The sequence below is a fragment of the Oncorhynchus clarkii genome, chromosome 23 (assembly GCF_045791955.1).
Source record: "Oncorhynchus clarkii lewisi isolate Uvic-CL-2024 chromosome 23, UVic_Ocla_1.0, whole genome shotgun sequence".
Taxonomy (NCBI): domain Eukaryota; kingdom Metazoa; phylum Chordata; class Actinopteri; order Salmoniformes; family Salmonidae; genus Oncorhynchus; species Oncorhynchus clarkii.
The window spans coordinates 49577558-49865915 of record NC_092169.1 but is presented as its reverse complement, the minus strand read 5'-3'; the positions used below and the strand labels follow the sequence as shown (position 1 = coordinate 49865915).

The 288358-nt window shown below is 44.9% G+C and overlaps 3 protein-coding genes across 5 annotated transcripts; 2 read left to right on the top strand and 1 right to left on the bottom strand.

Moving 5' to 3' along the window:
• The first annotated feature begins 127552 nt into the window (after window positions 1–127552).
• On the top strand, window positions 127553–235441 carry LOC139381208 (proteasome activator complex subunit 4B-like). 3 transcript variants are annotated; one of them, XM_071124655.1, is made up of 44 exons: window positions 127553–128056; window positions 138886–139026; window positions 141826–141942; window positions 142893–142949; window positions 146296–146340; window positions 151011–151160; window positions 152364–152427; window positions 152650–152724; window positions 153293–153415; window positions 153707–153799; window positions 156450–156715; window positions 157663–157849; window positions 158000–158154; window positions 163785–163935; window positions 164096–164264; window positions 164473–164540; window positions 164805–165020; window positions 168920–169077; window positions 170603–170698; window positions 170805–170860; window positions 171058–171114; window positions 175928–176082; window positions 181932–181994; window positions 182572–182667; window positions 187902–188033; window positions 191056–191265; window positions 191451–191587; window positions 191821–191874; window positions 195478–195607; window positions 195921–196002; window positions 197354–197577; window positions 197903–198028; window positions 204517–204669; window positions 207297–207401; window positions 207752–207843; window positions 219734–219865; window positions 221589–221797; window positions 222269–222354; window positions 222460–222588; window positions 224488–224643; window positions 229692–229854; window positions 232784–232917; window positions 233218–233359; window positions 233525–235441. In XM_071124655.1, the coding sequence occupies exons 1-43, from the start codon at window positions 127860–127862 to the stop codon at window positions 233350–233352; spliced, it is 5544 nt and encodes a 1847-aa protein (XP_070980756.1). In that variant the 5' UTR covers window positions 127553–127859; the 3' UTR covers window positions 233353–233359; window positions 233525–235441. The 3 variants fall into 3 exon arrangements, with proteins under 3 accessions (XP_070980756.1, XP_070980757.1, XP_070980758.1); XM_071124656.1 differs by lacking the exon at window positions 142893–142949 and having other exon boundaries at window positions 127571–128056; XM_071124657.1 differs by lacking the exons at window positions 142893–142949; window positions 146296–146340 and having other exon boundaries at window positions 127578–128056.
• A 1749-nt stretch (window positions 235442–237190) lies between these two features.
• LOC139382043 (G protein-coupled receptor 75) lies at window positions 237191–242580 on the top strand. Its single transcript, XM_071125993.1, has 5 exons — window positions 237191–237346; window positions 238124–238395; window positions 238477–238730; window positions 239373–239755; window positions 239974–242580. The coding sequence occupies exons 2-5, from the start codon at window positions 238322–238324 to the stop codon at window positions 240946–240948; spliced, it is 1686 nt and encodes a 561-aa protein (XP_070982094.1). The 5' UTR covers window positions 237191–237346; window positions 238124–238321; the 3' UTR covers window positions 240949–242580.
• LOC139382044 (endoplasmic reticulum lectin 1-like) lies at window positions 242075–252412 on the bottom strand. Its single transcript, XM_071125994.1, has 14 exons — window positions 252044–252412; window positions 251660–251764; window positions 251434–251514; window positions 250329–250406; window positions 250096–250224; window positions 249662–249885; window positions 248872–249019; window positions 247705–247869; window positions 247202–247261; window positions 246925–247049; window positions 246605–246682; window positions 244280–244355; window positions 243997–244120; window positions 242075–243918 (listed from the first exon to the last, which is right to left on the bottom strand). Exons 1-13 carry the CDS (start codon window positions 252185–252187, stop codon window positions 244049–244051), a joined length of 1485 nt encoding a protein of 494 aa, XP_070982095.1. The 5' UTR covers window positions 252188–252412; the 3' UTR covers window positions 242075–243918; window positions 243997–244048.
• Window positions 252413–288358: the final 35946 nt, after the last annotated feature.

Here is a 288358-nt window from a genome sequence, read left to right as displayed (position 1 = left end):
ACATATTGTGCTTTATTGCCAGACTACAATAAACAGGGCAATCGCCTGAACCCGATGATCTTGTGTGTGTGTGTGTGTGTGTGTGTGTGTAACAGTCCTGCAAAGTAGCGAGAGTCAAGAATTGAGGGGTTACACCTGCAGAGAGGAGAATAAGGGTCAAGGGTCATATGGGTATATCTAAAATGTTAACTTGCTACAGATGCACTTCAACTATGACAGACAAAATGAGGGGGAAAAAAATCCAGAAAATCACATTGTAGGATTTTTAATGAATTTATTTGCAAATTATGGTGGAAAAAAGTATTTGGTCAATAACAAAAGTTTATCTCAATATTTTGCTATATACCCTTTGTTGGCAATGACAGAGGTCAAACGTTTTCTGTTAGTCTTCACAAGGTTTTCACACACTGTTGCTGGTATTTTGGCCCATTCCTCCATGCAGATCTCCTCTAGAGCAGTGATGTTTTGGGGCTGTTGATGGGCAACACGGAGTTTCAACTCCCTCCAAAGATTTTCTATGGGGTTGAGATCTGGAGACTGGCTAGGCCAGTCCAGGACCTTGAAATGCTTCTTACGAAGCCACTCCTTCGTTGCCCGGGCGGTGTGTTTGGGATCATCGTCATGCTGAAATACCCAGCCACGTTTCATCTTCAATGCCCTTGCTGATGGAAGGAGGTTTTCACTCAAAATCTCACGATACATGGCCCCATTCATTCTTTCCTTTACACGGATCAGTCGTCCTGGTTCCTTTTCAGAAAAACAGCCCCAAAGCATGTGTTTCCACCCCCATGCTTCAAAGTAGGTATGGTGTTCTTTGGATGCAACTCAGCATTCTTTGTCCTCCAAACACGACGAGTTGAGTTTTTACCAAAAAGTTATATTTTGGTTTCATCTGACCATATGACATTCTCCCAATCTTCTTCTGGATCATCCAAATGCTCTCTAGCAAACTTCTGCCGGGCCTGGACATGTACTGGCTTAAGCAGGGGGACACGTCTGGCACTGCAGGATTTGAGTCCCTGGCGGCGTAGTGTATTACTGATGGTAGGCTTTGTTACTTTGGTCCCAGCTCTCTGCAGGTCATTCACTAGGTCCCCTCGTGTGGTTCTGGGATTTCTGCTCACCGTTCTTGTGATCATTTTGACCCCACGGGGTGAGATCTTGCGTGGAGCCCCAGATCGAGGGAGATTATCAGTGGTCTTGCATGTCTTCCATTTCCTAATAATTGCTCCCACAGTTGATTTCTTCAAACCAAGCTGCTTACCTATTGCAGATTCAGTCTTCCCAGCCTGGTGCAGGTCTACAATTTTGTTTCTGGTGTCCTTTGACAGCTCTTTGGTCTTGGCCATAGTGGAGTTTGGAGTGTCACTGTTTGAGGTTGTGGACAGGTGTCTTTTATACTGATAACAAGTTCAAACAGGTGCCATTAATACAGGTAACAAGTGGAGGACAGAGGAGCCTCTTAAAGAAGAAGTTACAGGTCTGTGAGAGCCAGAAATCTTGCTTGTTTGTAGGTGACCAAATACTTATTTTCCACCATAATTTGCAAATAAATTCATTAAAAATCCTACAATGTGATATTCTGGATTGTTTTTCTCATTTTGTCTGTCATAGTTGAAGTGTACTTATGATGGAAATTACAGGCTTCTCTCATCTTTTTAAGTGGGAGAACTTGCACAATTAGTTGCTGACTAAATACTTTTTTGCCCCACTGTATAGGCCTGCAGAAAGGACAAAATGGGTTGAGTCTAACATCTAATATTTTAGTTTACCCGTAAAGTATAAGGTAGTTCATCTGTAACTTATAAACCTGTAACTGATAAACCGTTTGAAGGTACTAGATTGTTTTGTACAGTTTGGATGGATACAATTGGAGTTTCTACTCCAATCTCTTCTCCACTAGCAAACTGACGAACCAAAGTAAAGAGACTTTTCACAGCGTGGAAAAAATAACTGATGGGAAAGAAAGAACCGATTTTGAAATGAGAGGAAAAGTGAGAGAGGAGGAAGACGGGGGACCATCTGCCATGATAAAACCAGATGTGGGGATGTTTGTTACCAGACGACGACACATTAGATTCCTGCAGCTGTTTTTTATTAGGCTTCCCTGAAAAAGGCTCCGGCTGTTGCTTCCTGGTTCATGCCATCGTAGAGGTACAGAGCTACAGATACAGTATAATATAATATAATTACTTAAATGGGCATTCCCATTCAAGTCAACAGTCTGTGATGGGAACGGTCCATGGGCAGAACCAGAAAGCTACAGAGCCAGAAATACAACCACAGAAAAATAATTACTGGAATGGATATCCAGTCTGAGGGGCTTTGTCCATTCTAGTAATTATATTTTTATGGCTACAGCATTTACAGAGCGCACTGGTACCTTATAGCCAGGCCATATTATCACATCAGGCAGTTGGAACAGGAAGGAATTCACAGTGAGGGGTCCAGTCCTGCTGCAATCCTCTGGCCCTGCACGTCTTATTCCAGGGGTCCCCTGGTCCTGCACGCCTTATTCCAGGGGTCCTCTGGCCCTGCACGCCTCATTCCAGGGGTCCTCTGGTCCTGCACGTCTTATTCCAGGGGTCCTCTGGTCCTGCACGCCTTATTCCAGGGGTCCTCTGGCCCTGCACGCCTCATTCCAGGGGTCCTCTGTCCCTGCACGCCTCATTCCAGGGGTCCTCTGGTCCTGCACGCCTCATTACAGGGGTCCTCTGGTCCTGCATGCCTCATTCCAGGGGTCCTCTGGTCCTGCACTCCTCATTCCAGGGGACCTCTGACCCAGCACGCCTTATTCCAGGGGAATAAGATCATCTGGAGCCTAACGTGTGACAACACTAGATCATCCAGAGCCTAACGTGTGACAACACTAGATCATCTGGAGCCTAACATGTGACAACATTAGATCATCTGCATCCTAACGTGTGACAACATTAGATCATCTGCAGCCTAACGTGTGACAACACTAGATCATCTGGAGCCTAACGTGACAACACTAGATCATCTGGAGCCTAACATGACAACACTAGATCATCTGGAGCCTAACGTGACAACACTAGATCATATGGAGCCTAACGTGACAACATTAGATCATCTGCAGCCTAACGTGTGACAACACTAGATCATCTGGAGCCTAGATCATCTGCAGCCTAACATGACAACACTAGATCATATGGAGCATAACGTGACAACACTAGATCATATGGAGCATAACGTGACAACACTAGATCATCTGGAGCCTAACGTGACAACACTAGATCATATGGAGCCTAACGTGACAACACTAGATCATCTGCAGCCTAACGTGTGACAACATTAGATCATCTGCAGCCTAACGTGTGACAACACTAGATCATCTGGAGCCTAGATCATCTGCAGCCTAACGTGTGACAACACTAGATCATCTGCAACCTAACGTGTGACAACACTAGATCATCTGCAGCCTAATGTGTGACAACACTAGATCATCTGGAGACTAGATCATCTGCAGCCTAACGTGTGACAACACTAGATCATCTGCAGCCTAATGTGTGACAACACTAGATCATCTGCAGCCTAATGTGTGACAACACTAGATCATCTGGAGCCTAGATCATCTGCAGCCTAACGTGTGACAACACTAGATCATCTGCAGCCTAATGTGTGACAACACTAGATCATTGGCAGCCTAATGTGTGACAACACTAGATCATCTGCAGGCTAATGTGTGACAACACTAGATCATCTGCAGTCTAACGTGTGACAACACTAGATCATCTGCAGCCTAATGTGTGACAACACTTGATCATCTGCAGCCTAACGTGTGACAACACTAAATCATCTGCAGCCTAACGTGTGACAACATTAGATCATCTGCAGCCTAACGTGTGACAACACTAGATCATCTGGAGCCTAACGTGTGACAACACTAGATCATCTGGAGCCTAACGTGTGACAACACTAGATCATCTGGAGCCTAACGTGTGACAACACTAGATCATCTGGAGCCTAACGTGACAACACTAGATCACCTGGAGCCTAACGTGTGACAACACTAGATCATCTGGAGCCTAACGTGTGACAACACTAGATCATCTGCAGCCTAACGTGTGACAACACTAGATCATCTGGAGCCTAACGTGTGACAACATTAGATCATCTGCAGCCTAACGTGTGACAACACTAGATCATCTGGAGCCTAACGTGTGACAACACTAGATCATCTGGAGCCTAACGTGACAACACTAGATCATCTGGAGCCTAACATGACAACACTAGATCATATGGAGCATAAAGTGACAACACTAGATCATCTAGAGCCTAACGTGACAACACTAGATCATCTGGAGCCTAACGTGACAACACTAGATCATCTGGAGCCTAGATCATCCGGAGCCTAACGTGTGACAACACTAGATCATCTGGAGCCTAACGTGTGACAACATTAGATCAGCTGCAGCCCAACGTGTGACAACATTAGATCATCTGCAGCCTAACGTGTGACAACACTAGATCATCTGCATCCTAACGTGTGACAACATTAGATCATCTGCAGCCTAACGTGTGACAAAACTAGATCATCTGGAGCCTAACATGTGACAACACTAGATCATCTGGAGCCTAACGTTTGACAACACTAGATCATCTGGAGCCTAAAGTGACAACACTAGATCATCTGCAGCCTAACGTGTGACAACACTAGATCATCTGGAGCCTAACGTGTGACAACACTAGATCATCTGGAGCCTAACGTGTGACAACATTAGATCATCTGCAGCCTAAAGTGTGACAACATTAGATCATCTGCAGCCTAAAGTGACATCACTAGATCATCTGCAGCCTAACGTGACAACACTATATCATCTGCAGCCTAACGTGACAACACTAGATCATCTGGAGCCTAACGTGACAACACTAGATCATCTGGAGTCTAACGTGTGACAACACTAGATCATCTGCAGCCTAACGTGTAACAACACTAGATCATCTGCAGCCTAACGTGTGACAGCACTAGATCAACTGCAGCCTAACGTGTGACAACACTAGATCATCTACAGCCTAACGTGACAACACTATATCATCTGCAGCCTAATGTGTGACAACACTAGATCATCTGCAGCCTCACGTGACAACACTAGATCATCTGCAGCCTAACATGACAACACTAGATCATCTGGAGCCTAACGTGTGACAACACTAGATCATCTGCAGCCTAACATGTGACAACACTAGATCATCAGCAGCCTAACGTGACAACACTAGATCATCTGGAGCCTAACGTGACAACACTAGATCATCTGGAGCCTAATGTGTGACAACACTAGATCATCTGGAGCCTCACGTGACAACACTAGATCATCTGGAGCCTAACGTGACAACACTAGATCATCTGGAGCCTAACGTGTGACAACACTAGATCATCTGGAGCCTAACGTGACAACACTAGATCATCTGGAGCCTAACGTGTGACAACACTACATCATCTGGAGCCTAACGTGACAACACTAGATCATCTGGAGCCTAACGTGTGACAACACTAGATCATCTGGAGCCTAACGTGTGACAACACTAGATCATCAGGGCCTACGATCTAATATTCATCATTTATGGTGATAATGACCAGGCCTACCTTGGGAAAGAGGTATTTTAAACTCAATGGGACTGGTGAAATAAAAATTTAATAAAAACATGCCGTAGGGTGATTCATTTTAAACTCAACAGAAGGTCATGCACAGAAGCTCATGGCTATGTTGATGGTGAGCCTAATGCGTGAGAACACTAGGAATCAGTATATTCACAACCTATAGTGTTACGTGTCTATGTTAGTGTATACATGACATATACATGACATGTAAATGACATATACTGTATACATGAAAGTTATTCATTTGATGAGGCTACGATGGAAGGTCATGTGTGATGGTTGATGACCTACAGTCTCATACAGATGTAGGATCTTAATTTGATCACCCTGTTGCTGGGCAACTTTCCTGCAATGCAGGACATTTAAAACGTGTAGTTGATTTAAGGTTTAAAAAGTCTTCTGAAGTTTGTCATTTCCACTTTGAAATTTCAGACTTGATTTTCCCTTAAGAAAAATTAATCAACCCGTACAAAAATGTCCACTAATTATGATCCACGTAATAATTCACATTTCCTTTTGGTGCAGGATTAAATGTTTTTCTTCTCCAGGTTGAGTGAAGGTTTTCCATCAACACAGGGAGCTGAACATTAAAATGTACAATCCAGCTATAGTTCAGGCATACATGCTGAATCCTGAATAATCTTGATGCCTTCTGATAACAGCTATGTTCCAGTGTACCATCTCGATTCAATATCCTTAACACATGTATTCACAATGGAATCATGTCTCATCTCGTTTACATTCTGTTCTTATTTGTGTGGGTGGAAATGATGTCATATGATATACAGTAGGCCTTTACACAATTTCCATTCTAGAGAGTCTTTTTGGTGGGGTGTTCAGTTCAGTACATTCTTTCTTGGGAGTTATTTTTCCATGATTGTCTTGTGAAATAGGAAGACAAATACAAATGCCTCTGGCTCATGGTACTCTCAAGGCAGTCACAAATAAGGTACTGTGTAGCTCACTACCGTACACGCTTCACCAAGCTCCACCGGCTGCCAAGAAATGCCTGGAAGCGTCCACTCTCAAAGGAGATGCTCTCAAACTTCTGTTGCTTCGGCGAGACAAGATGAGTCCCCGCAATTAATAATCCGACAACCATCAGCATTCACATATTATTCCACTGCTTTCACCAAATACATAGCAGGAAAAAGGAGAGTAGAGCCGGACAGGGAGAAGAAGGGAATCTCCCCAAAACACTACAGGGGCAGTTTGAGGCTCACTCGTCTGGAAAAGTAATTAAAACCACTGTGCCTCAACAAAAATGTTGCATCAAACTTCAATGGAAAAAAGGCTAAATTCAAGACCATGTGAGGATCTATAGGGACAGAAGATTGCATATCCTCCCCTCAAAAACCAATGGGTTGAAGGTGGGGATGTACTATTGAGGACTTTTGCACCTCTAGGAACTAAAAGGAGTAAGTCCAGGTATTCCAAGTTGAAAGTGAATAGGCTTAGCAGCCAATGCCATTTAGACTGAATGAGAAAAATGTGAGATAGAACCATCTATCTTTCAAAGTTTAAGTTTCAACGTTCTTGTCCAAGAGGAAAAAGGTTTTGAAACATAGAATACATACATACTGAATGCACATTGACAGTTGCTGGGGACGACATAGTTGAAGGGGTACGGACTGACTGCACCAAAGTCCAATAGTCCCTAATATACTGTATCTATAGGTTTTTTGCAGTCTGGTAAACAAGTATCTCAGCAGCCAATTAACATTCTCAAAAACTGTGTGGCAGCCATGGATCCTTATCTAACTCTCCTCAGTTCAAGTTTCACAATCTGAGATAGTGGGGGTCATGGTCTCGTTGAATTGATATGAAATGACCCCCATGTCATCAGTCCAAAAAACTCCTGATTAAACTGTGTAACCAGCCTTTTATTTCTATAAAGTATCACTACATTTGTTGATAGGTGTAAATACCATTGTAAATAACAATGGTAAATAACAAATAAACATGAGTTCATAAGTAAATGAACACCGTTGGGATGAAAATGAAAAGTCAACACATCAATTGAGACAGTCATCTGGCGCAAAGATCAGGCTGAAGAACATGCTCAGTTATACTACATATATGCAGTATATCACTGAGTGAAGGGAGGGAAATGTCTTCGCTCTGACCTGTGAAACCAGCAGGGCAATATTTAAACTTGGAGAAAGAAGCATTCGAACTACATAGTTTAAGGTCTGGGTTTCTTATTACCAAACCACCAGGGTGCTATTCACTGACTTTGCTCAAAAGCCATCTGCAATAAGCTTCATGACTGAACTGAGTGCTAAGCCTCTTAGGATACGAGTTTGTGATGGTTCCCAGGGCCTTGTACTGTATGTTATTAACATGTGAGTTACAGAGCTTGACCCTCTCACCTCCAGTATCTGACCAATCACTCACTCACTCACTCACTCACTCACTCACTCACTCAATCAATCAATTGGACCCTTTGCTTACAAGCAAAAATTAAAGCAGGAAGCACCAGTGACTCGGTCTATAAAAAAATAGTCAGATGAAGCAGATACTAAACTACAGGACTGTTTTGCTATCACAGACTGGAACAGGTTCCGTGATTCTTCCGATGGCATTGAGGAATACACCACATCAGTCACTGGCTTTATCAATAAGAGCATTGAGGACGTCGTCCCCACAGTGACTGTACGTACATACCCCAACCAGAAGCCATGGATTTTAGGCAACATTCGCACTGAGCTAAAGGGTATAGCTGCCTCTTTCAAGGTGCGGGACTCTTACCCGGAAGCTTACAAGAAATCCTGCTATGCCCTGCGACGAACCATCAAACAGGCAAAGCTTCAATACAGGGCCAAGATTGAATCATACTACACCGGCTCCGACGCTCGTTGGATGTGGCAGGGCTTGCAAACTATTACAGACTACAAAGGGAAGCATAGCCGCGAGCTGCCCAGTGACACAAGCCTACCAGACGAGCTAAATCACTTATATGCTCGCTTCGAGGCAAGCAACATGGAGGCATGCATCAGAGCATCAGCTGTTCCGGACGACTGTGATCACGCTCTCCGTAGCCGACGTGAGTAAGACCTTTAAACAGGTCAACATACACAAGGCAGCGGGGACAGACGGATTACCAGGACGTGTGCTCCGGGCATGTGCTGACCAACTGGCAGGTGTCTTCACTGACATTTTCAACATGTCCCTGATTGAGTCTGTAATACCAACATGCTTCAAGCAGACCACCATAGTCCCTGTGCCCAAGAACACAAAGGCAACCTGCCTAAATGACTACAGACCCGTGGCACTCACGTCCATAGCCATGAAGTGCTTTGAAAAGCTGGTAATGGCTCATATCAACACCATTATCCCAGAAACCCTAGACCCACTCCAATTTGCATACCGCCCAAACAGATCCGCAGATGACGCAATCTCTATTGCACTCCACACTGCCCTTTCCCACCTGGACAAAAGGAACACCTACGTGAGAATGCTGTTCATTGACTACAGCTCACCGTTCATCACCACAGTACCCTCAATGCTCATAACCAAGCTAAGGAACCTGGGACTAAACCCCTCCCTCTGCAACTGGATCCTGGACTTCCTGACAGGCCGCACCCAGGTGGTGAGGGTAGGTAGCAACACATCTGCCACGCTCATCTTCAACACGGGAGCTCCCCAGGGGTGCGTGCTCAGTCCCCTCCTGTACTCCCTGTTCACCCACGACTGCATGGCCAGGCACGACTCCAACATCATCATTAAGTTTGCTGACGATACAACAGTGTTAGGCCTGATCACCGACAACGACGAGACAGCCTATAGGGAGGAGATCAGAGACCTGGCCGGGTGGTGCCAGAATAACAACCTATCCCTCATTGTAACCAAGACTAAGGAGATGATTGTGGACTACAGGAAAAGGACCACCGAGCACGTCCCCATTCTCATCAACGGGGCTGTAGTGGAGCAGGTTGAGAGCTTCAAATTCCTTGGTGTCCACATCAACAACAAACTAGATTGGTCCAAACACACCAAGACAGTCGTGAAGAGGGCACGACAAAGCCTATTCTCCCTCAGGAAACTAAAAAGATTTGACATGGGTCCTGAGATCCTCAAAAGGTTCCACAGCTGCAACATCACTGCCTGGTACGGCAATTGCTCGGCCTCCGACCGCAAGGCACTTCAGAGGGTAGTGCGTACGGCCCAGTACATCAGCTGCCTGCCATCCAGGACCTCTACACCAGGCAGAGGAAGGCCCTAAAAATTGTCAAAGACCCCAGCCACCCCAGTCATAGACTGTTCTCTCTACTACCGCATGGCAAGCGGTACCGGAGTGCCAAGTCTAGGACAAAAAGGCTTATCAACAGTTTTTACCCCCAAGTCATAAGACTCCTGAACAGGTAACCAATGGTTATCCGGACTATTTGCATTGTGTGCCACCCACCAACCCCTCTTTTACGCTGCTGCTACTCTCTGTTTATCTTATATGCCTATTCACTTTAACTATACATTCATGTACATACTACCTAAATTGGCCCGACCAACCAGTGCTCCCGCACATTGGCTAACCGGGCTATCTGCATTGTGTCCCACCACCCGCCAACCCCTCTTTTTACACTTCTGTTACTCTCTGTTCATCATATATGCACAGTCACTTTAACGATACCTACATGAACATACTACCTCAATAAGCCTGACTAACAGGTGTCTGTATATAGCCTTAATACTCTTTTTTCAAATGTCTTTCTACTGTTGTTTTATTTCTTTACTTACCTACCTACCTACCTACCTACTCACACACACACACTTTTTTGGCACCATTGGTTAGAGCCTGTAAGTAAGCATTTCACACTAAGGTTTACACCTGTTGTATTCGGCGCATGTGACAAATAAACTTTGATTTGATTTCTTACTAGGGCTCAAATTACCATGGGGTTCCTCAACAAGTTAAAGGGATACTTTATCTACTTCCCTAGAGTCCGATGAACTCGTTTTTATGTCTCTGCGTGCAGTTTGAAGGAAGTTGCTAACTAGCATTAGCATGATGACTGGAAGTCTATGGTATCTGCTAACATGCTAGGAGATTCCAGTCATAGCACTAATCCTAGGCTCGCTAATCCATTGGCTCGCTAAACAACCTCTGACTTCCTTCCTACTTGACAGAGACATAAAAATGGTATCCACAAGTCCATCTGACTCTGGGAAAGTAGATAAGGGGCCTCATTGTCAAAATCCTGAAGTATCCCTTTAAGGTCAAAAACAGAATTCAATTGGTGGAAGCAATCCATCACACTTTAGTACATTATCCTGATCAGTGAAATGTTGGACGCCAAGTGGCAACTTTCCGGTCTTTCACAAAAATCTCTATACAAACTAAATCTGTTATTGAGTCTGGTCCACGTGTGGCAAGAAGCTATGTTGAGCCAGCTTCTTACAATGCTAAACTGAATAGTCCTCTTCAAGGAATGACAGTTCTGGCGCTGGGTTGGTGACAGTTCTGGCGCTGGGTTGGTGACAGTTCTGAAGCTGGGTTGGTGACAGTTCTGGCGCTGGGTTGGTGACAGTTCTGGCGCTGGGTTGGTGACAGTTCTGGTGCTGGGTTGGTGACAGTTCTGGCGCTGGGTTGGTGACAGTTCTGGCGCTGGGTTGGTGACAGTTCTGGCGCTGGGTTGGTGACAGTTCTGGCGCTGGGTTGGTGACAGTTCTGGTGCTGGGTTGGTGACAGTTCTGAAGCTGGGTTGGTGACAGTTCTGGCACTGGGTTGGTGACAGTTCTGGCGCTGGGTTGGTGACAGTTCTGGTGCTGGGTTGGTGACAGTTCTGGCGCTGGGTTGGTGACAGCGCTGGAGCTGGGTTGGTGACAGTTCTGGCGCTGGGTTGGTGACAATTCTGGCGCTGGGTTGGTGACAGCTCTGGAGCTGGGTTGGTGACAGTTCTGGCGCTGGGTTGGTGACAGTTCTGGCGCTGGGTTGGTGACAGTTCTCGCGCTGGGTTGGCACCAGACATGGAGAGGATCAATGATAAACACAAAGCAGCTGCTCAATAAAAGACCTGAGATAAGATTTACTCACAAGGCTAGAGGAAAGACAGACACGGTTGGAAAAAATGGGAAGAGAGAGGGAAGAGAGGAAATAAATTGTGACTAGTGTATTGGTGACCTCTACACATCATTCAGGAATAAACCCGCTTTGCATCACCATGTGGTACAAATCTGTATTTTGGACTTTGAAGTTATGTTTTCCAATTCCATCAATCTCTTCGTCTCTCACACTCCCACTCATGGATTTGAAAGCATTGGATTGAGGTATGCATTGGATTGGGATAAGCATTGGATTGGGATAAGCATTGGATTGGGATAAGCATTTGATTTGGATAAGAATTGGATTGGGGTAAGCATTTGATTTGGATAAGAATTGGATTGGGGTAAGCATTGGGTTGGGGTAAACATTGGATTGGGGTAAACATTGGGTTGTGGTAAACATTGGATCGGGGTAAATATTGGATTGGGGTAAATATTGGCTTTGAGATTTCCACCATTTTTAAATCCATTATGGGGAGAAAGTTGGAGAATCGGGAACCAGATATTGTTTTGTATAGCAAGGAGAGGAAAGACTTATTCTGATGTCAGTCAAGTTGGAGAAGGTTCAACACGGGAATGTGTCAGTCATGTGTACCAAGTACCAGGTATTAATCACGTGTTATACAACTACAGACACCTATAGTGTTTTGCAAAAGTATTCACCCCATTGGCGTTTTTCCTATTTTGATTTCATGTAATGGACATACACATAATAGTCCAAATTGGTGAAGTGAAATGCAAAAAAAAACACAATGGAAAAGTGCTGCGTGCGTATGTATTCACCCCCTTTGCTATGAAGCCCCTAAATAAGATCTGGTGCAATCAATTACCTTCGGAAGTCACATAATTAGTTAAATAAAGTCCACCTGTGTGCAATCTAAGTCTCACATGATCTGTCACATGGTCCCAGTATATATACACACCTGTCTGACAGGCCAAAGAGTCTGCAACACCACCAACACCACAAGCAAGGGGCACCACCAAGCAAGCGGCACTATGAAGACTCTCCAAACAGGTCAGGGACAAAGTTGTTGAGAAGTACAGATCAGGGTTGGGTTATCAAAGAATATCTGAAACTTTGAACATCCCACAGAGTACCATTAAATCCATTATAAAAAAAATTGAAAGAATATGGTACCACAACAAACCTGCCATGAGAGGGCCGCCCACCAAAACTCATGGACTAGGCAAGGAGGGCGTTAATCAGAGAGGCAACAAAGAGACCAAAGATAACCCTGAAGGAGCTGCAAAGGTCCACAGCGGAGATTGGAGTATCTGTCCATAGGACCACTTTAAGCCGTACACTCCACAGAACTAGGCTTTACGGAAGAGTGGCCAGAAAAAAGATTTATTGAAGAAAAAATAAGCAAATATGTTTGGTGTTCGCAAAAAGGCATGTGGAAGACTCTCCAAACATATGGAAGAAGGTACTCTGGTCAGATGAGACTAAAATTCAGCTTTTTGGCCATCAAGGAAAATGGTCTGTCTGGCTCAAAACCAACACCTCACATCACCCCGAGATTCCCATCCCATCCCATCACCATGAAGCATGGTGGTGGCAGCATCATGCTGTGGGGATGTTTTTCATCGGCAGGAACTGTTCAGAATTTAAGGAATGATGGATGGCGATAAGTATGGGGAAATTCTCGAGGGAAACCTGTTTCAGTCTTACAGAGATTTGAGACTGGGATGGAGGTTCACCTTCCAGCAGGACAAAAACCCTAAGCATACTGCTAAGGCAACACTCGAGTGGTTTGAGGGGAAACATTTAAATGTCTTGGAATGGCCTAGTCAAAGCCCAGACCTCAATCCAATTGAGAATATGTGGTATGACTTATAGATTGCTGTACACCAGTGGAACCCATCCAACTTGAAGGAGCTGGAGCAGTTTTGCTTTGAAGAATGGCCAAAAACCCCAGTGGCTAGACGTGCTAAGCTTTTAGAGACATACCCCAAGAGACTTGCAGCTGTAATTACTGCAAAAGGTGTCTCTAAAAAAGTATTGACTTTGGGGGGGATGAATAGTTATGCACGCTCATGTTTGTTTCACAAGAAAAAATATTTTGCATCTTCAAAGTGGTAGAACCCCCCGAAAATACAATTTAATTCCAGGTTGTAAGGCAAAAAAATAGGAAAAATGTCAAGGGGGGTGAATACTTTCGCAAACCACTGTATACTACCAGCAACAAGTTTTAATTTCACATGCAGGGGTGTGCCTAAGGCCATACACTACCGTACAGCAACATTGTCACTGGAGCTCTGTACATTTCACAACCTGTAGTTGGGTGTGCCCATGTCCATAATATTATATACACAAGGCTTGTCGATAAAGCTGGAGCTTTAAGCCATGAACCATCCATAGGGTGAGAAGGCTGCCGTGCAGGGAGGACAGCGGTTCAAGTGGAAGAGGGGGAGGAAGAGGAGGAGTAGCATTACATGATCTTGTTCCTACCTATCTCTCCGATTTGGTCCTGCCGTACATACTGTACCTACAAGTACGCTACAGTCACAAGACCTTATTGTCCCTGGAATTTCTAAGCAAACAGCTGGAGGCAGAGCTTTCTCCTATAGGGCTACATTTTTATGGAATGGTCTGCCTATCCATGTGAGAGACGCAGACTCAGGCTTACTAGGGCTCTTCCATGCCGTCCCTAGGAGGGGTGTGTCACTTGATTGGGTTGAGTCACAGATGGTTTCTTCCTGTCTGGTTTTGCGCTACCTCCGGCTTGTGCGGTGGAGGCAATCTTCATGGACTATACTCAGCCTTGTCTCAGGGTAGTAAGTTAGTGGTCTGTTGATATTCCTCTAATGGTGTTGGGGCTGTGCTTTGGAAAAGTGGGTGGGCAAAGTGGGTATCCTGCCTGGTTGGCCCTCTCCGGGGGTATCGTCGGATGGGGCCACAATGTCCCCCGAACCATCCCTGTCTGTCTTCGGTCTCCAGTATCTATGCTGCAATCGTATTTGTGCCAGGGGGCCAGGGTCAGTCTGTTATATCTGGTGTAATTATCCTGTCTTATCTGGTGTCGTGTGAATTTAAGTATGCTCCCTCTAATTCTCTCTCCCTCTCTCCCTCCTCTCCCAGAGGACCTGAGCCCTAGGATCATCCACCTGGTTGTGCTGCTGCTCCTGTTCTGCCTGCGGCTAGGGAACTCTGACCTGTTCACTGGACATGCTACCTTGTCCTGGACCTGTTGTTTTTGACTCTGTTTCTCTCTACCACACCTGCTATCTTGACCTCTGAATTCTCGGCTATGAAAAGCCAACTGACATTTATTCCAGAGGTACTGAACTGTTGCATCCTATACAACCACTGTGATTATTATTTGACCCTGTTGGTCATCTAGGAACATTTGAACATCTTGAAGAACAATCTGGCCTTAAATGGCCATTTACTCTTTTAATCTCCAACAGGCACAGCCAAAAGAGGACTCGCCACCCCTCATAGCCTGGTTCCTCTCTAGGTTTCTTCCTACGTTCCTGCCTTTCTAGGGAGTTTTTCCTAGCCACCATACTTCTACATCTGCATTGCTTGCTGTTTGGGGTTTTAGGCTGGGTTTCTGTTTCACACTTTGTGACATCTGCTGATATAAAAAGGGCTTTATGAATACATTTGATTGATTGAGTAGGGAAGGAGGAGGGGCTGCGGAGCATGGATAACAGCGGTTCAAGTGGCTCTTGTACCACCGCAAACACCAATGGAGCGTAAACAGGGGGAGAAAACTACTACTGCTGCTCCATTTGAAAGGGCAATAGTGACATTTCATGAATCTGCTTGATTCTGCTGTGCAAACATCAGCCTTAGTACTTTTCTAGTATTTTCTATTAAGGAATCTTTACTTTTACTCATGTGTGTGTTATGCACGTGAGTGAGGACCCAAAAGCGGTTTAACAAAAACTCCTTTAATGTCCTTTAATGTCAAAACACAGGGAAGACATAGATCCTCTTCAAATGTATATAATGGCAAAATAGACAACCCGCAGAGAGGGCGACAAATGAATCATAAAGTCCTTCTGATATTCACAGAAGAGTCCCCCTTCTTAGCAGCAGAGGAGAATAGCTGGGTTAGAGTCCCCTTCTTAGCAGCAGAGGAGAATAGCTGGGTTAGCGGCGACAGACTGCTGGTCTCTCTGGGTAGGCGCGGGTCGTAGAGGACAGAGGTACCTGATCACACGTAGCATCAGATGAACAGGCAGATTCCGACAGGACAAGGGTGAAGCAAACGAGACGATAGTTTGGTTCTGGCATGAGAAACTCAAATGAGAATCTGACAAAGAAAGAGAGGAAAAAAGGGAACAGGTGGGAAGAGGGTGAACAAGGTAGTTAGAGGAGATGAGGAACAGCTGGAGGAGGAGAGAAAGAGAAGGTAACCTAATACGACCAGCAGAGGGAGACAGAGTGAAGAGAAAGAACAGGAACAAGACATAATATGACAATACATGACAGTACCCCCCCACTCACCGAGCGCCTCCTGGCGCACTCGAGGAGGAAACCTGGCGGCAACGGAGGAAATCATTGATCAGCGAACGGTCCAGCACGTCCCGAGAGGGAACCCAACTCCTTTCCTCAGGACCGTACCCCTCCCAATCCACTAGGTACTGATGACCACGGCCCCGAGGACGCATGTCCAAAATCTTACGGACCCTGTAGATAGGTGCGCCCTCGACAAGGATGGGGGGGGGGGGGGAGACGAGCGGGGGCGCGAAGAACGGGCTTAACACATGAGACATGGAAGACCGGGTGGACGCGACGAAGATATCGCGGAAGAAGAAGTCGCACTGCGACAGGATTAATGATCTGAGAAATACGGAACGGACCAATGAACCGCGGGGTCAACTTGCGAGAAGCTGTCTTAAGGGGAAGGTTCTGAGTGGAGAGCCAAACTCTCTGACCGCAACAATATCTACGACTCTTAGTTCTACGCTTATTAGCGGCTCTCACAGTCTGCGCCCTATAACGGCAAAGTGCAGACCTGACCCTCTTCCAGGTGCGCTCGCAACGTTGGACAAAAGCCTGAGCGGAGGGGACGCTGGACTCGGCGAACTGAGACGAGAACAGCGGAGGCTGGTACCCGAGGCTACTCTGAAAAGGAGATAGCCCGGTCGCAGACGAAGGAAGCGAGTTGTGGGCGTATTCTGCCCAGGGGAGCTGTTCTGACCAAGACGCAGGGTTACGAAAAGAAAGACTGCGTAAGATGCGACCAATAGTCTGATTGGCCCGTTCTGCTTGACCGTTAGACTGGGGGTGAAAGCCGGAAGAGAGACTGACGGAAGCCCCAATCAAACGGCAAAACTCCCTCCAAAATTGAGACGTGAATTGCGGACCCCTGTCCGAAACGACGTCTGACGGAAGGCCATGAATTCTGAAAACATTCTCGATGATGATTTGTGCCGTTTCTTTAGCAGAAGGGAGCTTAGCGAGGGGAATAAAATGAGCCGCCTTAGAGAACCTATCGACAACCGTAAGAATAACAGTCTTCCCCGCTGATGAAGGCAGTCCGGTGATAAAATCTAAGGCGATGTGAGACCACGTTCGAGAGGGAATGGGAAGCGGTCTGAGACGGCCGGCAGGAGGGGAGTTACCGGACTTAGTCTGCGCGCAGACCGAACAAGCAGCCACGAAACGACGCTTGTCATGCTCCCGAGTGGGTCACCAAAAACGCTGGCGAATGGAAGCAAGCGTACCCCGAACGCCGGGGTGGCCGGCTAACTTGGCAGAGTGAGCCCACTGAAGAACGGCCAGACGAGTAGGAACGGGAACGAAAAGAAAGTTCCTAGGACAAGCGCGCGGCGACGGAGTGTGAGTGAGTGCTTGCTTTACCTGCCTCTCAATTCCCCAGACAGTCAACCCGACAACACGCCCCTCAGGGAGAATCCCCTCGGGGTCAGTGGAGGCTACTGAAGAACTGAAGAGACGAGATAAAGCATCAGGCTTGGTGTTCTTAGAGCCTGGACGATAAGAAATTACGAACTCGAAACGAGCGAAAAACAGCTCCCAACGAGCCTGACGCGCATTAAGTCGTTTGGCAGAACGGATGTACTCAAGGTTCCTATGGTCAGTCCAAACGACAAAAGGAACGGTCGCCCCCTCCAACCACTGTCGCCATTCGCCTAGGGCTAAGCGGATGGCTAGCAGTTCGCGGTTTCCCACATCATAGTTATGTTCCGACGGCGACAGGCGATGAGAAAAATACGCGCAAGGGTGGACCTTGTCGTCAGAGAGGGAGCGCTGAGAAAGAATGGCTCCCACGCCCACCTCTGACGCGTCAACCTCGACAACGAACTGTCTAGAGACGTCAGGTGTAACAAGGATAGGTGCGGATGTAAAACGATTCTTGAGGAGATCAAAAGCTTCCTGGGTGGAAACGGACCACTTAAAGCATGTCTTGACAGAAGTAAGGACAGTGAGAGGAGCTGCCACCTGACCGAAATTACGGATGAAACAACGATAGAAATTCGCGAAGCCGAAAAAGCGCTGCAGCTCGACGCGTGACTTAGGAACGGGCCAATCAATGACAGCTTGGACCTTAGCGGGATCCATCTTAATGCCTTCAGCGGAAATAACAGAACCGAGAAATGTGACGGAGGAGGCATGAAAAGTGCACTTCTCAGCCTTCACAAAAAGACAATTCTCTAAAAGGCGCTGGAGGACACGTCGAACGTGCTGAACATGAATCTGGAGTGACGGTGAAAAAAATCAGGATATTGTCAAGGTAAACGAAAACAAAGATGTTCAGCATGTCTCTCAGGACGTCATTGACTAATGCCTGAAAGACAGCTGGAGCGTTAGCGAGGCTGAAAGGAAGAACCCGGTATTCAAAGTGCCCTAACGGAGTGTTAAACGCCATTTTCCACTCGTCCCCCTCCCTGATGCGCACGAGATGGTAAGCGTTACGAAGGTCCAACTTAGTGAAAAACCTGGCTCCCTGCAGGATCTCGAAGGCTGAAGACATAAGAGGGAGCGGATAACGATTCTTCACTGTTATGTCATTCAGCCCTCGATAATCTATGCAGGGGCGCAGGGACCCGTCCTTCTTCTTAACAAAAAAAAACCCCGCTCCGGCGGGAGAGGAGGAGGGGACTACGGTACCGGCGTCAAGAGCTACAGACAAATAATCTTTGAGAGCCTTACGTTCGGGAGCCGACAGAGAGTATAGTCTACCCCGGGGGGGAGTGGTTCCCGGAAGGAGATCAATACTACAATCATACGACCGGTGTGGAGGAAGAGAGGTGGCCCTGGACCGACTGAACACCGTGCGCAGATCGTGATATTCCTCCGGCACCCCCGTCAAATCACCAGGCTCCTCCTGTGAAGAAGAGACAGAGGAAACAGGAGGGATAGCAGACATTAAACATTTCACATGACAAGAGACGTTCCAGGAGAGGATAGAATTACTAGACCAATTAATAGAAGGATTATGACAAACTAGCCAGGGATGGCCCAAAACAACAGGTGTAAAAGGTGAACGAAAAATTTAAAAAGAAAGGGTTTCGCTATGATTACCAGAGACAGTGAGGGTTAAAGGTAGCGTCTCACGCTGAATCCTGGAGAGAGAACTACCATCCAAAGCGAACAAGGCCGTGGGCTCCCTTAACTGTCTGAGAGGAATGTCATGTTCCCGAGCCCAGGTCTCGTCCATAAAACAGCCCTCCGCCCCAGAGTCTATCAAGGCACTGCAGGAAGCTGACGAACCGGTCCAGCGTAGATGGACCGACAAGGTAGTGCAGGATCTTGAAGGAGAGACCAGAGTAGTAGCGCTCACCAGTAGCCCTCCGCTTACTGATGAGCTCTGGCTTTTACTGGACATGAAGTGACAAAATGACCAGCGGAACCGCAATAGAGACAGAGGCGGTTGGTGATTCTCCGTTCCCTCTCCTTAGTCGAGATGCGGATACCCCCCAGCTGCATAGGCTCAGCACCCGAGCCAGCGGAGGAAGATGGTAGTGATGCGGAGAGGGGGGCAACGGAGAACGCGAGCTCCTTTCCACGAGCTCGGTGACGAAGATCAACCCGTCGCTCTATGCGAATAGCGAGTTCAATCAAGGAATCCACGCTGGAAGGAACCTCCCGGGAGAGAATCTCATCCTTTACCTCCGCGCGGAGACCCTCCAGAAAACGAGCGAGCAAAGCCGGCTCGTTCCAGTCACTGGAGGCAGCAAGAGTGCGAAACTCAATAGAGTAATCTGTTATGGATCGATTACCTTGACATAGGGAAGACAGGACCCTGGAAGCCTCCTCCCCAAAAACAGAACGATCAAAAACCCGTATCATCTCCTCCTTAAAGTCCTGATACTGGTTAGTACACTCAGCCCTCGCCTCCCAGATTGCCGTGCCCCACTCACGAGCCCGTCCAGTAAGGAGAGATATGACGTAGGCGATACGAGCTGTGCTCCTGGAGTAAGTGTTGGGCTGGAGAGAAAACACAATATCACACTGGGTGAGGAACGAGCGGCATTCAGTGGGCTCCCCAGAGTAACACGGCGGGTTATTGATTCTGGGCTCCGGAGATTCGAAAGCCCTGGAAGTGGCCGGTGGATCGAGGCGGAGATGGTGAATCTGTTCTGTGAGGTTGGAGACTTGGGCGGCCAGGGTCTCAACGGCATGTCGAGCAGCAGACAATTCCTGCTCGTGTCTGCCTAGCATCGCTCCCTGGATCTCGACGGCTGAGTGGAGAGGATCCGAAGTCGCTGGGTCCATTCTTGGTCAGATTCTTCTGTTATGCACGTGAGTGAGGACCCAAAAGCGGTTTAACAAAAACTCCTTTAATGTCCTTTAATGTCAAAACACAGGGAAGACATAGATCCTCTTCAAATGTATATAATGGCAAAATAGACAACCCGCAGAGAGGGCGACAAATGAATCATAAAGTCCTTCTGATATTCACAGAAGAGTCCCCCTTCTTAGCAGCAGAGGAGAATAGCTGGGTTAGAGTCCCCTTCTTAGCAGCAGAGGAGAATAGCTGGGTTAGCGGCGACAGACTGCTGGTCTCTCTGGGTAGGCGCGGGTCGTAGAGGACAGAGGTACCTGATCACACGTAGCATCAGATGAACAGGCAGATTCCGACAGGACAAGGGTCAAGCAAACGAGACGATAGTTTGGTTCTGGCATGAGAAACTCAAACGAGAATCTGACAAAGAAAGAGGCAGGAACAGAGAGAGAAATAGAGACCTAATCAGAGGGAAAAAGGGAACAGGTGGGAAGAGGGTGAACAAGGTAGTTAGAGGAGATGAGGAACAGCTGGAGGAGGAGAGAAAGAGAAGGTAACCTAATACGACCAGCAGAGGGAGACAGAGTGAAGAGAAAGAACAGGAACAAGACATAATATGACAATACATGACAGTGTGTGTGTATGACAATTGAAAACATTTTCCACCACTACACACATACATACACACACAAACCTATTGATTTACGAGTGTGCAGAATGTCAAATACAGTGCCTTGCGAAAGTATTCGGCCCCCTTGAACTTTGCGACCTTTTGCCACATTTCAGGCTTCAAACATAAAGATATAAAACTGTATTTTTTTGTGAAGAATCAACAACAAGTGGGACACAATCATGAAGTGGAACGACATTTATTGGATATTTCAAATTTGTTTAACAAATAAAAAACTGAAAAATTGGGCGTGCAAAATGATTCAGCCCCTTTACTTTCAGTGCAGCAAACTCTCTCCAGAAGTTCAGTGAGGATCTCTGAATGATCCAATGTTGACCTAAATGACTAATGATGATAAATACAATCCACCTGTGTGTAATCAAGTCTCCGTATAAATGCACCTGCACTGTGATAGTCTCAGAGGTCCGTTAAAAGCGCAGAGAGCATCATGAAGAACAAGGAACACACCAGGCAGGTCCGAGATACTGTTGTGAAGAAGTTTAAAGCCGGATTTGGATACAAAAATATTTCCCAAGCTTTAAACATCACAAGGAGCACTGTGCAAGCGATAATATTGAAATGGAAGGAGTATCAGACCACTGCAAATCTACCAAGACCTGGCCGTCCCTCTAAACTTTCAGCTCATACAAGGAGAAGACTGATCAGAGATGCAGCCAAGAGGCCCATGATCACTCTGGATGAACTGCAGAGATCTACAGCTGAGGTGGGAGACTCTGTCCATAGGACAACAATCAGTCTGGCCTTTATGGAAGAGTGGCAAGAAGAAAGCCATTTCTTAAAGATATCCATAAAAAGTGTCGTTTAAAGTTTGCCACAAGCCACCTGGGAGACACACCAAACATGTGGAAGAAGGTGCTCTGGTCAGATGAAACCAAAATTGAACTTTCTGGCAACAATGCAAAATGTTATGTTTGGCGTAAAAGCAACACAGCTGAACACACCATCCCCACTGTCAAACATGGTGGTGGCAGCATCATGGTTTGGGCCTGCTTTTCTTCAGCAGGGACAGGGAAGATGGTTAAAATTGATGGGAAGATGGATGGAGCCAAATACAGGACCATTCTGGAAGAAAACCTGATGGAGTCTGCAAAAGACCTGAGACTGGGACGGAGATTTGTCTTCCAACAAGACAATGATCCAAAACATAAAGCAAAATCTACAATGGAATGGTTCAAAAATAAACATATCCAGGTGTTAGAATGGCCAAGTCAAAGTCCAGACCTGAATCCAATCGAGAATCTGTGGAAAGAACTGAAAACTGCTGTTCACAAATGCTCTCCATCCAACCTCACTGAGCTCGAGCTGTTTTGCAAGGAGGAATGGGAAAAAATTTCAGTCTCTCGATGTGCAAAACTGATAGAGACATACCCCAAGCGACTTACAGCTGTAATCGCAGCAAAAGGTGGCGCTACAAAGTATTAACTTAAGGGGGCTGAATCATTTTGCACGCCCAATTTTTCAGTTTTTTATTTGTTAAAAAAGTTTGAAATATCCAATAAATGTCGTTCCACTTCATGATTGTGTCCCACTTGTTGTTGATTCTTCACAAAAAAATACAGTTTTATATCTTTATGTTTGAAGCCTGAAATGTGGCAAAAGGTCGCAAAGTTCAAGGGGGCCGAATACTTTCGCAAGGCACTGTATCTCACAGTGAGATCTCTGCAGAGAGAGAGAGAGAGACCTATCAAATAGAGCCCTATCAAATAGTTCTGCTACCCCTAGAGACTAGCCTTGTCTAGTAGCAAAGTGCCATTACACCCCAGAGCAAGATCCTTTCAGCACAAAACCAGGTGTCAACGTCATAGTGGGGCACAGTGAGGTACAGGATGACAATGAGACAGGGAAGAGAGGAAATGGTTATTGACCCAAACAAAACACAGGAAATAAATAGGAGCAGATGGATGGTAACCTGTTCCCTCCTTCATTTAGTTGCAACAGCATGCAATGGTTTTACCATTCCACTGCAGGACAGGCTAGCAAACTGAGCTGAGCCTTGCTCTCTGCTAATGGACGATGTTGGTGTGACCAAGGATTTCACAGCTCCTGGTGTGTGTGTGTCTGTCCTGGACTTTCACATGCTAATCTCATCAGACCAAAAAGTAGGTCAAACCTAATGACTGGTGTTCTCATAGGGGCAGAAACACAGAAATTTTGGTGGTTTGGGTGAACACTGTATTTTACATACTGCAATAAATACAATGTGTAAACCATGAATTGGTCAATGGCAATGTTAATGTACAGACAGACATACAGACAGAGAGACAGAGACAGGCAGACAGACTGACAGTGAGCCATCCATCCTGAGAGACAGGCTGACTGACAGACATTACAAAGTCAAAGGTCCTGAACCCCCAACCTCTCACCTCCAGCTAAATGAGAGGGAGGAAATAAAAGCTGAATGTGAGGTTATAAATCAGCACTGCAGCAGACTGAAGGATCCAGTATTATAATATACTGTAAGACAGGCACACTTCAGCAGACTGAAGGATCCACTATTATAATATACTGTCAGACTGGCACACTGCAGCAGACTGTAGGATCCAGTATTATAATATACTGTCAGACTGGCACACTGCAGCAGACTGTAGGATCCACTATTATAATATACTGTAAGACTGGCACACTGCAGCAGACTGTAGGATCCACTATATAATATACTGTAAGACTGGCACACTGCAGCAGACTGTAGGATCCAGTATTATAATATACTGTCAGACTGGCACACTGCAGCAGACTGTAGGATCCAGTATTATAATATACTGTAAAGACTGGCACACTGCAGCAGACTGTAGGATCCAGTATTATAATATACTGTAAGACTGGCACACTGCAGCAGACTGTAGGATCCAGTATTATAATATACTGTAAAGACTGGCACACTGCAGCAGACTGTAGGATCCAGTATTATAATATACTGTAAGACTGGCACACTGCAGCAGACTGTAGGATCCACTATTATAATAAACTGTAAGACTGGCACACTGACAACAGACAGGTGACCTACTGCTTTTTGGGGTCACTGTATTTTTACTGAGCAGTGAAGAGGAGGAGGAAGGGAAGAGGAGTTTATGGACATACTATTTTGACTGAGCAGGGACAGCACATAGAGGAGAAGGATGAGGAGGAACTGAGTTCGGTCCAACACGCTTTCTCGTCCCAATGTCTGTGTGTGATGACAATGTGGCATTCTGCTGATGACTAACCCCGACAGTGACAGGAATGTCTGGTTCTCTTGAGTCTGTGCTGACAAGGTTACTAAATATACCTTGGTCCTCTGAGTCACTTGTCAATGTAATCAACAAGCTAATCATAAATACTCATCTGGCCACTAAATGTCTAATGCTAGCCTAGATAATCTTAAAGTCACTAAATGGCTAATGCTAGCCTAGATAATAATCTGTCCATTAAATGGTTAATGGCCTAGATCGTCTTTTGGCAACTAAATGGCTAATGCTAGCCTAGATTCCACCTCACTAACTCTGTATCCTCAGAGCATAGGTGAATAATAGCATTTTTTTAACTCCCATTTTAAACTTGACAGAAACTCTCCCATATGCTGTCTTGTAGCCACCATAATTGAATTGTCAGACTACTGTAAAGATCAAATATATGACACAGGTAAAAAAAATATATATATTTTTGTCATTCTTTCTTTTATCCTTTCTTCCCTTTCTTGAAACTGTACTGCAGGATGTCATCCCTTTAAGAGAAAGTAAACAAGGAAGTAGTTTGTAGTTTATAGTTTTATTCTCCATTCATCCTTTAATTTTGTGTTTAAATCCAGCGTATAATGCTGCATTACGGTATGGATTTAACAGGGGATGGAATTTCCAGCATATTTGGAGTAAAATATTGAACTAAGCAGAAATATACCACTAGATATTCACCTTCACATCAGAAACAGGGATTTTTGTGAAGCATGCTGATGTGATGTTGAGGGTCTGTATTCCTAAAGCATCTCAGAGTTGGGAGTGGTGATCTAGGATCAGTTTTGATTAATGAATCATTAATAATAAATCATAATGCACATTAAGGGGGTTTGGATCCTAGATCAGCATTCCTACTCTAAGATGCTTTTGAATACAGGCCAAGAATCTTAGAAGTGTGGTTACCCAGCACATATTGATGGGGAATGTTTTTTTTCTGCATTTGGACTGCTGTCTCATCGTGTGGAAATGCGGTGGAGGCCACGACTGCATTTACAGTGACGTGTGTAGGGATAACAGATTGCAGGGTATTAATAAATGCTTGTCAGTCCAGTGATTTACAAGGCTTTTAAAGCCCGTTTCTCCCAACTTAAGCAACATGTCAAATAGGAGAAAAAGCTGCAGTACAGAAACTTAGAATGTTCTCATTGTGGTGCCAGTGTTTGTGTGTGTGCGGGGAGCGAGAGAGAGAGAGTGGGTGTGGGTGTATGTGTATGTGTGCTTCCTGGTAGATCTACAGTACACGACAGTTAAAACCTCTTAAGGATCAACCCTTTTTTTCAATTTTTGCCGAAAATGACATACCCAAATCTAAGTGGACCTGAACAGGACCTGAAGCAAGGATATACATTTTTTTAATACCATTTGGAAGGAAACACTTTGAAGTTTGTAGATATGTTCAATTAATGTAGGAGAATATAACACATTAGATCTGGTAAAGATAATACAAAGAAAAAAACATGCGTTTCTGTGTATTTTTTTTGTTCAATGATCTTTGAAATGCGAGAGAAAGGCCATTATCTGATTTAGGACTAGGGTTGCCCATTTTGGGAATATTCAAAGTTGGACACTTTCCGTAGGGAATAGACGGGAATATATGTGAATTAACGGGAATATATGGGAATTAACAGAAATATATGCAAATTCATATTAACCTTTTGAGGGCATGGCAGATTTACGCCCCCTTTGGAGAAATTGGGTACCCCTAGTAAACTGAAAAAATTTTTATTGGAGGCTATTTTGTAAATGCCATCGCCGAAGTGAAGGATCGGTAGGATAGTCAGTTGTATGAGGGGGTTTGGCAGCATGAGTGGAGGTTTTGTTTGCGAAATAAGAAGCCGATTCTAGATTTAACTTTGGATTGGAGATGCTTAATGTGAGTCTGGAAGGAGAGTTTACAGTCTAACCAGACACCTAGGTATTTATAGTTGTCCACATATTCTAAGTCAGAACCGTCCAGACTAGTGATGCTAGTCGGGCGGGCGGTTGCGGGCAGTGATCGGTTGAAGAGTATGCATTTCGTTTTACTAGCATTTAAGAGCAGTTGTGGAGGCCACAGAAGGAGTGTTGTATGGCGTTGAAGCTCGTTTGGAGGTTTGTTAACGCAGTGTCCAAAGAAGGGCCAGATGTGTACAGAATGGTGTCGTTTACGTAGAGGTGGATCAAATAATCACCATCAGCAAGAGCGACTTCATTGATATATACAGAGAAAAGAGTCTGCCCAAGAATTGAACCCTGTGACACCCCCATAGTGACTGCCAGAGGTCCGGACAACAGGCCCTCCTGTAACGGCTTTCCTCCTGGGAAGGAGAGGCGGACCAAAATGTAGCGTTGTTATAGTTCATGTTTTTTTAATAGAAAAACTCAACATGAACCTAATACAAAACAATAAATGTTGCAAAACCGAAACAGCCCTATGTGGTGCAACAAACACAAAGACAGGAAACAACCACCCACAAAACCCAACACAAAACAGGCTACCTAAATATGGTTCGCAATCAGAGACAATTACTAACACCTGCCTCTGATTGAGAACCATATCAGGCAACAAACACAGAAACAGACAAACTAGACATCCAACATAGAATGCCCACTCAGATCACACCCTGACCAAACAAAACATAGAAATATACAAAGCATTCTATGGTCAGGGTGTGACACCTCCGTTTTGACACACTGATCTGAGAAGTACAGTGCCTTGCGAAAGTATTCGGCCCCCTTGAACTTTGCGACCTTTTGCCACATTTCAGGCTTCAAACATAAAGATATAAAACTGTATTTTTTCTGAAGAATCAACAACAAGTGGGACACAATCATGAAGTGGAACGACATTTATTGGATATTTCCAACTTTTTTAACAAATCAAAAACTGAAAAATTGGGCGTGCAAAATTATTCAGCCCCTTTACTTTCAGTGCAGCAAACTCTCTCCAGAAGTTCAGTGAGGATCTCTGAATGATCCAATGTTGACCTAAATGACTAATGATGATAAAAACAATCCACCTGTGTGTAATCAAGTCTCCATATAAATGCACCTGCACTGTGATAGTCTCAGAGGTCCGTTAAAAGCGCAGAGAGCATCATGAAGAACAAGGAACACACCAGGCAGGTCCGAGATACTGTTGTGAAGAAGTTTAAAGCCGGATTTGGATACAAAAATATTTCCCAAGCTTTAAACATCCCAAGGAGCACTGTGCAAGCGATAATATTGAAATGGAAGGAGTATCAGACCACTGCAAATCTACCAAGACCTGGCCGTCCCTCTAAACTTTCAGCTCATACAAGGAGAAGACTGATCAGAGATGCAGCCAAGAGGCCCATGATCACTCTGGATGAACTGCAGAGATCTACAGCTGTGGTGGGAGACTCTGTCCATAGGACAACAATCAGTCGTATATTGCACAAATCTGGCCTTTATGGAAGAGTGGCAAGAAGAAAGCCATTTCTTAAAGATATCCATAAAAAGTGTCGTTTAAAGTTTGCCACAAGCCACCTGGGAGACACACCAAACATGTGGAAGAAGGTGCTCTGGTCAGATGAAACCAAAATGTAACTTTTTGGCAACAATGCAAAACGTTATGTTTGGCGTAAAAGCAACACCCTGAACACACCATCCCCACTGTCAAACATGGTGGTGGCAGCATCATGGTTTGGGCCTGCTTTTCTTCAGCAGGGACAGGGAAGATGGTTAAAATTGATGGGAAGATGGATGGAGCCAAATACAGGACCATTCTGGAAGAAAACCTGATGGAGACTGCAAAAGACCTGAGACTGGGACGGAGATTTGTCTTCCAACAAGACAATGATCCAAAACATAAAGCAAAATCTACAATGGAATGGTTCAAAAATAAACATATCCAGGTGGTAGAATGGCCAAGTAAAAGTCCAGACCTGAATCCAATCGAGAATCTGTGGAAATAACTGAAAACTGCTGTTCACAAATGCTCTCCATCCAACCTCACTGAGCTCGAGCTGTTTTGCAAGGAGGAATGGGAAAAAATGTCAGTCTCTCGATGTGCAAAACTGATAGAGACATACCCCAAGCGACTTACAGCTGTAATCGCAGCAAAAGGTGGCGCTTCAAAGTATTAACTTAAGGGGGCTGAATAATTTTGCACGCCCAATTTTTCAGTTTTTGATTTGTTAAAAAAGTTTGAAATATCCAATAAATGTCGTTCCACTTCATGATTGCGTCCCACTTGTTGTTGATTCTTCACAAAAAAATACAGTTTTATATCTTTATGTTTGAAGCCTGAAATGTGGCAAAAGGTCGCAAAGTTCAAGGGGGCCGAATACTTTCGCAAGGCACTGTAGTTAGTGAATCAGGCGAGGCAGTCATTTGAGAAACAAAGGCTGTTGAGTCTGCCGATAAGAATGTGGTGATTGACAGAATCGAAAGCCTTGGCCAGGTCAATGAAGACTGCTGCACAGTACTGTCTTTTATCGATGGCGGTTATGATATCGTTTAGGACCTTGAGCATGGCTGAGGTGCACCCGTGACCAGCTCGGAAACCAGATTGCATAGCAGAGAAGGTATGGTGGGATTCGAAATTATCAGTGATCTGTTTGTTCACTTGGCTTTTGAAGACTTTAGAAAGGTTATGATGGATATTGGTCCGTAACAGTTTGGGTCTAGAGTGTCTCTCCCTTTGAAGAGGGGGATGACCGCGGCCACTTTCCAATCTTTAGGGAATCTCAGACGACACTAAAGAGAGGTTGAACAGGGGTTGCAACAATGGCAGCGGATCATTTTAGTATGAGTATGTGCAAAGTTTAGACTGATGCAATGAACAATTGCATTTCTGGTCAAAATGTTGTGTCAAGTCTGTCCAAATGTGCCTAATTGGTCAATATATACATTTTCAAGTACATAACTGTGCACTCTCCTCAAACAATAGCATGGTATGTTTTCACTTTAATAGCTACTGTAAGAAGCAGTAGGGGAAGGGGAAATCCGCACGCTAAGCTGCGTGACAAGTTCTGCCCGTTGGTTGCAATTGAGCAACTATGTTTTGATGTTACACAGTATTTGTTTAGATTACATTTACATTGAAGAGAGGACTAAAACACATGTATATTGCACTAAGCTCATGGGGGATTTCTAAGTTATATTCTTCAAGAATCTATGTGTCATGACTCCTACCGAAGGTGGCTCCCCTTCCCGTTCGGGTGGTGTCGTAGTCACCGGCCTACTAGCTGCCACTGATCTTTTCCTCCCCCTCCTTGTCTGTTTATTAGTTACACCTGTTGTTTATTAGGTTTATTAGTTGGGCTTTATTAGCCAGCCGGCCCGCCTGCTGGGTGTGCGGATTGTTTTATGTGTACGTGCCTGTAAGTCACGGGTGTTTGTGTACATGAGTTGTTTTTGGGACTGTTTAGTTCCCCTGTGTTTTGGGGCATTTGTTTTGAGTGGCGTCTCAACTCTCTGTCTCCTGCATCTGACTCCTTCTTCCACTACACCCCGGGCATTACACTATGGCTGTATATTATCTATCAGTTTGTTTTCATGGATGGTCAGTCCTTGCATCCATAGCCCTGTCTATGACTTTGAGAGTGGCTATATTTATTCAGCCACATCCCTCAGCTGTTAGCCAAAATAAGTAGAAGTGTGCCCCCATTGTTGTTTTTCAAATCCCAGATTGCCCCTTGAACAGTGTCTGACAACAGACATGGCCATATGAATTGATTTTAAATGCAAACTGTAGCTTTTTAATAGCCACTTATTCATCATCAATGCTTATGGAGGAGGTCAATAGCAATACATTTACTCCTTTTTGATGATTTTGTCCAGACAACCAACCTATCCTGTTATTTCCTGACAAAAATGTCCCCCTATCCTCTATATAGTGCACTACTTTTGACCAGAGCCCTAGAACAAAATTAAATTAACTTAAAAAGGTTTAGGTTGCCATTTGGCACACAGACAGTTTCTATGAAGGTAAAGGACACAGTAAATGTGCTTGCTAATTCAAAAAATCTCATCCTGCGTGTGTGAGAATGCTGTGAGAGAGAGAGAGAGAGAGAGAGAGAGAGAGAGAGAGAGAGAGAGAGAGAGAGAGATTGTCCTCCCAAAATCAACTGCCTGCCTTCTTTGCTTTCCTTAATGTTCCTACTTCGCCTGCCAGGCATCATTATTAAGATCTTAGTACTTCGGATGTTCACATTCAGACTTTCAGAACAGGGTTCAAATGTTATTTGAAATCTTGCCTGCCTGGAGTAAAAGGGTGGGCCGGGTTTGGACTTTGGGAACTTTTGTATTGGTTCCATTGCAAGACACACACTCAATCAAGCAGAGCTGAAGCATTTGAAATGATTTCTAATAGTATTTGAATCCAGGTCTTACTTGGATACTTGGATTCAGCAACGTTAACACTGAACCTTTAGTTTGTTTTCTCTTCACAATCCAGTTTGGGTCTGTCTGGTTCTCATTAGAATAAAAGATTACAAGAACAAAGAATAGGGATAAACAACATTATTTTAAAAAGCCCTCATATTTCCTGAATATTTACTCCATCAGTGTACCAGAACCAAACAACAAACTGCCTGGTGTGTGTGTGTGTGTGTGTGTGTGTGTGTGTGTGTGTGTGTGTACCAGTCAGAAGTTTGGATACACCTACTCATTCAAGGGTTTTTCTTTATTTGTACTATTTTCTACATTGTAGAATAGTAGTTAAGACAAAAAAACTATGAAATAATAAATATGGAATCATGTAGTGGGATGTTGGGGTGGGACAGTGGGATGCTGGCTAGTGTGTTCTGTCCATGCTAGATTAGGAGAATGACAGTGGGATGCTGCCTAATGGGTTCTGTCCAGGCTAGATTAGGAGAATGACAGTGGGATGCTGTCTAGTAGGCCCTGTCCAGACTAGATTAGGAGAATAACAGAGGGATGCTGGCTAGTAGGTTCTGTCCAGGCTAGATTAGAAGAATGGCAGTGGGATGCTGGCTAGTAGTTTCTGTCCAGGCTATATTAGGAGAATGACAGTGGGATGCTGGCTAGTAGGTTTTGTCCAGGCTAGATTAGGAGAATGACAGAGGAATGCTGGCTCGTGGGTTCTGTCCAAGCTAGATTAGGAGAATGACAGTGGGATGCTGGCTAGGGTGTTCTGTCCAGGCTAAATTAGGAGAATAACAGTGGGATGCTGGCTCGTGGGTTCTGTCCAGGCTATATTAGGAGAATGAAAGTGGGATGCTGGCTAGTAGGTTCTGTCCAGGCTAGATTAGGAGAATGACAGTGGAATTCTGGCTCGTGGGTTCTGTCCAGGCTAGATTAGGAGAATGACAGTGTGATGCTTGCTCGTGGGTTCTGTCCAGGCTAGATTAGGAGAATGACAGTGTGATGCTGGCTCATGGGTTCTGTCCAGGCTAGATTAGGAGAATGACAGTGGAATGCTGGCTAGTAGGTTCTGTCCAAGCTAGATTAGGAGAATGACAGTGTGATGCTGGTTCATGGGTTCTGTCCAGGCTAGATTAGGAGAATGACAGTGTGATGCTGTCTAGTAGGCCCTGTCCAGGCTAGATTAGGAGAATGACAATGGGATGCTGGCTAGTAGGTTCTGTCCAGGCTAGATTAGGAAAATGACAGTGGGATGCTGGCTAGTAGGTTTTGTCCAGGCTAGATTAGGAGAATGACAGTGTGATGCTGGCTCCTGGGTTCTGTCCAGGCTAGATTAGGAGAATGACAGTGGGATGCTGGCTAGTAGGTTCTGTCCAGGCTAGATTAGGAGAATGACAGTGTGATGCTGGCTCGTGGGTTCTGTCCAGGCTAGATTAGTAGAATGACAGTGGGATGTTAGCTCGTGGGTTCTGTCCAGGCTAGATTAGGAGAATGACAGTGGGATGCTGGCTAGTAGGTTTTGTCCAGGCTAGATTAGGAGAATGACAGAGGAATGCTGGCTCGTGGGTTCTGTCCAAGCTAGATTAGGAGAATGACAGTGGGATGCTGGCTAGGGTGTTCTGTCCAGGCTAGATTAGGAGAATAACAGTGGGATGCTGGCTCGTGGGTTCTGTCCAGGCTATATTAGGAGAATGAAAGTGGGATGCTGGCTAGTAGGTTCTGTCCAGGCTAGATTAGGAGAATGACAGTGGAATGCTGGCTCGTGGGTTCTGTCCAGGCTAGATTAGGAGAATGACAGTGTGATGCTGGCTCGTGGGTTCTGTCCAGGCTAGATTAGGAGAATGACAGTGTGATGCTGGCTCATGGGTTCTGTCCAGGCTAGATTAGGAGAATGACAGTGGAATGCTGGCTAGTAGGTTCTGTCCAAGCTAGATTAGGAGAATGACAGTGTGATGCTGGCTCATGGGTTCTGTCCAGGCTAGATTAGGAGAATGACAGTGTGATGCTGGCTAGTAGGTTCTGTCCAAGCTAGATTAGGAGAATGACAGTGTGATGCTGGCTAGTAGGTTCTGTCCAGGCTAGATTAGGAGAATGACAGTGTGATGCTGGCTAGTAGGTTCTGCCCAGGCTAGATTAGGAGAATGACAGTGTGATGCTGGCTCGTGGGTTCTGTCCAGGCTAGATTAGGAGAATGACAGTGGGATGCTGGCTAGTGGGCTGAGTTGATTCACCCATTGAGTCAGTCACACTCATGCACACGAACACACACAAATTGAGGACCACAATGGAAACAAGTCTCTTTACTTTCTTGTGCTTGGTATCCTGGTAAATCATTGGTATATGTTTCTGTTCCCTGGTATAAAATGTTTACCTATTTTAAATTGTCAAATATTTTTTTTTTAAATCCTCTACTGAGCCACAATACACTCACTCCTGGTCTGTGAGCCACAATACACTCACTCCTGGTCTGTGAGCCAACAGGAGCAGTTAAAAAAGTTGGATGAGGTTGGGACATGACATGTCACCTGTAATGAGGCCAATGTCTATACAGAGTGAATTCTAATAAGCATTACACCATAAGCAAAATGGTCCTATAAGCAAATACACAAAGGCTTCGTCCCAAATGTCACCCTATTCCCTATGTAGTGCACTACTTTTGACCAGGGCCCATAGGAGCCAATCTGTCTGAAAAGCATGTTACCGAAGGCCAAAATACTCATTATTCAAACTTGAACTTTCTTTTCACTTTATTTTCTGCTAAAATTATGTAACTTATTTTTTGACGAAGCTTGAGGAAAAATTAAACCTTTTCCAAGCTCTTTGGGTTTTTGTACCAATTCCTTTCAGGTACGTGATGTCAACACATGGTCGAAGCAAGGCAATGGTTACGTCCCAAATAGTACCCTATCTCCAATGTAGAGCACTACTTTTGACCAGAGTCCTATTGGTGTACTGTATAGGGAATAAGGAGGCATTTGGGATACATAGAGAATAAATAATGGTTTGGTTATAAATATAATATTAAAGTGCAGCACAGGGAAATCTCCACTAATAACTAATGAACTGACACAGGGTCAATGTTATTATGACCAGCTGCTTGTCACATGTGTGCACCTGCACATTTAAGTAGTCTGACATCATCATTATGAAACATTCCTTGGAGGATTCTACATTGAGGATTCTACATTTTTTAACCCTAGGGGCAGTTAGAGATAAACCAAATATCCTCATCTGTTCCAAAACACCATCTGCCAAAATTAAAGGAAAAATCTAATAGGTTGTGAGTACAGAAATGAGACATTTACAGGAACCTGAGTGGCGCAGTTGTCTAAGGCAATGCATTTCAGACATACAGTACCTGGTTCAAATCCAGGCTGTATCACATCTGGTTGTGATTGGGAGTCCCATAGGGCGGCACACAGTTGACCCAGTGTCGTCTGGGTTTGTCCAGGGTAGGTTGTCATTGTAAATAATATGTTGTTCTTACTTGCCTAGTTAAATAAAAAAGACTTGTCATTGGTGATGAGTAAGAGTGCAAGGGTAGCCTTCTATCCTACAGCATCAAGGCCACACCAAGTGAAGCTTTGCTTAACTTTTCCAACCTACCGAGTAAATGTAAACTAGGTTTGCTAAGATGCAGTGTTCTGCCAGAAGATTCTTATTTTTAGCAATGAACAATAATATTGTCAAGACAGGAGAGATTATTAATGCCCTTACACATATTTCAAGCGCACATCCACCATGTGTTTTCCTCTAAGAGACAAACACACACACACACACCACAGAGCTGGGCTACTCCATGACAGGGCACAGAACCAGACGATAACCAGAACATGACCTGGAAACGGGCCACAAATATTTATCTGAGCGGAATCAGGCTTTGACAGACAGTATCTGGGCCTTGGATATAACCAGAACTGGGTTAAAAAAAATACATATTTGAAATAATTTCAAATACTCCTTCTGTGTTTGATTCTGTTTACCTGGTGCAATGGAGCCAATAGAATTGTCACAAAAGTGCAATCCCCAACCACCTGGCAGACTAAAGCAAACGCTAAAACTATTTTAAATATTTTAAATAGTGTTTGAACACTGGGCTGGTTGGAACATATGCTGGATGGAACACATGCTGGATGGAACACATGCTGGATGGAACACATGCTGGATGGAACACATGCTGAATGGAACACATGCTGGATGGAAACACATGCAATGGAAGCACTCTCACTCAGCTTAGAAACAAAAGAATGAGACACAGAATGCTTAGCAATGTTTCTCCACCGTGCCGAAGCAAAGAGGAGTTAGACATCACTTGGCATTGAGAGACAAATAGTATAGGCGACCCAGAGCCAAATAATGTACCTACCTTTCAATAACCTGCATATATACTGTAAGCAGGTTATGGGTATCTTTTCAGTGGAAGACAAAATGACAAAACGTGGTCTAATTCTAAGGTAACTGAGCTAAACGACTACCAGAGTAGCACTCACTTCCGTCATCATGAAGTGCTTTGAGAGACTAGTCAAGGACCATATCACGTCCACCCTACCTGACACCCTAGACCCACTCCAATTTGCTTACCGCCCAAATAGGTCCACAGACGATGCAATCTCAACCACACTGGACACTGCCCTAACCCATCTGGACAAGAGGAATACCTATGTGAGAATGCTGTTCATCGACTACAGCTCTGCATTTAACACCATAGTGCCCTCCAAGCTCGTCATCAAGCTCGAGACCCTGGGTCTCGACCCCGCCCTGTGCAACTGGGTACTGGACTTCCTGACGGGCCGCCCCCAGGTGGTGAGGGTAGGCAACAACATCTCCACCCCGCTGATCCTCAACACTGGGGCCCCACAAGGGTGCGTTCTGAACCCTCTCCTGTACTCCCTGTTCACCCACGACTGCGTGGCCACGCACGCCTCCAACTCAATCATCAAGTTTGCGGACGACACAACAGTGGTAGGCTTGATTACCAACAACGACGAGACGGCCTACTGGGAGGAGGTGAGGGCCCTCGGAGTGTGGTGTCAGGAAAATAACCTCACGCTCAACGTCAACAAAACTAAGGAGATGATTGTGGACTTCAGGAAACAGCAGAGGGAACACCCCCCTATCCACATCGATGGAACAGTAGTGGAGAGGGTAGTAAGTTTTAAGTTCCTCTGCGTACACATCACAGACAAACTGAATTGGTCCACCCACACAGACAGCATCGTGAAGAAGGCGCAGCAGCGCCTCTTCAACCTCAGGAGGCTTGTCACCAAAAGCACTCACAAACTTCTACAGATGCACAATCGAGAGCATCCTGTCGGGCTGTATCACCGCCTGGTACGGCAACTGCTCCGCCCACAACCGTGAGGCTCTCCAGAGGGTAGTGAGGTCTGCACAACGCATCACCGGGGGCAAACTACCTGCCCTCCAGGACACCTACACCACCCGATGTCACAGGAAGGCCATAAAGATCATCAAGGACAACAACCACCCGAGCCACTGCCTGTTCACCCCGCTATCATCCAGAAGGCGAGGTCAGTACAGGTGCTTTCGCTACACTCGCATTAACATCTGCTAACCATGTGTATGTGACAAATAAAATTTGATTTGATTTGATTTGAATTCATTTGTCAAGGAGATTATTAGTATACACTGATTACCTTTGGAATGTTTACATCTGAAATATTAGACATTTAGTTAAAATATAATTTATTTGTATTTAAATTTGACTGGGACCTAAATCCTAAAACAGTCTACAAATGCTGTGAAGGATTAAGTGTTATAGTATGAGAAAATTCATTTTACAAGAGCAAATGGAATCCTCATTGAGAGAAGCAAATCCTTTATAATAACACAAACAAGACCCCAAAGAGCAAGCAGAGGAAAAGTGGCAAGGAATAATTCCCTAGAAGGAAGAAACCTTGAGAGGAACCAGACTCAGAGGGGAACCCCATCCTCCTCTGGTTGTACTAGGTAGAAGTACATTTAATTCATTGGACAACACTTTGAATATGCAAGTATCACAAAGAGGAGAACACCTGTTCCATAGTATATGATTAACTCCTAGGCCAGCTGGCACTCAGCCTGAAGGCCAAAAGAGGGCTTTGTAATGCATTAGGTCGATTATAAGTGCTAATACTTTAAGGCTCATTATAAACAAAGCACAAGACAAACCTTTCGTGATACTAATTGTTTTCAGATGTCCTGTAGTTCAAATGTAGACTGGTCCCAGATCTGTTAGTGCTGTCTTGCAGACAATGACCATATGAGTTGGCAAGGCAGTGCAAACAGATCTGGGACCAGCTATGTTCAAATACACCATGTGACAAAGACAATAGAGACGATGCCAGTAAGCATTCTACCATCAGTGGAGAAGAGCTCAGATACGGTCGCTCAGACCTGAGTTTAGCAACTATACAGCACTCAGCTCAGACCTGGGTTTAGCAACTATACAGCACTCAGCTCAGACCTGGGTTTAGCAACTATACAGCACTCAGCTCAGAACTGGGTTTAGCAACTATACAGCACTCAGCTCAGACCTGGGTTTAGCAACTATACAGCACTCAGCTCAGACCTGGGTTTAGCAACTATACAGCACCTAACAGACGCTGTCCTCCAAATCGATTTATTGTACATACATTTTTAGTATGTATATGTTGCCTGACGGAATTAAACCCACCATCTTGGCATTGATAGCACTACGCTCGAATCAGCTAGGAAAAAAAACAAGCAATAAGCAAATTTAGGCAAAGAATCCTCAAAGCTTCTTCCACTGAAACAGTGAAACTGCATGAGGCGGCACAATCGTTGTTTACTCAGCAAGAGAAGGGAGGAGAAATGCTGCCAAATCCCCCACCAACAAACACACACACACACACACACACACACACACACACACACACACACACACACACACTCTCGCTGTGGCTGAGGTTGAGAAAGTGGGATAAGTCTCACACGCTCTCAGTGGAGGACATGTTTCAGATTCCCTGTTTCTATCAAGACCCAAGAAAGTGGAAAGAAATAACAAAGCGCGTGAAACCTGCTTTAGCTGTCTAATATTCAAAATATTCTTATTGAATGTGTATACACTGAGTGACCAGGTGAATCCAGGTGAAAACTATGATCCCTTATTGATGTCACTTGTTAAATCCACTTCAATCAGTGTAGATGAAGGGGAGGAGACAGGTTAAAGAAGGATATGGAAGCCTAGAGACTGGGACATGGATTGTTTATGGGTGCCATTCAGAGGGTGAATGGGCAAGACAACATACGTAAGTGCCTTTGAAATGGGGTATGGTAGTAGGTGACATGCACATCGGTTTGAGGGTGTCAATAACTGCAACGCTGCTGGATTTTTCACCTTAAACAGGTTCCCGTGGGTATCAACAATGGTCCACCCCCCTAAGGACATCTAGGCAGCTTGACACAACTGTGGAAACCATTCGAGTCAATATGGGCCACCATCCCTGTGGAATGCTTTCCATGATTTTACTTTTAGATTTGTGTGTATTGTTGTGAATTTTTAGCTACTACTGCAATGCTAGAGCTGGGAACCAAAGCATTTCACTACACCAGCAATAACATCTGCTAAATATGTGTATGTGACCAATAACATTTGATTCAATTTGATTGTAGAGTCCATGCCCCGGTTAATTGAGGCTGTTCTGAGTGCAAAAGGGGGTGCAACTCAATATTAGGAAGGGGTTCCTAATTTCTTCTGCACTCGTGTATGTAGCCAACAGATTTGTTATGGTTCCGGATGGCAGTTGGTTTGAAGTTCTTGGTATGTCATTAATGTGCAGTTAATCAGTAATGACTCAAAAAAGTAAGTAGAGAGAGTTAGTAGAGGGTGAGAGTTACTAGAGTTACTAGAGGGTGAAAGTTAGTAGAGTTACTAGAGGGTGACAGTTAGTAGAGTTACTAGAGGGTGAGAGTTAGTAGAGGGTGAGAGTTACTAGAGTTACTAGAGGGTGAAAGTTAGTAGAGTTACTAGAGGGTGAGAGTTAGTAGAGGGTGAGAGTTAGTAGAGGGTGAGAGTTACTAGAGGGTGAGAGTTACTAGAGTTACTAGAGGGTGAAAGTTAGTAGAGTTACTAGAGGGTGAGAGTTAGTAGAGTTAGTAGATTGTGAAAGTTAGTAGAGTTACTAGAGGGTGAAAGTTAGTAGAGTTACAAGAGGGTGAGAGTTAGTAGAGTTACTAGAGGGTGACCGTTAGTAGAGTTACTAGAGGGTGAGAGTTAGTAGAGGGTGAGAGTTACTAGAGGGTGAGAGTTAGTAGAGTTACTAGAGGGTGAGAGTTAGTAGAGGGTGAGAGTTAGTAGAGGGTGAGAGTTAGTAGAGGGTGAGAGTTAGTAGAGTGTGAGAGTTACTAGAGGGTGAGAGTTAGTAGAGTTACTAGAGGGTGAGAGTTAGTAGAGTTAGTAGAGGGTGAAAGTTAGTAGAGTTACTAGAGGGTGAGAGTTAGTAGAGTTAGTAGATTGTGAAAGTTAGTAGAGTTACTAGAGGGTGAAAGTTAGTAGAGTTACAAGAGGGTGACAGTTAGTAGAGTTACTAGAGGGTGAAAGTTAGTAGAGTTACTAGAGGGTGAGAGTTAGTAGAGTTAGTAGATTGTGAAAGTTAGTAGAGTTACTAGAGGGTGACAGTTAGTAGAGTTACTAGAGGGTGACAGTTAGTAGAGTTACTAGAGGGTGACAGTTAGTAGAGTTACTAGAGGGTGACAGTTAGTAGAGTTACTAGAGGGTGACAGTTAGTAGAGTTACTAGAGGGTGAGCGTTAGTAGAGTTACTAGAGGGTGACAGTTAGTAGAGTTACTAGAGGGTGAACGTTAGTAGAGTTACTAGAGGGTGACAGTTAGTAGAGTTACTAGAGGGTGACAGTTAGTAGAGTTACTAGAGGGTGACAGTTAGTAGAGTCAGTAGAGTCAGTAGAGTTACTAGAGGGTGAGTGTTTGTAGAGTCAGTAGAGTCAGTAGAGTTAGTAGAGTTACTAGAGGGTGAGCGTTAGTAGAGTCAGTAGAGTCAGTAGAGCTAGTAGAGTCAGTAGAGTTAGTAGGGTCAGTATAGTTAGTAGAGTTAGTAGAGTCAGTAGAGTCAGTAGAGTCAGTAGAGTCAGTAGAGTCAGTATAGTTAGTAGAGCTAGTAGAGTCAGTATAGTTAGTAGAGTTAGTGGAGTCAGTATAGTTAGTAGAGTTAGTAGAGTCAGTCTAGTCAGTAGAGTCAGTAGAGTCAGTAGTGTCAGTAGAGTCAGTATAGTTAGTAGAGTCAGTAGAGTTAGTAGTGTCAGTAGAGTCAGTAGTGTCAGTATAGTTAGTAGAGTTAGTAGAGTTAGTAGAGTCAGTATAGTTAGTAGAGCTAGTAGAGTCAGTAGAGTTAGTAGAGCTAGTAGAGTCAGTAGAGTTAGCAGAGGGTGAGCGTTAGTAGAGTCAGTAGAGTTAGTAGTGTCAGTAGAGTCAGCATAGTTAGTAGTGTCAGTAGAGTCATTAGAGTTAGTAGTGTCAGTAGAGTCAGTATAGTTAGTAGAGTTAGTAGAGTCAGTAGTGTCAGTAGAGCTAGTAGAGTCAGTAGAGTCAGTAGAGTCAGTAGAGTCAGTAGTGTCAGTAGAGTCAGTAGAGTCAGTAGTGTCAGTAGAGTCAGTAGTGTCAGTATAGTTAGTAGAGTTAGTAGAGTCAGTATAGTTAGTAGAGCTAGTAGAGTCAGTAGAGTTAGTAGATCTAGTAGAGTCAGTAGAGTTAGCAGAGGGTGAGCGTTAGTAGAGTCAGTAGAGTTAGTAGTGTCAGTAGAGTCAGTATAGTTAGTAGTGTCACTAGAGTCAGTAGAGTTAGTAGTGTCAGTAGAGTCAGTATAGTTAGTAGAGTTAGTATAGTTAGTAGAGTCAGTAGAGTCAGTAGTGTCAGTAGAGTCAGTATAGTTAGTAGAGCTAGTAGAGTCAGTAGAGTTAGTAGTGTCAGTAGAGTCAGTATAGTTAGTAGAGTTAGTAGAGTTAGTAGTGTCAGTAGAGTCAGTATAGTTAGTAGAGCTAGTAGAGTCAGTAGTGTCAGTAGAGTCAGTATAGTTAGTAGAGCTAGTAGAGTCAGTAGAGTTAGTAGTGTCAGTAGAGTCAGTATAGTTAGTAGAGTCAGTAGAGTTAGTAGTGTCAGTAGAGTCAGTATAGTTAGTAGAGCTAGTAGAGTCAGTAGAGTTAGTAGAGTTAGTGGAGGGTGACAGTTAGTGAGTCATCTTCTATGCTCTGACACTGCACGTATGCTCGGACAGCATACCCTCTTTTCCTGCCACGATTTAAACCTCCCTGGCAAAAAAAATAGTTCTCATACATTTGAAAATTTTCAAGAGTACAAATACAAAATTTCACGACTCAACTTGCATATTTAGGTAAATAAAGACGGCCTCACTTCTACGTGTGACCAAATGTATAGTCTAAGCTCTTACATTTTTGAATCGCGATGACCGGCTCCTGCCAGCTCTTCCCTCATTACTTCAAGAATCATTCTCCATTTAGGTCATGGAGGTTAGCATGACACCCATACATACAAAGCCAACGAGGATCAAATCGTGAAATGTGTTTTTTTCCTGCTGGTAGACGGAGATTCTTAGCGTAATGAGAATGCATTTCTCAGCTGGCAGATTTGTTATCATACGCAGACATTGCGATGCAAGATCAATAAAAGGATTCAGGATCAATAAATGTTGTTGACACATTAAACCAATACAAATTAAATGCATTACTTTAATTGATGCATTACAAATAATTTCCATTTGATTTGAGTAATTCCCTCTTGTTTAAATTCATGGTGCAGTAGAAACATTTCACCTTTAACAATGACCAGCAGATGGCAATACTGACCTAAAGTGACAAGCTGACACCCTCACAAGGTCAGTGTAATTCTCCATTGTAACCAAGAACAAGTTTCATTAAAAACCTCTTAAGTCTACCCCCTCCTTTTTCGAACATTCTGTTAAAAATCGCGCAACTTTTCAGCGTCCTGCTACTCATGCCAGGAATATAGTATATGCATATGATTAGTATGTGTGGATAGAAAACACTCTGAAGTTTCTAAAACTGGTTAAATCACGGCTGTGACTATAACAGATCGTTTGTTTCATCAAAAAACGCAAGAAAAACTGCTCTCTGAAAGCTAAAAATAATTTCCATGCGTCACTTTCATGGGTTGTTAAAAGGGCACAAAATTAATTATGGATCTGCATGCAATTCCTACAGATTCCACACGATGTCGCCATTGTCGTCATTTTCAAGGGACTTTTTTCTTGGTAAATCCAACTAACTGGATTCCATTTCTTCCGGTCTCCACCAGGATGTTTTGAATGTGCACATTGGCAGCCATTGATTTGAAAACGAGGAGCTATTGAATATACATCGCCCTGTAATCATTTTGATAGATTATAAACGTTTACTAATACCTAAAGTTGGATTACAAAAGTATTTCGAAGTGTTTTGTGAAAGTTTATCGTCGACTTTTTTAATTTAAAAAAATGACGCAGCGTTAAAAAACAATGTTTTTTTCTGAATGACACAGCTTCCATAGAAAGCTATTTTGGGTATATATGGACCGATTTAAACGAAAAAAAGACCCAATAGTGATGTTTATGGGGCATATAGGAGTGCCAAGAAAGAAGCTCGTCAAAGGTAATGAATGTTTTATATTTTATTTCTGCGTTTTGTGTAGCGCCGGCTAAGCTATATCTTTGTTTACATCGCATTCAGGCATTTTGGGGTGTTGCATGCTATCAGATAATAGCTTCTCATGCTTTCGCCGAAAAGCATTAAAAATCTGACTTGTTGGCTAGGTTCACAACGAGTGTAGCTTTAATTCAATACCCTGCATGTGAATTTTGATGAACGTTTGAGTTTTAACGAGTACATTTAGCATTTAGCGTAGCGCATTTGCATTTCCAGGTGTCTACTTGAGACATCTGCGTCTCAAGTAGGAGCAAGAAGTTAAAAAAACAGAAAGAAAACTAGAGACCGCTGCAATCGTCTGAGGTTAGATAACCGTTAGCGTTTGTGTCCAGCAGCCGACCAAGTGTCAAATATGTTAATACAGTTAGAAGAGACCACAACAGAAAACATTGTCACTTGGCACAGTGTTATAGGACATATTCAGCTAAACAGCTCAACTATGCAGCGAGAACTAAAGAGCGTCTCATTTTTTTTGCCACATTCATTTACTTCAATTCTACATAGTGTCAGAGAATAGCCGACGGTAACACCTGAATATGAGAGAGTCAGAGAGACGGAGTAGAGGTAACTCCTGAATGTGAGAGAGTCAGAGAGACAGAGTAGAGGTAACCCCTGAATGTGAGAGAGTCAGAGAGACAGAGTAGAGGTAACTCCTGAATGTGAGAGACAGAGTAGAGGTAACCCCTGAATGTGAGAGAGTCAGATAGACAGAGTAGAGGTAACTCCTGAATGTGAGAGAGTCAGATAGACAGAGTAGAGGTAACTCCTGAATGTGAGAGAGTCAGATAGACAGAGTAGAGGTAACACCTGAATATGAGAGAGTCAGAGAGACAGAGTAGAGGTAACCCCTGAATATGAGAGAGTCAGATAGACGGAGTAGAGGTAACACCTGAATATGAGAGAGTCGGAGAGAGACAGAGTAGAGGTAACCCCTGAATGTGAGGGAGTCAGAGTAGAGGTAACCCCTGAATGAGAGAGAGTCCGAGAGACAGAGTAGAGGTAACCCCTGAATGTGAGAGACTGAGTAGAGGTAACCCCTGAATGTGAGAGACAGAGTAGAGGTAACCCCTGAATGTGAGAGAGTCAGAGAGAGACAGAGTAGAGGTAACCCCTGAATGTGAGAGAGTCAGAGAGAGACAGAGTAGAGGTAACCCCTGAATGTGAGAGACTGAGTAGAGGTAACCCCTGAATGTGAGAGAGTCAGAGAGACAGAGTAGAGGTAACCCCTGAATGTGAGAGAGTCAGAGAGACAGAGTAGAGGTAACCCCTGAATGTGAGAGACAGAGTAGAGGTAACCCCTGAATGTGAGAGAGGCAGAGTAGAGGTAACCCCTGAATGTGAGAGACAGAGTAGAGGTAACCCCTGAATGTGAGAGACTGAGTAGAGGTAACCCCTGAATGTGAGAGACAGAGTAGAGGTAACCCCTGAATGTGAGAGAGTCAGAGAGAGACAGAGTAGAGGTAACCCCTGAACGTGAGAGACTGAGTAGAGGTAACCCCTGAATGTGAGAGAGTCAGAGAGACAGAGTAGAGGTAACCCCTGAATGTGAGAGAGTCAGAGAGACAGAGTAGATGTAACCCCTGAATGTGAGAGAGTCAGAGAGACAGAGTAGAGGTAACCCCTGAATGTGAGAGAGTCGGAGAGACAGAGTAGAGGTAACCCCTGAATGTGAGAGACAGAGTAGAGGTAACCCCTGAATGTGAGAGAGACAGAGTAGAGGTAACCCCTGAATGTGAGAGAGACAGAGTAGAGGTAACCCCTGAATGTGAGAGAGTCAGAGAGACAGAGTAGAGGTAACCCCTGAATGTGAGATAGTCAGAGAGACAGAGTAGAGGTAACCCCTGAATGTGAGAGAGACAGAGTAGAGGTAACCCCTGAATGTGAGAGAGACAGAGTAGAGGTAACCCCTGAATGTGAGAGAGACAGAGTAGAGGTAACCCCTGAATGTGAGAGAGTCAGAGAGACAGAGTAGAGGTAACCCCTGAATGTGAGAGAGTCAGAGAGACAGAGTAGAGGTAACCCCTGAATGTGAGAGAGTCAGAGAGACAGAGTAGAGGTAACCCCTGAGTGTGAGAGACAGAGTAGAGGTAACTCCTGAATGTGAGAGACAGAGTAGAGGTAACCCCTGAATGTGAGAGACAGAGTAGAGGTAACCCCTGAATGTGAGAGACAGAGTAGAGGTAACCCCTGAGTGTGAGAGACAGAGTAGAGGTAACTCCTGAATGTGAGAGACAGAGTAGAGGTAACCCCTGAATGTGAGAGACAGAGTAGAGGTAACCCCTGAATGTGAGAGACAGAGTAGAGGTAACCCCTGAATGTGAGAGACAGAGTAGAGGTAACCCCTGAATGTGAGAGAGTCAGAGAGACAGAGTAGAGGTAACCCCTGAATATGAGAGAGTCAGAGAGACAGAGTAGAGGTAACCCCTGAATGTGAGAGAGTCAGAGAATCAGAGTAGAGTTAACCCCTGAATGTGAGAGACTGAGTAGAGGTAACCCCTAAATGTGAGAGACAGAGTAGAGGTAACCCGTGAATGTGAGAGACAGAGTAGAGGTAACCCCTGAAAGTGAGAGAGTCAGAGAGACAGAGTAGAGGTAACCCCTGAATGTGAGAGAGTCAGAGAGACAGAGTAGAGGTAACACCTGAATGTGAGAGAGTCAGAGAGACAGAGTAGAGGTAACCCCTGAATGTGAGAGAGTCAAAGAATCAGAGTAGAGGTAACCCCTGAATGTGAGAGAGTCAGAGAGACTGAGTAGAGGTAACCCCTGAATGTGAGAGAGTCAGAGAGACTGAGTAGAGGTAACCCCTGAATGTGAGAGAGTCAGAGAGACTGAGTAGAGGTAACCCCTGAATATGAGAGAGTCAGAGAGACTGAGTAGAGGTAACCCCTGAATGTGAGAGAGTCAGAGAGACAGAGTAGAGGTAACCCCTGAATGTGAGAGAGTCAGAGAGACAGAGTAGAGGTAACCCCTGAATGTGAGAGAGTCAGAGAGACAGGGTAGAGGTAACTCCTGAATGTGAGAGAGTCAGAGAGACAGAGTAGAGGTAACTCCTGAATGTGAGAGAGTCAGAGAGACAGAGTAGAGGTAACTCCTGAATGTGAGAGAGTCAGAGAGACAGAGTAGAGGTAACCCCTGAATGTGAGAGAGTCAGAGAGACAGAGTAGAGGTAACCCCTGAATGTGAGAGAGTCAGAGAGACAGGGTAGAGGTAACTCCTGAATGTGAGAGAGTCAGAGAGACAGAGTAGAGGTAACTCCTGAATGTGAGAGAGTCAGAGAGACAGAGTAGAGGTAACTCCTGAATGTGAGAGAGTCAGAGAGACAGAGTAGAGTTAACTCCTGAATGTGAGAGAGTCAGAGAGACAGAGTAGAGGTAACTCCTGAATGTGAGAGAGTCAGAGAATCAGAGTAGAGGTAACTCCTGAATGTGAGAGAGTCAGAGAGACAGAGTAGAGGTAACCCCTGAATATGAGAGAGTCAGAGAGACAGAGTAGAGGTAACCCCTGAATATGAGAGAGTCAGATAGACGGAGTAGAGGTAACACCTGAATATGAGAGAGTCGGAGAGAGACAGAGTAGAGGTAACCCCTGAATGTGAGAGAGTCAGAGAGACAGAGTAGAGGTAACCCCTGAATGTGAGAGACTGAGTAGAGGTAACCCCTGAATGTGAGAGACAGAGTAGAGGTAACCCCTGAATGTGAGAGACAGAGTAGAGGTAACCCCTGAATGTGAGAGACTGAGTAGAGGTAACCCCTGAATGTGAGGGAGTCAGAGTAGAGGTAACCCCTGAATGTGAGAGAGTCCGAGAGACAGAGTAGAGGTAACCCCTGAATGTGAGAGAGTCAGAGAGTCAGAGTAGAGGTAACCCCTGAATGTGAGAGAGTCCGAGAGACAGAGTAGAGGTAACCCCTGAATGTGAGAGAGTCAGAGAGACAGAGTAGAGGTAACCCCTGAATGTGAGAGAGTCCGAGAGACAGAGTAGAGGTAACCCCTGAATGTGAGATAGTCAGAGAGAGACAGAGTAGAGGTAACCCCCGAATGTGAGAGAGTCAGAGAGACAGAGTAGAGGTAACTCCTGAATGTGAGAGAGTCAGAGAGACAGAGTAGAGGTAACCCCTGAATGTGAGAGAGTCAGAGAGACAGAGTAGAGGTAACCCCTGAATGTGAGATAGTCAGAGAGAGACAGAGTAGAGGTAACCCCTGAATGTGAGAGAGTCAGAGAGACAGAGTAGAGGTAACCCCTGAATCTGAGAGAGTCAGAGAGACAGAGTAGAGGTAACCCCTGAATATGAGAGAGTCAGAGAGACAGAGTAGAGGTAACTCCTGAATGTGAGAGAGTCAGAGAGACAGAGTAGAGGTACAGTGCCTTGAAAAAGTATTCATCCCCCTTGGTGTTTTTATTATTTTGTTGCATTACAACCTGTAATTTAAATGGATTTTTATTTGGATTTCAAGTTATGGACATACACAAAATAGTCCAAATTGGTGAAGTGAAATAACTTGTTTCAAAAAAAAAATTACATTTAAAACGGAAAAGTGGTGCGTGCGTATGTATTCACCCCCTTTGCTATGAAGACCCTAAATAAGATCTGGTGCAATCAATTACCTTCAGAAGTCACATAATTAGTTAAATAAAGTCCACCTAAGTGTCACACCTAAGTGTCACATAATCTGTCACATGATCTCAGTATATATACCTGTTCTGAATGGCCACAGAGTCTGCAACACCACTAACTAAGGGGCACCACCAAGCAAGCGGCACTATGAAGACCAAAGAGCTCTCCAAACAGGTCAGGGACAAAGTTGTGGATAAGTACAGATCAGGGTTGGGTTATCAAAGAATATCCAAAACGTTGAACACCACATGGCACCACAACAAACCTGCCAAGAGATGGCCGCCCACCAAAACTCCCGGACCAGGCAAGGAGAGCATTAATCAGAGAGGCAACAAAGACACCAAAGATAACCCTGACGAAGCTGCAAAGCTCCACATCGGAGATTGGAGTATCTATCCATAGGACCACTTTAAGCCGTACACACCACAGAGCTGGGCTTTACAGAAGATTGTCCAGAAAAATACCTTGCTTGTTTAACAAAAGGCATGTGAGAGACTCCCCAAACATATGGAAGAAGGTACTCTGGTCAGATGAGACAAAAATTTAGCTTTTGGCCATCAAGAAAAACGCTATGTCTGGCGCAAACCCAACACCTCTCATCACCCCAAGAATCTCATCCCCACAGTGAAGCATGGTGGTGGCAGCATCATGCTGTGGGGGGTGTTTTTCACCGGCAGGGACTAGGAAACTGGTCAGAATTTAAGGAATGATGTATGGCGCTAAATACAGGGAAATTCTCGAGGGAAACCTGTTTCAGTCTTCCAGAGATTTGAGACTGGGGCGGAGGTTCACCTTCCAGCAGGACAATGAACCTAAGCATACTGCTAAAGCAACACTTGAGTGGTTTAAGGGGAAACATTTAAATGTCTTGGAATGGCCTAGTCAAAGCCCAGACCTCAATCCAATTGAGAATCTGTGGTATGACTTAAAAATTGCTGTACACCAGCGGAACCCATCCAACTTGAAGGAGCTGGAGCAGTTTTTCCTTGAAGAATGGGCAAAAATCCCCGTGGCTAGATGTGCCAAGCTTATAGATACATACCCCAAGAGACTTGCAGCTGTAATTGCTGCAATAGGTGGCTCTACAAAGTATTGACTTTGGGGGGGTGAATAGTTAGGCACACTCAAGTCTTCTGTTTTTTGTCTTATTTCTTGTTTGTTTCACAATAAAAAATATGTTGCATCTTCAAAGTGGTAGGCATGTCGAGAAAATCAAATGTTACAACCCCCCGGAAAATGTCAAGGGGGTAGAATACTTTCGCAAGCCACTGTAACTCCTGAATGTGAGAGAGTCAGAAAGATAGAGTAGAGGTAACCCCTGAATGTGAGAGAGTCAGAGAATCAGAGTAGAGGTAACCCCTGAATGTGAGAGAGTCAGAGAGAGACAGAGTAGAGGTAACCCCTGAATGTGAGAGACAGAGTAGAGGTAACCCCTGAATGTGAGAGACAGAGTAGAGGTAACCCCTGAATGTGAGAGACAGAGTAGAGGTAACCCCTGAATGTGAGAGACTGAGTAGAGGTAACCCCTGAATGCGAGAGACAGAGTAGAGGTAACCCCTGAATGTGAGAGAGTCAGAGAGAGACAGAGTAGAGGTAACCCCTGAATGTGAGAGAGTCGGAGAGAGACAGAGTAGAGGTAACCCCTGAATGTGAGAGACTGAGTAGAGGTAACCCCTGAATGTGAGAGAGTCAGAGAGACAGAGTAGAGGTAACCCCTGAATGTGAGAGAGTCAGAGAGACAGAGTAGAGGTAACCCCTGAATGTGAGAGACAGAGTAGAGGTAACCCCTGAATGTGAGAGAGGCAGAGTAGAGGTAACCCCTGAATGTGAGAGACAGAGTAGAGGTAACCCCTGAATGTGAGAGACTGAGTAGAGGTAACCCCAGAATGTGAGAGACAGAGTAGAGGTAACCCCTGAATGTGAGAGACTGAGTAGAGGTAACCCCTGAATGTGAGAGACAGAGTAGAGGTAACCCCTGAATGTGAGAGAGTCAGAGAGAGACAGAGTAGAGGTAACCCCTGAACGTGAGAGACTGAGTAGAGGTAACCCCTGAATGTGAGAGAGTCAGAGAGACAGAGTAGAGGTAACCCCTGAATGTGAGAGAGTCGGAGAGACAGAGTAGAGGTAACCCCTGAATGTGAGAGACAGAGTAGAGGTAACCCCTGAATGTGAGAGAGTCAGAGAGACAGAGTAGAGGTAACCCCTGAACGTGAGAGACTGAGTAGAGGTAACCCCTGAATGTGAGAGACTGAGTAGAGGTAACCCCTGAATGTGAGAGACAGAGTAGAGGTAACCCCTGAATGTGAGAGAGTCAGAGAGAGACAGAGTAGAGGTAACCCCTGAACGTGAGAGACTGAGTAGAGGTAACCCCTGAATGTGAGAGAGTCAGAGAGACAGAGTAGAGGTAACCCCTGAATGTGAGAGAGTCGGAGAGACAGAGTAGAGGTAACCCCTGAATGTGAGAGACAGAGTAGAGGTAACCCCTGAATGTGAGAGAGACAGAGTAGAGGTAACCCCTGAATGTGAGAGAGACAGAGTAGAGGTAACCCCTGAATGTGAGAGAGTCAGAGAGACAGAGTAGAGGTAACCCCTGAATGTGAGAGAGTCAGAGAGACAGAGTAGAGGTAACCCCTGAATGTGAGAGAGTCAGAGAGACAGAGTAGAGGTAACCCCTGAATGTGAGAGAGACAGAGTAGAGGTAACCCCTGAATGTGAGAGAGTCAGAGAGACAGAGTAGAGGTAACCCCTGAATGTGAGAGAGTCGGAGAGACAGAGTAGAGGTAACCCCTGAATGTGAGAGACAGAGTAGAGGTAACCCCTGAATGTGAGAGAGACAGAGTAGAGGTAACCCCTGAATGTGAGAGAGACAGAGTAGAGGTAACCCCTGAATGTGAGAGAGTCAGAGAGACAGAGTAGAGGTAACCCCTGAATGTGAGATAGTCAGAGAGACAGAGTAGAGGTAACCCCTGAATGTGAGAGAGACAGAGTAGAGGTAACCCCTGAATGTGAGAGAGACAGAGTAGAGGTAACCCCTGAATGTGAGAGAGACAGAGTAGAGGTAACCCCTGAATGTGAGAGAGTCAGAGAGACAGAGTAGAGGTAACCCCTGAATGTGAGAGAGTCAGAGAGACAGAGTAGAGGTAACCCCTGAATGTGAGAGAGACAGAGTAGAGGTAACCCCTGAATGTGAGAGAGTCAGAGAGACAGAGTAGAGGTAACCCCTGAATGTGAGAGAGTCAGAGAGACAGAGTAGAGGTAACCCCTGAGTGTGAGAGACAGAGTAGAGGTAACTCCTGAATGTGAGAGACAGAGTAGAGGTAACCCCTGAATGTGAGAGACAGAGTAGAGGTAACCCCTGAATGTGAGAGACAGAGTAGAGGTAACCCCTGAGTGTGAGAGACAGAGTAGAGGTAACTCCTGAATGTGAGAGACAGAGTAGAGGTAACCCCTGAATGTGAGAGACAGAGTAGAGGTAACCCCTGAATGTGAGAGACAGAGTAGAGGTAACCCCTGAATGTGAGAGACAGTGTAGAGGTAACCCCTGAATGTGAGAGAGTCAGAGAGACAGAGTAGAGGTAACCCCTGAATATGAGAGAGTCAGAGAGACAGAGTAGAGGTAACCCCTGAATGTGAGAGAGTCAGAGAATCAGAGTAGAGTTAACCCCTGAATGTGAGAGACTGAGTAGAGGTAACCCCTGAATGTGAGAGACAGAGTAGAGGTAACCCGTGAATGTGAGAGACAGAGTAGAGGTAACCCCTGAAAGTGAGAGAGTCAGAGAGACAGAGTAGAGGTAACCCCTGAATGTGAGAGAGTCAGAGAGACAGAGTAGAGGTAACACCTGAATGTGAGAGAGTCAGAGAGACAGATTAGAGGTAACCCCTGAATATGAGAGAGTCAGAGAGACAGAGTAGAGGTAACCCCTGAATGTGAGAGAGTCAGAGAGACAGGGTAGAGGTAACTCCTGAATGTGAGAGAGTCAGAGAGACAGAGTAGAGGTAACTCCTGAATGTGAGAGAGTCAGAGAGACAGAGTAGAGGTAACTCCTGAATGTGAGAGAGTCAGAGAGACAGAGTAGAGGTAACCCCTGAATGTGAGAGAGTCAGAGAGACAGAGTAGAGGTAACCCCTGAATGTGAGAGAGTCAGAGAGACAGGGTAGAGGTAACTCCTGAATGTGAGAGAGTCAGAGAGACAGAGTAGAGGTAACTCCTGAATGTGAGAGAGTCAGAGAGACAGAGTAGAGGTAACTCCTGAATGTGAGAGAGTCAGAGAGACAGAGTAGAGGTAACTCCTGAATGTGAGAGAGTCAGAGAGACAGAGTAGAGGTAACTCCTGAATGTGAGAGAGTCAGAGAAACAGAGTAGATGTAACTCCTGAATGTGAGAGAGTCAGAGAGACAGAGTAGAGGTAACCCCTGAATGTGAGTGAGTCAGAGAGACAGAGTAGAGGTAACTCCTGAATATGAGAGAGTCAGAGAGACAGAGTAGAGGTAACCCCTGAATGTGAGAGAGTCAGAGAGACAGAGTAGAGGTAACCCCTGAATGTGAGAGAGTCAGAGAATCAGAGTAGAGGTAACTCCTGAATGTGAGAGAGTCAGAGAGACAGAGTAGAGGTAACCCCTGAATATGAGAGAGTCAGAGAGACAGAGTAGAGGTAACCCCTGAATGTGAGAGAGTCAGAGAGACAGAGTAGAGGTAACCCCTGAATGTGAGAGAGTCAGAGAATCAGAGTAGAGGTAACTCCTGAATGTGAGAGAGTCAGAGAGACAGAGTAGAGGTAACCCCTGAATGTGAGAGAGTCCGAGAGACAGAGTAGAGGTAACCCCTGAATGTGAGAGAGTCAGAGAATCAGAGTAGAGGTAAACCCTGAATGTGAGAGAGTCAGAGAGACAGAGTAGAGGTAACCCCTGAATGTGAGAGAGTCCGAGAGACAGAGTAGAGGTAACCCTTGAATGTGAGAGAGTCAGAGAGACAGAGTAGAGGTAACCCCTGAATGTGGTGCAGAGAGCTTGTAGCTTCATTACTCTGCTGACTGCTGGAATGGAAACAAATGTGTCATTCTCCACCACCACCACCACCACCCCACCGAGATGGGATAAGAGACTTGAGACTACGTCCCTAATGGCACCCTATTTTCTAAATAGTGCACTATATAGGAAATAGGGTCAAACGTTGTGCACTATATAGGAAATAGGGTCAAACGTTGTGCACTATATAGGAAATAGCTTACCGTTTGTGACACAGTCTTGGACTGAGGCTGTGTCTTCACTCGCTAAAACATAGACTTTTCATCATCTTAGACTTTAGGGATATTCATGGAACCATTTTTGACCTTTACGCCAGATCCTCTAATGATGCAGAACGAATGATGCGCTTTTGTTTAGGTTTCCAGTAAGAGTGTGGGAAAGTAAGCCTGAGAAGACTTTCCATTTCTAGTTTCCCAGAAGGGCCTTGGCTCTGCTCTGACGATTTCCAGGTGATATTTGCAGAGACGGAAAGTAGAAGTAGTGTTGGAGAAGCTGCTTCAGCTCACAATGTCTGAGCCACATGTTCAGTCAACGTAGAGAGATAGGGTGCACACACAAATCCCTCTACAACGAACTCTTCAAGAGTTTTCGGGGGGTGAGCTACACATCTTATACAGTATACACCTTTATTTACATTTATTTAGCTTTATTTTAATTTATGCAAGGACTCCAGCAAGCCCAGGGATAAGATCAGAGAAAATGAGGGGAGGGGAGAAAAGGTTGGTTGAGGAGAGGGGTCGTTAGCTAGGTTTTCAAGCACATATAGGCATTCCCCATGATGATCCTCTCCAGGCAGCCCTACAGCTCTAAGACACCCAGACAGAGGGAGGATCCCACATTGACATAACGCCCTGTCAACACGGGAAAATACATGGAGAGCCTACATTCTATGCTCTCCTATGTGGTGTGAGAAAGAATGATGTCAGGCGTCTTTGGGCTGAGGGAGACAGGTGGTGGAAGAGCAGGCGGTGTGGGAGACAGGTGGTGGAAGAGCAGGCGGTGTGGGAGACAGGTGGTGGAAGAGCAGGCAGTGTGGGAGACAGGTGGTGGAAGAGCAGGCAGTGTGGGAGACAGGTGGTGGGAGAGCAGGTGGTGTGGGAGACAGGTGGTGGGAGAGCAGGCGGTGTGGGAGACAGGTGGTGGGAGAGCAGGCAGTGTTGGAGAAAGGTGATGGAAGAGCAGGCGGTGTGGGAGACAGGTGATGGAAGAGCAGGCGGTGTGGGAGACAGGTGGTGTGAGAGAGTGGTTCCCAGATGTGTGTGTGTCTGTGCATGTATGCATTTACTGCTCACATGATATTTCCATATGTTTCCATGCACTGGTTGAGGCTGAGACAACTCTTGGGATCTGGCCCAAACGGCACCCTATTCCCCATATAGTGCACTACTTTGAAGCAGAGCCTTATGGGGATGGTCAAACATAGTGCAATACATAGGGAATAGGGTGCAATTTGGGAGGCAGTCTTAATGTATATTTTCCGCCATCCTTAACGGAGACATATGGGCTGTGAATTCAACTTCTTTCCAGTTGTGAGGCAGTAATTAGCTCCATATTGATCCAACTCAATGGGAGTGATAGGAGGGAGTAAAGTCACACACACACAGACATGGACAGACACACACACCCACACGCATGCACACGGATGGACAGACACATAAAACACACACACAAAAATATAAACGCAACGTGAAGTGTTGGTCCCATGTGTCATGAGCTGAAATAAAAGATCCCAGAAATGTTCCATACGCACAAAAAAACATATTTCTCCCAAATGTTGTGCACAAATGTGTTTACATCCCTGTTTGTGACCATTTCTCCTTTGCCAAGATAATCCATCCACCTGACAGGTGTGGTATAGAACCTGATTAAACAGCATCATCATTACACAGGTGCACCTTGTAGTGGGGACAATAAAAGGTCACACTAAAATGTGCAGTTTTGTCACACAACACAGAAAGTAACACAGACATCTCAAGTTTTTAAGGGAGCGTGCGATTGGCGTGCTGACTGCAGGAACGTCCACCAGAGCTGTTGCCAGATAATTTTATGTTCCTTTCTCTACCATCGGCCTCCTCTAACGTTGTTTTACAGAATTTGGCAGTACGTTCAACAGGCCTCACAACCCCAGACCACGTGTAACCACACCACAGACCAGGACCTCAGAAAAACTCATCATGATTGACTGGGCCTGACTCTTCCATGGCTCCCACAGCTCTGCTCTTACCCAGTCATGTAAAACCCATAGATTAGGGCCTAATGAATTTATATTTAAATTGACTCATTTCCTTATGAACTGTAACTCATTAAAATTGTTGAAATTGTTGCACGTTGAATTTATATTTCTGTCCAGTGTAATAGGAAGGATGTGATGACACAAGCCCCCTCATCCAGGGCTCTGGTCAAAAGTTGTGCACTGTGTAGGGAATAGGGTGCCATTTGGGATTCACACACTGTCTTGTTCATCCACACCACAGACTGTTCTATTACCAGAAAGAGAGATGCTTCTTATGTAACGTAGACCAAGATGGTATCTTATATAAGAGAAAACACCCATGTCTGGTCTGCCAAGGAGTACATCCTCTGACTGTCCAGTATGGTGGAGGATGGGTGTTGCCGATGTACCAATGCATGCTCGCCCAAGGCTAGTCCACCCAAGGGTGAGGGACTACTTTTAGGATATTAATTAGCAATACATCTGCTAGATTTTTCTTTCCCCCAATGAAGGCATACGCCAAAACACTTGTTACTGTATGATGGGTGCTGGCATACCATCTTATCTCTGCCCAAGGCAAGCTGGCTCTCCAATCTTTCACTCCAATCTGATTTAAAAATATATATATTACCTTCTTTTAACTAGGCAAATAATTTAATAACAAATTATTACTTACGATGACTGCCTAGAAACAGTGGGTTAACTGCCTTGTTCAGGGGCAGAACGACAGATTTTAACCTTGTCAGCTCAGGGATTTCTTATTTAGCTACCTTTCAGTTACTGGCCCAAAGCTAATCACTAGGCTACCTGCCTCTAACCACTAGGCTACCTGCCTCTAACCACTAGGCTACCTGCCTCTAACCACTAGGCTACCTGCCTCTAACCACTAGGCTACCTGCCTCTAACCACTAGGCTACCTGCCTCTAACCACTAGGCTACCTGCCTCTAACCACTAGGCTACCTGCCTCTAACCACTAGGCTACCTGCCTCTAACCACTAGGCTACCTGCCTCTGATTTAGTATTCCTTTACAATTAGAGCTTTTTGCCTCCAGTCTCTTTTAACAACCGCAGCCTCTATGCAAGAAAGTTTACATCAAATACTGTTTTCATAATGCAGAATATTTATTTTCCAAGGAGGTAATTAAAATAAACCATGCTGACATTAATTCTACACTGAGTTGTTGTCAGCCAAACATACCAAATTCAAATCTTACCCCCAAAAATGGCATCATGTTACTAGGAAAGGTTTGCTTTCATTGATTCAGATTGACTTTATTGTATAAAGCAATATCTTTCGAGGAACCCGATGTGCTTTCCAGAGATGGAGGAGTGTCCCATCACAGCCCGACTCAGGGAAGGAAGTGACCGCAGTCCATGAGGTTTTCAGCTTTTATAGACTTAACCATGATGTGGTATTTTAATCACTAACTCCATTTCTCTCTGACCTGTCTTGGACGAAAAACCCTAGTGACATCACCTCAATTACTTCAACAGCCACCAATGTCATCTGAATTGACACTGACTAATGGAAAACAGTTATGTTCCATGTTTTCCTACAGATCATACTTCAAATACATTTTAAAACATATAGGACCGGTTTGTTGAACCCAGATGAAACCTCCTGCTGGTAAAGTTTTAGGCTAGCCTACGTACTGCTTTTGAATGTGTTGTGACTGTTGTGTGCTCAGGGTTCTGTGTGATGGGATGTACTGCTGTGGGCATCAGGGAGCTGTGAAGCCACTGTCCCTGTGTTCATATCCAACACATGGATGGAGTGGTCAGCACCACACAAACAGCTGCTAAGGAAAGTCCAGTACAGTACTGGCTCATATAATGGCTCATATAATGTATTGATTAATAACAACGTAAATATAATTTAGAACTCAAAGGAATTCATCATGGATGTTTTAGTTTGATCAATGGAGTACTATTTTAAATCACAACCATATTAAAAAACTGCAGATTTGCATTACCCCATGTTGCCGATAGACCACATGTTTCCATAGAGCCATGTATGAAGACACACACTACTGTTCAAAAGTTTGGGGTCACTTAGAAATGTCCTTGTTTTTGAAATAATGTCCATTAAAATAACATCAAATTGATCAGAAATACAGAAATACTGGAAACGGCTGATTTGTTCTGGAATATCTACGTAGGGGTACAGAGGCCCATTATCAGCAACCATCACTCCTGTGTTCCAATGGCACGTTGTGTTAGCTAATCCAAGTGTATCATTTTAAAAGGCTAATTGATCAATGAAAACCCTTTTGCAATTATGTTAGCACAGTTGAAAACTGTTGTCCTGATTAAAGCAATAAAACTGGCCTTATTTAGACTAGTTGAGTATCTGGAGCATCAGCATTTGTGGGTTCGATTACAGGCTCAAAATGTCCAGAAACAAAGAACTTTCTTCTGAAACTCATCAGTTTACTCTTGTTCTGAGAAATGAAGGTGAGAAATTGCCAAGAAACTGAAGATCTCGTACAACGCTGTGTACTACTCCCTTCACAGAACAGAGCAAACTGGTTCTAACCAGAATAGAAAGAGGAGTGGGACCCCGGTGCACAGCTGAGCAAGAGGACAAGTACATTAGTGTCCAGTTTGAGAAACAGACGCCTCACAATTCCTCAACTGGCAGCTTCATAAAGAACAAATTCTTATTTACAATGACGGCCTACCCTGGCCAAACCCAGACGTCACTGGGCCAATTGTGTGCCGCCCTATGGGACTCCCAATCACAGCAGGATGTGATGCAGCCTGGAATGGGACCAGGTACTGGAGTGACACCTCTTGCACTGAGATGCAGTGTCTTAGACCGCTGAGCCACTTGGGAGCCTCAGGAAGGGCCTCAAACCTCACCTATAGCCTCTGGTCTGCTACAGCTGATATTGGCAACATTAATGCATACTAAATGGCACCCTATTCCCTATTTAGTACACTACTTTTCACCAGGACCCATGGGCTCTTGTCAAAAGTAGTGCACAGAAAAGGGAATAGATTAACATTTGGGACACAGTCGATTACTTAAATTTTTCAAGAATGTCTCCATCCAGAATGTCTCCTTGTTAAAGAGTTTACAAAACAGAACACTAATGCCCATTTATAGCAATGTTTGGAGGACTGAGTATCATTTTTACTGAGGTATTACGCTGTGTTGTGCTTGGCAACGGACAAAGTGGAAAGGAAAGTAGATATCAGATGATTCTGTAAGATTTTCCACTGTCTGTGTGTTACTGTGTTATCCATGAGTTTGCTCTCTGAAGAGATGCCTTGCTGTCAGTTAGTGAATGATATGGGTTATTGTTGATAAAGATGCTCTAGAGATTATCATCTAGAACCAGAGACTTTGTAGGATTCTGTTTAACAACTATAGATGAATACTCTCAAACAGTGTCAAAACGATAAAGAATTAACTAATTATAACTAAGGGTTATTTGGCTGTCCCCATAGGAGAACCCTTTGAATAACCAGTTTAGTTCCAGGTGGAAAGTATTTTGGGTTCCAGGTAGAAAGGGTTCTAACTGGAAGCCAAAGGGGTTCTTATCTGGAACCAAGGCCTCTAACTGGAGGACAGCCGAAGAACCCTTTTTTCGAAGATTGTACATTAATGCTTTTGGTAACAATCATCTAAGCACAGTTGGACATGAATGAACTGTTACCTCTGAGGAGAGAGGTAGTAGTTCTTAATTCTCTAGTTACAGTGATCGCTGGATTGATAGTGTGAGGAAGGATACAGGAGCAGAAGTCATTGATGGCAGACACATCTGTTCCTGACATTTCAGTTCCAGTAACTTATTCAACGTGCTGGTGTACTGGAGTGGTTGTATATGTAACAGTTTAGCATCCGTCCCTCTCCCCTACCTGGGCTCAAACTAGGGACCCTCTGCACACATCGAAGCATCGTTACCCATCGCACCACGGCCCTTGCAGAGCAAGGGGAACAACTACTTCAAGGTCTCAGAGCGAGTGATGTCACCAATCAAAAGACTATTAGTGCACACCCCGCTATCTAGCTAGCCATTTCACAACAGTTACACTCACCCCCCTTTTGACCTCCTCCTTTTCTGCAGCAACCAGTGATCCGGGTCAACAGCATCAATGTAATAGTATTGCTTCCGTCCCTCTCCTCGCCCCTACCTGGGCTCGAACCAGGAGCACATTGACAACAGCCTCCCACAAAGCGCAAAGCCTCCCACGAAGCATCGTTACACAAAAGCCGCGGCCCTTGCAGAGCAAGGGGAACAACTACTTCAAGGTCTTAGAGCAAGTGACGTCGCCGATTGAAACGCTATTAGCGCGCACCATCGCTAACTAGCTAGCTAATTCACATCGGTTACATATATACAGGTCAGTGTCAGTACCTTATTCAATGTGCAGGGGTACTGGAGTGGTTGTATATACAGGTCAGTGTCAGTACCTTATTCAATGTGCAGGGATACTGGAGTGGTTGTATATACAGGTCAGTGTCAGTACCTTATTCAATGTGCAGGGGTACTGGAGTGGTTGTATATACAGGTCAGTGTCAGTACCTTATTCAATGTGCAGGGATACTGGAGTGGTTGTAGTGGGTTTAAACATAACTAGTGACTAGTTGTAGAATACACATGTAAACTAGGCTGAAAAGTGACTGGTACCAGGAATATATAAATATTTATGGTAATATACTAAAGGTAATATACATTAAGGACACCTGCTCTTTCCATGACATAGACTGACCAAGTGAATCCAGGTGAAAGCTATGATAACTTATTGATTGTCACTTATTAAATCCACTTCAATCAGTGTAGATGAACGGGAGACAGGTCAAAGAAGGATTTTTAAGCCTTGAGACAAGGATTGTGTATGTGTGCCATTCAGAGGGTGACTGGGCAAGGCAAAGTGCCTTTGAACGGGGTATGGTCGTAGGTGCCAGGTGCACCGGTTTGTATCAAGAACTGCAATGCTGCTGGGATTTTTGGACTCAACAGTTTCCTGTGTGTATCAAGAATGGTCCACCACCCAAAGAACATCCAGCCAACTTGACACAACTGTGGGAAGCATTGGAGTCAACATGGGTCAGCATTCCTGTGGAATGCTTTCAACACCTTTTGGAGTCCATGCCACTACAAATTGTAGCTGTTCTTGTGTCTGAGTGGGTAGAGTCCCATGGATGGGCATAGACTCCGTGTGGGTAGTCTATAGGAGAGAAGTAGCTGTTGGCCATAAGACTGTTAAATGGCTAGGGGACAGAAGCTGTTTAAGAGTCTGTTTGTCTGAGCCTTTCTTAGACATCGTCTGGCATGTACGTCTTGGATGGCAAGAACTTTCCTTTTACTTTATTAAAACACCATCTCAAGTACTGCTGTGTCTGCCTCATCTTCTGGGTTCTGCCTCATCTTCTGGGTTCTGCCTCATCTTCTGGGTTCTGCCTCATCTTCTGGGTTCTGCCTCATCTTCTGGGTTCTGCCGACTATTCATGGCTCAGATTGCTAAGTGACTGTTTCTCACACCGGAGACCCGAGTTCATACCGGGTCCTGACAGAAACAGTCACTTAGCAATCTGAGCCACGAATAGTCGGCAGAACCCAAAAGATGAGGCAGACACAGCAGTACTTGAGACGGTGTTTTAATAAAGTAAAAAGGAAAGTTCTTCAGGCAAAAATATAAATCCACAACGTCAAAAGTAATCCTCCAAGTCAAAAGGTAAATCCACAAGGTGGTAGGTACAGCAGAAAAAAGCCTCAAAAGATAATCAGAAATAAACAAGAACAAAAAGAGTACCACAAGAGTCCAACTGGCGCAACAAATGTTCACAGCATCACTGGGGCTGGGTGTTAACATTCAAACACAGAGCAAAGAACTGAGGAAAACTAAGGTTTAAATACAATCAAGGGAAATGAGGCACAGGTGCAAATAATAACTGGAAACAAGGGAAAACAAAAGGGTCAAAAAAGCACAATGGGGGCATCTAGTGACCAAAACCGGAACAACCCTGGCCAAATCCTGACATTAACAGACTCTCTTAGATTGAGCGACTTACAGAAGTGAGTGCATACATTTTCGTACCCGGCTCCCATGGGAAAAGAAACCCACAACCAGTGGTGGAAAAAGTACCCAATTGATATACTTGAGTATAAGTAAAAGATACCTTAAAATAGAAAATGACTCAAGTAAAAGTGAAGGTCACCCAGTAAAATACTACTTTAGTGAAAGTCTAAAAGTATTTGGTTTAAAATGTACTTAAGTATCAAAAGTAAAAGTACAAGCATAAATAATTTAAAATTCCTTATATTAAGCAAACCAGACAGCATCATTATCTTGTTTTTCTTATTTTTACAGATAGCCAGGGGCATACTTCAACACTAAGACATAATTTGCAAACTAAGCATTTGTGTTTAGTGAGTCTGCCAAATCAGAGGCATCAGGGATGACCGGCGATGTTCTCTTGGTAAGTGTGTGAATTAGACCATTTCCCTGTCCTGCTAAGCATTCAAAATGAAACTAGTACTTTTGGGTGTCAGGGAAAATGTAAGGAGTAAAAAGTACATATTTTCTTTAGGAATGTAGTGAAGTAAAAGTAATCAAACATATAAGTAGTAAAGTAAAGTACAGATACCACAAAAATCGACTTAAGTAAAAATAATTTAAAGTACTACTTAAGTACACTGCCAACAACCCTGGTGTTGCAGGCGCAATGCTCTACCAACTGAGCCACACGGGACACAGAGGAACTTGAAGCTCAACTGGACGCATGATCGCTTGCTTCTTTTTCGCTGGCGATTCCGCTTGGGTAGCCCGAGGATTGGATCGGCGGTACATAAAGAGCCCAGGGATGAGTCAAAGTCGAAGCCGAAATGTCATTTAGTAACTGACGATCTGATGTTAAAAAGTTTTGTTGATCATAACAAATTATAGTGGATATATACACCAAAATAATCACAAAATATAAAAGTTGGTTCGGAGCTCTCAAGACGGCAGTCATACAAGTACTAACGATAATTAGAGATCTGGTCTGGGTACCTAGCAATGAAATAAATCGTAATTTATGCAGGCCCATATTTAGCGTTTGCAAAGCTACCGGTAATTTACCAAAGAATCTTTGGTAATTTTGGTAAATAACCGGTAATCTATGGCAATCTATGGTAAAATTGGTAATTTATGCTTGAATAACTTGTTTATTTTTCTATGTATTCATATATAATATAAAATTGTGTATATCGGTGTCCATATTGTCCAGTAGCTTCGAGTGGATAGACCATATTGTCCAGTAGCTTCGAGTGGATAGACCATATTGTCCAGTAGCTTCGAGTGGATAGACCATATTGTCCAGTAGTTTCGAGTGGATAGACCATATTGTCCAGTAGCTTCGAGTGGATAGACCATATTGTCCAGTAGTTTCTAGTGGATAGACCATATTGTCCAGTAGTTTCTAGTGGATAGACCATATTGTCCAGTAGTTTCTAGTGGATAGACCATATTGTCCAGTAGTTTCTAGTGGATAGACCATATTGTCCAGTAGTTTCTAGTGGATAGACCATATTGTCCAGTAGTTTCTAGTGGATAGACCATATTGTCCAGTAGTTTCTAGTGGATAGACCATATTGTCCAGTAGTTTCTAGTGGATAGACCATATTGTCCAGTAGTTTCTAGTGGATAGACCATATTGTCCAGTAGTTTCTAGTGGATAGACCATATTGTCCAGTAGTTTCTAGTGGATAGACCATATTGTCCAGTAGTTTCTAGTGGATAGATAAATAGTGGATATGGTTCAAGAGAAAATAGACTAATTCATGAAAAAAGACAATGGCATTCTTTTTATATTAACCCTGCATCTCTTCCAAATATTATCTTTTGTCACAACTGCCACCAGTTTGTCCCCAAAACATTTACAACAAAGACATATTGACATATTTATTTAACTAAGTGTGTTAAAAAAAAACAGCAATAGTATTCACTATGTTGATGGTTTATATTTAGAAGAATGATTTACAACTTTGACTTTCATGTATTTATATTTTTAAAAATCTGATCATCTGAAAATCTTTATTTTAAAATATGCTTTACATGTGATAAGGCCACACAGAGGGCCAGAGATCATTACAGACACCTATGATAGTATGAAGTGCTCAAAAAAGGCCAATAGAGTTCCAAAATTCCAAATAAACCTTGAAAGTTATCAAAACACCATGTATATGTTGTCATTGTTGAACTGATGACGGCTAGCCATTATACAGGCTCCAGCCAGGCATTCAAAACTGATCTAACTAAACTTCTCAAATAGGCATCACCTCTATATCCGTTTCTGTCATTTACACGTTTCACCATAGTAATAATAATGAAAAAGAGGGAGTAAGAGAGACTCAGGCTGGAGGCCCTGATACTGAAGGCAGCATGCTCTGTTGAGAGAGAGACTCAGGCTGGAGGCCCTGATACTGAAGGCAGCATGCTCTGTTGAGAGAGAGACTCAGGCTGGAGGCCCTGATACTGAAGGCAGCATGCTCTGTTGAGAGAGAGATTCAGGCTGGAGGCCCTGATACTGAAGGCAGCATGCTCTGTTGAGAGAGAGACTCAGGCTGGAGGCCCTGATACTGAAGGCAGCATGCTCTGTTGAGAGAGAGACTCAGGCTGGAGGCCCTGATACTGAAGGCAGCATGCTCTGTTGAGAGAGACTCAGGCTGGAGGCCCTGATACTGAAGGCAGCATGCTCTGTTGAGAGAGAGACTCAGGCTGGAGGCCCTGATACTGAAGGCAGCGTGCTCTGTTGAGAGAGAGACTCAGGCTGGAGGCCCTGATACTGAAGGCAGCATGCTCTGTTGAGCGAGAGACTCAGGCTGGAGGCCCTGATACTGAAGGCAGCATGCTCTGTTGAGAGAGAGACTCAGGCTGGAGGCCCTGATACTGAAGGCAGCATGCTCTGTTGAGCGAGAGACTCAGGCTGGAGGCCCTGATACTGAAGGCAGCATGCTCTGTTGAGAGAGAGACTCAGGCTGGAGGCCCTGATACTGAAGGCAGCATGCTCTGTTGAGAGAGAGACTCAGGCTGGAGGCCCTGATACTGAAGGCAGCATGCTCTGTTGAGAGAGAGACTCAGGCTGGAGGCCCTGATACTGAAGGCAGCATGCTCTGTTGAGAGAGAGACTCAGGCTAGAGGCCCTGATACTGAAGGCAGCATGCTCTGTTGAGAGAGAGACTCAGAATGGAGGCCCTGATACTGAAGGCAGCATGCTCTGTTGAGCGAGAGACTCAGGCTGGAGGCCCTGATACTGAAGGCAGCATGCTCTGTTGAGAGAGAGACTCAGGCTGGAGGCCCTGATACTGAAGGCAGCATGCTCTGTTGAGAGAGAGACTCAGGCTGGAGGCCCTGATACTGAAGGCAGCATGCTCTGTTGAGAGAGAGACTCAGGCTGGAGGCCCTGATACTGAAGGCAGCATGCTCTGTTGAGAGAGAGACTCAGGCTGGAGGCCCTGATACTGAAGGCAGCATGCTCTGTTGAGAGAGAGACTCAGGCTGGAGGCCCTGATACTGAAGGCAGCATGCTCTGTTGAGAGAGAGACTCAGGCTAGAGGCCCTGATACTGAAGGCAGCATGCTCTGTTGAGAGAGAGACTCAGGCTGGAGGCCCTGATACTGAAGGCAGCATGCTCTGTTGAGCGAGAGACTCAGGCTGGAGGCCCTGATACTGAAGGCAGCATGCTCTGTTGAGAGAGAGACTCAGGCTGGAGGCCCTGATACTGAAGGCAGCATGCTCTGTTGAGAGAGAGACTCAGGCTGGAGGCCCTGATACTGAAGGCAGCATGCTCTGTTGAGAGAGAGACTCAGGCTGGAGGCCCTGATACTGAAGGCAGCATGCTCTGTTGAGAGAGAGACTCAGGCTGGAGGCCCTGATACTGAAGGCAGCATGCTCTGTTGAGAGAGAGACTCAGGCTGGAGGCCCTGATACTGAAGGCAGCATGCTCTGTTGAGAGAGAGACTCAGGCTGGAGGCCCTGATACTGAAGGCAGCATGCTCTGTTGAGAGAGAGACTCAGGCTAGAGGCCCTGATACTGAAGGCAGCATGCTCTGTTGAGAGAGAGACTCAGGCTGGAGGCCCTGATACTGAAGGCAGCATGCTCTGTTGAGAGAGAGATTCAGGCTGGAGGCCCTGATACTGAAGGCAGCATGCTCTGTTGAGAGAGAGACTCGGGCTGGAGGCCCTGATACTGAAGGCAGCATGCTCTGTTGAGAGAGAGACTCAGGCTGGAGGCCCTGATACTGAAGGCAGCATGCTCTGTTGAGAGAGAGACTCAGGCTGGAGGCCCTGATACTGAAGGCAGCATGCTCTGTTGAGAGAGAGACTCAGGCTGGAGGCCCTGATACTGAAGGCAGCATGCTCTGTTGAGAGAGAGACTCAGGCTGGAGGCCCTGATACTGAAGGCAGCATGCTCTGTTGAGAGAGAGACTCAGGCTGGAGGCCCTGATACTGAAGGCAGCATGCTCTGTTGAGAGAGAGACTCAGGCTGGAGGCCCTGATACTGAAGGCAGCATGCTCTGTTGAGAGAGAGACTCAGGCTAGAGGCCCTGATACTGAAGGCAGCATGCTCTGTTGAGAGAGAGACTCAGGCTGGAGGCCCTGATACTGAAGGCAGCATGCTCTGTTGAGAGAGAGACTCAGGCTGGAGGCCCTGATACTGAAGGCAGCATGCTCTGTTGAGAGAGAGACTCAGGCTGGAGGCCCTGATACTGAAGGCAGCATGCTCTGTTGAGAGAGAGACTCAGGCTGGAGGCCCTGATACTGAAGGCAGCATGCTCTGTTGAGAGAGAGACTCAGGCTGGAGGCCCTGATACTGAAGGCAGCATGCTCTGTTGAGAGAGAGACTCAGGCTGGAGGCCCTGATACTGAAGGCAGCATGCTCTGTTGAGAGAGAGACTCAGGCTGGAGGCCCTGATACTGAAGGCAGCATGCTCTGTTGAGAGAGAGATTCAGGCTGGAGGCCCTGATACTGAAGGCAGCATGCTCTGTTGAGAGAGAGACTCAGGCTGGAGGCCCTGATACTGAAGGCAGCATGCTCTGTTGAGAGAGAGACTCAGGCTGGAGGCCCTGATACTGAAGGCAGCATGCTCTGTTGAGAGAGAGACTCAGGCTGGAGGCCCTGATACTGAAGGCAGCATGCTCTGTTGAGAGAGAGACTCAGGCTGGAGGCCCTGATACTGAAGGCAGCATGCTCTGTTGAGAGAGAGACTCAGGCTGGAGGCCCTGATACTGAAGGCAGCATGCTCTGTTGAGAGAGAGACTCAGGCTAGAGGCCCTGATACTGAAGGCAGCATGCTCTGTTGAGAGAGAGACTCAGGCTGGAGGCCCTGATACTGAAGGCAGCATGCTCTGTTGAGAGAGAGACTCAGGCTGGAGGCCCTGATACTGAAGGCAGCATGCTCTGTTGAGAGAGAGACTCAGGCTGGAGGCCCTGATACTGAAGGCAGCATGCTCTGTTGAGAGAGAGACTCAGGCTGGAGGCCCTGATACTGAAGGCAGCATGCTCTGTTGAGAGAGAGACTCAGGCTGGAGGCCCTGATACTGAAGGCAGCATGCTCTGTTGAGAGAGAGACTCAGGCTGGAGGCCCTGATACTGAAGGCAGCATGCTCTGTTGAGAGAGAGACTCAGGCTGGAGGCCCTGATACTGAAGGCAGCATGCTCTGTTGAGAGAGAGACTCAGGCTGGAGGCCCTGATACTGAAGGCAGCATGCTCTGTTGAGAGAGAGACTCAGGCTGGAGGCCCTGATACTGAAGGCAGCGTGCTCTGTTGAGAGAGAGACTCAGGCTGGAGGCCATGTGCCTTCACCACCCGTGGTCTCTCTAAATGGGCCCTGACAGCTTACAGCACACACACACACAGCTTAGTTACAGTGCAGGTCTGGGCAACAGTCTGAGTTGTGCTGAGTGTCAACACTAAGCCTGTGGTGGAGACTAACTGAAAACAGAACCCTCCTCATCAAATTAGCCTAAAGAGAGAGAGGGGGTGGGGGGGATTTGGCAGCATTTCTCCTCCCTTCTCTTGCCGAGCAAACAACAATTGTGCCGCCTCATGCAGTTTCACTGTTTCAGTGGAAGAAGCTTTGGGGAAAAGTGTGCTTGCAGAACAAAAGATACGACAAGTCTTTTCCACCCAGTACTGGTAAAGGTGTGATGGTAAAAGTCCTCTTGCTTAGTGTTTCTCAGCTGAAGTGGTGGGTTGTTCTGACATGGTCATCTCCTAACATTTTATTTGTCACATGCGCCGAATACAATAGTGAAATGTTTACTTACAAGCACTTAACCAACAATGCAGTTTTAAGAAAATAAGAGTTACGAAAATATTTACTAAATAAATAAATATATATATTTTTAAATAACGATGCTATATACAGGGTAGCCATTTGATGAATTGTTCAGCAATCTTATGGCTTGGGGTTAGAAGTTGTTAAAGAGCCTGTTGGACGTAGACTTGGCACTCCGGTTCCGCTTGCCGCGCGAAAACAGAGAGAACAGTCTATGACTTTGGTGGTTGGAGTCTTTGACAATTTTTGGGCCTTCTTTTGACAATGTCAAGTATATAGGTCCTGGATAGCAGGAAGCTTGGTCCCAGTGATGTACTGGGCCGTACAATCTACCCTCTGTAGCGCGTTACAGTCAGATGCTGAGCAGTTGCATACCAGGCAGTGATGCAACCGGTCAGGATGCTCTCAATGGTGCAGCTGTAGAATCTTTTCAGTCTCCTGCAGGGAATATGCATTGTCGTGCCCCCTTCACGACTGTCTTGGTGTGTTTGGACCATGATAGCTGGTTGATGATGTGGACTCCAAGGAATTTGAAACTCTCGACCCGCTCCACTACAGCCCTTTCGATGTTAATGGGGGCTTGTTCGGCCCTCCTTTTCCTGAAGTCCATAATCATCTCCTTTGTCTTGCTCACGTTGAGCGAGAAGTTGTTGCACCACACTGTCAGGCCTCTGACCTCCTCCCTATAGGCTGTCTCATCAATGTCGGTGATCTGGCCTACCACAGTTGTGTCGTCAGCACACTTAATGATGATGTTGGAGTCGTGCTTGGCCACAGGGAGTACAGGAGGAGACTAAGCACGCACCCCTGAGGGGCCCCAGTGTTGAGAATCAGCGTGGCAGATGTGTTGTTGCCTACCCTTACCACCTGGGGGCGGACCTTTGCAGAGGGAGGTGTTTTGTCCCAGGGTCCTTAGTGATGAGCTTTGTGGGCACTATGGTGTTGAACGCTGAGCTGTAGTCAATTAAAATACCCCACAAGACATGCCACAAGAGGTCTCTTCACAGTCTCCAAGCCCATAATAGACTATGGAAGGCACCCAGTACTACATAGAGCCATGACTACAAGGAACTCTATTCCACATCAAGTAACTGATGCAAGCAGTAAAATTTGATTTAAAAAAAGAGATAAAAACACCTTATGGAACAGCGGGGACTGTGAAGCAACACAAACATTGGCACAGACACATGAATACACACACACACACGATAACATACTACACATACACATGGATTTAGTACTGTAGATATGTGGTAGTGGTGGAGTAGGGGTCTGAGGGCACACGGTGTGTTGTGAAATCTGTGAATGTATTGTAATGTTTTAAAGTTGTATAAATCACCTTCATTTTGCTGGACCCCAGGAAGAGTAGCTCCTGCTTTGGCAGCAGCTAATGAGGATCCACAATAAAATGTCAAATAAATAAAGACAATTGTGCCTACTGGTTTCCTTAATACAAGTAATTAGAAATAATTCATACTTTTACTTTTGATACTTAAGTATATTTAAAACCAAATACTTTTAGACTTTTACTCAAGTAGTATTTTACCGAGTGACTTTCACTTTGACTTGAGTCATTTTCTATTTATCTTTACTTTTACTCAAGTATGACAATTGTGTACTTTTTCCACCACTGTACTATAGAATATCAACTTGCTGGTTTGATCACAAACAGGAAGTGACGAAAGCTAACTCTTGTCCTTTCGATATGCATCTCTCTCTCTCTCTCTCTCTCTGCCTCTACCCTACCTCTCTCTCTGTCTCTTCCAAAACTCTCTCTCTCTCTCTGCCTCTATCCTACCTCTCTCTCTCTCTCTGCCTCTACCCCACCTCTCTCTCTGTCTCTCCCAAAACTCTCTCTCGCTCTCTCTGCCTCTATCCTACCTCTCTCTCTCTCTGCCTCTACCCTACCTCTCTCTCTGTCTCTCCCAAAACTCTCTCTCTCTGCCTCTACCCTACCTCTCTCTCTGTCTCTCCCAAAACTCTCTCTTTCTCTCTGCCTCTACCCTACCTCTCTCTCTGTCTCTCCCAAAACTCTCTCTCTCTCTCTGCCTCTATCCTACCTCTCTCTCTCTCTCTCTCTGCCTCTACCCTACCTCTCTCTCTGTCTCTCCCAAAACTCTCTCTCTCACTTTCTCTCCCCTACCTCTCTCTTTCTTTGTCGCTCCCCTACCTCTCTCTCTCTCTCTCTCTCTCGCTGTCTCTTCCCTACCTTTCATAGTGTCTCGTCTACGTGTCTCTCTCACTCTCTCTGTCGACCTCTCTTCACATTCTAAGAATGTGTTCTCAGAAGTTCTTTCCAGGAATGCAGTTACTAAGTATGTGATTGTGATGTGACTTTAAACTAACAACATTTTTAGAATGACACATAGGATAAATACAATGGCCAAAAGTATGTGGATGCCTGCTAGGTGAACATCTCATTCCAAAATCATGTGCATTAATGTGGAGCTGGTCCCCCTTGGCTGCTATAACATCCTACACTCTTCTGGTAAGGCTTTCCACTTGATGTTGGAACATTGCTGCGTGACTTGCTTCCATTCAGTTACAAGAGCATTAGTAAGGTCTGGCACTGATGTTGGGCGATTAGGCCTGGCTCACAGTCGGCGTTCCAATTCATCCCAAAGGTGTTAGATGGGTTTGAGGACAGGGCTCTGTGCAAGCCAGTCACCGATCTCGACAAACCATTTCTGTATGGATCTCGCTTTGTGCATGGGGGCATTGTCATGCTGAAACAGGAAAGGGCCTTCCCCAAACTGTTGTCACAAAGTTGGAAGCACATAATTGTCTAGAATGTCATTGTATACTGTGGTGTTAAGATTTCTCTTCACAGGAACAAAGGGGCCTAGCCCGAACCGTGAAAAACAGCCCCAGACCATTATTCCTCTTCCACCAAACTTTACAGTTGGCACTGTGCATTGGGGCAGGTAGCGTCCTCCTGGCCAAACCTAGATTTGTCCGTCAGACTGCCAGATTGTATTGCGTGATTAATCACTCCAGAGGAGGCGCTTCCGATGCTCCAGAGTTCACTGGAGGCGAGCTTTACACCACTCTAGCCGACGCTTGACATTGCACACGGTGATCTTAAGCTTTTGTGCGGTTTCTCAGCCAAGGATACCCATTTCATGAAGCTCCCGACAAACAGTTATTTTGCTGATGTTGCTTCCAGAGGCAGTTTGGAACTCGGTAGTGACTATTTGTACGCACTTCAGCACTCAGCAGTCCCGTTCTGTGAGATTGTGTGGCCTACCACTTCGTGGCAGAGCGGTTATTGCACCTATAATTTTCCACTTCACAATAACAGCACTTACAGTTGACAGGGGCAGCTCTAGCACGGCAGAGATTTTACAAACGGACTTGTTGGAAAGGTGGCATCCTATTGAAAGTCACTGAGCTCTTCAGTACAACCTATTCTATTGCCAATATTGGTCTATGGAGATTGCATTGCTGTGTGCTTGATTTTATACACCTGTCAGCACCGGTTGTGGCTTAAATAGCCAAATCCACTCATTTGAAGGGGAGTCCATATGCTTTTGGCCATGTAGTAATGTTTGATTTCCATGGTCAGAAAAAAGAGAGAGAAAAAAGAACAGTAGCCACCCCTCTCCTCTCCTTTCCTGCCCTCCCCTCCCCTCCCCTCCCCTCCTCTCCTCTCCTCTCCTCTCCTCTCCCCTCCCCTCCCCTCCCCTACTCAATGATTAGTGTTTCTAGCTGAGCTGAGCATCAAAAATGGTTGGTCAAAATGTTATATTTCAGGAGAACGGTGGAGACTAGCTCCAACACCATTAGGAGAAAAGATGGCCAAACCTTTGTTGCTGCCCTATGCAACAGCTGGAATGATCAGGACAAATGAGTGAGTATTGTTCATCTCATAATACCTTTAAATGTCATCCCATGTTTTATCAAGGTGATATATATGTAGAGGATTAGAGAGGGGCAAGATGTCAGGAACGTATCTAGGTAGTAAAACCGAGCCCCTCAGATGGGTTTAGAGAACTTCTCATTACCCCCTCAATGACCGGGAGAGAAAAGACTTCATTAACTTCTTATGGCTGCAGTATTGAGTAGCTTGGATGAAAGGTGCCCAGAGGTGCCCAGATTTGCTAATATATGCATATTATTATTAGTATTGGATAGAAAACACTCTGAAGTTTCTAAAACTGTTTGAATGATGTCTGTGAGTATAACAGAACTAATATGGCAGGCAAACCTGAGAAGAAATCCAAACAGGAAGTGGGAAATCTGAGGTTGGTCGATTTTCAACCCAGGCCTTATTGAATTCACAGTGGGATATGGATGAAGTTGCACTTCCTAGGGCTTCCACTAGATGTCAACCTTCTTTCGAAACTTGAATGAGGCTTCTACTGTGTTGTGGGCCTGAATAAGAGCTGAATGAGTCAGGTTACTGGCAGAGAGCCATTTCCTGGTCACGTGCATTCCACATGATATCGACCTGTGTTCCATTGCTCCTCTACACACAAAGGAATTCTCCGGTTGGAACTTTACTGAAGATTTATGATAAAAATCATCCTGAAGATTGATTCTATACTTAGTTTGAAATGTTTCTAAGACCTGTAATATACATTTTTGAAGTATTTGTCTGAAGTTATGCGGGACCTGCACGAGCGTTTGGATTTGTATACCTAAGCACTAACAAAAGTAGCTACTTGGACATAAATAATGGACATTATCGAACAAATCAAGCATTTATTGTGGAACTGCGATTCCTGGGAGTGCATTCTGATGAAGATCATCAAAGTTAAGGGAATATTTATAGTGTAATTTCTGATTTCTCTTGACTCCAACATGGCGGAAAATTGTATTTGTTTTCTGAGTGCCGTCTCAGATTATTGCATGGTTTGCTTTTTCCTTAAAGTTTTTTTAAAATCTGACACAACAGTTGCATTAAGGAGAGGTATATCTATATTTCCATGTCTAACACTTGAATTTTCATCTACATTTATAATGAGTATTTCTGTAATGATGTGGCTCTGTGCAATATCACCGGATGTTTTTGGAACTAGTGAACGTAACGCGCCAATGTAAACTCAGATGTTTTGATATAAATATGAACTTTATCAAACAAAACATACATCTATTGTGTAACATGAAGTCCTATGAGTGTCATCTGATGAAGATCATCAAAGCTTAGTGATGAATTTTTATCTCTATTTGTGCTTTTTGGGACTCCTCAGCTTTTTGTGGCTGAGTTTTTCTTTGGCTTGGTGGTGACCTAACAATCGTTTGTGGTGCTTTCGCTGTAAAGCCTATTTGAAATCGGACACTGTGGTGGGATTAACAAGATTACCATTAAAACGGTATAAGATACATGTATGTTTGAGGATTTTTAATTATGAGATGTCTATTGTTTTGCACTTTCACTGGCTGTTGTCATATCGATCCCGTTAACGGAATTGCAGCCATAAGAAGTTTTTAATGCTCATACAGACATTTTTAAAGGTGCATACAGAGCCTTCACAACCTTGACTTTTTCCACATTTTGTTAGTGTTATTCTATTTGAATTTTAACATTTTTGATTGAATTACTTTTTACCCCTTTTTTGTGGTATCCAATTGGTAGTTCGAGTCTTGTCCCATCACTACAACTCCCGTATGGACTCCCTCGGGAGAGACGAAGGTCGAGAGCCATGCATCCTCCGAAACACCAAGCTGCACTGCTTTTTGACACACTGCTCGCTTAACACGGAAGCCAGCCGAACCAATGTGTTGGAGGAAACACCACACAACTGGCGACCTCATGTGTTTCCCGGTCGCGGATAGCTGCGACACGCCCGTGATCAAACCTGGATCTGTAGTGACTTCTAAAATGGATTTAAAAAATACTAAATTCTCAGCAATCTACACACAATAACCAATAATGACAAAGCGAAAACAGGTCTTTAGATTTTTTTTCAAATGTATTAAAAATAGAAAAAAACAAATACCTTATTTACATTAGTATTCAGACCCTTTGCTACGAGACTCAAAATTGAGCTCAGGTGCATCCTGTTTCCACTGATCATCCTTGAGATGTTTCTACAACTTGATTGGAGTCCACCTGTGGTAAATGCAATTGATTGGACATGATTTGGAAAGGCACACACCTGTCTATATAAGGTCCCACAGTTGACAGTGCATGTCAGAGCAAATACCAAGCCATGAGGTCAAAGAAATTGTCCGTAGGGCTCTGAAACAGGATTGTGTTGAGGCACAGATCTGGGGTAGGGTACCAAAACATTACTGCAGCGTTGAAGGTCCCCAAGAACACTGTGGACTCCATCATTCTTAAATGGAAGAGTGATAGAGTGGCCAGACAGAAGCCACTCCTCAGTAAAAGGCACATGACAGCCCGCTTGGAGTTTGTCAAAAGGCACCTAAAGGACTCTCAGACCATGAGAAACAAGATTCTCTGGTCCGATGAAACCAAGATTGAAGCATGGTGGTCACAGCATCATGCTCTGGGGATGTTTCTCAGCGGCAGGGGCTGGGAGACTAGTCAGGATGACCGGAGCAAAGTACAGAGAGATCCTTGATGAAAACCTGCTCCAGAGCACTCAAGGCTTCAGAATGGGGCAAAGGTTCACCCTTCAACAGGACAACAACCCGAAGCACACAGCCAAGCCAACGCAGGAGTGGCTTTGGGACAAGTCTCTGAATGTCCTTGAGTGGCCCAGCGAGAGCCCGGACTTGAATCCGATCAAACATCTCTGGAGAGACCTGAAAGTCGCTGTGCAGCAACGCTCCCCATCCAACCTGACAGAGCTTGAGAGGATCTGCAGAGAAGAATGGGAGAAACTCCTCAAATACAGGAGTGCCAAGCTTATAGCGTCATACCCAAGAAGACTCAATGCTGTAATCGCTGCCAAAGGTGTTTCAACAAAATACTGGGTAAAGGATCTGAATACTTATGTAAATGTGTTATTTCATTTTAAAATGTCTAAAAACCTGTTTTTGCTTTGTCATGATCGGCTATTGTGTGTAGATTGATGAGGGAAAAAAGCAACTTAATCAGTTTTAGAATAAGGCTGTAACATAACATTTGGAAAAAGCCAAGGGGCCTGAATACTTTCCGAAGGCCCTGTAAGGCCCTGTAAGGCACCGTAAGGCCCTGTAAGGCCCTGTAAGGCACTGTAAGGCCATGTAAGGCAATGTAAGGCCCTGTAAGGCACCGTAAGGCCCTGCAAGGCCCTGTAAGGCACCGTAAGGCCCTGTAAGGCCCTGTAAGGCACTGTAAGGCCCCGTAAGGCACCGTAAGGCCCTGTAAGGCACTGTACGGCCCTGTAAGGCCATGTAAGGCCCTGTAAGGGCATGAACAATTCATACATGCTGATATACGTTACCTGCAGGCTTTACGTAAAGACGACCAAAACAATCACTACCTCTAACATCCATAGTCCAGCAATAGTATCACAAGTCAGACAAATAATGTGATAGACTGGAAACCAAGACTAGTCCAACAATATGATGACTGAAATACTGCACCATAATGCTATTATTGAATCTAATGAATGTGATGAGTTATTTCTAAGCGTTAAACCAACTATTTTAATAAATATCTAAGGATCTACTTTCACAGCCTGATACCATATGTGCATTAAACATATCTCCACTTTAATAGAGTGCTTGTTGCATTCAGAAATCCCTTTCCTTTCCCTTTAAAAAACTTTGTGAGGAGTTTTCCCTGGCCTCAAAGTCAGTAAGACACAAGAATTTATATTTTCCGAGTGGAAAAAAAGATTAATGAAAGAAAGTCCTTTGGATTGAAACAGAGTGGGAGAGGGAGAGTGGCTGTGCTCTCATCAGCATGCTATGCTTCGTTGTGGACCAGTTATTGTGTCCTCTGTTCATTTCTTTGACGCGTTTCATTTTGGCAGTATAGAAGTAGATGGGTAGGTAAATAAAGAGGACACAGTAGGAAAAGTGGTCACCTGGGTAAGATGTGTTTGTTATGTGTCGGACCCCAGTAAGACTAGCTGTCAAATGAAAAATACGTTAGGAGCCAAGTGTGGTACCACTAGACTATGGTTTCTTTAAAAGAGAGAGAGGGCAAGAGAGGAGAACAGGGTATAAAGGAGAAGAGAGGAGAAGAGGGACATAAAGGGGAATAGAGGAGAATAGGGGCATAAAGGGGAAGAGAGGAGAAGAGGGACATAAAGGGGAAGAGAGAAAGGGGAAGAGGGGAGAAGAGGGACATAAAGGGGAAGATAGGAGAAGAGGGACATAAAGGGGAAGAGAGGAGAAGAGGGACATGAAGGGGAAGAGAGGAGAAGAGGGACATAAAGGGGAAGAGAGGAGAAGAGGGACATAAAGGGGAAGAGAGAAAGGGGAAGAGGGGAGAAGAGGGACATAAAGGGGAAGATAGGAGAAGAGGGACATAAAGGGGAAGAGAGGAGAAGAGGGACATAAAGGGGAAGAGAGGAGAAGAGGGACATAAAGGGGAAGAGAGGAGAAGAGGGACATAAAGGGGAAGAGGGGAGAAGAGGGACATAAAGGGGAAGATGGGAGAAGAGGGACATAAAGGGGAAGAGAGGAGAAGAGGGACATAAAGGGGAAGAGAGGAGAAGAGGGACATAAAGGGGAAGAGAGGAGAAGAGGGACATAGAGGAGAAGAGAGAAAGGGGAAGAGGGGAGAAGAGGGACATAAGGGGGAAGAGAGGAGAAGAGGGATAAAGGGGAAGAGAGGAGAAGAGGGACATAAAGGGGAAGAGAGGAGAAGAGGGACATAGAGGAGAAGAGAGAAAGGGGAAGAGGGGAGAAGAGGGACATAAGGGGGAAGAGAGGAGAAGAGGGATAAAGGGGAAGAGAGGAGAAGAGGGACATAAAGGGGAAGATAGGAGAAGAGGGACATAAAGGGGAAGAGAGGAGAAGAGGGACATAAAGGGGAAGAGAGGAGAAGAGGGACATAAAGGGGAAGAGAGGAGAAGAGGGACATAAAGGGGAAGATAGGAGAAGAGGGACATAAAGGGGAAGAGAGATAAAGGGGAAGAGAGGAGAAGAGGGACATAAAGGGGAAGAGAGGAGAAGAGGGACATAAAGGGGAAGAGAGGAGAAGAGGGACATAAAGGGGAAGAGAGGAGAAGAGGGACAGAGGAGAAGAGAGAAAGGGGAAGAGGGGAGAGGGAAAAAGAGGGAAGGAGAGGGAGAGAGGAGATGAGAGGAGAAGAGAGGAGGAATTTTAAGAGAGGGAGACAGATTGGGGAAGAGAGGGTGTCAGAGAGGGGTAGAGAGAGGGTAAAAAAAGAAGGGGAGAGAGGGGAAGAGATGGAAAGAGAGGGGGAGAGAAGGAAATAAAGGGGAAGAGAGGGGAAGAGAGGGAAAGAGAGGAGGAGAGAAATATAGGGGAAGAGAGAAATAGAGGAGAAGATATGGAAAGAGAGGGGGAGAGAGGGGAAGAAAGGGGAAGGAAAAAGGGGGGAAGAGAAGGAAAGAGAATGAAAGAGAGGGGAAGAGAAGGAAATAGAGGGGAAGAGAGGGGAAAAGGGGGAGAGAGTTTCCAGAGCCAAAACAAATAAAGTGATTAGGGTTAACCTGATAATAAGCTGTCATGCCTCATCAGGCACCTACTTTACTTAGGCCCCAGGCTTGGAGGAGCTGCAACGTTATACAGCTTATCCAAAATAACAAACATTCCTGAAAATCTTTGGGAAAGTTTATGGAACTTTGCAACCCTAATCAGAAAACCACCAACTCTGATGCGGAACGGATGACAGTTTGTTTTTTTAACAAGACAAACACAAAGACAACAACAACAAACAAACATAGCTAGTGCCTAGTCATTAAACAGACATCTTAACTACTTAATTGAGCAAAGCCATGTGCAATAAGTCTTTGCCCTGCGTAGTTTTCCTCCCCAAATGACTTGTCTTTGTTGTTGCCAAGATACTTACTGTACTCTTTTTCTGTTCACAACAAAAAGACAAACTGCTGGAGTTCCAGCCAAGTCTAAGATCTCCTTATTTAGAATAGATAGGCTGGGATGGTTAAAAGAAGCGGAGGGGAGAAAACTGCTCAAATGACTCAACTCGTCCTAACCTGCTCTGGAGACAAACTTTGTTTCCCCATGTCTCCAATCATCAGAAGCTTCTGTTAAAACTATTGAAGCAGTCTTCAGGAAAATTGGAATTGAATTGAGGCTGAATTGAAATGGAACCGATCCCCACCCTGGAAAGCATGGGGATATAAAGCAAACTTATACAGTCACATGTTCTGGGACTTCCAGGAGAGAATGTGACGAGGAAGTCAAGAGGATCTGCACATGCTCACTGCTCTGTATCTTTGGCCAACAGACAAATAGACAGACGGACAGGAGAGATCTGTGCAGATGTTCCCTATAACAGCATCACACAATGCCAGGCCAAGAGACACAGCATGTCATCAACCTCATTAACTATGATTTTACTATTCCATGAGGCTTGTCACATCTTGGACCCTGGAAAAGGCTGAGTATGAAAAAGTTCTTATGCCATGATAATAGATGTACTTGGTCACATTATATACAACAAATCTTGTCAATAAAAAATTGGTGGAATTACTAATCTAACTAAGTGGAAGTTAAAACACTACATAATATTGTAATGTTAATAAGAAAGAGATGACTATGTCTGTGTAGTGCCTTCTGCATGTTTGTTTAGTGTTTACCATGGCAACGAAAGGCTCAGGACTTCCAGGGGCCAGATCCTGAGGGTCCTGTCTTCTGAGGCACTCAGACACCTGTCTGCTGTGACTCCAGGCCACACGGCTCACTGCTTACACATTCAGTGTTGTGCCGGATCAGCATGGAGCTGATGGAACCACAGTAGTACATGGAGCTGATGGAACCACAGTAGTACATGGAGCTGATGGAACCACAGTAGTACATGGAGCTGATGGAACCACAGTAGTACATTGAGCTGATGGAACCACAGTAGTACATGGAGCTGATGGAACCACAGTAGTACATGGAGCTGATGGAACCACAGTAGTACATGGAGCTGATGGAACCACAGTAGTACATGGAGCTGACGGAACTACAGTAGTGCATGGAGCTGATGGAACCACAGATGAACATCACTTTGTTAGTCAGTAGGACACAAAGTCCAAACGAAATTTGAATTCTGCTTTATTCCAACCCCTCTGAAAGACAAGCAGACATAAATGTTAATTGTGGCAACCCAAGCTGTAATGTACAGTAATGTGCTGGCTGATAGTTTCTGAAACAGCACCCTATGCTCTAGTGCACCACAATAATTATACCTATTCTCCATGGTAACACTATTTTAAAAATCAAACAAGAAAAAGAGTATGGCATGTCTAGTACGGTGGTAGGAACAACAACAACAACAACTACCACTACCACTACTACCACCACCACCACCACTACTACTACTACTACTACTACAACCACCACCACTACTACTACCACAACTACTACTACTACCACTATTACTACTACCACTACTACCACTACTACTACTACTACCACCACTACCCCTACTACTACCACCACTACTACTACTACTACCCCTACTACTACTACCACCACCACCACTACTACTACTACTACTACCACCACCACCACCACTACTACTACCACTACCACTACTACTACCACTACTACTACCACTACTACCACTACTACTACTACTACTACCACCACCACCACCACTACTACTACTACTACTACTACAACCACCACCACTACTACTACCACTACTACCACAACTACTACTACTACCACTATTACTACTACCACTACTACCACTACTACTACTACTACCACCACTACCCCTACTACTACCACCACTACTACTACTACTACCCCTACTACTACTACCACCACCACCACTACTACTACTACTACTACTACCACCACCACCACCACTACTACTACCACTACTACCACTACTACTACTACTACTACCACCACTACTACTACTACCACTACTACTACTACTACCACTACTACTACTACCACTACTACTACTACCACCACTACTACTACTACTACTACCACCACTCCTACCACTACAACACATACTCAGACATATACTTTCATACACACACTGCTCTAGGATCACTGACATGTCTTCAGTCTCAGGCAGAGTAAGGACAGAGTGGAGGAGAGATCCATGATTATTCATGACCCTATAGTTACCTTGTCTGTCATTTTACCTCTACTGTCCTCTAGTGTAGCTGGTCTCACAGCACCTCCCCAAGCCGTGGTCTGCAGTACTGTCCTCTAGTGTCTCTGGTCTCACAGCACCTCCCCAAGCCGTGGTCTGCAGTACTGTCCTCTAGTGTAGCTGGTCTCACAGCACCTCCCCAAGCCGTGGTCTGCAGTACTGTCCTCTAGTGTAGCTGGTCTCACAGCACCTCCCCAAGCCGTGGTCTGCAGTACTGTCCTCTAGTGTCTCTGGTCTCACAGCACCTCCCCATGCCGTGGTCTGCAGTACTGTCCTCTAGTGTAGCTGGTCTCACAGCACCTCCCCAAGCCGTGGTCTGCAGTACTGTCCTCTAGTGTAGCTGGTCTCACAGCACCTCCCCAAGCCGTGGTCTGCAGTACTGTCCTCTAGTGTCGCTGGTCTCACAGCACCTCCCCAAGCCGTGGTCTGCAGTACTGTCCTCTAGTGTCGCTGGTCTCACAGCACCTCCCCAAGCCGTGGTCTGCAGTACTGTCCTCTAGTGTCGCTGGTCTCACAGCACCTCCCCAAGCCGTGGTCTGCAGTACTGTTCTCTAGTGTAGCTGGTCTCACAGCAACTCCCCAAGCCGTGGTCTGCAGTACTGTCCTCTAGTGTAGCTGGTTTCACAGCACCTCCCCAAGCCCTGGTCTACACTGCTGTCCACAGTGAGGTTGGCAATGTTAGTCTGTCTTAGCTGTTCACAACCCAACCATGCTGCCTGATTGACTGGCTGACTGGTGTTGGTGTTTGTGTGTGGATGGATGGGAGGGCCAGAGATATAGGATCCTGTGGTCTGCCGACAGCCTCAGGAGCCTGAAGAAATTTGGCTTGGCACCTAAAACCCTCACAAACTTTTAGGGAGCACAATTGAGAGCATCGTGTCGTGCTGTCTCACCGCCTGGTACGGCCACTGCACTGCCCACAACTGCAGGGCTCTCCAGAGGATGGTGCGGTGTGCCCAACGCATCACCGGAGGCAAATTACCTGCCCTCCAGGACATCTACAGTACCCAATGTCACAGAAGGCCAAAAAGACAACAACCACCAGGGCCACTGCCTGTTCACCCCACTATCATCCAGAAGGTGAGGTCAGTACAGGTGCATTAGACTGTTAAATAGCCATCACTAGCACCTTAGAGGCTGCTGCCTATATACATAGACTTGAAATCACTGGCCACTTTAATAACGGAACACTAGTCACGTGAATAATGTTTACATATTTTGCATTACTCATCTCATATGTATTTTATTCTACAGATTTTTAGTCTATGCCGCTCTGACATTGCTCGCCCAAATATTTACATATTCTTAATTCCATTCCTTTACTTTAGATTTGTGTGTATTGTATTTATTGTGTGTATTGTTGTTAAAGTGTTAGATATTACTTGTTAGATATCACTGCTCTGTTGGAGCTACACCCGCAATAACATCTGCTAACCATGTGTATGTGACCAATACAATTTGATTTGATTTGTAGACAGCTCTTTAAATCAACACAATTCACCTCCAAGAGAAAGCATTTAGCAATAGTGGCTTGGAACTATCAAAGCAAGTGTCAGGGATGTGAGTGCATGTGTGTGTGTGTGTGCACATGCATGTGTGTGAGGGAGGTTTTGGGTTAGATGGAGTGCAGTTGTTGAGCAAGATGTTATGAACAGAAGCGGAAGACATGTTGTTGTAGCACCCATCTGTGGCAGACAAGTCCTAACTCATGCTCATACCTTGGCCGAGACCCAGAGAATGCTTCACCATCACTGGGAGATCAAAGCATGTTTATCTAAACGTTAGACAGAGGATGTCTGGATCTTCTCCTGAGGCATTTCCTGTTGAGCCTCTGGACCTGATTCAAATCACGGTTACCATTCAAGATGAAATAAGTCAATCATCATCAGCAAAGTCTACCCTGTATCAACTGTATGGAAAAGCTCAGATAATAGCTTGAGTTCAAATAGCATTCTGAAGAGTTTTCACTTCATTCATGCTACATAAAGGAAAACAGTGATGGAGCATTAAGGCAACGGCCAGCAACACTCACTCCATCAAACATTTCCTAACATATAGGCCTATGAAGCTAAAGAGGCTGTAAGAGAGCAGTCATCAACTAGATTCAGCCTCAGGAACATTTTTACTTGAACGGATGGTCATGGGGCCCGGAACATAATTACAAATAGCCCAAACAGATATAGTATTTGACTAAAATATAATAATTTCAAACCATGCTTACATTTGTATACGGTCACAAACTATATATCTCTCTATTATACTTTGGAACAGATTTCTAAAATTAAAATCACTTGGAGCTGATCTGCTGGTGTTTCTACAGTCTTACAGTACATTGGGAAAGTATTCAGACCCCTTGACTTTTTCCACATTTAGTTACGTTACGGCCTTGTTTTAAAATTGGTTAAAAAATTGGTTTCCCTCAACAGAAATAACTTATTTACATAAGGATTCAGACCCTTTGCTATGAAACTAGATGTCAGGTGCATCCTGTTTCCATCGATCATCCTTGAGATGTTTCAACAACTTGATTGGAGTCCACCTGTGGTAAATTCAATTGATATGACATGATTTGGAAAGGCACACATCTGTCTATATAAGGTCCCACAGTTGACAGTGTATGTCAGAGGAAAAACAAAGCCATGAGGTTGAAGGAATTATCCGTATAGCTCCAAGACAGGATTGTGTCGAGAAACAGATCAGGGGAAGGGAACAAAAGCATTTCTGCAACATGGAAGGACCCCAAGAACACAGTGGCCTCCATCATTCTGAAATGGAAGACATTTAGAACAACCAATACTCTTCTTCTTGGAGCTGGCTGCCCGGCCAAACTGAGCAATCGGGGGAGAAGGGCCTTGGTCAGGGAGGTGACTAAGAACATGACGGTCACTCTGTCAGAGATCCAGAGTTCCTCTGTGGAGATTGAAGAACCTTCCAGAAGGACAACCATCTCTGCAGCACTCCACCACTCAGGCCTTTATGCTAGAGAGACAAGGCGGAAGTCACTCCTCAGTAAAAAGCACATGACAGCCCGCTTGGAGTTTTCCAAAAGGCACCTAAAGACTCTCAGAACATGAGAAACAAGATTCTCTGGTCTGATGAAACCAAGATTGAACTCTTTGGCCTGAATGCCAAGCGTCACGTCTGGAGGAAACCTGGCACCATCCCTACGGTGAAGCATGGTGGTGGCAATATCATGGTGTGGGGATGCTTTTCAGCATCAGGGACTGGGAGACAGTCAGGGTTGAGGGAAAGATGAAGGGAGCAAAGTACAGAGAGATCCTTGATGAAAACTTGCTCCAGAGCGCTCAGGACGTAAGACTGGGGCGAAGGTTCACATTCTAACAAGACAACCACCTGAAGCACACAGCCAAGACAACACAAAAGTGGCTTAGGGACAAGTCTCTGAATGTCCTTGAGTGGCCCAGCCAGAGCCCGAACTTTAACCCAATCGAACATCTCTGGAGAGACCTGATTCAAAAAATGTAGATGACTTGGGGCCAAATAAAATTCCCCGTGGGCCAAAGTCGGCATGCGGGCCGCTAGTTTGAGAATCCTGCTATATGTTTTGCTATCTATTTAACACCACAAACCGATGCTGGCACTAAGACCGCACTCAACAAACTGTACAAGGCCACACGTAAATAAAAAAACGCTCATCCAGAAGGAGCACGCCTAGTGGCCCGGGGACTTTAATGCAGGCAAAATCTGTTTTAACTAATTTCTACCAGCATGTCAAATGTGCAACCAGAGGAAAAAAAACTCTAGATCACCTTCACTCCACACACAGAGACGCTTACAAAGCTTTCCCTCGCCCTCCATTTGGCAAATCTGACCATAATTCTATCCTCCTGATTTTTGCTTTATAAGCAAAAACTAAAGCAGGAAATACCAGTGACTCACTCAATATGGAAGTGATCAGATGACGCGGATGCTACGCTACAGGGCTGTTTTGCTAGCACAGACTGGAATATGTTCTGGGATTCATCCAATGGCACTGAGGAGTTTACGACCTCAGTCACCGGCTTCATCAATAAGTGCATTGACGACGTTGTCCCCACAGGGACAGTAGGGACATATCGCAACCAGAAGCCATGGAATACAGGAAACATCTGCACTGAGCTAAAGGCTAGAGTTGCCGCTTTCAATGAGTGGAAATTTAATCTGGACGCTTATAAGAAATCCCGCTATGCTCTCAGACGAACCATCAAACAGGCAAAACTTCAATAGAGGACTAAGACTAAATCCTACGGCTCTGATGCTCGTCAGATGTGGCAGGTTTGCAAACTATTACGGACTACAAAGGGAACCCCAGTCATGAGCTGCCCAGTGCCGCCAACCTACCAGACGAGCGAAATGCCATATATGCTTGTGTCGAGGCAAGCAACACTGAAGCATGCATGAGAGCACCAGCTGTTCTGGACGACAGTGTGGACACGCGCTCCATAGCCGATGTGAGCAAGACCTTTAAACAGGTCAACATTCACAAGGCCGCAGGGCCAGATGGATTACCAGGACATTCACTCAGAGCATGTGCGGACCAACTGGCAAGTGTCTTCACTTACATTTTCATCCTCTCCCTGTCGAGTCTGTAATACCTACATGTTTAAGCAGACCACCATAGTCCCTGTGCCCAATAAATCTGCCTAAATGACTACCGCCCCATAGCACTCACATCAGTAGCCATGAAGTGCTTGAAAGGCTAGTCAAGGCTCACATCAATACCATTAAAACCTTAGACCCACTCCAATTTGCATACCGCCCCAACAGAACCACAATCTCAATCGCACTCCACACTGCCATTTTCCACCTGGACAAAAGGAACAACTATGTGAGAGTGCTGTTTATTGACTACAGCTCTGCGTTCAACGCCATAGTGCCCACAAAGCTCATCACTAAGCTAATGACTCTGGGACTAAACATCTCCCTCTGCAACTGGATCCTGGACTTCCTGAAGGGCCGCCCCCAGATGGTAAGGGTAGGCAACAACACCTCTGCCACTCTGATCCTCAACATGGGGGCCCCTCAGGGGTGCGTGCAAAGAACAAGCAGTATGGCTGGTGGCATTGTCATGCTGGAGGGTCATGTCAGGATGAGCCTACATGAAGGGTACCACATGAGGGAGGAGGATGTCTTCCCTGTAACGCACAGCGTTGAGATTGCCTGCAATGACAACAAGCTCAGTTCGATGATGCTGTGACACACTGTCACAGACCATGATGGACCCTCCACCTCCAAGTCGATCAGACCTTGGTGTAACGCTCATTCCTTCGACGATAAACGCGAATCCGACCATCACCCCTGATGACACAAAACCGCGACTCATCAGTGAAGAGCACTTTTGCCAGTCCTGTCTGGTCCAGCGACGGTGGGTTTGTGCCCATAGGCGACGTTGTCCGCAGGTGTGATGTTCGGATGTACCGATCCTGTGCAGGTGTTGTTACACTTGATCTGCCACTGCGAGGATGATCCGCTGTCCATCCTGTCTCCCTGTAGCGCTGTCTTAGGCGTCTCACAGTACTGACATTGCAATTTATTGACCTGGCCACATCTGCAGTCCTCATGCCTCCTTGCAGCATGCATAAGGCACATTCACAAAGATGAGCAGGGACCCTGGGCATCTTTCTTTTGGCATCTTTCCTTCACGCCACGTTTGTCTGAACCTGAGAGGGAGAGAGATAAGACATCTATAGTCATTGATTGGATATGCAGAGATTAATATGAAGGCTCCATTCACCGACAGCATAGTTATATTCCACCACATACTGTCATCATTAGGACACTATAGATGTGTGTGTGTGTGGGACACTCCTCTCCTCACTGTCAGAACCTTCACTTCACTGGAGTGGAGAGTGAGCTCACTTTTTCCACAGCCATTAAAACGCGTGTGGTTTTCCAAAAACACTTTTCCTGTCGTCCGCAGGCAAAATAAGGAAAAGTCAAATAGTCTCGTAACTTAGAATAGCTATAATAATGATAATCAAGTTACATATGAAAAAGGAGAGACGGGTATTTTGTGTTTATGGAGCATACTTTGATTGTTTTACTGTTTTTTAACTCCTTAAATGATTTGTTCTTGTATAAATAATACTAGTAGGAAGTTTTATGAATGTTAAAACAGTTTTTGCTGCACCTCACTGCTTTTGTACTCAGTAAGGTAACTGGGCCAGGTCTAACAGGGCCCAAATGTACTCAGTAAGGTAACTGGGCCAGGTCTAACAGGGCCCAAATGTACTCAGTAAGGTAACTGGGCCAGGCCTAACAGGGCCCAAATGTACTCAGTAAGGTAACTGGGCCAGGTCTAACAGGGCCCAAATGTACTCAGTAAAGTAACTGGGCCAGGCCTAACAGGGCCCAAATGTACTCAATAAGGTAACTGGGCCAGGTCTAACAGGGCCCAAATGTACTCAGTAAAGTAACTGGGCCAGGCCTAACAGGGCCCAAATGTACTCAATAAGGTAACTGGGCCAGGTCTAACAGGGCCCAAATGTACTCAGTAAGGAAACTGGGCCAGGCCTAACAGGGCCCAAATGTACTCAGTAAGGTAACTGGGCCAGGCCTAACAGGGCCCAAATGTACTCAGTAAGGTAACTGGGCCAGGCCTAACAGGGCCCAACTGTACTCAGTAAGGTAACTGGGCCAGGCCTAACAGGGCCCAAATGTACTCAATAAGGTAACTGGGCCAGGCCTAACAGGGCCCAAATGTACTCAGTAAGGTAACTGGGCCAGGCCTAACAGGGCCCAAATGTACTCAGTAAGGTAACTGGGCCAGGCCTAACAGGGCCCAAATGTACTCAGTAAGGTAACTGGGCCAGGCCTAACAGGGCCCAAATGTACTCAGTAAGTTAACTGGGCCAGGCCTAACAGGGCCCAAATGTACTCAGTAAGGTAACTGGGCCAGGCCTAACAGGGCCCAACTGTACTCAGTAAGGTAACTGGGCCAGGCCTAAACTTTCCTTGCTTACATTCAGTAAGGTAACTGGGCCAGGCCTAACTGTACTCAGTAAGGTAACTGGGCCAGGCCTAATTGTACTCAGTAAGGTAACTGGGCCAGGCCTAACTGTACTCAGTAAGGTAACTGGGCCAGGCCTAACTGTACTCAGTAAGGTAACTGTTTTCCCAGTGCACCTGCCTTTTCTATTCTTTTTTACGAGTCCTCCCGGTTTTGACCCTTGCCTGTTTTCTGGACTCTGTACCCGCCTTCCTGACCACTCTGCCTGCCCTGACCTCGAACCTGCCTGCCAAACTGTACCTCCTGGACTCTGAACTGGTTTTGACCTTTTGCCTGTCCACGACCAATCTCTTGCCTACCCCTTTTGGATTATTAATACATATCAAAGACTCAAACCATCTGCCTCCTGTGTCTGCATCTGGGTCTCGCCTTGTGCCCTTATAGGGGGGCTGGAGTGAGAAATGAAGAATACTAGGAGAGAAGCAGAAGGGCTGAATGTGAAAGACTACTGCCTGCCTATCTGTCTGTCTGTCATTTTCTCCGTCTGCCTGCCTGCTTGTCTGTCTGTCTGTCTGTTGGTCTGCCTGTCCGAAACACAGTACTGGTTGACTGACTGAAAGCGATCACAGTAGACAGCTCACCAGCTGAAAGGGGCAGAATATGAGTCACTTTTCTCTGCCTCCTGCTGCTGTCCTGTCTGTCTACTGATGTCCCAGTCAGACAGTCAGCACGTCTACACACCTCCTGTCACAACACACACACACACACACACACACACACTATCCTCTCTCGTGTATCTCTCCTCTCTCTCATCTCTCCTGTTTGCTCATCCATGTCTTTCAGTGTGGAAACTCTGAACAGTTTTCCCTTGGCATGGACTGTCTCCCTGAGCAGTGAGCACAGGTCCTGGTGCACCATTACTCCATAAGCTACAGCCTACCTACAAAGTACTGTATGGAATCTATAGAAAGGCAGTGGAGCTCACATCTGCCCACAACAACAAACACCTGCTCTCTGATCTACCTGATCTACCTGATTTCTGATCTACCTGGCAGGACTGGAACCATTTTCTTCTTGTGAAAGATGTGGTCACACAAGACAGGATACAAAACAGAAACTGTATAGTGGTTTCAAAGAATCCTCAAAACATTTGCAACTTAGCTATTACTATAATATACATGCCAGGCAAAGTCATTGATTTGTGGCCTCACTTTGCAAAATAACTTGAGGATAATTTAAATATGCTGTCATGTTGTCCATCTATTTCAATAAGCTCCCTTTCTCTCTTTCAGAAAAATATGTTAATCTGGGCCGAACATGTGGAGGGTTCTCACTGACATGCCGAAGATGGCATGAAGCAGTGTTCCACACGTCCTCCCCATTAACCGGAGTGTGTGTGTGTGTGTGGCATGAAACAGTGTTCCACACGTCCTCCCCATTAACCGGAGTGTGTGTGTGTGTGTGTGGCATGAAGCAGTGTTCCACACGTCCTCCCCATTAACCGGAGTGTGTGTGTGTGTGTGGCATGAAGCAGTGTTCCACACGTCCTCCCCATTAACCGGAGTGTGTGTGTGTGTGTGGCGTGAAACAGTGTTCCACACGTCCTCCCTATTAGATGGGGAATCCAGGCAATTAACTGGAATTAACCCTGCCCTATGCCCACAATGAATCTAAATAAATAACTCAAATTTAAACATCCACCATTATTCAACACTAAGCCTGACAAACAGAAATAAGGAAACTATTAAGGTGTAGCAAAAACACAGGCCTAGTACACTTGTAGTGGGCAATAATACTATTTGATATGTTTAGATACACCATACAGTGCATTCAGAAAGTATTCAGACACCTTGACTTTTTCCCACATTTTGTTACGTGAGCCTTTTTCTAAAATTGACTTTTTTTTCTCATCAATTTACATAATTTGACAAAAGCAAAATAATGAAAGCAAAAACTGTTTTTTTGAAAACTTTGCAAATGTATTAAAAAATTAAATGTGACGAGGCCTCCTGCATTGCCAGCTGTGCCACTAGAGATCCTGATTCGAGTCCAGGCTCTGTCGCAGCGGTCGCGACCGGGAGATCCATGGGGCGGCGCACAATTGGCCCAGCATCGTCCGGGTTAGGGGAGGGTTTGGCCGGCAGGGATGTTCTTGTCCCATCAAACTCTAGCGACTCCTGTGGTGGGCCGGGCACAATGCACGCTGACACGGTCGCCAGGTGTACAGTGTTTTGTCCGACACATTGGTGCGGCTGGCTTCCGGGTTAAGCTGGCATTGTGTCAAGAAGCAGTGCGGCTCGGCTGGGTTGTGTTTCGGGGGACGCACAGCTCTCTCAAAAAAATAAAAATTATATATATATATGTATATATACAGATATACACACACTACCATTCAAACGTTTGGGGTCACTTAGAAATGTCCTTATTTTCCATCAAAACAAACATGAAATTAGTTACAAAATGAATAGGAAATATAGTAGAGATGCTGACAAGGTTATAAATAATGATTTTTAATTTAAATAATAATTGTGTCCTTCAAACTATGCTTTTGTCAAAGAATCCTTAGGCATTCTAGTCGTCAATTTGTTGAGGTAATCTGAAGAGATTTCACCCCACGTTTCCTGAAGCACTTCCCACAAGTTGGATTGGCTTGATGGGCACTTCTTAAGTACCACATGGTTAAGCTGCTCTAACAACAGCTCAATCGGGTTCAGATCCGGTGACTGTGCTGGCCACTCCATTATAGACAGAATACCAGCTGACTGCTTCTTCCCTAAATAGTTCTTGCATAGTTTGGAGCTGTGCGTTGGGTCATTGTCCTGTTGTAGGAGGAAACTGGCTCCAATTAAGAACTGTCCACAGGGCATGGCATTGCAAAACTGAGCGATAGCCTTCCTTCTTCAAGATCCCTTCTACCCTTTTTCTGCGATCCGAACACCTCAAACTTGATCCCTCGAACTTGATCACCTCAAACAATGATCCCAAACACACCGCCCGGGCAACGAAGGAGTGGCTTTGTAAGAAGCATTTCAAGGTCCTGGAGTGGCCTAGCCAGTCTCCAGATCTCAACCCCATAGAAAATCTTTGGAGGGAGTTGAAAGTCCGTGTTGCCCAGCAACAGTCCCAAAACATCACTGCTCTAGAGGAGATCTGCATGGAGGAATGGGACAAAATACCAGCAACAGTGTGTGAAAACCTTGTGAAGACTTACAGAAAACGTTTGACCTCTGTCATTGCCAACAAAGGGTATATAACAAAGTATTGAGATAAACTTTTGTTATTGACCAAATACTTATTTTCCACCATAATTTGCAAATAAATTCATTACAAATCCTACAATGTGATTTTCTGGAATATTTTTTCTCATTTTGTCTGTCAAAGTTGAAGTGTACCTATGATGAAAATTACAGGCCTCTCTCATCTTTTTAAGTGGGAGAACTTGCACAATTGGTGGCTGACTAAATACTTTTTTGCCCCACTGTATATATATATATAGCAGGAAATCATGTCAAAGTATTAGGGGAAGTACTATGTATACACAGTGCAGAAATACTTTATTTACTTAAGTATTCAGCCCCTTTGGTATGAGACTCGAAATTGAGCTCAGGTGCATCCTGTTTCCATTGATCATCCTTGTGATGTTTCTACAACTTGATTGGAGTCCGCCTGTGGTAAATTCAATTGATTGGACATGATTTGGAAAGTTACACATCTGTTTATGTAAGGTCCCACAGTTGACAGTAAATATCAGACCAAAAACCAAGCCATGAGGTCGAAGGAATTGCTCGTAGACCTCCGAGACAGGATTGTGTCGAGGCACAGATCTGGAGAAGGGTACCAAAACATTTCTGCAGCATTGAAGGTCCCCAAAAACAGTGACCTCCATCATTCTTAAATGGAAGAAGTTTAGAATCATCAAGACTCTTCCTAAAGCTGGCTGCCTGGACAAACTGGGCAATCAGGGGAGAAGGGCCTTGGTCTGGGAGGTGATCAAGAATCGGATAGTCACTCTGACAGAGCTCTAGAGTAACTCTGTGGAGATAGGAGAACCTTCCAGAAGGACAAACATCTCTGCAGCACTCTGCCAAGCAGGTCTACGGTGAAGCATGGTGGTGGCAGCATCATGCTGTGGGGATGTTTATCAGCGGCAAGGACTGGGACACTAGTCAGGATCGACGCGAAGATGAACGGGGCAAAGTACAGAGAGATCCTTTTTGAAAACCTGCTCCAGGACCCTCAGGATCTCAGACTGGGGCAAAGGTTCACCTTCCAACAGAACAGCCAAGAAACTGCAGGAGTGGCTTCGGGACAAGTCTCTAAATGTCCTTGAGTGGCCAGCCAGAGCCCAGACTTGAAACCAATTGAACATCTCTGGAGACCTGAAAATAGCTGTGCAGTGACACTCCCCATCCAACCTGACAGAGTTTGAGAGGATCTGCAGAGAAGAATGGGAGAAACTCCCCAAACACAGGTGTGCCAAGCTTGTATTGTCATACCCAAGAAGACTCAATGTTGTAATAGCTGCCAATAGTGCTTCAGCAAAGTACTGAGTAAAGGCTCTGAATACTAATGCAAATGTGATATTTCAATGTTTTATTTTTGTATAAATTAGCAAACATTTCTAAAAACCTGATTTTGCTTTGTCATTATGGGATATTGTGTGTAGATTGAGAAGGGGGGGAACAATAATCGATTTTAGAATAAGGCTGTTATGTAACAAAATGTGGAAAAGGTCAAGGGGTCTCAATACTTTCTGAAGTCACTGTAGCAGTATATCATGCCAAAATGGTATGAGAAGTACTATATATAGCAGTATATCATGCCAAAATGGTATGAGAAGTACTATATATAGCAGTATATCATGCCAAAATGGTATGAGAGGTACTATATATAGCAGTATATCATGCCAAAATGGTATGAGAGGTACTATATATAGCAGTATATCATGCCAAAATGGTATGAGAAGTACTATATATAGCAGTATATCATGCCAAAATGGTATGAGAAGTACTATATATAGCAGTAAATCATGCCAAAGTGGTGTGACAAGGACATTTCCAAACAAGTCAGGAATGTATAGCCTAGGATACACACCATATTGGCAACAATCTTTTAGGACAGAGCTATGAGACCTACTGCTAACCATCTAGCTCTGAGAGGACCTACGGGTTGTTTTTCTACACCATTCTTTCTAGTTTCCACACCTCTGAATATTTTCCACAACTCTTTGAAGCTGCTCATTTCTCATACTAATTTTTAACTTTTACAGATGAGATTTTACTCCATATTAAAATCATTTGAATAACAAATGTCTATGGTTTTTCAAACTTTTGTTCCCTATATTAGAGTTCACATGTACTGAACCAATGGGATTTTTATAACTATGCAATTAGTAGTTCATGGTTTCACAAGATTGGGATTATATGAGATGTAAAGGTTTTACAAGGTTTGACTGCGGTTTGCATCCAGGAGGAAAGTGAGTGTTTCTGTTCTGAATGAGAGGCAATTATGTGTTACAGTGTAGGGTAGGCCTAATGTCAGGGAATTACCCCCCGTGTTCTGTCTGCCTCCCCCTCTGTCTTGCTACTGCCATAAATTCCTTTTATCTAAAAACGTTTTTATGGTCTGATTGGACCATCTACTTTTCAGCTGGTCCAAGTGTCCCTGTATTGGAGGAAGTCCCGACTGATTCAGTGAAGCGAACCAGTCATGAATCAAGTCTCAATGATGATTCACTCATGCTGTTATCCAGTCCTTGGACCATGGCTTGATCAAGTTCTGGTGGTCTGTAAGTGGGATAATAGCTAACATAGAATAAGGGTGGAATACCAATGTCTATATAGGTAGAGTAGAACAGAAATCTGCTGAAAGGTGTGACCATAGAGATCCAAGGGATTCATCTAGCACCATGCAAACATGTACATGGGCTATGTCGGTGAGACACACACACACCCTTCAGTGAGGCGGAGAGGGATTTCATTGTGTATTTACTGCTGTGAGTATCGCAGCAAAGGTGAGACAGAGGTAGTAAGGGCACAGTGAATACCCCAGAGACATTAGATTGCCAAATCAATATCGTTGCTCACTGAAATTTTACACCATCAACGTGATTGAGTTCTTGCTGATGCTGCAAAACATTTTCCTTAGGGAGCTATTCGTGATGCACACACATCTATGCATTACACCACACATCTATACATTCATTACAGCACACATCTATGCATTACATATCTATTCATTACACCACACAGACCATGCAACCCCACACCAAAGGAGATGAGACCATGCAACCCCACACCAAAGAGGAGACCATTTAAAACCACACCAAAGAGGAGCCTATTTAACCTCACACTAAAGAGAGGAGACCATGTAACCCCACAATAGAGGAGAGGAGACAATGTAACCCCACACCAAAGAGGAGAGGAGACAATGTAACCCCACACAAGAGGAGACCATGTAACCCCACAATAGAGGAGACCATGTAACCCCACACTAGAGGAGCCCATGTAACCCCACACAAGAGGAGCCCATGTAACCCCACACTAAAGAGAGGAGACCATGTAACCCCACACTAGAGGAGCCCATGTAACACCACACTATAGAGGAGAGGAGACCATGTAACCCCACAATAGAGGAGACCACGTAACCCCACAATAGAGGAGACCATGTAACACCACACTAGAGGAGCCCATGTAACCCCACACTAAAGAGAGGAGACCATGTAACCCCACACTAGAGGAGCCCATGTAACCCCACACTATAGAGGAGAGGAGACCATGTATAACCCCACACTAAAGAGGAGAGGAGACCATGTAACCCCACACTATAGAGGAGAGGAGACCATGTAACCCCACACTATAGAGGAGAGGAGACCATGTAACCCCACACTATAGAGGAGAGGAGACCATGTAACCCCACACTATAGAGGAGAGGAGACCATGTAACCCCACACTAAAGAGGAGAGGAGACCATGTAACCCCACACTATAGAGGAGAGGAGACCATGTAACCCCACACTATAGAGGAGAGGAGACCATGTAACCCCACACTATAGAGGAGAGGAGACCATGTAACCCCACACTATAGAGGAGAGGAGACCATGTAACCACACACTAAAGAGGAGAGGAGACCATGTAACCCCACACTATAGAGGAGAGGAGACCTTGTAACCCCACACTATAGAGGAGAGGACAACATGTAACCCCAAACTAAAGACGAGACCATGTAACCCCACACTATAGAGGAGAGGAGACCATGTAACCCCACACTAAAGAGGAGAGGAGACCATGTAACCCCACACTATAGAGGAGAGGAGACCATGTAACCCCACACTATAGAGGAGAGGACAACATGTAACCCCAAACTAAAGACGAGACCATGTAACCCCACACTATAGAGGAGAGGAGACCGTGTAACCCCACACTATAGAGGAGAGGAGACCATGTAACCCCACACTAAAGAGGAGAGGAGACCATGTAACCCCACACTAAAGAGGAGAGGAGACCATGTAACCCCACACTATAGAGGAGAGGAGACCATGTAACCCCACACAAGAGTAGAGGAGACCATGTAACCCCACACTAGAGGAGACCATGTAACCCCACAATAGAGGAGACCATGTAACCCCACACTAGAGGAGCCCATGTAACCCCACACAAGAGGAGCCCATGTAACCCCACACTAAAGAGAGGAGACCATGTAACCCCACACTAGAGGAGCCCATGTAACACCACACTATAGAGGAGAGGAGACCATGTAACCCCACAATAGAGGAGACCACGTAACCCCACAATAGAGGAGACCATGTAACACCACACTAGAGGAGCCCATGTAACCCCACACTAAAGAGAGGAGACCATGTAACCCCACACTAGAGGAGCCCATGTAACCCCACACTATAGAGGAGAGGAGACCATGTATAACCCCACACTAAAGAGGAGAGGAGACCATGTAACCCCACACTATAGAGGAGAGGAGACCATGTAACCCCACACTAAAGAGGAGAGGAGACCATGTAACCCCACACTATAGAGGAGAGGAGACCATGTAACCCCACACTATAGAGGAGAGGAGACCATGTAACCCCACACTATAGAGGAGAGGAGACCATGTAACCCCACACTATAGAGGAGAGGAGACCATGTAACCACACACTAAAGAGGAGAGGAGACCATGTAACCCCACACTATAGAGGAGAGGAGACCTTGTAACCCCACACTATAGAGGAGAGGACAACATGTAACCCCAAACTAAAGACGAGACCATGTAACCCCACACTATAGAGGAGAGGAGACCATGTAACCCCACACTAAAGAGGAGAGGAGACCATGTAACCCCACACTATAGAGGAGAGGAGACCATGTAACCCCACACTATAGAGGAGAGGACAACATGTAACCCCAAACTAAAGACGAGACCATGTAACCCCACACTATAGAGGAGAGGAGACCGTGTAACCCCACACTATAGAGGAGAGGAGACCATGTAACCCCACACTAAAGAGGAGAGGAGACCATGTAACCCCACACTAAAGAGGAGAGGAGACCATGTAACCCCACACTATAGAGGAGAGGAGACCATGTAACCCCACACAAGAGTAGAGGAGACCATGTAACCCCACACTAGAGGAGGCCATGTAACCCCACACTAAAGAGGAAAAGTCCATGTAAACCCACACTAAAGAGGAAAAGTCCATGTAACCCCACACTAAAGAGGAGAGGAGACCATGTAACTCCACACTAGATAAGACCATGTAACCACACACTAGATAAGTCCATGTAACCCCACATTAAAGAGGAGAGGAGACCATGTAGTAACCCCACACTAGATAAGAACATGTAACCCCACACCAATGAGGAGAGGAGACCATGTAACCCCACACTAGATAAGACCATGTAACCACACAATAGAAGATCCATGTAACCCCACACTAAAGAGGAAAAGTCCATGTAACCCCACACTAAAGAGGAAAAGTCCATGTAACCCCACACTAAAGAGGAAAAGTCCATGTAACCCCACACTAAAGAGGAAAAGTCCTTGTAACCCCACACTATAGAGGAGAGGAGACCATGTATAACCCCACACTAAAGAGGAGAGGAGACCATGTAACCCCACACTATAGAGGAGAGGAGACCATGTAACCCCACACTATAGAGGAGAGGAGACCATGTAACCCCACACTATAGAGGAGAGGAGACCATGTAACCCCACACTAAAGAGGAGAGGAGACCATGTAACCCCACACTATAGAGGAGAGGAGACCATGTAACCCCACACTATAGAGGAGAGGACAACATGTAACCCCAAACTAAAGACGAGACCATGTAACCCCACACTATAGAGGAGAGGAGACCATGTAACCCCACACTAAAGAGGAGAGGAGACCATGTAACCCCACACTATAGAGGAGAGGAGACCATGTAACCCCACACTATAGAGGAGAGGACAACATGTAACCCCAAACTAAAGACGAGACCATGTAACCCCACACTATAGAGGAGAGGAGACCGTGTATCCCCACACTATAGAGGAGAGGAGACCATGTAACCCCACACTAAAGAGAAGAGGAGACCATGTAACCCCACACTAAAGAGGAGAGGAGACCATGTAACCCCACACTATAGAGGAGAGGAGACCATGTAACCCCACACAAGAGTAGAGGAGACCATGTAACCCCACACTAGAGGAGGCCATGTAACCCCACACTAAAGAGGAAAAGTCCATGTAAACCCACACTAAAGAGGAAAAGTCCATGTAACCCCACACTAAAGAGGAGAGGAGACCATGTAACTCCACACTAGATAAGACCATGTAACCACACACTAGATAAGTCCATGTAACCCCACACTAAAGAGGAGAGGAGACCATGTAGTAACCCCACACTAGATAAGAACATGTAACCCCACACCAATGAGGAGAGGAGACCATGTAACCCCACACTAGATAAGACCATGTAACCACACAATAGAAGATCCATGTAACCCCACACTAAAGAGGAAAAGTCCATGTAACCCCACACTAAAGAGGAAAAGTCCATGTAACCCCACACTAAAGAGGAAAAGTCCATGTAACCCCACACTAAAGAGGAAAAGTCCATGTAACCCCACACTAAAGAGGAAAAGTCCTTGTAACCCCACACTAAAGAGGAAAAGTCCATGTAACCCCACACTAAAGAGGAAAAGTCCATGTAACCCCACACTAAAGAGGAAAAGTCCATGTAACCCCACACTAAAGAGGAAAAGTCCATGTAACCCCACACTAAAGAGGAAAAGTCCATGTAACCCCACACTAAAGAGGAAAAGTCCATGTAACCCCACACTAAAGAGGAAAAGTCCATGTAACCCCACACTAAAGAGGAAAAGTCCTTGTAACCCCACACTATAGAGGAGAGGAGACCATGTATAACCCCACACTAAAGAGGAGAGGAGACCATGTAACCCCACACTATAGAGGAGAGGAGACCATGTAACCCCACACTATAGAGGAGAGGAGACCATGTAACCCCACACTATAGAGGAGAGGAGACCATGTAACCCCACACTAAAGAGGAGAGGAGACCATGTAACCCCACACTATAGAGGAGAGGAGACCATGTAACCCCACACTATAGAGGAGAGGACAACATGTAACCCCAAACTAAAGACGAGACCATGTAACCCCACACTATAGAGGAGAGGAGACCATGTAACCCCACACTAAAGAGGAGAGGAGACCATGTAACCCCACACTATAGAGGAGAGGAGACCATGTAACCCCACACTATAGAGGAGAGGACAACATGTAACCCCAAACTAAAGACGAGACCATGTAACCCCACACTATAGAGGAGAGGAGACCGTGTAACCCCACACTATAGAGGAGAGGAGACCATGTAACCCCACACTAAAGAGAAGAGGAGACCATGTAACCCCACACTAAAGAGGAGAGGAGACCATGTAACCCCACACTATAGAGGAGAGGAGACCATGTAACCCCACACAAGAGTAGAGGAGACCATGTAACCCCACACTAGAGGAGGCCATGTAACCCCACACTAAAGAGGAAAAGTCCATGTAAACCCACACTAAAGAGGAAAAGTCCATGTAACCCCACACTAAAGAGGAGAGGAGACCATGTAACTCCACACTAGATAAGACCATGTAACCACACACTAGATAAGTCCATGTAACCCCACACTAAAGAGGAGAGGAGACCATGTAGTAACCCCACACTAGATAAGAACATGTAACCCCACACCAATGAGGAGAGGAGACCATGTAACCCCACACTAGATAAGACCATGTAACCACACAATAGAAGATCCATGTAACCCCACACTAAAGAGGAAAAGTCCATGTAACCCCACACTAAAGAGGAAAAGTCCATGTAACCCCACACTAAAGAGGAAAAGTCCATGTAACCCCACACTAAAGAGGAAAAGTCCATGTAACCCCACACTAAAGAGGAAAAGTCCTTGTAACCCCACACTAAAGAGGAAAAGTCCATGTAACCCCACACTAAAGAGGAAAAGTCCATGTAACCCCACACTAAAGAGGAAAAGTCCATGTAACCCCACACTAAAGAGGAAAAGTCCATGTAACCCCACACTAAAGAGGAAAAGTCCATGTAACCCCACACTAAAGAGGAAAAGTCCATGTAACCCCACACTAAAGAAAAACATTGTGGTCTGTGGCTGGTCAGATGGCAAGGCATACACATACTACACCACATCACCAACTGGGAACACTGGGTTTGATCCAAGCCGAGGCTCAATTTTCCCCTGGTTTAATGCTGCATATGTATATCACACTGTGGAAGCCAGGGAACTAAAGCCATCTCACACTGTAGAAAAAACAACAGGGTGGCCCAGGAGAGAGGTGAGGAAGGAGAGGATTGGGGGAGGAGAGGAGAGCTGAGGAGAGGATTGGGAGAGGAGAGAACGAGAGGATAGCTGAGGGAAGGTCTGGCTGCTCCTCAGTGACTCACTAACACCAGGCTACAGCACAGAACCACCACCTCAGCACATTCATCAAATCACACCAGCACAACTAAGCTACAATCTGGAACCAGTAACAATGTACCCAAAGGATCCTGTCTCCACAGCAAGGCAGATCTTCAACCCAAAATGATCACGAGCCTCTCCCTGTCTCCACAGCAGATATTCAACCCAAAATGATCACGAGCCTCTCCCTGTCTCCACAGCAGATATTCAACCCAAAATGATCACGAGCCTCTCCCTGTCTCCACAGCAGATATTCAACCCAAAATGATCACGAGCCTCTCCCTGTCTCCACAGTAGATCTTCAACCCAAAATGATCACGAGCCTCTCCCTGTCTCCACAGCAGATCTTCAACCCAGAATGATCACAAGCCTCTCTCCCTGTCTCCACAGCAGATCTCCTATGGTCATTGCCATGCCTTCATGAGTTCGCTGTACAGCTGCTTATGCATAAAGACATGAGTTGGCTATAAAGCACAAACACATGTGGGACCAGACTTCTATTGCGACACACTGCATAACTTTAAGGCCAGTTCAAAGATTCCTTTTGATGGACATAATCATGTCAGAAACATTCACCCTGAGAATCCTGACCTTTCTATACTAATCAGTCAGTCATCCTGTGGCCTACAGTATGCTGCATGTGCACCCCATGTGCCTGCCCCAGCTCAGCAGAGTGCCTATAGGACTTCACCATGGCAAAAGTTGCTGTTTGGACAGCCTGAGAAGGTTAACGCCACTTTAACTAGCCTGTAATAGGACGTTTTCTGCTATGGCCGTGGAAACACCACTCTAACACTCCTACAGACCCCGTTAGTTGCTAATAATAAAAACACATACATAGTGATGTTGGAACTGTTTCCAGTCCACTGTAACAGCATGACACCTGCAAGGCTGAAGAAATATAATGAACATGTCTTTTTATGACAAAGTTCTATATTTATTTGCATTATTTACATATCATATTTTTCTGACTCACTCAAAACTCTGTGGATATAATGACAAATTAGATACTCATCATGACCTAGAAAAACATATAGGCCTAGTAGCCTGTCAAATAGACCAGTGGTTTGCAACCACGGGTACGAGGACCGGTAAAAATGCACATGAGGGGGGGGGGGGGGGGGGGGTACTTCAACTCCGGGCAGAGCAAAATTCAGTTGGTGGTACAGTAACCAAAAAAGGTTTAGAACCACTGATATACAGTGCATTCAGAAAGTATTCAGGGCCCTTGACTTTTTCCACATTGTTACGTTACAGCCGTATTCTAAAATTGATTACATTGATTTTTCCCTTATCAATCCTGACACAATACCCCATAAAGACGAAGCAAAAAACGGCTTTTAGACATTTTACAAATGTATTGAAAGTAAAAAAAATGAAATAGCATATTTGAATAAGTATTCAGACCCATTATTCAATTCTTTGTTGAAGCACCTTTGGCAGCAATTACAGCCTTGAGTCTCTTGGGTATGAAGCTCCAAAGTATTTCGATCGGGTTCAAGTCTGGAATCTGGCTGGGCCACTCAAGGACATTCAGAGACTTGTCCTGAAGCCACTCCTGTGTTGTCTTAGCGTCGTTGTCTTGTTGGAAGGTGAACCTTCACTTCTGAGGTCCTGAGCGCTCTGGAGCAGGTTTTTATCAAGGATCTTTCTGTACTTTGCTTCATTCATCTTTCCCTCGATCCTGACTAGTCTCCCAGTCCCTGCCGCTGAAAAATAAAATCAAATTTATTGATATAGCCCTTCATACATCAGCTGATATCTCAAAGTGCTGTACAGAAACCCAGCCTAAAATCCCAAACAGCAAGCAATGCAGGTGTAGAAGCACGTTGGCTAGGAAAAAAACCCTAGAAAGGCCAAAACCTAGGAAGAAACCTAGAGAGGAACCAGGCTATGAGGGGTGGCCAGTCCTCTTCTGGCTGTGCCAGGTGGAGATTATAACAGAACATTGCCAAGATGTTCAAATGTTCATAAATGACCAGCATGGTCAAATAATAATAATCACAGTAGTTGTCGAGGGTGCAGCAAGTCAGCACCTCAGGAGTAAATGTCAGTTGGCTTTTCATAGCCGATCATTAAGAGTATCTCTACCGCTCCTGCTGTCTCTAGAGAGTTGAAAACAGCAGGTCTGGGACAGGTAGCACATCCGGTGAACAGGTCAGTGTTCCATAGCAGCAGGCAGAACAGTTGAAACTGGAGCAGCAGCACGGCCAGGTGGACTGGGGACAGCAAGGAGTCATCATGACAGGTAGTCCTGAGGCATGGTCCTAGGGCTCAGGTCCTCCGAGAGAGAGAAAGAAAGAGAGAATTAGAGAGAGCATACTTAAATTCACACAGGACACTGGATAAGACAGGAGAAGTACTCCAGATATAACAGACTGAACCTAGCCCCCCGACACAAACTACTGTAGCAAAAATACTGGAGGCTGAGGCAGGAGGGGTCAGGAGACACTTTGGCTCCATCTGATGGTACCCCCAGACAGAGCCAAACAGGCAGGATATAACCCCACCCACTTTGCCAAAGCACAGCCCCCACACCACTAGAGGGATATCCTCAACCACCAACTTACCATTCTGAGACAAGGCTGAGTATAGCCCACAAAGATCTCTTCCACGGTACAACCCAAGGGGAGGCGCCAACCCAGACAGGAAGATCACGTCAGTGACTCAACCCACTCAAGGTGACGCACCCCTCCTAGGGACGACATGGAAGAGCACCAGTAAGCCAGTGACTCAGCCCCTGTAATAGGGTTAGAGGCAGAGAATCCCAGTGGAGAGAGGGGAACCGGCCAGGCAGAGACAGCAAGGGCGGTTCGTTGCTCCAGAGCCTTTCCGTTCACCTTCACACTCCTGGGCCAGACTGCACTCAATCATATGACCCACTGAAGAGATGAGTCTTCAGCAAAGACTTAAAGGTTGAGACCGAGTCTGCGACTCTCACGTGGGTAGGCAGATCATTCCATAAACATTTAGCTCTATAGGAGAAAGCCCTGCCTCCAGCTGTTTGCTTAGAAATTCTAGGGACAATTAGGAGGCCTGCGTCTTGTGACCGTAGCGTACGTGTAGGTATGTACACAGGACCAAATAGGAAAGATAGGTAGGAGCAAGCCCATGTCATGCTTTGTAGGTTAGCAGTAAAACCTTGAAATCAGCCCTTGCTTTAACAGGAAGCCAGTGTAGGGAGGCTAACACTGGAGTAATATGATCAAATTGTTTGGTTCTAGTCAAGATTCTAGCAGCCGTATTTAGCACTAACTGAAGTTTATTTAGTGCTTTATCCGGGTAGCCGGAAAGTAGAGCATTGCAGTAGTCTAACATAGAAGTAACAAACGCATGGATTCATTTTTCTGCATCATTTTTGGACATAAAGTTTCTGATTTTTGCAATGTTTCGTAGATGGAAAAAAGCTGTCCTTAAAACAGTCTTGATATGTTCGTCAAAAGAGAGATCAGGGTCCAGAGTAATGCAGAGGTCCTTCACTGTTTTTGTTTGAGACGACTGTACAACCATTAAGATGAATTGTCAGATTCAACAGAAGATCTCTTTGTGTCTCGGGACCTAGAAAAAGCATCTCTGTTTTGTCCGAGTTTAAAAGTAGAAAGTTTGCAGCCATCCACTTCCTTATGTCTGAAACACAGGCTTCTAGCGAGGGCAATTTTGGGGCTTCACCGTGTTTCATTGAAATGTACAGCTGTGTGTCATCCGCATAGCAGTGAAAGTTAACATTATGTTTTCGAATGACATCCCCAAGAGGTAAAATATATAGTGAAAAAAATGACGATTGGCATTCAGGCCAAAGAGTTCTATCTTGGTTTCATCAGACCAGATAATCTTTTTTCTCATGATCTGAGAGTCCTTCCGGTGCCTTTTGGCAAACTCCAAGCAGACCGTTGTGCTTTTTAATGAGGAATGGCTTCCGTCTGGACACTCTACCATGAAGGCCTGAGTGGTGGAGTGCTGCAGAGATGGTTGTCCTTCTGGAAGGTTCTCCCATCTCCACAGAGGAACTCTGGAGCTCTGTCAGAGTGACCATTGGCTTCTTGGTCACCTCCCTGACCAAGGCCCTTCTCCCCCGATTGCTAAGCTTGGCCAGGAAGCCAGCTCAAGGAAGAGTCTTGGTGGTTTCAAACTTCTTCCATTTAAGAATTATGGAGGCCACTGTATTCTTGGGAACCTTCAATGCTGCAGAAATGTTTTGGTATCCTTCCCCAGATCTGAGCCTCGACACAATCCTGTCTCGGAGCTCTAATAACAATTCCTTCCACCTCATGGCATGGTTTTTGCTCAGACATGCACTGTCAACTGTGGGACCTTACATAAAAAGTGTATGCCTTTCCAAATCATGTCCAATCAATTGAATTTACCACAGATGGACTCCAATCAAGTTGTAAACTTGCAAAAAAAGAAACGTCCCTTTTTCAGGACCCTGTCTTTCAAAGATAGTCCATAAAAATCCAAATAACTTCACAGATCTTCTTTGTAAAGGGTTTAAACACTGTTTCCCATGCTTTTTCAATGAACCATGAACAATTAATGAACATGCACCTGTGGAACGGTCGTTAAGACACTAACAGCTTACAGACGGTAGGCAATTAAGGTCACAGTTATGAAAACTTAGGACACTAAAGAGGCCTTTCTACTGACTCTGAAAAACACCAAAATAAAGATGCCCAGGGTCTCTGGTCATCTGCGTGAACGTGCCTTAGGCATGATGCAAGGAGGCATGAGGACTGAAGATGTGGCCAGGGCAATAAATTGCAATGTCCGTACCGTGAGACGCCTAAGACAGCGCTACAGGGAGACAGGACAGAAAGCTGATCATCCTCGCAGTGGCAGACGACGTGTAACAACACCTGCAAAGGATCGGTACATCTGAACAGCACACCTGCGGAACAGGTACAGGATGGCAACAACAACTGCCCGAGTTACACCAGGAACGCACAATCCCTCCATCAGTGCTCAGACTGTCCGAAATAGGCTGAGAGAGAGAGCCCGGATCACAAACCCTTTGAGCACGTCTGGGACCTGTTGGATCGGAGAGTGAGGACTAGGGCCATTCCCCCCAGAAATGCCTTGGTGGAAGAGTGGGGTAACATCTCACAGCAAGAACTGGCAGTCCATGAGGAGGAGACTGCACTGCAATACTTAATGCAGCTGGTGGCCACAACAAATGAACAGACTGTTCATTTTGATTTTGACCCCCCTCCCCGTTGATCAGGGACACACTATTCAATTTCTGTTAGTCACATGTTTGTGGAACTTGTTCAGTTTATGTCTCAGTTGTGAATCTTATGTTCATGCAAATATTTACAAATGTTAAGTTAGCTGAAAATGAACACAGTTGACAGTGAGAGGACGTTTCTTTTTTTGCTGAGTTTAGAAACATCTCAAGGATGATCAATGGAAACAAGATGCTCCTCAGCTCAATTTTGAATCTCATAGCAAAGGTTCTGAATACCTATGTAAATAAGGTATTTCTGTTTACATTTTGTATAGATTTATAAACATTTCTAAAAACCTGTTTTCACTTTGTCATTACGGGGTGTTGTGTGTAGATTGACGAGAGAAATGTTTTATTTAATACATTTTAGAATAAGGCTGTAACAACAACATGTGGAAAAATCAAGGGGACTGAATACTTCCCGAATTCACTGTAGACTACAAATGCATAGAACATCTACACAAGTAAAATAGACTGTAATAAGCAAACAATGGGTTAAACAAGTGATGTGTCAAGGGATTAATAAGGAAATGTGTTGCATTGAGGACTTGTATCTATAGTACATGTGTAACAGTATAGCTTCCATCCCTCTCCTCACCTGGGCTCGAACCAAGGACCCTCTGCACACATTGACAACAGTCACCATCAAAGCCTCGTTACCCATCGCTCCACAAAGGCCGCGGCCCTTGCTGAGCAAGGGGAACAACTACTTCAAGGTCTCAGAGCGAGTGACGTCACCAATTGAAACGCTATTAGAGCGCACCACCGCTAACTAGCTAGCCATTTCACATCGGTTACACATGGACCCCGCAAGGAAACCCCATTTGGAACCCCACTTTACCTCTGCTGCCAGGTAGCCTCCTGTGATGAGCATATATTCTGAGAACTGGATTTGCTGTCTCCACTGGGTCTGGAGTGATTCCTGAAACGAAACACAAGAGGGTGGTGTTCCCAAGTAGCGCAGCGGTCTAACGCGTCACAACAGACCCCGGTTCGATCCCGGACTGTGTCACAGCCGGCCGCTACCAGGAGACCCATGAGGCGGCACTCTCCCAATTGGATAGCAAGAAATTGTTGAGAAAAAAATAACGGGTGCTAGGGGTAATGAATATGACATATGGCTACTGAGTAATTGGCGCACAGTCAGACACAGCATATTACAATATACCCCAAACCTCCTACAGTCAGACACAGCATATTACTACATAACCCAAACCTCCTACAGTCAGACACAGCATATTACTACATAACCCAAACCTCCTACAGTCAGACACAGCATATTACTCTATAACCCAAACCTCCTACAGAACATAACTCAAAGTGTTCTGATTCCATCTAGTGGTAAAATGGAAGGAAAAACACTTTCATATTTCAGTTTTTCGTCTGATAAAGGGAGAGAAAATATGGGAAATAAGTTCACGTTCCATAAGTTATGTGAAAATGGAAATGTGTATTTGGCTTGCAGGCTAAAACACATCACAGGAAACCAACAAATCCCCTCCATAACTACTGTACTATCTTGCCTACCCTACTACACCACCAGTCTGTGGGGCCACTGTGTACAGGTGCCTTTGGTATCATTGATGCACCTTGTGAAGGTCCAGTCTGGTCACCAAATGACATATGTGGTCCACAGGAAGAGAGTGTGTGTGTGTATGTCTCTGTGTGTGTGTGTATATGTGTGTGTGTCAAAGAAGGCTGGTGGGAGGAGCTATAGGAGGATGAGCTCATTGTAATAGCTGGAATGGAATTGATGGAACGGAAGTCAAACATGTGCTTTCCATATACTTGATGTGTTTGATACCATTCCATTTATTCCATTGCAGCCATTACAATGAGCCCATCCTCCAAAAGCTCATCCCACCAGCCTCCTCTGGTGTGTGTGTGTCCCACCAACCTGTCCATCAGCAGAACCAGTGACCAGCTGCCTGCTCTTCTCCAAGAGGAACACACTGAGTAATGGAGAGGAACAGACTGAGTAATGGAGAGGAACAGACTGAGTAATGGAGAGGAACAGACTGAGTAATGGAGAGGAACACACTGAGTAATGGAGAGGAACACACTGAGTAATGGAGAGGAACAGACTGAGTAATGGAGAGGAACAGACTGAGTAATGGAGAGGAACAGACTGAGTAATGGAGAGGAACACACTGAGTAATGGAGAGGAACACACTGAGTAATGGAGAGGAACACACTGAGTAATGGAGAGGAACAGACTGAGTAATGGAGAGGAACAGACTGAGTAATGGAGAGGAACAGACTGAGTAATGGAGAGGATCACACTGAGTAATGGAGAGGAACACACTGAGTAATGGAGAGGAACAGACTGAGTAATGGAGAGGAACACACTGAGTAATGGAGAGGAACACACTGAGTAATGGAGAGGAACACACTGAGTAATGGAGAGGAACAGACTGAGTAATGGAGAGGAACACACTGAGTAATGGAGAGGAACACACTGAGTAATGGAGAGGAACACACTGAGTAATGGAGAGGAACAGAGGAAGAAACATACAGTTAACATGCCACTAAGTATTATTTACTAAATATTCAACCAAATGTCCCTCAAACTGGTGTCTCCACATAGTCTACCTGACCATACTGATAGAGAACTACCTGACCATACAGCACACTGATATAGAACTACCTGACCATACAGCACACTGATAGAGAACTACCTGACAATACAACTACCTGACAATACAGCACACTGATAGAGAACTACCTGACAATACAACTACCTGACCATACAGCACACTGATAGAGAACTACCTGACAATACAACTACCTGACAATACAGCACACTGATAGAGAACTACCTGACCATACAGCACACTGATAGAGAACTACCTGACCATACAGCACACTGATAGAACTACCTGACAATACAACTACCTGACCATACAGCACACTGATAGAGAACTACCTGACCATACAGCACACTGATAGAACTACCTGACCATACAGCACACTGATAGAGAACTACCTGACAATACAACTACCTGACCATACAGCACACTGATATAGAACTACCTGACAATACAGCACACTGATAGAGAACTACCTGACCATACAGCACACTGATAGAACTACCTGACAATACAACTACCTGACCATACAGCATACTGATAGAGAACTACCTGACCATACAGCACACTGATAGAGAACTACCTGACCAAACAGCACACTGATAGAGAACTACCTCAGCATACAGCACACTGATAGAGAACTACCTGTCCATACAACACACTGATAGAGAACTACCTCAGCATACAGCACACTGATAGAGAACTACCTGACAATAAAGCATACTGATAGAGAACTACCTGACCATACAGCACACTGATAGAGAACTACCTGTCCATACAGCACACTGATAGAACTACCTGACAATACAACTACCTGACCATACAGCACACTGATAGAGAACTACCTGACCATACAGCACACTGATAGAACTACCTGACAATACAGCACACTGATAGAGAACTACCTGACAATACAACTACCTGACCATACAGCACACTGATAGAGAACTACCTGACAATACAGCACACTGATAGAACTACCTGACAATACAACTACCTGACCATACAGCACACTGATATAGAACTACCTGACCATACAGCACACTGATAGAACTACCTGACAATACAACTACCTGACCATACAGCATACTGATATAGAACTACCTGACCATACAGCACACTGATAGAGAACTACCTGACCAAACAGCACACTGATAGAGAACTACCTGTCCATACAGCACACTGATAGAGAACTACCTCAGCATACAGCACACTGATAGAGAACTACCTGTCCATACAGCACACTGATATAGAACTACCTGACCATACAGCACACTGATAGAGAACTACCTGACAATACAGCACACTGATAGAGAACTACCTGACAATACAACTACCTGACCATACAGCATACTGATAGAGAACTACCTGACAATACAACTACCTGACCATACAGCACACTGATAGAGAACTACCTGACAATACAGCACACTGATAGAACTACCTGACAATACAACTACCTGACCATACAGCATACTGATAGAGAACTACCTGACCATACAGCACACTGATAGAGAACTACCTGACCAAACAGCACACTGATAGAGAACTACCTGTCCATACAGCACACTGATAGAGAACTACCTCAGCATACAGCACACTGATAGAGAACTACCTGTCCATACAGCACACTGATATAGAACTACCTGACCATACAGCACACTGATAGAGAACTACCTGACAATACAGCACACTGATAGAGAACTACCTGACAATACAACTACCTGACCATACAGCACACTGATAGAGAACTACCTGACCATACAGCACACTGATAGAACTACCTGACAATACAACTACCTGACCATACAGCATACTGATAGAGAACTACCTGACCATACAGCACACTGATATAGAACTACCTGACCATACAGCACACTGATATAGAACTACCTGACCATACAGCATACTGATAGAGAACTACCTGACCATACAGCACACTGATATAGAACTACCTGACCATACAGCACACTGATAGAGAACTACCTGTCCATACAGCACACTGATAGAGAACTACCTCAGCATACAGCACACTGATAGAGAACTACCTGACAATAAAGCATACTGATAGAGAACTACCTGACCATACAGCACACTGATAGAGAACTACCTGTCCATACAGCACACTGATAGAACTACCTGACAATACAACTACCTGACCATACAGCACACTGATAGAGAACAACCTGACCATACAGCACACTGATAGAGAACTACCTGACCATACAGCACACTGATAGAACAACCTGACCATACAGCACACTGATAGAACTACCTGACAATACAGCACACTGAAAGAGAACTACCTGACAATACAACTACCTGACCATACAGCATACTGATAGAGAACTACCTGACAATACAACTACCTGACCATACAGCACACTGATAGAGAACTACCTGACAATACAGCACACTGATAGAACTACCTGACAATACAACTACCTGACCATACAGCACACTGATATAGAACTACCTGACCATACAGCACACTGATAGAACTACCTGACAATACAACTACCTGACCATACAGCACACTGATAGAGAACTACCTGACCATACAGCACACTGATAGAACTACCTGACAATACAGCACACTGATAGAACTACCTGACAATACAACTACCTGACCATACAGCACACTGATAGAGAACTACCTGACAATACAGCACACTGATAGAGAACTACCTCAGCATACAGCACACTGATAGAGAACTACCTGACAATAAAGCATACTGATAGAGAACTACCTGACCATACAGCACACTGATAGAGAACTACCTGTCCATACAGCACACTGATAGAACTACCTGACAATACAACTACCTGACCATACAGCACACTGATAGAGAACTACCTGACCATACAGCACACTGATAGAACTACCTGACAATACAGCACACTGATAGAGAACTACCTGACAATACAACTACCTGACCATACAGCACACTGATAGAGAACTACCTGACAATACAACTACCTGACCATACAGCACACTGATAGAGAACTACCTGACAATACAGCACACTGATAGAACTACCTGACAATACAACTACCTGACCATACAGCACACTGATATAGAACTACCTGACCATACAGCACACTGATAGAACTACCTGACAATACAACTACCTGACCATACAGCATACTGATAGAGAACTACCTGACCATACAGCACACTGATAGAGATCTACCTGACCAAACAGCACACTGATAGAGAACTACCTGTCCATACAGCACACTGATAGAGAACTACCTCAGCATACAGCACACTGATAGAGAACTACCTGTCCATACAGCACACTGATATAGAACTACCTGACCATACAGCACACTGATAGAGAACTACCTGACAATACAGCACACTGATAGAGAACTACCTGACAATACAACTACCTGACCATACAGCATACTGATAGAGAACTACCTGACAATACAACTACCTGACCATACAGCACACTGATAGAGAACTACCTGACAATACAGCACACTGATAGAACTACCTGACAATACAACTACCTGACCATACAGCACACTGATATAGAACTACCTGACCATACAGCACACTGATAGAACTACCTGACAATACAACTACCTGACCATACAGCATACTGATAGAGAACTACCTGACCATACAGCACACTGATAGAGAACTACCTGACCAAACAGCACACTGATAGAGAACTACCTGTCCATACAGCACACTGATAGAGAACTACCTCAGCATACAGCACACTGATAGAGAACTACCTGTCCATACAGCACACTGATATAGAACTACCTGACCATACAGCACACTGATAGAGAACTACCTGACAATACAGCACACTGATAGAGAACTACCTGACAATACAACTACCTGACCATACAGCACACTGATAGAGAACTACCTGACCATACAGCACACTGATAGAACTACCTGACAATACAACTACCTGACCATACAGCATACTGATAGAGAACTACCTGACCATACAGCACACTGATATAGAACTACCTGACCATACAGCACACTGATAGAGAACTACCTGACAATACAGCACACTGATAGAGAACTACCTGACAATACAACTACCTGACCATACAGCACACTGATAGAGAACTACCTGACCATACAGCACACTGATAGAACTACCTGACAATACAACTACCTGACCATACAGCATACTGATAGAGAACTACCTGACCATACAGCACACTGATATAGAACTACCTGACCATACAGCACACTGATATAGAACTACCTGACCATACAGCATACTGATAGAGAACTACCTGACCATACAGCACACTGATATAGAACTACCTGACCATACAGCACACTGATAGAGAACTACCTGTCCATACAGCACACTGATAGAGAACTACCTCAGCATACAGCACACTGATAGAGAACTACCTGACAATAAAGCATACTGATAGAGAACTACCTGACCATACAGCACACTGATAGAGAACTACCTGTCCATACAGCACACTGATAGAACTACCTGACAATACAACTACCTGACCATACAGCACACTGATAGAGAACTACCTGACCATACAGCACACTGATAGAACTACCTGACAATACAGCACACTGATAGAACTACCTGACAATACAACTACCTGACCATACAGCACACTGATAGAGAACTACCTGACAATACAGCACACTGATAGAGAACTACCTGACCATACAGCACACTGATAGAGAACTACCTGACTATACAGCACACTGATAGAACTACCTGACCATACAGCACACTGATAGAGAACTACCTGACCATACAGCACACTGATAGAGAACTACCTGACAATACAACTACCTGACCATACAGCATACTGATAGAGAACTACCTGACCATACAGCACACTGATAGAGAACTACCTGACAATACAGCACACTGATAGAGAACTACCTGACAATACAGCACACTGATAGAGAACTACCTGACCATACAGCACACTGATAGAGAATATTCTGTTTTTAAACCCCAAACCTTTAGAACATTTGTAAATATTTAAAAACTCCTCCTTTAGTCAACAGTCTCTCTTGGAATAATATACAGACAATCCCACAAATGTGAAATGATGCAATCTACAGCTGACTGGTAGTCCTATCATTTGTAGTAGACAGCTACAGCTGACTGGTAGTCCTATCATTGGCAGTAGAAAGCTAAGGCTGACTGGTAGTCCTATCATTTGTAGTAGACAGCTACAGCTGACTGGTAGTCCTATCATTTGTTGTAGACAGCTACAGCTGACTGGTAGTCCTATCATTTGTAGTAGACAGCTACAGCTGACAGACTGGTAGTCCTATCATTTGTAGTAGACAGCTACAGCTGACTGGTAGTCCTATCATTTGTAGTAGACAGCTACAGCTGACAGACTGGTAGTCTGAATACAGTCGAATTCTACCCGAATAAGTTATTCAGCAACATAGGCACCCACCTTAAAACAACTTAATGTTCATTTAATCTCTAGCAAGCTAGCTACCTAGCTATAGCTAATTGCTCACATCACCTACTTACTGACAACCAGCCTACTACCAATCTGTGCTACTACGATGTGTCAAAAAAATAGTATTGAGGAGGGTTGCCTGGACGCAAGGGAGAACATATATGCCTCTGGCCATATTAGAGACACATTTTTCCCTCAGATTACACAGACCCACAAAGAATTTGAAAACAAACCCGATTTTGATAAACTCCCATATCTACAGCAGCAAGATTTGTGACCTGTTGCCACAAGAAAAGGTCAACCAGTGAAGAACAAATACCATTGTAAATACAACCCATATTTATGCTTATTTATTTTCCCTTTTGTACTTTAACCAATTGCACATCGTTAAAACACTGTATATATACATGATATGACCTTTGAAATGTCTTTATTGTTTTGGTACTTCTGTATGTGTAATGTTTACCGTTCATTTTTATTGTTTATTTCACTTTTGTATATTATCTACTTCGCTTGCTTTGGCAATGTTAACATGTTTCCCATGCCAATAAAGCTCTTTGAATTGAACAGCAGATGGTTGTCTTGACTTGTAAAAGAGCAGTTATTGCATCTACCACCAGGTGGTAATGTTGTCACGTGCATGGTTTTTAGTGCGCTTGCCGTCTTCTTTTTCTTCTTTGAGATTGCGGATCGCATCTATCTTTTAGGTGCATAAACCGCCACCATACTGAAGTGTGAGGCCAGTCACGGCCTACCTACATCCAATTCAGGTACTACAAAATTACCCTGCCAACTATTAATCCTCACAACAACAACACCCCATTCCACTAATTTATCCTATCTAATCCTACTCTAGACTAACGGTCTGGGAGGACAGAACACAACCAATCAACAGCCCCCTCAACACTTCTGCAGTAAAACCTTGCAATCCCAAATACTTCTGCAGCTGCCACCACAACCTCACATTTTCTGTGACTTACTGTATGATCCATTTCTGCAGTACAGTTGACAACCATGGCTATGAATACTAAGAAACCCACTCTACCACTCTTCTTCCCATCACTCTCTATTAGTATCTGCCTACTCACAGGAATCCTGTCAGGATCCCTCACCCTGTACACATCTTCCTCTACCACTCTCTTCACTGCTTCAGCATACAACACTTTCTGTACTAATCTGAGCCTCTTCAATTTAATGCCACCAATGTTATCACACCTTTGAATGGAACCCTGCTCCAGAGGTGCTCTAGCCTTCAATGGGTCAGGTACGCTTGGTCACCAACCAGTGGTCACCAACCGGTCATCGTGATCTCCAAGGCATTCCTAGTCAATCACCAAACATTTCTGTAGAAAATCCAATGATAAAGGCATAAAGGCTTGAGCTCCTTTTATGTTGGTTATGTTTGTGTGTTGCGCTGTTGAAGGTAGGTGCTCCTGATTCAGAAGCCCTGCTGCGCCTGGTAGGCAAAGTGTTCCCATTTTCAACCATTTAATTTCTCTGAAATGACAAACTCTGCCTACCCAGCAGACCTGGAGATCTGTGGCTAAATCAAGTGTGCTTACTGCTCTGGCCAATCGAATAGCTCAAATGCCTACCTACAGCTTCCATGACCTTGGCTACAGCATTGTTTGATACAGGCCTACATGAGATTTAATAACTTTTAAAACTATGACCAGAGGGAGACTGTCAAAGAGCTGCTGTTTTTATGAGTGAGTTCATGTCAAACTTTTATTCAGCACTGTCACCACTATTACAAAACATAAAATACGCTTCTCTCTACTTCCAATCGCGCTGCAGCTGCAATTAATTAGTAGCCAAGTGTATCTATAGCCCTGCGTTTTAATTATTATTAGCACCTTGTTTGGTCTATTTTAATATAGAGGAATATTTGTATTTATTAGGGATCCCCATTAGTTCCTGCCAACACATTAAGGCACTTACATTAAATATAAAACAAAATATAAACCAGACCTGCTGAGGAGTGACGGACTCCATCCTAGCTGGAGGGGTGCTCTCATTTTATCTACCAACATAGACAGGGCTCTAACTCCTCTAGCTCCACAATGAAATAGGGTGCAGGCCAGGCAGCAGGCTGTTAGCCAGCCTGCCAGCATAGTGGAGTCTGCCACTAGCACAGTCAGTGTAGTCAGCTCAGCTATCACCATTGAGACCGTGTCTGTGCCTCGACCTAGGTTGGGCAAAACTAAACATGGCGGTGTTCGCCTTAGCAATCTCACTAGGATAAAGACCACCTCCATTCCTGTCATAATTGAAAGAGATCATGATACCTCACATCTCAAAATAGGGCTACTTAATGTTAGATCCCTTACTTCAAAGGCAAGTATAGTCAATGAACTAATCACTGATCATAATCTTGATGTGATTGGCCTGACTGAAACATGGCTTAAGCCTGATTAATTTACTGTGTTAAATGAGGCCTCACCTCCTGGCTACACTAGTGACCATATCCCCCGTGCATCCTGCAAAGGCGGAGGTGTTGCTAACATTTACGATAGCAAATTTAAATTTACAAAAAAAAAAATGACGTTTTCGTCTTTTGAGCTTCTAGTCATGAAATCTATGCAGCCTACTCAATCACTTTTTATAGCTACGGTTTACAGGCCTCCTGGGCCATATACAGCGTTCCTCACTGAGTTCCCTGAATTCCTATCGGACCTTGTAGTCATAGCAGATAATATTCTAATCTTTGGTGACTTTAATATTCACATGGAAATGTCCACAGACCCACTCCAAAAGGCTTTCGGAGCCATCATCGACTCAGTGGGTTTTGTCCAACATGTCTCTGGACCCACTCACTGTCACAGTCATACTCTGGACCTAGTTTTGTCCCATGGAATAAATGTTGTGGATCTTAATGTTTTTCCTCATAATCCTGGACTATCGGACCACCATTTTATTACGTTTGCAATTGCAACAAATAATCTGCTCAGACCCCAACCAAGGAACATCAAAAGTCGTGCTATAAATTCACAGACAACACAAAGATTCCTTGATGTCCTTCCAGATTCCCTCTGTCTACCCAAGGACGCCAGAGGACAAAAATCAGTTAACCACCTAACTGAGGAACTCAATTTAACCTTGCGCAATACCCTAGATGCAGTTGCACCCCTAAAAATTAAAAACATTTCTCATAAGAATCTAGCTCCCTAGTACACAGAAAATACCCGAGCTCTGAAGCAAGCTTCCAGAAAATTGGAACGGAAATGGCGCCACACCAAACTGGAAGTCTTCCGACTAGCTTGGAAAGACAGTACTGTGCAGTACCGAAGTGCCCTTACTGCTGCTCGATCATCCTATTTTTCTAACTTAATTGAGGAAAATAAGAACAATCCTAAATTCCTTTTTGATACTGTCGCAAAGCTAACTAAAAAGCAGCATTCCCCAAGAGAGGATGACTTTCACTTTAGCAGTGATAAATTCATGAACTTCTTTGAGGAAAAGATTATGATTATTAGAAAGCAAATTACGGACTCCTCTTTAAATCTGCGCATTCCTTCAAAGCTCAGTTGTCCTGAGTCTGCACAACTCTGCCAGGACCTAGGATCAAGAGAGACGCTCAAGTGTTTTAGTACTATATCTCTTGACACAATGATGAAAATAATCATGGCCTCTAAACCTCCAAGCTGCATACTGGACCCTATTCCAACTAAACTACTGAAAGAGCTGCTTCCTGTGCTTGGCCCTCCTATGTTGAACACAATAAACGGATCTCTATCCACCGGATGTGTACCAAACTCACTAAAAGTGGCAGTAATAAAACCTCTCTTGAAAAAGCCAAACCTTGACCCAGACAATATAAAAAACTATCGGCCTATATCGAATCTTCCATTCCTCTCAAACATTTTAGAAAAGGCAGCAACTCACTGCCTTCCTGAAGACAAACAATGTATACGAAATGCTTCAGTCTGGTTTTAGACCCCATCATAGCACTGAGACGGCACTTGTGAAGGTGGTAAATTAAATTTTAATGGCATCGGACCGAGGCTCTGCATCTGTCCTCGTGCTCCTAGACCTTAGTGCTGCTTTTGATACCATCGATCACCACATTCTTTTGGAGAGATTGTAAGCCCAAATTGGTCTACACGGACAAGTTCTGGCCTGGTTTAGATCTTATCTGTCGGAAAGATATCAGTTTGTCTCTGTGAATGGTTTGTCCTCTGACAAATCAACTGTAAATTTCGGTGTTCCTCAAGGTTCCGTTTTAGGACCACTATTGTTTTCACTATATATTTTACCTCTTGGGGATGTTATTCGAAAACATAATGTTAACTTTCACTGCTATGCGGATGACACACAGCTGTACATTTCAATGAAACATAGTGAAGCCCCAAAATTGCCCTTGCTAGAAGCATGTGTTTCAGACATAAGGAAGTGGATGGCTGCAAACGTTCTACTTTTAAACTCGGACAAAAGAGAGATGCTTGTTCTAGAACCAAAAAATGTGATCATATTACTCCAGTGCTAGCCTCTCTACACTGGCTTCCTGTCAAAGCAATGGCTGATTTCAAGGTTTTACTGCTAACCTACAAAGCATTACATGGGCTTGCTCCTACCTATCTCTCTGATTTGGTCCTGCCGTACATACCTTCATGTACGCTACGGTCACAAGACGCAGGCCTCCTAATTGTCCCTAGAATTTCTAAGCAAACAGCTGGAGGCAGGGCTTTCTCCTATAGAGCTCCATTTTTATGGAACGGTCTGCCTACCCATGTCAGAGACGCAAACTCGGTGGGTCATATGATTGAGTGTAGTCTGGCCCAGGAGTGGGAAGGTGAACGGAAAGGCTCTGGAGCAACGAACCGAACCGCCCTTGCTGTCTCTGCCTGGCCGGTTCCCCTCTTTCCACTGGGATTCTCTGCCTCTAACCCTATTACAGGGGCTGAGTCACTGGCTTACTGGGGCTCTCTCATGCCGTCCCTGGAGGGGGTGCCTCACCTGAGTGTGTTGATTCACTGATGTGGTCATCCTGTCTGGGTTGGGTTCTAGGTCAGAACAGGTAAATGGCCTTCATGGAATATCTTCATTTATCCACCATCTTTGCCCAGAACTTAATTGCACAGCTGACCAAATTATGCAAGATTTGATTTGTTTAAAACTTTTTTTGTTTCATAATTTTGATGTCTTCACTATTATATTACAATGTAGAAAATAGTAAAAATAAAGAAACCCTTGAGTAGATGTGTCCACACTTTTGACTGGTACTGTATATAATAAAACACCCTTCCAACTAACTGTAAACGCGTAAAAAAAACAATTACGCTACATTGACACTATCTGCTCCTGCACCATGCCGACAGCTTGGGAGGACGGGACACCACTGCTCAACATACTCTGTAACTTTTCTGAAGTAAAATCTTGTATACCTAAATACTTCTCTGCAGCTGCCACTACAACATACATTTTCTGTGATTTATGTTCTATTTCTGCAGTACAGTTGATAACCATTGCTATGAACGCTAAGAAGACAACCTTACTGAAGCATATATGTAAGTTTGAGCAAAATGTAGTTTTCTAGAAACAATTGGTCTGACGGTTTCCTGGTGAAGTTGGAACCCAGGCAAGTCTGATGTATCATCGGCCTCCTTCCTTGCTTGCAGGAACAACAGAGAGGACACACCCACCAGCCTAGTTGTGCCATGTAATAAGGATACCTGGACCACCTATTCAGATGTGCCTTTTGTTAAGTAAATCAGGTGATACACGATGCTAGGGAGGCTGGAGAGTTTTTATTAACATTTAATGAGGGAAGTGCAAATCTGACCCAAGATCAACTCTCAGGGTAACATCAACCTACTCCTAATGGCTCTCTCTGGGTATTGCCTCTGTTCATTATACATGTTGCCAGAGGGACCAGGTTATAGTATTATGTACTAGCTAGGTACTGTATGTTCATGAAAACATGAACAAATGAATGATTTTATAGCTACTGCGATTGAAAACGTATTTTTTCATAACATCACAATCTAATATGACCATTTTGTACTTAAAGGGGTGAGGCTCCATTCAGACAGTGTTGAGAACGGAGGTCAGTACTGGGGTCCCATGTGGCTCATTGTTTTAGTTGTGATAATTGCATTGTTTGCTCTATAACCGGTTAGTTCATATGCCTTGCCACCGTGATATATAGGCCTAAGGCAGAGACAATAATTAGACAGTGGCAGAATAACTTCAACCAACCTTTGTTTTATTGGATAGAAACCTCTGTCCACTAAGCATGTACATGTACTGCATGTACAGTAACAGACAGGTACATGACCTACAGCATGGTCAAGTAAGTTAATGCTTTTGTCATTTTCGGGCCACTATACTAACTATTGATTTAGAACAACAGAGCGTTACCTGCCTCCACTATTCCAGCACTATTTCAACGTCAACATCATCTAATCACCTCTGCTTAGTCTAATACAACTAAAAGATATCAAAACAATTTAGTCCAATCAATGTAAGCTAAAAATGATCTGTCTATGGTTCTGATTTCTGTGTGTGTGTGTGCGTGCGAGCGTGCGTGCATGTAAGTAGACTCACCCTACTTGTAGAAAACGCCAATGCCATCCTCTTCTCTTTCACGTTGACAAAATGGTCTATCACTCTCATACAGTACACACGTTATATTTTTGTTGTCCTAGGCTACCTGGCTAAAATGCTTGCTCGCTAGCCTAACTTCCATCCATGGGCAACGTTAGCTAGGTAACGTTATCTTTCTACATCTAGCTACACAACTTCCATCCTTTCAGGCCAGGGGCACAACAATGCATGAATTAGTGGTTGGATCCAAATTGCCGTTATAATCATTGGCCAGTATGGAGAATTAAGTAAAACCACAAGTCCAAATCCCTATCACCATCCATGGCTAATTTAGGAAAGGGACAATTTTAGTTAGCTGGCTAGCTAGTCACCGGAGGACAATATCACAACGAGATGCAACAATTCAAGTTTTTCTGTCAATAATGTATGCTCTCAATGGGATTTGATAGGAGTGATGCCAAATTCAAGCTGGCTCCCCTTCACACTTTTTTTTGGTGGACCATTCACAGTTGAGCTCGCTCAGTTTGGCTCAACGCTGATTGGCTAATATGTTAGATTTTTTTCTCAAGGGAGGCCAGATGCTCGCTGGCTTCCCTTGCCTTCAATGCTCTGGGCGGCAACAATGTCATACTTGTTTGGATCAGACAGCACCAGATATATGACCTACACGTAGAGAGACAGGGACAGAAAGCATCACTCGCTCGGATGCTTTCTCCTGTGAGATACATTCAGCCTCTTGCGAATTGAAGGAAAATTATGAAACACAGAGACGAAAGATAAAATCATTTATATAGAAACAACGTTGCACACAGAATGGAACCATATTGTTGAAAATTGTTTTTTTTTGTTACATTGTCTTCAGAAAGAGAAAACATTGCACACAGAATGAGTTTTAGTTTTATTCTTCCACAGATAAAACTGACAAAATGCAGAATTTACATTACTAATAATTGAAAAACACTCATTTAAAGTACATAACACATAATACGTTACACGAATAGAATACAGAACACTTGAAACATTATAGGACATATATCATGATGGAAATGGAAATATTAAAATGTGATATCCTTTACCAGGTGCACTGCAGCCTGCTCTCGCCTGCTCTGCAGTGACAGGAGCTGTGGTTGGACTGCTCCACCTCTGGAGATGATCCTCAAGGCCTTCCTCTTCATCCAACTAACAGCACCCCACCATATTCCAGAGAAGGGCTGACCAGTGTAGTATAGACTTTGACCAGATTTTCAGTGGGTAGGCCATTTCTGGCAAGAACAGTCAAAGTGCAGGCCTTTTGAGGCCTTCCTCAATAACTGCTCCACATGGGACCATATTGCTGAAAACATTAATTTTTTTGTTACATTGTCTTCAGAAAGAGACAACGCTGCACACAGAATGGGACAATATTGTTGAAAACGTTTATTTATTTCTACATTGTATTCAGAAAGAGACAAGGTCAAGGGTTGAAGGCAAGTGTGCCTATGGTGCAATGGACCTTACCATTGAAGAGGTAGTGAAGTCTACGTGGAGGGAAGGTCTTACAGCCTCCGTGAAGACCATTTTCATGCAGTGCAACACATCTCCTTCGCATAGAGTTGATCAGGCTGTGGATTGTTGTCCCACTCCTTTTCAATGGCTGAACACGTTGTCGCACACGTCAACCCAGAGCATCCCAAACATGCTCAATGGCTGACATGTCTTGTGAGTATGCAGGCCATGGAAGAACTGGGACATTTTCAGCGTCCAGGAATTGTGTACAGATTCTTGCGACATGGGGTAGTGAATTATCATAGTGAAACATGAAGTGATGGGGCGGATGAATGGCACGACAATGGGCCTCAGGGTCTCATCACAATCTCTGTCCATTCAAATTGCCATCAATAAAATGCAATTGTGTTTGTTGTCCGTAGCTCATGCCTGCCCATACCATAACCCCACCGCGACCAATGGGCACTCTGCTCACAACCACAGTTGAAATGGTAGAACGGTAGAGAAACTATCATTCAATTATCTGGCAACAGCTCTGGTGGACATTCCTGCAGTCAGCATGCCAATTACACACTCCCTCAAAACTTGAGACTTCTGAGGCATTGTGTTGTGTGACAAAACTGCACATTTTAGAGTGGCCTTTTATTGTCCCCAGCACAAGGTGCACATGTGTAATGATCATGCTGCTTAATCAGCTTCTTGATATGCCACACCTGTCAGGTTGATGGGTTATCTCGGCAAAGGAGAAACACTCACTAACAGGGACGTAAACAAATTTGTGCACAACATTTGAGAGAAATGTGCTTTTTGTGCATAAGAAACATTTCTGGGATCTTTTTTTCCAGGTCATGAAACATGGGAACAACACTTTGTTGCATTTATATTTTTGTTCAGTAAACTTTATGGGGAATTGATATCTGTTGATTTATTCTGGGTACTAACTCCTAAACTTGGGATAGGGTTAATTATCCCAAGTTTAGGACGAGGTCAGGTCACGTTAAGAGAGAAAGTAAAGTTTATGGCCGTATCACTTAGTTTCCTGCCTAGCACTTAAGATACAATGTTTGTTCAGGTGTGTAGGAGGAGACTCAGCCTATGAGAAACAGAAACATATCAGTGCTTGTTTATTTATTTTAATTTTACCTTTATTTAACTAGGCAAGTCAGTTAAGAATAAAATCTTATTTTCAATGATGGCCTAGAAACAGTGGGTTAACTGCCTTGTTCAGGGGCAGAACGACTGATTTTTAACTTGTCAGCTCGGGAACTCGTGTGAGCAATGTCGTTGTGTAATGCAGCTGTATTGATCCTCGTGGAAGAATAAACTTGGTTTGAGCTTTAATAGTGTCTGTAGAGTTTTTACTCTGATAATTAGAACCTAACACTGATCTTGAAATGATTTATTTCCCCCTGTGTTTTACTTGCTGAAGGCCCCAGTCATCCCTGCCTGTACCTGACATTGTTGAAAAACAAGTGCCTCATGTCTAACACACGGGGAAAAGGGGACATAAAATCAAAATTGACAAATTCAATGTTTTACATAACATTGTAACATATTTGGTTAGTTTCTGACCTTTCAGCCCACAGGCTCGATGTGCTGTAGTCTCTCCAAAACTGGACGCTCGCGCTCGGATCACACTGGTACAGGATGTCTATGCACTGGATGGTCTGCAGGATGCACTCCTGTTGGACTGAAAAACAAAGAGACATTTAGTCAGTGGTAGGTCTTTTTCAATGCTGTATCAGCATCTTTATCTGGACAGAAAATCCATTGTTTATCATAACACAAACCCACCTTGGACAACGGGACAAGTGTTCCCTCAACACCCAATCCTTATGTCTCATTGTTTGTTCTTCCCAATCAATAGTCTGGATATTTGTCTTCTGCCAAGGTGGATGAGCTACCTTTTTAGGTAAATACAGGGCCATTTCTCTTTCCCAACAGAAAATGGCAGCTGCAGACCCCAGTGTTGTCAATGGGATTCTGGGCCGCCCGTCAGAAAGACAAGACAAAAGTACATTTTACTAGCTAGCTAGGGTGATTACTAAAATGGTAACATTGATATGTAAATACCATAACCTTCAGACTTGACTATAGTAACAATAAAATAGACTCTGCTTTGGTCTATCTGCACATCTAAAATCCTATTATGTGGATGGGACATTTCTGCTGGGATGGACGTTCCTCTTGAGAATTAGAGTCATAAGTATAGCCGTAGAGCTCATCGCAATACTTCATCTCTTCGGGCAAGTAGTACCCTAGACTGTCCTAATCCTTTAGTTGAGCATTCCAGATAAAACCCCCAACCGTGAGATCACTGAGGAGGACCAACAGTGGTAGGGCGATCGTCTGAAAGGGACTGACATGCAGGGAGGGAACATAAGGATTTGGACACTGGCCAGCAGACCACGATTTCTACTAACCCGGTAGCATTCAGGTACTAAATCTGTGGCATGTGATGTTTGTAAAGGCAAAATGTCACTACTGTGTCAGGCAGTTTGGCACATTGTCTACTAGCACAGTCTGAAAAGTACTAGCCTTGGGCTAGAGCTCACAAGCCATTTTTGAGCTAGCTAATGTTGATGATTAACTACAGGAGAGTGAGACCAAATCATGGGCGCTGGACAGAGTGGATTTCAGTTGTAACAAAAAGGCAGTTTATTGAGTCAAAAGATATCTTGTCCTGCATTTTAACGTGCACGGACCTGATTCATATAGCTTAGAAGGAGTTAGCTGAAAAAGGGACCTAGACAAAGGTTGTAGCAGATTATATACATGGAATAATGTAGGTGGAGTCTTGTCGTGGTGGTCTTCTGACTGGTCCCGAAGAGTTGGAGGCGGGCCTGCTCCAGCCAGAGCAGGAGCCCCATTGGTGCACAGCAGAGTCCTCTGCTCTTGGCACCCGACCAATAGAGGGGGGAGTGAGGTGTGTGTGTTCATGAAATGTTTGTGTGTCAAGGAAGCGTGAGATAGGGGGACTGAAACTGGCAGTTTATGGCTGGGGGTAGGGTGCTTCCTGTTTGGACAGGGGTGGTGCAATGACTTGAGTCAGGCGGCTTAATATATGTGCTTGATATATGAGCTATGTATATGAATATGTGTATATATGACACTAGCAAACTTTAGTTAATGTAGCTAACTAGCCAACCAAGGTGCCTAACTAGCTAGCCCACCAGGTGATATTTAGCTAGTTAGCGTTAGCTCATCGTTCATGTAGTCAAACCTTTCTAAGTGGTGACATGTTAGCTAACCAATTATCCTTGCCATGGTGCCGGCTAACGTTAGCTAACAAGTCTGACTACACGAACGGTGAGTGAACATTAACTACCTAGCATAATATCCCTTCCCAGGTGGGCTAATGCTAGCTAGCATGATCCCACGTGAAAAAGTATGACTACACAAACCATGAGCTAATATTAACTAGCTGGCTAGCTCACTAAAAACATGTCAATAAAAATGTCAAAACAGTCATTATGCCAGCCTATGCTGGTTTACTTTTTACTTGTAAGGAAGGTGATGTGTGTTGTGCACGTATCTACAGTCGGTGGTTATCTAGCAAATTTTTATTAGCACCTAGCTAACCACAGATCTTTGACCTAACCAAAATAGCTTGTTATCAGCTAGCAAACACTGCTTACCTTATCACACGGCTCCAGCACTGCCTCTCGATTACAGAGGTCCGAAAACGATCAAATGCATGTGTGCTGATCGTATAAATGGTTACAATCTGGTACATAGCATAGAACCAGTTACAGGGGATACGAATAAAAGTAATATATGATACCTCTAACCAATGAATTGTACACGTTATGTTTTCAATTTGTGTGTGTGATGAGGGTATTATGAGGATTCTGTGTTATGCAATATAGCCCGTTACCATATATGTGATTGAATATTATCTGCTGTTGGCTTGTGTGGATGTATGTGTTATGCAACATAGCTGACTTGAGACATTGTTAACAGTTTCAGGGCCATGGGCCTTTCTCATGATGGAAAAATACAGAATAACATGAAGACAGGAACTGTGCAATGAGTTGGGGGGTGGGCACATTCAGAACGTAGTGTTGCGAGAACAAACGGTCTTTTGTTAGATAACAGGAGCCAGGTGCCTGATAACTGTATATTCTACACAGCTACAACGACTGACCGCTGAAGCGTTAAGGGGGCTGGGACCAGCCTCTGCGCCAACAATCAACGATAGGCTGGGTGAGTCTAAACCACGCCCAGTCTCTACTCTGACAGGCCGGCTCGGAAGCAGGAACTACTTCTGTCATCAGAGTATATTATAATATCTTTGTCAGGAACAAGTCAGTTCTCTGTTTTGCCCTGCGAGGTGGGACAGAGAGCCCGTATCTACGAAAATTGCATTTACCACTTATTGCTTAGCTAATAAAAAATACATAGTATACAATCAGTGACTCAGTGTCATACTTATCCTGATACCAGATTCGAATTGACGCAACCCTAACAGTATGGACAACTTTACATCAGCATCTATGTTAACACTGCCATGTTGATCTGAGCCTTTCCGTTGGAAAACAACCAAATTGTTCACTTCACTTCACTCGCCGACTTTCGACTACAGTCGACCTCGTTAGCCTTACTGCTTGACGGTACTGCCCTTGCTTGGGAAGCATGATGACAACCGCATTCGAAAGGAATGACCACCGGTGTTGTATTGAGGAGCTATTCAGTAGACTACTTTCTCTGGTCATTTCAGCACTGTGATATCAGTGAAAATCACTGCAAATGTACAACTATAGCATTCACATAAAAAAAAATGAAAAAAACTACAATTTACTCTCATCACTGATCTTAACACTCTCCCAAACAACTTTGGGCAGACAGTTTGAAAAACTCATGGGAGTTTGACATCAATTTTGGGGAGACACTCTTTTCATGGCACTTCGATACCGAAGCGAAATTTTCATAGCTGGTTAGGAGACCTTACACAGCAGGTTAGGAAACTGATCTTAAGGTTAGGAAAAGGGTTAGGGTTAGCGAAAATGCTCTCTTTTTTTAAAAATAATATGTTTATTATTTTACAATAAAAAATCTAATAAAAAAGACAGCAATACTAACAATGACATTCATTGTACTGTTGAATGGGATGGCCAATTTAGAGGACAAAACAAAACTTAACTCACACACAAAATAAAACAAAATCCTATTAGGTGGTACATGTATAGGAAGACAGCATATAGTCATTACAAGCAGGGTAGTTAAGCCAAAAATAGATATTGAGTGGAGTACAGCACAGAGTAGCAGCAGATCGTCAACCCAGTTATGAAGCGGGACTAGACCATTTATCCAGTATCGAGTGCCATATTTTGTAAAACATTGGACTTCTATTGGAGGTATTGTATCAAATATTTTCCATATGTATTACATTCCCTAAATCCCGTAACCACATTTCAAAGGTAGGTACAGTCTCCAGTTTCCAGAATTGCAATATGAGCCTTTTGGCTAATAGAGTACAAAGAGAGACAGCTTTCCCTTCGTGGTTATTCCCATCAACTGTACCAAACAGAACTTCGTATCGAATTGTCTTGAAATGAGTGTGTTGTCAGGCAGATGTTCCAGCAGATCACTTTGTTGGACACCTCCAGGGGTAGACTGAAATGCCAGATGGGCCGGTTAATTTTTTGCCTAGTGGGCCTGTCTAACGTTTTTTTTGTTTGTTGTTGCACAAACTTATAATTTACTGGCTAATAATTAGGGGCCCTCAAGGAAAACATGTGGTCTGGTGTGGGGGCCTCGAGGGGAAAAAAAATGGGACAGCGGATTAAAATGGGCCGGTATGTTAGAAATACCAGGGCTGATTTTTAGTCCCAGTCCGCCCCTGGTCACCGCCTTTCAAAGTGTGTTGCAGTCATAGAGATAGATAGAGGACTAATATTTGTATCTGTGCCATTATAGAGTCTATGACAGCATGGGCAGAACCATTTGAGGAATTCTCTATTTTGAAGTAATCAATTTTCTTCTTCACGATTGGCTCATCCTTCCTGATGACCCGGTTGGACATGACTCTAACAGGGTTACCAGGAGGGATCAACCAATGCAGTTGGAAGTCCCACCTAGTTGACTACAACCCCTCAGAGCACGTGTCAAACTCATTCCACAGAGGGCTGAGTGTCTGCGGGTTTTCGCTCCTCCCTTGTACTTGAGTGACAAATTAAGGTCACTAATTAGTAAAGAACCACATTCACCTGGTTGTCTAGGTCTTAATTGAAAGAAAAAAACAAGAACCTGCAGATTATAGGCCCTCTATGGAATGAGTTTGACACCCCTGCCCCACAGTGTAAGCATGGAATTGTTTTAAGATGGTCATACTAATGATCATTTACACATATTTAACCAATTTTTGGGGGCACTAAACTACTTCCATATACCCTGAGTGTACCAAACTAACCAGGTGAATCCAGGTGAAAGCTATAATCCCTTATTGATGTAATCTGTTATATACACTTAAATCAGCATAGATGAAGGGGAAGAGACAGGTTAAAGAAGGATGTTTAAGCCTTGAAAGTGGGCCCTTTCCTTTTGGTGGATTCAGTTGTGGTTTCAGAGTAACCTGTAATGGACTTGTGATATTTGTTTGTCTCTTCTGATAAGAGGGAAGAGGTGCTCTGTGTCACACAACTTGGGTCAAGATCTGTTTCTTGCTTTGCTCTTAGGAGCAGAGCACCATTGAAAGGAGTGATTTCTGTTGGTGCATCGCAGACCTGGTGGGAAGCGTCAGTCGTTTTGATTCTGTCTCATAGCCTAACATGACTTTCTTAGGTTATCAGTTATACCGTTTAGTTTTTGTACTGAATACACTGCGTTGTTTCAGGTGCAATGTTGATGGTCATGCTGCAGCAGTTTGTAGGAGGGAGATTCCAAGATAATGAAAGTGTGCAGGAGGCCATCGGACAGTGTCTGGTGCAAGAGAGGCAGCTTGAAGTGGTCGGAGTAGTGCAGAAGGTGTTGTATGCTGAGGCAGTTTAGAAATGGAGGATGGGAGAGGAATACTGAGAGGGTTCCAGTGAGTAGATTTGTACCAGAACAGAGGGATAGGCCAACGTGAGATTTATGCTTCAGTAAGGTTGGCTTCTTAGCGTTCATATCAATGGTTATCAACTGTACTGCAGCAATGCAATTCACAGAAAATAGACGTGGTGGCAGTTGCAGAGATGTATATGAGATTTGACTTCAGAAGAATTACAGGGTGTGTTGTCCTCCCAGGCCATTGGCATGGTGCAGATCGTGTCAAAGTAGTGGTATTGGGTTTTTATACTGGAGTGTAGGTGGTGTCTAGGGCTATATTTAACTTTCTTAGAGGAATGGGTGTAATGAAGAGCATTACACCCACTGTCTTATTTTATTTTTCCTTTATTTAACTAGGCAAGTCAGTTAAGAACAAATTCTTATTTTCAATGATGGCCTAGGAACAGTGGGTTAACTACCTGTTCAGGGGCAGAATGACAGATTTGTACCTTGTCAGCTCGGGGTTTGAACTTGCAACCTTCCGGTTACTAGTCCAATGCTCTAACCAATATTCTACCCTGCCGCTATGACTGGCCTCATGCTCCAGAAAGTAGGTGGCGGTGTATGAACCTAAAAGTTGGATGTGATCCGCCAACCTTAAAGACATGGCTTGTGTATGTATGCAATTCAGAGGGCGAATGGGCAAGACAAAATATTTCAGTGCTTTTGAATAGGGTATGGTATTAGGTGAGAGGCACACTGGTTTGAGATCTCATATGTTGTGGTGGTAGGTTGGGTGGAGAAGAGGTTGCGTTGATGACAGTAACTAGGAGTGTACTAGTGGTGGTTTTTATTGTTTCTTCAGCCCAGAGGAAGCGGGTGCTCTGGATCACGCGATTAGGTAGAAGAAATGTGACTTGCTTTGCTCTCTGGACAAGGGCACTGTTGAAAGGCGTGATACCTGGGTTGGTATTAAATGTTGAAGATCAGTTGAAAGTGAAGGCTCCCCGTGTCTGATAGTTGCTGTCTGGTTCAACGCAGATCCACTGGGGAAATGGAGAAGATGTTGTCTGTTTTGATGTAGTCTTTGCCAGATAAGGTCACCTTGTAGGAATGCTTGTTCCTGAATTTGGTGTAAAGTTTATGGGCAGCAATATGTAGGAGGGTGAGGCCTAGATGTGGGAAGTGTGTAGGAGGGCTTGAAATGAAGGAATGTGTAGTTTCGGTGGAGGAAGTTAGTTGTGGGGCTAGAGATCAAAGGTGTCCGGTTAAAGGCAGGTTGCCAGGGTCATAGTAGTACATAAAGTATTGTTTGCTGTAGCAGTGAAGAGTGGTACAGGGTGAGGGATCCTGAGAGGATTCCTGTGAATAGGCAGAGACTAATAGTGATGTGAAGAATATGCTGTATGTGTCAGTAAGGTAGGTTTCTTTGCATTCATAGCTATGGTTGCCAATTGTGCTGCAGAAATTGATCGAAAGTCACAGAAAAGAGGTTGTGGCGGCAGAGAAATATTTGGCATTGCGAGATTTTACTGGAGAACAGTTTTAGGGGGTATTGAGTGGTAGAGTTCTGTCCTCCCAGACCATAGGTCTGGAGTAGGATGAAATGGGGTGGTGGTTACTTTTTTATTTTTTTTAGAGTGCTAATAGTTGGCAGGGTAATTGTTCCTTTCCCCAATTGTATAGAACTATATCACGAATATTTTAATTTAGGTCGGCAGTGAATGGCCTCCACTACAGTAGGTGGCGGTGTACGCTCCTTAAATTGAATGCAATCCGCCGAAGTTGTTTTTTGACTGGCGGAAATGACTGTAGGGGTCGGGGAGGAGTGGTTGCGTGAAAAGTCAGCCGAATGTAGCTTCGGTAGTTGGCTAAGAATAAATCATTTTTAAGTGCCAATGCAATTTTTCAAGAAACAATCTTCAACTGAATCGAATATATACCGGATATAGTCTTATCACTGCAAAATTGTGATATTTAGCTAAGATGTTAAAAAGGAAACATTAAGTTGTTGTAGCTAGCTATAGAAGGATACAAACTAGCTACTTCGCGCTAACTTGTCAAGCAAAGAAGATAACAAAGACATTTTGGTAAATTGTAATATGAAAAAAGACGTGTCGGGGACATTAGGATTTGTCTCTCAAAAAGACATCGTCTACAACAAACTTCTGCCATATGCGGATATATTAGACGACGAATCCAATGTCATTTTGGGTCAAATCAAAGGGAACTTGGGCCGGGCTGTCCAGCTTCGAGAGATATGGCCGGGTGTCTTGTTTTGGACAAGGAAACTTTCCACGTAAGTGTGTTCTTACCCAAGTGTCTGACTTTCTAGTTAGCTGGTTGCCATTCACCTGCCCTGAGAACTAGCTTTAGGTAGCAACGAACATTTGCTTGGCCAAATAACGTTATTTGCTGATGTAGTTGGCAACTAGCCGACTCAGCTCCATCCCAAATGATGGAGTTTAGTCACAGACGAGTAAGTTATACATATATTTGGGTTGGCTAGGAGGCTAGCCAGTGGAGGCTAGGCTAGCTAAAGTTAGATTTCCGTTCGAAAGTGGGCTAACGGTACCGGTAGTAGCTTGCTAACATTCGCAATTTGACCGGCGTATTTTGAGCTCAGTGTAGGCATCACTGTCACTGACTCGGCCTTGTGCATTTAGCTCCCAGGATTAAGGTTAGCCAGGCAAGAAACCCTGAGGTAACGTTAGTTGGCTGAAGTTAACGAAGTTAGTTAGCTAGCCAACATTAGCCAGCCAGAACAGTAGCCAGCTAACGTTACTCAACTTTCACATTTCAATACAGAATGCCATCGAAATGGCTGTCTTAAATCTTAAATCACGATATGAGTAACGTTAACCATGGACACGGATAGTAACGCCGTGCTAACTATAAATTGCTGTGTCATTAAGACAGACTGAGCACGCTAGTTAGTTAATGTTAAGCTAAACTCAGCAAGTGGCTAGGGAAACTCTAACTACATAACGGACAAGCCCTCTAACGTTAGTGCATCTTGTTTGTAAGCATGCCTAACTCTAAAGGCCTAACGTTAGTTAATACCAACTATATGTTTCTAACATCCGTTTCCCTGCGAACCTATCTATCCAGCTAGCTAATTGAGACATGTTACTGACATGTAACCTATTGTCTCTTTTTACCTAATCATACCTTTACTTAGCTAGCTAAGCTAGCCAGCCATTGCTTAGTCACTCTGACGGTGTGGTTGGTACCATCTCACGGGAATTGTTTGGCCCAAGGGAGGACTCAAGACTTGTGAAAGATTTTTGAAAGTCTGTTGTGTACACTTTCAAAGACTTCGGTGTTGACGGTTTTACATTAGTCCCATGATTTAGCTAGCTGAGTAGATAGACCACAGTGTGAGAATCTTAAGGCAAACATTACTTCATATTCCCAAATGAAGACGACAATATTATTTTCCAGAAGGGAGTTCAGTTTACTGTCACATGGCAATAAACTACACTGAACAAAAATATAAACACAACATGTAATGTGTTGGTTTCATGAGCTGAAATAAAATATCCCATACACAAACACATATTTGTTTACATCCCTGTTAGTGAGCATTTCTCCTTTGCCAAGATAATCCATCCACCTGACAGGTGTGGCATATCAAGAAGCTGATTAAAAAGCATGATCATTACACTTGTGCAGCATGTACTGAGGACAAAAGGCCACTCTAAAATGGGCAGAATGGTCACACAACACAATACCACATATGTCTCAATATTTGAGGGAGTGTGCAATTGGCATGCTGACTGCAGGAATGTCCACCAGAGCTGTTGCCAGAGAATTGGATGTGAATTTCTATACCATAAGCTAATTCAACGTTTGTTTTAAGAATTTGGCAGCATGTTCAAATGGCCTTACAACCACAGACTATGTTTGGTATTGTGTGGGCAAGTGGTTTTGCTGATGTGAACGGAGTGCCCCGTGGTGGTGGAGTTATGGTATGGGCAGGTGAAGCTACAGACAATGAACGCAATTGCATTTTATCGATGGCACTTTGAAAACACAGCGATAGTGTGATGAGATCATGAGGCCCACTGTTGTGATGGTGGCAGATTAATGGCACATCATGATAATGCACGGTCCCATGTCGCAAGGAACTGTACACAATTCCTGGATGCTGAAAATATCCCAGTTCTTACATGGCCAGCGTACTCACTAGACATGCCACCCATTGAGCATGTTTGATGCTCTGGATCGACAGTGTGTTCCAGTTCCCGCCAATATCTAGCAACTCCACTAGAGGTCGGCCGATTATGATTTTTCAACGCCGATACCGGTTATTGGAGGACCAAAAAAGCTGATGCCAATTAATTGGCCAATTTATTTTATTTGTAATAATGACAATTACAACAATACTGAATTAACACTTATTTTAACTTAATATAATACATCAATAAAATCAATTTAGCCTCAAGTAAATAATGAAACATATTCAATTTGGTTTAAATAATGCAAAAACAAAGTGTTGGAGAAGAAAGTAAAAGTGCAAAAATGCTATGTAAGAAAGCTAACATTTCAGTTCCTTGCTCAGAACATGAGAACATATGAAATCATATGAGTCTTCAATATTCCCAGGTAAGTTTTAGGTTGTAGTTATTATAGGACTATTTCCTTCTATACCATTTGTATTTCATTAACCTTTGAATATTGGATGTTCTTATAGGCACTTTAGTATTGCCAGTGTAACAGTATAGCTTCTGTCCCTCTAGTTAACGCGCGCTAACTAGCCAGCCATTTCACTTCGGTTACACCAGCCTCATCTCGGGAGTTGATAGGCTTGAAGTCATAAACAGCGCAATGCTTGACGCACAACAAAGAGCTGCTGGCAAAATGCACAAAAGTGCTGTTTGAATGAATGTTTACGCGCCTGCTTCTGCCTACCACCGCTCAGTCAGATACTTGTATGCTCAGTCAGATTATATGCAACGCAGGACACGCCAGATAATATCTAGTAATATCTTCAACCATGTGTAGTTAACTAGTGATTATGATTGATTGTTTTTTATAAGATAAGTTTAATGCTAGCTAGCAACTGCATTCGTGTAACAGGCAGTCAGTCTCCTTGTGGAGTGCAACGTGAGAGAGCTTGGTTGTTATTGCGTTGCCTTGAAATTGGCCCTAATTAATGGGCCATTCCGATTAATCGGTCAACCTCTAAACTCCACACAGCCATTGAAGAAGAGTGGGACAACGCTCCACAGGCCGGCCACAATCAACAGCCTGATCAACTGTGCGATGGAGATGTGTTGCGGTGCATGAGGAAAATGGTGGTTACACCAGATACCGACTGGTTTTCTGATCCACAACCCTATCTTTAAGGTATCTGTGATCAACAGCTGCATATCTGTAGTCCCAGTCATGTAAAATCCATAGATGAGTGCCTAATGCATTTATTTATATGGACTGATTTCCTTATGAACTCTAACTCCGTAACATTTTTGAAATTGTTGCATATTGTGTTAATTTTTGTTTCGTAAAGCTACTGCTCATAACTACACAACACAAGTACTCAGTAGTTCAGGGCTCACTGATTGTGCAAAGTCTGCTTCAACATGCACTATTTACGTTCTCATATGGCCTAATCACTGCCAGTGTTGCTTCATATGATATGCTGTCCCAGGTAAACGCTTCCACAACGTGACGTGCCGCTTCGCAATGGTTTTGGTGTTGCTTGAGTGTGACCACGTGGGATTGGTAACACACTGGTGATCCCATTCTATAGCTGACTGTAATTAAGGATGTAAACACGATACCGCACCATAATAATTAATAAGGCCTTACACAAGGTTGATACAATGGTTGACTGTATATTAACTGTACCACATCCCTGTTGTACCCAGACCTTCAGGAAAGAGAACTATATATAAAGTGTCAGGCTACAGAAGATGGAAGCACAGTTATCTGTGAGCCTGTTTCAGAAGTTCTGAATTCAAGGCACTCTTCAGAGCTTCTCACAAAATCAAGAGTTCTGTTCCAAACATATAGGCTGTGTAACGCTTTATAGGAATAGTTACACATAGACAGTGTTTTCACACCGTGCCAATGTTACATCATTACTCTCTGTCTGTGTTGTGTTTGCCATGTTTTATTTGGTTGTACTAGCTACTAGGCTCATTAGGCTCTTTCACCTTAAGCTGTGTCAGTCAGTCGTAACTATGTCCCAAATGGCACCCTATTCCCTATGGGCCCTCGCCCAAAGGAGTGACCTACTGAGGGAATAGGGTGCCTTTTGGGACTCATGCCAACAGGGCATTAGGATTATGTCCAGGCTATGACCGAGTCACTGCTCTCAACAGTTGATCTAGATTCTGGAGCTACACAAGTATTTTGGCTCCTTGGCAAGAACAAGAAGCATTCAATGCAGGCCTATTTATGTACTGTTGTTGCTTGGCCGATAGCACTGGGCTTTGTCATACACTATATACAAGTATGTGGACAGCCATTCAACACCTGTTGCTGACAGGTGTATAAAACCACACAGCCATGCAATCTCCATAGACAAACATTGTCAGTAGAATGGCCTTACTGAAGAGCTCAGTGACATTTAACGTGGCACCGTTAGGGTTGCACATTTTGGGGAATATTCAGAGTTAATTAATGGAAATATATGCACATTAATATGAATACCATTTAAATGTAGATTTTTGCATTGGATATATTTACCATTTCATATGGAGACAGAAACAAACCTTTTGCCTTATCATAAGTAGAGATAATTACAAATGATTAAATCCTTCCAATAGAAAAATAAATAAATAATTTAGTTACGAATTAAACTTTAAATTAGTTGACTCTTCACATGGGATGATTTCACTGAACAACAAAAGAAAGGGATATTGAATGATTCCCAATGATCCATCGCATCTACCCAAAAAACGTTTTCAACATACATCTGTAAAATCATAGTCTAGAAACTAAAGCTTTGGTTGTCTTCTTCTCACGCTTCCATGTCTTCTCCCTGGACCTCCTCAATGTCCACCTCTTGAACATCAGACTCTCAGGCTTCCATGTCTTCTGTCTGGACTTCCTCAATGTCCACCTCTTTAACATCAGACTCTGAGGCCTCATCTTCACTGTCACTTTCAAATCTTGATGAGGATGGCTCGTTGTCAGGCTCAAAAGCTTCAAATTTGCCCAGATGGTCACCAATTTTTCAACCCTTGTATTGGTCAGCCTGTTGCGTGCTTTGGTGTGTGTGTGTGTTCCCAAACAAGGACCAGTTGCGCTCAGAGGCGGCTGATGTTGGTTTGATTTGGAGGATGATGGAGGTAATGGGGGGAAAGAGCCTCAGATCCACAAAGTCCCTTCTACCAGGTGGCTGATGAGATATGTTGGCACAACTGCCATATTGCATCGCCATCCTAAAGCCCTAACTTGGAAGTGTACTTCGCCAGACTGCCAGGAACCGTGCCTTCAACCAGGCCAAGGTGGCGAGACACAGTAGTGATGACACCATAGACTTAGTTGATCTCTGCACCAGACAGGATGCTCTTGCCAGCATACTTGGGGTCCAACATGTACGCTGCGGCGTGTATGGGCTTCAGGCAGAAGTCTTCAGGCTTTTTGATGTATTTCAGAACTGCAGTTTCCTCTGCTTGGAGCAACAGTGAAGAGGGCAGGGCAGTACAGATTTCTTCTCTTACATCTGCAAGCAGAGACTGAACATCAGACAGGATGGCATTGTCTCCCTCAATCCGTGCAATGACTACTGCTATAGGTTTCAGGAGTTTCAGGAGGATCTTCTTGATAGGGCTGTCCATATCGGCAGACTGTGATATGGCCATTTCTTGGAGAGACTCCTTCCCCCCCCAGGAGACTGTCAAACATGATGATAACACCATCCCAACAGGTGTTGCTGGGCAGCTTCAATGTGGTGCTCTTATTCTTCTCACTTTGCTTCGTAAGGTAGATTGCTGCTATAACTTGATGACCCTTCACATACCTAACCATTTCTTGGCTCTCTTGTAGAATGTATCCATTGTTTTCAGTGCCATGATGTCTTTGACGAGCAGATTCAATGCATGAGCAGCACAGCCAATGGGTGTGATGTGAGGGTAGGATTGTCTGTTCACAGCATTGTCTGTCACCAGTGCAAATGCCTTCTGTGGTCCAAGGTCATTGATGACTGCCTTCAGCTCATCTGCAGTGTGGAGACGTGTGTGTGTGTGTTGTCCCTTGTGTCTGTGTTCTTGTAGAATACTGGTTGAGTGGTGGAGATGATGTAGTTAATTATTCCTTGCCCACGAACATTCGACCACCCATCAGATATGATTTCAGTACAGTCTGCTTTCTCTATGATTTGCTTGACTTTCACTTGAACTCTGCACCCAGCAAATGAGTAGATAAAGCATGTCTGGTTGGATGGGTGTATGCTGGGGGAATAACATTCAGAAATCTCTTCCAATACACATTGCCTGTGAGCATCAGATGTGAACCAGTTCCATACACAGCTCGAGCAAGACATTCGTCAGCATTTCTCTGACTACATTCCTCCATTGAGTCCAAAAAACGTCTAATTCCAGGACGACCATGAGCTGTTGCTATCGATTTAAGGTGTCTGATTCATCATTTTCACCTCGAATAGAAGTAGAGGGACTTTTGTCATAGGCTGCTTGTTGTGAGTGTAGCCGATGTGAAATGGCTAGCTAGTTAGCGGTGCGCGCTAGTTGTGTTTCAATCGGTGACGTCACTTGCTCTGAGACCATGAAGTAGTGGTTCCCCTTGCTCTGCAAGGGCCGCGGCTTTTGTGGAGCGATGGGTAACGATGCTTCGAGGGTGACTGTTGACGTGTGCAGAGCGTCCCTGGTTCGCGCCCAGGTTGGGGCGAGGGGACGGACGTAATGTCTATACTGTTACATGAGCACTGAGGGAACTTTATGCAGATGATGCCAGATGATTCTGCATCTTTGTTGCATTATTCACATGATTTGGCACAGCATTTGCAAATGTACACAACTTTTCCTTCTACATTAGCTGCATTGAAATGTCTCCACACATCAGATAGTGCCCGTGGTATTTTCCTGTAAAGATGAGGGGGGAAAATGAGTTAAAAAAACAAGTCTGTTCAGCAAATTTCTGCCTTGCTGGAGCTGCCCCATTCAACTCTAAGTGCTGTTATTTTGAAGTGGAAACATCTAGGAGCAACAACGGCTCAGCCTCGAAATGTTAGGCCACATAAGCTCACATCATTAGACCATTGAGTGCTGAAGCGCGTAAAAATTGTCTGTCCTCAGTTGTAACACTCACTACCAAGTTCCAAACTACCTCTGGAAACAACCGTTTGTCGGAGCTTCATTAAATGGGTTTCCATGGCCCGCAGCAATGTTCAACATCTAGTGGAAAGCCTTCCTAGAAGCATTTAGAACATATTATACAGTTAACTTAATGGTTGTAAGATATCTTGCTGGCAAACATTTCACTGTGAATTCCATACTGTAATTACACCACCTGGTGTGTGCTGCACAACAGTGAGTGACTCAAGGCCCTGGTCTCGTGTAGTTGTGTGCTTGTAAAAGAACACCAATTTCCTGGGGACTACCGTAAGCTTCATAATGAAAAAAGTGACCGGTGAAATGATCTCCTAACGTATTGCACAAGTTGCCTACAGGTTTTACTTAAGTATCTACAAATATTCACATTTATTTGAAAAAGAAAATCTAAATCGTTTTGAAGGTATTGGAGAAACAATCCTGTGGCTATTTACAAATACCCCGGTATACGGTGTGTGTTTGTATGTACAGTATACCCACCCATGCCTATTAGGGACATTGGTCTATTGCAGAGGGTGGAGAATTCCCACCAGATGTATCAGAAATGTGTGAATGTTATTCAATGAAGAAGAAAAAAAAATGTAGAGATTGTGTTTATTAAAAGTTATGGAGCTACTTTACAAGCTGCGTGGGAGTTTCTTTCCCTGAATAACAAACACCTAAAGGTAGTGATGCGCTGATATGACATTTTTGGCCGATATACGATACCGATATTTACAATTTTAGCGGCCTTTTACGCATTCTAGTACAGTTAAATAGTTAACACATACATGGACACAGAGGCCCAAGGCACTGTATTTCAATGCAAGAGGTGTCACTACAGTCCCTGGTTCGAATCCAGACTGTATCACATCCGGCCGTGGTTGGGAGTCCCATAATGTGGCGCACAATTGGCCCAGCGTCGTCCGGGCCGTCATTGTAAATAAGAATTTGTTCTTAACTGACTTGCTAGTTAAATAAAGGTTACACACACACACACCACACTGACCAAAAAGGTATTTTATTGGCATTTACGCATGTCCCCATTACCAGTAAAACATAACAAAACATATTTATTTCACTTACTTTCTGTGCTGTTTCGTTGTTGAGTTGTTTCAATCTCAACCAGGATTTCTCATACTATAGAACACCATTTGGATCTTTGCGTGTCAAATAACACTATTTGATGTGTCAGATAAGCTTGTTGACCAAACAGGACCTGCACATCACAATAATTTTACGTGTTCATTAAGTTAAAATAACCCTAATTTATAAGACCGTTTTTATCTGATTAATGCTGGTCAGACCCATCTATGTGAAGCTAGCCACAATACTTTGCGGTTAGCCTTCAAAATAAAAGTATGTCATTGACAGTGATGCAAATTAATACAAATAGTAGAATTATGCCATAATTGAATAGATCATGCTAAATGAGGTTGGAATGTTGTTTATATAAATAATTTGTTAATTTGACATCTGTTGAAATCACACTGGATGTATTACACTTTAGAATTGCATTGGGGGCTTACTTATTTCACTGTACAGCCTTATCTATGGATTGTGGATCAATGACATGGGGTATCAGTCTACTCAGTGACACCTAGAGAACATTAGCGTTATAGCTATTATTGCGGGACTCTGAAACAACTGAATTGAGCCACATTTATTGTCAACCTATGTGTATTGAACACTATTCCAGAGAAAAAACAACACTGCATGGATGCTTTGGAGTCTGATAACTCTGAGGATGACATTGGGAAAAAATATCTTACCCCCTTTTATTGATCCCCAATCCTTAGGTAAAGCTGTACGGTGCAATATGAATGTCAGTGCACACAATAGGCTGACTGGGGAGGTGTTTTCACACAGTCACAGTCCTGCGATAATAGCCACAATGTTAATATTTGCTTAAACTCGTCACAGTTGTGTTCTGTGGGTGTCAACAAGTACACTGATATTTCATTGCTTAACATTCCAACCTTGTTTAACTTGATCTATTTCTGTTACCCTGGAGGTCCACTCCTCTGTGGTGTAGTGAGCAGTCACAGTCACGTAGCTTTCTGTTACCCTGGAGGTCCACTCCTCTGTGGTGTAGTGAGCAGTCACAGTCACGTAGCTTTCTGTTACCCTGGACGTCCACTCCTCGGTGGAGTAGTCACAGTCACGTAGCTTTCTGTTACCCTGGAGGTCCACTCCTCTGTGGTGTAGTGAGCAGTCACAGTCACGTAGCTTTCTGTTACCCTGGACGTCCACTCCTCTGTGGAGTAGTCACAGTCACGTAGCTTTCTGTTACCCTGGAGGTCCACTCCTCTGTGGTGTAGTGAGCAGTCACAGTCACGTAGCTTTCTGTTACCCTGGAGGTCCACTCCTCTGTGGTGTAGTGAGCAGTCACAGTCACGTAGCTTTCTGTTACCCTGGAGGTCCACTCCTCTGTGGTGTAGTGAGCAGTCACAGTCACGTAGCTTTCTGTTACCCTGGACGTCCACTCCTCTGTGGAGTAGTCACAGTCACGTAGCTTTCTGTTACCCTGGAGGTCCACTCCTCTGGTGTAGTGAGCAGTCACAGTCACGTAGCTTTCCGTTACCCTGGAGGTCCACTCCTCTGTGGTGTAGTGAGCAGTCACAGTCACATAGCTTTCTGTTACCCTGGACGTCCACTCCTCTGTGGAGTAGTCACAGTCACGTAGCTTTCTGCTACCCTGGAGGTCCACTCCTCTGTGGTGTAGTGAGCAGTCACAGTCACGTAGCTTTCCGTTGCCCTGGAGGTCCACTCCTCTGTGGTGAGGGCAACAGAGGATGCCTTGGATAATTAGTTGACAATTCTGATATTTTCCTGTTCATAAAGATCTGACACGATCTTCATACTGAAGTGGGTGTGGCAGGGGATTTTGTAGCATGGCTCAACCACCTTCACCATATTTTGAAACCCTTTGTTTTCCACAACAGAGTGTGGCCTCATGTCTGCAGCGATAAACATCCCAATAGATTGTGATGGCTTCAGCCCGGTCTGATTCTGCAGCAAAGCGCTTAAATGCCGCGGTGAGAAGTTGTTGTCTCTTGGCTGAGCTGGCTCCTGTCACTGACACACCAGAGAGACGACGCTTTAAATGTGTGGCCATGCTCCATGTATATCCATGATCATACGGCTTTCTTGTGGCACAACGCCTGCACACCGTAATGGTGTTGTCCACCACCCTTCTTCCTTCATCATATTTGACAGGGAAGCCAAAATGCTCCCATACATGAGACTTAAATGAAGCGGGAGGCGTTTCCAGTTCAGCTCCTCTGTTAGCTATGGCTGTCACTGCTCTTTTTTCTTAGCTTTTTGCAACAGTTTTCAGCTGTGCTAACATAATTGCAAAAGGTTTTTCTAATGATCAATTAGCCTTTTAAAAATTATAAACTTGGATTAGCTATCACAACGTGCCATTGGAACACAGGAGTGAGGGTTGCTGATAATGGGCCTCTGTACGCCTATGTAGGTATTCCGTTAAAAGCCGTTTCCAGCTGCAATAGTCATTTACAACATTAATAATGTCTACACTGTAGACTGACACTGTAGACATCTGACCAATTTTATGTTATTTTAATTGACAAAAAAATTGCTTTTCTTTCAAAAACAAGGACATTTCTAAGTTACCCTGAATTTTTGAACAGTAGCATATATGGAAATGTCAAAAAATAAATATATATATATATATTTCCATTCGGGCAGATTAACTCTATTCTTGTGAAACTTTCTTTTTTATTTCTTTTTTATTTGTCCTGGACAAGCGTTAATGTCGAGGCCCGTCTGGTTTGTGTTCATGCATCTCTGTGGCTGTGCCCTAAAGATGATTTTCTTGTAGGTACATACGGCTGTACGGCAGGAAGTTCAGCAAGGAGGACCATGTGCTGTTCATCAAGCTGCTGTACGAGTTGATCACCATCGACAAGCTGGAGATCAGTATGATGCAAGGCCTAGCCCGGCTACTCATCAACCTCCTCAAGTAAGACCATGGGTTACACATAATCACACAGTCACGCATGCAAACACACTCACATTGACAAGCTGGAGATGAGCATGAAAGCTGGCCCTTCTGCTCATCAACCTCCTAATGAAAGCAACACACACACCCCCATCAACAATCTTGAGACCAGTATGATGCAATGCTTCGTCCACCTCATCAGTCAATGTCACATAATGTCACTCTAATCACTCTAATCTGCTCGCCTGTCCAGCATCACTACTCTGGACGGTTCTGACTTAGAATACGTGGACAACTACAAATACCTAGGTGTCTGGTTAGACTGTAAACTCTCCTTCCAGACTCACATTAAGCATCTCCAATCCCAAATTAAATCTAGAATTGGCTTCCTATATCGCAACAAAGCATCCTTCACTCATGCTGCCAAACATACCAACGTAAAACTGACCATCCTACCGATCCTCGACTTCGGTGATGTCATCTATAAAATAGCCTCCAACACACTACTCAACAAACTGGATGTAGTCTATCACCGTGCCATCTGTTTTGTCACCAAAGCCCCATACACTACCCACCATTGAGACCTATACGCTCTCGTTGGTTGGCCCTCGCTTCATACGCGTCGCCAAACCCACTGGCTACAGGTTATCTACAAGTCTCTGCTAGGTAAAGCCCCGCCTTACCTCAGCTCACTAGTCACCATAGCAGCACCCACTCGTAGCACACACTCCAGCAGGTACAGTGGGGCAAAAAAAGTTATCCCACTTAAAAGATGAGAGGCCTGTAATTTTCATCATAGGTACACTTCAACTATGACAGATAAATGAGAAAACAAAATCCAGAAAATCACATTGTAGGATTTTTAATGAATTTATTTGCAAATTATGGTGGAAAATAAGTATTTGGTCACCTACAAACAAGCAAGATTTCTGGCTCTCATAGACCTGTAACTTCTTCTTTAAGAGGCTCCTCTGTCCTCCACTATTTACCTGTATTAATGGCACCTGTTTGAACTTGTTATCAGTATAAAAGACACCTGTCCACAACCTCAAACAGTCACACTCCAAACTCCACTATGGCCAAGACCAAAGAGCTGTCAAAGGACACCAGAAACAAAATTGTAGACCTGCACCAGGCTGGGAAGACTGAATCTGCAATAGGTAAGCAGCTTGGTTTGAAGAAATCAACTGTGGTGGCAATTATTAGGAAATAAAAGACATAAAAGACCACTGATAATCTCCCTCGATCTGGGGCTCCACGCAAGATCTCACCCCGTGGGGTCAAAATGATCACAAGAACGGTGAGCAGAAATCCCAGAATCACACGGGGGGACCTAGTGAATGACCTGCAGAGAGCTGGGACCAAAGTAACAAAGCCTACCATCAGTAACACACTACGCCGCCAGGGACTCAAATCCTGCAGTGCCAGACGTGTCCCCCTGCTTAAGCCAGTACATGTCCAGGCCCGTCTGAAGTTTGCTAGAGAGCATTTGGATGATCCAGAAGAAGATTGGGAGAATGTCATATGGTCAGATGAAACTAAAATATAACTTTTTGGTAAAAACTCAACTCGCCGTGTTTGGAGGACAAAGAATGCTGAGTTGCATCCAAAGAACACCATACCTACTGTGAAGCATGGGGGTGGAAACATCATGCTTTGGGGCTGTTTTTCTGCAAAGGGACCAGGACGACTGAGCCGTGTAAAGGAAAGAATGAATGGGGTCATGTATCGTGAGATTATGAGTGAAAACCTCCTTCCATGAGCAAGGGCATTGAAGATGAAACGTGGCTGGGTCTTTCAGCATGACAATGATCCCAAACACATCGCCCGGGCAACGAAGGAGTGGCTTCGAAAGAAGCATTACTTATTTTCCACCATAATTTGCAAATAGATTCATAAAAAATCCTACAATGTGATTTTCTGGATTTTTTTTCTCATTTTGTCTGTCCATAGTTGAAGTGTACCTATGATGAAAATTACAGGCGTCTTTCATCTTTTTAAGTGGGAGAACTTGCACAATTGGTGGCTGACTAAATACTTTTTTGCCCCACTGTATATCTCACTGGTCACCCCCAAAGCCAATTCCTCCTTTGGTCGTCTTTCCTTCCAGTTCTTTGCTGCCGATGACTGGAACGAACTGCAAAAATCTTTGAAGCTGGAGACTCATATCTCCCTCACTAACTTTGAGCATCAGCTGGCAGCAGCTCACAGATCACTGCACCTGTACATAGCCCATCTATCTATCTATCTACCTCATCCCCATACAGTATTTATTTATTTATCTTGCTCCTTTGCACCCCAGTATCTCTACTTGCACATTCATCTTCTGCACATCTACCATTCCAGTGTTTAATTGCTATATTGTAATTACTTCGCCACCATGGCCTATTTATTGCCTTAACTCCCTTATCTTACCTCATTTGCACTCACTGTATATAGACTTTTTGTTTTCTTTTGTTCTACTGTATTATTTACCATAGCAGCACCCACTATTTATTCCATGTGTAACTCTGTGTTGTATGTCGAATTGCTATGCTTTATCTTGGCCAGGTCACAGTTGCAAATGAGAACTTGTTCTCAACTAGCCTACCTGGTTAAATAAAGGTGAAAAAAAAATCTACTTATTTTGGGTCTATTGTTTCCCTCCTAATTGTATGAGAAGCTTGAGTGTCACTCATGTTTCAGAGTTGAAATACTCTCCATAAATTGAACCCTCTGACCACAATTGCGTGAGAAGCTTTTTGAGGCAAGGGTGACATGATTTTTTTCAATTAATAAGTCTTTAACATATTTTAACCCCACCTACTCTATTTCTAACAGAAAAACAGAGTTGCTGTCGCGTGATGACCTGGAGTTGCCTTGGAGACCACTGTACGAGCTGCAAGACAGGATCCTCTACTCAAAGACAGAACACCTGGGCCTCAACTGGTTCCCCAAGTACGTCCCTCTTCTCTTTTACCAGAATGGTTAAAAACATGTATTTTTTTATTTTTTTAAAGATCTCCACATATTGAAACCAACCCATCCAATATAGGTTCTTCCCATTTTGAGCCCTCCCTCTATAAGCAGGAAGGTGGTGGGGCCCCGCTTCTACCTTTGTGTTTGTTACGGAGCTCACTTCCTAATCTCTAGTGGTGGTATAAATGAATTTATTGTGAAATGTGTCAGTTAATCCGCTGGAGGTTTGTTGGTACTGCCTACTGCCACGGTTCTGGCTAATACAGTTCAACACACTGTTCATTCAGTTTCCCTTTGCCTCCTTGATGCATCCTTTCATAAGGCTTCAGCATGCTTCAGTTTGGCTGGCTGCTAGCCGAAGCTGTCTGGGCGACCCAAACGAGTAGCTTGCGGACTCCCTTAAGACATTCGCTTGAAAAAACAACTTATCGAAGTCCAAAACGAACAAAAACGTCACAATGTTATGATAATATATGCACAACCTCTTCCAGACTGTTTTGTCTGGGAAGTATGCTGATGCCTTTACATGCAAAGATTGTTATCCCTGACCATTTTTGTAGGCTAGGCTCATTTCTGAAAGTTGTCAAATCTGTACCAACACACCCCCAGGTTGCATATAGCCAAGGACCTCCATCCCACCCCTTTTCTCCCAGCAAGCAGTGCGAGGTGCTCTTGTATAGTGCTATGGAAACATTGTGTTACAACAAAGCCTGGCTAGCACATAATGGGCTTTCACAAAGGGAAGCAAGTTACCCGGTTTATTGATACTATGATAATTAAAGGAGCAGTGAAAAAACAAAACAAATGAGAAAATGTGTAATGACGCTGTGGTACAAAAAAAGGTGTTAGAATTTGATATTGAAATGGATTGGCTTTTCATAGTGTGAATCTGAATCTGTTTTTATGCCTTTGTTTCCTCTCACATTCAGTTCTCTACGGCCTCGTGCTTCCTCTAAACACGTAATGATAAAATTGTTTCAGAGGTGGTAAGGACAACGCTTCTCTTTTGTGATAAAAAATTAAATGTATTTCATCCTTTTATTCAGGCACTCTTTGGTTTTTATTTGTCTATGTTGCATGTTGAAAACCAAAAAGCACACTGGACACCCCCACGCAGCTGGTTTGACGTAAAATCAACTACAAATCAACCTAAAACCAAAAAGCAATGTTAACATTTCACTCATATTGGAGACTGTCGCACTGCATCTAACTGGACTCTATATCCCCCATACCTATTCTTTGTCAAGTCCCATATGATTTCGTGGTTTGACCTGCTTTGTCAGCACTAGAGTAGGCCACTTGAATTGTTTTACAAGAGCACATTCTGAATTCACCTCTTTAAAAACATCCATGATGGACAACTTTTCCGTGATGCTAAAGAGCACAGATTTGTGCAACAACAAAGAAAATGCTTCCTTATAATGCACATTGTTAGGGAAAAGTTCCAAATTTGGCCTAAATCACGCTACCAGATAATACATTTTACCTTGTTTCTTTGCACTGATCTGTGCTCTTTTGTGCCACAACTGTTGTCCCATATTTCTGAGTGAGAGTCATGGTAAAGGTAGTTTGAAGCTCTTGTATCTTGTTCCTCCTGGTATACTGGTATAAGATGGGGGTGATTATCACATGTTTCACCCAAGTATTCTAAAGGTCATTGGGTTTGGGGTTCCCCAGGGTTGAGTGTTGGAGCTATTGGTGTTCTGGTCATGTTACTTTGTATTTGTAATTCAGAGGATGAGTTTAGGGATTGTCAGTGTGGTCGGTCTGTGGGAAGTAGACCTATAAGAGAACTATAGTTGGGTCCCAAAAATCTCTCCTTCCTCCTGAGGTGTGCACTCTTTCACTACTATATACAAATGTATAAACATTTGTGAACAAGTGCACATTTCTGGAGAAAAAAAAAGATTAGGCTATTGGGACGCACCCAACTCACTCAAGCCCTGAGTTGCAAAGCCAGGAGCCCTTGGCAGAAGTCGCTCATCTGTATAGTTCCCATTAGTCTATTGAATTAAAGCAATGCAGTACGGTTAATTTGAAAGAGACTTGAATAAGTTTGAGTTTAGCGCGTGGTTGAATGCAATAGACGAGGCAGTTACAACGCATGACTTGAGCTCGGTGTGTGAGTGGTGGAAAGGTAGGGTGTTTGAGTGGTGGAAAGGTAGGGTGTTTGAGCTCAGGGTGTGTGAGTGATGGCAGGAGGTTTTAGGGTGTGTGAGTGATGGCAGGAGTTTTGAGGGTGTTTGAGATCAGGTTGTGTGATTGGTGTGAAGGCAGGGGGATTGAGGGTGTTTGAGCTCAGGGTGTGTGAGTGGCGGGAAGGCAGGGGGAATGAGGGTGTTTGAGCTCAGGGTGTGTGAGTGGCGGGAAGGCAGTGAGATTAAGGGTGTTTGAGCTCAGGGTGTGTGATTGGTGTGAAGGCAGGGTGATTGAGGGTGTGTGAGTGGCGGGAAGGCAGGGTGATTGAGGGTGTGTGAGTGGCGGGAAGGCAGGGTAATTGAGGGTGTTTGAGCTCAGGGTGTGTGAGTGGCGGGAAAGCAGGGTGTTTGAGCTCAACAGCTGCGGTTATATTGGTCTCAGATAAATCTTTTGACACTGAGTTGAGTGACCAACCTTTTCAAGCTGTTCATAATGATGGTAACATTCAGAAAAAGGCCCAACCGTTACCAAACCGAAGCCTGTAACAGCAGTCAGCAATACTACAGTGTAGGCTGGTGTTGGTTGTATTATTTAGGCAGCAAACGGAAGAAAATGGACTGAATGGGAGAGACTACTTGAAGTTGTCCATTAAGAAACACTCAGATGGGAGGGACTACTTGAAGTTGTCCATTAAGAAACACTCATATGGGAGGGACTACTTGAAGTTGTCCATTAAGAAACACTCATATGGGAGGGACTACTTGAAGTTGTCCATTAAGAAACACTCATATGGGAGGGACTACTTGAAGTTGTCCATTAAGAAACACTCATATGGGAGGGACTACTTGAAGTTGTCCAATAAGAAACATTAATTTCTGTTTTTTTCTTTGCATGCCCTGAGTACAGCCCAGATATGTTTACTGTTTAGTCAGGCTAAGTGATTTAAAAAGCCTAAAACAATAGGCACCCTCCATTTAACACCCTCAAGATCAACGTTCATTATAAGTATTAACGGCTAGACCTACTATTTACATAAAGCCTCAGTCCCAGTCATTTTCTCTCCAAGACAATACCCTAAGCCCAATAGAAAGCCCCCTTCTGATGATTGTGAATGAACAGAGTACATCTGTTAAATGATTTACCATTCATGTTCTGCAGTTACACTGCTAGCCCAGGGCCACCCAGGACAAAAGTAGAACGGCCCTGGAATAGTCCCATTGTTGTAGTCATTGACTTGAGTTCTGTTTATGTTTCTATAGTGCTTTTGTCACGCTATTCCAGTTTGTATGTCCCTAATTTCCTTGCTGTTTCTATGTACACACATGGTCCTCACATCCCTTACTTTTGATCAGTGCTTGAGTTGAGCCAGTCCAGACACTTGTCTCTCTACTGCTTGATTACAGACCACTCTTTCAGAGTACTCACTCTAAAATATGAACACTGCTGTATCTTAAAATGAGCCCCACAGCTCAATTTAGTACCCAAGCCAGCACCTTTCTCATTACATTTCAGGCACTGCTTTTGATGAGCATGTACTAAATGTGGAATTTCAATGTGAGTGATTTGGCTGTACCTGCATGCAGTCAGTCAACCTCATCATAATTGCATTGGTGTGTTCAGTGTGCTCGTTGTTTCATCAACAGCCACCTCTGTCTGTTCTGATGTCTCAACACCTATCTCTCTCTCTCTCTCTCTCTCTCTCTCTCTCTCTCTCTCTCTCTCTCTCTCTCTCTCTCTCTCTCTCTCTCTCTCTCTCTCTCTCTCTCTCTCTCTCTCTCTCTCTCTCTCTCTCTCTCTCTCTCTCTCTCTCTCTCTCTCTCTCTCTCTCTCTCTCTCTCTCTCTCTCTCTCTCTCTCTCTCTCTCTCTCTCGTTCCTCTTCTCTCTCTCTCTCTCGTTCCTCTTCTCTCTCTCTCTCTCTCTCTCGTTCCTCTTCTCTCTCTCTCTCTCTCTCTCGTTTCTCTCTCTCTCTCTCTCGTTCCTCTTCTCTCTCGTTCCTCTTCTCTCTCTCTCTCTTGTTCCTCTTCTTTCTCTCTCTCTTGTTCCTCTTCTCTCTCTCTCTCTTGTTCCTCTTCTCTCTCTCTCTCTTGTTCCTCTTCTCTCTCTCTCTCTTGTTCCTCTTCTCTCTCTCTCTCTTGTTCCTCTTCTCTCTCTCTTGTTCCTCTTCTCTCTTGTCTTTTCTCTTTCTCCCCCAGCTCGGTGGAAAATGTTCTGAAAACACTTGTGAAAAGCTGCAGACCGTAAGTATATATTTTTAAACCCCTATATGAAATATACTGTATGTCTTTTTAAAGAATTCAGTTGCTGAGCTCATTGTTGCATTTATTCTTGGGATACTTTTGGTGAACACTGGTGTATCATCTGAAGAGTTATTGTATCATTACAACATGGCCTGTTATCCATCTGTTCTTACTTCAGAACTCCTGCCATTGAATGATAGCCCTGGAGTAGATGCACACCAAGCCATGGGACTACTCTGAATTAAATAAGAGACATTCTGTGAAACTGAACTGTCAGTAAGAAACCTCCTTTTGGGACTTAGGTCTGGTCTTAGCCTAGGTCTGCTGACTGACAATTTGTCAAGGTCATGCTAGCTAGAACTCCCATGTGGTCTAAGACATTGCATCGCAGTGCTACCGGTGCCACTAGAGACTCTGGGTTCGAGTCTAGGCTCTGTCGCAGCCGGCCGCGACCGGGAGACCCATTGGGCGGCGCACAATTGGCCCAGCGTCGTCCAGATTAGTGGAGGGTTTGGCCAGCAGGGATGTCCTTGTCCCATCGCACACTAGTGACAACTATGACGGTCCAGGCGCAGTGCACACTGACACGGTCGCCAAGTGTACGGCGTTTCCTCCGAGATTGGTGCGGCTGGCTTCCGGGTTAAGTGGGCATTGTGTCAAGAAGCAGCGCGGTTGTGTTTCGGAGGACACATGTCCTCCGCCTCTCCCGGGTTCGCACAGGAGTTGCAGCGATAAGACAGTAACTACCAATTGGATTCCACAAAATTTTGGAGGGAAAAGGGGTGCTAGCTAGTTCCATCCCTGGATGCCAGGCAAGGATATATTTTGCATTCGGATGTTTATGACTGAAATGCATACTTACAAGCCCTTAACCAACAATGCAGTTCAAGAAAAAGTTATGAAAATATTTACCAAATAAACAAAAGTATAAAAAATAATATAAATTAACACAATAAAATAACAATAACGAGGCTATATACCGGGGGTACCGGTACTGAGTCAGTGTGTGGAGGTACAGGTTAGTTGAGGTAATTTGTACATGTAGGTGGGGGTGAAGTGACTATGCATAGATAATAAACAGCAAGTAGCAGGAGTGTAAAAACAAAGGGGGTGGGGGGTGTCGTCAATGCAAATAGTTTGGTGGCCATTTTATTAATTGTTCAGCGGTCTTATGGCTTGGGGGTTGAAGCTATTAAGGAGCCTTTTGGTCCTAGACTTGGTGCTCCGGTACTGCTTGCCGTGCGGTAGCAGAGAGAACAGTCTATGACTTGGGTGACTGGGGGGGGGCTTGGGGGGCTTTCCTCTGACACTGCCTAGTATATAGGTCCTGGATGGCAGGAAGCTTGGCCCCAGTGATTTACTGAGCCGGACACATTACCCTCTAGCGCCTTACGGTTGGATGCTAGCAGTTGCCTTACCTGGTGGTGATGCAACCGGTCAGGATGCTCTCGATGGTGGAGCTGATGAACGTTTTGAGGATCTGGGGACCCATGCCAAATATTTTCGGTCTCCTGGGGGGGAGAAGGTGTTGTCGTGCCCTCTTCACAACTGTCTTGGTGTGTTTGGACCATGGTAGTTCGTTGGTGATGTGGACACCAAGGAACTTAAAGCTCTCTACCCACTCCACTACAGCCCCGTCGATGTTAATGGGGGCCTGTTAGGCCTGCCTTTTCCTTTAGTCCACAATCAGCTCCTTTGTCTTGTTCACATTGAGGCAGAGGTTGTTGTCCTGGCACCACACTGCCAGGTCTCTGACCTCCTCCCTATAGGCTGTCTCATCATTGTTGGTGATCAGACACACCACTGTTGTGTCGTCAGCAAACTTAATGATGGTGTTGGAGTCGCAGTCGTGGGTAAACAGGGAGTACAGGACGGGACTAAGCACGCACCCCTGAGGGGCACCAGTGTTGAGGATCAGCATGGCAGACGTGTTGTTGCCTACCCTTACCACCTGGGGGCGGCCCATTAGGAAGTCCAGGATCCAGTTGCAGAGGGAGGTGTTTAGTCCCAGGGTGTTTAGCTTAGTGATGAGCTTTGTGGACACTGGTGTTGAACGCTGAGCTGTAGTCGATGAACAGCATTCTCACATAGGTGTTCCTTTTGTCCAGGTGGGAAAGGGCAGTGTGGAGTGCAATTGAGACTGCGTCATCTGTGGATCTGTTGGGGCGGTATGCAATTTGGAGTGGGTCTAGGGTATCTGGAATGATGCTGTTGATGTGAGCCATGACCAGCCTTTCAAAAGACTTCATGGCTACAAACGTGAGTGCTACCGGGCGTTAGTCATTTAGGCAGGTAACCCTCGCTTCCCTGTGCACAGGGACTATTGTAACCACTCACAGGCAGGGTGGCAGAGATTTGTGTGTGCGCGCGTGCAAGTGTCAAGAAGCTTAGTCACTCAGTTGAGTCCCTGAGTTACTTGCTTCTGTAGTGACTGAGACTTAATCCTATTATCCAATCTAATTTTGGCCTGGTAGAGTTTCCTGTTACTGTGAGCAGAGAAGTAGGGATTGAGAGAGGGGTGGAGGAGAGAGAGAGCCCTTTGGGGCTAGTTGTACTCAGCAGCAGTGAAGTAGGGACCGAGAGAGAGGTAGAGGAGAGAGAGAGATAAAGCCCTTTGGGCCAGGAGCACTCAGCAGCAGTGAAGTAGGGGCCGAGAGAGAGGTAGAGGAGAGAGAGAGATAAAGCCCTTTGGGCCAGGAGCACTCAGCAGCAGTGAAGTAGGGACCGAGAGAGAGGTAGAGGAGAGAGAGAGAGATAAAGCCCTTTGGGCCAGGAGCACTCAGCAGCAGTGAAGTAGGGACCGAGAGAGAGAGCCCTTTGGGGCCAGGAGCACTCAGCAGCAGTGAAGTAGGGACCGAGAGAGAGAGCCCTTTGGGGCCAGGAGCACTCAGCAGCAGTGAAGTAGGGACCGAGAGAGAGAGCCCTTTGGGGCCAGGAGCACTCAGCAGCAGAGAAGTAGGGACCGAGAGAGAGAGCCCTTTGGGGCCAGGATCACTCAGCAGCAGAGTGGCCTAATGCAAGGCCTGTTAAGGAGTTTAATGAAGATCAATTGCAACTGCAAAGCGATGGGAAGGACATGAGAAGGGAATTGGATAGTCGTACATATTGTTATTTGGGGTTTTCTGGCCATTCAATTGAATTGGAATGTTTAGGTAGAAAGAACTGCAGTTGTTGGCCTATAGCTCGGTTTAAGCCATGCAAAACTGCTCTTCTGCGGTCCAAGTGCTGATGCTGTTGTGTTCACACAAACCTGCTCACGATCTGATTACATTAGCTATACTGATGCTTTTTTATATCAGCAAACGCTTAACTGCCATTGTTTCATATACACATTTTATTTGATTCCATTGCCATAGCTGCAAAACTAGAAATTATAATATAATTAATCTATTTCTGTCTGCCAACCAATGGTTTGTGGCCATGGTCAAGGCCTACGTGCAGCATTGCTCTTTGCATGTCTAGGAGTAGGATGCTTTGTCGTTAATTATTTATAAAATAGTACATAAATGATTTATATGATGAATGCCATATGCACATCACACATTGTTTGTCCTTGGCGAGGGGTTAAACAACTTTATTATGCTCATTTTTAGATGCTTGTAGTATTATGGCTGATATACACCACACCAAACTACAGGCCTTTATGATGGCACTAAAATACAGGCCTTTATGATGGCACTATAAATACAGGCCTTTATGATGGCACTATAAATACAGGCCTTTGTGATGGCACTATAAATACAGGCCTTTATGATGGCACTATAAATACAGGCCTTTATGATGGCACTATAAATACAGGCCTTTATGATGGCACTATAAATACAGACCTTTATGATGGCACTATAAATACAGGCCTTTATGATGGCACTATAAATACAGGCCTTTATGATGGCACTATAAATACAGACCTTTATGATGGCACTATAAATACAGGCCTTTGTGATGGCACTATAAATACAGGCCTTTATGATGGCACTATAAATACAGGCCTTTATGATGGCACTATAAATACAGGCCTTTATGATGGCACTATAAATACAGGCCTTTATGATGGCACTATAAATACAGGCCTTTATGATGGCACTATAAATACAGGCCTTTATGATGGCACTATAAATACAGGCCTTTGTGATGGCACTATAAATACAGGCCTTTGTGATGGCACTATAAATACAGGCCTTTGTGATGGCACTATAAATACAGGCCTTTATGATGGCACTATAAATACAGGCCTTTATGATGGCACTATAAATACAGGCCTTTATGATGGCACTATAAATACAGGCCTTTGTGATGGCACTATAAATACAGGCCTTTATGATGGCACTATAAATACAGGCCTTTATGATGGCACTATAAATACAGGCCTTTATGATGGCACTATAAATACAGGCCTTTATGATGGCACTATAAATACAGGCCTTTATGATGGCACTATAAATACAGGCCTTTATGATGGCACTATAAATACAGGCCTTTATGATGGCACTATAAATACAGGCCTTTATGATGGCACTATAAATACAGGCCTTTGTGATGGCACTATAAATACAGGCCTTTGTGATGGCACTATAAATACAGGCCTTTATGATGGCACTATAAATACAGGCCTTTATGATGGTACTATAAATACAGGCCTTTGTGATGTGATATTTTATTTGATTCTTCAGGTATTTTCCGGAGTCGGCCACCCAGGAGATGTTGGAGGAGTGGCGTCCACTGCTCTGTCCATTTGACGTGACCATGCAGAGAGCAATAGGATACTTAGAGCTCTTCCTCCCCACCACCCTACCCCCAGAGCTGCACCACAAGGGCTTCAAGTGAGAACACACACCTCTGCCACCTCCCCATAGGGTTGCATAATTACAGAAACTCCCAAAGTGCACAGGTTTTTCAGAAATCCCAGTTGAGGTATTCCCTTCTAGCTTTTTCCCTTCTGATTACAGGAACGTTTCTGGAATATTTCAACCTTACGACATCCCAAAACTTGGATTTAAATCACCATTTCAATTTTATTCTCTTAAAAAAAAAATATATATAAACACTGTGTAAATGCCACAGTTGAGATGTGTTGTGTGTGCAGTATGCTTCAGCTATGAGATGTGTTGTGTGTGCAGTATGCTTCAGCTATGAGATGTGTTGTGTGTGCAGTATGCTTCAGCTATGAGGTGTGTGTGTGTGTGTGCAGTATGCTTCAGATATGAGATGTGTGTGTGTGTGTGCAGTATGCTTCAGCTATGAGATGTGTGTGTGTGTGTGTGTGTGTGCAGTATGCTTCAGCTATGAGATGTGTGTGCAGTATGCTTCAGCTATGAGATGTGTGTGCAGTATGCTTCAGCTATGAGGTGTGTGTGCAGTATGCTTCAGCTATGAGGTGTGTGTGTGTGCAGTATGCTTCAGCTATGAGGTGTGTGTGTGTGCAGTATGCTTCAGCTATGAGATGTGTGTGCAGTATGCTTCAGCTATGAGGTGTGTGTGCAGTATGCTTCAGCTATGAGGTGTGTGTGCAGTATGCTTCAGCTATGAGATGTGTGTGCAGTATGCTTCAGCTATGAGGTGTGTGTGCAGTATGCTTCAGCTATGAGATGTGTGTGCAGTATGCTTCAGCTATGAGATGTGTGTGCAGTATGCTTCAGCTATGAGGTGTGTGTGCAGTATGCTTCAGCTATGAGGTGTGTGTGTGTGCAGTATGCTTCAGCTATGAGGTGTGTGTGTGTGCAGTATGCTTCAGCTATGAGATGTGTGTGCAGTATGCTTCAGCTATGAGGTGTGTGTGCAGTATGCTTCAGCTATGAGGTGTGTGTGCAGTATGCTTCAGCTATGAGATGTGTGTGCAGTATGCTTCAGCTATGAGGTGTGTGTGCAGTATGCTTCAGCTATGAGGTGTGTGTGCAGTATGCTTCAGCTATGAGATGTGTGTGCAGTATGCTTCAGCTATGAGATGTGTGTGCAGTATGCTTCAGCTATGAGGTGTGTGTGCAGTATGCTTCAGTATGTATGAGAGTTTGTTTTCTGATCACCAGGTTGTGGTTTGATGAGCTCATCAGCTTGTGGGTGGCAGTACAGAACCTTCCAGGTTGGGAGGTGGTAAGTTGGACAACATTCACTTGATTGACATACTGGTGTGTGGTAGTATTATCCGAATGCCAGATCTGTTTGTGCTGTCTTGACAAGTTGGCACAAACAGATCTGGAACCAGGCTATTGTAGTACAGTTTCCAACATTCTTTTTGATAGACAGAACCTTTAACTATTCGCTAGATATTCCTCAATTAAAGTTTTCCTTGTTCATTTTTTTTTTTCCCCACAGCATCTTGTCAACCTGTTTGCCCGCTTGGCCAACGACAACATTGGCTACATTGACTGGGACCCATATATACCCAAGGTATGGACACTCCTCCATCAATAACATTTGTCTCGCTGTGCCTATAGAAACTACCCCATTACTCGACCCCAATGGTCTTTTCTAGCAGGTCCCAATTCACTCCCTGCCCCTATTCCCTTGGTCTTAACACTTTGATGTTTACTGATCTATAAGGTGTAAGCAATACAGATATGCATAACGTTGAAGGGTTTGGGCCAAGTGAGCCATTTGGGAGTGTCAAGTGTTTTTGCAACATGCTGAAATCTTACCCTCTGCATTTGACCTGTGACCTTAGTTGTGGTGTGCATGTCATAGCAGACCAGACAGTCACTGAAAGTGCTGCCTGTTAGTGACTAACTACTGTAACACAGTTCCCTGTTGGTCTTCCTGGCGTGTAGCATGTCTTTCACCATGTTTTATATGTTATTACCCAACATGTCCTGATCTCAAATGTCATGTAATGAAATGGATGAAAATTATTTTAAAAATCCCACAAAAATATGAAATCCTGTGATCAGAAAAAGTAATTGGATGACTGGACAATAAAGTATTCATCATCTTCACATGGATTGCTCCTTTTTGATGCCAGATCTTCACCAGAGTGCTGCGTAGTCTGAACCTCCCGGTGGGGACCAGTCAGCTGCTGGTTCCCAGATACCTGACAAACGCCTACGATGTCGTACACGTGGTCCTCTGGGTCTCCGCTTTACTGGTCAGTCACTCTTCACAATCAGTGTTGCTCAATCAATGCTTTTTTTTATAGCTCTTCAAGTTTGTTTCAATGTTTTCACAGTAATCATACAATACAATGTCAGATCACAACACAATAATACTCTGGAATAAGTGTAGTGCTGTTCTGTTGGATACTGCTGTTTCCGGTAGACCTCCAGTCATTGGGCTAACGCTAGTTAGCATTGGCTCACGATGGAATGATAGTTGTGTTAATGGAATAATCTGTTTTGCTTTTCATCTTGTTAAGCATCTGTTGTTTGTGTGATGGCAGGGAGGCCCCAGTAAACAAGCCCAGGCACAGCTCCGTGGCCTTTTCAACAGCATCACGTCTTTCTTCCACCCATCCAACCATGGACGCTGGCTGGTGAGTCACTGCCACGCTCACTTCTTCAATGTTTACCCAGACGGGCATCTCATTCTCCTAACAAACCTTTCGTTGCACTGGCATACCTGCACACTCAAATCACAGTCTTAGTGACTAGCTCTTTGAATGTGCCCCACATTCCCCTTCTCCTTGCTCCAGAAGCTTCCCTAGGCCTCCTGGCAGTTCCCTCTCCAACCCTCCAAACCCAGGGGTTTGTGTACATACCGTTCGTTCAGAATGAATGCCCTGATGACACATAAGAGAGCGGCAGCTGCCAGCAGTACTATAAAAGGTCAGCCAGATATCCGGGCTCATGCCATTTTTTTCTAGAAACATCCAACCTCCGTCATCATACCAGAGCCTCAGGCTGCAAGCTGTGTCTTCACAGTCATACACAATCCTTTATTTATGGCAGAGGGACTCAGACCTTGGTTCAATTACCATTACTAATACTTAACCTGGGATTCATTGAGCTTGCTTGACGCAATGGAATAGAATGGTCACAAAAATGCACACCCTGCTCATCCTGCACTCCAGGCAGACTAAAGCAAACGCTAAAAGTTTTTGAACCCAGGTCTGGAGGTAGAGTTGTGACCCTGTTATGTTTCTGGTAAACCCCATCAACTTGTGAGATGTTCTCCTGGTTTGTTTTCAGTGTAGGGGAATATAAACAGACAATCCCACGCTCTTGTGATCTGTGTCCAATATAAAAGTACCATGCATCCTGAGTTGGCTAAAGTAAGATGGTAATGTAGTCCTCATCGCTATAGTGACAGTAATGTACCTGCAATGTAGTGACAGTAATGTACCTGTAATGTAGTCCTCGTCGCTATAGTGACTGTAATTCAGTCCTCGTCGCTATAGTGACAGTAATGTACCTGTAATGTAGTCCTCGTCGCTATAGTGACTGTAATTCAGTCCTCGTCGCTATAGTGACAGTAATGTACCTGTAATGTAGTCCTCGTCGCTATAGTGACTGTAATTCAGTCCTCGTCGCTACCTGCTGTTCTAAAAGGGTATTGGTTCTAAAGCCATGCTGTCTTGACAGGGTATTGGTTCTAAAGCCATGCACTCCTGACAGGGTATTGGTTCTAAAGTCATGCACTCCTGACAGGGTATTGGTTCTAAAGCCATGCACTCCTGACAGGGTATTGGTTCTAAAGCCATGCTGTCCTGACAGGGTATTGGTTCTAAAGCCATGCACTCCTGACAGGGTATTGGTTCTAAAGCCATGCACTCCTGACAGGGTATTGGTTTTAAAGCCATGCACTCCTGACAGGGTATTGGTTTTAAAGCCTTGCACTCCTGACAGGGTATTGGTTCTAAAGCCATGCACTCCTGACAGGGTATTGGTTCTAAAGCCATGCTGTCCTGACAGGGTATTGGTTCTAAAGCCATGCTGTGCTCAATTTCAGTGTACTTACTGAGATGAAATGTAATTTTCCTCAACCCTGGAAGGCACGCTATCACCACACTGTCTGACACCCTATCACCACACTGTCTGACACCCCTGTGTAACGTACCGGTCTGTCTTTGTCCTCATATCTGCCTCCCGTCCAGCTTCTCTCTAACCCTGTATCTGACCCTCACACCTGTCTCTCTGTCCCTCACACCTGTCTCTCTGTCCCTCACACCTGTCTCTCTGTCCCTCACACCTGTCTCTCTGTCCCTCACACCTGTCTCTCTGTCCCTCATGAGCTTAGATGGTTCTCAAATGAATCAGGTCTCTGCATATAAATACTTAGGGATATGGTTGGATGATAAACTGCCTTTTAAAATGCATGTTGACGAACTTTGTTAACGGCAAAAAATCAAGCTAGGCTTCCTCTATAGAAACAGGACATGTTTGTCCTCTACAAATAGAAGACAAATTGTGCAAAGCTACTTTTATGTCTGTTATAGATTATGGGGATATTATTTACATGCATGTAACGGCATCAACACTTAAATCGCTGGATGCTACTTATCATTGTTCACTTAGGTTTATTACGGGTGCTAGCTACAGAACTCACCACTGTGTTTTATATCAAAATGTGGGTTGGACTTCGCTGTCCGTGAGACGAGAACAACATGCTCTCGTGTTTGTCTATAAAGCACTTCTGAATAAACTACCTTCTTATTTAACATCACTCATCAATATTATAATTAGAATTCCTAAAACCAGGTCTCAAGCATGGATTACACTTGAGGCCCATGCGGTTTCCACAGAGTTTGGTATGGCTGCCTTTTCCTGTTACGCTCCTTGCCTATGGAATAGCCTGCAGACTAAACTTCAACTTGGGACTCTTGTCGCCCATTTTAAACATTTATTGGAGGATTTTTATTCTTGTATTGCTTGTAACTGTTTTGGGTAATGCAAGTTCTTGTGCTGTTAGGGGAATAACCTGTGTGTAAATGTAATCTGTTGTTGTATTTTTTGTGTTATCTGTGATCGTTTTGTTTGTCTGGTGTAGTTTCTTAATCATTGTACCTAAACTGTATGTGTAAACATGTATACGCAGGACCCAGCTGTAAAAGAGACCTTGGTCTCAGTCTGTGTTCCTTGTTGAAATAAGGTAAAATAATGTCATCACACCTGTCTCTCGAGTCCTCACCTATCTCATGTACTGATACCGGTCTCTCTAGTCCTCACACCTATCTCTGTCCCCAGATGAAGTTGATGAAGCTGCTGCAGCGCCTCCCGGCCAGTGTGGTAAGACGGCTCCACCGGGAGCGCTACCGGAAGCCCACGTGGCTCACTCCGGTACCGGACAGCCACAAGTTGACGGAGGCGGACATCACGGCGTTCGTGGAGAGTATGATGCAGCCGGTGCTGCTGGCCATGTTCAGTAAGACGGGCAGTCTGGATGCTGCTCAGGCCCTGCAGAACCTGGCCCTCATGAGACCTGAACTTGTCATACCACCAGTGCTGGAGAAGTGAGTGAAATCAAGCAGTCAGTCAGAAGTGAATGGGCAGTGTTTCCTCTGTCGTTGTTTAAGTGGGGCGATTCCCAGTAGATCTGTTGTCTTAGGGTTGGGCGATGTAGCCAAAATATCATATCACAATATTTTTTTGACAGTATGGTGGTATTTTACATTGGTGTAAAGTACTTAAGTAAAAATAATTTGAAGTACTACTCAAGTCATTTTTTGGGGAATCTGTACTTTACTATTTATATTTTTGACAACTTTTACTTTTACTTCACTACATGATGTACTTTTTACTCCCAAAATGTTTCCTGACAACAGAAAGTACTTGTTACATTTTGAATGCTAAGCAGTACAGGGAAATGATCCAATTCACACACCTATCAAGATAACATTCCTGGTCATCCCTACTGCCTCTGATCTGGCAGACCCACTAAACACAAATGCTTCGTTAGTAAATTATTTCTGACTGATGGAGTGTGCCCCTAAATTTTAAAGACAGGAAAATGGTGCCTTCCGGTTTGCTTGATATAGGGAATTAGAAATGATTTATACTTTTACTTTTGATACTTAAATATATTTAAACCAAATACTTTTAGACTTTCACTAAAGTAGTATTTTATTGGGTGACTTTCACTTTTACTTGAGTCATTTTCTATTAAGGTTTCTTTACTTTTACTCAAGTATGACAATTGGGTACCTTTTCCACCACTGGTATTTTATGTTTATGAAAAATCTAAGTTAATCATTTTCTAAGTAATGAATGACCCTAGGATGGCAAGTGAATCCTAAGTGGCTTTAGCAGGCTTTCTCCATGCTGATGGATTTCTACACTTTTTCTTTATTATATTGTTATAGACTGTTAAAAAGATCCATACCGGCATGTGGACCCATACCAGTATACCTTAAGATAGGATATATGGCCCAGCACTAATTTATCTGGTCTTCCTCTATAGAACCTACCCTGCTATGGAGACCCTGACAGAACCCCACCAGCTGACTGCCACCCTGAGCTGTATGATCGGCGTGGCTCGCAGCCTGGTGTCTGGGGGGCAGCGCTTCCCTGAGGGCCCCACACACATGCTGCCCCTCCTCATGAGGGCTCTGCCCGGTGTTGACCCCAATGACTTCAGCAAGTGCATGGTGGGTAATAGAGTTCATAGATAATAAGCTCTTGTAGGCCTCCCACCCTCCTCCTACACTGGGGTTGCTTGGGTAAAGATATTGTCATCAATTTGGAAGTTGTTTCTGTGTGTGTTGCAAGGCTAAGTGTGCTCTCCCTCCTTTCTGCAGATAACATTCCAATTCATTGCTACGTTTGTTACTCTTGTGCCTTTGGTGGACTGTTCCTCTGCTGTTCATGAAAGGAGCGACCTGACAGCAGTGGAGAGAGAGATGTGCTCAGCCTCGGCAGAGTTTGAGGACTTTGTTCTTCAGTTCATGGACAGGTATGAGTATGGAGGAAGTCAATATAGGACTCAGGTAGGGTTGCAAAGGATTGGAAACTTTACGGTAAATTTCCGGAATTAACCATGGGAAGTTAAGCCCTGGAATTTGGGGAATTTTGCTCAAATTCATCAATAAAGTTAGCTTATAACAGTGAACCTTGTTTTGTGGGATACGCATATGGCAATTCAAGGTCTTGTGGCACATTTTGGTTAATCTATCCCCAATTCAATGGAATTGCAACCCTTTGCATGCACAGTGCATTCTTCCATCACATGTGCAGCTGATTCTCAAGATCTTGCACACTAAAGAGATGCTATTGAGCCCACACTACTACACTGAGTCAAGGACTACATGCTTTCTGGTAAGTTTTGATTACAGTACTAGGTGGGGTGAATATATTTTATGACATATGATGTTTTTGTTAAGAAGAAAATAGTAGCCTACATCAAAGTGTGTTTAAATTATTTCTAATTTAACAATTTATGATAGTTAGTTTTTGCTACCATGTGGGTTTTAGCTTGCTTGAGCTTACTAACCGAGGAGTGTTAATTCACCTGTTTCCATACATGTTTCATTAAAACATTTATCTGACAAAGGAGTTGTTTAATCTAACTGGTTCACTATTGATCTGGACATGGAATTGTGTATATATATTTTTTTTTTTACAATATATTTTCTAATCTTTACAGGAAAATGCCACAGGCACAATCTGATGTGTGGAGATATTTCACTGCAGCTAATGTAGAAGGAAAAGCTGTGTACATTTGCAAATACAGAATCATCTGGCCAATTTTAGAAAGTTCCCTCAGCGCTCACAACAAGCAATCTCTGACAAAAGTCCTTCTACTTCGTCCTGGAATCAGATGTTTTTTGACTCAATGGAGGAACGTAGTCAGAGAAATGCTGATGAATGTCTTGCTCGAGCTGTGTATGCAACTGGTTCACCTCTGATGCTCACAGGCAATGTGTATTGGAAGAGATTTCGCCCAGCATACTCCCCTCCAACCAGACATGCTTTATCTACTGATTTGCTGGATGCAGAGTTCAAGTGAAGGTCAAGCAAATCATAGAGAAAGCAGACTGTATTCCAATCATCTCTAATGGGTGGTTGAATGTTTGTGGGCAAGGAATAATTAACTACATCATCTCCACCCCTCAACCAGTATTCTACAAGAGTACAGACACAGGGGACAACACGCACACACCGGTCTCTACATTGCAGATGAGCTGAAGGCAGTCATCAATGACCGTGGACCACAGAGGGTATTTGCACTGGTGACAGACAGTGTGTGAATATGAAGGCTGCTTGGTCTAAAGTGGAGGAGTCCTACCCTGACATCACACCCATTGGCTGTGCTGCTCATGCATTGAATTTGCTCCTAAAGGACATCATGGCACTGAAAATAATGGATACACTCTACAAGAGAGCCAAGGAAATGGTTAGGTATGTGAAGGGTCATCAAGTTATAGCAGCAATCTACCTCACCAAGCAAAGTGAGAAGAATAAGAGCACCACATTGAAGCTGCCCAGCAACACCCGTTGGAGTTGTGTTGTCATCATGTTTGACAGTCTCCTGGGGGGGAAGGAGTCTCTCCAAGAAATGGCCATATCACAGTCTGCCGATATGGATAGCCCTATCAAGAAGATCCTCCTGGATGATGTATTTTGGGAGAGATTAAGCAGCCTGAAACCTATAGCAGTAGCCATTGCACGGATTGAGGGAGACAATGCCATCCTGTCTGATGTTCAGACTCTGCTAGCAGATGTAAGAGAAGAAATCTGTACTGCCCTGCCCACTTCACTGTTGCTCCAAGCAGAGGAAACTGCAGTTCTGAAATGCATCAAAAAGCGTGAAGACTTCTGCCTGAAGCCCATACACACTGCGGCGTACATGTTGGACCCCAAGTATGCTGGCAAGAGCATCCTGTCTGGTGCAGAGATCAACTAAGCCTATGGTGTCATCACTGCCGTGTCTCGCCACCTTGGCCTGGAGGAGGGCAAGGTTCTTGGCAGTCTGTCGAAGTAACTGGTCCTTGTTTGGGAACACAATCACCAAAGCACGCAACAGGCTGACCAATACAAGGGTTGAAAAATTGGTGGACATCCGGGTAAATTTGAGGCTTTTTGAGCCTGTCATCCTCAACAAGCTTGGAAAGTGACAGTGAAGATGAGGCCTCAGTCTGATGTTCAAGAGGTGGACATTGAGGAGGTCCAGGGAGAAGACATGGACGCCTGAGAAGAAGACAACCAAAGCTTTAGTTTCTAGACTATTATTTTACAGATGTATGTTGAAAATGTTTTTGGGAGATGGATCATTGAGGATCATTCAATATCCCTTTCTTTTGTTGTTTAGTGAAATCATCCCATGTGAAGAGTCAACTCATTTAATTAAAGTTCAAATCATTACTAAATGTTTTTTTTTTCTGTTGGAAGGATTTAGTAATTATATTATATTATAATCTACTTATGAAATTGTCTACTTATGATCAGGTAAAATGGTATTGTTTCGGTCTCCATATGAAATGGTAAATATATCCAATGCAACAAACATCTACATTTAAACGGTATTAATATACATTTGCATATATTTCTGTTAATTCCCATATAAAACTCAGCAAAAAAAGAAACGTCCTCTCACTGTCAACTGTGTTTATTTTCAGCAAATTTAACATGTGTAAATATTTGAATGAACATAACAAGATTCAACAACTGAGACATAAACTGAACAAGTTCCACAGACATGTGACTAACAGAAATGGAAGAATGTGTTCCTGATGAAAGGGGTGGTCAAAATCAAAAGTAACAGTCAGTATCTGGTGTGGCCACCAGCTGCATTAAGTACTGCAGTGCATCTCCTCATGAACTGCACCAGATTTGCCAGTTCTTGCTGTGAGATGTTACCCCACTCTTCCACCAAGGCACCTGCAAGTTCCCGGACATTTCTGGGGGGAATGGCCCTAGCCCTCACCCTCCGATCCAACAGGTCCCAGACATGCTCAAATGGGATTGAGATCCGGGCTCTTTGCTGGCCATGGCAGAACACGTGACATTCTTGTCTTGCAGGAAATCATGCACAGAACGAGCAGTATGGCTGGTGGCATTGGCATGCTGGAGGGTTATGTCAGGATGAGCCTGCAGGAAGGTTACCACATGAGGGAGGAGGATGTCTTCCCTGTATCTCACAGCGTTGAGATTGCCTGCAATGACAACAAGCTCAGTCTGATGATGCTGTGACACACCGCCCCAGACCATGACGGACCCTTCACCTCCAAATCGACCCGGCTCCAGAGTACAGGCCTCGGTATAACTCATTCATTCGACGATAAACGCGAATCCCACCATCACTCCTGGTGAGACAAAACCACGACTCGTCAGTGAAGAGCACTTTTTGCCAGTCCTGTCTGGTCCAGCGACGGTGGGTTTATGCCCATAGGTGACATTGTTGCCGTTGATGTCTGGTGAGGACCTGCCTTACAAAAGGCCTACAAGACCTCAGTCCAGCCTTTCTCAGCCTATTGCGGACAGTCTGAGCACTGATGGAGGGATTGTGCGTTCCTGGTGTAACTCGGGCAGTTGTTGTTGCCATCCTGTACCTGTCCCACTGGTGTGATGTTCGGATGTACCGATCCTGTGCAGGTGTTGTTACACATGGTCTGCCACTGCGAGGACGATCAATTGTCCGTTCTGTCTCCCTGTAGCGTTGTCTTAGGCGTCTCACAGTACGGACATTGAAATTTATTGACCTGGCCACATCTGCAGTCCTCATGCCTCTTTGCAGCATGCCTAAGGCGCATACACGCAGATGAGCAGGGACCCTGGGCATCTTTCTTTGGTGTTTTTTCAGAGTCAGTAGAAAGGACTCTTTAGTGTCCTAAGTTTTCATAATTGTGACCTTAATTGCCTACCGTCTGTAAGCTGTTAGTATATTAACGACCGTTCCACAGGTGCATGTTCATTAATTGTTTATGGTTCATTGAACAAGCATGGGAAACAGTGTTTAAACCCTTTACAATGAAGATCTGTGAAGTTATTTAGATTTTTACTAATAATCGTTGAAAGACAGGCTCCTGAAAAAGGGACGTTACTTTTTTTTGCTGAGTTCATTTCCCATATTCCCATTTCCAGCTCTGAATATTCCACAAAATGTGCAAACCTAGTGTGCGCGTGCGGGGGTGTCTGCGGTCTGGTCTGGTCTGGTCTGCGCTAAGAAGAAATGGGATTCTTGAAAATAATGTTTTAGGATTTCTTCTTGGAAATGTACATGGCTAACGAACATTTAACTATAGCAAGAACACTAAAACTAGCTAGCTAGTTAACAATATATTACAATATTCTAGAAGTGTTAGCGCATCAATTCTCAAAGAAGAACTTGGCTGATGTTAATGTCGTTAGCTATGTTGGCTATAATGTTGTTACACGTTAGCTAGCTAACGTAGCTACCCAACTTACCGGTTGCCCAGTCCCTCTACCACCGCCTCTCCTATCATGGACGACACCTTCGACAGCTGGTCCATATGAATGGTCTCTCAGCTCCCTTCTTTTTAGCAGCCCACTTGATGTCAGACCACTATTTTTTATGGCGGCGTCACTGTCTCTTGTCATACCCCCCTCGACAGACACTGTCTCTTGTCATACCCCCTTCGACAGACACTGTCTCTTGTCATACCCCCCTCGACAGACACTGTCTCTTGTCATACCCCCGTCGACAGACACTGTCTCTTGTCATACCCCCCTCGACAGACACTGTCTCTTGTCATACCCCCGTCGACAGACACTGTCTCTTGTCATATCCCCGTCGACAGACACTGTCCCTTGTCATACCCCCGTCGACAGACACTGTCTCTTGTCATATCCCCGTCGACAGACACTGTCCCTTGTCATACCCCCGTCGACAGACACTGTCCCTTGTCATACCCCCGTCGACAGACACTGTCCCTTGTCATACCCCCGTCGACAGACACTGTCCCTTGTCATACCCCCGTCGACAGACACTGTCCCTTGTCATACCCCCGTCGACAGACACTGTCCCTTGTCATACCCCCGTCGACAGACACTGTCCCTTGCCATACCCCCGTCGGCAGACACTGTCCCTTGTCTCAGCCAGTCTCACCCATCCTCTCTCTCTGCCGTGACCCTTCAGTTTTCAAGTCTCCCAACAACAACCTTTTCCTGGCTGCTATTTCCTCCACCATCACTTCAAACTCTTGTTTGCTGAAGTTTTATTGTGCTTTCCTTGGTTATCCATTTTAGTTTTTGATATAGCTAGTCTGATGGCTATAATGTGTGAACAAATAACGTTTGTTTTTGTTTATGAAGGGTTCACAAGCCAACTACAAAAAAAAATATTGAAACATGGTGCAGATAAATGTAATAAAATGGAAATATAGCTTTATTATAGTGGGCCAAATCCTATCATCCCTGTCACATCGGCTTATTTATTGGTTTCAAACACGTCACTAATGTCAATGCAACATAAGAAGATATTTATAAAGTTCATAAGAAAACATTGAATTCCTAAGAACATTTTGACCAATTGAACTTACGAGTTATCTTATGAACTTCTTCTTTTTTTTCCCCTTAAACTTCTTACGTTTTTTTCTAAGTAATGTTTTGTGAATCTGCCCCCAGGTGTTTTGCCCTGATAGACAGCAGTACTCTAGAGCAGACCAGAGAGGAGACCGAGACCGAGAAGATGACCCATTTGGAGAGCCTGGTGGAGCTGGGACTGTCTTCTACCTTCAGCACCATCCTCACACAGTGCTCTATAGACATCTTCAAGGTAGGCCACAACTCACTGTACACCTACGCCTTTCTCACTATGTGTTTCCTTTAAAGTACCACAATGTGGAAAAGGTCAAGGGGTCTGAATACTTTCCCGACGCCACTGTACATGCATGTGATGATGTGAATATATCCTTTGGTTCATTTGTGTTGTTCAGGTGGCTCTGGAGAAGGTCTTCATCTTTGCCACCACCAACATCTTTGAGACTCGTGTGGCTGGCAGGATGGTGGCTGACATGTGCAGAGCAGCCTCCAAGGTTCACCCTGCTCAGTCTTTGAAGCTTTTGGTACCACACTGCTGCAATGCCATAAACCAGCTCACTGTCAGTAAGTGCTCACTAAGCTGGACATGTGTTCTGGATGTGTTCTGTTGGAGTGGAGGGCTATAAAGCCAATCTGGATTTGGTCTTAATTTGAGACTGTTGTTGATTCTGATATGGTGGGGTTAGAGTTGGGGAGAAGTGGGAATCAATGGATCGTTGTTCTGTGTTGGTCTCGGAGTATCTCACTCTGTTTCTTGGTTGTTGATTTCCAGATGAGGAGGTGTTGAGTGAGGAGGAACTGGATAAGGAGTTACTATGGAACCTTCAGCTACTGTCAGAGGTGAGGTCATCATCCTGCATCCATACTGACTGAAACATTCCCTGGTTCCCTTCACCTCTCAGTAGACTAGACCAAACAGGAAAACTTTTGAAACGGGGGAGTTACTTACATAAAGTTGTCCAATAAGAAAGCTCATTTTTTATTTTCTGTTGCAAATGTTTTCAAACGTTTTCCTTTGTGTGCCTTAATGAATAGAACACAGGGTGGCCCATTATGTTCTCTCCTAACCCTCCTTCCCTCCTGTTGTCTCCTTGTCCTCCCCAGGTGACTCGTGTGGACGGGGACAAGATCCTCCCCTACAGCACCCAGCTGGTTCAGATCCTGCAGCTGACCCTCCATCTAAAGTGTAAACAGGGCTACACCCTGGCCTGTAACCTGCTGCATCATATCCTGAGGTCTACAGCTCTCATCTACCCCACAGAGTACTGCAGTGTACCAGGAAGCTTTCAGCAGCCCACACAGGATTACCTGCCCATCAAGGTACGTACAGGGTTAGAGGTACTAAGGTTGGTGTTAGGGGTTTGTAGAGGTTGGTGTTAGGGGTTCTATAGCCCTCACCTTCCCCACAGAGAACTGCAGTGTACCAGGTGGCTTTCAACAGCCCATACAGAACTACCTACCTACCCACAAGGTATCAGGTTCAGAACTTTACTTTTAGTTGTACGTTCTCTAAATTGCTGCCTACCAAATTTCTACAACATTCTCTTTAGTGCAAATAACTTTTTATAACCCAGACAGACCCCAAACAATGACGATTGTAGAGTGCTTCTGTCCATTTCTATCATAAATTGTGTTACTTTTATTACTTTTTACGTGATCTCTTCCTGATTGGTCTGATCACTCACCAGCCACTCTGGACCTTGTGATAGAAAGTGTGTAGGATGTTTACTCATGGCTCTACAATGTAGAGGAAAAACAGGTCAATTCAAGAGGGTGCTACAGAATTTGTCAAAACATTCGTTTTTTTTGGCCCCATGTCATTATAAATCACATTGAATTAATCTTTTCGATTTTTTTCTACAATATTATAACCTTAATATACTTGTACTTGACATTGTTGATGAAATAAAACTGTTAATTTGCTGTGACCATAGCTAGTTTAGACTCTGCTGCTCTTGGTTGCATCTCTTCCATATTTTGCGTTGGGAGGTGGTACCATTTGGAGGTGTTTCCGCTGGTTGGACCAATCAAAATAAGCTTGATCCTCTCGTCATTTAATCTCCATATCCTTGATTTTCTTTGGCTATATTGGCGATAAATCTACATTGAGAGGGGCTGTTTCTATTGCGATTCGAGGGAAAGACCCATACACCATGAAAACTGGATCTGATTGTCTTAGTGGAGGGTGAATATTGTAATTCGGTCTGTTAATTTTGTAAATAAATATATATTTAATCCCTGTTTTGTATTCTGCAGATGTCATTTAGAAAAATACCATGTTTTCACTCACGAACCTGCAGCCACTAGTTAGCTTGTCAGTTGGTGTTCGAAGTTAGCGCTATTCTGCCACGAAGCAACGCCACAGAGTTCTATGAAGCAGAGACGACATTCCATTCCATCTATACATGCTACATTCTCAGAGTAAATCATCTAACTTTTGAACCATATATTCTTTTAATTTTTACCTTTATTTAACTAGGCAAGTCAGTTAAGAACACATTCTTATTTTCAATGACGGCCTAGGAACAGTGGGTTAACTGCCTGTTCAGGGGCAGAAATATATGGTAGAGGCATGGGGTTTGGAATATTGTTTTTCGGGCGCAATTCTCTGTTGAATGGATATTTTGTATAAACCTTGAAAGAATGAATAGTTGTATAGGTGAACACCCTATAGTGTGTCAAAGGAACCATGTCAGACTAGTGAAGAGGTCCAGGGCATAACATGCCTCTACCCTGTTAACCCATCAGACAGTTACACAACTCTCCTCTCTTTCTCCTGTCTCTCCGGCTTCCCGCAGCCCTCCTCCTGTCCGCATAGTCAATGAGAAGGGAGAAAGATAGAGAGAGATTGAGGGTACACCTCCCATCTTTGCCTATAGGAAGTCCCTTTACATGTTGATATCCCTCCATGGTGCCACTCATGCCATGACAGGATTTTGTGACAAGTGCGCCTTCTATCCCTCTGTATGGAAGGTCCTTGAGAGGGATTTAATCTCATGATCTCTCCTTTCTCCCGAAGTGTGCACTTGTTCACTTCCCTTCATCGATATGAAAGGAAATAACTGCTCTTAAGATAATCTGTCCTCAACCCCTCTTTCATCAAATACACAATGTCCATGTTTCCCCTGTATCAACACATCGTTCTCCTCTCCTCCATCAAACACCTTCCAAAGCTTTCTTCTTTATTCAGAGAACCATTAACTTCTAACATAACCCAGTCTCTTTCATGTCCTATCTCAATGTTCAAAGTTTAGCACATCCCAACAGGGGCCGAGTTACAGTTTTGACTTAAATCACCTTGAAAACCTTAAAATGGCTGGCTAGCAATGATCAACAACAAACTTATCAAAGCTTGAATAATTTTTAAAAGAATGTGCAAATATTGTACAACCCAGGTGTGCAAAGCTCGTAGATTTACCCAAAAAGACTCACAGCTGTAATCGCTGGCAAAGGTGATTCTCTAGCATGTATCGATCCAGTTTCCAAGTGCCTTTTGATGGTGTAGGAAACTGTACTCACTGACACCTTGGCTTTCTTTGCAATTTCTCTAAAGGAAAGACCTACACTTTTAAGGGTTATAAACGGTTGGTTTGTCTGCCTTTGTTAATTGCCTTTTTCTCACCATTTTAATAGCAATATACTACTTCCTGCAGTACAATACTGTCCAAATAATGCTTAAGAAGTTGTAGTAACAGTCTGTTCCAACACTGCTTTTATACAGTGTCGTGGTAATTTCCTGTATCACTAATTGAACGGAGAGTTTACAAACCACACACAAGTCAGAGTTATACTTTAAACTTCATATTTTAATAATATGAGCTTCACCATAGCCCCTTGACTCTCAGATCAATTCAGTGTCTATACATGAATTCTGAGAGTGCTTACAAAATAATACTTCATCTTTTATAGCCAAGATACACCCCTCTCAACTCACAATGACGAACCACAGATCTTAGAAACTTCACAAATGGCCTTGTGCCTGAAAGAGGAGTATCCCATAGCCAGATAGCATTAGCTATAAATTATCGTTCAGTTTGCTCTCTAAGACGAGGTTCTACTTCTCATTCTTGGTACTTCCTATTACCAAAACATTACCTCATCCAATGGCATATATCAATTGTCCATTCTAGATACACCAATCTCAAATACACAGCTGTGAGTCTTTTTGGGTAAATCTACGAGCTTTGCACACCTGGGTTGTACAATATCCTGGACAAGCTCACAGAGGGGAGTGACTGGCACACAGGCATTGTGGAGCCCTTCACATGGTTTAACTGATACATTGGAAGACACTGTTCAATTCTGACTTCTCCCTTTCTGATATTCTGCATATTACCAGACAGATAAAAGACAAGCCTGACCTCTCCCCTCTCTGGGCCCCAAGTGACTTTTTCCACATAAGCATATTTATGAAAGTAGATAAAACATCTTATTTATCAATGTTACCTAACTAATTCTGATTCTGCTACGACAACAGACAGAGGGTTTGTAAGTAATCAACCAAAGTTTTGAGGCTTAATTTACTTCCATTGCTGCGGAACAGCTATAAGTTGTTAACCCATTACTTGTTCCCTGAAAAGGCCTATTTTTGTAACTCTGAAAAATACATTATTTGTCAGTTTTTGGTAACCTACATTCTTTAAAAAAAAATATATATATATAATTGTTTACCTCTGGTAGTTTACTGCTTACCTTTACAATTTTCAGGTTATTCACTGCACTTGAACTGCTTAAATTTCAATAAAAACTGGAAAAATGGGGGTGTTCAAAAACTTTTGACCAGTAGTGTATATATTATTATATATTATTATTGTAACGGTTTTCTTGTGTCGAAGGAGAGGCGGACCAATACGCAGCGTGGTTGAAGTTCATGGTTTTAATAAGGAAAACTATACATGAACAAACTACAAAACAATAAATGTGAAAACCCGAAACCAGTCCCGTGTGGTACAAACACTGACACAGGAGACAATCACCCACAAAACCCAACACCAAACAGGCTACCTAAATATGGTTCCCAATCAGAGACAATGACTAACACCTGCCTTTGATTGAGAACCATATCAGGCCAAACACAGAAACAGACAAACTAGACACACAACATAGAATGCCCACTCAGATCACACCCTGACCAAACGAAACATAGAAACATACAAAGCAAACTATGGTCAGGGTGTGACAATTATATATTGATCTCAACCTTCTCCCCCTCTGTCCAGGACTGGGGTCGTCCGGGGGACCTGTGGAACCTTCACATCCAGTGGCACGTCCCCAGTGTGGAGGAGACCAGATTTGTGTTCTATGTTCTGGACCTGATCTTACAGCCAGAGCTGCTGCGACTGCAGAGATACGCCCAGGGGGAACGGGACATGACCAGGTGAGGGGGGGGGCAAACAGACTGTGTTGAAGGCAGTAAGAGGGTCCTATTCATCAGTTATCAAACAGAAGAAAACGGACTGTAAGACTACCTAAACTTGTCCAATAAGAAACACACATTTTTGTTTTAATTTGCGAAACGTTTTGCTACGATATGCACTAATGAATAGTTAGGACCCAGGGGATTGCCAGGTGAAGGCACATTAAACAGAGCACGACAAGTCTGGAGCAGACTGGTGCAGGTGTAAGGATAGGATACTGTACATCAGTGGTCACCAACCGGTCATCGTGATCTCCAAGGCATTCCTAGTCAATCACCAAACATTTCTGTAGAAAATCCAATGATAAAGGCTTGAGCTCCTTTTATGTTGGTTATGTTTGTGTGTTGCTCTGTTGATTCAGAAGCCCTGCTGCACCTGGTAGGCAAAGTGTTCCCATTTTCAACCATTTAATTTCTCTGAAATGACAAACTCCGCCTACCCAGCAGACCTGGAGATCTGTGGCTAAATCAAGTGTGCTTACTGCTCTGGCCAATCGAATAGCTCAAATGCCTTCCTACAGCTTCCATGACCCCGGCTACAGCATTGTTTGATACAGGCCTACATGAGATTTAATAACTTTTAAAACTATGACCAGAGGGAGACTGTCAAAGAGCTGCTGTTTTTATGAGTGACTTCATTCATCACTGTCAACACTGTATTTAGTCAACACTATTACAAAACATAAAATACGCTTCTCTCTACTTCCACTCGTGCTGCATCTGCAATGAATTACTAGTCAAGTGTATCTATAGCCCTGCGTTTTAATTATTAACAGCAGCTCGTTGTCTATTTTAAGATAGAGGAATATTTAACTTTCTCTGGTCATAGGTGAGAGGCTGCTGCTCTCTCACTCCCTTCACTGAGACGAATGCCGTGTTCAAAACAATGGGGAATCTCTCTGGCCTCTTTCTAAGGCTCTGACTTTCTGACCTGAAGATCACTGACGTCATTATTTGATCTGTTGTCTTGAAAGCACCATGTCCATCAGATGCCGGTACCATCAGTCCTGTAAAATAAAAACGCTCATTATTTCAATTTATGCTCAGCTGTGCCTCGCTAAAGGTACACCAACTGATCTAGTTTGTTATCAAAGCTTGAGTTTTGAAATATAACGTGGTCTGAGAAGAACAATATTACCAGGCCAGGCACATAGCCATTATTTTGTGATAATGTATTAGGCCTCCTGCACAAACCTCATTCATACACAACTGGTTTTGTTAGGTTAATGTGTAAAAAAAAGAAGAAAAAAAAGTCATGTTTAAAAATTATTCTGAGCGCTATATGTTGGCTTGCTTTGTGACTGCAAAAGTGCTCTACACTAATCTAAGAACAAACTAGTGTCCACGTGTGCCATTTTCTTCCTGACAAGTTCAGGTGTTTTCACTCTGTTTCAAATGTGTTCTCCCCACTTAACACAACTCCGTTCTGCTTTATAATGTGTAGTCAGTGTTGTGGACCCTGCATGTAACTAATCCCATTTTTCAGGGATGACGTCCTACAGAGTTTGTCTATCGTACAGCACTGCCTTCTCGGAGCAGGAAGTCTGTTTCCACCGCTGCGAGGAGAGCCCATCACAGAACTGTGAGTAGTACACAGTCAAGCTTAATTAATGAAATGTATTTATGAAGCCCTTTTTACATCAATAGTTGTCAGTGTTTTAACTATGAAATCTCTCTTTCTCTGTCAGGGTTACTAGCATGGTGAATCTGGGTGAGACCAACCTCTTCACAGGAGTGTCCTATGGTGAGTTGCATGCTTTAGCTCATATTCATTATTCTGAGGCCTTGGTAACAGACAAAATGGTCCTTGAGCCTTCATAGTTTGCGGTATCACTCACTTGTTGTGGTGACAGCCGTAACTATCCGTTGATTTTTATTGTTCCAAAGACATGTTTGCATGCATGTTGTTATGTAAAACCTCAACTCTCTCTCATCCTCCAGATGTGTCCAGAGAGAACTACAGAGATGCTATCTGTAGAGTGATGAGGCAGTTGCTACGTGAGTAGTGTCTCCTCCCTCCCTCCCGTCTGTAACCACAACTCAACCCTAATAGTTTCTCCTCCCTCCCTCCCGTCTGTAACCACAACTCAACCCTAATAGTGTCTCCTCCCTCCCTCCTGTCTGTACCCACAACTCAACCCTAATAGTGTCTCCTCCCTCCCTCCTGTCTGTAACCACAACTCAACAATAATAGTGTCTCCTCCCTCCCTCCTGTCTCTGTAACCACAACTCAACCCTAATAGTGTCTCCTCCCTCCCTCCTGTCTCTGTAACCACAACTCAACCCTAATAGTGTCTCCTCCCTCCCTCCTGTCTCTGTAACCACAACTCAACCCTAATAGTGTCTCCTCCCTCCCTCCTGTCTGTACCCACAACTCAACCCTAATATGGTCTCCTCCCTCCCTCCTGTCTCTGTAACCACAACTCAACCCTAATAGTGTCTCCTCCCTCCCTCCTGTCTCTGTAACCACAACTCAACCCTAATAGTGTCTCCTCCCTCCCTCCTGTCTCTGTAACTACAACTCAACCCTAATAGTGTCTCCTCCCTCCCTCCTGTCTCTGTAACCACAACTCAACCCTAATAGTGTCTCCTCCCTCCCTCCTGTCTCTGTAACCACAACTCAACCCTAATAGTGTCTCCTCCCTCCCTCCTGTCTGTAACCACAACTCAACCCTAATAGTGTCTCCTCCCTCCCTCCTGTCTCTGTAACCACAACTCAACAATAATAGTGTCTTCTCCCTCCCTCCTGTCTCTGTAACCACAACTCAATCCTAATAGTGTCTCCTCCCTCCCTCCTGTCTGTAACCACAACTCAACCCTAATAGTGTCTCCTCCCTCCCTCCTGTCTCTGTAACCACAACTCAACCCTAATAGTGTCTCCTCCCTCCCTCCTGTCTGTAACCACAACTCAACCCTAATAGTGTCTCCTCCCTCCCTCCTGTCTGTAACCACAACTCAACCCTAATAGTGTCCCCTCCCTCCCTCCTGTCTGTAACCACAACTCAACCCTAATAGTGTCCCCTCCCTCCCTCCTGTCTGTAACCACAACTCAACCCTAATAGTGTCTCCTCCCTCCCTCCTGTCTGTAACCACAACTCAACCCTAATAGTGTCTCCTCCCTCCCTCCTGTCTGTAACCACAACTCAACCCTAATAGTGTCGCCTCCCTCCCTCCTGTCTCTGTAACCACAACTCAACCCTAACAGTGTCTCCTCCCTCCCTCCTGTCTGTACCCACAACTCAACCCTAATAGTGTCTCCTCCCTCCCTCCTGTGTCTGTAACCACAACTCAACCCTAATAGTGTCTCCTCCCTCCCTCCTGTCTCTGTAACCACAACTCAACCCTAATAGTGTCTCCTCCCTCCCTCCTGTCTGTAACCACAACTCAACCCTAATAGTGTCTCCTCCCTCCCTCCTGTCTATAACCACAACTCAACCCTAATAGTGTCTTCTCCCTCCCTCCTGTCTGTAACCACAACTCAACCCTAATAGTGTCTCCTCCCTCCCTCCTGTCTCTGTAACCACAACTCAACCCTAATAGTGTCTCCTCCCTCCCTCCTGTCTGTAACCACAACTCAACCCTAATAGTGTCTCCTCCCTCCCTCCTGTCTGTAACCACAACTCAACCCTAATAGTGTCCCCTCCCTCCCTCCTGTGTCTGTAACCACAACTCAACCCTAATAGTGTCTCCTCCCTCCCTCCTGTAACCACAACTCAACCCTAACAGTGTCTCCTCCCTCCCTCCTGTCTGTAACCACAACTCAACCCCAATAGTGTCTCCTCCCTCCCTCCTGTCTGTAACCACAACTCAACCCTAATAGTGTCTCCTCCCTCCCTCCTGTCTCTGTAACCACAACTCAACCCTAATAGTGTCTCCTCCCTCCCTCCTGTCTGTAACCACAACTCAACCCCAATAGTGTCTCCTCCCTCCCTCCTGTCTGTAACCACAACTAAAGCTGTCCAGATGTAACTAACAGTGTAACTCTGTCCAGGTGTAACTAACAGTGTAACTCTGTCCAGGTGTAACTAACAGTGTAAAGTTGCCCAGGTGTAACTAACAGTGTAAAGCTGCCCAGGTGTAACTAACAGTGTAAAGCTGCCCAGGTGTAACTAACAGTGTAAAGCTGTCCAGGTGTAACTAACAGTGTAAAGCTGCCCAGGTGTAACTAACAGTGTAAAGCTGCCCAGGTGTAACTAACAGTGTAACGCTGTCCAGGTGTAACTAACAGTGTAAAGCTGTCCAGGTGTAACTAACAGTGTAAAGCTGCCCAGGTGTAACTAACAGTGTAAAGTTGCCCAGGTGTAACTAACAGTGTGAAGCTGCCCAGGTGTAACTAACAGTGTAAAGCTGCCCAGGTGTAACTAACAGTGTAAAGCTGTCCAGGTGTAACTAACAGTGTAAAGCTGCCCAGGTGTAACTAACAGTGTAAAGCTGCCCAGGTGTAACTAACAGTGTAAAGCTGCCCAGGTGTAACTAACAGTGTAACGCTGTCCAGGTGTAACTAACAGTGTAAAGCTGCCCAGGTGTAACTAACAGTGTAACGCTGTCCAGGTGTAACTAACAGTGTAACGCTGTCCAGGTGTAACTAACAGTGTAAAGCTGCCCAGGTGTAACTAACAGTGTAAAGCTGCCCAGGTGTAACTAACAGTGTAAAGCTGTCCAGGTGTAACTAACAGTGTAACGCTGTCCAGGTGTAACTAACAGTGTAAAGCTGCCCAGGTGTAACTAACAGTGTGAAGCTGTCCAGGTGTAACTAACAGTGTAAAGCTGTCCAGGTGTAACTAACAGTGTGAAGCTGTCCAGGTGTAACTAACAGTGTGAAGCTGTCCAGGTGTAACTAACAGTGTAACGCTGCCCAGGTGTAACTAACAGTGTAACGCTGTCCAGGTGTAACTAACAGTGTAACGCTGCCCAGGTGTAACTAACAGTGTAACGCTGCCCAGGTGTAACTAACAGTGTAACGCTGCCCAGGTGTAACTAAATCAAAATCAAATCAAATCAAAATTTTTTATATAGCCCTTCGTACATCAGCTGATATCTCAAAGTGCTGTACAGAAACCCAGCCTAAAACCCCAAACAGCAAGCAATGCAGGTGTAGAAGCACGGTGGCTAGGAAAAACTCCCTAGAAAGGCCAAAACCTAGGAAGAAACCTAGAGAGGAACCAGGCTATGTGGGGTGGCCAGTCCTCTTCTGGCTGTGCCGGGTGGAGATTATAACAAAACATGGTCAAGATGTTCAAATGTTCATAAATGACCAGCATGGTCGAATTATAATAAGGCAGAATAGTTGAAACTGGAGCAGCAGCACAGTCAGGTGGACTGGGGACAGCAAGGAGTCATCATGTCAGGTATTCCTGGGGCATGGTCCTATGGCTCAGGTCAGTTGAAACTGGAGCAGCAGCACAGCCAGGTGGACTGGGGACAGCAAGGAGTCATCATGTCAGGTAGTCCTGGGGCATGGTCCTAGGGCTCAGGTCCTCCGAGAGAGAGAAAGAGAGAAGGAGAGAAGGAGAGAATTAGAGAACGCACACTTAGATTCACACAGGACACCGAATAGGACAGGAGAAGTACTCCAGATATAACAAACTAACAGTGTAAAGCTGCCCAGGTGTAACTAACAGTGTAAAGCTGTCCAGGTGTAACTAACAGTGTAAAGCTGCCCAGGTGTAACTAACAGTGTAAAGCTGCCCAGGTGTAACTAACAGTGTAAAGCTGTCCAGGTGTAACTAACAGTGTAAAGCTGCCCAGGTGTAACTAACAGTGTAAAGCTGTCCAGATGTAATGTTTTTTAATTTTTTTTAAATGTCTTTGTGTCTTATCACTGTCTTCACATGAAGAGCTAATATGTGAAATGGGATGCAACCAGCAAAGTTATGACGATGATACAGTCATATATTCATGTGCTCCTTCTCTGGTTCAGGCTGTTGAAGTGCTCCAGACTGCTTTTTAGTCACTGCAGGACTCCCTTTTATGGTCTCAAACTGATTTAGAATGTACAAAAAACTAAATTCATCACCTTTACCAGAGCTTGAACTCAGCCAGAGAAGGTTAGCATTGTCACATCTGGTGGCTTATCCGTTGAAAAAGTGTCATCTTACAAATACCTAGGTATTTGGTTGGATGACAAGTTGTCCTTTAAAGTTTATGTGGATAATCTTGTGACAAAGCTTAAATTGAAATTGGGTTTTTTATTTTCGTAATAAGGCTTGCTTCCCACTTATGACTAGAAAGAAGCTTGTTCAGGCCACTTTTCTCTCTGTAATTGAGTATGTTGACTTGTTGTGTATGTGTTCATCTACAAAGCTATTTTGGGTAAACTCCCTCTTTACTTCTGTAGTTTGGTCTCCTTCACCCCAAGCAGTCACCATACCTGGTCTGCTAGGTGGTTGCTACTTAGTCCCCAGGACATTCACATTATTAGGCAAGACTGCTATCTCTTCTTGTGCACCAGAGGCATGGAATAGTCTACAATCCATGCTTCACCTAGATATGTTAGTGCCAGTGAATGATTGTAAAATATTGATGGGAGACTGTTACGGAGGGGTGTAAATGCTTTTTTTAGGCTGGGTCATGTTGTGTTGTATGTTTTAATTATGCAATGTGGTGGTTGTTTCTGCCTTCTTGGCCACGTCTCCCTTGAAAAAAAGACTCTGGGTCTCAATGGGCTTTTCCTGGTTAAATAAAGGTTACATTTAAAAAAAAAAATTAAACAAAGACATCTAAAACCGCCCCCTAAAACCCACCCCTAAAACCGATATAGATAATTTCACTTCATGTCAACGTAGCGGTTGGTTCTGTTTTATGTCCCCAGGTCACATTCTGGAACACTCCGAGGATGACACCAAGTCTCTATTCTCCATCATCAAGATCATCAGTGACCTGCTACACTTCAAAGGCTCCCAAAAACACGAGTTTGACTCTCGCTGGAAGAGCTTCAACCTGGTCAAGAAGTCCATGGAGAACAGGGTGAGATACATAACTAGAACGCCTTACTGGAGCCGTGGTGGAACTTGTGTGATTCAATGACATATTTCTCTTCCATGAATGACTGCTGGTCATGTAAGGCACCCATAGACTTTTCTAACATATATTTGTAAGAGTTTAGTGTTGATTTCTGATCAGTACAAGGCCCTTGCCAAAAGTAGTGCATTACATAGGGAATAGGGCCCAGCCTTGGTCTAGACAGTAGTTCATTACATAGGGAATAGGGCCCAGCCTTGGTCTAGACAGTAGTTCATTACATAGGGAATAGGGCCCAGCCTTGGTCTAGACAGTAGTTCATTACATAGGGAATAGGGCCCAGCCTTGGTCAAGACAGTAGTTCATTACATAGGGAATATGGCCCAGCCTTGGTATAGACAGTAGTTCATTACATAGGGAATAGGGCCCAGCCTTGGTCTAGACAGTAGTTCATTACATAGGGAATAAGTCCCAGCCTTGGTCTAGACAATAGTGCATTTACATAGGGAATAGGGCCCAGCCTTGGTCTAGACAGTAGTTCATTATATAGGGAATAGGGCCCAGCCTTGGTCTAGACAGTAGTTCATTACATAGGGAATATGGCCCAGCCTTGGTCTAGACATAGGGAATTAGGTCCCAGCCTTGGTCTAGACAGTAGTTCATTACATAGGGAATAGGGCCCAGCCTTGGTTTAGACAGTAGTTCATTACATAGAGAATAGGGCCCAGCCTTGGTCTAGACAGTAGTTCATTACATAGGGAATAGGGCCCAGCCTTGGTCTAGACAGTAGTTCATTACATAGGGAAAAGGGCCCAGCCTTGGTCTAGACAGTAGTGCATTACATAGGGAATAGGGACCAGCCTTGGTCTAGACAGTAGTTCATTACATAGGGAATGGGGCCCAGCCTTGGTCTAGACAGTAGTTCATTACATAGGGAATAGGGCCCAGCCTTGGTCTAGACAGTAGTTCATTACATAGGGAATAGGGCCCAGCCTTGGTCTAGACAGTAGTTCATTACATAGGGAATAGGGCCCAGCCTTGGTCTAGACAGTAGTTCATTACATATGGAATGGGGCCCAGCCTTGGTCTAGACAGTAGTTCATTACATAGGGAATAGGGCCCAGCCTTGGTCTAGACAGTAGTTCATTACATAGGGAATAGGGCCCAGCCTTGGTTTAGACAGTAGTTCATTACATAGGGAAAAGGGCCCAGCCTTGGTCTAGACAGTAGTTCATTACATAGGGAATAGGGCCCAGCCTTGGTCTAGACAGTAGTTCATTACATAGGGAATAGGGCCCAGCCTTGGTCTAGACAGTAGTTCATTACATAGGGAATAGGGCCCAGCCTTGGTCTAGACAGTAGTTCATTACATAGGGAATAGGGCCCAGCCTTGGTCTAGACAGTAGTTCATTACATATGGAATGGGGCCCAGCCTTGGTCTAGACAGTAGTTCATTACATAGGGAATAGGGCCCAGCCTTGGTCTAGACAGTAGTTCATTACATAGGGAATAGGGCCCAGCCTTGGTTTAGACAGTAGTTCATTACATAGGGAAAAGGGCCCAGCCTTGGTCTAGACAGTAGTTCATTACATAGGGAATAGGGCCCAGCCTTGGTCTAGACAGTAGTTCATTACATAGGGAATGGGGCCCAGCCTTGGTCTAGACAGTAGTTCATTACATAGGGAATAGGGCCCAGCCTTGGTCTAGACAGTAGTTCATTACATAGGGAATAGGGCCCAGCCTTGGTCTAGACAGTAGTTCATTACATAGGGAATAGGGCCCAGCCTTGGTCTAGACAGTAGTTCATTACATAGGGAATAGGGCCCAGCCTTGGTCTAGACAGTAGTTCATTACATAGGGAATATGGCCCAGCCTTGGTCTACACAGTAGTTCATTACATAGGGAATAGGGCCCAGCCTTGGTCTAGACATAGGGAATTAGGTCCCAGCCTTGGTCTAGACAGTAGTTCATTACATAGGGAATAGGGCCCAGCCTTGGTCTAGACAGTAGTGCATTACATAGGGAATAGGGCCCAGCCTTGGTCTAGACAGTAGTTCATTACATAGGGAATGGGGCCCAGCCTTGGTCTAGACAGTAGTTCATTACATAGGGAATAGGGCCCAGCCTTGGTCTAGACAGTAGTTCATTACATAGGGAATAAGTCCCAGCCTTGGTCTAGACAGTAGTGCATTTACATAGGGAATAGGGCCCAGCCTTGGTCTAGACAGTAGTTCATTATATAGGGAATAGGGCCCAGCCTTGGTCTAGACAGTAGTTCATTACATAGGGAATATGGCCCAGCCTTGGTCTAGACATAGGGAATTGTTCCCAGCCTTGGTCTAGACAGTAGTTCATTACATAGGGAATAGGGCCCAGCCTTGGTTTAGACATTAGTTCATTACATAGAGAATAGGGCCCAGCCTTGGTCTAGACAGTAGTTCATTACATAGGGAATAGGGCCCAGCCTTGGTCTAGACAGTAGTTCATTACATAGGGAAAAGGGCCCAGCCTTGGTCTAGACAGTAGTGCATTACATAGGGAATAGGGCCCAGCCTTGGTCTAGACAGTAGTTCATTATATAGGGAATGGGGCCCAGCCTTGGTCTAGACAGTAGTTCATTACATAGGGAATATGGCCCAGCCTTGGTCTAGACATAGGGAATTGTTCCCAGCCTTGGTCTAGACAGTAGTTCATTACATAGGGAATAGGGCCCAGCCTTGGTTTAGACATTAGTTCATTACATAGAGAATAGGGCCCAGCCTTGGTCTAGACAGTAGTTCATTACATAGGGAATAGGGCCCAGCCTTGGTCTAGACAGTAGTTCATTACATAGGGAAAAGGGCCCAGCCTTGGTCTAGACAGTAGTGCATTACATAGGGAATAGGGCCCAGCCTTGGTCTAGACAGTAGTTCATTACATAGGGAATGGGGCCCAGCCTTGGTCTAGACAGTAGTTCATTACATAGGGAATAGGGCCCAGCCTTGGTCTAGACAGTAGTTCATTACATAGGGAATAGGGCCCAGCCTTGGTCTAGACAGTAGTTCATTACATAGGGAATAGGGCCCAGCCTTGGTCTAGACAGTAGTTCATTACATAGGGAATGGGGCCCAGCCTTGGTCTAGACAGTAGTTCATTACATAGGGAATAGGGCCCAGCCTTGGTCTAGACAGTAGTTCATTACATAGGGAATAGGGCCCAGCCTTGGTTTAGACAGTAGTTCATTACATAGGGAAAAGGGCCCAGCCTTGGTCTAGACAGTAGTTCATTACATAGGGAATAGGGCCCAGCCTTGGTCTAGACAGTAGTTCATTACATAGGGAATGGGGCCCAGCCTTGGTCTAGACAGTAGTTCATTACATAGGGAATAGGGCCCAGCCTTGGTCTAGACAGTAGTTCATTACATAGGGAATAGGGCCCAGCCTTGGTCTAGACAGTAGTTCATTACATAGGGAATAGGGCCCAGCCTTGGTTTAGACAGTAGTTCATTACATAGGGAATAGGGCCCAGCCTTGGTCTAGACAGTAGTTCATTACATAGGGAATATGGCCCAGCCTTGGTCTACACAGTAGTTCATTACATAGGGAATAGGGCCCAGCCTTGGTCTAGACATAGGGAATTAGGTCCCAGCCTTGGTCTAGACAGTAGTTCATTACATAGGGAATAGGGCCCAGCCTTGGTCTAGACAGTAGTGCATTACATAGGGAATAGGGCCCAGCCTTGGTCTAGACAGTAGTTCATTACATAGGGAATGGGGCCCAGCCTTAGTCTAGACAGTAGTTCATTACATAGGGAATAGGGCCCAGCCTTGGTCTAGACAGTAGTTCATTACATAGGGAATAGGGCCCAGCCTTGGTCTAGACAGTAGTTCATTACATAGGGAATAGGGCCCAGCCTTGGTTTAGACAGTAGTTCATTACAAAGGGAATAGGGCCCAGCCTTGGTCTAGACAGTAGTGCATTACATAGGGAATAGGGCCCAGCCTTGGTCTAGACAGTAGTTCATTACATAGGGAATAGGGCCCAGCCTTGGTCTAGACAGTAGTTCATTACATAGTTAATAGGGCCCAGCCTTGGTTTAGACAGTAGTTCATTACATAGGGAATAGGGCCCAGCCTTGGTCTAGACAGTAGTTCATTACATAGGGAATAGGGCCCAGCCTTGGTCTAGACAGTAGTTCATTATATAGGGAATATGGCCCAGCCTTGGTCTAGACAGTAGTTCATTACATTGGGAATAGGGCCCAGCCTTGGTCTAGACAGTAGTTCATTACATAGGGAATATGGCCCAGCCTTGGTCTACACAGTAGTTCATTACATAGGGAATAGGGCCCAGCCTTGGTTTAGACAGTAGTTCATTACATAGGGAATAGGGCCCAGCCTTGGTCTAGACAGTAGTTCATTACATAGGGAATAGGGCCCAGCCTTGGTCTAGACAGTAGTTCATTACATAGGGAATAGGGCCCAGCCTTGGTTTAGACAGTAGTTCATTACATAGGGAATAGGGCCCAGCCTTGGTCTAGACAGTAGTTAATTACATAGGGAATAGGGCCCAGCCTTGGTTTAGACAGTAGTTCATTACATAGGGAATAGGGCCCAGCCTTGGTCTAGACAGTAGTTCATTACATAGGGAATAGGGCCCAGCCTTGGTCTAGACAGTAGTTCATTACATAGGGAATAGTGCCCAGCCTTGGTCTAGACAGTAGTTCATTACATAGGGAATAAGTCCCAGCCTTGGTCTAGACAGTAGTGCATTTACATAGGGAATAGGGCCCAGCCTTGGTCTAGACAGTAGTTCATTATATAGGGAATAGGGCCCAGCCTTGGTTTAGACAGTAGTTCATTACATAGGGAATAAGTCCCAGCCTTGGTCTAGACAGTAGTGCATTTACATAGGGAATAGGGCCCAGCCTTGGTCTAGACAGTAGTTCATTATATAGGGAATAGGGCCCAGCCTTGGTCTAGACAGTAGTTCATTACATAGGGAATATGGCCCAGCCTTGGTCTCGACATAGGGAATTGTTCCCAGCCTTGGTCTAGACAGTAGTTCATTACATAGGGAATAGGGCCCAGCCTTGGTCTAGACAGTAGTTCATTATATAGGGAATAGGGCCCAGCCTTGGTCTAGACAGTAGTTCATTACATAGGGAATAAGTCCCAGCCTTGGTTTAGACAGTAGTTCATTACATAGGGAAAAGGGCCCAGCCTTGGTCTAGACAGTAGTTCATTACATAGGGAATAGGGCCCAGCCTTGGTCTAGACAGTAGTTCATTACATAGGGAATGGGGCCCAGCCTTGGTCTAGACAGTAGTTCATTACATAGGGAATAGGGCCCAGCCTTGGTCTAGACAGTAGTTCATTACATAGGGAATAGGGCCCAGCCTTGGTCTAGACAGTAGTTCATTACATAGGGAATGGGGCCCAGCCTTGGTTTAGACAGTAGTTCATTACATAGGGAATGGGGCCCAGCCTTGGTCTAGACAGTAGTTCATTACATAGGGAATAGGGCCCAGCCTTGGTTTAGACAGTAGTTCATTACATAGGGAATAGGGCCCAGCCTTGGTCTAGACAGTAGTTCATTACATAGGGAATATGGCCCAGCCTTGGTCTACACAGTAGTTCATTACATAGGGAATAGGGCCCAGCCTTGGTCTAGACATAGGGAATTAGGTCCCAGCCTTGGTCTAGACAGTAGTTCATTACATAGGGAATAGGTCCCAGCCTTGGTCTAGACAGTAGTGCATTACATAGGGAATCGGGCCCAGCCTTGGTCTAGACAGTAGTTCATTACATAGGGAATAGGGCCCAGCCTTGGTCTAGACAGTAGTTACTAATTTCTCTTCTCCTGTTCCACCTAAAGCTTCATGGCAGGAAGCAGCACATCAGAGCCCTACTGATCGACAGAGTTATGCTACAGCATGAGGTAGGACCTCTGTCGGTCTCTCTGGCTCTCTCTGGTGCTCTCTATCTCGCTCTCTGTCTCTCTCTCTGTCTCTCTCTATCTCGCTCTCTATCTCGCTCTCTGTCTCTCTCTCTGTCTCGCTCTCTGTCTCTCTCTGTCTCTCTCTGTCTCGCTCTCTGGCGCTCTCTCTCGCTCTCTGTCTCGCTCTCTCTCATTCTGTCTCGCTCTCTGGCGCTCTCGCTCTCTGGCGCTCTCGCTCTCTGGCGCTCTCGCTCTCTGGCGCTCTGTGGCGCTCTCGCTCTGTGGCGCTTTGTCTCTCTCTCGCTCTGTCTCTCTCTCGCTCTGTCTCTCTCTCGCTCTGTCTCTCTCTCGCTCTGTCTCTCTCTCGCTCTGTCTCTCTCTCGCTCTGTCTCTCTCTCGCTCTGTCTCTCTCTCGCTCTGTCTCTCTCTCGCTCTGTGTCTCTCTCTCGCTCTGTGTGTGTGTGTGCTATCCATTCTCAAGTGTCTGCTGCTGTCATGGAATAATCTGTCTGTGTTTCTATTACCCCTGGTAGTAACCCAGCTGCTGTTTAACTGTCATGTGTTTTGTGTTGTCCAGCTTCGTAAGCTAACAGTGGAGGGGTGTGAGTACAGGAGTATCCACCAGGAACTGATGAGGGATCTGCTGAGGCTATCCACCAGCACCTACAGTCAGGTTAGCCCAGTTCACTGTTTTAGAGTTCACTCCCCCACACGTTTGTTTTAGAGTTCACTCCCACACACGTTTGTTTTAGAGTTCACTCCCCCACACGTTTGTTTTAGAGTTCACTCCCCCACACGTTTGTTTTAGAGTTCACTCCCCCACACGTTTGTTTTAGAGTTCACTCCCCCACACGTTTGTTTTAGAGTTCACTCCCCCACACGTTTGTTTTAGAGTTCACTCCCCCACACGTTTGTTTTAGAGTTCACTCCCCCACACGTTTGTTTTAGAGTTCACTCCCCCACACGTTTGTTTTAGAGTTCACTCCCACCCACACGTTTGTTTTAGAGTTCACTCCCACCCACACGTTTGTTTTAGAGTTCACTCCCACCCACACGTTTGTTTTAAAGTTCACTCCCCCACACGTTTGTTTTAGAGTTCACTCCCCCACACGTTTGTTTTAGAGTTCACTCCCCCACACGTTTGTTTTAGAGTTCACTCCCCCACACGTTTGTTTTAGAGTTCACTCCCCCACACTTTTGTTTTAGAGTTCACTCCCCCACACGTTTGTTTTAGAGTTCACTCCCCCACACGTTTGTTTTAGAGTTCACTCCCCCACACGTTTGTTTTAGAGTTCACTCCCCCACACGTTTGTTTTAGAGTTCAGGAAAATGGTGTCAGGAAAGTAACCTCACACTCAATGTCAACAAAACAAAGGAGATGATCATGGACTTCAGGAAACAGCAGAAGGAGCAGCCCCCTATCTACATTGACGGGACAGTAGTGGAGAGGGTGGAGGGTTTTAAGTTCCTCGGCGTACACATCACGGACAAACTGAAATGGTCCACCCACACAGACAGCGTCGTGAAGAAGGCGCAGCAGCGTCTCTTCAAGCTCAGGAGGCTGAAGAAATTTGGCTTGTCACCAAAAACACTTACAAACTTTTACAGATGCACAATCGAGAGCATCCTGTCGGGCTTTATCACCACCTGGTACAGCAGCTGCTCCGCCCACAACCGTAAGGCTCCCCAGAGGGTAGTGAGGCCTGCACAAACTACCTGCTCTCCAGGACACCTACACCACCCGAGCCACTGCCTGTTCACCCCGCTATCATCCAGAAGGCGAGGTCAGTACAGGTGCATCAAAGCGGGGACCGAGAGACTGAAGAACAGCTTCTGTCTCAAGGCCATCAGACTGTTAAACAGCCGTCACTAACATTGAGTGGCTGCTGCCAACATACTGCCACAACTCCAGCACTTTAATAATGGAAAAATTGATGTAATCAATTTATCACTAGCCACTTTATATTATATAATATTTACTTACCCTACATTACTCATCTCATATGTATATACTGCACTCTATACCATCTACTGCATCTTGCCATCTTTATGTAATACATGTATCACTAGCCACTTTATATTATATAATATTTACTTACCCTACATTACTCATCTCATATGTATATAATGTACGCTATACCATCTACTGCATCTTGCCATCTTTATATAATTGAATGTATCGCTAGCCACTTTAAACAATGCCACTTTATATAATGTTCTCATACCCCACATTACTCATCTCATATGTGTATACTGTATACCATCCACTGCATCTTGCCTATGCCGTTCAGCCATCACTCATTTATATATTTGTATGTACATATTCGTATTCATTCCTTTACACTTGTGTGTGTATAAGGTAGTTGTGAAATTGTTAGGTTATATTACTTGTTAGATATTACTGCATTGTCGGAACTAGAAGCACAAGCATTTCGCTACATTTGCATTAATACCTGTGTATGTGACAAATACATTTGATTTGATTTTAATAGTTATTGCTTAAGCTATGTGAATTGAGGGAGTCTACAGGAAGAGCTATATTTTACATAATTGACACTTAAATGAAGAAGAGGAGCGTTCCGTGATCCAATTGTGTGAGTTTTGCAGCAGATAATGCTGCTGTCATGTAAGGTCTGGGTTTTAGGGGTGGCAGCACTTCTGAAGACCCTAAATGAAAATGTGTACTTGGTTGCCATTTGATACACATAGCTGCAGAGAGGGCGTTGAGGCAGCTCAGTGTTAATACTGAAGACTTTCTCTTAACCATCTTTTACTATCTCGACAAGTGTAGCAAGAGGAAGGCTTCTCTGGGTGACCTACAGATCCTGTGTGACACTGATGTCAGGAAGATTTTGAAGCTGGTATCTATCTACAAGATGGTTGTCCCTTGGCCAGTGTATCAACCGCCTTCTGCAGCAATGGGATCCCCTCGCAGTGTTCTTTGCCGATGAGGTATCGGGAAAGATGTCCACCGTTCCCCCAAGCTCCACCACAACAGCCACATCCTCCTCCTCGTCATCACTTGAGCCCTCTGCTAGGCAGCCCAAGAGGTTTTCCTCTTCCACCACCACAATGCCACAGCTCAAGCCCCAACCTGGCTCTACAAAGCCCCAACCTGGCTCTGCAAAGCCCCAGCCTGGCTCTGCAAAGCCCCAGCCTGGCTCTGCAAAGCCCCAGCCTGGCTCTGCAAAGCCCCAGCCTGGCTCTGCAAAGCCCCAGCCTGGCTCTGCAAAGCCCCAGCCTGGCTCTACAAAGCCCCAGCCTGGCTCTACAAAGCCCCCGCCTGGCTCTACAAAGCCCCCGCCTGGCTCTACAAAGCCCCCGCCTGGCTCTACAAAGACCCCGCCTGGCTCTACAAAGCCCCCGCCTGGCTCTACAAAGCCCCCGCCTGGCTCTACAAAGCCCCCGCCTGGCTCTACAAATCCCCCGCCTGGCTCTACAAATCCCCCACCTGGCTCTACAAATCCCCCGCCTGGCTCTGCAAAGCCCCAGTCTGACTCTACAAAGCCCCCGCCTGGCTCTACAAAGCCCCCGCCTGACTCTACAAAGCCCCCGCTTGACTCTAAAAAGCCCCCGCCTTGCTCTACAAATCCCCCGCCTGGCTCTACAAATCCCCCGCCTGGCTCCTCCGAGCCCCCACCTGAATCCACAAAGCTCTCACCCGAGCCCTCATCTGGCTCTTTTGGAATCAGTCACGCCATCCTCCATCAAATGTGGACCTTCTGACAAAATCTTCGACCTGACTCTGTTCAAGCAAAGGGATATCGGGGACAAAGTGGCAGAAAAGAAAGTAAAAGAAGGACCAAAAGATCTTACCAAACCTGAGAAAGTCTTGAAATTTCTCACAGATCCTGTATCAAAAATCTAAGCATACTTTTTACAGAGAGCCATGCCAATTTTTTGATGTCGGAAATCTGATTCTACAACGAGAGGATATATACCCAAAATACCTCCGTTTGTTGGTCACGTTATGTTGAGAAATCCACCGGACATAGCGGTCACGACAACGCCGAAAAAAAAAATCCAAATTATATCCATAATATCGACAGAAACATGGCAAACGTTTTTTTATAATCAATCCTCAAGGTGTTTTTCAAATATCTATCTGATAATATATCAACCGGGACAATTGGCTTTTCAGTAGGAGCGAGAGGAAAAATGACTACCTTTATCTTTTACGCAAGAATCACTCAGAGCCCTCGGCTGGCCACTTACGCAATGTAGTCATTTACGCTCATTCTTCAACATAAAGGCGTGAAACTACGTTGCTGTAGACACCTTAGGGAATATGTAGAAAAAGGAATCTGGTTGATATCCCTTTCTATGGCCAATAGGGGTGCATAGGAACACAACGGTTTCAAAATAAGAGGCACTTCCTGATTGGATTTTCCTCAGGGTTTCGCCTGCAATATCAGTTCTGTTATACTCGCAGACAATATTTTGACAGTTTTGGAAACTTTAGTGTTTTCTATCTATTATATGCATATTCTAGCATCTGGTCCTGAGAAATAGGCGGTTTACTTTGGGAATGTTATTTTTCCAAAAATAAAAATAGTGCCCCCTAGTTTCAAGAGGTTAATAATCCACCCAGTTTCCCTCCATCATAATGCATACAAAATTAATCCCAAATGTTACTAATAAACTTTTCCAAATAAGTCAAACATTTATAATCAAACCTTAGGTATCCTAATTTGCAAATAAACGATAACATTTAAGATGGAGAATAGTATGTTCATTACCGGAGATAAATAAGAAAGAATGCACTTTCCTCCACGCATTTGAAAACACTACAGCCAAAATGGGAGCCACCTAGAAAAACTACAATTTCTGGGTAATTTTTCCCAAAACCAGCCTGAAACTCTTTCTAAAGACTGTTGACATCTAGTGGAAGCCACAGGATCTGCAATCTGGGAGGACTTGGCCATATCATTAAAATACTAGCCATTGAAAATAGTGGTAAGCTGAATAGTTTTTTGGGGGGATGATTTGTCCTCGGGGTTTCGCCTGCCATATCAGTTCTGTTATACTCACAGACATTATTTTAACAGTTTTAGAAACTTTAGAGTGTCTTCTATCCAAATCTACCAATTATATGCATATCCTAGCCTGGAAACGCTTTGCATCCAGATGTCAAAATACTGCCCCCTACCCCAGAGAGGTTAATAAGACATTTGTGGAGTGGTTGAAAAACAAGTTTTAATGACTCCAACCAAAGAGTTTGTTATCTTCCAACTTCAACTATACCAGGCAAATCTGTCTAGGGAAATGATTTCCTGAACATTTGAAGGTCTCCAGGTGATTTGTTCTCACCCACTGTTTCCTATAATAGCTTTTTGTTTTTTATTATGGGTAACATGTTTATTTGATGCTGATGCTGTTCTTCAAACATTTGTTCTTATCATATCAGAGTTGAATAAATAATAATAGTGTATAAGACTTTTGTACATTTTGTACCTAAACCTAAACAAATAATTTATTTGTTTAATAAAATTTTAAAAAAAGCTCCAGAATAACGGCCTTTTGTGTTCTTTCTAATTGCATCTTGTTAGTGACTTTTACCATATGTTTAAATGGAATGCTGTCAAGAAAGAAAGTATTCCAGCGTTTTTATAGGCCTGATTTGGTACAATTCTATAATTGCGATCAGACTCACAAACAGCGCATGCCACACCCTTCTGGTACTCTAAAAATTGGGACAGGGTTGGCATGTCTGTAAATGGCATATATAATATCATATATTGTACCTCAAAACATATTGGAGGATAATTTTAAGTCTGAACAATGGGTTTTCTCTTTAGTTAATTTGAGGAAGTGGCGAGGAGAGAGGATGCAAGGAAGGAATCAAGGAAAATGTATTAAGAAAGAAACACCATTTGAGTGTCTCTCCCCCCATGTGTGCTCCTCCAGGTGCGTAGCCGGGCTCAGAGTGTGCTGTTCACGGCTCTGGGAACCTATAACTTCTGCTGCAGGGACGTGATCCCCCGTGTGCTGGAGTTCCTGGAACCAGACCGGTCCGACGTCACACAGCAGCAGTTCAAAGTAGGACTGTCTCTGTCCTGTCTCGCTCTCTGTCCTGTCTCGCTCTCTGTCCTGTCTCGCTCTCTGTCCTGTCTCGCTCTCTGTCCTGTCTCGCTCTCTGTCCTGTCTCGATTGATTGAGTAATTTATTGATCAATCAGCTGACTAAATTATTGTTTGACTGACTGATTTAATGAATGTTATACAATGAACAAAAACTTTAAACGCAACATGTAAAGTGTTGGTTTCATGAGCTGCAATAAAAGATCACAGAAATGTTCCATATGCACAAAAAGCTTATTTCTCACAGATGTTGTGCAGAAATTTGTTTACATCCCTGTTAGTGAGCATTTCCCTTTTGTCAAGATAACACATCCACCTGACAAATGTGGGATATCAATAAGCTTATTAAATAGCATGATAATTACACAGCTGCACTTTGTACTGGGGACAATAAAAGGCCACTGTAAAATGTGCAGTTCTGTCACACAGCACAATGCCACAGATCTCAAGTTTTCAAGGAGCGTACAATTGGCATGCTGACTGCAGGAATGTCCACCAGAGCTGTTGCCAGAGAATTTAATGTATATTTCTTTACCATAATCACTGCCGCTAGCGTTGTTTTAGATAATTTGTCCGTATGTGCAACCGGCTTCACAACCGCGGACCACATGTATGGCGTCGTGTGGGCGAGCGGATTATTGATGTGAACAGAGTGCCCCCAGGCATAAGCTACGGGCAAGGAACACAATTGCATTTTATCAATGGCAATTTGAATGCACAGAAACATCCTGACAAGATCATGAGGCCCATTGTGAGGCCAATTTTTTAAGATTTAATTTAAGACATTTAAGATGTCTGACCGACAGATGCATATCTGTATTCCCAGTCATGTGAAATCCATAGATTAGGGCCTAATGAATTCATTTCAATTGACTGATTTCCTAATAAATCTTTGAAATTGTTGCATGTTGCGTTTATATTTTTGTTCAATATACAATGGGGCAAAAAAGTATTTAGTCAGCCCCCAATTGAGCAAGTTCTTCCACTTAAAAAGATGAGAGAGGTCTGTAATTTTCATCATAGGTACACTTCAACTATGACAGATAAATGAGAAAACAAAATCCAGAAAATCACATTGTAGGATTTTTAATGAATTTATTTGCAAATTATGGTGGAAAATAAGTATTTGGTCACCTACAAACAAGCAAGATTTCTGGCTCTCACAGACCTGTAACTTCTTCTTTAAGAGGCTCCTCTGTCCTCCACTATTTACCTGTATTAATGGCACCTGTTACAGAAACAAAATTGTAGACCTGCACCAGGCTGGGAAGACTGAATCTGCAATAGGTAAGCAGCTTGGTTTGAAGAAATCAACTGTGGTGCCAATTATTAGGAAATGGAAGACATAAAAGACCACTGATAATCTCCCTCGATCTGGGGCTCCACGCAAGATCTCACCCCGTGGGCTCAAAATGATCACAAGAACGGTGAGCAAAACTCCCAGAACCACACGGGGGGACATAGTGAATGACCTGCAGAGAGCTGGGACCAAAGTAACAAAGCCTACCATCAGTAACACACTACGCCGCCAGGGACTCAAATCCTGCAGTGCCAGACGTGTCCCCCTGCTTAAGCCAGTACATGTCCAGGCCCATCTGAAGTTTGCTAGAGAACATTTGGATGATCCAGAAGAAGATTGGGAGAATGTCATATGGTCAGATGAAACCAAAATATAACTTTTTGGTAAAAACTCAACTCGTCGTGTTTAGAGGACAAAGAATGCTGAGTTTCATCCAAAGAACACCATACCTACTGTGAAGCATGGGGGTGGAAACATCATGCTTTGGGGCTGTTTTTCTGCAAAGGGACCAGGGCGACTGATCCATGTAAAGGAAAGAATGAATGGGGCCATGTATCGTGAGATTTTGAGTGAAAACCTCCATCGATCAGCAAGGGCATTGGAGATGAAACATGGCTGGGTCTTTCAGCATGACAATGATCCCAAACACACCGCCCGGGCAACGAAGGAGTGGCTTCGTAAGAAGCATTTCAAGGTCCTGGAGTGGCCTAGCCAGTCTCCAGATCTCAACCCCATATAAAATCTTTGAAGGGAGTTGAAAGTCCGTGTTGCCCAGCAACAGCCCCAAAACATCACTGCTCTAGAGGAGATCTGCATGGAAGAATGGGCCAAAATACCAGCAACAGTGTGTGAAAACCTTGTGAAGACTTACAGAAAACGTTTGACCTCTGTCATTGCCAACAAAGGGTATATAACAAAGTATTGAGATAAACTTTTGTTATTGACCAAATACTTATTTTCCACCATAATTTGCAAATAAATTCATAAAAAATCCTACAATGTGATTTTCTGGATTTGATGTCTGTCATAGTTGAAGTGTACCTATGATGAAAATTACAGGCCTCATCTTTTTAAGTGGGAGAACTTACACAATTGCTGGCTGACTAAATACTTTTTTACCACACTGTAAATAACTGATCCCTCTTCCTTCTATTTCCCCATCCTTCATTGTCTTTATCCTTCCTCATCTCTCTCTCCGCTCTCTCCTCTCGCCCTCTCTCCTCCCGCCCTCTCTCCTCCCGCCCTCTCTCCTCCCGCCCTCTCTCCTCCCGCCCTCTCTCCTCCCGCCCTCTCTCCTCCCGCCCTCTCTCGCTCTCTCTCTCCTCTCGCGCTCTCTCTCTCCTCTCGCGCTCTCTCTCTCCTCTCGCGCTCTCTCTCTCCTCTCGCGCTCTCTCTCTCCTCTCGCGCTCTCTCTCTCCTCTCGCGCTCTCTCTCTCCTCTCGCGCTCTCTCTCTCCTCTCGCGCGCTCTCTCTCCTCCCGCTCTCTCTCCTCCCGCTCTCTCTCCTCTCGCTCTCTCTCTCCTTTCGCTCTCTCCTCTCCGCTCATGCTCTCTCTCCTTTCGCTCTCTCCTCTCCGCTCACGCTCTCTCCTCTCCGCTCGTGCTCTCTCTCCTCTCGCGCTCTCTCTCCTCTCGCTCGTGATCTCTCTACTCTCGCTCTCTCTCTCTCTCTCTCTCTCTAGGGTGCCTTATACTGTCTCTTGGGGAACCACAGTGGGGTGTGCCTGGCCAACCTGCACGACTGGGACTGCATCACCCTGACCTGGCCTGCCATCGTCCGCTCAGGACTCAGCTCAGCTATGTCCCTGGAGAAGCCCTCCATCGTCCGCCTGTTCGACGACCTCGCTGACAAGATCCACCGCCAGTACGAGACCATCGGCATAGACTTTGCTGTAAGAGTCTCTTCCTGCCTTTCCATTGGTCAAAATTATCAATACAACCATCTGGGTTTTAATGACACCATGTCCTGATTGTAAAGTGAAAGTAATAACGTCATGACATCATTACTGCAGCTCCAGACCTCGTCCTATATAACATGTATAATAATATATGATTAAACCTCTTAACTGTAATGTAGATCCCATCAGAATGCCGTGCGGTGGCGGTGCAGCTCCAGACCTCTGGTGTTCCTCTGCCCCCGGAACCTGTCCCCTCAGACCAAGAAGAAGCAGAGGGCCTCAGGAAGCAGGAGGAGAAGAACTTAGACTCTGAACAGTGAGTACATATCTATTTTATCAGACAGCAAGAAGAGTGCTGGACACTGCTAATGAATAAACACTACAATACTGTTGTTGGACTGTGTACAAAATCTTCAACTTGCATTTGTATTGGTGTATTATTACACTAGCAAAGGTCTACCAGTTCCCATTGTTAAACTAATCCCTCAGTTATGTCTACAGTATGATGTCCACACACTTTCCAAACTACTACTGTGCTGTCTCCCTCAGGAAATATGACAAGCTGGTTGGTGAACTTCTGGACCGCCTCAATGACAGAAACATGTAGGTTCACCTCATCCCAATGACAGAAACATGTAGGTTCACCTCATCCCAATGACAGAAACATGTAGGTTCACCTCATCCCAATGACAGAAACATGTAGGTTCCTCATCCCAATGACAGAAACATGTAGGTTCACCTCATCCCAATGACAGAAACATGTAGGTTCATCTCATCCCAATGACAGAAACATGTAGGTTCATCTCATCCCAATGACAGAAACATGTAGGTTCATCTCATCCCAATGACAGAAACATGTAGGTTCATCTCATCCCAATGACAGAAACATGTAGGTTCACCCCATCCCAATGACAGAAACATGTAGGTTCACCTCATCCCAATGACAGAAACATGTAGGTTCACCTCATCCCAATGACAGAAACATGTAGGTTCACCTCATCCCAATGACAGAAACATTTAGGTTCACCTCATCCCAATGACAGAAACATTTAGGTTCACCTCATCCCAATGACAGAAACATGTAGGTTCACCTCATCCCAATGACAGAAACATGTAGGTTCACCTCATCCCAATGACAGAAACATTTAGGTTCACCTCATCCCAATGACAGAAACATGTAGGTTCACCTCATCCCAATGACAGAGACATGTAGGTTCACCTCATCCCAATGACAGAAACATGTAGGTTCACCTCATCCCAATGACAGAGACATGTAGGTTCACCTCATCCCAATGACAGAAACATGTAGGTTCACCTCATCCCAATGACAGAGACATGTAGGTTCACCTCATCCCAATGACAGAAACATGTAGGTTCACCTCATCCCAATGACAGAAACATGTAGGTTCACCTCGTCCCGATGACTGAGGCCTGCGGGTTCAGCTCGTCCCGATGACTGAGGCCTGCGGGTTCAGCTCGTCCCGATGACTGAGGCCTGCGGGTTCAGCTCGTCCCGATGACTGAGGCCTGCGGGTTCAGCTCGTCCCGATGACTGAGGCCTGCGGGTTCAGCTCGTCCCGATGACTGAGGCCTGCGGGTTCAGCTCGTCCCGATGACTGAGGCCTGCGGGTTCAGCTCGTCCCGATGACTGAGGCCTGCGGGTTCAGCTCGTCCCGATGACTGAGGCCTGCGGGTTCAGCTCGTCCCGATGACTGAGGCCTGCGGGTTCAGCTCGTCCCGATGACTGAGGCCTGCGGGTTCAGCTCGTCCCGATGACTGAGGCCTGCGGGTTCAGCTCGTCCCGATGACTGAGGCCTGCGGGTTCAGCTCGTCCCGATGACTGAGGCCTGCGGGTTCAGCTCGTCCCGATGACTGAGGCCTGCGGGTTCAGCTCGTCCCGATGACTGAGGCCTGCGGGTTCAGCTCGTCCCGATGACTGAGGCCTGCGGGTTCAGCTCGTCCCGATGACTGAGGCCTGCGGGTTCAGCTCGTCCCGATGACTGAGGCCTGCGGGTTCAGCTCGTCCCGATGACTGACTGAGGCCTGCGGGTTCAGCTCGTCCCGATGACTGACTGAGGCCTGCGGGTTCAGCTCGTCCCGATGACTGACTGAGGCCTGCGGGTTCAGCTCGTCCCGATGACTGACTGAGGCCTGCGGGTTCAGCTCGTCCCGATGACTGACTGAGGCCTGCGGGTTCAGCTCGTCCCGATGACTGACTGAGGCCTGCGGGTTCAGCTCGTCCCGATGACTGACTGAGGCCTGCGGGTTCAGCTCGTCCCGATGACTGACTGAGGCCTGCGGGTTCAGCTCGTCCCGATGACTGACTGAGGCCTGCGGGTTCAGCTCGTCCCGATGACTGACTGAGGCCTGCGGGTTCAGCTCGTCCCGATGACTGACTGAGGCCTGCGGGTTCAGCTCGTCCCGATGACTGACTGAGGCCTGCGGGTTCAGCTCGTCCCGATGACTGACTGAGGCCTGCGGGTTCAGCTCGTCCCGATGACTGACTGAGGCCTGCGGGTTCAGCTCGTCCCGATGACTGACTGAGGCCTGCGGGTTCAGCTCGTCCCGATGACTGACTGAGGCCTGCGGGTTCAGCTCGTCCCGATGACTGACTGAGGCCTGCGGGTTCAGCTCGTCCCGATGACTGACTGAGGCCTGCGGGTTCAGCTCGTCCCGATGACTGACTGAGGCCTGCGGGTTCAGCTCGTCCCGATGACTGACTGAGGCCTGCGGGTTCAGCTCGTCCCGATGACTGACTGAGGCCTGCGGGTTCAGCTCGTCCCGATGACTGACTGAGGCCTGCGGGTTCAGCTCGTCCCGATGACTGACTGAGGCCTGCGGGTTCAGCTCGTCCCGATGACTGACTGAGGCCTGCGGGTTCAGCTCGTCCCGATGACTGACTGAGGCCTGCGGGTTCAGCTCGTCCCGATGACTGACTGAGGCCTGCGGGTTCAGCTCGTCCCGATGACTGACTGAGGCCTGCGGGTTCAGCTCGTCCCGATGACTGACTGAGGCCTGCGGGTTCAGCTCGTCCCGATGACTGACTGAGGCCTGCGGGTTCAGCTCGTCCCGATGACTGACTGAGGCCTGCGGGTTCAGCTCGTCCCGATGACTGACTGAGGCCTGCGGGTTCAGCTCGTCCCGATGACTGACTGAGGCCTGCGGGTTCAGCTCGTCCCGATGACTGACTGAGGCCTGCGGGTTCAGCTCGTCCCGATGACTGACTGAGGCCTGCGGGTTCAGCTCGTCCCGATGACTGACTGAGGCCTGCGGGTTCAGCTCGTCCCGATGACTGACTGAGGCCTGCGGGTTCAGCTCGTCCCGATGACTGACTGAGGCCTGCGGGTTCAGCTCGTCCCGATGACTGACTGAGGCCTGCGGGTTCAGCTCGTCCCGATGACTGACTGAGGCCTGCGGGTTCAGCTCGTCCCGATGACTGACTGAGGCCTGCGGGTTCAGCTCGTCCCGATGACTGACTGAGGCCTGCGGGTTCAGCTCGTCCCGATGACTGACTGAGGCCTGCGGGTTCAGCTCGTCCCGATGACTGACTGAGGCCTGCGGGTTCAGCTCGTCCCGATGACTGACTGAGGCCTGCGGGTTCAGCTCGTCCCGATGACTGACTGAGGCCTGCGGGTTCAGCTCGTCCCGATGACTGACTGAGGCCTGCGGGTTCAGCTCGTCCCGATGACTGACTGAGGCCTGCGGGTTCAGCTCGTCCCGATGACTGACTGAGGCCTGCGGGTTCAGCTCGTCCCGATGACTGACTGAGGCCTGCGGGTTCAGCTCGTCCCGATGACTGACTGAGGCCTGCGGGTTCAGCTCGTCCCGATGACTGACTGAGGCCTGCGGGTTCAGCTCGTCCCGATGACTGACTGAGGCCTGCGGGTTCAGCTCGTCCCGATGACTGACTGAGGCCTGCGGAGCTCGTCCCGATGACTGACTGAGGCCTGCGGGTTCAGCTCGTCCCGATGACTGACTGAGGCCTGCGGGTTCAGCTCGTCCCGATGACAGACTGAGGCCTGCGGGTTCAGCTCGTCCCGATGACAGACGTTACAATAATATCTTGTCGGCTCTATTTCTTACATTTCTATCTTCAACATTTTAAATTCCACTAAATACCAAAATGTCTGTTCCTATTCAGACTTCAGGCAGTACCTCTGTTTCAAAAGTTTTCCACCTCCTGAACACACCTGCTTCATGTTGCAGGCCCTGGAAGTTTGAGCACATTGCCATTGGCTTCATGTCTCTGTTACTGAGAGATGACCACCCCCTCCCCTCCCCCGCTGTCCTTTTCTTCGTCAAGAGCCTCAACCATGACTCCCTCCTGGTCCGCAAGGTGGGCACTGCCACAGCAACCACTCTGTCCATACACTCTCTGTCCATACACTCTCTGTCCATACACTCTCTGTCCATACACTCTCTGTCCATACACTCTCTGTCCATACACTCTCTGTCCATACACACGTAGAATCACTGACACTCAGTCATGTGTTCAGTTTCATTCAGATGGCAGCAGTCAATAACGTTTCTCACACAAATACACTTATCTTCATACATGTATATTCTCACCTCTGCTGAGGACTTTAATCATTATGGTATTTCATTGTAAGATAGAAACATCTTTATACATGTATTTATTTCCCCACTAGGTGGCGATATCAGCTGTGGCAGGGATCATGAAGCAACTCAAGAGGCCACACAGAAAAGTACCAGTCAGCCCCAACACGCTCTGTAAGTAACCTGCACTTTGTCTCCTCACCAGTCCTTTTACCTGGGTTTAAATCATATTTGTTTTGAGCTGCAGTTGATTGTGTTTGCTCTGGTGCTGTGGAACCAAAGGAATAGTCCCAAAATTGCAAACCCTGTCCACCTGGCACTCCAGGCAGGCTGAATCAAAGCATTTGAAAGAAAACAAATACTATTTGACCCCAGGTCAGATTTATAACAGCAGGATTCACACAAGGTGCTTAAAGTACTTGAATTTGGCACTCTGAAATTCAAGTACCGGAATACCTTGATAATCAGACCTCAGTTAAAATGAGGTGAGAACAGATCATTTTCAAATATATTTATGAAAAATATTAGAAAAATGTATTGGTCTTGCAAATGAATTTCCAGGCAGACTAGCGAGTTGTATTTCCCCACGTGTTTAGCTCTGTTTGCCAGGCGGGCTCGCTCATTCCACCCACAATGCCACTCAGCCAGGCCAAACCTCACATCCACAGCTGAAATGGACAATGTAGATTCAATTCTGCCTTGAACAATTCTGGAATCTTTTATTTCAGCTCATGAAACATTGGACCAACACTTTACATGTTGTGTTGATAATTCTGTTCAGTGTAGTTTACTCACCACTACATCACTGGACCCCTCCAACCCACTCCTTGTAAGGTGCAAAAAATGAGTCAAAGTTTGTCATTGGGTGAATAAGCCCTGAAGAGCCACAGGAAGGGGGAATGACAACGCTGCATTCTGCGCTAGTGCCTGTTCTACATTGTGACTGCCATTCTGGTTGTCATTCATGTGCCGTTTTCTTCACACAGCCCACCTGCTCTTCTCCTGACCGGCAACACTAAAGCTGCCAGTCTAAAGCACAGTCATTAAGCTGGAATTGTGTAGTAATGTGAATAGGAAATGTGTGTTCACGAGTAGGCATATCCCAAAACTCTGCTCATCAATACTTAAATTACATCGTCATTAGTGCTGACTTACCACTCATGTATGTAGTAACTGAAACAACATATTATTGCATAGAACTTGTTCAGTAGTTATGAGGTTGTAGCGATATACTGCCATCTGGTGGCGACTAGAAACAATCACATAATATTCACGACTACAAATTGATGATCCTAAAGATAAATGTTATATGCTTTAAAAAGTACTTAGGTCCTTGAATTTAACTTGCCACTGCCTCTGAGAACCCTGTAACATATATACATGCAGCTTATCTCACCACCTCTCCCTCTCTACCAAGTGGTCTGATTGCAGGGGACAGGCCTGATAACCAGTGGCTCCAGTATAACAGTAACCTCATGGTCATATCTCTTCCCTCTCTCCTTCTTCCTCCTCTTCCCTCTACCAGGTGGTATGAAAGAGCTGGCTGGTTTGATAGCAGGGGACAGGCCTGATAACCAGTGGCTCCAGTATAACAGTAGCAGTCTGCCTCGTACCCAGCAGGACTGGGAGGGCTGTACGTTTGTAGAGAAGACCCACTGGGGATACTACAGCTGGCCACAGAAACTCATGATGTACGCTCCTTCTGAGGAGCAGCCCAAACAAGGACTGACCAGGGAGGAGATGACAGAGGTGAGGAGATGACACACACACACACACACACAATGGCCACAGTCCGGTGCTCTACCCTTGTCCCGAAGTGTGCACTCCTACACTCCCCCTCATGGATGTAAAATGAATTTATTAGTGTAAGGAATATGGTGGAAACTCCCTCCAGCCATGCACACTTCCAATGCTTTTGAAATGCATGAGTGGGAGTGACAACGGCACACTTCTGGCTGAAGGGTAGAGAATCAGAATGCGTTCTCTCACTCTTGGAAAATGTATGTAACATCCTCTGCTGTAAAAGGTGATATCTCATGTCCACTGTTATAACTGTTTTGTTTCTTCCCTCCAGCGAGAGCAGATCATCTACGACCACTTCTCAGATCCAGGATTCATCAACCAGCTGATTGAGTTCCTCTCTCTGGAGGACCGCAAGGGCAAGGACAAGTTCAGTCCCCGCAGGTTCTGCCTTTTCAAGGTGAGGGAGACACAGATCAGGATTTAACACTCACCCAATCTCAAAGGTCTTTCCTGAACCCTCTCTTCAAATGGTCTCCTTGCTTCCCTCTGACTTTTTCAAATGTAGACTGGGTGAGCATGAAAGATAGAAGCTACGTAAACGAGGGAAGACTTCTGAGGATTAACCTAGACAGTTTTTGTAGGCTAAGAATATGGTTGGAATGGTGCTGTAATGGACAGCTGTCGCTTTACAGGCTCCTGACCAAGTCTGCTATTTTGGGTGTTTCTCTTTTTTTCACTGATCTTAACTTTATTTATACATAATGTTCTTCCATCATTTCCTATGACCAAAAATAACTTCTGGACATCAGAACAGCGATCACTAACCTCAATTTTGATCATATTTCTACTTCGACGAGTCGGTGGCGCAGGACCACCGACTCTCGGGAGAGAAAGAGGCGGCGTGAGAGAGGCCGACCTGTGGGCACCCTGACGAAACTACTTCGGAGACTATATAAACCGCCTATACACTCCGTTCTATTGGCGAATGTACAATCACAGGAGTACAAGCGCCATTCGAGACTATCCTATCAACGGGACCTGAAGAACTGTAATGTCCTATGTTTCTCGGCGTCAGGGCTGAACAAGGACAGGGATAATAATATACATCTAGCTGTATTTTATGTATCTGACATAACGGGGGAGGTGTGTGTCTCGTGGTTAACAACAGCTGGTGTGCGATCTCTAATATTAAGGAAGTCTCGAGGTTCTGCTCGCTTGAATACCTTAATACCTTAGATGTAGACCATAGTTTCTACCAAAATAGTTTTTATAAATGTTTTGTAGCTGTCTATTTACCACAACAAACCAAGGCTACACTCAATGAGCTGTATAATACCATAAGCAAACAAGAAAATGCTCATCTAGAGGCGGCGCTCTGATTGGCCTGTGATTTTAATGTAGGCAACTGAACTCCCGTCTTACCTAATTTCTACCAGCATGTCACTTGTGCATCTCGACGAAAATAAACTCTAGATCACCTTTACTCCACACACAGAAATTCGTACAAAGTTCTCCCTCGCCCTCCAGTTGGTTAATCCGACCACAACTCTATCCTCCTGATTCCTGCTTACAAACAAAAGCTCAAACCGGAAGTACCAGTGACGCGCCCAATACGGAAGTGGTCAGATGAAGCGGATGATTAGCTACAGGACTGTTTTGCTACCACAGACTGGAATATGTTCCGTTATTCATCCGATGGCATTGAGGAGTTTACCACATCAGTCACCAGCTTTATTAATAAGTGCATCTATGACATCGTCCCCACAGTGAACGTACATCTCCCTCAACGTCAGCAAGACAAACAGGCTCCACACCAACCAACACTGAAAAGGTTTGGCATGGGCCCTCCCGGACCTCTATACCAGGCGGTGTTAGAGGAAGGCTCAAAGAATTGTCAGACTCCAGAGACCCAAGTCATAGACTGTTCTTTCTGCTACCGCATGGCAAACTGTACAGATGCACCAAGCCTGGAACCAACAGGACCCTGAACAGCTTCTACCCCCAAGCACCAGTTAGCCTTGAGCTAGGCCCATATACCAGCTAATTCTAGGGCTACAATACCTCTTGCCAATTGGTCTGGACCCTTTGTTGTCGACGCGGAGACCCGCCGATCTATCACGACTGGTCTGCCGAAGTGGTCGCACCGGGCTTTTCCATTGCGATGTTGCCGAAGACCCATCTTCTTCCCCCGGCCCGCTAGCATTCTAAGCGCTGTCTCCCCCACTCGCCTAGCGTAGTACTGACTACTGAATGGCTCCGTGACTCGCCTACTGTTGTTCTTTTGACTCTATGATCACTCGGCTACACAGCTGATGCCCCCGGGACTGTTTCAATAACACGGTACCTCATTTTGTTTACCTGTCGGCCCCAGCCTCGAACTCAGGTCCTGCATGTACCTAACTGACCCGCTCTGCCCATTCATCACCATTTACCCGTTGTTGTCTTAGCTCTCCCGATCAACACCAGTGACTGCTTTATGTCTCTCTCTGTCAATATGCCTTGTCTACTGCTGTCTCGGCTAATCCTTATTGTTTTATTTCACTGTAGAGCCTTCAGTCCCGCTCACCTTGCCTTAGATAGCTTTTTGTCCCACCCTCCACACATGTGGAGACGAAACCTCTCATCGTTACTCAATGCTTAGGTTTACCTCCACTGTACTCACATCCTACCGTACCCTTGTCTGTACATTATGCCTTGAATCTTTTCTACCACGCCCAGAAATCTGCTCCTTTTATTCTCTGTTCCCAACGCACTCAACAACCAGTTCTTATAGCCATTAGCTGTTGGAAAAACTTTATACTCTCTTTGGATAATTCATTCCAATCATTTAAAAGTTAACAGCAGGTATTTTGCATGTAAGTTTAAGTATTTTGATATGTTCACAAATCTACATCTAATCTATCTTACTCCTCCTCTGTTCCTCTGGTGATGTAGAGGTTAACCCGGGCACTGTAGATCCCATTACCACACCTATTCCCCAGGAGCTATCATTTGTTGACTTCTGTAACCGTAAAAGCTTTGGTTTCATGCATGTCAACATCAGAAGCCTCCTCCCTAAGTTTGTTTGCACACTCCGCCAACTCTGATGTCCTAGCCGTTTCTGAATCCTGGCTTAAGAAGGCCACCAACAATTATGAAATGTTCATCCCCAACTACAATATTTTCCACCAAGATAGAACTGCCAAGGGGGCGGGGGTGGGGTCGCAATCTGCTGCAGAGATAGCCTGCAGAGTTCTGTCATGCTATCCACGTCTGTGCCCAAACAGTTCGAGCTTCTACTTCTAAAAATCCACCTTTCCAGAAATACGTCTCTCACTGTTACCGCTTGCTGTAGACCCCCCTCAGCTCCCAGTTGTGCCCTGGACTCTATATGCGAATTGATTGCCCCTCATTTATCTTCAGAGTTCGTACTGTTAGGTGACCTAAACTGGGATATTCTTAACACCCATGCCACCCTACAATCTAAGCTAGATACCCTCAATCTCACACAAATTATCAAGGAACCTACCAGGTACAACCCCAAATCTGTAAACACGAGGCACCCTCATATATATCATCCTGACCAACCTGCCCTCTAAATACACCTCTGCTGTCTTCAACCAGGATCTCAGCGATCACTGCCTCATTGCCTGCGTCCGTAATGGGTCCGCTGTCAAACGACCACCTCTCATCACTGTCAAACGCTCCCTAAAACACTTCGGGTAGCAGGCCTTTTTAATCGACCTGGCCCTGGTATCCTGGAAGGATACTGACCTCATCCCGTCAGTAGAGGATGCCTGGTTATTCTTTAAATGTGATTTCCTCACCATCTTAACCTGTCTGGACAGAAATGGAACCCCTCGCCAACAGCCAATGAAATTGTATGGGGCGCCAAATACAAATCAACAGAAATCTCATAAATCAAATTTCACCATTTTAAAGATAAAATTCTCATCAATCCAGCCAGTGTCTTCATTTCAAAAATATTTTACAGCGAAAGCTCCACAAACGATTACGTTAGATCACCACCAAGCCGCAGAAAAACCCAGCCATTTTTCCAGCCAAAGAGAGGAGTCACAAAAAGCACAAATAGAGATAAAATGAATCACTAACCTTTGATGATCTTCATCCGATGGCACTCATAGGACTTCATGTTACACAATACATGTATGTTTTGTTTGATAAAGTGCATATTTAAATCCAAAAATCGTATTTTACATTGGTATGTTATGTTCAGTAGTTCAAAAACATGCTATGATTTTGCAGAGAGCCACATAAATTCACAGAAATACTCATTATAAATGTCGAGGAAAATTCAAGTTTTATGCATGGACCTTTAGATACACTTCTTAACTTCTTTGGGATAGGGGGCAGCATTTTCACTTTTGGATGAATAGCGTGCCCAGAGTAAACTGCCTCCTACTCAGTTCCAGATGCTAATAAATGCATATATATTATTAGTATTGGATAGAAAACACTCTGAAGTTTCTAAAACTGTTCGAATAATGTATGTGAGTATAACAGAACTCATATGGCAGGCAAAAACCTGAGGAGAAAAAAAAGGAAGTGGGAAATCTGAGGTTTGTCGTTTTTGAACTCAGCCCCAATCGAATTCACAGTGGGACATGGGTTATTTTGCACTTCCTAAGGCTTCCACTAGATGTCAACCGTCTTTAGAACATTTCAGGCTTCTACTGTGAAGTGGGAGCGAATGAGAGCTGTTTGACTAAGGGGTCTGGCAGCAGCCTCGTTCTCAGTCACGCGCATTTCACATGTGAGGTATCTCTCGTTCCATTGCTTTTCTACAGACAATGGAATTCTCCGGTTGGAACATTATTGAACATTTATGATAAAAACATCCTAAAGATTGATTCTATACTTAGTTTGACAAGTTTCTTCGACCTGTAATATAACTTTTTGAATTGTTCGTCCGACTGGACCTGAACGCGCTTTTGGATTTGTTTACCAAACACCCTAACAAAAGAACCTATATGGACATAAATTATGGACATAATCGAACAAAACAAACATTTATTGTGGAACTGCGAGTGCATTCTGATGAAGATCATCAAAGGTTAGTGAATATTTATAATGCTATTTATGACTAATGTTGACTGAGCAACATGGTGACCTCTTTCATATCGTCTGCGTTCCCTAAAGATTGGTAAGCTGCCGCGGTCATCCCCCTCTTCAAATGAGGAGACACTCCAGACACAAACTATTACAGACCTATATCCATCCTGCCCTGCCTTTCTAAAGTCTTGGAATGCCAAGTTAATAAACAGATCACCGACGATTTCGAATCCCACCGTACCTTTTCCGCTATGTAATCTGGTTTCCGAGTTGGCCATGGGTGCACCTCAGCCACGCCCAAGGTCCTAAACAATATCATAACTGCCATGGATAAAAGACAGTACTGTGCAGCTGTCTTCATCGACCTGGCCAAGGCTTCCGACTCTGTCAATCACCGCATTCTTATTCTCAAGTGACTGCCTCACCAACTACTTGTCAAATCAGAGGGCCTGTTGTCTGGACCTCTGGTAGCCTCTATGTGGGTGCCACAGGGTTCAATTCTCTGGCTGACTTTTTCTCTGTATATATCAATGATGTCGCTGTTGCTGCTGGTGATTCTCTGATCCACCTTTACGCAGACAACACCATTCTGTATACTTCTGGCCCTTCTTTGGATACTGTGTTAACAAACCTCTAGATGAGATTCAATGCCATACAACACTCCTTCCGTGGCCTCCAACTGCTCTTAATCGCTAGTAAAACTAAATGCATGCTTTTCAACCGATCGCTGCCCGCACCTGCCCGACTAGCATCACTACTCTGGACGGTTCTGACTTAGAATATGTGGACAACTACAAATACCTTGGTGTCTGGTTAGACTATAAACTCTCCTTCCAGACTCACATTAAGCATCTCCAATCCAAAACTCAATCTAGAATCAGCTTCCTATTTTGCTACAAAGCCTCCTTCACTCTTGCTGCCAAACATACCCTCGTAAAACTGACTATCCTGCCGATCCTTGACTTCGGCGATGTCATTTACAGAATAGACTCCAATACTCTACTCAACAAATTGGATGCAGTCTATCACAGTGCCATCTGTTTTGTCACCAAAGCCCCATATACTGCTCCCCACTGTGACCTGTATGCTCTCGTTGGCTGGCCCTCGCTTCATATTCGTCGCTAAACCCACTGGCTCCAGGTCATATATAAATAAGTATTTCCTAGGTAAAGCCCCACCTTATCTCAGCTCACTGGTCACCAGAGCAACACCCACCCGTGGCGCACGCTCCAGCAGGTATATTTCGCTGGTCATCCCCAAAGCCAACTCCTCTTTTGGCCGCCTTTCCTTCCAATTCTCTGACTGGAACGAATTGCAAAAATCACTGAAGCTGGAGTCTTATGTCTCCCTCACTAACTTTAAGCATCAGCTGTCAGAGCAGCGTACCGATCACTGTACCTGTACACAGCCCATCTGTAAATAGCACACCCGACTACCTAATTCCCCAAATTATTTATTTTTTCTCTTTTTGCACCCCAGTATCTCTACTTGCACATCATCATCTGTACATCTATCACTCCAGTGTTAATGCAAATTGTAATTATTTCGCCACTATGGCCTATTTATTGCCTTACCTCCCTAATCTTACTACATTTGCACACACTGTATATAGATTTTTCTATTGTGGTTTGTTTCAATTGTGTTATTGACTGTACATTTGTTTATCCCATGTGTTAATATTAATAATAAATTGTTATTACCTCGTAACACCTGCACATCAACTTAGTACTGGTAACTGGTAACCCAAAATCCCCAGTTTTCTAGAAAACATCTGGAAGTTTCCGGTAATAAGCTGGAAATCCAGAATCCTCCAACCAGGATTTCTGATATGGCAACCCTAGTTAAGAATCAGGCTTCCCTAACTCTGTTTTATTCCTCTCCTCTATCCCTCAGGGCCTGTTCCGGAACTTCAACGATGCCTTCCTGCCCCTGTTGAAACCACACATGGAGCGTCTGGTGGCCGACACACATGAGAGCAAACAGCGCTGTGTAGCAGAGATCACCTCTGGACTGATCAGAGGCAGCAAGCACTGGAGCTATGGCAAGGTATGGGAGAGGAAGGAACACACTGGAGCTATGGAAAGGTAGGGGAGAGGAAGGAACACACTGGAGCTATGGAAAGGTAGGGGAGAGGAAGGAACACACTGGAGCTATGGAAAGGTAGGGGAGAGGAAGGAACACACTGGAGCTATGGCAAGGTAGGGGAGAGGAAGGAACACACTGGAGCTATGGCAAGGTAGGGGAGGAAGGAACACACTGGAGCTATGGCAAGGTAGGGGAGAGGAAGGAACACACTGGAGCTATGGAAAGGTAGGGGAGAGGAAGGAACACACTGGAGCTATGGAAAGGTAGGGGAGAGGAAGGAACACACTGGAGCTATGGAAAGGTAGGGGAGAGGAAGGAACACACTGGAGCTATGGCAAGGTAGGGGAGAGGAAGGAACACACTGGAGCTATGGCAAGGTAGGGGAGGAAGGAACACACTGGAGCTATGGCAAGGTAGGGGAGAGGAAGGAACACACTGGAGCTATGGAAAGGTAGGGGAGAGGAAGGAACACACTGGAGCTATGGAAAGGTAGGGGAGAGGAAGGAACACACTGGAGCTATGGCATGGTAGGGGAGAGGAAGGAACACACTGGAGCTATGGCATGGTAGGGGAGAGGAAGGAACACACTGGAGCTATGGAAAGGTAGGGGAGAGGAAGGAACACACTGGAGCTATGGAAAGGTAGGGGAGAGGAAGGAACACACTGGAGCTGTGGAAAGGTAGGGGAGAGGAAGGAACACACTAGAGCTATGGAAAGGTAGGGGAGAGGAAGGAACACACTGGAGCTATGGCAAGGTAGGGGAGAGGAAGGAACACACTGGAGCTATGGTAAGGTAGGGGAGAGGAAGGAACACACTGGAGCTATGGCAAGGTAGGGGAGAGGAAGGAACACACTGGAGCTATGGTAAGGTAGGGGAGAGGAAGGAACACACTGGAGCTATGGAAAGGTAGCGGAGAGGAAGGAAAACACTGGAGCACACTGGAGCTATGGAAAGGTAGGGGAGAGGAAGGAACACACTTGAGCTATGGCAAGGTAGGGGAGAGGAAGGAACACACTGGAGCTATGGAAAGGTAGGGGAGAGGAAGGAACACACTTGAGCTATGGAAAGGTAGGGGAGAGGAAGGAACACACTGGAGCTATGGAAAGGTAGGGGAGAGGAAGGAACACTGGAGCTATGGAAAGGTAGGGGAGAGGAAGGAACACACTTGAGCTATGGAAAGGTAGGGGAGAGGAAGGAACACACTGGAGCTATGGAAAGGTAGGGGAGAGGAAGGAACACTGGAGCTATGGAAAGGTAGGGGAGAGGAAGGAACACACTGGAGCTATGGAAAGGTAGGGGAGAGGAAGGAACACACTGGAGCTATGGCAAGGTAGGGGAGAGGAAGGAACACACTGGAGCTATGGAAAGGTAGGGGAGGAAGGAACACTGGAGCTATGGCAAGGTAGGGGAGTGGAAGGAACACACTGGAGCTATGGAAAGGTAGGAACATACTGGAGCTATGGAAAGGTAGGGGAGAGGAAGGAACATACTGGAGCTATGGTAAGGTAGGGGAGAGGAAGGAACACACTGGAGCTATGGTAGGGGAGAGGAAGGAAAATACTGGAGCTATGGAAAGGTAGGGGAGAGGAAGGAACACACTGGAGCTATGGTAAGGTAGGAGAGAGGAAGGAACACACTGGAGCTATGGAAAGGTAGGAACATACTGGAGCTATGGCAAGGTAGGGGAGAGGAAGGAACACACTGGAGCTATGGTAGGGGAGAGGAAGGAACACACTGGAGCTATGGAAAGGTAGGGGAGAGGAAGGAACACACTGGAGCTATGGAAAGGTAGGGGAGAGGAAGGAACATACTGGAGCTATGGTAAGGTAGGGGAGAGGAAGGAACACACTGGAGCTATGGTAGGGGAGAGGAAGGAACATACTGGAGCTATGGAAAGGTAGGGGAGAGGAAGGAACATACTGGAGCTATGGAAAGGTAGGGGAGAGGAAGGAACACACTGGAGCTATGGAAAGGTAGGGGAGAGGAAGGAACACACTAGAGCTATGGAAAGGTAGGGGAGAGGAAGGAACACACTGGAGCTATGGAAAGGTAGGGGAGAGGAAGGAACACACTGGAGCTATGGCAAGGTAGGGGAGAGGAAGGAACACACTAGAGCTATGGAAAGGTAGGGGAGAGGAAGGAACACACTGGAGCTATGGAAAGGTAGGGGAGAGGAAGGAACACACTGGAGCTATGGCAAGGTAGGGGAGAGGAAGGAACACACTGGAGCTATGGAAAGGTAGGGGAGGAAGGAACACACTGGAGCTATGGCAAGGTAGGGGAGTGGAAGGAACACACTGGAGCTATGGCAAGGTAGGGGAGAGGAAGGAACACACTGGAGCTATGGAAAGGTAGGGGAGAGGAAGGAACACACTGGAGCTATGGCAAGGTAGGGGAGAGGAAGGAACACACTGGAGCTATGGCAAGGTAGAGGATAGAGACATGCGCTGTGGTCACACACCATGCTTATAATCAGTACTGCCGGTCCTCGTTGCAAATAAGCATTTGTTCTTAACTGACTTACCTAGATAAATAAAAGTTGAATATTTGTTAAGTCCTTGACCTTTGACCTATGTTCCCCTCCCAGGTGGAGAGTCTGTGGGAGCTGCTGTGTCCTCTGATCCGTACAGCTCTGAACAACATCACTGTAGAAACATACGCTGACTGGGGCACCTGCATCGCCACAGCCTGTGTAAGCTGCTAGCCCTCCCATCCCTCTCATTCAGCAGTCCATTTCTTTCAGGTTCTTTCTCAATTGGTAGTTCCTCTAGTCCCAAATGCATCCTCTCTCCTTGTTTCCTTCTCAAAACGCATTAGAGGAGAAGGCCTGAATGGGAGGGGAACTTGGATCTTCTCTTCCAATGTATTTTGAGAAGAAGGCGAAGAGTGAAGAATTTAGTACAGATATTGAGAAATAGCCTCCTGAATCTCCTGTCTAGTACTTGCCTGGCCTGTTAATTTCCTGCTTCCATGCTGTTGACATTTGACCTTGTTATTGTACAGGAGAACAGATGTTTACTTTAGGTTGGTTGTGTTGTACAGGAGAGCAGAGACCCCAGGAAGCTCCACTGGTTGTTTGAGATGCTGATGGAATCTCCAGTCAACGGGGAGGGGGGATCCTTCGTAGATGCCTGGTGAGGAAACACTTTGCCTCCTTTAATTCTCATCCTATTAGTGTTTGTGTGGAAGGGTGTATTTATTCTGCTCCATATGTGCCCAGATGACTAGTCCTGCATGGAAGAGATGAGCTGTGTTCGAATACTCATACTAACCATACTATTTGTGATGTAAATTGAGTATGTAGTATGTTTATTGGTCATAGTATGGATATAGTTAGTGTGCCAAAAGTTCCCGGATGTCGTACTAAATTCGCCAAAATATAAAGTATTACAAGCAGTGGACACTATTTCTGTGATATTAGAGCACAATACAATTATTACAATAATAATAATAATAATAATACAATTCTTCAGAGAATGGGCGTGGCTTCACAACGGTTTCAGATTTCAAGAAAATGGCGGCGAATATGCAGCCGATTTGAGCCGAAGTCCGACTAGAGCAGATACAATTTCATTGCTTTAACTAATTATGACAAATGTTAAGATATTTTGAGCAATGTAATAAAGTAATGACTTTTCAAATAAGTTACGTTGACTGACAATTTGTTAGCTGCGCTTTCCTTACGAACCACAACATATCATTACAGCAGTATGTACCGGTATGTTAGCTAGCTAGCTAACATTAGTAGGCTAGTACTAATGCGTCAAACTTGCCAATATATTCGAACGCTCGGATCAAACTTTCTCCTCGGCCAGAGGGTCCAGTGTGCGCTCTGAATGCTCCGAGAGCCAAACACTCTGAATTTACTAACAGACAATTTGACAACGCTCTGAATTTACATACGCCCAGAGTGCACTCCAGATTGAATTTACGAACACACCTGTTATGCTAACAAGCTAGCAAGAGGTTGCATAGCAACAGCATCAACTTCCGGTAGACAGGCGAAGTACGCTCAACTGAAAGGATACCGTTCGTTTACAGTATGCTAAAATGAACTAATAGTATGTAGTGTATATACCCATTAAGTATGTAGTATACAGTATGTTAGTATGGGTATTCGAACACAGCTATGGAGTCTGGGTCGATGATGGTTTGTTTGTCTGTAAAATGTTTGTCTCTGAGTCAAGAATAATAATATGAAGAGTGCCTTGGTCCTCCTTTCTTTTTCATTATATTTTATTGTTCTCTCCTGTCCAGTCGTCTATGTACTCTGCAGGGAGGCCTGACTTAGTGTTAGGGTTAGGTGTGTGTATAACTCTCCTCTCTCCTGTCCAGTCTTCTGTATATTCTGCAGGTAGGCCTGACTTAGCGTTAGGGTTAGGTGTGTGTATAACTCTCCTCTCTCCTGTCCAGTCTTCTGTATATTCTGCAGGGAGGCCTGACTTAGCGTTAGGGTTAGGTGTGTGTATAACTCTCCTCTCTCCTGTCCAGTCTTCTGTATATTCTGCAGGGAGGCCTGACTTAGCGTTAGGGTTAGGTGTGTGTATAACTCTCCTCTCTCCTGTCCAGTCTTCTGTATATTCTGCAGGGAGGCCTGACTTAGCGTTAGGGTTAGGTGTGTGTATAACTCTCCTCTCTCCTGTCCAGTCTTCTGTGTATTCTGCAGGAAGGCCTGACTTAGGGTTAGGTGTGTGTATAACTCTCCTCTCTCCTGTCCAGTCTTCTGTATATTCTGCAGGAAGGCCTGACTTAGGGTTAGGTGTGTGTATAACTCTCCTCTCTCCTGTCCAGTCGTCTGTATATTCTGCAGGGAGGCCTGACTTAGCGTTAGGGTTAGGTGTGTGTATAACTCTCCTCTCTCCTGTCCAGTCTTCTGTATATTCTGCAGGGAGGCCTGACTTAGCGTTAGGGTTAGGTGTGTGTATAACTCTCCTCTCTCCTGTCCAGTCTTCTGTGTACTCTGCAGGAAGGCCTGACTTAGGGTTAGGTGTGTGTATAACTCTCCTCTCTCCTGTCCAGTCTTCTGTATATTCTGCAGGGAGGCCTGACTTAGCGTTAGGGTTAGGTGTGTGTATAACTCTCCTCTCTCCTGTCCAGTCGTCTGTATATTCTGCAGGGAGGCCTGACTTAGCGTTAGGGTTAGGTGTGTGTATAACTCTCCTCTCTCCTGTCCAGTCGTCTGTATATTCTGCAGGGAGGCCTGACTTAGGGTTAGGGTTAGGTGTGTGTATAACCCTCCTCTCTCCTGTCCAGTCGTCTGTATATTCTGCAGGGAGGCCTGGCTTAGGGTTAGGGTTAGGTGTGTGTATAACTCTCCTCTCTCCTGTCCAGTCGTCTGTATATTCTGCAGGTAGGCCTGACTTAGCGTTAGGGTTAGGTGTGTGTATAACTCTCCTCTCTCCTGTCCAGTCGTCTGTATATTCTGCAGGGAGGCCTGGCTTAGGGTTAGGGTTAGGTGTGTGTATAACCCTCCTCTCTCCTGTCCAGTCGTCTGTATATTCTGCAGGGAGGCCTGGCTTAGCGTTAGGGTTAGGTGTGTGTATAACTCTCCTCTCTCCTGTCCAGTCGTCTGTATATTCTGCAGGGAGGCCTGACTTAGCGTTAGGGTTAGGTGTGTGTATAACTCTCCTCTCTCCTGTCCAGTCGTCTGTATATTCTGCAGGGAGGCCTGACTTAGCGTTAGGGTTAGGTGTGTGTATAACCCTCCTCTCTCCTGTCCAGTCGTCTGTATATTCTGCAGGTAGGCCTGACTTAGCGTTAGGGTTAGGTGTGTGTATAACCCTCCTCTCTCCTGTCCAGTCGTCTGTATATTCTGCAGGGAGGCCTGACTTAGCGTTAGGGTTAGGTGTGTGTATAACCCTCCTCTCTCCTGTCCAGTCGTCTGTATATTCTGCAGGGAGGCCTGACTTAGCGTTAGGGTTAGGTGTGTGTATAACTCTCCTCTCTCCTGTCCAGTCGTCTGTATATTCTGCAGGGAGGCCTGACTTAGCGTTAGGGTTAGGTGTGTGTATAACTCTCCTCTCTCCTGTCCAGTCGTCTGTATATTCTGCAGGGAGGCCTGACTTAGCGTTAGGGTTAGGTGTGTGTATAACTCTCCTCTCTCCTGTTCAGTCGTCTGTATATTCTGCAGGGAGGCCTGACTTAGCGTTAGGGTTAGGTGTGTGTATAACTCTCCTCTCTCCTGTCCAGTCGTCTGTATATTCTGCAGGTAGGCCTGACTTAGCGTTAGGGTTAGGTGTGTGTATAACTCTCCTCTCTCCTGTCCAGTCGTCTGTATATTCTGCAGGGAGGCCTGACTTAGCGTTAGGGTTAGGTGTGTGTATAACTCTCCTCTCTCCTGTCCAGTCGTCTGTATATTCTGCAGGGAGGCCTGACTTAGCGTTAGGGTTAGGTGTGTGTATAACTCTCCTCTCTCCTGTCCAGTCGTCTGTATATTCTGCAGGGAGGCCTGACTTAGCGTTAGGGTTAGGTGTGTGTATAACTCTCCTCTCTCCTGTCCAGTCGTCTGTATATTCTGCAGGGAGGCCTGACTTAGCGTTAGGGTTAGGTGTGTGTATAACTCTCCTCTCTCCTGTCCAGTCGTCTGTATATTCTGCAGGGAGGCCTGACTTAGCGTTAGGGTTAGGTGTGTGTATAACTCTCCTCTCTCCTGTCCAGTCGTCTGTATATTCTGCAGGGAGGCCTGACTTAGGGTTAGGTGTGTGTATAACTCTCCTCTCTCCTGTTCAGTCGTCTGTATATTCTGCAGGGAAGCCTGACTTAGCGTTAGGGTTAGGTGTGTGTATAACCCTCCTCTCTCCTGTCCAGTCGTCTGTATATTCTGCAGGTAGGCCTGACTTAGCGTTAGGGTTAGGTGTGTGTATAACCCTCCTCTCTCCTGTCCAGTCGTCTGTATATTCTGCAGGTAGGCCTGACTTAGCGTTAGGGTTAGGTGTGTGTATAACTCTCCTCTCTCCTGTCCAGTCTTCTGTATATTCTGCAGGGAGGCCTGACTTAGCGTTAGGGTTAGGTGTGTGTATAACTCTCCTCTCTCCTGTCCAGTCGTCTGTATATTCTGCAGGGAGGCCTGACTTAGCGTTAGGGTTAGGTGTGTGTATAACTCTCCTCTCTCCTGTCCAGTCGTCTGTATATTCTGCAGGGAGGCCTGACTTAGCGTTAGGGTTAGGTGTGTGTATAACTCTCCTCTCTCCTGTCCAGTCGTCTGTATATTCTGCAGGGAGGCCTGACTTAGGGTTAGGTGTGTGTATAACTCTCCTCTCTCCTGTTCAGTCGTCTGTATATTCTGCAGGGAAGCCTGACTTAGCGTTAGGGTTAGGTGTGTGTATAACCCTCCTCTCTCCTGTCCAGTCGTCTGTATATTCTGCAGGTAGGCCTGACTTAGCGTTAGGGTTAGGTGTGTGTATAACCCTCCTCTCTCCTGTCCAGTCGTCTGTATATTCTGCAGGTAGGCCTGACTTAGCGTTAGGGTTAGGTGTGTGTATAACTCTCCTCTCTCCTGTCCAGTCTTCTGTATATTCTGCAGGGAGGCCTGACTTAGCGTTAGGGTTAGGTGTGTGTATAACTCTCCTCTCTCCTGTCCAGTCGTCTGTATATTCTGCAGGGAGGCCTGACTTAGCGTTAGGGTTAGGTGTGTGTATAACTCTCCTCTCTCCTGTCCAGTCGTCTGTATATTCTGCAGGGAGGCCTGACTTAGCGTTAGGGTTAGGTGTGTGTATAACTCTCCTCTCTCCTGTCCAGTCGTCTGTATATTCTGCAGGTAGGCCTGACTTAGCGTTAGGGTTAGGTGTGTGTATAACTCTCCTCTCTCCTGTCCAGTCGTCTGTATATTCTGCAGGTAGGCCTGGCTTAGCGTTAGGGTTAGGTGTGTGTATAACTCTCCTCTCTCCTGTCCAGTCGTCTGTATATTCTGCAGGGAGGCCTGACTTAGCGTTAGGGTTAGGTGTGTGTATAACTCTCCTCTCTCCTGTCCAGTCGTCTGTATATTCTGCAGGTAGGCCTGACTTAGCGTTAGGGTTAGGTGTGTGTATAACTCTCCTCTCTCCTGTCCAGTCGTCTGTATATTCTGCAGGGAGGCCTGACTTAGCGTTAGGGTTAGGTGTGTGTATAACTCTCCTCTCTCCTGTCCAGTCGTCTGTATATTCTGCAGGGAGGCCTGACTTAGGGTTAGGTGTGTGTATAACTCTCCTCTCTCCTGTTCAGTCGTCTGTATATTCTGCAGGGAAGCCTGACTTAGCGTTAGGGTTAGGTGTGTGTATAACCCTCCTCTCTCCTGTCCAGTCGTCTGTATATTCTGCAGGTAGGCCTGACTTAGCGTTAGGGTTAGGTGTGTGTATAACCCTCCTCTCTCCTGTCCAGTCGTCTGTATATTCTGCAGGTAGGCCTGACTTAGCGTTAGGGTTAGGTGTGTGTATAACTCTCCTCTCTCCTGTCCAGTCTTCTGTATATTCTGCAGGGAGGCCTGACTTAGCGTTAGGGTTAGGTGTGTGTATAACTCTCCTCTCTCCTGTCCAGTCGTCTGTATATTCTGCAGGGAGGCCTGACTTAGCGTTAGGGTTAGGTGTGTGTATAACTCTCCTCTCTCCTGTCCAGTCGTCTGTATATTCTGCAGGGAGGCCTGACTTAGCGTTAGGGTTAGGTGTGTGTATAACTCTCCTCTCTCCTGTCCAGTCGTCTGTATATTCTGCAGGGAGGCCTGACTTAGGGTTAGGTGTGTGTATAACTCTCCTCTCTCCTGTTCAGTCGTCTGTATATTCTGCAGGGAAGCCTGACTTAGCGTTAGGGTTAGGTGTGTGTATAACCCTCCTCTCTCCTGTCCAGTCGTCTGTATATTCTGCAGGTAGGCCTGACTTAGCGTTAGGGTTAGGTGTGTGTATAACCCTCCTCTCTCCTGTCCAGTCGTCTGTATATTCTGCAGGTAGGCCTGACTTAGCGTTAGGGTTAGGTGTGTGTATAACTCTCCTCTCTCCTGTCCAGTCTTCTGTATATTCTGCAGGGAGGCCTGACTTAGCGTTAGGGTTAGGTGTGTGTATAACTCTCCTCTCTCCTGTCCAGTCGTCTGTATATTCTGCAGGGAGGCCTGACTTAGCGTTAGGGTTAGGTGTGTGTATAACTCTCCTCTCTCCTGTCCAGTCGTCTGTATATTCTGCAGGGAGGCCTGACTTAGCGTTAGGGTTAGGTGTGTGTATAACTCTCCTCTCTCCTGTCCAGTCGTCTGTATATTCTGCAGGTAGGCCTGACTTAGCGTTAGGGTTAGGTGTGTGTATAACTCTCCTCTCTCCTGTCCAGTCGTCTGTATATTCTGCAGGTAGGCCTGGCTTAGCGTTAGGGTTAGGTGTGTGTATAACTCTCCTCTCTCCTGTCCAGTCGTCTGTATATTCTGCAGGGAGGCCTGACTTAGCGTTAGGGTTAGGTGTGTGTATAACTCTCCTCTCTCCTGTCCAGTCGTCTGTATATTCTGCAGGGAGGCCTGACTTAGCGTTAGGGTTAGGTGTGTGTATAACTCTCCTCTCTCCTGTCCAGTCGTCTGTATATTCTGCAGGTAGGCCTGACTTAGCGTTAGGGTTAGGTGTGTGTATAACTCTCCTCTCTCCTGTCCAGTCGTCTGTATATTCTGCAGGGAGGCCTGACTTAGCGTTAGGGTTAGGTGTGTGTATAACTCTCCTCTCTCCTGTCCAGTCGTCTGTATATTCTGCAGGGAGGCCTGACTTAGCGTTAGGGTTAGGTGTGTGTATAACTCTCCTCTCTCCTGTCCAGTCGTCTGTATATTCTGCAGGGAGGCCTGACTTAGCGTTAGGGTTAGGTGTGTGTATAACTCTCCTCTCTCCTGTCCAGTCGTCTGTATATTCTGCAGGGAGGCCTGACTTAGCGTTAGGGTTAGGTGTGTGTATAACTCTCCTCTCTCCTGTCCAGTCGTCTGTATATTCTGCAGGGAGGCCTGACTTAGCGTTAGGGTTAGGTGTGTGTATAACTCTCCTCTCTCCTGTCCAGTCGTCTGTATATTCTGCAGGGAGGCCTGACTTAGCGTTAGGGTTAGGTGTGTGTATAACTCTCCTGTCTCCTGTCCAGTCGTCTGTATATTCTGCAGGTAGGCCTGACTTAGCGTTAGGTGTGTGTATAACTCTCCTCTCTCCTGTTCAGTCTTCTGTATATTCTGCAGGTAGGCCTGACTTAGCGTTAGGGTTAGGTGTGTGTATAACTCTCCTGTCCAGTCTTCTGTGTACTCTGCAGGTAGGCCTGACTTAGCGTTAGGGTTAGGTGTGTGTATAACTCTCCTGTCCAGTCTTCTGTATATTCTGCAGGGAGGCCTGACTTAGGGTTAGGTGTGTGTATAACTCTCCTCTCTCCTGTCCAGTCGTCTGTATATTCTGCAGGGAGGCCTGACTTAGCGTTAGGGTTAGGTGTGTGTATAACTCTCCTCTCTCCTGTCCAGTCTTCTGTATATTCTGCAGGTAGGCCTGACTTAGCGTTAGGGTTAGGTGTGTGTATAACTCTCCTCTCTCCTGTTCAGTCTTCTGTATATTCTGCAGGTAGGCCTGACTTAGGGTTAGGTGTGTGTATAACTCTCCTCTCTCCTGTCCAGTCGTCTGTATATTCTGCAGGGAGGCCTGACTTAGCGTTAGGGTTAGGTGTGTGTATAACTCTCCTCTCTCCTGTCCAGTCTTCTGTATATTCTGCAGGTAGGCCTGACTTAGGGTTAGGTGTGTGTATAACTCTCCTCTCTCCTGTCCAGTCTTCTGTGTACTCTGCAGGGAGGCCTGACTTAGTGTTAGGGTTAGGTGTGTGTATAACTCTCCTCTCTCCTGTCCAGTCTTCTGTGTACTCTGCAGGGAGGCCTGACTTAGTGTTAGGTGTGTGTATAACTCTCCTCTCTCCTGTCCAGTCGTCTGTATATTCTGCAGGGAGGCCTGACTTAGCGTTAGGGTTAGGTGTGTGTATAACTCTCCTCTCTCCTGTCCAGTCTTCTGTGTACTCTGCAGGGAGGCCTGACTTAGTGTTAGGTGTGTGTATAACTCTCCTCTCTCCTGTCCAGTCTTCTGTGTACTCTGCAGGGAGGCCTGACTTAGCGTTAGGGTTAGGTGTGTGTATAACTCTCCTCTCTCCTGTCCAGTCTTCTGTGTACTCTGCAGGGAGGCCTGACTTAGTGTTAGGTGTGTGTATAACTCTCCTCTCTCCTGTCCAGTCTTCTGTGTACTCTGCAGGGAGGCCTGACTTAGCGTTAGGGTTAGGTGTGTGTATAACTCTCCTCTCTCCTGTCCAGTCTTCTGTGTACTCTGCAGGGAGGCCTGACTTAGTGTTAGGTGTGTGTATAACTCTCCTCTCTCCTGTCCAGTCTTCTGTGTACTCTGCAGGAAGGCCTGACTTAGTGTTAGGTGTGCGTATAACTCTCCTCTCTCCTGTCCAGTCGTCTGTATATTCTGCAGGGAGGCCTGACTTAGCGTTAGGGTTAGGTGTGTGTATAACTCTCCTCTCTCCTGTCCAGTCTTCTGTGTACTCTGCAGGGAGGCCTGACTTAGTGTTAGGTGTGTGTATAACTCTCCTCTCTCCTGTCCAGTCTTCTGTGTACTCTGCAGGGAGGCCTGACTTAGCGTTAGGGTTAGGTGTGTGTATAACTCTCCTCTCTCCTGTTCAGTCTTCTGTATATTCTGCAGGGAGGCCTGACTTAGCGTTAGGGTTAGGTGTGTGTATAACTCTCCTCTCTCCTGTCCAGTCGTCTATGTACTCTGCAGGGAGGCCTGACTTAGCGTTAGGGTTAGGTGTGTGTATAACTCTCCTCTCTCTTGTCCAGTCGTCTGTATATTCTGCAGGGAGGCCTGACTTAGCGTTAGGGTTAGGTGTGTGTATAACTCTCCTCTCTCCTTTCCAGTCGTCTGTATATTCTGCAGGGAGGCCTGACTTAGCGTTAGGGTTAGGTGTGTGTATAACCCTCCTCTCTCCTGTCCAGTCGTCTGTATATTCTGCAGGGAGGCCTGACTTAGTGTTAGGTTAGGTGTGTGTATAATGTTAGTGTAAACAATACTGGAGAGTTGAGACCAAATCACGGACGCTGGACAGAGTGGATTTCAGTTGTAACAAAAGACAGTTTTAATGAGTCAGAGATATCTTGTCCCGCAGTTTTACGTGCACGGACCTAGTTCACATAACTCGGCAAGGAGCCAGGTGAAAAAGAGAGCCTATACAACGGTTACATTCATTTTTATACATAGAATAAAGTAGGTGGAGTCTTGTCGTTTCGGTCTTCTTGACTGGTCGGAGGGTTGGAGGCGGGCCTTGCTCTAGCCAGAGCAGAAGCCCCATTGGTGCACAGCAGAGCCTTATCCTGAGCATCCGACCAATAGAGGGGGTCAGTCTTGTGGCTGGGTGTATGTGTTCTTACGACGGAATGTCTTTGTTTATGAGCTATGTGTATGAATACTTATATAACAATAACCCTCCTCTCTCCTGTCCAGTCATCTGTATATTCTGCAGGGAGGCCTGGCTTAGCGTTAGGGTTAGGTGTGTGTATAACCCTCCTCTCTCCTGTCCAGTCGTCTGTATATTCTGCAGGTAGGCCTGACTTAGCGTTAGGGTTAGGTGTGTGTATAACCCTCCTCTCTCCTGTCCAGTCTTCTGTGTACTCTGCAGGTAGGCCTGACTTAGCGTTAGGGTTAGGTGTGTGTATAACTCTCCTCACTCCTGTCCAGTCTTCTGTGTACTCTGCAGGTAGGCCTGACTTAGTGTTAGGGTTAGGTGTGTGTATAACTCTCCTCTCTCCTGTCCAGTCGTCTGTATATTCTGCAGGTAGGCCTGACTTAGCGTTAGGGTTAGGTGTGTGTATAACTCTCCTCTCTCCTGTCCAGTCGTCTGTATATTCTGCAGGTAGGCCTGACTTAGTGTTAGGGTTAGGTGTGTGTATAACTCTCCTCTCTCCTGTCCAGTCGTCTGTATATTCTGCAGGTAGGCCTGACTTAGTGTTAGGGTTAGGTGTGTGTATAACTCTCCTCTCTCCTGTCCAGTCGTCTGTATATTCTGCAGGGAGGCCTGACTTAGCGTTAGGGTTAGGTGTGTGTATAACTCTCCTCTCACCTGTCCAGTCGTCTGTATATTCTGCAGGGAGGCCTGACTTAGCGTTAGGGTTAGGTGTGTGTATAACTCTCCTCTCTCCTGTCCAGTCGTCTGTATATTCTGCAGGGAAGCCTGGCTTAGCGTTAGGGTTAGGTGTGTGTATAACTCTCCTCTCTCCTGTCCAGTCGTCTGTATATTCTGCAGGTAGGCCTGACTTAGCGTTAGGGTTAGGTGTGTGTATAACTCTCCTCTCTCCTGTCCAGTCGTCTGTATATTCTGCAGGGAGGCCTGACTTAGGGTTAGGTGTGTGTATAACTCTCCTCTCTCCTGTCCAGTCTTCTGTGTACTCTGCAGGGAGGCCTGACTTAGCGTTAGGGTTAGGTGTGTGTATAACTCTCCTCTCTCCTGTCCAGTCGTCTGTGTACTCTGCAGGGAGGCCTGACTTAGCGTTAGGGTTAGGTGTGTGTATAACTCTCCTCTCTCCTGTTCAGTCTTCTGTATATTCTGCAGGGAGGCCTGCCTTAGGGTTAGGGTTAGGTGTGTGTATAACTCTCCTCTCTCCTGTCCAGTCGTCTATGTACTCTGCAGGGAGGCCTGACTTAGCGTTAGGGTTAGGTGTGTGTATAACTTTCCTCTCTCCTGTCCAGTCTTCTATGTATTCTGCAGGGAGGCCTGACTTAATGTTAGGGTTAGGTGTGTGTATAACTCTCCTCTCTCCTGTCCAGTCGTCTGTATATTCTGCAGGGAGGCCTGACTTAGCGTTAGGGTTAGGTGTGTGTATAACTCTCCTCTCCTCTCTCCTGTCCAGTCGTCTGTATATTCTGCAGGGAGGCCTGACTTTGCGTTAGGGTTAGGTGTGTGTATAACTCTCCTCTCTCCTGTCCAGTCTTCTGTGTGTTCTGCAGGGAGGCCTGACTTAGCGTTAGGGTTAGGTGTGTGTATAACTCTCCTCTCTCCTGTCCAGTCTTCTGTGTACTCTGCAGGGAGGCCTGACTTAGTGTTAGGGTTAGGTGTGTGTATAACTCTCCTCTCTCCTGTCCAGTCGTCTGTATATTCTGCAGGGAGGCCTGACTTAGCGTTAGGGTTAGGTGTGTGTATAACTCTCCTCTCTCCTGTCCAGTCGTCTGTATATTCTGCAGGGAGGCCTGACTTAGCGTTAGGGTTAGGTGTGTGTATAACTCTCCTCTCCTCTCTCCTGTCCAGTCGTCTGTATATTCTGCAGGGAGGCCTGACTTTGCGTTAGGGTTAGGTGTGTGTATAACTCTCCTCTCTCCTGTCCAGTCGTCTGTATATTCTGCAGGGAGGCCTGACTTAGCGTTAGGGTTAGGTGTGTGTATAACTCTCCTCTCTCCTGTCCAGTCGTCTGTATATTCTGCAGGGAGGCCTGACTTAGCGTTAGGGTTAGGTGTGTGTATAACTCTCCTCTCTCCTGTCCAGTCGTCTGTATATTCTGCAGGGAGGCCTGACTTAGCGTTAGGGTTAGGTGTGTGTATAACTCTCCTCTCTCCTTTCCAGTCGTCTGTATATTCTGCAGGGAGGCCTGACTTAGCGTTAGGGTTAGGTGTGTGTATAACCCTCCTCTCTCCTGTCCAGTCGTCTGTATATTCTGCAGGGAGGCCTGACTTAGCGTTAGGGTTAGGTGTGTGTATAACTCTCCTCTCTCCTGTCCAGTCTTCTGTGTATTCTGCAGGGAGGCCTGACTTAGCGTTAGGGTTAGGTGTGTGTATAACTCTCCTCTCTCCTGTCCAGTCGTCTGTATATTCTGCAGGGAAGCCTGACTTAGCGTTAGGGTTAGGTGTGTGTATAACTCTCCTCTCTCCTGTCCAGTCGTCTGTATATTCTGCAGGGAGGCCTGACTTAGCGTTAGGGTTAGGTGTGTGTATAACTCTCCTCTCTCCTGTCCAGTCGTTTGTATATTCTGCAGGGAAGCCTGACTCAGCAGGAGGGTTAGGTGTGTGTATAACTCTCCTCTCTCCTGCCCAGTCGTCTGTATGTGCTGCAGGGGGGCCTGGCTCAACAGGAGTGGAGGGTCCCTGAGCTGCTCCACAGACTGCTGCAGTACCTAGAGCCCAAACTCACACAGGTCTACAAGAACGTCCGTGAGCGCATCGGAAGGTAGGACCTCGCCTCCACATTACAAACATTTTCATTGCTGACCCTTTTGTCCATAGCTTACTGCCACTTACCACATCAGTCATAGTTCATTCAGCTAGGTATCTACCCACATGTCAGTCATAGTTCATTCAGCTCGGTATCTACCCACACGTCAGTCATAGTTCATTCAGCTAGGTATCTAACCACACGTCAGTCATAGTTCATTCAGCTCTGTATCTAACCACATGTCAGTCATAGTTCATTCAGCTAGGTATCTAACCACACGTCAGTCATAGTTCATTCAGCTAGGTATCTAACCACATGTCAGTCATAGTTCATTCAGCTAGGTATCTAACCACACATCAGTCATAGTTCATTCAGCTAGGTATCTAACCACACATCAGTCATAGTTCATTCAGCTAGGTATCTACCCACACGTCAGTCATAGTTCATTCAGCTAGGTATCTACCCACACGTCAGTCATAGTTCATTCAGCTAGGTATCTAACCACACGTCAGTCATAGTTCATTCAGCTAGGTATCTAACCACACGTCAGTCATACTTCATTCAGCTCGGTATCTAACCACACATCAGTCATAGTTCATTCAGCTAGGTATCTAACCACACATCAGTCATAGTTCATTCAGCTAGGTATCTACCCACACGTCAGTCATAGTTCATTCAGCTCGGTATCTAACTGCCCGTCAGTCATAGTTCATTCAGCTAGGTATCTAACCACACATCAGTCATAGTTCATTCAGCTAGGTATCTAACCACATGTCAGTCATAGTTCATTCAGCTAGGTATCTAACCACACATCAGTCATAGTTCATTCAGCTAGGTATCTAACCACATGTCAGTCATAGTTCATTCAGCTAGGTATCTAACCACACATCAGTCATAGTTCATTCAGCTCGGTATCTAACCACACATCAGTCATAGTTCATTCAGCTAGGTATCTAACCACACATCAGTCATAGTTCATTCAGCTAGGTATCTAACTGCACGTCAGTCATAGTTCATTCAGCTAGGTATCTAACCACATGTCAGTCATAGTTAATTCAGCTAGGTATCTAACCACACGTCAGTCATAGTTCATTCAGCTCGGTATCTAACTGCACGTCAGTCATAGTTCATTCAGCTAGGTATCTAACCACACATCAGTCATAGTTAATTCAGCTAGGTATCTAACCACACATCAGTCATAGTTCATTCAGCTAGGTATCTAACCACACATCAGTCATAGTTAATTCAGCTAGGTATCTAACCACACATCAGTCATAGTTCATTCAGCTCGGTATCTAACCACACATCAGTCATAGTTCATTCAGCTAGGTATCTAACCACACATCAGTCATAGTTCATTCAGCTCGGTATCTAACTGCCCGTCAGTCATAGTTCATTCAGCTCGGTATCTAACCACACATTAGTCATAGTTCATTCAGCTAGGTATCTAACCACACGTCAGTCATAGTAGGTAAACATTTGTCCATAACTTTTCAAACAGGTTGGCCAAGAGATCACCTTATGCTTTTTTATTTATTTATGTTAAACCAGGTAGAATTGGTGATTTTGTCATTCATGAGAGTACTGAAAGAGGTAGAGACAAGCAAACTGTCGAAAAAGAGGAATACATGAAAAATAATGGCTTAAATACAAAAATGTAGATTCATGAATTAACTAAACTAAAGGTGTTAATCTCCCTCTGCCTCCTCTTTCGCTCTCTTTCCTCTTTCTTCTCCAGCGTCCTCACCTACATCTTCATGATAGACGTCAATCTGCCGTACACCCAGCCCACGGCCTCGCCCCGCATCAAGGAGTTCACAGAGCGAATACTGCTGCGCCTCAAACCCCTGACGGAGGGGGACGAGGAGATCCAGAACCACGTGGTAGAAGAGAACGATGTGGGGGAGCAGGACGAGAGGACACAGGCCATCAAACTACTGAAGACAGGTACGACCCCTAACTACTGAAAACAGGTATGACCCCTAACCCATCAAACTACTGAAAACAGGTACGACCCCTAACCCATCAAACTACTGAAAACAGGTACGACCCCTAACCCATCAAACTACGGAAAACAGGTACGACCCCTAACCCATCAAACTACTGAAAACAGGTACGACCCCTAACCCATCAAACTACAAAAGGCCGGTACGTCCCCTAACCCAGGCCATCAAACTACTAAAGACCAGTACGACCCCTAACCCAGGTATGACCCCTAACCCAGTCCGTCAAACTACTGAAGACAGGTCAGGGATAGAGTTGGAGCTAATAAACCCAGGTGTAAAGCCAAGAGAGAAGAGTCCCGGCTCACTGGATCACTGCACGATGCAGATTTCAGTAATTCAATGTGCCAAACGTTTAGTTATGAAGACCTTCGTCAGAGCATACGATGTAAAAAGGTTATGTATGTGTTTCCAGTACTCAAGTGGCTGATGGCCAGTGCTGGACGCTCCTTCTCCACGGCCGTTCCAGAGCAGCTCCAGTTGCTACCCCTGCTGTTCAAGGTGGGTGGGTCAAGGAAGGAAGAAACCTTGACAGAAACCAGACTGATGGGAGGTCTATCATCCTCTGGCTGAATGCTAACAACCCTCATCTGTCTCCTCTTGTAGATCGCTCCGGTGGAGAATGATGACAGTTATGATGAGCTGAAGAGGGATGCAAAGACCTGTCTGTCTCTGATGTCCCAGGGACTACTCTACACAGAGCAGATACCACTGGTCCTGCTGGCCCTGCAAGAGGTGTGTACACACACACACACACACACACACACACACAAACAGGCCAGACTCATCTACAACCACTTTCTCCATTCACTGCAATCTCCAAAGAGAAAAGGGTTAAAAAACATGTCAAATCCCCCATTGTCAAGACTCTGGTTCTATCAACTCTCTGAGCCTCTGCAAAATGTTTGTTAGAAGTTGCTGTAAGGTTTGTGGTACACGCTGAATGGTGTTCTCTTGGGATTATGTTACTGTAGTTTGTGGTACATGCTGGATGGTGTTATAGTAGTTTGTGGTACATGCTGGTTGGTGTTACAGTAGTTTGTGGCACATGCTGGATGGTGTTACAGTAGTTTGGTACATGCTGGATGGTGTTACCGTGGTTTGTGGTACATGCTGGATTATGTTACCGTAGTGTGTGGTACATGCTGGATTATGTTACCGTAGTATGTGGTACATGCTGGATTATGTTACCGTAGTGTGTGGTACATGCTGGATTATGTTACCGTAGTGTGTGGTACATGCTGGTGTATGTTACCATTGTGTGTGGTACATGCTGGATTGTGTTACCATAGTTTGTGGTACATGCTGGATTATGTTGCCATAGTTTGTGGTACATGCTGGGTGGTGTTACCGTAGTTTGTGGTACATGCTGGATGGTGTTACCATAGTTTGTGGTACATGCTGGATGGTGTTACCATAGTTTGTGGTACATGCTGGATGGTGTTACCATAGTTTGTGGTACATGCTGGATTATGTTACAGTAGTTCATGGCATGCATTCTATACAGTGCTGACGTCCCTACAGATCATTACCGTCATGATATTAACATAGTTCCGTTATATTCCAGATAGCAGGTAGCAGTTCGTGGCATGCTCGCTACACGGTGCTGATGTCCCTACAGATCATTACCGTCATGATATTAACATAGTTCCGTTATATTCCAGATAGCAGGTAGCAGTTCGTGGCATGCTCGCTACACGGTGCTGATGTCCCTACAGATCATTACCGTCATGATATTAACATAGTTCCGTTATATTCCAGATAGCAGGTAGCAGTTCGTGGCATGCTCGCTACACGGTGCTGATGTCCCTACAGATCATTACCGTCATGATATTAACATAGTTCCGTTATATTCCAGATAACGGGTAGCAGTTCGTGGCATGCTCGCTACACGGTGCTGACGTCCCTACAGATCATTACCGTCATGATATTAACATAGTTCCGTTATATTCCAGATAACGGGTAGCAGTTCGTGGCATGCTCGCTACACGGTGCTGATGTCCCTACAGATCATTACCGTCATGATATTAACATAGTTCCGTTATATTCCAGATAGCGGGTAGCAGTTCGTGGCATGCTCGCTACACGGTGCTGACGTCCCTACAGATCATTACCGTCATGATATTAACATAGTTCCGTTATATTCCAGGTAACGGGTAGCAGTTCGTGGCATGCTCGCTACACGGTGCTGATGTCCCTACAGATCATTACCGTCATGATATTAACATAGTTCCGTTATATTCCAGATAACGGGTAGCAGTTCGTGGCATGCTCGCTACACGGTGCTGATGTCCCTACAGATCATTACCGTCATGATATTAACATAGTTCCGTTATATTCCAGATAGCGGGTAGCAGTTCGTGGCATGCTCGCTACACGGTGCTGATGTCCCTACAGATCATTACCGTCATGATATTAACATAGTTCCGTTATATTCCAGATAGCAGGTAGCAGTTCGTGGCATGCCCGCTACACGGTGCTGACGTCCCTACAGATCATTACCGTCATGATATTAACATAGTTCCGTTATATTCCAGATAACGGGTAGCAGTTCGTGGCATGCTCGCTACACGGTGCTGACGTCCCTACAGATCATTACCGTCATGATATTAACATAGTTCCGTTATATTCCAGATAGCGGGTAGCAGTTCGTGGCATGCTCGCTACACGGTGCTGACGTACCTACAGATCATGGTCTTCTACAACCTGTTCACCTTTATGAGCGACCAGGGAGCCGTCAACGACGTCAGAGCACTGGTCATACGCCTGCTGGAGGACGAGCAGCTGGAGGTAACGCGCGCACACACACACACACACACACACACACACACACACACATATATATATAGATATATATCCTGTATCTATATATATATATATATATATATATAGGTATCTATCCTGGACATGCTGTTTTCGACCCTTTCTCTCTCGCTCCCCCCGCTGTCTCGACCTCTGAATGCTCAGCTATGAAAAGCCAACTGATATTTACTCCTGAGGTGATGAACTGTTGCACCCTCTACAACCACTGTGATTATTATTTCAACCTGCTGGTCATCTATGAACATCTTGAAGAACAATCTGGCCTTCATCGCCATGTACTCTTATCTCCACCGGCAGAGGACTGGCCACCCCTCAGAGCCTGGTTCCTCTCTAGGTTTCTTCCTAGGTTCTTGCCTGCCTTTCTAGGTAGTTGTTCCTTCTGTTTTTAGCACTTAGTGACATCTGCTGATGTAAAAAGCATTTTATAAATACATTTGATTGAATGTAGAAAATGAGTTCAACAGAGAGGATGATCATAGTACACAACAGACTGAAGGACAGGTGGTGTCATGACTGAAGAAGACAGAATGGTAGATAGGTAGGTCTGGAGGTTACAGATCACATTGAAGAAGACAGAATGGTAGATGGGTAGGTCTGGAGGTTACAGATCACATTGAAGAAGACAGAATGGTAGATGGTTAGGTCTGGAGGTTACAGATCACATTGAAGAAGACAGAATGGTAGATAGGCAGGTCTGGAGGTTACAGATCACATTGAAGAAGACAGAATGGTAGATAGGCAGGTCTGGAGGTTACATATCACATTGAAGAAGACAGAATAGTAGATAGTTAGGTCTGGAGGTTACAGATCACATTGAAGAAGACAGAATTGTAGATAGGTAGGTCTGGAGGTTACAGATCACATTGAAGAAGACAGAATGGTGTGTGTGTGTGTGTGTGTGTGTGTGTGTGTGTGTGTGTGTGTGTGTGTGTGAAAGAGTGTGTGTGTGTGAAAGAGTGTGTGTGTGTGTGAAAGAGTGTGTGTGTGTGTGTGTGAAAGAGTGTGTGAGATCACAGGCCCTGTCTTCCAGCACTCTTCCTCCTTATTCTCCCCCTCTCACTTGTTGCTATGGAAAGCAGGAGTATTCTGTTGCTATGGGGAGGGTGATGTTACCTCTTCTGTATTTCTTTTCAGACAAAATACCCCAGTTCACTTGTCCTCTAGTCTAATGACCTGGCCTCTAGTCTAATGACCTGGCCTCTAGTCTAATGACCTGTCCTCTAGTCTAATGACCTGCCCTCTAGTCTAGACCTGCCCTCTAGTCTAATGACCTGCCCTCTAGTCTAATGACCTGGCCTCTAGTCTAATGACCTGCCCTCAAGTCTAATGACCTGCCCTCTAGTCTAATGACCTGCCCTCTAGTCTAATGACCTGTCCTCTAGTCTAATGACCTGCCCTCTAGTCTAATGACCTGCCCTCTAGTCTAATGACCTGCCCTCAAGTCTAATGACCTGCCCTATAGTCTATATATATATATATATATACACACACACACAGCTATCTGTCTTTTCTGTATCAACACGGTGCTCTGCTCCTGACCCCCAACACATTCCCCAGCTATCTGTCTTTCCTGTATCAACACGGTGCTCTGCTCCTGTCCCCCAACACATTCCACAGCTATCCGTCTTTCCTGTATCAACACATATACACACACACGTGTATATGTGTGTATATGTGTTGATACAGGAAAGACGGATAGCTGTGGAATGTGTTGGGGGACAGGAGCAGAGCACCGTGTTGATACAGGAAAGTCAGATAGCTGGGGAATGTGTTGGGGGTCAGGAGCAGAGCACCGTGTTGATACAGAAAAGACAGATAGCTGTGGAATGTGTTGGGGGACGGGAGCAGAGCACCGTGTTGATACAGGAAAGACAGATAGCTGTGGAATGTTTTGGGGGACAGGAGCAGAGCACCGTGTTGATACAGGAAAGACAGATAGCTGTGGAATGTGTTGGGGGACAGGAGCAGAGCACCGTGTTGATACAGGAAAGACAGATAGCTGTGGAATGTGTTGGGGGACAGGAGCAGAGCACCGTGTTGATACAGGAAAGACAGATAGCTGTGGAATGTGTTGGGGGACGGGAGCAGAGCACCGTGTTGATACAGGGGAGACACGCTCGCTCCCTCTCCCCGCTCGCTCTCTCTCTCCCTCTCCCCGCTCGCTCTCTCTCTCCCTGCTCGCTCGCTCTCTCTCTCCCTGCTCGCTCGCTCTCTCTCTCCCTGCTCGCTCGCTCTCTCTCTCCCTGCTCGCTCGCTCTCTCTCTCCCTGCTCGCTCGCTCTGTCTCTCCCTGCTCGCTCGCTCTGTCTCTCCCTGCTCGCTCGCTCTGTCTCTCCCTGCTCGCTCGCTCTGTCTCCCCCTGCTCGCTCGCTCTGTCTCCCCCTGCTCGCTCGCTCTGTCTCCCCCTGCTCGCTCGCTCTGTCTCCCCCTGCTCGCTCGCTCTGTCTCCCCCTGCTCGCTCGCTCTGTCTCCCCCTGCTCGCTCGCTCTGTCTCCCCCTGCTCGCTCGCTCTGTCTCCCCCTGCTCGCTCGCTCTGTCTCCCCCTGCTCGCTCGCTCTGTCTCCCCCTGCTCGCTCGCTCTGTCTCCCCCTGCTCGCTCGCTCTGTCTCCCCCTGCTCGCTCGCTCTGTCTCCCCCTGCTCGCTCGCTCTGTCTCCCCCTGCTCGCTCGCTCTGTCTCCCCCTGCTCGCTCGCTCTGTCTCCCCCTGCTCGCTCGCTCTGTCTCCCCCTGCTCGCTCGCTCTGTCTCCCCCTGCTCGCTCGCTCTGTCTCCCCCTGCTCGCTCGCTCTGTCTCCCCCTGCTCGCTCGCTCGCTCTGTCTCCCCCTGCTCGCTCGCTCGCTCTGTCTCCCCCTGCTCGCTCGCTCGCTCTGTCTCCCCCTGCTCGCTCGCTCGCTCTGTCTCCCCCTGCTCGCTCGCTCGCTCTGTCTCCCCCTGCTCGCTCGCTCGCTCTGTCTCCCCCTGCTCGCTCGCTCGCTCTGTCTCCCCCTGCTCGCTCGCTCGCTCTGTCTCCCCCTGCTCGCTCGCTCGCTCTGTCTCCCCCTGCTCGCTCGCTCGCTCTGTCTCCCCCTGCTCGCTCGCTCGCTCTGTCTCCCCCTGCTCGCTCGCTCGCTCTGTCTCCCCCTGCTCGCTCGCTCGCTCTGTCTCCCCCTGCTCGCTCGCTCGCTCTGTCTCCCCCTGCTCGCTCGCTCGCTCTGTCTCCCCCTGCTCGCTCGCTCGCTCTGTCTCCCCCTGCTCGCTCGCTCGCTCTGTCTCCCCCTGCTCGCTCGCTCGCTCTGTCTCCCCCTGCTCGCTCGCTCGCTCTGTCTCCCCCTGCTCGCTCGCTCGCTCTGTCTCCCCCTGCTCGCTCGCTCGCTCTGTCTCCCCCTGCTCGCTCGCTCGCTCTGTCTCCCCCTGCTCGCTCGCTCGCTCTGTCTCCCCCTGCTCGCTCGCTCGCTCTGTCTCCCCCTGCTCGCTCGCTCGCTCTGTCTCCCCCTGCTCGCTCGCTCGCTCTGTCTCCCCCTGCTCGCTCGCTCGCTCTGTCTCCCCCTGCTCGCTCGCTCGCTCTGTCTCCCCCTGCTCGCTCGCTCGCTCTGTCTCCCCCTGCTCGCTCGCTCGCTCTGTCTCCCCCTGCTCGCTCGCTCGCTCTGTCTCCCCCTGCTCGCTCGCTCGCTCTGTCTCCCCCTGCTCGCTCGCTCGCTCTGTCTCCCCCTGCTCGCTCGCTCGCTCTGTCTCCCCCTGCTCGCTCGCTCGCTCTGTCTCCCCCTGCTCGCTCGCTCGCTCTGTCTCCCCCTGCTCGCTCGCTCGCTCTGTCTCCCCCTGCTCGCTCGCTCGCTCTGTCTCCCCCTGCTCGCTCGCTCGCTCTGTCTCCCCCTGCTCGCTCGCTCGCTCTGTCTCCCCCTGCTCGCTCGCTCGCTCTGTCTCCCCCTGCTCGCTCGCTCGCTCTGTCTCCCCCTGCTCGCTCGCTCGCTCTGTCTCCCCCTGCTCGCTCGCTCGCTCTGTCTCCCCCTGCTCGCTCGCTCGCTCTGTCTCCCCCTGCTCGCTCGCTCGCTCTGTCTCCCCCTGCTCGCTCGCTCGCTCTGTCTCCCCCTGCTCGCTCGCTCGCTCTGTCTCCCCCTGCTCGCTCGCTCGCTCTGTCTCCCCCTGCTCGCTCGCTCGCTCTGTCTCCCCCTGCTCGCTCGCTCGCTCTGTCTCCCCCTGCTCGCTCGCTCGCTCTGTCTCCCCCTGCTCGCTCGCTCGCTCTGTCTCCCCCTGCTCGCTCGCTCGCTCTGTCTCCCCCTGCTCGCTCGCTCGCTCTGTCTCCCCCTGCTCGCTCGCTCGCTCTGTCTCCCCCTGCTCGCTCGCTCGCTCTGTCTCCCCCTGCTCGCTCGCTCGCTCTGTCTCCCCCTGCTCGCTCGCTCGCTCTCCCTGCTCGCTCGCTCGCTCTCCCTGCTCGCTCGCTCGCTCTCGCTCTCCCTGCCTGCTCGCTCTCCCTGCTCGCTCTCTCTCCCTGCTCGCTCTCCCTGCTCGCTCTCTCTCCCTGCTCGCTCTCCCTGCTCGCTCTCTCTCCCTGCTCGCTCTCTCTCCCTGCTCGCTCCCTCTACCCCTCTCCCTGCTCGCTCTCCCTGCTCGCTCGCTCTCCCTGCTCGCTCTCTCTCCCTGCTCGCTCTCTCTCCCTGCTCGCTCTCCCTGCGCTCTCTCTCCCTCCTCGCTCTCTCTCTCCCTCCTCGCTCTCTCTCTCCCTGCTCGCTTGCTCTCCCTGCTCTCTCTCTCTCTTCCCGCCTGCTCTCGCTCGCTCGCTCACTTTCTCTTTCTGCTCTCCCTGTTCTCTCTGGCTCCATCTTAATTAAGCTTTCAGTGAAGTATCTCTTCCTATCTCCTTGACTACTTCTCAAGAGTATTGGAGGACAATGTCCAACTATGGTCTCGCTCCTCAGCCCTTCACTGCATTTTGAGGAGGAGGAGAGTTTAGATGGAGCTTCTGTCTGTTGAGCAGATCTAGTCAGTACAGAATGGACCAGCCAGCTCCATATATCACATCTCTTTCCTTCTCTCCCCCAGGTGAGGGAGATGGCTGCCACCACTCTGAGCGGTTTCCTTCAGTGTAACTTCCTGTCCATAGAGGGCCCCATGCAGAGCCACTTTGAGGCCCTCTGTAAGACCCGCCTACCCAAGAAGAGGAAGAGGGAGCTGGGCTCCGTGGTGGACACCATCCCCTCTGGAGGTAGCCATGAGCAAATTATACCTATAAGTCGCTCTGGATAACAGTGTCTGCTAAGTGACAAACATGTTAATTAGAGGTCGACCGATTTATCGGAATGGATGATTTAATTAGGGCCAATTTCAAGTTTTCATAGCGATCGGTAATCTGCGTTTTTGGACACCGATTATGGCCGATTACATTGCACTCCACGAGGAGACAGCGTGGCAGGCTGATCACCTGTTACAGGAGTGCAGCAAGGAGCCAAGGTAAGTTGATAGATAGCATTAAACTTATCTTATCAAAAACAATCAATCTTAACATAATCACTAGTTATAACTACACATGGTAACTACACATGGTTGATGATATTACTAGTTTATCTAGTGTGTCCTGCTTGCATATAATCGATGCGGTCGGTGCCTGTTAATTAATCATCGAATCACAGCCTACATCGCCAAACGGGTGATGATTTAACAAGCGCATTTGTGAAAAAAGCACTGTCGTTGCACAAATGTACCTAACCATAAACATCAATGCCTTTCTTAAAATCAATACGCAAGTATATATTTTTAAACCTGCATATTTAGTTAATATGCCTGCTAACATGAATTTTTTTTAACTAGGTAAATTATGTCACTTCTCTTCCAACAGAGTCAGGGTATATGCAGCAGTTTGGGCCGCCTGGCTCGTTGCGAACTGTGTGAAGACCATTTCTTCCTAACAAAGGCCGTAATTAATTTGCCAGAATTGAACATAATTATGACATAACATTGAAGGTTGTGCAATGTAACAAGAATATTTAGACTTAGGGTTGCCACCCATTAGATAAAATATGGAACGGTTATGTATTTCACTGAAAGAATAAACGTTTTGTTTTCGAAATGATAGTTTCCGGATTTGACCATTTTAATGTCCAAAGGCTCGTATTTCTGTGTGGTATTATATTATAATTAAGTCTATGATTTGATTGTTGATAGAGCAGTCTGACTGAGAGGTGGTAGGCAGCAGCAGGCTCGTAGGCATTCATTCAAACAGCACTTTCCTGCGTTTGCCAGCAGCTCTTAGCTGTGCTTCAAGCATTGCGCTGTTTATAACTTCAAGCCAATCAACTCCTGGGATTAGGCTGGCAATACGATAGTGCCTATAAGAACATACAATAGTCAAAGGTATATGAAATACAAATGGTATAGAAATAGTCCTTTAATTCCTATAATAACTAATAACCTAAAACTTCTTAACTGGGAATATTGAAGACTCATGTTAAAAGGAACCACCAGCTTTCATATGATCTCATGTTCTGAGCAAGGAACTCAAACGTTAGCTTTCTTACATGGCACGTATTGCACTTTTACTTCTCCAAACACTTTGTTTTTACATTATTTAAACCAAATTGAACATGTTTCATTATTTACTTGAGACTAAATTGATTTTATTGATGTATTATATTAAGTTAAAATAAGTGTTCATTCAGTATTGTTGTAATTGTCATTAATACAAATATATATATATATAGATAATAATTTGCTGATTTCTATCGGTATCTTCTTTTTTGGTCCTCCAAAAATCGGTATCGGCGTTGAAAAATCATCATCATCGGTCGACCTCTAATGTTAATACTCTAGTCCACACTACATACTGGCTCTGTTACTCTGTCCACACTACATACTGGCTCTGTTACTCGGTCCACACTACATACTGGCTCTGTTACTCGGTCCACACTACATACTGGCTCTGTTACTCGGTCCACACTACATACTGGCTCTGTTACTCGGTCCACACTACATACTGGCTCTGTTACTCGGTCCACACTACATACTGGCTCTGTTACTCGGTCCACACTACATACTGGCTCTGTTACTCGGTCCACACTAAATACCACTTAAAACGGCCACTACATACACTACATGACCAAAAGTATGTGGACACGTGCTCGTCGAACATCTCATTCCAAATCCATGGGCATTAATATAGAGTTGGTCCCCCCTTTGCTACTATAACACCCTCCACTCTTCTGGGAAGGTTTTCCACTAGATGTTGGAACATTGCTGCTGGGACTTGCTTCCGTTCAGCTACGAGCATTAGTGAGGTCGGGCACTGTTGCGCGATTAGGCTTGGCTCGCAGTCGGCGTTCCAGTTCATCCCAAAGGTGTTCGATGGGGTTGAGATCAGGCTGTGCTGTGCTCAGGCCAGTCAAGTTCTTCCACACCGATCTCGACAAACCATTTCTGCATGGACCACACTTTGTGAACAGGGGCTGAAACAGGAAAGGGCCTAGCTCAAACTGTTGTGTGGCTGCTTGGCCATGGAAACCTATTTCATGAAGCCCCCGGCGAACAGTTCTTGTGCTGACGTTGCTTCCAGGCAGTTTGGAACTCGGTATCGAGTGTTGCAACTGGGGACAGACTTATTATGCGCTCCTGCACTCGGCGGTCCCGTTCTGTGTCCTAACATGTCGTGGCTGAGACGTTGTTGCTCCTAGACGTTTCCACTTCACAATAACACCACTTACAGTTGACCAGGCACTTCTAGCAGGGCAGAAATTTGACGAACTGACTTGTTGGAAAGGTGGCATCCTATGACGGTGGTGCCACGTTGAAAGTCACTGAGCTCTTCAGTAAGGCCATTCTACTGCAATGTTTCTCTATGGAGATTGCATGGCTGTGTGCTCGATTTTATACACCTTTCAGCAATGGGTGAGGCTGAAATAGGCAAATCCACTAATTTCAAGGGGTGTCCACATACTTTTGTATATTTAGTGCATCTTCATTTTAAGTGGCACACTAGTGTGGGTATTAGAACATAGCTGTCTACATCCAACGGTCAATTGTTTACTTGGAACACAGTTGCCATGGTTGTGTTAGATAGGCTTCTAAAATGCATTTGTCTTGACCTTGCTGAACATGTTATAGCTCAGTTTTTCAATGCCCCCTCCCCCCGTGTGTGTGTGTAGATCTAGTGAGGCGACATGCTGGAGTGTTAGGTCTGAGTGCCTGTATCCTGTCCAGCCCCTACGATGTTCCCAGCTGGATGCCCCAGCTACTGATGAACCTGAGCGTCCACCTCAATGACACACAGCCCATTGAGGTGAGGAGGACTAACACACACAGCTCAATGGCATGCTCTCTGTCACTCTCCCTCTCACTCTCTTTCGCTCCTGAATCTCGCTCTCTCTCACTCCTGAATCTCGCTCTCTCTCGCTCCTGAATCTCGCTCTCTCTCGCTCCTGAATCTCGCTCTCTCTCGCTCCTGAATCTCGCTCTCTCTCGCTCCTGAATCTCGCTCTCTCTCGCTCCTGAATCTCGCTCTCTCTCGCTCCTGAATCTCGCTCTCTCTCGCTCCTGAATCTCTCTTGCTCCTGAATATCTCTCTCTCTCTCTCCTGAAGATGTCTGTGAAGAAGACCCTGTCTAACTTCCGGCGGACTCATCATGACAACTGGCAGGAACACAAACAGCAGTTCACTGACGACCAGCTGCTGGTTCTGACCGACCTGCTTGTCTCTCCCTGCTACTATGCCTAGATACCTGGTAGGATACACACTCCCATCCTAAAATGCTGACTCATTGTAGATCAATTCAAACGTATGCTTGGGTGGAAACCTCACCAACACAAGTTACAGTACATTGTAAACTTCAAGGCACTTCCTCAAGGCACCAACCATTAATCAAACCGTCCATTTGGTTTCTCTTTAGGGCCCTGGTACAACTTTCAGATGGAGATGATGTTTTCTTAACGGAGGAACGACACCCTGAATGCCCTCTTTGAGCCACTCAACAGTTCCTCACTCTGTTATTAGTCTGGGAAAGCCTCAAACTGAACAGAACAGGGCCGTATTCACAAAGCGTCTGAGTACAATTGCTGATTTAGGATCAGTTTTGCCTTTCAGATCGTATTGAATACCATTATATGGACATGGCGATCTGATCCTCGATCAGCAGCGCTACTCTGAGACGCTGTGTGACTTCCAGAACAGACAAGCCTGCATGAGGGGAGACGGGCCTCACTTTCAGGTCCCTGCCCTCTGACCAGACCAACGGACGACACCTGGGTCATTTTCACTAGGCACCAAACATAATGAAACGAGGAGGAACTACCTGGATGTTTCCTTAGAAAAAGGTTTTTTCTACGTTGTGCCGTAACGAATACAACCCTGTACCCTGAGGACCTTGGAGAGGGGGGGAATATGCATACGTAATGGAATGGATGGAGTTGTGTCTTTGTTTTTAGCGCTCATTTACATTTCTACTATACTTAATATTTAAGGATAAACCATAGCATGGATGATTGATCTGCACTTTGTAATATTACTGTAATATTACTGTACAGTTGATTTATCTTGTTCTTCTCCTGTGTGTGTGTGTGTGTGTGGTGTGTGGAATGCTTGATGAAGATACCTGCAGGTTTCCCTCTATCTCTGGTCCAAGATGTAGTGCGTGTTCCCCCATTAGTGCACCACTACGCCTTAGGACCAGAGCTAGTTTCCCCCGTAATATTGCTCTCAGTACAACATCCCCTCAATGTTATCAACTCTGCACCAACTAACTATATTATCCCACTAGAGCAAGGCTCTCCAGTCCTGTTCCTGGGGAGCTGCCGTCCTGTAGGTTTTAACTCCAGTCCTGTTCCTGGGGAGCTGCCGTCCTGTAGGTTTCACTATGACCCTAATCTAGCACACCTGATTCTAAAAACTACGTGGTTGAGTTAAGATAGTTACAACTGGGGTTGGAGTGAAAACCTACAGGAGGCTAGCTCCCCAGGAACAGGGTTGAAGTGAAAACCTACATGAGGGTATCTCTCCAGGAACAGGGTTGGATTGAAAACCTACAGGAGGGTAGCTATCCAGTAACAGGGTTGGAGTTAAAACCTACAGGAGGGTAGATCTCCAGGAACAGGGTTGGAGTTAAAACCTACAGGACGGCAGCTCCCCAGGAACAGGACTGGAGTTAAAACCTACAGGACGGCAGCTCCCCAGGAACAGGACTGGAGAGCCCTGCTCTAGAGGATAGGAACCATATTGTTCCAGGTCTCCAATGAAGTGTTCTTAGCCACAGTCTGTATGTGTTCAGATGATCGTTCATTATCATTAGATTAGGAGTGTTTCCCAAATGGACCCTTTTCCTTTTAGTGCACTACTTTTGACGAGGGCCCATAAGGCTCTGATCAAAAGTAGTGCACTATATAGGGAATAGAGTGTCATTTGGGACATAACTTAGATTTTAACCTGGCACACACATTTACATACTTGATGTTTGTGTACTTAGTTTATCTCTGCTATATGCATATTTTATTATGTGTGTATACCATGTGTATGTAACATAAATGCACAAACAGGTTTATTTATTTGTTTGAAGTGCTGATTTTATTATTCTTAGAGTTGCTGGTAATGAAAGCTTTTGGTTTGTGAGTAGATAGATTGTTCAGCTTGTTAGTGACGGAGCATTTGATGTAATCTGCTCTCGCTTGGGCAATGATGACTACGTAGCAGAGTGAGTGTGTGAGTGTGTGTTCATTCCTCAAGGCTATGTGCAAGGTTTTCAGCTGATGGGTACAGTTTAATCATCATGGCATGTCTAAACCCCTCTCAAAACCCCAAGGGACTCATTTCCCAGGCACAGATCAAGCCTGGTCCTGGACTAAAAAGCATGATATAATTGGAGTCTCCATTGAAACAAAGCTTTTTAGTCCAGGACCAGGCTTAATCTGTGTCTGGGAAACGGGGCCCAAGGAATAGCCAAACATCCTGTCCACCACCTTAGCATCGCACCCCTTCCCCTCTACTCATCAATATAACATTGTTCTCCATTCTTTTTAAAAACCCTAGTGAGATTTATTTTTGGTTCAATATTTACTTTTCCATGAAGACTTGAAAATCTAGTCTCATTGGTTCAGTTTAGTACCTCACACCTGTTTAGTGTAGTGCCAAAACTGCAGTGATTATTTTTAGATGTACTGTTTTCTGAAGAAAATAAATAAATTCATGGGTTGTTTGTAACAATTTTTTTGTGTGTGTGTCTTTGTGCTGGTTGGTTCTGGGATGGCTCCTATTCAGTGGTGTAAAGTATTTAAGTACAAATATTACTTAAGTAGTTTTTGGGGGTATCTGTATTTTACTTTACTATTTCTATTTTTGACAACTTTTACTTCACTACGTTCCTAGTGATAAATAATGTACATTTTACTCTGTACATTTTCCCTGACGCCCAATAGTACTGGTTACATTATGAATTCTTAACAGAACAGGAAAATGGACCAATTCACGCACTTATCAAGAGAACATCCCTACTGCTTCTGATCTGGTGGACTCACTAAACACAAATGCTTCCTTTGTAAATTTTGTCTGCGTGTTGGAGTGTGTCCCTGTCTAACACCAAATAAATAAAATGTAGGGTTTGCTTAATTTAAGCAATTTGAAATGATTTTTACTTTTTTATACAAAAGTATATGTTAAACCAAATACTGTTAGACTTTTACTCAAGTAGTTTACTGGGCGACTTTTGAGTAATTTTCAATTAAGGAATCTACTTTTACCCAAATATGCCATTCGTGCTCCCGAGTGGCGCAGTGGTCTAAGGCACTGCGTCTCAGTGCTAGAGGCGTCACTACAGGTTCGAATCCAGGCTGTATCACAACCTGTCGTGATTGGGAGTTCCATAGGGCGGCGCTCAATTAGCCCAGCGTCGTCCGGGTTTGGCTGGTGTAGGCTGTCCATTGTAAATAAGAATTTGTTCTTAACCGATTTGCTTAGTTAAAGATTAAAATAAAAAATAGACATGGGCACTTTTCCACCGCTCATATTGAAGTTAGTCACAGCGACATGTATCCACTATAGGGCAGCCGTGGTACAGTTCCTATACCTTCATATCAAGTACATACATCTTTGATGTGCAGTGCTAATTGTGCAATATTAGATGGCACTTTGACTGGTTTTACCGTAGGTTGAGAGGGTACCTTAATCCTTAATACCTTAATCCATCGAGGGTCTCAATGTACAAAGACACTGTACCCTACAAAGAGAGGGAATTCTAGAACGAGTTGGAACCCAATATTACCTAAATGTATTTCTACATTTAGGTAATGTTGCGGTTTATCGCCCATGAGAATGGATTCGTATCCTTTTGATTCCGTTAGAATGAGATGTTCAAGCTACAGGTGGTAACTGGTACCCGCAAGCGCTGATGTTAAAGATGTACAAACATCAAATAGAAATAGTGACATGAATATATACACAGTTAATAACACATGGAGTACCAGTACCGAAACGAATATGTGATTAAATGACATGTAAAATACCTATCCAGGCCTGGTAAGATCTGGCATGCGTCAGCAACACCTAGGCAGGGGAACGCGCCCAGTACTGTATGTCATATCCCACGTCTTACCGATGTACTGCGCCCGGTCTTCGTCTTCTCCCGGATAAAACAAAAATGGATACATCACATCGACAATAAAATACACGCTCTTTTTGAATGATATATTGTTAATAAAAGTGCTTGTGGTTATAATGCATGCGGACGGTAAGTTGCCAATTCCGAATATGAAAATGTAACCTATGGGTTGTATAACAATGAGGCCTATGTCTATTTTCGCGTCTTTTTTTTCTCTATTAGCGTTCACATCAATATGACAATGCCTTTATGATTTTCAAGTAAGCCGCAATATTAGGTTGCATACAGAATATAAGTATTGTATTTTATTGCTTCTGATTATCTGTGAAGGAATACTTCGGGTTTTTTCTAATGCCTGTAGCTGTGGTGGTGGCTGGATGGAGAGCAATACCTTGAGTATTGTATTGGTTTTCATAACCATAATCAAATGACAATGATGACTCGACTATCATATTGAAATCGTTTGGCATCAGAGCATTCACACGCACATATAGATAAATGTAGATGCGGTAAGCCTGTATGTTTCACTAGGTAAATGTGATAATTTTAGAATTCCATGTACATTTTCATTATCGATAGTCCTAGACAAGAGCTGCAGCTCCTCCTATTGTCGTCGTAAGCTCAACCACATTCTATCATTCTATCCGAATCTATTGTGTAAACATATTAAACATATATGTAAAACCCTCGACAATAATGATGGAAGGATTAGATTACTGTGTAGGCTCCACATTTGATTTGTTTGCTCTTGCTTCAGCCTAAGCCTATTTGCTTGTCTGGCAGGAAGGGGAGGGCTTTTTCCATTGAAAGAGCAGAATTATTATCATTCACAATGGTCCTCATACATGTCTTTCATTGTAATAATATGGTGTTGTACTAAACTCAGATTCCTCTGTTTCTATATAGAAATCTGGGGTCTTTCCCATGACCAAGGGGACCATGTCAATGGAGGAGACAGCAGATACCTTCACCATCCTGTTCAGTGAAATGATGTGAACACCTGTGAGGCTGTTCTCCAGTCTTTACTAACCCAATGGAGAAAGTCCAATAAAACAGCGTTTTAGTCCAGGACTAGGCTTAATCTTTGTCTGGGAAACCAGCCCTATGTGTATGATGAATGTGACCAGTCTGCCGTCAGTCTGCCACCACCACACCTACAACAGCAGCCTGGGCCCGAGGTGCGTGGGTTGAAAAGAAAAATACACATTTCTGTGGAATGTAAGGAATATGTATCAGCCATCTTCTCCTCCTCCCTCTAGGTCCTCCTCCTCTTCCTCCCCTGGCTGGGCCCTGATCCACACAGCTACCCTCACTTCCTGCTCCCTCCTCCTCATCCTCATATTCTTTCTGGGTTCTTACGGCAACCTGGTGGTGTTCCTCTCCTTCTTCCACCCGGCCTTCCGCAAGTTCCGCACCAACTTCGACTTCATGATCCTGAACTTATCATTCTGTGATATGATTATATGTTGCGTGACTGCGCCGATGTTCGCATTGGTGCTTTTCCTGGACTCAGGTCAGTAGACTGTATATACCATAGAATACCATTCTGGAACTTTGAGGATTTATAACATAGCCTCTATAGTCATTTCATAGGATCTCTATGATATTTACTTCCTTCTGTTCTTTACTTAGTTCTTGTCTCTTGCTTCAGCTAAGACACTGGGCCCTGTCTGTCCCCGATTAATATATTTTTGTTTTGGGTGGCAGGTAGCCTAGTGGTTAGAGCGTTAGAGCATGTTCGAATCCTAGAGCCAACAAGGTGAAATCTGTTGATGTACCCTTGAGCAAGGCACTTAGCCCTTATTGCTTCAGGATTGCAGTTGATAATGGCTGACCCTGGCCGTGACCTCACTCTCCGAGGCTATCTCGGGGAGTTGGTATATGCCAAAAAAAACTATTTTCTAATTCACAAATAGGATGAATATAATCACCCACCTAATTATTATTATTGTTCTGTTGTGTGCCTATTTGAGTTCGCTTAGCTTAATAAACCAATAGAAAAGTCCCAAAACTGCAAACTGTTCCCATCTAGCACTATAGGCAGACTCAACCAAATGATCCAAGTATTTGAAAGTATTTTTCCAAATATTTGAACCCCGGTCTGATTCTTGAAGGTTTGCAAAAGTCTAAAGAGTTAACTTTTTTTTTGTTCCAGGAGGAGGGGGCGTGTCAAAGACCTTTTGCTTCACCTTCCACCTGACCAGCTCTGCCTTCATCATCATGTCTCTGGAGACGGTAGCTGTGATCGCCCTCCATCGGCTCCGTATGGTCCTGGGCCAGCAGCCCAACCGCATGGCCTCGCTCCCCTGTACTCTGGCTCTCACCGCCCTCCTCTGGACCTCTAGCTTTACTATGGCTGCCCTGCTCACCCTGCGAGCCTACCCCATGAAGGAGGGACCCTGCCTGCCTCACTTCGGCCTAACGGGTGGGCCTGCAAGGGTGGTTCTATATGTCTACCTGGCAGACTTTGCATTCTGCGTGGCGGTGGTGTCTGTCTGCTACCTCATGATTGCTCAGACGCTGAGGAAGAATGCACAGGTGAGAGAGAGAGGGAGGGATGGATGAGTAACATTTGATTTTCGTGTCAGGTAAATCACATTAGCGACCCACCCCTTGCGGGATTATTTGATACGTTTTTAAGAAACTTTAGTCACACTTAATTACTTATAACTTGCTTTAAGCATGTATAAAGCAAAATAATGTTATATCATGTTATGTCTCTCTATGCTAAGTGGTTGTTCCCATCCTGTCCCCAGGTGAGGAAGTGCCGCGTCATCACTGTAGATGCCACACGCCCGCCGCTACCACAACCCCCTCCCCCGCTCATGGCGGCCGGCTTAGAGAGCATGCAGTGTGCCGTCCAGGTTCCTTCACTCTACCGCAACCAGACCTACAACAAGCTCCAACACATTCAGACTCACTCCTACACTAACAGACCCACCAGCCAGGGTCTAGTACCCGGGGCTGCCCAGGGAGCTACCTGCTGCCAGCTCGTCTCTACCGTCAACCTGGCCACAGTTAAAGACTCCAAGGCTGTAGTAACCTGTGTGGTGATTGTATTCTCCGTCCTTCTCTGTTGTCTCCCCATGGGCGTCTCCTTAGCCCAGGACGTCCTCTCTCCAGAGAGCAGCTTCGCTCACTACCAGTTCGAACTGTGCGGTTTCGCGCTCATCTTCCTCAAGTCGTGCATCAACCCATTCGTGTACTCTCGCAACAGCGCCGGGCTTCGCCGGCGCGTCCTCTGCTGCCTCCAATGGGTGGCGCTGGTGTTCCTCTGCTGCAAGCACAAGACACGGCTCCATGCCATGGGTAAAGGTAGTCTCGAGGTCAATCGTAACAAGTCCTCGCACCACGAGACCAACTCTGCCTATGTCCTCTCACCCAAGCCACAAAGGAGACTGGTGGATCAAGCCTGTGGACCCAGTCACTCCCGGGACTGTGCCCCCAGTCCGAGAGCTACAGGCGGGCATGGTGGGCGTAAGCCCAGGCCCCCTAGCACCTCCACCCCCATCAACACCCGTATCGAGCCCTACTACAGTATCTACAACAGCAGCCCCTCTGCAGGACCCGGCTCCCCTACCAACAGTCTGCAGCCTGCTGCCAACTCCTCCTCCTCCCAGGCCTTTGGGTTCAACAAGTCCTACGTTGCCATGCACTATCACATCCACCAGGAGGTGCTGCAGGACGTTGAGAGCACCTCAGCCCATAAGATACCCATACCTTCAGTCTGACTAACCACCATGATTGATTGGATCCCTTCAGTCTAAACTGACGAATAGCCTTGGCTTAGACCTGAAGACTTGTGTTGGCTCGCCAATCTAATGCCAATAGGCTTTAGTTCAGTGGGCTAACATAGTCTTGTGGTTCTGCCAGACTTTGAGAGGACCTCGGTGCATACCTTCAGTTTAACTTACCACAATGATTTATACATGAATTGATTTATTTATTGATCAGATACTTTACTTCGAGTGTAACCCTGCCACCATGCTGAAATTGGAGAGGGATTGGGCACATAGATCAGGGATGCTAAAAGTTACTATAATATTATATGACTATTACCACAAGACACCAGAGAGTAAACGGTACTAATTGTCTGAATATCATGTGGTATTGAACTGTTAGAGGTAAAGAATAACCCCCATTGACTTCAGAATATTAAATGGAAGATCTCTTAGTCCAGAGGGAGAGAAACACCACTGATCCCATATTGTTATTGATGTTACTGAAATAAGTGGAATCACTTTTTACACTGACATGACATTTTTCATATTGTACAATTTAGATGGTCTTTCTCGTCATAATAATACTGTATTTGTGAGTCTCATACATGTTCTATGATATCAGTAAATGTTTTGCAAGTGCAATGTGTCCAGTGGCTCAAGGCAAAGAAAATATCTAAATTGAAGATCTATTGTAGATCCACAAAGGTATAAACACCTCTTATGGAGTAAGAGACCTCTGGTGGTCAACTAATCAACCTGCAACTCACTGTCCAAGCTTTTGTCATGTCACACAGTGATGTCCAGTACAGATGCTCTCAACCCCCAGACGTTTCACCATGTTGTTGAACTAACACACCTGATTCACCTAGTCAACAAGTTCAATCAGGTGAGCTAGCTGTGGAATAGTTCAAATACATAGAATGTATGGGGTTACTGAGAAGTCTGAGAACCCCTGATCTATTGTATCACATTATCTACCAGTGATCAGACAGAAGTCACTTTTTGTTTAGAGAAGAGCATCAGTTGGCCTTTTACTAAATGTGTCATGTTTGAGAGCTGAGGACCAATCAGGTTATCACATTGTGGCTAGCTATCCAAGACCATGGGGTATGACTAGAATTCATTTCAACCTAACTTTGTTCAGATGGTTTTATTTATTTTTTCAGTGTATTCCTCATTTAAACCACAGAACACACCAGATTTAGAAATCCACAGAAATGACATCTGATTTAGTGCATAACCAATGTTAATCATCAGCGCTCGTCAATAACATCCGGGGATTGAATTCACAGCACATCAGTTTATAAGATACTCTCAATCACCCTGTAACGTAACAACAACCAGGGTTGGGGTCAATTTCAGAAGTAAACTAATTCAAATCCTAATTTTCCTTACTGCTTTCGAATGAGGAAATTGGAATTTCAGTTTCCTGAATTGACAAATGGATTTGACCCCAACCCTGACACCAAAGCCCCAGTCTTACTATGCCCAGATATTTTAAAATTCAAACAGACTTTGTCGGAAGATACTGTATCTACAAACAAAAACATTTGTATAATTGTCAAGGACAAGCATGTAATCAAACTGAAATTAAGCCCAAATAAATACAGTTAAAATGCTGAGGATAAAACCAACTACGTATAAAAACATGAGCAGAGAAAATGATTTTATGTAGAGGTGCTGACTACCGGCGAATAAACTATCAGCTCTATAAATAAAGAGTCGTACACTATATAAACTCCCTGTCATTTATTGGGTAAATCACCATGTTTCGGCATCACTGTGCCTTCAGGGTGATGTCATGAATGCTTAAACCAGATTATGTAGACAAACGCTGGAATTAGTGCAACCAATGACAATAGTGAAGGGTGTGTCATAATTAAGTTAATTAGAATGAATTGAATGAAACAATAAAAAATAAAAAAATGATAGCATATTGAATATATTAGGCTATTGTTATCATATGGAAACATAAATATTGTATATATTAGCACCAACATACATTGTTCAATTCAATTTCACATATATATTTGTTTCCCATTTCATAAAAAAGTGTTAATGTCATCTTTTGGTTCAACCATAATGCATAATCAACAGGGGGAACATATTGGGTGTACGCTGATAAGCTGTAGAAAGAATGTATCCATTCATAAGACTTGTTCATAAAATGGGCCTGAGATCAAAGTCAATATTCAGACCACTAGGGGTCAATGTTTTTAGAGAGGATATCCAGTAGGCCTCCCTTTGTAGTAGTAGGATCTCAATGTTACCTCCTCTCCTTGGTAGAGCAACATGCTCAATGCCTGTCTATTTGAGAGGAGAGAGGTTGATTAGCTTCAACAAAGTGAGCTGCTACTGGATAGTCAATGTTATTTAACAGTTTCACTCAATTATTAAGGTAATTAGAATGAATTATGACACACTCCTCACTAATGTCATTGGTTGCACTAATTGCACTGTTGTCTATATAACCTGGTTTTAGCAATCATGACATTACCCTGAAGAGAACACAGTGATGCCGAAATGTTGGTGATTTACCCAATAACTTACTGGGAGTTTATATATAGTGTTCAACTACAACATGGAAGCTGGTTATCCTGATGATGCTGTTTGAATGATTGGTTGTTCTGTCCAGGCATCTTGGCCAGAGAACACTAGAACTAACCTGCCCTAAGAGGAAGATCTGAAGTCCAGTCCATAGAGCCTTGTGACGTGAACAGGGTCCCATTTCCAACTCAGATCAAATGTAAGGTTTATCATAAGGTTTTTGATGCAACATGGAGTTGGTTCAGTACATAGGAGGTTTAAGCCAGGGTGGAAGAGGGGTGCTGTGGCCCTGGGTTCCAAGGGCCGTTCCAGGATCAACACGCTCCTCTCCAAGTCCATGTCAGTCTGGACCTCCTGAGTAGTGCCATGGGCCTTGGTTCATCCAGTCTTCCATTTCAGGACATCTTTGCCTAAATCCCTGTCCTTTATTTTCTAGAACAAAGAAGACGTGTTACTAGATGTGCACATCATTTTCTCAATTTAAATGTAGTAAAACGTCTTCATTTATACTTCTGCTCATTCCTCCTTTTCGCCGTCTCTTCAGCCTCCTCTGTCTGTGCTGTTAGCTGGAGATGGATAGAAGGCCTTTCTCATCAGCTGTGTCCAGGATCTGGCATATAACTGGAGACTCAACCTGATGGGAGAAAAAAATTACCTGATCATGTTTATTTGCCATGTGTAGTCATACACTGGAAACCTGACTCGCCCAACCGCTTGCGGCAAAAACAGCAAGAATGGGTTCAAGTGTTGAACCATAACATGGTGCGCCAGTGATGCGTGTGTGCATTCTTACCCCAAGGACGTACTGGCAGGTCTGAGGCTCCAGCATGTACACAGTGACGGCATGGGGAGACTCAGACTCCTTACACCTGAGACACAGGACGGGCTTCCATCAGAGACCGGCTGTGTATTCAGTGACATGAAACGTTCTGAACGAGAATGCCAAGTGTGCAAAGCTGTCATCTAGGCAGAGGGAATCTCAAAGTCATTTGGATTTGTTTCAACACTTTTTTGGTTACTACATGATTCCATGTGTGTTATTTAATAGTTGATGTCGTCACTATTATTCTACAATGTACAAAATAGTAAAAAAGAAAGAAAAACCCTTGAATGAGTAGGCGTACCCAAACTGGTACTGTATATTATATTAAGAGACCCTACTAGACCACACCAATGATGACTCACGATATAGAGTGCCAGTCAAAAGTTTGGACATCTACTAATTCAAGTGTTTGAATTTTTTCTACATTTTAGAATAAGTGTGGAAACATATGGAATCATGTAAACTCATTAAAAAAAAGAAACGTCCCTTTCTTTCAAAAATAATTTGTAAAAATCCAAAGAACTTCACAGATCTTCATTGTAAAGGGTTTAAACACTGTTTGCCATGCTATGAACCATGAACAATTAATGAACATGCACCTGTGGAACGGTCGTTAGGACACTAACAGCTTACAGACGGAAGGAAATTATGGTCACAGTTATGAAAACAGGACACTAAAGAGGCCTTTCTATGGACTCTAATAAATTGCGATGTCCGTACTGTGAGACGCCTAAGACAGCGCTACAGGGAGACAGGACGGACAATTGATCGTCCTCGCAGTGGCAGACCATGTGCAACAACACCTACACAGGATTGGTACATCCGAACATCACACCAGCGGGACAGGTACAGGATGGCAACAACAACTGCCCGAATTGCAGCAGGAACACACAATCAGTGCTCAGACTGTCGGCAATGGGCTTATAGGCCTGTTGTCTGATGAGGACCTGCCTTACATCACCATTTCGGGTAGCCTTCCACAAACTTCCCACAATAGGTTGGGTGAATTTTGGCCCATTCCTCCTGACAGAGCTGGTGTAACTGAGTCAGGTTTGTAGGCCAGGTTTGTAAATCTTCTATAGGATTGAGGTCAGGGCTTTGTGATGGCCACTCCAAAACCTTGACTTTGTTGTCCTTAAGCCATTTTGCCACAACTTTGGAAGTCATTGTCCATTTGCGACGAAGCTTTAACTTCCTGACTGATGTCTTGAGATGTTACTTCAATATATCCACATAATTTTCCTACCTCATGATGCCATCTATTTTGTGAAGTGCCTCCTGCAGCAAAGCACCCCCACAACATGGTGCTGCCACCCCCATGCTTCACGGTTGGGATGGTGTTCTTCGGCTTGCAAGCCTCCCCCTTTTTCCTCCAGACATAACAATGGTCATTATGGCCAAACAGTTCTATTTTTGTTTCATCAGACCAGAGGACATTTCTCCAAAAAGTACAATCTTTGTCCCCATGTGCAGTTGCAAACCGTAGTCTGGCTTTTTTATGACGGTTTTGGAGCAGTGCCTTCTTCCTTACTGAATGTCCTTTCAGGTTATGTTGATATAGGACTTGTTTTACTGTGGATATAGATACTTTTGTACCTGTTTCCTCCAGCTTCGTTACAAGGTTCTTTGCTGTTGTTCTGGGATTGATTTGCACTTTTCACACCAAAGTACGTTCATCTCTAGGAGACAGAACGAGTCTCCTTCCTGAGCAGTATGACGGCTGTGTGGTCCCATGGTGTGTATACTTGCGTACTATTGGTTGTACAGATGAACGTGGTACCTTCAGGCGTTTGGAAATTGCTCCCAAGGATGAACCAGACTTGTGGAGGTATACAATTATTTTTTCTGAGGCCCTGGTTGATTTAAAAAAAAGAATTCCCATGATGTCGAGAAAAGAGACAGAGTTTGAACGTAGGCCTTGAAATACATCCACAGGTACACCTCCAACTGACTCAAATGATGTCAATCAGCCTTTCAGAATCTTCTAAAGCCATGACATAATTTTCTGTAATTTTCTAAGCTGTTTAAAGGCACAGTCAACTTAGTCTATGTAAACTTCTGACCCACTGGAATTGTGAAACAGTGAATTATAAGTGAAATAATCTGTCTGTAAACAATTGCTGGAAAAAATGACTTGTGTCATGCACAAAGTAGATGTCCTAACCGACTTGCCAAAACTATAGTTTGTTAACAAGAAATGTGTGGAGTGGTTGAAAAACAAGTTTTAATGACTCCAACCTAAGTGTATGTAAACTTCCGACTTCAATTGTATATAAGAATATTAAGAGACCCTACTTGAGCTTGACGATGACCTGTCTGGGTTTCCCCGTCAGGTCACACACGTCCCCATGGCCGTAGAAGAGAGACACCAGTCTGGGGAGGAAGTACAACCATGAAGTCCTTATCCTGACTATCATTCAATGTGTTGTCATGAGAAAATCAGGTTTCCTGGACCCTGAAGATTCCTGGACTAAAACGCCCTTTCATTTGATATTCTCCATTGAGTTTATCTTTGTCCAGGACACCAGCCCCTAATGCCCCAATATTCATTAACATTGTGCTGATCAATGAAATCTTTTTCAAAAATAAAGGTCTTGTATAGCTGACGGACGTACTTTACTTTCTGAACCCCGTGGTCTTTGAACTGGTAGGATCTGGCCACGTTCTTCTGAGCCCACTGCAGATGTTCCTCAGCGTTCCAACTGCCCACTACCACAATGTTCTTCCCCTGCTCCTTATCCTGGGAGAGAATCAATTCATCATCCTATATTAGATACTTTCACATAGCAAAAAATACATGAGGCACCCAGCCAGCCAAAACTGTAACATCTTTCAGTCTACAGGAAATATTGTGCTTCAGCATTTCAACGTTACTAAGTAAATAACCCTTACCTCATGGTACTGATGTACATGCTTCCCATAGCAGAACTCATACTTCCACCATCCCACTCCCTGCAACACACGTTCTAGACATCAGACAGAGGCTACAGTATGAAGAGTTGTGGGAGTTGAATTTACCACGATCAAGATGTAGAAACATCTCAAGGATGATCAATGGAAACAGGATGCAGCTGAGCTCAATTGAGTCTTATAGCAAAGGGCTGAATACTTATGTAAATAAGGTACGCGTTTGTTTTATAAATGTTCTAAAATTTATTAGAAACAGTTTTCGCTTTGTCATTATGGGGTATTGTGTGTAGATTGCTGAGGGGTTTATTTAATCAATTTTTGAATAAGGCTATAACGTAACAAAATGTGGAAAAAGTCAAGGGGTCTGAATACTTTGAAGGCACTGCATATTACATTGAATTAACAACAGCAGCCAATGAGCAGTAGCCAATATGTGAGCAGGTGTCCCTTTCAAAAGCCAGCCTATCAGCAGGCCTCATACTAACCCCATGGAGACAGTAGGAGCCACTCAGAAACTCTTTGATCAGCTGCTCGTCTGTCAGACGGGAAATGTGGGTGGTTCCCACGGTAACCTGGGTCTGCCCGCCCACCACCAGGGGCTTATGGGTAGAGGAGAAGGCCTCCTCTCTCATGGGGGACGTACTCTCCTCCTGGAGGACAAGAGAGGGGAGGAGGTGTTTAGTTAGAATACATTAAACAGACAGCTTCTAAACCTGGGTTGTGTTCAGTACAGACAAAACAGTTTTCAAATAGTGGGAATAGCTACCTACCCGAACTTGTCCAACAGGAATACACATTTTCGTTCTTCTGATCATGACCCTGTATTGCCCCATCAGTGGTGTAAAGTATTTAAGTAAACATATTTTAATGTACTACTTAAGTAGTTTTTTGGGGTATCTGTGTATTTTTGACCACTTTTACTTCACTACATTCCTAAAGAAAATGATGTACTTTACTCCATACATTTTCCCTGACACCCAAAAGTTCTCATTACATTTTGAATGCTTAACAGGATAGAAAAGGTCCAATTCACACACTTACAACATCCCTGGACATCCGTACTGCCTATGATCTGACAACTCACTAAACACAAATGCTTTGTTTCTGAATGATGTCTGAGTGTTGGAGTGTGCCCCTGGCTATCTGTACGTTTTTTTTTTTTACATGAAAAATTGTGCCATCTGATATGCTTAATATAAGGAATTTGAAACGATTTATACTTTTTAGTTTTGATACTTAAGTATATTTCAAACCAAATACTTTTAGACTTTTACTCAAGTAGTATTTTACTGGGTGTCTTTTACTTTTATTTGAGTAATTTCTATTAAGGTATCTTTACTTTTACTCACGTATGACAATTGGGTAATTTTTTCACCACTGTGCCCCACTACCATCACCTCTTATCAACATTCCCTTCTCTCCTGTCTTCTTTCTCACTCTCCCCTCTCTCTTTCTCCTCCCCTAGTCTCTCTCCTGTCTTCTTTCTCACTCTCCCCTTTCTCTTTCTCCTCCCCTAGTCTCTCTCCTTCCCCCCTCTCCCCTCTCTCTTTCTCCTCCGCTAGTCTCTCTCCTTCCCCCCTCGTCCTTTCTCACTCTCCCCTTTCTCTTTATCCTCCCCTAGTCTCTCTCCTTCCCCCCTCCTCCTTTCTCACTTCTCTTTCCGGGGCAGCAGCAGCGGCAGTGAAGGGAGGTTTCAGCAGCTCCTCCTGCTCCCGGTCCATCTGAGAGAGACTATGAGGCCGCAGGGGAGAACCAGACATGGCCTGGCAGAAGATGGCATTCACAGGGGACGACTTGAACCTAACAGACCACGGGATAAAGATATAAGCCTCCATATCATTTCAAACAAGGTAGTCCCCTTTACTTATAGTTGAGAAATACATCATGAGGGGAACTGGTTGGGTTTGGGATGCAGTTTACAGTTTACAGTAGACCTGCTGGTACCTGTAATTTTATTTAACCCTTACTTTACCAGGTAAGTTGACTGAGAACACATTCTAATTGACAGCAACAACTTGGGGAATAGTTACGTGGGAGAGGGGGGATGAATGAGCCAATTGTAAACTGGGGATGATTAGGTGGCCATGATGGTATGAGGGCCAGACTGGGAATTTAGCCAGGACACCAGGGTTAACACCTCTACTCTTACGATAAGTGCCACTGGATCTTTAGTTACCACAGAGAGTCAGGACACCCGTCTAATGTCCCATCCAAAAGATGGCACCCTACACAAGGCAATGTCCCCAATCACTCCCCTTGGGCATTGGGATTTTTCTTTAGACAAGAGAAAAGAGTGCCTCCTACTGGCCCTCCAACACCACTTCCAGCAGCATCTCCCATCCAGGGACTGACCCTGCTTAGCTTCAGTGGCAAGCCAGCAGTGGGGTGAAGGGTGGTATGCTGTTGTATTTTGGTTGTGTACCTCATTCTCTCTCTACCCACCTGTATTTGGGGTGTGCACAGATCAGAGGGGTCAGCACCACTACTTCGTACTCGCAGGTAGTGACCTCAGCAATAGAGAGGATCTCGTGCTTGGCTTCAGGGTGGCAGACATACAGCACATTGGTGGAGCGAGGCGTGTTCTGTTTCAGGACACACGCCGTCCCGTGGGCCATCAACACCGGGTAGTATGGAGTCAGCTGGCCCTCCACGTTCTTAGTGGGAACCTAGAAACATTTATATTTTCATCGCTTAGCAGAGACAATCGGCACATTCAACTTAGGTAGATAAACTAATCACAGCAAGTAAAACCTTCAAAATAGCGACCCATGATTAGAGAGAGAAATAAAACGAGAAAAGACAAAGTTCAAAGAAGTCTTACGAAGTGTTTTTTTAAATGTATTTATGTGTATGAGTCAAGATGTTGAACAACCAACCTCTTTCTCAGCTTCTGGCGTGGGATCCATCTCCTCAACTTTCTCTACCTCTGCAATTTCTGTTCCTGAAGTGGCTGAAGACTCTGTCGTCTTGGTCATGCTTCCCAAGACGTACTCCTGAACTTTGATCTGCCAGATCAACATGAAAATCATTTTTTCTTATTTATTGCAACATACTTGATGGTAGACATTATAATGATGCCAATTTTGAAGTAACATAATTTCCCACTGACCTGTCCCGTCTCCTTCTCCTCATGGTATTGTCTCACATGTTTCCCATGACACACCTCATACGTCCAGTATGACTCAATCTATTAATTAACACCACAACAAATGCCAGAAGAGACAGTGGTTAGCCTATCCATAGAAAGTGACAGCACAGTACATGACATACACTACCGTTCAAAAGTTTGGGGTCACTTAGAAATGTCCTTGTTTTTTACTGAAAAGCCATTTTTTCCATTAAAATAACATAAAATTGATCAGCAATACTGTGTAGACATTGTTAATGTTGTAAATGACTATTGTAGCTGGAAACGGCAGATTGTTTATGGATTTTCTACAGGAGTGATGGTTGCTGATAATGGGCCTCTGTACGCCTATGTAGATATTCCATAAAATAAATCTACCGTTTCCAGCTATAATAGTCATTAACAATGTCTACACTGTATTTCTTATCAATTTGAAGTTATTTTAATGGACCAAAAATATTGCTTTTCTTTCAAAAACAAGGACATTTCTAAGTGACCCCAAATTTATTTGTATGTTTTATAGATCCCCATTAGCTGCTGCCAAAGCAGGAGCTACTCTTCCTGGGGTCCAGCTAAATTAAGGTGATTTATACAACTTTAAAACATTACAATACATTCACAGATTTCACAACACACCGTGTCCCCTCAGGCCCCTACTCCACCACATTACTAAATCCACATGTATGTTATTGTATGTGTGTGTGTGTCAATACTTGTGTTGCTTCACAGTCCCCACTGTTCCATAAGGTGTTTATCTGGGTTTTTATTTCAAATTGTACTGCTTGCATCCGTTACTTGATGTGGAATAGAGTTCCATGTAGTCATGGTTCCATGTAGTCATGGCTCTATGTAGTACTATGTGCCTTCCATAGTCTGTTATGGGCTTGGGGACTGTGAAGAGACCTCTTGTGGCATGACTTGTGGGGTATGCATGGGTGTCCGGGCTGTGTGCCAGTAGTTTAGACAGTGTACATCTATAGCATGTGATCCCTAGGGGGGGGGGGGGGCCCATGACATTAGTGTTGCAGTGGTACTCAGTATAGCCTATATTTAGACAGAAGTAGAAGTGAAACGGTTCAGTTCTCACTCTGTAGGAGCAGCTGCTCTCTTTGAACAGTGGGTCCAGCAGATCACCTGGAGTGGGACCAGCGTACACCTTGTCATCATCCTGCGAGAGAGGGGTGCGGAGAGAGATAAAAAGGGAGGGAGGGGAGACAGGCAGAAAGACAAACAGACACAGAGGGAGACAGGAGGATAAGTGAGAAGCAATATTGTTGTAAAGAGTGAAACTGAAAATGATTACTCAAACTCACACCATCTCCATTTGACAAGGAAGGCAGGAGACATTTGTATTTCTCCTTCTCTGTTGTTGTCATAATGACAAAGTCATCTTCTTTGTAGAAGGCACCTGAGGTTGGCTATGGAAGGACAGATTTAGGGTCAGATGTTGTGTAAGTGCTCTACTTTGCAGCAGTCATAACAGGCAAACTATGCATGGTCAGTTTCTGCGTTGGCAGTCATATGACAACAGCCATAACAAGGAATACCAGCTAGCTAGGCTTAAGCTTAACATACTTTATCACCATTTAAAACTAGCTAGCTAACGTTCGCTTTTCAATGAAATCATAAATAACCAGCCATGATTTAACGTTAACTATGACAAAAACTGTATTTATTCTCTATCACAAAACACTCACCAGGGTGAATTCGGCCCCGGGCCAGTTAATTTTGAATGGGATTTCATCAGTAAACGAAGGAGATCCACCTCTGTTAGCCGACACACCACAATACACCTCCAACAAACCCCCAAACAACACGAACAACAGCCGAGTCCCGTCCATTACCTCTGCAAGGCTCGATCGCTAACTACCTTCTACGGTGCCTGCCAAGGCATGAGATAGCTAACCTGAGTTAAAACCGGGTTAGCTTTGGAGTTATCGTAAAATTATGAATCCATCTGGCTGTCTCTCTTTCATTTGTCAACACAGCGAACAGGAAGTATCCAGTCGTTTGCCACGTCTATTTCCGGTACAGCCTGTTTAGCCAGCTTTGGGACACACAACATCGGCAGTCTGTATTGGTTGGACTCCCTGAGTTGTGAATTGTTCTTGTGGGTGGCGACGGAAAACAACTCTACCACAATATACCCGGCTTCACCAAAAAAATACGTTTCCTGTCAACAAAAGCATATGTATAATCTTTAGGAACTCTACTTACCAGAAACCAACCTTACTAAAGCACAAACTGTTCGGGTCATTCTGTGCTGGCCTACTCACAGGGATCCTAAATCCTCACCCTTTGCCCAATGTCCACCCTCCCCTACTTTCCTCAGGGTCTCAGGTGGTTGTTGTAATACTGTTGTACCCTGTATATAGCCTCGGTATTGTTATTTAACTTTTTATTTAAAAAATACTTTAGTTTATTTAGTAAATATTTTCTTAACTCTATTTTGTGAACTGCATTGTTGACCCTTTTTTGATACCATTTGAAAGGAAACACTTTGAAATTTGAGGAAATGTTAATTTAATGTAGGAGAATATAACACATTAGATCTGGTAAAAGATAATACAAAGAACAAACCAAGCGCTTTCTTGTATTTTTGTTGTACCATCATCTTTGAAATGCAAGAGAAAGGCCAATATATAATTTAGAAATCTAAGCGCAATTTAGATTTTGGACACTAGATGGCATCAGTGTATGTGCAAAGTTTTGGACTGATTCAATGAACCATTGTATTTCTGTTCAAAATGCGGGGGGACCCACTGATCCAGTACAGGTTTTAAGGGCCTGAGGTTTGTAGTTTTTCAAAGCTTTGCCTACCGAGTACACATTGAGATATGGATGAAGTTGCACTTCCTAGGGCTTCCACTAGCTTGGATCGAGGGCTGAGGTTCTTGCCTGCCATATGAGTTCTGTTATACTCACAGACATCATTCAAACAGTTTTAGAAACTTCAGAGTGTTTTCTATCCAAATCTCACTTTTGGGCCTGAGTAGCAGGCAGTTTACTCTGGGAACCTTTTTATCCAAGCTACTCAATACTTCCCCCCAGTCCCAAATAAGTTTGTATAGGTCCTCAATGATGTCACCATTGCCCTAGATTCTAAGCAATGTTGTGCTGCTATTTTTATTGACTTGGCCTAAGCTTTTGATATGGTAGACCATTAAATTCTTGTGGGCCGGCTAAGGAATATTGGTGTCTCTGAGGGGTCTTTGGTCTGTTTTGCTAACTACCTCTCTCATAGAGTACAGTGTTTAAAGTCTGAAAATCTGCTGTCTCAGCCACTGCCTGTCACCAAGGGAATACCGCAAAGCTCAATCCTAGCTGCCTTAAATCACGGGTACACATAAAACCCGGCGCTAACCAGCCGGAAGCGTGCCAACCTTGACAATAAACAATACCCCACACAGACATGGAGCGAACAGAGGGCTAAATACACATAGCAATTATGAGGAAACAGGAAAACAAGACAAAACAAATGGAAAATGAAAGGTGGAGCGGCAATGGCTAGAAGACCGGTGACGTCGACCGCCGAACACCGCCCAAACAAGGAGAGGGACCGACTTCGGCGGAAGTCGTGACAATGATACTGTCTTATATTCAGCTGGCCCCTCCCCAGATTTTGTGTTAAATGCTCTACAACAAAGCTTTCTTACCCAATTTTACGACGTTTGGAATGAGAACTGATGAGGTAATAATTCATTAATAGAAGACTGCACTCGATAAGATATGAACAAATCTTTAGAGTCGATTCGTGAAATAGATTCTATAAATATTTTCCCGTGGTCGCCCGACTTCCTAGTTAATTAAAGTTTACATGATTAGTTTAATCACGTGATAATAATTACATATAGAGAATTGATTTGATAAAATAACAGTCTTCACATTTTATGACAAGCCAAAGACTAGACAATCACATCTGTTACACTGGTGCCGAGACCAGTCTTACTTGTCTTCGTGGCACAGCTGTTACATCAGCATATGTCCCTTTCTGCGCTGCTCTCACCCTGGAAACTTCAGTCTGTCTCACTCGCACAGGACATGTCTGATCCCCAGCAACCAGGCCACCACCACAATTGAAACACTCCACTTTTTACACCTAAACTACACACTTTTTGTCCCATGGCCCCCTGTACACTTCAAAATGTACCTCCTACACACTGCTGCAACATGACCATACACTTGGCACCTGAAACATCGTAATGGGTTCTGAACAAAAGTTCTCACAGGAAAACTTACACTCACCGGAAAGTTTATTAGGTACACCCATCTAGTTCCGGGGTCGGACAAATTTGCCTCCAGAACAAACTGAATTCTTTGTGGCATTCTAGATGCGATGCAATGGCATCACACAGTTGCCGCAGATTGGACGGTGGTACTTTCTTGCTGTGAACAGCCTGTTCCATCTCATCCCAAAGATACTCTATTGGGTTGAGGTTTGGGGGCTGTGCTGGCCGCTCAAGTAAACTGAACTCACTGTCATGTTCCAGGCAATGTTTTTTCACTCCTCAATTGTTGGTGATCGCGTGCCCACTGCTTCTTCTAGTTTTTAGCTGATAGGGGTGGAACCCGGTGGGGTCGTCTACTGCAATAGCCTCTCCTGTACATGACTCAAAGGAGAAAGTACTCGACTTGTATTTCGCAGTCGGTTTGGGTTCGCACCATGCACCGCTTCACTTCTTCTCTGTTCTTCCATCTCTGTGTGGGACTTCAGTCAACTCAGTATCGAGCCGCCCGGTGCTGCTTTCTTTTTTCTATCTAGCTTATAAACAAAATTGAAAATGTAAATCAAAATAGTGATATATGGCACCTGCACACTGTAAAGGAAAGTCATGAAATGTACATTTTTCTGAAATAACTTGGTGTGCAGAACACTGTACAAAACAATTGTGCCATCCATAAAAAAAGTAAACTGAAGGTGGTGGAACCGTCTGTTCAATGTCAGTTTCATTCTTTAACACAGATAGAGATAGAGAGAGAGATGGAGACAGAGCGAGAGAGCGAGTCAGGCTCCAGCCAGGCAGGTGTGTTTATTAGGATTCCTCTTCCTTCTCCAGACAGGCAGGCAGACAGAGAGACAAACAGACTGATGGACAGGCAGACAGGCTACAGCTTAGCTCTGGTCTGCTCTGGTCTGCTCTCTGCATCTCTGTCTCCCCCCCTCTCTCTGTCTCTCTCTCTCTGTCTTTTTGTCTCTCTCACCTTCTCCCTGTTTCCCCCCACTCCCTCCCTCCCTCTCTCTCTCTCTCTCTCTCTCGCTCTCTCGCTCTCTCTGCTTATTTTATTTCATAATATACATCATTTAAAACGGCCAAGTTCTATTCACAACGGTATTCAGTTGGTAAGAGACAGACATTCCGTAAATAGTAGGAATAGATTGCCCCCCATCTATGCGTTATCCAGACAGAAAAGAGAAATAGGCAAAATAACATTTACTTTCTCTCTCTCTCCTCCTCTCTCTGTGTCCCCCCTCCCCTCCCCTCTCTCTCTCTTCCCTCTCTCTGCCCCCCCCCCTCTCACCCCCTCTGTCTCTCTCTGTCTCTCTAAATTCAATTTAATTCAATATGCACTACTGGCATGACATAACATGTACGTATTGCCAAAGCTTACTTTGGATATTTACAATATTAAGATAATAAGAATCAAAATTGTCAACGAGAGAATTTTGTCTCTCTCTCTCTCTCTCTCTCTCTCTCTCTCTCTCTCCCTCTCTCTCTGTCTTTGTCTTTGTCTCTGTCTCTGTCTCTGTCTCTGTCTCTGTCTCTGTCTCAATTCAATTTAAGGGGCTTTATTGGCATGGGAAACATGTGTTAACATTGCCAAAGCAAGTGAGGTAGATAATATACAAAAGTGAAATAAACAATAGAAATGTACAGTAAAAATTACACATACAGAAGTTTCAAAACAATAAAGACATTACAAATGTCATATTACGTATATATACAGTGTTGTAACGATGTACACATGGTTAAGGGTACACAAGGGAAAATAAATAAGCATAAATATGGGTTGTATTTACAATGGTGTTTGTTCTTCACTGGTTGCCCTTTTCTTGTGGCAACAGGTCACAAATCTTGCTGCTGTGATGGCACATTGTGGAATTTCACCCAGTAGATATGGGAGTTTATCAAAGTTGGGTTTGTTTTCGTATTCTTTGTGGGTCTGTGTAATCTGAGGGAATTATGTCTCCTAATATGGTCATACATTGGACAGGAAGTTAGGAAGTGCAGCTCAGTTTCCATCTCATTTTGTGGGCAGTGTGCACATAGCCTGTCTTCTCTTGAGAGCCATGTCTGCCTACGGCGGCCTTTCTCAATAGCAAGGCTATGCTCCCTGAGTCTGTACATAGTCAAAGCTTTCCTTAAGTTTGGGTCAGTCACAGTAGTTAGGTATTCTGCCACTGTGTACTCTCTGTTTAGGGCCAAATAGCATTCTAGTTGGCTCTGTTTTTTTGTTAATTCTTTCCAATGTGTCAAGTAATTATCTTTTTGTTTTCTCACGATTTGATTGGGTCTAATTGTGTTGCTGTCCTGGGGCTCTGTGTGGTGTGTTTGTGTTTGTGAACAGAGCCCCAGGACCAGCTTGCTTAGGGGACTCTTCTCCAAGTTCATCTCTCTGTAGGTGATGGCTTTGTTATGGAAGGTTTGGGAATCACTTCCTTTTAGGTGGTTGTAGAATTTAATGGCTCTTTTCTGGATTTTGATAATTAGCGGGTATCGGCCTAATTCTGCTCTGCATGCATTATTTGGTGTTCTACGTTGTACACAGAGGATATTTTTGCAGAATTCTGCATGCAGAGTCTCAATTTGGTGTTTGTCCCATTTTGTGAAACCATAAAGGGCAATGGGCTCTATGACTTATTCAAGTATTTTTAGCCAGATCCTAATTTGTATGTTTAATTTTATGTTCCTTTTGATGGCATAGAATGCCCTTCTTGCCTTGTCTCTCAGATCGTTCACAGCTTTGTGGAAGTTACCTGTGGTGCTGATGTTTAGGCCAAGGTATGTATAGTTTATTGTGTGCTCTAAGGCAATGGTGTCTAGATGGAATTTGTATTTGTGGTCCTGGCGACTGGATCTTTTTTGGAACACCATTATTTTGGTCTTACTGAGATTTACTGTCAGGGCCCAGGTCTTGCAGAATCTGTGCAGAATATCTAGCTGCTGCTGTAGGCCCTCCTTGGTTGGTGACAGAAGCACCAGATCATCATCAAACAGTAGACATTTGACTTCAGATTCTAGTAGGGTGAGGCTGGGTGCTGCAGACTTTTCTAGTGCCCGCGCCAATTTGTTGATATATATATATATATATGTTGAAGAGGGTGGGGCTTAAGCTGCATCCCTGTCTCACCCCATGGCCCTGTGGGAAGAAATTTGTGTTTTTTGCCAAGTTTAACCGCACACTTGTTGTTTGTGTACATGGATTTTATAATGTCGTATGTTTTACCCCCAACACCACTTTCCATCAATTTGTATAGCAGACCCTCATGCCAAATTGAGTCGAAGGCTTTTTTAAAATCAACAAAACATGACAAGACTTTACCTTTCTTTTGGTTTGTTTGGTTGTCAATTAGGGTGTGCAGGGTGAATACATGGTCTGTTTTACGTTAATTTGGTAAAAAGACAATTTGACATTTGCTCAGTACATTGTTTTCATTGAGGAAATGTACGAGTCTGCTGTTAATGATAATGCAGAGGATTTTTCAAAGGTTGCTGTTGACGCATGTCCCACGGTAGTTATTGGGGTCAAATTTGTCTCTACTTTTTTGGATTGGGGTGATCAGTCCTTGGTTCCAAATATTGGGGAAGATACCAGAGCTAAGGATGATGTTAAAGAGTTTTAGTATAGCCAATTGGAATTTGTTGTCTGTATATTTGATCATTTCATTGAGGATACCATCAACACCACATGCCTTTTGGGTTTTTATTTTGTCCTGTAACTCATTCAAGGTAATTGGAGAATCCAGTGGGTTCTGGTAGTCTTTAATAGTTGATTCTAAGATTTGTATTTGATCCTGTATATGTTTTTGCTCTTTATTCTTTAGTATAGAGCCAAAAAGATTGGAGAAGTGGTTTACCCATACATCTCCATTTTGGATAGATAATTCTTCGTGTTGTTGTTTGTTTAGTGTTTTACAATTTTCCCAGAAGTGGTTAGAGTCTATGGATTCTTCAATTACATTGAGCTGATTTCTGATGTGCTGTTCCTTCTTTTTCCGTAGTGTATTTCTGTATTGTTTTAGTGATTCACCATAGTGAAGGCGTAGACTCAGGTTTTCTGGGTCTCTATGTTTTTGGTTGGACAGGTTTCTCAATTTCTTTCTTAGATTTTTTGCATTCTTCATGAAACCATTTGTCATTTTTGTTAATTTTCTTTGGTTTTCTATTTGAGATTTTTAGATTTGATAGGGAAGCTGAGAGGTCAAATATACTGTTAAGATTTTCTACTGCCAAGTTTACACCTTCACTATTACAGTGGAACGTATTATCCAGGATATTGTCTAAAAGGGATTGAAATTGTTGTTGCCTAATTGTTTTTTGGTAGGTTTCCAAACTGCATTCTGTCCATCTATAGCATTTCTTAATGTTACTCAGTTCCTTTGGCTTTGATGCCTCATGATTGAGTATTGCTCTGTTCAAGTAGACTGTGATTTTGCTGTGGTCTAATAGGGGTGTCAGTGGGCTGACTGTGAACGCTCTGAGGGACTCTGGGTTGAGGTCAGTGATAAAGTAGATGAGCTATAGGTCCAGGATGGAGAAGCTGTCTTCATCAAAGTATGGGGATTCTAGTGGGGGGATATAGGTAGCACACAGGAGGACATTTTTCTCTGTTTCTCTGACATTTTTCTCTGTTGAATTTCTAGCCAAATGTAAAATGTTCCTGTTTGGATTAATTTAATGGAGTGAGTTAGGTCTGCTCTATACCAAATTAGCATACCCCCTGAGTCCCTTCCCTGTTTCACACCTCGTAGTTTGGTGGATGGGACTACCAGCTCTCTGTAACCTAGAGGGCAACCAGTGGGTCCGTCTCCTCTATACCAGGTTTCTTGCAGGATGACAATGTCTGTATTTCAGATTTCTTTGGTGAATTCCGGGTTCCTGCTCTTTAGGCCAAAGGCAGATGACCTCAGGCCTTGGATATTCGAGGATGAGATAGTGAAGGCTTTGTGTTCCATAAAGTGTCCAATGTTGTTAGTCGTGTGGTTTGGCCTCAGGCCAGTAAGTGTGAGCAGAGCCTGCTGAGCATCTGCCATTGGCTTGGGCTAGTGTAAGAGTGGGGGTTGGGCCTGTTTTCCCACTCACTACCTGGGCGTATGTGTGACTTTCATGTTGAGGCCCTCTTTGTGGGGGTGGGGTGCATGGGGTGGGCAGGAGGGGCATAGGTCTGATCTGAAGGGGCCTAAATGGGGTGTGGGCATGATTGACATGTGGGGGTGTTGATTGGTCTGGGAGGGTGTCTGGGTGGGGTGTCTATTGATCTGTTGCTCCTGTGTGAAGTGTTGGGGATACGTTTGAGAGCAATGTCCTTTAGACTCCGGGCGGTGGTGGGCACTGCTGCCTTGTAGAGGTGGACCTGGTCAAAAAGGCTGTTCAAGTCCAGGGTGGAGTGGTGGGCAATGCTGCCTTGTAGAGGTGGACCTGGTCATAGAGGCTGTTCAAGTCCAGGGTGGAGTGGTGGGCCAGGAAAACATTTGGTTTTAAGGCACAGTCACGGGAAATACTTGCGTTTATTGTGGCAGGGTGGAAGTCTTTTCGTGGTAGCAGGGTGGAGATAACCACTTGTGCGTTGGGGACAGTAGAATAAGCTTTTTCAATCACTCCCTTCAGTGCAGTGGCCACCCTTTCCTGCTGGGCTCTCAGGTTGTTTGTGCCTGTGTTTATTATTATGTGGCTAGGTGAACCTAGTTGGTCCTCAGACAGAAGGTGTTTGGACACCAGAGTTTAGACACACTGTTTTTGGGAAAAAATATTTTTTCTTGTACATATTTCCCATTTGAGTCCATCAGGAGAAAAATCTGTGTCTTGTGTATGTCCTCAGTGGGTGTGGGGGGGTTGTCAGAAGGGCTATCAGGGTGGCTGACAGGGGGGTCGCTCAGAGGGGGTGAGAGCCGCTGGGCTTGGGGTTCTTTATTTGTCTGTTCTGCTGTGATGTCGATGCTATGGTCAGGATCTGGTGTGGGCTGTTCTGCTGGCTTCTCTGCAGGGGTGGCCACCTCTCTAGTGGGTTGTTCTCTGTCACACGCCACCCCCTCAACCTCTCCTCCAGCAGTCTGATCATCTCCTCTCTCTCTCTCTCTCTCTCTCTCTCTCTCTCTCCCTCTGTCTCTGTCTCTGTCTCTGTCTCTGTCTCTGTCTCTCTCTCTCTCTCTCTCTGGTCCACTAAGCCCTCGCTTTATTAGTTTTTACTGGTACCCCGTGTATATAGCCAAGTTATCATTACTTAGTACTGGTACCCCGTGTATATAGCCACGTTATCATTACTCAGTACTGGTACCCCTTCCAGACAGAATAGACAAGTTATCATTACTCAGCACTGGTACCCCATGTATATAGCTGTAAGGGCGTTCATCTGTAGGAGGAAGGGGTACCAGTACTGAGTAGCCAAGTTATCATTACTCAGTACTGGTACCCCGTGTATATAGCCAAGTTATCATTACTCAGTACTGGTACCCCATGTATATAGCCACGTTATCATTACTCAGTACTGGTACCCCGTGTATATAACCAAGTTATCATTACTCAGTACTGGTACCCCATGTATATAGCCACGTTATCATTACTCAGTACTGGTACCCCTTCCAGACAGAATAGACAAGTTATCATTACTCAGCACTGGTACCCCATGTATATAGCCAAGTTATCATTACTCAGTACTGGTACCCCGTGTATATAGCCAAGTTATCATTACTCAGTACTGGTACCCCATGTATATAGCCAGGTTATCATTACTCAGTACTGGTACCCCGTGTATATAACCAAGTTATCATTACTCAGTACTGGTACCCCATGTATATAGCCAGGTTATCATTACTCAGTACTGGTACCCCATGTATATAGCCACGTTATCATTACTCAGTACTGGTACCCCTTGTATATAGCCACGTTATCATTACTCAGTACTGGTACCCCTTCCAGACAGAATAGACAAGTTATCATTACTCAGCACTGGTACCCCTTGTATATAGCCACGTTATCATTACTCAGTACTGGTACCCCTTCCAGACAGAATAGACAAGTTATCATTACTCAGCACTGGTACCCCTTCCAGACAGAATAGACAAGTTATCATTACTCAGTACTGGTACCCCTTCCAGACAGAATAGACAAGTTATCATTACTCAGTACTGGTACCCCGTGTATATAACCAAGTTATCATTACTCAGTACTGGTACCCCTTGTATATAGCCACGTTATCATTACTCAGTACTGGTACCCCATGTATATAGCCACGTTATCATTACTCAGTACTGGTACCCCTTGTATATAGCCACGTTATCATTACTCAGTACTGGTACCCCTTCCAGACAGAATAGACAAGTTATCATTACTCAGTACTGGTACCCCTTCCAGACAGAATAGACAAGTTATCATTACTCAGTACTGGTACCCCATGTATATAGCCACGTTATCATTACTCAGTACTGGTACCCCGTGTATATAGCCACGTTATCATTACTCAGTACTGGTACCCCGTGTATATAGCCACGTTATCATTACTCAGTACTGGTACCCCGTGTATATAGCCACGTTATCATTACTCAGTACTGGTACCCCGTGTATATAGCCACGTTATCATTACTCAGTACTGGTACCCCGTGTATATAGCCACGTTATCATTACTCAGTACTGGTACCCCATGTATATAGCCACGTTATCATTACTCAGTACTGGTACCCCGTGTATATAGCCACGTTATCATTACTCAGTACTGGTACCCCGTGTATATAGCCAGGTTATCATTACTCAGTACTGGTACCCCATGTATATAGCCACGTTATCATTACTCAGTACTGGTACCCCGTGTATATAGCCACGTTATCATTACTCAGCACTGGTACCCCGTGTATATAGCCACGTTAACATTACTCAGTACTGGTACCCCGTGTATATAGCCACGTTATCATTACTCAGTACTGGTACCCCATGTATATAGCCACGTTATCATTACTCAGTACTGGTACCCCATGTATATAGCCACGTTATCATTACTCAGTACTGGTACCCCGTGTATATAGCCACGTTATCATTACTCAGTACTGGTACCCCATGTATATAGCCACGTTATCATTACTCAGTACTGGTACCCCGTGTATATAGCCACGTTATCATTACTCAGTACTGGTACCCCGTGTATATAGCCACGTTATCATTACTCAGTACTGGTACCCCTTGTATATAGCCAAGTTATCATTACTCAGTACTGGTACCCCTTGTATATAGCCACGTTATCATTACTCAGCACTGGTACCCCGTGTATATAGCCACGTTATCATTACTCAGTACTGGTACCCCGTGTATATAGCCACGTTATCATTACTCAGTACTGGTACCCCGTGTATATAGCCAAGATTGTGTATTTATTCCTCTTGTTTTTATTTTTCTATGATTTCATTTCTTTCTCTCTGTATTGTTAGGAAGGACCTGTTAGCATTTCACTGTTAGTCTACACATGTTTGCCCCCCAGTGGACTCTCACCTTCAGGCACGATCCCAGGCCACACTACGCCTCAACTCTGCCCCCCAGTGGACTCTCACCTTCAGGCACGATCCCAGGCCACACTACGCCTCAACTCTGCCCCCCAGTGGACTCTCACCTTCAGGCACGATCCCAGGCCACACAACGCCTCAACTGTGCCCCCCAGTGGACTCTCACCTTCAGGCACGATCCCAGGCCACACTACGCCTCAACTCTGCCCCCCAGTGGACTCTCACCTTCAGGCACGATCCCAGGCCACACTACGCCTCAACTCTGCCCCCCAGTGGACTCTCACCTTCAGGCACGATCCCAGGCCACACTACTTCTCAACTTTGCCCCCCAGTGGACTCTCACATTCAGGCACGATCCCAGGCCACACTACGCCTCAACTTGGCCCCCCAGTGGACTCTCACCTTCAGGCACGATACCGGAACACACTACGCCTCAACTCTGTCTCCCAGTGGACTCTCACCTTCAGGCACGATCCCAGGCCACACTACGCCTCAACTTGGCCCCCCAGTGGACTCTCACCTTCAGGCACGATACCGGAACACACTACGCCTCAACTCTGCCCCCCAGTGGACTCTCACATTCAGGCACGATCCCAGGCCACACTACGCCTCAACTCTGCCCCCCAGTGGACTCTCACCTTCAGGCACGATACCGGAACACACTACGCCTCAACTCTGCCCCCCAGTGGACTCTCACCTTCAGGCACGATACCGGAACACACTACGCCTCAACTCTGCCCCCCAGTGGACTCTCACCTTCAGGCACGATCCCAGGCCACACTACGCCTCAACTCTGCCCCCCAGTGGACTCTCACCTTCAGGCACGATCCTAGGCCACACTACGCCTCAACTCTGCCCCCCAGTGGACTCTCACCTTCAGGCACGATACCGGAACACACTACGCCTCAACTCTGTCTCCCAGTGGATTTTTCTGGAACAGCAGCAAAACGTCAGTGGCAGTGAGTGGCAATGCAGCAAATATCAATGTTGCAGACAGAGCAGCGACATGAGGTCAGTCCCAAATGGTACCCTACTCCCTATGTAGTGCACTACTTTTGACCAGAGAGGTACGGACTCTGTTAAAAAGTAGTCCACTATATGGGGAATGGGGTGCCATTTGGGACATAACCAACAAGTCAGTTAAGAACAAATTCTTATTTTCAATGACGGCCTACTAGAAGGCAAAAGGCCTCCTGCGGGGACGGGGGCTTAAAAATAAAAAATAAACAAAAGATCTCATTTTAGCCACACATAAAACTGCACCAACAGAGAGGCTATCTGCAAAAATCACTGAAGCTGGAGACTCATATCTCCCTCACTAGCTTTAAGCACCAGCTGTCAGAGCAGCTCACAGATCACTGCACCTGTACATAGCACATCTGTAAACAGGCCATACAACTACCTCATCCCCATACTGTATTCATTTATTTATCTTGCTCATTTGCACCCCAGTATCTCTACTTGCACATTCATCTTCTGCACATCTACCATTCCAGTGTTTAATTGCTATATTGTAATTACTTCACCACCATGGCCTATTTATTGCCTTACCTCTCTTATCTTACCTCATTTGCACACACTGTATATAGACTTTTTCTATTCTATTATTGACAGTATGTTTGTTTATTCCATGTGTAAGTCTGTGTTGCTGTATGTGTCGAACTGCTTTGCTTTATCTTGGCCAGGTCGCAGTTGTAAATGAGAACTTGTTCTCAACTAGCCTACCTGGTTAAATAAAGGTGAAATAAAAAATATCAAATAATCAGCATGGCTGCTGTGAAACCATATATTTCACGTCTATAGGCATTTCTTACCGTCCTTGTTTTCGTAACTGTGCAACTATTCATGTCATTCATATTCTGCTTGGTCAGCATCTTCTGGCTCGTCCCTTCCAGAGCAAGAGATACATGTCAGAGAGGAGCCAAGGAGGAGGCAGATCTGTGTCCCAAATGGCACACTATTCCCACATAGTACACTTCTTTTGAGCAGGACCATAGTGCTCTGGTCAAAAGTAGTGCACTATATAGGAAATAGGGTGCCATTTGGGATGAACACACAGAAAAGGGAGTTTTTACAAGACAAGGGACACGTTAACTGGAAGACAGAGCACATGTAGTTGTCTTTTGAAACACACATTGAAAACTTGACAAAGAAGCTGAGATCTATGATAGTTCTTTATGTAGAAACAAATCTTGCCTCAGTTTTGAAAATAGAAGGAAGATTGTTTAAACAACGCCTCTCCCAGTGGTAGACTTTGGTGACATGATTTATATGCACACGACAGCCTCTGTTTTGAAACCATTGGACTCAGTATTCCATTCAGCAATCCATTTTATCACTGGGCAAGGTTTTAGGACTCCTCATTGTATTTTTATTATGTGGGATGGACCTCTCTGCCTGTAAGAAGAGAGCTGCACTCTCTTTTATATATTTACAAAGCAGTCTGTAGAAACTTCCTCTGTAGACCACTTCATTGATTCATTTTCGACGTACAAATGACTAAACCCGTTCTCAGGGAGGGATAACTCTGGAGATCCCTTTAGTCTCCACAGAATCAGGAAAATATGCTTTTAGGTTTTCTTGCCCGTTATTTGTGGAACAATATGCAGATTTCCTTGCCATTTGATATTCTGGTTCCTTTCAGGCATTTTAACTTATTGATTGGAGACGTTTATGTTACAGAATGTGATTGCTTTTCTTTAATATGTTTAATGTTGTGTATTATGTGACTTATAGTGTGTTTTGTAGGGCTGTTGTGTTTTATAGTGGGTTTTGTAGGGCTGTTGTGTTTTATAGTGGGGTTTGTAGGGATGTTGTGTTTTATAGTGGGGTTTGTAGGGATGTTGTGTTTTATAGTGGGGTGTGTAGGGCTTTTGTGTTTTGTAGGGCTGTTGAGTTTTATAATGGGTTTTGTAGGGCTGTTGTGTTTATAATGGGTTTTGTAGAGCTGTTGTGTTTTATAATGGGTTTTGTTGGGCTGTTGTGTTTTATAATGGGTTTTGTAGGGCAGTTGTGTTTTATAATGGGTTTTGTAGGGCTGTTGTGTTTATAATGGGTTTTGTAGGGCAGTTGTGTTTTATAATGGGTTTTGTAGGGCTGTTGTGTTTATAATGGGTTTTGTAGGGCAGTTGTGTTTTATAATGGGTTTTGTAGGGTAGTTGTGTTTTATAATGGGTTTTGTAGGGCAGTTGTGTTTTATAATGGGTTTTGTAGGGCAGTTGTGTTTATAATGGGTTTTGCAGGGCTGTTGTGTTTATAATGGGTTTTGTAGGACTGTTGTGTTTTATAAGGGGTTTTGTAGGGCTGTTGTGTTTATAATGGGTTTTGTAGAGCTGTTGTGTTTTATAATGGGTTTTGTAGGGCAGTTGTGTTTTATAATGGGTTTTGTAGGGCAGTTGTGTTTTATAATGGGTTTTGTAGGGCTGTTGTGTTTATAATGGGTTTTGTAGGGCTGTTGTGTTTTATAATGGGTTTTGTAGGGCTTTTGTGTTTTATAATGGGTTTTGTAGGGCTGTTGTGTTTATAATGGGTTTTGTAGGGCTGTTGTGTTTATAATGGGTTTTGTAGGGCTGTTGTGTTTATAATGGGTTTTGTAGGGCTGTTGTGTTTTATAATGGGTTTTGTAGGGCAGTTGTGTTTTATAATGGGTTTTGTAGGGCTGTTGTGTTTATAATGGGTTTTGTAGGGCTGTTGTGTTTATAATGGGTTTTGTAGGGCTGTTGTGTTTATAATGGGTTTTGTAGGGCTGTTGTGTTTTATAATGGGTTTTGTAGGGCTGTTGTGTTTTATAATGGGTTTTGTAGGGCTGTTGTGTTTTATTTATGTATCGGGTTTTATTTGTAAACGTACACAGGGCTCCCCTGTAAAATAGTTTTATCTCAATGTGACTCCCTGTTTAAATAAAGGTTAATAAAATAAATATGCAAACAAGAGGAGGAATTTTGGGTAAAATACTAAACGAGCTCATCCCCAGTTTATGTAGTCATCAGTATGTCTCAAATGTTTTATTATTGACTAATTCTAATCAATTCGTTATTTTAAACCAAAACTCCCCCAAACAAAGTACTAATTGGATAATATCTGGATGTATATCAGATTTATTCGGTATATCTGTATTTACATGGCCCAGCTAGGTATGGTAGAGGAACAGTGTTTTATGTTGGGAGACTGAGGCTTATGATGGAGAGAGATGCACGTGAGGAAGCTTTCTCTACCTCTTGGTGGAGCTGTTGACATGGCTGAGAGAGACAGAGGGAGAGGGGAGAGGGAGGGAGGGAGCAAGAGGAGAGATAGAGAGGAGGCAGAGAGGCTGAGTAGAAAGGGCGAGAGAGAAGGAGAGAGAGAGAGAGAAAGAGAGAAGCTGAGGAGGAAAAATTGATCTGGAGGAACAGAGTTGGACACATTCAGAGTATCAACCACTCTATCTTCCCCCTCTCCCATCCTCCTTCCTCCCTCCTTCCTCCTCTCACACTCCTCCTCCCCTCTACATACACACATCATGACCTCTCACACTGTGTTTTCTATGGTAACTCGCTCTCTATTTCTACCTGACTCTGACACAGTGTTGTCTATGGTAACTCCCTCTCTATTTCTACCTGACTCTGACACAGTGTTGTCTATTGTAACTCCCTCTCTATTTCTACCTGACTCTGACACAGTGTTGTCTATGGTAACTCCCTCTCTGTTTCTACCTGACTCTGACACAGTGTTGTCTATTGTAACTCCCTCTCTATTTCTACCTGACTCTGACACAGTGTTGTCTATGGTAACTCCCTCTCTATTTCTACCTGACTCTGACACAGTGTTGTCTATTGTAACTCCCTCTCTATTTCTACCTGACTCTGACACAGTGTTGTCTATTGTAACTCCCTCTCTATTTCTACCTGACTCTGACACAGTGTTGTCTAAGATAACTCCCTCTCTATTTCTACCTGACTCTGACACAGTGTTGTCTAAGATAACTCCCTCTCTATTTCTACCTGACTCTGACACAGTGTTGTCTATGGTAACTCCCTCTCTATTTCTACCTGACTCTGACACAGTGTTGTCTATGGTAACTCCCTCTCTATTTCTACCTGACTCTGACACAGTGTTGTCTATGGTAACTCCCTCTCTATTTCTACCTGACTCTGACACAGTGTTGTCTATGGTAACTCCCTCTCTATTTCTACCTGACTCTGACACAGTGTTGTCTATTGTAACTCCCTCTCTATTTCTACCTGACTCTGACACAGTGTTGTCTATGGTAACTCCCTCTCTATTTCTACCTGACTCTGACACAGTGTTGTCTATTGTAACTCCCTCTCTATTTCTACCTGACTCTGACACAGTGTTGTCTATGGTAACTCCCTCTCTATTTCTACCTGACTCTGACACAGTGTTGTCTATTGTAACTCCCTCTCTATTTCTACCTGACTCTGACACAGTGTTGTCTATGGTAACTCCCTCTCTATTTCTACCTGACTCTGACACAGTGTTGTCTATGGTAACTCTCTCTCTATTTCTACCTGACTCTGACACAGTGTTGTCTATGGTAACTCCCTCTCTATTTCTACCTGACTCTGACACAGTGTTGTCTATGGTAACTCCCTCTCTATTTCTACCAGACTCTGACACAGTGTTGTCTATGGTAACTCCCTCTCTATTTTTTCACGAAGCTAGGAAATGTTTCTTAACTCAACCACCTATTGTTTCACTTAAAGAGACATTCTAAATGTTCTACTTCATATTCATATTCTCCAGCACCGCCCCAACATCTACATATGGGAAAATGGTAATTGTCTATGTTTTGTAGTCAAAATTCAAAAGGCACTTGCACTTTGTTGCAGGTGCCTGGTAACAGTTGAATAAGATGAGACAAAAGAAGAAATCCCTGCTCTTTATTAAGCTTTACATGTCGGCCTTAAGGCCTTCGTCTGAGCGTTTGTGAGTGTTTTTAATTTGCACTCTTATGAGACATTGCTCAACCCACACCTGTTCAATACATGGAATGGGTGTAAAGTCTGATGAAGAAGGAGTGGACCAAAGTGCAGCATGGTACGTGTTTATGATATTTATTCAAATCTGAACGCTAGAACAAAAATAACAAAGTGAGAAACTAAAACTAACTAAAACTATACAGAAAACAACTACCCACAAACCCAGGTGGGAAAAAGGCTACCTAAGTATGATTCTCAATCAGAGACAACGATAGACAGCTGCCTCTGATTGAGAACCATACCCGGCCAAACACAAAGAAATATAAAACATCAAAATAAAGAAACTAGAATGCCCACCCTAGTCACACCCTGGCCTAACCAAAATAGAGAATAAAAGCCTCTCTATGGCCAGGGCGTGACAATGGGGTTTGAGTCAAGGGAAAATAAGTAAGTGTTACCAAATGTAACAATGTGCATTTCATAGGTATTCTAATAAAGTGTGTACATAAAACGTATTAAACATGTCTGTAAAACTACAATGAGGACATCGACCTACCAAGTCAGTTTTAATAAATCATGGGGTACAGAGCAAGAACAAACGCCAGAGTAATCTGAAGTGGTAGCATTAATTCATGTTCACATTTACAACTTAACTTAATGCATAGCAGCTCATCATTATTTAAGACCTTTTGGGAATAATGTCTGGAAGGTGAAAATCCAAAAACATTCTCTTTTGCTCAAAGTATAATTTATATCTCCTCCCCTGTCTGAGATCATGACTTTCTCTATGCGACATATATCTAAAGGTAGAAATGTAATGTTTTAGGTCATTCAAATGTACTGCTACTAGGTAATCCATGTCTTTTCTCCTGATTTAACTTTTATGTTCACTAATTCTCTGCTTGAGAGAACGAAAGGTTTTACCTACATAACACAGCGCATATGGACAGTTAATAATGTAGATAACATGGGTGGTGGAGCACAAAATAACGTTATTTATTTGGAACTGTCACGTTCTGACCTTAGTTCCTTTGTTATGTCTTTGTTTTAGGTTGGTCAGTGCGTGAGTTGGGGTGGGTAGTCTATGTTCTTTTTTCTATGTGTTTGGCCTAGTATGGTTCTCAATCAGAGGCAGGTGTCGTTCGTTGTCTCTGATTGAGAATCATACTTAGCTGGCCTGGTTTCCCCATTTTAGTGGTGGGTGATTGTTTTCTGTTTAGGTTGTTTTCCCTGACAGAACTATACGCTTTCGTTTTCTCCATTTTGTCATTTTGTTTGAGTGTTTTTTTGTGAGCATTAAATATGAACCATTTCCACGCTGCGCTTTGGTCTCATTCCAACGACGATCGTTACAGAATCACCCACCAACCAAGGACCAAGCAGCGTGGTATTGGGCAGCAGCGATCTCTGGACTCATGGACATGGGAGGAGATTTTGGACGGAAAATCAGGGCACAGGCTGGGGAATATTGCCGCTCAGCTTTCGCTGCCTCCAGCTCTGCCTTTATCGCCTCAGCTCTGCAGCGATAAGCACGGCAGCGCGACAGGCACGAGAGGCAGCCCCAATTTTTTTTTGGGGGGGGGCACACGGGGAATGTGGCAGAGTCAGGCTGGAGACCTGAGCCCGTAAGAAGCGCAGTACTGGTCAGGCACCGTGTTATGCGGTCAAGCGCTCATAGCCCGGTGGGCTATAGGCCAGCCCCCCGCAAGTGCCAAGCGAGAGTGGGCATCCAGGCAGGGCGTGTTGTGCCAGCCCTGTGTGTTTGGTCTCCGGTACGCAGGCTGTCTCTCCGTCTCCTCCCTCCAGGTCCGCCCGTCTGTCCTGAGCTGCCAGAGCCTCCCGTCTGTCCTGAGCTGCCAGAGCCTCCCGTCTGTCCTGAGCTGCCAGAGCCTCCCGTCTGTCCTGAGCTGCCAGAGCCTCCCGTCTCGCCTGAGCTGCCAGAGCCGCCTGTCTGTCCTGAGCTGCCAGAGCCGCCCGTCTGTCCTGAGTTGCCAGAGCCGCCCGCCTGTCCTGAGCTGCCAGAGCCGCCCGCCTGTCCTAAGCTGCCAGAGCCGCCCGTCTGTCCTGAGCTGCCAGAGCCGCCCATCAGTCAGGAGCTGCCAGAGCCGCCCGTCAGTCAGGAGCTGCCGGAATCGCCCTTCACTTCGGAGCTGCCGGAATCTCCCGTCCATTCGGGACCCACGGCAAGGGTCCCCTGTCCGAGGTTGGCGGCGAGGGTCGCCGCTCCCAAGGCGCCACTTAATTGGGCCGAGACTATGGTGGAGTGGGGTCCATGTCGCGCGCCAGAGCCACCACCGCGGACAGACGCCCACCCAGACCCTCCCCTATAGGTTCAGGTTTTGCGGCCGGAGTCCGCACCTTTGGGCGGGGGGGTACTGTCACGTTCTGACCTTAGTTCCCTTGTTATGTCTTTGTTTTAGGTTGGTCAGGGCGTGAGTTGGGGCCTAGTATGGTTCTCAATCAATTCGTTCGATCCGTTTTGTCATTTTGTTCGAGTGTTTTTTTGTGAACTTTAAATATGAACAATTTCCACAAATGTTGGTCTCATTCCAACGACGATCGTTACAGGAACCGTTTTCCTGTATGTGGGTGGCAGAAATACTCACACCTCATCATATTGTTGCACAGCGCGCAACCTCTGCATTTATAGCTACCATTCGGTAGAGGGTGAAAAAGAGCCAGGCTCATTTTCTTTTGTGACTGTCAGTTGGCCAAATCAAATCAAATGTTATTTGTCATATGCGCCAAATACAACAGATGTTGACCTTATAGTGAAATGCTTACTTACAAGCCCTTAACTAACAACGCAGTTTTAAGAAAAAGTAAGAGATAAGAATAACAAATAATTAAAGAGCAGAGGTAAATAACAATGCCAGGGCTACAGTGCCTTGCGAAAGTATTCGGCCCCCTTGAACTTTGCGACCTTTTGCCACATTTCAGGCTTCAAACATAAAGATATAAAACTGTATTTTTTTGTGAAGAATAAACAACAAGTGGGACACAATCATGAAGTGGAACGACATTTATTGGATATTTCAAACTTTTTTTAACAAATCAAAAACGGAAAAATTGGGCGTACAAAATTATTCAGCCCCTTTACTTTCAGTGCAGCAAACTCTCTCCAGAAGTTCAGTGAGGATCTCTGAATGATCCAATGTTGACCTAAATGACTAATGATGATAAATACAATCCACCAGTGTGTAATCAAGTCTCCGTATAAATGCACCTGCACTGTGATAGTCTCAGAGGTCCGTTAAAAGCGCAGAGAGCATCATGAAGAACAAGGAACACACCAGGCAGGTCCGAGATACTGTTGTGAAGAAGTTTAAAGCCGGATTTGGATACAAAAAGATTTCCCAAGCTTTAAACATCCCAAGGAGCACTGTGCAAGCGATAATATTGAAATGGAAGGAGTATCAGACCACTGCAAATCTACCAAGACCTGGCCGTCCCTCTAAACTTTCAGCTCATACAAGGTGAAGACTGATCAGAGATGCAGCCAAGAGTCCCATGATCACTCTGGATGAACTGCAGAGATCTACAGCTGAGGTGGGAGACTCTGTCCATAGGACAACAATCAGTCGTATATTGCACAAATCTGGCCTTTATGGAAGAATGGCAAGAAGAAAGCCATTTCTTAAAGATATCCATAAAAAGTGTCGTTTAAAGTTTGCCACAAGCCACCTGGGAGACACACCAAACATGTGGAAGAAGGTGCTCTGGTCAGATGAAACCAAAATTTAACTTTTTGGCAACAATGCAAAACGTTATGTTTGGCGTAAAAGCAACACAGCTCATCACCCTGAACACACCATCCCCACTGTCAAACATGGTGGTGGCAGCATCATGGTTTGGGCCTGCTTTTCTTCAGCAGGGACAGGGAAGATGGTTAAAATTGATGGGAAGATGGATGGAGCCAAATACAGGACCGTTCTGGAAGAAAACCTGATGGAGTCTGCAAAAGACCTGAGACTGGGACGGAGATTTGTCTTCCAACAAGACAATGATCCAAAACATAAAGCAAAATCTACAATGGAATGGTTCAAAAATAAACATATCCAGGTGTTAGAATGGCCAAGTCAAAGTCCAGACCTGAATCCAATCGAGAATCTGTGGAAAGAACTGAAAACTGCTGTTCACAAATGCTCTCCATCCAACCTCACTGAGCTCGACCTGTTTTGCAAGGAGGAATGGGAAAAAATGTCAGTCTCTCGATGTGCAAAACTGATAGAGACATACCCCAAGCGACTTACAGCTGTAATCGCAGCAAAAGGTGGCGCTACAAAGTATTAACTTAAGGGGGCTGAATAATTTTGCACGCCCAATTTTTCAGTTTTTTATTTGTTAAAAAAGTTTGAAATATCCAATAAATGTCGTTCCACTTCATGATTGTGTCCCACTTGTTGTTGATTCTTCACAAAAAAATGCAGTTTTATATCTTTATGTTTGAAGCCTGAAATGTGGCAAAAGGTCGCAAAGTTCAAGGGGGCCGAATACTTTCGCAAGGCACTGTACAAAGGGTACCGGTGTTGAGGTAATTGAGGTAATATGTACATGTAGGTAGAGTTATTAAAGTGACTATACATAGATCATAACAGAGACTGGGGGGGAGGGGCAATGCAAAAGTCTGGGTTGCCATTTGATTACCTGTTCAGGAGTCTTATGGATTGGGGGTAGAAGCTGTTTAGAAGCCTCTTGGACCTAGACTTGGTGCTCCGGTACCGCTTGCCATGCGGTAGCAGAGAGAACAGTCTTTGACTAGGGTGGCTGGAGTCTTTGACAATTTTTAGGGCCTTCCTCTGACACTGCCTGTCATGCCCTGACTGTAGAGATCTTTTTATTCTCTGTGTTTGGTTGGTCAGGGTGTGACTCAGGTGGGAAACTCTATGTTCTGTATTTCTATGTTTTGGCCGGGTATGGTTCTCAATCAGGGACAGCTGTCTATCCGGAGCCTCCAGCGACGTTCCCCAGTCCGGAGCCTGCAGCGACGGTCCCCAGTCCGGAGCCTCCAGCGACGGTCCTCAGTCCGGGGCCTGCAGCGATGATCCCCAGTCCGGGGCCTGCAGCGAGGGTCCCCAGTCCGGGGCCTGCAGCGAGGGTCCCCAGTCCGGGGCCTGCAACGAGGGTCCCCAGTCCGAGGCTTGCAATGAGGGTCCCCAGTCCGGGGCCTGCACAGAGGGTCCCCGCACTAGAGGTGCCACCAAAGTGGGGGGAGCCAGAGGTGGAGCGGGGTCTGTGTCCCGCACCGGAGCCGCCACCAAGGTAGATTCCCACCCGGACTCTCCCCTATAGTGTCAGGTTTGCAGCCGGAGTCCGCACCTTTGGAGGGGAGGGGGGGGGGGGTACTGTCACGCCCTGACCGTAGAGATCTTTTTATTCTCTATGTTTGGTTGGTCAGGGTGTGACTCAGGTGGGAAACTCTATGTTCTGAATTTCTATGTTTTGGCCGGGTATGGTTCTCAATCAGGGACAGCTGTCTATAGTTATATCTGATTTTCCTTTTGTATTTTGTGGGTAGTTGACTTTGTTAGTGGCCTGTATAGCCCTAGTAAGCTTCACGTTCGTTTTTGTTGTTTCTTGTTTTGTTGGTGACATTTCTAATAAAGAAAAATGTATGCTCACCACACTGCACCTTGGTCCGGTCATTTCCACGACGACGGCGATCGTGACACTGCCTGGTATAGAAGTCCTGAAAGGCAGGAAGCTTGTCCCCAGTGATGTACTGGGCCGTGCGCACTACACTCTGTAGTGCCTTGCTGTCAGAGGCCGAGCAGTTTCCATACCAGTCAATTGATGCAACCCGTCAGGATGCTCTCGATGGTGCTGCTGTAAAACCTTTTAAGGATCTGAGGACCCATGCCAAACCTTTTCAGTCTCCTGAGAGGGAATAGGTTTTGTTGTGCCCTCTTCATGACTGTCTTGGTGTGCTAGGACCATGTTAGATTGTTGGTGATGTGGACGCCAAGGAACTTGAAGCTCACAACCTGCTCCACTACAGCCTCGTCGATGAGAATGGGGGCATGCTCAGTCCTCCTAGCCCAACCTCTCCCTTTGTCTTGATCATGTTGAGGGAGAGGTTGTTGTCCTGGCACCATACGGTCAGGTCTCTGACCTCCTCCCTATAGGCTGTCTCATCGTTGTCGGTGATCTGGCTTACCACTGTTGTGTCATCAGCAAACTTAATGATGGTGTTGGAGTCGTGTTTGGCCATGCAGTTATGAGTGAACAGGGAGTACAGGAGGGGACTGAGCACGCATCCCTGAGGGTCCCCCGCGTTGAGGATAAGCGTGGCACATGTGTTGTTACCTACCCTTACCACATGGAGGCGGCCCGTCAGGAAGTCCAGGATCCAGTTGCAGAGGGAGGTGTTTAGTCCCAGGGTCCTTAGCTGAGTGATGAGCTTTGAGGGCACTATGGTCTTGAACGCTGAGCTGTAGTCAATGAATAGCATTCTCATTGTGCACAGGGACTATGGTGGTCTGCTTGAAACATGTTGGTATTACAGACTCAGACAGGGAGAGGTTGAAAATGTCAGTGAAGACACTTGTCAGTTGGTCTGCGCATGCTCGGAGTACACGTCCTGGTAATCCGTTTGGCCCTGCGGCCTTGTGAATGTTGACCCGTTTAAAGGTTTTACTCGCATCGGCTGTGGGGAGCATGATCACAGAGTTATCCGGAACAGCTGATGTACTCATGCATGTTTCAGTGTTACTTGAATCGAATTGAGCATAGAAGTAATTTAGCTCGTCTGGTAGGCTTGTGTCACTGGGCAGCTCTCGGCTGTGCTTCCCTTTGTAGTCTGTAATAGTTTGCAAGCCCTGCCACATCCGACGAGTGTCGGAGCCGGTGCAGTACGATTCGATCTTAGTCCTGTGTTGACGCTTTGCCTGTTTGATGGTTCGTTGGAGGGCATAGCGGGATTTCTTATAAGCTTCAAGGTTAGTCCCGCTCCTTGAAAGTGGCAGCTCTACCCTTAAGCTCAATGCGAATGTTGCCTGTAATCCATGGCTTCTGGTTGGGGTATGTACGTACAGTCACTGTGGGGACGACGTCTTCGATGCACTTATTGATAAAGCCAGTGACTGATGTGGTGTACTCCTCAATGCTATCAGAAGAATCCTGGAACATATTCCAGTCTGTACTAGCAAAACAGTCCTGTAGTTTAGCATCTGCTTCATCTGACAACTTTTTTATAGACTGAGTCACTGTTTTTTCTTGCTTTAATTGTTGCTTGTAAGCAGTAATCAGGGGGATAATATTATGGTCAGATTTGCCAAATGGAGGGCGAGGGAGAGCTTTGTACGCATCTCTGTGTTTGGAGTAAAGGTGGCCTAGAATTGTTTCCCCTCTGGTTGCACATTTAACATGCTGATAGAAATTAGGTCAAATTGATTTGTTTCCCTTCATTAAAGTCCCCGACCACTAGGAGCGCCACCTCTGAATGAGGATTTTCCTGTTTGCTTATGGGGGTATACAGCACATTGAGTGTGGTTTTAGTGCCAGCATCGGTCTGTGGTGGTATGTAGATAGCTACGAAAAATACAGATGAAAACTCTCTAGGTAGATAGTATGGTCTACAGATTATCATGAGATACTCTATCACAGGCGAGCAAAACCTTTAGACGTAGATATCGTGAACCAGCTGTTGATTACATATACAGTGCCTTGCGAAAGTATTCGGCCCCCTTGAACTTTGCGACATTTTGCCACATTTCAGGCTTCAAACATAAAGATATAAAACTGTATTTTTTTGTGAAGAATCAACAACAAGTGGGACACAATCATGAAGTGGAACGACATTTATTGGATATTTCAAACTTTTTTAACAAATCAAAAACTGAAAAATTGGGCGTGTATTGGGCGTTCATGATTGTGTCCCACTTGTTGTTGATTCTTCACAAAAATATACAGTTTTATATCTTTATGTTTGAAGCCTGAAATGTGGCAAAAGGTCGCAAAGTTCAAGGGGGCCGAATACTTTCGCAAGGCACTGTATGCATAGGCCCCCGCCCCATGTCTTACCAGAGGCTGCTGTTATATCCTGCCGATAGAGTGTATAACCTGCCAGCTCTGTTCTTAATGTCGTCGTTCAACCTTGACTCGGTGAAACATAAGATACAGTATTACAGTTTTTAATGTCCCATTGGTAGGATATACGTGCTTCCAGTTCTTCCCATTTATTTTCCAGCGACTGAACATTAACTAGCAGGACTGAAGGCAAAGGCAGATGAGCCACTCGTCGCCTGATCCTCACAAGGCACCCTGATCTTTTTCCGCAAAATTTCAGCTTCTTTTTCCAGCGAATGCCGGGGATCTGGGTCTGGTCAGGTGTCTGTAGTTTATCCTTCCCGTCCGACTTATTGAAGAAAAACTCTCTGTCTAATCTGAGGTGAGTAATCACAGTTCTGATGTCCAGAAGCTCTTTTCGGTCATAAGAGATGGTAGCAGCAACATTATGCACAAAACAAGTTACGAACAACTCAAAAAAACAAATACAATAGCATGGTTGGTTAAGAGCTGATAAGACGGCAACCATCCCCTTCGGCGCCATCTTCGTTACAATTGGCATGGACCAATTATTCGCTTAAATTGCGACCTCTCCTATATACAATAAGTGGTAGGTTCTGAACTTCACCTGGTCCGATGATAAAACATGCAAGTGTTTCTTGACAGCATCTCCCACTTTGTGCGAGTTCAAAGTATATGTGGTTGTGAACATTACAGTGTTCTTTAACGCTAGTGGGTCTTTTTGTAGTTCATCTCATGTTTTCCCCAATGTCAAATTAAGAGCTTCATCCACACATTGTGTAGAGTAGCTTCTTCTTAGAAACCTATCGCGCATCTCTGCTGCTTATTCTAGATAGTCCTCTGTGGAGTGGGATATACGGCGTGGTCTGAAAAACTGGCTTCTTGGAAGTCCTCTTTTAAATGACTCAGGGTAGGCTATCCCCCTGTAATATAATATTTATGTCCATTTCTTTGCTGTACAGAGTTGTAAACAGGGTTCCATTTGATTTCTCAATCCACATATCGTTAGTGAATTTGTGAATTTGATTCAATAGTGAATTTGAGATTGGGGTCAATGTCATTGAGTAATGCCATAAAGTCTGACAGCTCTTCTCAAATATCGTCAAAATATCGATACCACTTCAGGATTTTATTCAGGAATGGATTTTTATTTTCATTGTAAACCAGAAGTTATTTTGAACAGCCCACATAAAGGTTAGCATAGCTTGGAGCAAATGTGGAGCCCATCGATGTTCCATTCGCTTGGAGATGGTGTTCATCATCAAACATGAAATAGTTATACGTCCAAACATATTCAGCTCTAGAATAAAGTTTGTAGGTGGGTATTGGTTAGTATCTCAGCCTCTCAAATAGTGACAGGGGAGAAGATATAAATTATACTTTGAGCAAAAGAGAATGTTTTTGGATTTTTACCTTCCAGACATTATTCCCAAAAGGTCTTAAATAATGATGAGCTGCTATGCATTAAGTTAAGTTGTAAATGTGAACATGAATTAATGCTACCACTTCAGATTACTCTGGCGTTTGTTCTTGCTCTGTACCCAATGATTTATTAAAACTGACTTGGTAGGTCGATGTCCTCATAGTTTTATGTACACACTTTATTAGAATACTTATGAAATGCACATTGTTACATTTGGTAACACTTACTTATTTTCCCTCGACTGCAACCCCTGTTGAGTCTATAGGGGCGCTATTTCATTATTGGATAAAAAACGTGCCCGTTTTAAGCGCAATATTTTGTCACGATAAGATGCTCGACTATGCATATAATTGACAGCTTTGGAAAGAAAACAGTCTAACGTTTCCAAAACTGCAAAGATATTATCTGTGAGTGCCACAGAACTCATTCTACAGGCAAAACCAAGATGAAACATCAAACAAGAAATGAGCAGAATTTCTGAAGCTCTGTTTTCAAATGTCTCCTTATATGGCTGTGAATGCAGCAGGAACGAGCCTGCGCTTTCTGTCGTTTCTTCAAGATGTCTGCATTATTGTGACGTATTTGTAGGCATATCATTGGAAGATTGGCCATAAGAGACTACATTTTCCAGGGGTCCGCCCGGTGTCCTTTGTCTAAATTTGTGCGTAATCTTCAGTTGCGGTCATTTTCTCCTGGGATTCAGAACAGAAAGCACACTTCCACGAAGAATGTATCATCGAAGAGATATGTGAAAAACACCTTGAGGATTGGTTCTAAACAACGTTTGCCATGTTTCAGTCGATATTATGGAGTTAATTTGGAAAAAAGTTTGGCGTGTTGATGACTGGATTTTCGGGTTTTTTTGGTAGCCAAACGTGACGCACCAAACGGAGCGATTTCTCCTAAACAAATAATCTTTCAGGAAAAACTGAACATTTGCTATCTAACAGAGTCTCCTCATTGAAAACATCTGAAGTTCTTCAAAGGTAAATGATTTTATTTGAATGCTTTTCTGGTTTTTGTGAAACGCTTGCTAGCTAATGTTACACAAATTATTGTTTTCCTATGGTTGAGAAGCATATTTTGAAAATCTGAGATGACAGTGTTGTTAACAAAAGGCTAAGCTTGAGAGCTAGCATATTTATTTCATTTCATTTGCGATTTTCATGAATAGTTAACGTTGCGTTATGGTAATGAGCTTGAGTCTGTATTCACGATCCCGGATCCGGGATGGGTAAGTGCAACTGGTTATGTACACACTTTATTAGAATACCTATGAAATGCACATTGTTACATTTGGTAACACTTACTTATTTTCCCTCGACTGCAACCCCATTCCATGCATTGTATACAGAAGAAAGCCCTATTTGCAAAATACCCATATTATGTCAAGAACAGCTCAAATAAGCAAAGTGGAGCAAAGTGGAGCCAATCTGGAAAATGTCAAGAACTTTAAACGTTTCTTCAAGTGCAGTCGCAAAAACCATCAAGCACTGTGATGAAACTGGCTCTCATGAGGACCGCCACATGAAAGGAAGACCCAGAGTTAGGATAAATTCATTAGAGTTAACTGCACCTCAGATTACAGCCCAAATAAATGCTTCACAGAGTTCTATTAACAAACACATCAACTGTTCAGAGGAGACTGTGTGAATCAGGCCTTCATGGTTGAATTGCTGCAAAGAAACCACTACTAGAGGACACCAATAATAAGAAGAGACTTGCTTGGGCCAAGAAACATGAGCAATGGACATTAGACAGGTGGAAATCTGTCCTTTGGTCTGGTGAGTCCAAATTTTAGATTTTTGGTTCTAACTGCCATGTCTTTGTGAGATGCAGAGTAGGTGAACAGATGATCTCCGCATGAGTGCTTCCTACCGTCAAGCATGGAGGAGGAGGTGTGGGGGTGCTTTTCTGGTGACACTCTTTGTGATTTATTTAGAATTCAAGGCCCACTTAAACAGCATGGCTACCGCAGCATTCTGCAGTGATACGCCATCCCATCTGGTTTGTGCTTAGTGGGTCTATCATTTGTTTTTCAACAGGATAATTAGCACCTTCAGGCTGTTTTACCAAGAAGGAGAGTGACGGAGTGCTGCATCAGATGACCTGGCCTCCACAATCACCTGACCTCAACCCAATTGAGATGGTTTGGATAAGTTGGACTGCAGAGTGATGGAAAAGCAGCCAACAACTCCTTCAAGACAGTTGGAAAAGCATTCCAGGTGAAGATGGTTGAGAGAATGCCAAGAGGCTGCAAAGCTGCCATCAAGGCAAATGGTGGCTACTTTGAAGAATCTGAAATATAAAATATATTTTGATTTGTTTTACACTTTTCTGGTTACTACATGATTCCATATGTGTTATTTCATAGTTTTGACAATGTAGAAAATGTACAATGTACAATGTAGAAAATAGTAAAAATAAAGAAAAACCCTTGAATGATTAGGGGTGTCCAAACTTTTGACAGGTACTGTATATAAAACATGATATGGATTATATGTTATGGTTACTAATGGCATATGAATTTGCATAGTGGCATGTCGGGGAAAGTTTTTGGAACAAATGGGTTAACAGACAGAACCTTTGCCAGCCTTATCAGTGCTAGAGTTAGGCTACTGTGTGTGTGTGTGTGTGTGTGTGTGTGTGTGTGTGTGTGTGTGTGTGTGTGTGTGTGTGTGTGTGTGTGTGTGTGTGTGTGTGTGTGTGTGTGTGTGTGTGTGTGTGTGTGTGTGTGTGATGCTTTACACACCCCTACTGAGAGAGTAATGAGAGAAGCTGTTGTTTGAATCGATCTGGACTTGCTCTAACGGGCTCCAGCATTTCTGCTGCTGCTGCTTGCTGCTGTTGTATGTGTCTGTACCAGAGCCCAGTGTGAGTCATTATGTGGGAACAACCAATGGAGAGAAGGGAGATCAGCAGAATTGGAACACTCAGGCCATAGCCCCTTCCCCCACAACCCCACACCGCTGAGACTCAGTCCATAGCCCCTCCCCCCACGACGCTGAGACCCAGTCCATAGCCCCTCCCCCCACACCGCTGAGACTGACTCAGTCCATAGCCCCTTCCCCCACACCTACACACCGCTGAGACTCAGTCCATAGCCCCTCCCCCCACACCGCTGAGACTGACTCAGTCCATAGCCCCTTCCCCCACACCCCCACACCGCTGAGACTCAGTCGATAGCCCCTCCCCCCACACCGCTGAGACTGACTCAGTCCATAGCCCCTTCCCCCACACCCCCACACCGCTGAGACTCAGTCCATAGCCCCTCCCCCCACACCGCTGAGACTGACTCAGTCCATAGCCCCTCCCCCCACACCGCTGAGACTGACTCAGTCCATAGCCCCTCCCCCCACACCGCTGAGACTGACTCAGTCCATAGCCCCTCCCCCCACACCGCTGAGACTGACTCAGTCCATAGCCCCTTCCCCCACACCACTGGGCTAGGTGATTTTTGCCCTAGCACTACAAAGTTGATTCAAATAATCAACTAATCATCAAGCTTTGATAATTTTAATCAACTGTGTAGTGTTAGGGCAAAAAACTAAATGGAGCTTGGGCCTAGAGGGGAAGGGCTAGGGGCTAAGAGTTAGGAGGAAGGGCTAGGGGGAGGGCTAGAGGCTAAGATCTAGGGGTTAGGGGGGAAGGGCTAGGGGTTGAGCTAGGAGGAAGGGCTAGGGGCTAGGGGGTTGCTTCTGTACAGAGCCTGTTGGGTACGGTTAAATTCCATGTGTCCATAGGTAGAACTTAGCCTCTTAGGTAAACTCTCCTGAGGTTAAGGGTCACCGGTTGTAACTCAGCTATGGTGGTCTGGAAAGTTACTGCTAAGGACTGATTGCCTGGCGCTGGTACCAAGAGAACAAACAGAGAGAATATTTCTGTCTTCCCCCTTTGTTTTATTACTTTAAAAAAATATAGTTGTGGTTAACTTCATCCTTTAAATCCAGCATTTCCAAACATGAACAACCTAGAATTCCCAACAAGCCTCTCATGTGGAACGAGAGAGAGCTCGGTTTGTTGTTTTGAAAGTTTCTCCTTGATAAAGTTTGTTTGCTAGCCTGCCTGTTTAATTTGGATCCCTCGACGTGGTTAGCCTCAGTTGCAAGGACCGCTACTCTCTGTCCTGGGATAGCTGCTAGCTATAGAGCCAGGTTTCCTTGACAGTTCGAACATGAAGCTGTTAGCCCTTGTGGCTGTTTAAATCCCTGCTGTTTGTTGCTATTTCACAGTTCATTATCCACCCTCCCTCCCAAAAGTCTGGGAGGAGAGAGAGAGAGCCAAGCTTCTGGGCCAGTAGCTTCAGCCCCACATCACACACACATACACCAACTGACACTCACAATCGCCTGATTGTTTGGCTAATAGTCAATCAATGTTTTTATTTGCATTTAGGATTTTTTTCTTCATATTATGTCTTTCTCTGATAAGCTACAGTACCCAGGAAAGGGCTATCAATAGCCCATATTACTATATTTAGCCTTATAAGTAAGGTTCATAAAAACAATAACTTGATAACATTGGATAACATTCATATGCTGGCCTCACTTACATAAATACATTGATACAACACTAGCAGTACAAGGATATAACATCTACAGAAAACACAGAAATACCTATGTGGGAGGTGTTGCTGTATATGTTCAGAGGCATATTCCTGTAACGCTTAGAGAGGATCTCATGTCACATTTTGTTGAATTGTTGTGTTTGCAAGTTCACCTGCAAACTGTTCTAAAAATACACCAAACACTAAAAGTGTTTTATTTGGTTCAAAACATTCTCTAGGACCTAAACTACAACTGGAGTTGTGTGACCATTAAGGGTGTGACCATTGAGCAAGTTGAGGAAGCTGAACTCTTACGTATAACATTGGATAGGCAATTATTATGGTCAAGTCATATAGACAAAGTTGTTGTGAAGATGGGGAGCTGTACAAGTGCAACTGTACTAGTTCTTCAGGCTCTTGGCTTGTCCCATCTTAATTACTGTCTGTTAATATGGTCAAGTGCAGAAAAGAAAGACCTAGCAAAGCTGCAGCTGTCTCAAAACAGAGCAGCATGCCTTGTGCTTAACTGCACATGCAGAACTAACATCAACAACATGCATGCTAGTCTTTGCTAACCCACTGTTATATACAGAGCCATGATCACATGGAACTCCCTTCCGTCTCCAATTACTAAAGCAAACAGAAAAATGACCTTTAAAAAATGTATGAAACAACATATCATGCATGACACAATAGGGACTGTGAAATGACTCACAAACACATTATATCACATAACACACACAATTTATACACACACATTTTTCTTTAGTTGTATTGTGTGTATATTGTTGTATTTTACTATGTGTGACAGTTTTGTCTATCAGTGTATCAGTGTTGTGTTACTTGTCATGTTTTATGTTTTTGTGTGGACCCCAGGAAGAATAGCTGCTGCTTCAGCAAAAGCTAATGAGGAATACGAATAAACCAAAGTCACCTCCTAGAAAACATGGTCTGAGACTGACTCAGCCATCACACATAGAAGGGACGTTGCAATGAGAGGACATTGAGCCTTGTCAATCTCCCAATGTAAACCTCAAAGGTTTTTTATAATTACATGGGTGGGAGGAGTAGTGTGTTTGTGTGTCTCCAGAAAGCATGTCGTCCAGGCTATTTGGATCACATGTAAATCAAGACACACAAACTTTGGCTATAGGGATGCTACGTCTGAAATGTCATGTTAAATTGGGTAACTTGTAACCATTTTAGACCGATACGGGCATCTAATTGTTATTTTTTCTAGGCAGACTTGTGCTCTACTGATGTTCCAGACTTGCTTCCATGATATGTAATACAATAGGAACAACAGGAACTATAGGAACTAGGTAGAAAACACTCATCCAGAATACTCTTGCTCACGTTAAGACATTTCTACAGGAGTTATGTTTTACAAATGGAGTTGGAATAAGATAATTCAAATGAAGAACAGAATTCTCTTGGAATGTGTTCCCTATTAGGTCTGTAAGTGTTGTAGGCTATATATTGTATTCCACAGAACCTATATAGGTCATTTTTGGGAGCAATGAACGAAGGTCTTGAGTAGCTGCACTTGAGTGGAAAATCGCTGAAAACCCCAGAAGTACGTTTTGTCTGTAAACTAGAACAGAAAGTGTGGTAACCACCTTGTAAACGCAGCCTAAGCATTGTGCATAAGCTGGAAGAGCTTAGGGATGACGGAGAGCATTTTCAGAGACAGGGAAAGTGATGCACTGTTTCCAGTGCAGAAAGAACATTGTTTATAAGTGCTGTGTGGACTAGTGTGGAGACGTTAGTGAGTGGAAGTCATTGTGGAACAAAACACTTTTGATTATTGTTATAAATGCCTGACCTTAGAGATCCTTTTATTCTCTGTGTTTGGTTAGGTCAGGGTGCGACTCTGGTGGGAAAGTCTATATTTTCTATTTCTTTGCTTTTGGCCGCGTGTGTGGTTCCCAATCAGAGGCAGCTGTCTATCATTGTCTCTGATTGGGGATCACATATAAGTTGTATTTTCCTTTTGGGTTTTGTGAGATCTTGTTTTCTGTTTAGTGTCTGTAACTGACAGAACTGTGTGCTTTCGTTTTCACGTTTGTTATTTTGTTTGAGTGTTTTTTGAAAATTAAAAATCATGACCACTTTCCACGCTGCGCTTTGGTCCACTCCTTTCGACGAGAGCCGTAACAAAATACTTCGAGCCAGCCGATGTGCTGGATAATGAAGTATCACTCTCTCTCACTTTAGAGCGGTTTCTCCTCAATCCAACATTTCCAACTGAAGCATCAAGTGCATTTGGGATTTGGCTCATTTCTAAAAGGAAACCAACTTAAATATTTGACAGGGATATACAGCATTAGTTCTTCCTATCCAAAGTGAAACCAAAGGGTTTGAATATCAACAATGTTCTGCTATTAGAATATAAAAATACGACACAAAATACTGTAGAAAACCTTTACGTATCTGATTTCCCACTGGAACTTGAAACACACTTCCCTCGCGGTACACAAACGCTAAGGTACAGTAGGATCTGTACTCCAAGGGGAAAGAAGGCTTAAATCATTAACAGTGATGATGGTATTAAAGCTGCCTGGATGCACTACATAGTTGATGGTGCTAAGTGCTGCTCTGTGGCCAACTGTCTCATAGTGGCTTTGTGAAAAACATGTACACACACACACACATACACACACACAGTATCTGTCTATCGTAGACGTGTCTGTTTGTGTGTGTGTTTCTATATGTGTGAGTGTTTGTGTGTGAGTGTGAGTGTGTGTCTGTGCATGCATGCCTCTTTATGTGTGTGTGTGCGTGCGAGCATGCCTCTCGGTGTGTGTGTGTATGTGTGTGGGAGAATGCCTCTGTGTGTGTGAGGGCACGTTCGAGCATTCCTGTGTGTGTGTGCGTAGGTGTATGTGCGTGCGTGCGTGCATGCCTCTGTGTGTGTGTGGGCACATTCGAGCATGCCTGTGTGTGTGTGTGTGTGTGTGCATAGGTGTATGTGCGTGCGTGCATGCATGCCTCTGTGTGTGTGTGTGTGTGTGTGTGTGTGTGTGTGTGTGTGTGTGTGTGTGTGTGTGTGTGTGTGTGTGTGTGTGTGTGTGTGTGTGTGTGTGTGTTAGAGGTCATGATGCCATGATAAATAAACATCAACAAGAGGAAAACAGTCAGAATGGAAAACCTGCCAGAGTTAATAAATAGTTTTTCCTCTTAATAAACATGATGTTCAGAATGAGCTGTTTATTTCACATCTGAAAAGATAAATTAGATTTTCATTCTTCCGTGAGTAATCAAAAGTGACATGTGATAAACTAGAAGCTCATTAACATGTCTGCCAAGAAAATGACTTCAATATAACAAGTTATAAACGTATGCATATAACTGTAGACACCGACTAGATCTGACCTGTGTCTAACAAATGAAAGCTGAGACGATTTAAACATCAAACCAAACTTTATTTATGAAGCACATGTCATACATCAAAAGCAGTACTAAGTGCTTCACATACATCAAATAAAAGTGAGAAAGATAAAAACACAATACATTTCTAGAGTAAATATCTACATTTACTGTATATACCGGTAGTAAAACAACAGTGGGCCTGAGAGACTAAGTTAATTAAGAAATATAAAGATGTAATGTTGTCCGCCATCTGTCTGTCTTTATATGTGGTAGTAATTAACCTGTGGACAAGGTAACAACACAACAAAAGGGTTTTCAGAGGACAAAATGGAGTCAGAATGGAGTCAGAATGTAGCCAGAATGGAGTCAGAATGTAGCCAGAATGGAGTCAGAATGTAGCCAGAATGGAGTCAGAATGGAGTCAGAATGGAATCAGAATGGAGTCAGAATGGAGTCAGAATGGAATCAGAATGGAATCAGAATGGAGCCAGAATGGAATCAGAATGGAGTCAGAATGGAGTCAGAATGGAATCAGAATGGAATCAGAATGGAGCCAGAATGGAGCCAGAATGGAGTCAGAATGGAGCCAGAATGGAGCCAGAATGGAGTCAGAATGGAGTCAGAATAGAGCCAGAATGGAGTCAGAATGGATTCAGAACGGAATCAGAATGGAATCAGAATGGAGCCAGAATGGAGTCAGAATGGAGCCAGAATGGAGTCAGAATGGAGCCAGAATGGAGTCAGAATGGAGTCAGAATCTTTTTGCTGTTCTGTCTGTTCTGCACCACTGAGGCCAAGGCAACTTTCTAACTTCTTCACTGAGAAGCTGCACCTAATTAAAACTACTGGAGTGTGTGTGTGGATCTCAGAATTATGCCTTGTGTGTATAATTTTACTTTTCCACAATGATGTTATAATTGTTTGATCATTAAGCCACAATTGTGCATGGTTTTACTTTTCATTACAGTGTGGCTGTACTGTTAATTCAACAGTTTGATATTATAGGGGGAAGAGAACTGCTGTTTATGGCTGTACTGTTAATTCAACAGTTTGATATTATAGGGGGAAGAGAATGTAATGAACACGATGGGAGACAGAGAGCTGGTTTCGCAGTGCGCAGCAGGTGTTTATTTGTAAAGGACCACAGGGGGAGGCAGGTAGCTGGGTCTAGGGGCAGGTAGAAGGTCATACACAGTGGGTCCAAAAAGGCAACAGTACAGGCAGGGAAAAGGCTATTAACATTGTCCGGGAGATCAGGCAATGGGTTGATAACAACAGGAAATCCGATAGGCTAAAGTACAGGCAGGGAATAGAGAAAAGGCATCGTTAGTGAGGCAGGCAAAACTATCATACACGGGAAGATTTAGACTATTGTGGGGAGGGGCAGCACTCTGTCACTTTGTCACAAAACAAACAAAACCTCACAATGATGGGGTGCAAAGAACTGAACTAAATAGTGTGTGATAATGACATACAGGTGTGTGAACAGGTGATCAGAATTCAGGTGATTGGGATCTGGAGAGTGAGCTGCGTTCAGGGGATCTAGGTGTTTGAGAGTGTGAGTTGGAAGCAGACGTTACAGAGAACAGTTGTTTAAGGCTGTACTGTTAATTCAACAGTTTGATATTATAGGGGGAAGAGAACTGCTGTTTATGGCTGTACAAATAGATAATGAAGCATCACTGACACAACAACACCCAAAATATTGGATATTTTTATGCACTTCTTATGCATACACCCACACAGAGCATGATGGCCATAACCAAATGGATACACACACACACACACACACACACACACACACACACACACACACACACACACACACACACACACACACACACACACACACACACACACACACACACACACACACACAGAGTATCCATCTCAGAGGGACTCTATGCCCACCTCGCCCTGTGCCCACGTTCAACCCCCAAGCCAAGGTCCTGTCCTCCAGCCAAGTCTCCAGTGGTCAACAAATAGTTTTATATAGTGCAGAGGGTACATACACTTCTG

What these genes read in the sequence shown, in the direction of transcription:
- LOC139381208 (XM_071124655.1), top strand. Translation starts at nt 127,860, where the DNA reads ATGAAAAAAGACGTGTCGGGGACATTAGGATTTGTCTCTCAAAAAGAC. An exon ending in GCTCTATAGACATCTTCAAG is followed by an intron (nt 163,936 to 164,095) that starts GTAGGCCACAAC and finishes TGTGTTGTTCAG; the next exon opens with GTGGCTCTGGAGAAGGTCTT. An exon ending in CCTGCATCGCCACAGCCTGT is followed by an intron (nt 207,402 to 207,751) that starts GTAAGCTGCTAG and finishes TGTGTTGTACAG; the next exon opens with GAGAGCAGAGACCCCAGGAA.
- LOC139382043 (XM_071125993.1), top strand. Translation starts at nt 238,322, where the DNA reads ATGTGTATGATGAATGTGACCAGTCTGCCGTCAGTCTGCCACCACCAC. An exon ending in AACAGCAGCCTGGGCCCGAG is followed by an intron (nt 238,396 to 238,476) that starts GTGCGTGGGTTG and finishes TCCTCCCTCTAG; the next exon opens with GTCCTCCTCCTCTTCCTCCC. An exon ending in CGCTGAGGAAGAATGCACAG is followed by an intron (nt 239,756 to 239,973) that starts GTGAGAGAGAGA and finishes TCCTGTCCCCAG; the next exon opens with GTGAGGAAGTGCCGCGTCAT.
- LOC139382044 (XM_071125994.1), bottom strand. Translation starts at nt 252,187, where the DNA reads ATGGACGGGACTCGGCTGTTGTTCGTGTTGTTTGGGGGTTTGTTGGAG. An exon ending in CCGGGGCCGAATTCACCCTG is followed by an intron (nt 251,765 to 252,043) that starts GTGAGTGTTTTG and finishes GTCCTTCCATAG; the next exon opens with CCAACCTCAGGTGCCTTCTA. An exon ending in CTGCTGCCCCGGAAAGAGAA is followed by an intron (nt 247,870 to 248,871) that starts GTGAGAAAGGAG and finishes CTTGTCCTCCAG; the next exon opens with GAGGAGAGTACGTCCCCCAT.